This window comes from Lissotriton helveticus, chromosome 3_1 (assembly GCF_964261635.1).
Source record: "Lissotriton helveticus chromosome 3_1, aLisHel1.1, whole genome shotgun sequence".
Taxonomy (NCBI): domain Eukaryota; kingdom Metazoa; phylum Chordata; class Amphibia; order Caudata; family Salamandridae; genus Lissotriton; species Lissotriton helveticus.
Genome location: NC_136061.1, coordinates 1,119,048,207 through 1,119,336,564, shown reverse-complemented (window position 1 = coordinate 1,119,336,564; position 288,358 = coordinate 1,119,048,207).

The window sequence follows — 288,358 nt, the reverse complement described above, 5'->3', positions numbered from 1 at the left end:
GGATGTATAAGTGTCTGGATGAAGGATTTAGTAGGTGCGTGACTGACTGTATGAGTGAGTGATTAAATGTGTCTCACTGAATGCATGGGTTAGTGACTAAACTGTCTTAATTTGTGCATCATTATGTCTGTTGTGATGTAAACTGCTGCATGTGTTGATCATTAGCTATACGAGAGGCTATATGTGTTATTAATTGGTTGCCCAAGTATTTCTATGGGAGATTGAGTTTGTGTGGGGGTGGCTGGAAGGTGTGTGACTCTATGCATAGATGTGTGAGCAGTTTATTCACTAGGTGTATGAGTTCAAGACTGCATGTGGAAACAGCTACATGGGCAGTTGACTGTGTGCAGAAGTGTATTGATGAGTGAATGGATATCTCAATGCTACATGTCATAGTAAGTACATATGTTAAACACAGTACATGTGAGAGTTGGCATATATAAATAACTGTGCATGAGAGCCACTGAATGAGTGAGTGGTTGTATCGATCATTGTGAACTTGTATCAGGGATTGTATAAGAGAGTAAATATGTGTTAGTATATGTTTCAATAAGTAAGGTGTGTTTAACTGTATAGTTGAAGAAATGGAGGTGAGATTGTTTCTTTGCATGACTGACTGGGTGTGTGAGTAACTCCATGGATGAGTGGCAGTGTGTGAGTGTCTGTATACACTGAGTGTATCTAAGGTTATATTAGAGTCTGAAGAGGTTTATCGTATTAGCACAAGAATGATGTCAAATGAGATGTCATCAGTGATGTCATCAGTGATGTCATTTGAGATGTCATCAGTGATGTCATCAGTGATGTCACTGACCATGTCATGAATGATGTAATATGTGACATGATCAGCAGTGGATTGCGGGTGCGCGATATATAGTTAGTGCAACTAACTATATATGGAATTTCAATGGTTTTGTGTGAGTAAAATAAGGTTTTTTAAATGCTAATTCCTAACTATATATGGTCTATAACCTATGGTTTTTTCAGTGAATTTCAATGGTTTTTTAATAGCAAATATCATAAGCTGTCGAATGTCAAGTACGTGGTAAGTAAAAACATTTTCGTGTTTATGCACACTGATCTGCTTTGAATGCTGCCCCCCACCCCTCATTTCTATTAGGAGTACTCTCTCTTTGCAGATAGTGAAGGGTAGTTAACGCAGGCCTTTGCCCCCGTTGCCCCCGTTGTAATCCGTCGTGCCTGCTTCTCTCTCCATTTGATTGATTGTTCTCTTTGGTTCATTCTCTATTTACAAACAAGCACAGAGTCGCAATACTCTGTTTAGTCTTTGCAGATAGCGAAAAATCGTGTAAAAAAACAAAAGGAATCGAGCAAAATCAGTAGGCCACTAATGGGATCTCTTTTTGACCTCCCTAAAATAGAAACATTAGGAACAACCTGTTGATAATACCAATGTGTATGTACATAAGCGGCGTTCATTTGTGTTCACAGTACCCCTTGTTGATTGTTTGAATCGAGCATTGAATTGTTCGAAGTTGATTCTCTTAAGAATCTTCTCTGCCTGCAAACGAGGAAGAATAGGAATATTCTCTCTCCCTTTGCAGATAGTGAAGGGTAGGTAACGCAAACCTTTAACACGTCGTGCCTATTTCGTTCCTCATTGATTGATTGTTTCCCCAAACATTGACTGTTTGGGAATTGGTTCTTTTTGGAGGTATTCCCTGTTTGCAAATATACGTAGGAAAATCTTTGCAAATAGTGAAAGGGTACGTAATGCGGACCTTTCTCCCCCGTTGTAATCTGTCATGCCTATCTACTCCCCACTGATTGATGCACCTGTTTCACCCGGATCATTTACTAGAGATACGTCATCTGGCCCGACCAGAGAGCACCCCTAGTGAAAAGGACATATGCAATAATAACGAAGTGATCACTGTATCCTGTTAACAGAAACTTTAGCATGAAACAACCTGGAAAGAAAAGAATAGGAAAACGAAAATCAGTAGGCCACTGATGAACATGAACTTTTATTAAACAACGAACAAAGAAACGATAACATAACGTAATGATAAAACCTATTAATGTCCTAGAAACAAGAAAACGTTAAAATATGCCAGTGGTGAGAGACCAGAAAAACAGTAAGAGAAACCAAATCACCCCTCGCTGTCCCACTGCCTGCCATGCCAAAAAAATCGATAGACTAGGGAAAATGCAAGTCAGTAGAACATCCGCCCCCACTCTGGAAACTTCCAAGGTGGGGCAGGGTTGCGGCTACGCCCAGCCGGGAGCAGCCCATATAAGGCGGGTCCTGCTGCCACGCCTCGGCCAGGAGATCCTAACGTAGGGTGTAGCCGGAGGAGAGGCCGAGGCCAGCGGGACCCGGCCAGGGGATTGCCTTTACAACGCTGAACAGTTGCAGGGGGGGGGAATGTCTCCTCGACCCTCCCCTCTCTCTCCCAGTCCGGCCGCGGTGGCCCTTGACAGTTTCAGGTAGTCCCGCCACATGCTCTTCCGGTCCGGCCACCAACGGTCGGGGGGCCGAGGCCGACGGGATCCGGCTGCAGCCGATAAACCAAGAAACCCGTTCATGGGGCCAGAGCCAGGGGCGTCCGGCCGACATCTACCGGAAGCCCGGCCCGAAGACGGACGGGACACTTCTTCTTTCTTGAATAATGGCTGCGACAACACTGGGGGGGGATGTCTTGCACATGCCTCCGACCCCCCCCCCCCTCGTCCTCATCGCCTGGTCCGGCCATAACAAATCTCAAGCGAGACGCCGTGGGGTGCACTGGGAGGGAGAGACGGTGCGAACAGGCCTCTCCCGCCTCCCCAGGTGGGGGCTTCCCAGCTGCACCCTCAGCGCTCCAGGCGCCCGGAAAAGGGTTCTTCCACTGTGGCCATGCTGCAACGTCTCGCCCGGCAGGGTGGAGCCCGTCCGCTCATTTGACCCCGCGATCGCCAGTAGCTACCGAACTCTCAAAATGGCGGTCGACCTGGCAAGAGCGGGCCCAGCATAAAGAAATGGCCCGGTCACTGGTTGACTCCACCACCGTAGTCCTCCACGACCTTGAAGATTCTAGAGGAGCCGCGGGAGTCTCCGACCCCCGATGGGGAATGACTGCCATGATCGCCCGTGGAGTGACAAAACTGTATCCGCGGGACGTCGGCGCTCCCATGCTGGCGCCAGCCTCACTTTGAATTACTAGAATCCTGCAGACCTCAGTTCTGGTGAAAGCACAGTGTGACCCGGTAGGAAAAATTGTTGCACCCCCTCCCCTTTTTGACTGATAGTTCAAACCACCGATCCTTTCCTTTGCCCTTTTAACGGAACTTTGGACTACCTCCCCCTCTTTTACATTTTCTAGAGAAAACAAAACATTAACCACTACATTAGCATAGCAGTTGACACCAGAACTGTATTCAAATTGAAAACCAACAACATCTTCAACAGAATCCTTTTTGTTTCTGCTGTGACCCTGCTACAGCACAGGCATTGTCCCCAGCAGTAATTCTGCAATGCCGGTAAGAATAGCTGTGGTGCCTACTGGACTCACTCACCCCCGCGGCGCCCCACGCCGTTATTTGCTGGGCGGCAACTTACTAGACATCACTTTCGTGCCATCTAGATTTCAGCGCGTTCTGCTGCCTTGGAACTATTCGCACAACAGACTGCTACTGACGACCCACCCCCAGGCAACATCTTCTGAATTTTCATAATTTGAAAGAACTAGTAACATGTCCTCATCAGGAATTCAAAAGAAATTGCCACGGTCTCTTCGTTGTTTAAATGTTTTTACTGTTTTTGTTTTGTTGTATATATTTATATGTTATTAAAGTTTTATATTCCTACTACTTTGTTGGAGTGCTATATATTTTTAATGTGACACATAATTGTAAAAACTTTGATGTACAAAGAGTCATTCCTGGAATCTTCCGCTTCAGGCTCGGTCCCCTCCCCAATCACAATACAGGATGGTTTTCAGATAGTAGGAACACGTGTGGTGTGACGGATCTCATCGGGTGTGGGCCTTGATCTACTATAACTCCTTTGAAGAGGGGTGATTCTTTACAGCTGGGGCCATAAACTACATCTGCAGGGCTAGGTGATAGCCTGGACAATCGGACACAGAGGAAGAGGAGTGTCAGAGGGTGCGGTAGTGAATAGGGCGAAAGGGAGGTGTCGGGCGGGCACAGGGTGTGATTTTCAGGGAAGAGCAGCGCAGATGGGGGGAGGTTTATTGCCGATGCATAAGACAGAGAGCGGGGGTGACCAGTGCCTGGGGAAGATGCTTGCGAGGGTGGGGAGCCATGCTACGAATCGACAGCGTGCAGAGAGTGGGTCTGGTCAAGGCATCTAAAATGGCTGCCGTGCACGACAAAAGTGTGGCATTTCAAAAAAGGCAAGATGGCGCAGACAATGTTTTTCAACACTTCCTTATTTCCTTCGAATCGAACGTTAACAGACGTTGGTGCATATTACCAAAGTTAAGCGATATTTATCGCTAACGATGTTTACCAACGAATTTTTTACCGCTAAGCATCGTCAGAAATTATCGAAGATAAACCTTGCTATTATCAAGGTTTATCGCAAATGCGATAATAAACGGCCGCAATGCATGAATATCGCTAAAAAGTCAGCGATATTCATGCATTACCGAGCTAATGCTCTTAGCCATGTTATCCACCTCCCATTGGATAACATGGCTAAGAACTGCTCAGGGCAGGTGTTACTTTTTGGAGATATTCGCGCTTAACACGAATATCTCAAAGTTGGTAATAGGAGATAGATATCTTGCATGTTGTAATGCAAATTATTGTGGTATATGGAACTCATACCATAATCTCTCAGGAAAGCAGAAACTGATCCTTTTGGGACCGCCTAAAAAGGCCTAGGGGGTGAGGGGTACTCTACTTTGCCCCCTTTTCACGTTCCGAACTATTTTATTTTACTCTCTTCTGTAATTACACAAAATAGCAGCGATAAGATGCATCGGAGACACACAGTGAGAGAAAGGAGGCCGGAGATGAAGAAGAGATGTCAAATCCACATTGGAGATAATATAGTGGCAGAAGGGAAGTAAATATGAGTAAACTTACCATGTAACATAAAAATGTTGCACTCTATACTATAAGTCTCATTTTATACTACAATCACTTCGCTACAACCTCATAAATTAAAAATAAAAATGAATAATGTCTCAAACAATTTTTGATTTCTAAATATAAATTTATTCTTCAGAATTTTCTAAATTTGAAAGAACTAGTAACATGTCCTCAGCAGCAATTTCCTCATGAAAAGTCTGCAATGATGATTCTTGTAACTCTATGGTCTCCAAACATTCGATAAATTCGCCATCAACAGATTGATCAAAAAAATCATTCAAGTCATCTCCTCCTTGTGACAATATTTCATTATTGGTGCTGTCAATTTCAATCAATGTAGTGGAATCATTCAAGTCATCTCCTCGTGACAATATTTCATTATTGGTGCTCTCAATTTCAATCAATGTAATGGAATCATTCAAGTCATCTCCTCCTTGTGACAATATTTCATTATTGGTGCTGTCCATTTCAATCAATCTAATGGAATCATACAAGCCATCTCCTCCTTGTGACAATATTTCATTATTGGTGCTCTCAATTTCAATCAATGTAGTGGAATCATTCAAGTCATCTCCTTGTGACAATATTTCATTATTGGTGCTGTCCATTTCAATCAATCTAATGGAATCATACAAGTCATCTCCTCCTTGTGACAATATTTCATTATTGGTGCTCTCAATTTCAATCAATGTAGTGGACAATTCAAAAGAAATTGCCATGGTCTCTTCATTGTGAGCCATTTTATTTTGAAATTGCTTGCTGTAAATTGCAGAAAAAAATAATCACTTTCATTTATCGTTTTTAGTAATACATAATATAAAACTAACTTTATCAAGTATTTAGTATAACAGAAGGACTGCAAATAAATAACAGAAAACATTTTTCAAATTATCTTCAAGTGTACAACATAGTTCCCCTTACAAATTAACAACTCACCTTTTTAAAAGTAGGAGAAGTGTTAGTACTGTGTAAATCAAACACCAGAAATTCACCACCAAAAATTCCTCACAAATGTACCTCAGACAGTAGTATCACAAAATGGCTGTGGTTTCCTCTCATTTGACATATATACATAACCAATTAACTTTCATCACACACAAATACAAAACCAAAGTAACATTTTAATTGGTTCTAAATTTCAACACTTTCAAATGTGTTTTCCCCATGCAATTTTCCATAGGACATTTACATACGTCTACAGCCTGAATGGCTGAACGGAATTACACCAAACTTGGCAAAATGGTACATCAAACCTAAGAGGTCACGAAGGATCTACTATGCCCCCTTATGGTCATTTCCCCCTTCGCTTTGGCCTCCTCTTGTCTCTCAGTCCTACCGAGAGACAAGATGGCGGCCGCTACGGACTGTTTGGAATGTTGACAGACGCCGGAGAACCAATCAGCTTCGCAAAGCTCCGTAACGCGAAAAGTACGCGTAGCGGAGCGCTGTTACAGATATATATCTTTTTTTGAACGTTAATTTCTCAAAATCCACTGGAGCACACATATTGAGACCTAGCAAAGGCACATCGGGCTACCAGTCCCTAATATTTTACCAAGTTTCGTGCAAATCCATTCAGCCGTTCGATTATTGACATTTAGATACGTCTACAGCCTGAATGGCTGAACGGAATTACACCAAACTTGGCAAAATGGTACATCAAACCTAAGAGGTCAGGGAGGATCTACTATGCCCCCTTATCGTCATTTGCCCCTTCCCTTTCGCCTCCTCTTGTCTCTCGATCCTACCGAGAGACAAGATGGCGGCCGCTACGGACTGTTTGGAATGTTGACAGACGCCGGAGAACCAATCAGCTTCGCTTCACAAAGCTCCGTTGCGCGAAAAGTACGCGAACTGGAGCGCTGCCCGGTCCGCTGTTACAGATATATATCTGTTTTTTAAACGTTAATTTCTCAAAATCCACTGGAGCACATATATTGAGACCTACAAAAGGCACATCGGGCTACCAGTCCCTACAATTTTGCCAAGTTTCGTGCAAATCCATTCAGCCGTTCGGGCTAAAAGTGAGGCCAACCGCCCTATGGAAAACTCAATGTTAAAAACACGTTTTGGGACCCCCCTTTTTTCTCGACCCCCCCTGGACGAACCCCCCCCCCCCAATTTTCAGGGGCTGCTCAGAAACAAAATGTGCCATTTTCCTGAAAATTTCAGCCAATTCCGTCCACAAACGCCAAAGTTATTAGACATAGAATTTTCAAAAAACCCATAGAGAAAAAATCCTAACTATATATACCTACTGGCGACCGCCAGTAGGTAATATATATATATATATATTCACTGAAAAAACCATAGGTTATAGACCATATATAGTTAGGAATTAGCATTTAAAAAACCTTATTTTACTCACACAAAACCATTGAAATTCCATATATAGTTAGTTGCACTAACTATATATCGCGCACCTGCAATCCACTGCTGATCATGTCACATATTACATCATTCATGACATGGTCAGTGACATCACTGATGACATCACTGATGACATCTCAAATGACATCACTGATGACATCACTGATGACATCTCATTTGACATCATTCTTGTGCTAATACGATAAACCTCTTCAGACTCTAATATAACCTTAGATACACTCAGTGTATACAGACACACACACTTCCACTCATCCATGGAGTTACTCACACACCCAGTCAGTCATGCAAAGAAACAATCTCATCTCCATTTCTTCAACTATACAGTTAAACACACCTTACTTATTGAAACATATACTAACACATATTTACTCTCTTATACAATCCCTGATACAAGTTCACAATGATCGATACAACCACTCACTCATTCGGTGGCTCTCATGCACAGTTATTTATATATGCCAACTCTCACATGTACTGTGTTTTACATATGTACTTACTATGACATGTAGCATTGAGATATCCATTCACTCATCAATACACTCATGCACACAGTCAACTGCCCATGTAGCTGTTTCCACATGCACTCTTGAACTCATACACCTAGTGAATAAACTGTTCACACATCTATGCATAGAGTCACACACCTTCCAGCCACCCCCACACAAACTCAATCTCCCATAGAAATACTTGGGCAAGCAATTAATAACACATATAGCCTCTCGTATAGCTAATGATCAACACATGCAGCAGTTTACAGAACAACAGACATAATGATGCACAAATTAAGACAGTTTAGTCACTAACCCATGCATTCAGTGAGACACATTTAATCACTCACTCATACAGTCAGTCACGCACCTACTAAATCCTTCATCCAGACACTTATACATCCACTCATTCTTCAATATGTAAGATATATTTTAACTTTACAGAAACATACAGTCACTGGATGTTGTCATCAGTGATGTCATCAGTGATGTCATTTGAGATGTCATCAGTGATGTCATCAGTGATGTCACTGACCATGTCATGAATGATGTAATATGTGACATGATCAGCAGTGGATTGCAGGTGCGCGATATATAGTTAGTGCAACTAACTATATATGGAATTTCAATGGTTTTGTGTGAGTAAAATAAGGTTTTTTAAATGCTAATTCCTAACTATATATGGTCTATAACCTATGTTTTTTTCAGTGAATTTTCAAGGTTTTGTAAATGCTAATTCCTAACTATATATGGTCTATAACCTATGGTTTTTTCAGTGAATTTCAATGGTTTTTTAATAGCAAATATCATAAGCTGTCGAATGTCAAGTACGTGGTAAGTGAAAACATTTTCGTGTTTATGCACACTGATCTGCTTTGAATGGTGCCCCCCCCCTCATTTCTATTAGGAGTACTCTCTCTTTGCAGATAGTGAAAGGTAGTTAACGCAGGCCTTTGCCCCCGTTGTAATCCGTCGTGCCTGCTTCTCTCTCCATTTGATTGATTGTTATCCAAGTATTTACTGTTTTAGAATTAGTTCTCTTTGGTTCATTCTCTATTTACAAACAAACACAGAGTCGCAATACTCTGTTTAGTCTTTGCAGATAACGAAAAATCGTGTAAAAAAAAAGAAAAGGAATCGAGCAAAATCAGTAGGCCACTAATGGGATCTCTTTTTGACCTCGCTAAAATAGAAACATTAGGAACAACCCCTCATGACAAATACAAAACTAGTGAGATGAACTGAACTCCACACAATGATGGCTGCAAAACAGCTCGGCTCCGCCACCCACCCCGCCCAAAATAACGATAAAGAGCGGCTGCCATGATTGGTTGCGGAATGGCCACGACGGAGCTACGAAATGATGCTGCTCTCATGCTAACCCCAGCTTCAGTCTGAAACATCCAGAAACACTGTAGACTACCAATTCGATCAGTTCCGGTAACGCCCCAATGTAACCCGGTAGAGAAGAACTAGCCCTCCCCTCTTTCACTGATGGTTCTTGTTGCCTGTCCCTTCTGTTCTCATTTAACAGAACTATTTAGCCTGCTGAAAGGGGTTGTGTTCCGACCGCTGGTTGGTGGAGACATTTTGACTATATTCTGGACCTGCGTTGTCGCGTAATGCGTCATATGACGCGCCGCGTTAGCGCATCCGGGGCGCGCAGCGCGTAACGTAAGCATAACAAGTCATGTGACTTGTTAATAAAACTTTTCATTGGTTCATTTTACTTTTCTTATTGTAATGATGAAAGGCTTGCTCATATGACCTAAAAATTACGCTTTTCATTACTTCCGAACATTATTTTTTCTTAAATATATGTTATAATGTTCCAGGCTAATGTACTTTCCCGGAAATTTTACAACTGTCCTGCAAGTAAAATATATTCTTTTTTCGAGAAAAAGAGCGTTTCTTCGTCCCATGATGGAGCCGTTGAGCAAAAGAGGGTCGACCTGCTGTCTTAGTCGCCGATACGCCTGAATATGAGATTCTTATCGATCACTTTATGTTGCAGGAATAGAAAACACAACAGCCCTTGACCATTTATCTTTACTGCGTTCCTTCGTATTATACGTTTTACCCTTCATGTAATTGGTCTGCTTTATTTCACTTGCCTTTTAATGATTCTAAAACAGTGACTATTATTACAAACTTTACCAATGTATATACTACTACCATGTTTTCTTTTAAAAACCTTTATTGTGAAAATTTCATTATACAAATACGAGCCTATAACCACGTGGGCCGGCCACGGAGCAAACTGTAATCGTATGTGATGAGTAGACATTTACACTGTAGAGGAACGTAACGGGCGGGCCATTAGGTTGCAAGAACTAAGGTGTCTAACAGTTACGGAATCGGTGGACGTACATTTTATAATTAAAATACGACAGGGCCAGTTACAATAAAATTATCTAGATATACATTTGCGGGCAAGTACCATGGGTGACGTTAATTCGAACTTTCAACAGTACAGTAATCAATAACACATCAGAACTTAATATCAATAGGGATGTCGAAATATTCAATCAATTCTCGTCCCCGCCCGCCATGTGCTTCAAAACTGCATACGTATCTCGTGATTTCAAGGTTCTGCAACCAGTACACAACAAGGAGTTACGAGTCCCATTTATTCCGGCGCCATTTTGGGCGAGGACGGGCAGGTCCAGGATATAGTCAAAATGTCTCTACCAACCATCGACTATGATGATGTTCATATGCTGTATTTATTAGAGTAACACTCATCTGCCCACATGAAATTAATTTACCACAATCTAAACATGTCATTTTAATCTTTCCAAAGTTCTTCTAAATATTTGGGACCGTTTCCCTTGCCTCTGAAGCTCTCAGTGCCACTTCTTTGATGAATGTACTAGCAGGTCAGGGGTTCTCCTCCAAATCTCTCTTTTATGCAGCACTATAATTAATTGGTACCACCTCTCCATATGACGATGCATGGTATAGTTACCACAACTATATATTTTTTCGGTTCCTCTGGAGAGTTCATCGTAGCAGATGAAGCGTGTAACATACCGGGCATTTACCTTTTTTTGCATGTACAGGAAAGGAAAAAAAAATCGAGCGTTCGAGTTCTTAGGTGTCCCAGGGCCATTTTAGTGGACCAGGCCCAAATCCAAAGAACAGCTATCTCACAGTCTAATGGGGCGACCCACGCCGAGTTTCAGCATTGTAGGATGACCACACAAGTACAGCAACTTGCTAGACATCACCTCGGTGCCATCCGGATCTCGGCGCCCCACTGCAGATGAAGTGCCTCTCAACTATGAAACCACCAGAAAACGCTTGAGTCAGCTTTGTGTGAAGCCGCCATTTTGATTCAATCAATAGCGTCCCCCTGCACACATTCAGGGACCTGGTCGTGTCTTCAGGTCAAACGAATTTGGGACAAGATGCAGAAAGGAAAAGGAAAAAAGTTCCGCCGGACCCCGGGAGGTGGCCGCCTATGTCATGGGCGATCTTAGGCCACACCAGGGCAATAGTGAAGCTGCAGCAGGTGCAAATAAGCTTCAGACAGTGTTACAAGCGCTGCTCAGAACTCTCAACTATGACACCACCTCGGTGCCATCCGGATCTTGGCGCCTTGTGCTGGTTCCGGCCTATTCACACATCGGTCCGCTACTGACGCCACCTCACAGGCCAACGGGGCACCCCACGCCGACTTTCGGCGCAGCATTGTAGGATGGCCACACCAGTGCGGCAAATTGCTGGACACCACCTCGGTGCCATCCAGATCTCGGCGCGTTGTGCTGCCTTCGGCCTATTCGCCACAAGTGCGCACGCAACTCAGCTGCATAGCGAGTGAAACACCAAGGGGCGCCCCACTGCAGCCGAGGAACCTCCATCTTGGGGGCGACGCACAGCATCACATTGCTTTCCAATGCAGTCAGATCCTCAAACAGCCCCCACTGACTGACGCGAACTCACAGGCCAACGGGGCGCCCCACGCCGACTTTCGGCGCAGCATTGTAGGATGGCCACACCAGTGCGGCAAGTTGCTGGACACCACCTCGGTGCCATCCGGATCTTGGCGCGTTGTGCTGCCTTTGGCCCCATTCGCACATCAGTCCGCTACTGACGCCATCTCACAGGCTAATGGGGCGCCCCACGCCGACTTTCAGCATTGTAGGATGACCACACCAGTACAGCAACTTGCTAGACATCACCTCGGTGCCATCCGGATCTCGGCGCCCCACTGCAGATGAAGTGCCTCTCAACTATGAAACCACCACTGTGACATCCGGATCTTGGCGCGTTGTGCTGCCTTCGGCCTATTTGCACATCGGTCCGCTACTGACGCCATCTCACAGGCTAATGGGGCGACCCACGCCGAGTTTCAGCATTGTAGGATGACCACACCAGTGCAGCAACTTGCTAGACATCACCTCGGTGCCATCCGAATCTTGGCATCTCAACGCCTAGTGGTATCTTCCATACAGAAAATATTGTTACGCTACCTTTGGCCCCATTCGCACATCAGTCCGCAACTTAGACATCACCTCGGTGCCATCCGGATCTTGGCATCTCAGCGCCTTGTGGTGTCTTCTCGTCAGAAAATATTGTTGCGCTGCCTTTGGCCCCATTCGCACATCAGTCCGCTACTGACACCATCTCACAGGCCAACAGGGCGCCCCACGCCGACTTTCAGCATTGTAGGATGGCCACACCAGTGCGGCAACTTACTAGACACCACCTCGGTGCCATCCGGATCTTGGCGCGTTGTGCTGCCTTCGGCCTATTCGCACATCGGTCCGCTACTGACGCAAACTCACAGGCCAACGGGGCGCCCCACGCCGACTTTCAACATTGTAGGATGGCCACACCAGTGCTGCAACTTGCTGGACACCACCTCGGTGCCATCCGGATCTTGGCACGCTGTGTTGCCTTCGGCCTATTCGCACATCGGTCCGCTACTGACGCCGCCTCACGTGCCAACGTATTTTCTCCGCATTTTATACCCTATGCCGCATAACAGGTCATGTGACTTGTTTATAAAACTTTTCATTGGTTCATTTTACTTTTGGTTTCCTAATGATGGAAGGCATGATCATATGACCTAAAAACAACACTTTTCATTGGATGAAAACTTTTTTTTTTTTCCAAACGATGAAAGCCCCACCTTGTTTCTGGATGTTTCAGACTGAAGCTGGCGTCAGCATGAGAGCACCACCATCTCGTAGCTCCGTCGTGGTCAATCCGCGAGCAATCATGGCAGCCGCTCCCCACCAGAAGCCTGCAGGAGTCGGGGCCCCCAAAACTTTTGATGAATTCTCAAAGCGGAGGGGACGCTTTCGAGAATGGGGTCCAAGACCTAGCAGACAAGCGTCCGATTTCCAAGGTGTCCCAGGGCCATTTCAGTGGACCAGGCCCAAAAAGGAAAGAGCCTGCCGCCATTTTGAGAGTCCTGTGGCAGCCGACTATCGCTGCACCGCAAGAGTGGGCGCAACTCAGCTGAATTGCGGCTTTTGACACAGTGGACCAAAAACGGACGGAATGGCAACTGAAACGGTAAAGGGGCGCCCCACTACAACAGATGACACTCCACCTGGAGAGGCCCGTTCACGCCGCCTCCCCCGGGGCGCTCCACGCCGTTATTCGGAGCAGCATTGTAGGATACCAAAACCAGTGCGGCAACTTACTGGACATCACCTTGGTGCCATCGTTCTGCTGCCTTGGAACTATTCGCACAACAGTTTGCTACTGAAGACCCACCCCCCGCGACGCCCCACGCCGTTATTTGCTGGGTGGCAACTTACTAGACATCACTTTCGTGTCATGTAGATTTCAGCGCGTTCTGCTGCCTTGGAACTATTCGCACAACAGTTTGCTACTGATGACCCGCCCCACGCCGGAAATCTGGACGTTGTGCTGCGTTGGGACTATTCGCACAGCCGACCGCTACTTCGTTGTTTTTCCCTAAAAATGTTTATATGTTATTACTATTTTTGTTTTCTTGTATATATTTATAAATTATTAAAGTTTTATAATCTTACTACTTTGTCGGAGTGCTATATATTTTTAATGTGACACATAATTGTAAAAACTTTGATGTACAAAGAGTCATCCCTGGAATCTTCCGCTTCACGCTCGGTCCCCTCCCCAATCACAATACAGGATGGTTTTCAGATAATAGCAACGCTTCTGCTGTGACGGATCTCATCGAGTGTGGGCCTTGATCTACTATAACTCCTTTGAAGAGGGGTGAATCTTTACAGCTGTGGCCATAAACTACATCTGCAGGGCTAGCTGATACCCTAGGACCAGCCTGGACAATCGGACACAGAGGAAAAGGAGTGTCAGAGGGTGCAGTAGTGAATAGGGCGAAAGGGAGGTGTCGGGCGGGCACAGGGTGTGATTCTCAGGAAAGAGCAGCGCAGATGGGGGGAGGTTTATTACCCATGCATAAGACAGAGAGCGGGGGTGACCACTGCCTGGGGGAGATGCTTGCGAGGGTGGGGAGCCATGCTAAGGATCGACAGCGTGCACAGAGTGGGTCTGGTCAAGGCATCTAAAATGGCTGCCGTGCACGACAAAAGTGTGGCATTTGAAAAAAGACAAGATGGCGCAGACAATGTTTTTCAACACTTCCTGATTACCTTCGAATCGAACGTTAACAGACGTTGGGGCATATTACCAAAGTTAAGCGATATTTATCCCTAACGATGCATTGCAAAGATTTTTTTACCGTCAGAAATTATCGCAGATAAACGTTGCTATTATCAAAGTTTATCGCAAATACGATAAAAACCGACCGCAATGCATTAATATCGCTGAAAACTCAGCGATATTCATGCATTACCGAGCTAATCCTCTTAGCCATGTTATCCACCTCCCATAGGATAACATGGCTAAGAACTGCTCAGGGCAGCTGTTACTTTTTGGAGATATTCGCGCTTATCTCGAATATTTCCAAAAGTTGATAATAGGAGATAGCGATGTTAGCGACTGTTTCCAGTCGCTAACATCTTGGCATGCCCACTTTGCATGTCATTAGTGATAAATATCACTCACATGCAAAGTGGGGCCCAAGATGGTCGCTATCTCCTACTAGCCGTCGCTAACTGGTGTTAGCAACAGCTAGGTAATACAGATATAATTTTATCTCCGCGAAGCGGAGCGCTGTTACAGATATATATCTTGTTTTTGAACGTTAATTTCTCAAAATGCACTGAAGCACATATATTGAGACCTAGCAAAGGCACATCGGGCTACCAGTCCCTAATATTTTACCAAGTTTCGTGCAAATCCATTCAGCCGTTCGATTATTATTATTATTTATTTTTTTTGCCCCGCGGGGCCCTTTTAAAACCTCCACATCAAACCTAGGGGATCAGCGAGGATCTACTATGCCCCCTTATGGTCATTTGCCCCTTCGCTTTGGCCTCCTCTTGTCTCTCGATCCTACCGAGAGACAAGATGGCGGCCGCTACGGACTGTTTGGAATGTTTACAGACACCGGAGAGCCAATCAGCTTCGCTTCGCAAAGCTCCGTAACGCGAAAAGTACGCGAAGCGGTCCGCTGTTACAGATATATATCTTTTTTTGAACGTTAATTTCTCAAAATCCACTGAAGCACATATATTGAGACCTAGCAAAGGCACATCGGGCTACCAGTCCCTACAATTTTACCAAGTTTCGTGCAAATCCATTCAGCCGTAAGATTATTATTATAAATTTTTTTTTTTGCCCCGCGGGGCCCTTTTAAAACCTCCACATCAAACCTAGGGGGTCAGCGAGGATCTACTATTCCCCCTTATGGTCATTTGCCCCTTCGCTTTGGCCTCCTCTTGTCTCTCGATCCTACCGAGAGACAAGATGGCGGCCGCTACGGACTTTTTGGAATGTTGACAGACGCCAGAGAACCAATCAGCTTCGCTTCACAAAGCTCCGTTGCGCGAAAAGTCCGCGAACCAGTGCGCTAACTGGTCCGCTGTTACAGATATATATCTTTTTTTAAACGTTAATTTCTCAAAATCCACTGGAGCACATATATTGAGACCTACAAAAGGCACATCGGGCTACCAGTCCCTACAATTTTGCCAAGTTTCGTGCAAATCCATTCAGCCGTTCGGGCTAAAAGTGAGGCCAACCGCCCTATGGAAAACTCAATGTTAAAAACACGTTTTGGGACCCCCCTTTTTTCTCGGCCCCCACCGGACGAACCCCCCCCAAATTTTCAAGGGCTGCTCAGAAACAAAATGTGCCATTTTCCTGAAAATTTCAGCCAATTCCGTCCACAAACGCCAAAGTTATTAGACATAGAATTTTCAAAAAACCCATAGAGAAAAAATCCTAACTATATATACCTACTGGCGACCGCCAGTAGGTAATATATATATATATATATATATATATATATATATATATATTCCTTAGATTCCTCTCGCCACCTCTCATTTTCGGCGAAAGTCACGGCACCACAGCAGGTCAGTTCATAAATTATATTTTATTAATACACCATCGTACAAAAAGTGCAAAAGAGGATGGCCTACCCGTTTTGGCTACGATTAGCCTTCAACTGGACCATAGAGTCCTGAATGTCTATATGGTTTGTAAAGTGCTCAGTGCTGATACCATTGTTTGTGTTTACAGTTCTTACAAACACTACACTGCTAACCTCATTTACAAAGAATAGCTCCAATTGACCACCATGTTTCCATTTTTTTCTCCTCTTTTTTATCACTGTAAAATACTTTTAAAGTGCAGAGTGCAACATGACAATGGGTCTGTACAACATTTGAGTCCTATTATAACAAATTGTATTAATCTATAATGTTATTCAAGTTAATTCATAGAGTCAAATAAATTCTTGCAATCATGCGTAAAAGTCACAATCTAATACATCCCTGTTAGTGAACTTATTGTAAAGTACTTTTAAGATTCAACACAGTGTGACTAACTCGTCTATTTCTACAAATATTCTATGTACAAAACCTTGCTATTTACATTATCTACAGTTCTGATTGTTCACTATTGTATTCAAGTTAACTTTTTAGATCCCATTGTTTTAATTCTCATGTAGGACATTCAAACTGCATTTTACCTTAAGATTACTATTTCATCATTAGTCCTCCAGCTGATCTAACAACCTCATACAAAATAAAGTATTTGTCGTTATTGAACATTATTACACTCCTAGGTAAAGTACCTGGTAGAGGTCTTATATCTATGATCAATTAGTGATTTTTCATATGATCATTGTAATTGTTCAGAGGTATTTGGTTAAAAGAAAATCAGTAAAATGCATCAATTGTTCCTAATTGTGTTCATGTCGTGCCCTGCACTAAGTGAAACTGTTCTATGATCAGGTGTTCTTATTTATAAAATCTTGGACAGAAGACTGTATTTACAAAATATAAACATCTATAGACAAAGGATACTATATCACAGAGAGGAGCCTTCTGAGTCTCATGGCAGTTAGTCCTTTTAGAGTCAGTCTGATTTATAAATGTACAAATAATTCAGCGTCCAAGTTGTGTCCATGTGGATATTCTGTACCCATTCCAAGAATTATCCTGGATTCCATTTTATGCAGTTTCAAGGTATGGTCACCTCCTCTTTCTGCTGGTTTTATGATCTTAATCCCAGAGTATATCAGCTGACTGCAGTCATTTTGATGGAATTCATTGAAATGTTTTGCCATTGGATAATTCGGATCTTTGATCTTTATTGCACGTAGGTGTTGTAGGATCCGTAATTTCAGCATATTGATCGTACTCCCTACGTTATATTTTCCACATGGACACATTAATCTATAGACCACATATTTGGACTCACAAGTGATATGATCTAAGATTTTTTCTGATCTTCCGTTTTGTAATTTATACTCTGTGATGTTTAAGCCATGTTCACAAGCTTCACACTTTGCACATTTCCAGAACCCTGGTGTGGTTAGCCATGAGATCTTTTTCGGCTGTTTTATTTCCAAATGGCTTTGGGTCAGAATATCTCTTAGAGAGGCTGTTTTTCTGTAAGTTATACTTGGATATGGTGTTAAATTCTCTTTCAAGGTTTCATCCAGAAGTAATATTTACCAATTCCTATATATCACTTTTTTCAGATCTTTACTCTGATTATTGAAATACATAATTAGACGTGTTGTACTTTCTGTTGCTCCCTCATTTTCATCTGTTATTCTGATTGTATCTGATTTCTTTTTGGCTGGAACTAAGAGGTCAGCTCGTTGTTTCAGATGAATCCTGGATTTTGCTGTTAAGAGTACTTCCAGCGGATATCCCCTCTCTAGAAATTGGCAACTCATCCTTTCAATTTCAAGTTCCAGATCCTCTTTCTCTGAGCAGTTTCTTTTTACCCTCAGCATTTCGCCATACTCCATTTTAAATTTAATGGATGTGCACTATTGGCATAGAGAATGCTATTACAGGATGTCGGTTTTTGGTGCATTCTAGTGCACAGTCTGTTATTATTGATAAATACGTCCACATTCAGAAAGATGATACTAGTGTCACTTATAGCTGATGTAAAGTTGAGATTGTAGTTGTTCTCTTCGAGAGAGTCAATAAAAGCCTGTAGATCTGTACGATTTCCATCCCATATGATTAAAAGATCGTCGATGAATCGAAACAAGGTTTTTATTTTGGAGTGATTCTTGTTTTCTTCCTCCAGGATCTCAGTTTCACAAATGGCCATCATTAGATTTGCATAGGTTGGGGCAAAAGATGTCCCCATCGCCGTGCCTTGTTTCTGCAGGTACAAGTTACCCAGGAAGAGGAAGACAATGTGTTGTAAACAGTAAGTCAACATATTAATTAACATGGCAGTATGTTCTAAGTGATTGATGGAGCTCTTTTCCAGAACTGTTTTAACAGTTCTTACTCCATACTCATGCCGTATGGAGGTGTATAGTGATGACACATCTGTTGTTGCCATTAGATATTTTGTGTTCCACTCTATTTTGCCTATTTTATTTAAGAAATCCATGGTATCTCTTAAGTACGAAGGTAGGTTTGTTACATAGTTCATCCAAAAGATATCAACAAATCTGGAAGTTGTTTCTAGAAACGATCCAATGGAGCTCACTATCGGCCTACCAGGTGGCTTGTTTATTGCTTTATGAACTTTCGGCAGAAAGTAAATGGTGGCTGTAATTGAGTGGTCGGTTTTGAGATCAAGATATTCATCGAAGTCAATTAGACCCCTCTCTTTCCATACTAGTAGGAGTGTGTGGTATTCCTTCGTCCATTCCTCAGTTGGATCTTTCTTCAGTGGCTCATAATGGTCTTGATTTTCCAATTGTCGCTTTGCTTCTTCTATGTAGTCAGTAACATATATATATATATATATATATATATATATATATATATATATATATATATATATAAATATATATATATATATATATATATATATATTTCCAAAGTTCTGCCACAATAAGCACCACACGCACTCGAGGAAGTACAGCAAGTTTGCGTTTATTTCCCAAGTAACGCTTTGCGTTTCAGCACAGAAAGTGCCTTGATCACACGTTAAACCAACATCCAGTTAGGGAACACCTTAAGTACAAGCCTGCCGATTTCAAACTTGTGTGAACATAGAAAATGTACAATGCATACATGGAAACCAGTTCGGCCGTTTGTAAAGAGTATTTATCAAAAGCCCACCCTGGTCACCTTGTTTCTCTGGCAGCACTGTATGTATAATTCGTACTTAGCAATTTGTTTCGGGCAATTCGTTTTCATTGCTATTAATAACAAAATTAAAACGAAACAATTACACAATTTAAGCTTGTTCAAAACTTAATAAAACCTGATCAGAAAAAACGTCCTCTTTCAGCCAACCAAGGTGTCTGCCATTTTTAATGGGTAACAATCCGTAAGCACTCGATAATAGAGATAAAAATAAAAATAAAAATCTCTCCATATAAAGGCTAGATCCTAGGATGGCTCAATATATCAATTACTTCTATTGACACATATTGCCCCCCAATGCAATTTACAACACATGATTTTGACATGTAAGTCTCTCAACAGTCTCTAATCACTGAGTCTAATTATTACAATATTACAAAGTTGTAGCCCCTTTTTCCTCTGTATCACCTCGGTCTAGTGCCCGAATACAACTTATATTAAGAAAAAAGAGAGTCAATTGAAGGAAATTGTGGTGCTTCGCAGCGTTATCCCCATATAAGAACATGAGTGACCATATCTGAGAAAAAACGGTCTCTATAAGTGCTGATAGATAATGGCTTGTCAATCAGTGTCCCATCTAACTGGATCAGAGTGCAAGATGATCAAAAGAGATCAATGAAAAGTGAAAGTGGAAGTCTTAGCATCAAGCAGTGAAGTGCCAGTCTTCAATCCTTAAGAGCCGTGTGGGGATCAGTGCAGTGCTCAAAATTAATAAGAAGTAATGTCACACATCCATGCTCCTAAAAGACAACCTACAAGTAATTAAAATTGGTTTAAAAACACAATAGTTACAGTTACTTTTCACAAAACATTGCAGGAATGTTCAATAGTACACAACAACACCACATCACTAGTCCATATGGAGGTGGGTGGCTAGTTCTTCCTCCAAATTATGCCCCCCAGGGAATCGTGTCTCAAGCTCTAATATCCATTTGGACTCTTTTTTCAGCAGGGCAAGTTCTCGATTTCCACCCCGTTTTCCAATGTTCACCTGTTAAATTGCATAATATCTTAGTAGTTCATTGTTGGATTGATGAACCTCTTGGAAATGTCTGGCAATAGGATACTTAGGGTCTTTGTTGGTAATTGCCCGTAAGTGTTCTTGTACCCTTTTCTTCGCCATGCAGGACGTACTTCCCACATATCTTCTCCGGCACGGACATTCCAAGATATACACGACATAGCTAGTACTACAAGTTAAGAATTGCTTGATTTGTCGTCTAACCTGTGTTCCCGGGACTTCAAAATCCTTAACCATAACACTGGCTTGACAGGCCCTGCAGTGGCCACAAGGATAGAATCCCTTTAATCCTTGAATGTGTTGACCCTACAAGTGCAATATCTATCACTGATTACATAGACTACATTGCAGGACAATAATTAAAATCACCGAAGTATAATGGAGGAAGAAGACGATCACAGGAGAGAGGCAGTCACGTTGTTTGCTAGAGGGCCAGGCAAAGGGGGAACAGGTCCCACTGTATTTGAGAAAACTGACAGTAGTCCCTTAACATCTCAACTAAGAAAATATGAAAAATTGAAGAAGCAGGAAAGCTCAAAATGGTGGGAGGCTACCTCCCTTCAAGACTATGTGGAAAAAGGGATGGTACCGCAGGGGTTGAGAATCTATATAACCCCATCATATGAATCCCCCAATGCCAATATGTTGAATGAATGGTCGCAGAATTCAGCCGCGAGCAGTTAAAACATGCTCTGCATTCTGAATAAGTATGCATGGGAAGATCGCGACCTAATACTAAAACAGTTGAAAGAACTTGAAGAGGAATTTATAAAACATCCCAACCAAGATATGATAAACAAATTCAAGGATGATTTAAAAGGGCGCCTTAAGAAGAATGAGGAAGATATAAAGTATCGCAAACAACGGAAGCTGCACAAAGACTGCGGGGATTATGACAGTGGTCGAATATTAACCTATAGTCCCAAATATGACTACCTATACAAACAAACCAATGTACAAACCAAGACATCAGAGCCTTCAGAAACCATGGGAGAAAGTTCACCGACAATCATCGCAAGTGAGCCTGATTCAGATTCATCACGACAATCGGTCAGTACGGCATCAGACATAGAGATCACTAAGAAACCGGCGACTTTTTTAGAAGAGTTCAGGGTCCTCCGAACAAGACGCAAAAAGGAGGCGGAATTACAACAGAAACAGTCATTCCAGAAAACACCAATTCGTGGGAGACCAAGAGAACAAGCAAGAGGAAGAGCCGATCACAAAAGAGACGACTCAAGTTCCAGCAGAGACGACGGAAAGAATACAAAGCCAGTGGGATCCAAAAGGGGCGGCTACAGAAGAAGACGTTAACTATGGATGATGAAATGGTAAATAAAACCATAATAATTTATCTTCTAGAACATTAACTCTTAAAGAGAAACATACTCTTTGTTTAGGACTAACCTTTTGTCCCAGTGAACTATTTATTTACTCAGACACCAGGATAGACATTTTCAAATTTGTAAGAAAACTTAAATTACAAAAATGGCACTTGTTACGACCTAAAAAATGCAATGATGTGTCTACTGTGGAAATGGTTTTACCTGAACTTACTATAACTGATCAAGGTTTGATACGGGACATATATTCTTTGGGGGAGGTCACATTTGACAGTCAACAGTATGACCAGATCATAGGGGTGAGAGAAACTAATTTGGACAGGGCAGCAGGTACCACTTTCAAACCGAAATCAGTTTTTTGCCCCATAATGTCACATGACCCCATAGAGACCTTTCAAGAAGTAGTTACCAAAGAGCTAATTAAACTGAAACATAAGCAACATAACAGTGATAAAGGGAACAGGAATCTATTTAAACAGGAGCGAGATTGTATTCTTTCTCTGGCAGATGACAAGACCATTGTGCTGAGACCCTCTGACAAAGGGGGTAATATTGTTTTATGGGGGAGGGATCTGTACATAAAGGAAGCCCTCAGACAATTGGAGGGCAACAACTTTTACAGTAGGTCTAATGCAAATGAGTATAATAATAGCATTGAGGAGACATGGAATAAATTGCAGGAATGGCAAACAGAGGGGCTCCTCTTATGGCATGAATTCTGTTTCCTCAAACGGGATTATCCTAAATTGCCAATTTTCTACCTTCTCCCGAAGGTTCATAAGAATCTGACAGAACCCCCAGGCAGACTTATCACCTCCTCTATAGGAAGCATTAATGAATACTTATCTGTATATATTGATCATTTCCTACGGGAATATGTTATCAAACTTCCTTCCTATATTAAAGATACCACTGATTTTTTGACCAAAATAGACAATATCATATGGACAGAAGGCTCCATATTGATAACCATGGATGTTAGTGCCCTGTACACTATCATTGACCACACTCAAGGCATGGAGGCAAGCTACCACTATTTAAAAAATAGAGAACTAGGATTCAGGGATCATACCATGATGCTCATTGAGATGATGAAACTGTGCCTGCGGAATAATATATTCATGTTTGATGGTGCATTATTCAAACAAATTCGCGGCGCAGCAATGGGCTCAGCCTTTTCTCCCAAATTTGCTAATTTATTTCTTGGCAAGTGGGAAGAAGAAATCAGGATAGAGGATAGATTGAGTGAGGACTTTAAGAAAGTACACACATGGGTCAGATACATAGATGACCTTTTTGTCATCTGGCAAGGTACAGAAAAAGAGGCTGAAAACTTCATCACCAAATTGAATCAAAACAGCTACAACATCCAACTTACATATAACATCAACAAGAATCGTATTGAATTCTTGGACACGAGTATTGAAGTCCAGGAGGGCAAACTGATTTTCAAGCTGCATAGGAAGGACACGGCGGGCAATAGTTTGCTCAATGCCCTCAGTGCCCACCCTGATCCCCTCAAATGGAGCATACCCTATGGGGAACTTTTGAGGGCTAAAAGGAATTGTACTAGAGAGGAAGATTACAACCAGGAAACAAACAACATACTTAAACGCTTCAGGGAAAGGGACTATCCAGAGTGGGTACTCAAGAAAACTGCTGCAAAAGCTTCTGTAGTTTTGAGATCTGAAACTTTAACCCCTAAACCTAAACCTGCAGTAACCGAAAACACTCCTAGAATCATCACTACATTTAATCAGGAGTCAAAGAAGGTCCAAAAAATAATGGCTGACAATAGGAGAATCCTAAAAGCAGATTCCATCATAGGCCCCAAACTTACTAAGAGACCCCAAATAACATATAGGAGGGGTCGGAACCTAAGGGATATGCTGGTCAAAGGTGATATAACGGATAAAAAGGGTCAACACATTCAAGGGTTAAAGGGATTCTATCCTTGTGGCCACTGCAGGGCCTGTCAAGCCAGTGTTATGGTTAAGGATGTTGAAGTCCCGGGAACACAGGTTAGACGACAAATCAAGCAATTCTTAACTTGTAGTACTAGCTATGTCGTGTATATCTTGGAATGTCCTTGCCGGAGAAGATATGTGGGAAGTACGTCCTGCATGGCGAAGAAAAGGGTACAAGAACACTTACGGGCAATTACCAACAAAGACCCTAAGTATCCTATTGCCAGACATTTCCAAGAGGTTCATCAATCCAACAATGAACTACTAAGATATTATGCAATTGAACAGGTGAACATTGGAAAACGGGGAGGAAATCGAGAACTTGCCCTGCGTAAAAAAGAGTCCAAATGGATATTAGAGCTTGAGACACGATTCCCTGGGGGGCATAATTTGGATGAAGAACTAGCCACCCACCTCCATATGGACTAGTGATGTGGTGTTGTTGTGTACTATTGAACATTCCTGCAATGTTTTGTGAAAAGTAACTGTAACTATTGTGTTTTTAAACCAATTTCAATTACTTGTATGTTGTCTTTTAGGAGCATGGATGTGGGACATTACTTCTTATTAATTTTGAGCACTGCACTGATCCCCACACGGCTCTTAAGGATTGAAGACTGGCACTTCACTGCTTGAAGCTAAGACTTCCACTTTCACTTTTCATTGATCTCTTTTGATCATCTTGCACTCTGATCCAGTTAGATGGGACACTGATTGACAAGCCATTATCTATCAGCACTTATAGAGACTGTTTTTTCTCAGATATGGTCACTCATGTTCTTATATGGGGATAACGCTGTGAAGCACCACAATTTCCTTCAATTGACTCTCTTTTTTCTTAATATAAGTTGTATTCGGGCACTAGACCGAGGGGATACAGAGGAAAAAGGGGCTACAACTTTGTAATATTGTAATAATTACACTCAGAGATTAGAGACTGTTGAGAGACTTACATGTCAAAATCATGTGTTGTAAATTGCATTGGGGGGCAATATGTGTCAATAGAAGTAATTGATATATTGAGCCATCCTAGGATCTAGCCTTTATATGGAGAGATTTTTATTTTTATTTTTATCTCTATTATCGAGTGCTTACGGATTGTTACCCATTAAAAATGGCAGACACCTTGGTTGGCTGAAAGAGGACGTTTTTTCTGATCAGGTTTTATTAAGTTTTGAACAAGCTTAAATTGTGTAATTGTTTCGTTTTAATTTTGTTATTAATAGCAATGAAAACGAATTGCCCGAAACAAATTGCTAAGTATGAATTATACATACAGTGCTGCCAGAGAAACAAGGTGACCAGGGTGGGCTTTTGATAAATACTCTTTACAAATGGCCGAACTGGTTTCCATGTATGCATTGTACATTTTCTATGTTTACACAAGTTTGAAATCGGCAGGCTTGTACTTAAGGTGTTCCCTAACTGGATGTTGGTTTAACGTGTGATCAAGGCACTTTCTGTGCTGAAACGCATAGCGTTACTTGGGAAATAAGCGCAAACTTGCTGTACTTCCTCGAGTGCGTGTGGTGCTTATTGTGGCAGAACTTTGGAAGTTATTGAAAACTCGGCGGTGGGGTTGCCGAGGGAACATGCCACCTGACAAAGGGAAATGGATCCCGGAGAATAACCCTCTTGTTGTGTATCATATATATATATATATATATATATATATATATATATGTATATATATATATATATATATATATATATATATATATATATCACCTACTGGCGGTCGCCAGTAGGTATATATAGTTAGGATTTTTTCTCTATGGGATTTTTGAAAATTCTATGTCTAATAACTTTGGCGTTTGTGGACGGAATTGGCTGAAATTTTCAGGTAAATGGAACATTTTGTTTCCGAGCAGCCCCCGAAAATTTGGGGGGGGGTTCGTCAAGGGGGGGCCGAGAAAAAAGGGGGGTCCCAAAACGCGTTTTTCCCATGTTAATTTCCATAGGGCGGTTGGCCTCACTTTTAGCCCGAACGGCTGAATGGATTTGCACGAAACTTGGCAGAATTGTAGGGACTGGTAGCCCGATGTGCCTTTGCTAGGTCTCAATATATGTGCTCTAGTGGATTTTGAGAAATTAACGTTCCAAAAAAAATATATATCTGTAACAGCGCTCCGGATAGCGCTCCGGTTCGCGTACTTGACGCGTAACGGAACTTCGCGAAGCGAAGCTGATTGGCTCTCCGGTGTCTGTCAACATTCTAAACAGTCCGGAGCGGCCGCCATCTTGTCTCTCGGTAGGATCGAGAGACAAGAGGAGGCCAAAACAAAGGGGGAAATGACCATAAGGGGGCATAGTAGATCCTCCCTCACCCTCTAGGTTTGATGTGGAGGCTTTAAAAGGGCCCCGCGGGGCAAAAAATAAATAAATAAATAAATAAATAAATCAGTTTTTTTGCGTGTGGAGCGCCCGGTACGCTTTTGTGCAATGGGCGGTGGTAATCTAAATGATGAGGGGGGGGGCAGCGTTCAAAGCACATCAGCGTGCATAAACACGAAAATGTTTTGATCTACCACGTACTTGACTTATCTCTAGCTTTATTAATACAATAAACAATAATGAAAAATCGACATCAATAGGGTTGTCAGTATTCCCAGTCAGTACCCTTCCCCGCCCGCCATGTGCACAAAGACCGCATACATCCCCCATAACGTCAAGGCTAAGTAACTAGAACGTCATAAGGAGTTGCAAGTCGCTCCCATACTGGCGCCATTTTGGTCGAGGCCAGGCAGGTCCAGAGTATAGTTCAATGTCTCCAATAAGTAGCGGCAGGACCAGAATCCCTTTCGGCAGTTCTGGCTTCGTCATTACGAGCACTAGAAAACAAGACATTCTGGGTAATACCACCCTTGACGCAGCACTTTATTCTACAAGATGGTGTCTTTCAAAAGCCAGGGGTATAGGAGTATGTAACAAGCGGTCCATTTAATTGAAAAAACTAAACGTGACAAACGGTTGCAGGATCAGTGAAGGTTGATTTTATAATTGAAAGTATAACAGGATCAGTTACAATAAAATCGTTCATACGCACACCATGGGCGAGTATCATGGGTAACATTATTTCGAAGCTTTATTAATACAATAATCAATAATGAAAAATCGACATCAATAGGGTTGTCCGTATTCCCAGTCAGTACCCTTCCCCGCCCGCCATGTGCACAAAGACCGCATACATCCCCCATAACGTCAAGGCTAAGTAACTAGAACGTCATAAGGAGTTGCAAGTCGCTCCCATACTGGCGCCATTTTGGTCGAGGCCAGGCAGGTCCAGAGTATAGTTCAATGTCTCCAATAAGTAGCGGCAGGAGCAGAATCCCTTTCGGCAGTTCTGGCTTCGTCATTACGAGCACTAGAAAACAAGACATTCTGGGCAATACCACCCTTGACGCAGCCCTTTATTCTACAAGATGGTGTCTTTCAAAAGCCAGGGGTGTAGGAGTATGTAACAAGCGAACCATTTAATTGAAAAAACTAAACGTGACAAACGGTTGCAGAATGAGTGAAGGTTGATTTTTTAATTGAAAGTATAAAAGGATCAGTTACAATAAAATCGTCCATACGCACACCATGGGCGAGTATCATGGGTAACATTACTTCGAAGCTTTATTAATACAATAATCAATAATGAAAAATCGACATCAATAGGGTTGTCCGTATTCCCAGTCAGTACCCTTCCCCGCCCGCCATGTGCACAAAGATCGCATACATCCCCCATAACGTCAAGGCTAAGTAACTAGAACGTCATAAGGAGTTGCAAGTCGCTCCCATACTGGCGCCATTTTGGTCGAGGCCAGGCAGGTCCAGAGTATAGTTCAATGTCTCCAATAAGTAGCGGCAGGAGCAGAATCCCTTTCGGCAGTTCTGGCTTTGTCATTACGAGCACTAAAAAACAAGACATTCTGGGCAATACCACCCTTGACGCAGCCCTTTATTCTACAAGATGGTGTCTTTCAAAAGCCAGGGGTATAGGAGTATGTAACAAGCGAGCCATTTAATTGAAAAAACTAAACGTGACAAACGGTTGCAGAATCAGTGAAGGTTGATTTTTTAATTGAAAGTATAACAGGATCATTTACAATAAAATCGTCCATACGCACACCATGGGCGAGTATCATGGGTAACATTACTTCGAAGCTTTATTAATACAATAATCAATAATGAAAAATCGACATCAATAGGGTTGTCCGTATTCCCAGTCAGTACCCTTCCCCGCCCGCCATGTGCACAAAGACCGCATACATCCCCCATAACGTCAAGGATAAGTAACTAGAACGTCATAAGGAGTTGCAAGTCGCTCCCATACTGGCGCCATTTTGGTCGAGGCCAGGCAGGTCCAGAGTATAGTTCAATGTCTCCAATAAGTAGCGGCAGGACCAGAATCCCTTTCGGCAGTTCTGGCTTTGTCATTACGAGCACTAGAAAACAAGACATTCTGGGCAATACCACCCTTGACGCAGCCCTTTATGCTACAAGATGGTGTCTTCCATTCAGAAAATATTGTTGGCAGCATTTTGAAAGGAAAGATAAACAGCCGTTCACCTAGTGAGTCTCACATTGTTACATTTATGAAGAATGTTGAAGAGTAGTATGTTGAAAATCTGAAGCCATCGTTCTACAAACTCTCAACCAGCCTTGGATGGAAAAATCCTGAAGAATGTACAAACTGAAAACCAGTTTTTGTCTGCATAGCATCAGCAGCAACACTTGAGTCAGCTTTGTGTGAAGCCGCCATCTTGATCCAATCAATACTGTCCACCTGCACACATTCAGGGACCAGGCCGCATTGCGAGGGCACCGCAAGACGTTTCTTCAGGTCAAACGGATTGTGGGACAAGGTCCAGAATGAAGAGTCACCAAAAGGCAAAAAGTTCCGCCGGACCCCGGGAGGCGGCCGCCTATGTCGGGGCCGATCTCAGGCCACACCAGGGCAACAAGACTTGGGGAGGGGGCAGGAGCCAAGCGCCCCCTCCCAGTCCGCGTCACCACACCGCCCCTCGGGGGCCTCCGTCAAGAGGTTCAGGGAGGCACCGCAGGCAGCCGTTCTTCAGATCAGTGGCTCTCACCGGCAAGGCTCCCCTCCGTCAGCAGCGATCGTTGGCGCTGTGGTTGTGGCCGGAGGCCCCGCCTAGTCAACGCTCCTGCCTCTCCATGTCGTAGGCCGCAAGAGTGGGCGCAACTCAGCTGGATGGCGGGTGAGACGCTGTAGCCGCAAGAGTAGGCGAAACTCAACCGGCCGAGTGAGGCACTGTGCCGCAAGAGCGGGCGGAACTCAGCTGGCCGAGCGAGGCACTGTGCCGCAAGAGTGGGCGGAACTCAGCTGGCCGAGTGAGGCACTGTGCCGCAAGAGCGGGCGGAACTCAGCTGGCCGAGTGAGGCACTGTACCGCAAGAGTGGGCGGAACTCAGCTGGCCGAGCGAGGCACTGTGCCGCAACAGTGGCGGAACTCAGCTGGCCGAGCGAGGCACTGTGCCGCAAGAGCGGGCGTAACTCAGGTGGCCGAGCGAGGCACTGTAGGTCTTCCTCTCACAAAGATGAAAGTCAGAGTGAGGAAACAAGGAGGGGTTTTCATCATTTGGTATAAAAAAAATAGTTCTAAACCAATGAAAAGTGTCATTTTTCGGTCACATGACCTAGCCTTACATCATTAGGAAACCAAAAGTGAAATGAACCAATGAACATTTTTATTAACAAGTCACATGACCTGTTATACTTACGTTACGCGCTCCGCATCGCTTCCGGGAAGCTGCCCTTCGCGCCTCGCTTCGCGCATCGGGTGCGCTAACGCGGCGCGTCATATGACGCATTACGCAACAACGCGATACTACAGTGTTTCTGGATGTTTCAGACTGAAGCTGGCGTCAGCATGAGAGCACCCCTTGGCTACGTCGTGACCGTTCCGCGAGCAATCATGGCAGTCGCTCCCCACCAGAAGTCTGCGGGAGTCGGGGGCCCCGGTGACTCTTGTAGAATCTTCAAGGCTGAGGGGATGCTTTTGGGAATGGGGCCCATGCCCTAGCAGTCAAGCGTCCGAGTTCCAGGGTTGCCCAGAGCCATCCTTGCAGGCCAGGCCCAAGTCTGTGGAGCCGACCGCCATTTCGTGAGCTCCGTGGCAGCCGCCTGTCGCTGTACCGCAAGAGTGGGTGCAATTCAGCCGGATGGCGGGTGAGACGCTGTAATAGCAAGAGCAGGCGCAACTCAGCTGGCCGAGAGAGGCACTGTGCCGCAAGAGTGGGCGTAACTCAGCTGCCGAGTGAAGCGCTGGGGTGCAGCTGAGAAACCTCCACCTGGGGAGGTGGGGGAGGCTCGTTCGCGCCGCCTCTCCCTTCCGGTGCACCGCACGCCGTCTCGTGGCGCAGGTAGGCACTGTGCCGGAAGAGTGGGCGTAACTCAGATGCCGAGTTAAGCGCTGGGGTGCAGCTGAGAAACCTCCACCTGGGGAGGTGGGGGAGGCTCGTTCGCGCCGCCTCTTCCTTCCAGTGCACCCCACCCCGTCTCCTGGCGCAGGTATATGTGATGGTCGGACCAGGGCACCGCAGGACTTGTCTTCAGGTCAAACGGATTGTGGGACAAGGTCCAGAGTGGAAGAGTCACCAAAAGACAAAAAGTTCCGCCGGACCCCGGGAGCCGGCCGCCTATGTCGGGGGCGATCTCAAGCCACAGCAGGGCAACAAGACTTGGGGAGGGGACAGGAGCCAAGCGCCCCTTCCGAGTCCGCGCCACCACACCGCCCCTCGGAGGCCTCCGTCAAGCGGCTCAGGGAGGCACCGCAGGCAGCGGTTCTTCAGATCAGTGGTCTCACCGGCAAGGCTCCCCTCCGTCAGCAGCGATCGTTGGCGCTGTGGTTGCGGCCGGAGGCCCCGCATAGTCAACGCCCCGGCCTCTCCATCTCGTAGGCCGCAGAGTAGTCGGGGAGAAATCCCGGGAACGGCAGCATGTATTTGGATCGATGTTGCAGCAGGCTACCATGTAAATAGTTATTTAATAAAACGTTTTACCCTGTTACTTTGCTGGCGTGTTGTATATATGTATAATATTTGCATAGGGTTTGTCGTTATTTTGGGCGGGGTGGGCGGCGGAGCCGAGCTGTCTTGCAGCCATCATGGCGTCGAGCTCGGTTCCTCTCACTAGTTTCATATTTCTCATGAGGGGTTGTTCCTAATGTTTCTATTTTAGCGAGGTCAAAAAGAGATCCCATTAGTGGGCTACTGATTTTGCTTGATTCCTTTTGTTTTTTCTAACGATTTTTCACTATCTGCAAAGACTAAACAGAGTATTGCGACAATGTGCTTGTTTGTAAATAGAGAATGAACCAAAGAGAAGCAATTCCAAAACAGTAAATGCTTGGATAACAATCAATCAAATGGAGAGGGAAGCAGGCACGACGGATTACAACGGGGGCAAAGGCCTGCGTTACCTACCCTTCACTATCTGCAAAGAGAGAATACTCCTAAAAGAAAAGAGGGGAGGGGGGGCAGCGTTCAAAGCACATCAGCGTGCATAAACACGAAAATGTTTTTACCTACCACGTACTTGACATTTTAAAGCTTTTGATATTTGCTAATAAAAAACCATTGAAATTCACTGAAAACACCATAGGTTATAGACCATATATAGTTAGGAATTAGCATTTACAAAACCTTGAAAATTCACTGAAAAAACCATGGGTTATAGACCATATATAGTTAGGAATTAGCATTTACAAAACCTTATTTTACTCACACAAAACCATTGAAATTCCATGTATAGTTAGTTGCACTAACTATATATCGCGCACCCGCAATCCACTGCTGATGATGTCACATATTACATCATTCATGACATGGTCAGTGACATCACTGATGACATCACTGATGACGTCTCAAATGACATCACTGATGACATCACTGATGACATCTCAAATGACATCACTGATGACATCACTGATGACATCTCATTTGACATTACTGATCACATCACTGATGACATCATTCATGTGATCATACGATGAACCTCTTCAGACTCTAATATAACCTTAGATACACTCAGTGTAAACAGACACTCACAGACTGTCACTCATCCATGGAGTTACACACACACCTAGTCAGTCATGCAAAGAATCAATCACACCTCCATTTTCTCAACTATACAGTTATACACACCTTACTTATTCAAACACATACTAACACATATTTACTCTCTTATATAATCCCTGATACAAGTTCACAATGATCCATACACCAATCACACATTCACTGGCTCTTATGCACAGTTATTTATATATGTCAACTCTCACATGTACTGTGTTTTACATATGTACTTTGAGGAAAATGAAATTTTGCCTGACCAAGATGTCCCCTACGTATACCCTATGTTACATGTATGTGCATGTCATCCATATATTTCCTTGTAGTGGCCTGAATCACTAGGCCTCTGCATTCATGTCCTGCATTAAGGTGCCTGTCATCAAGTTTCCCAAAAGTTAAGCTAACATGAAGGCCCATGTATTTTACATTGTGCACTTTGAAATAAATATCGTACTGAACCCTTTTTGTGGTTCAGATTGAACCACCAGTCCCTGAATTAATGTTTTCATGACTCCTGACACACTGAAAGCCGCAAGAAGCCCAGTAAGGCCTGCCAAGACAGTATTATGAATAACAGTTATCTGTTTGCTTTACAGAATCACATTTCAGTCTGGTGAAGAAGGTACACAGAACCCATCTGCATAGATAGGGCCCAGCCATTCTGTCTCTGTTTAAGTGGATTACAGTGCTTGCATCCATAGAAAGCTCATGCAACGAACGAATAAATATGCCCTTTGTGTCATTTAGTGACGAGCAACCTTTGCTTCAGATAATACATCCCCTGACTCTAGATATCAGTTGTACTAGATGTGCTGGTCGCCTTGACACAAGAGATCTCTCTCCTAGACTGAAAGTCAGCCTCCTCCCAGTTACACGTCAATTGCACGTCATGCTCATGTTGCACACAAGTAGGACAAAGTATGAGCTGGTCATGCAAACTCCTCCTCTAAGTACCCACCCACCTATGACACCTACCTATCACCTACCTATGACTCATCAAAGTGTACACCCACATGCTCTTATCTCTTTCTTTCTCTGCTCTGCCTCGAGCGTTCCTTCTTACGCCCTATGTACAAGATAAAATGTATATAACACATGTTCTGTAAATAATTGTTAGAAGACCCTTCCTGAACCTCTGTGGTGATGGAACTGATTCTCCCTTTGACTCGAGTTATTGGAATAAAGCCCATTTTAACTTGGACACCACGGATCCTGTCTCTCATTTGATGCATGATACTTTGTTAATGCCTAGAAATTCTGCCAGGGTAATATTTTATTTACCACATTAATTTGGCGCCCGAATGCAGGACTATCCCTTTCCCCACGCGCCGGTGACGCATGTACAGCTCTTGCCCCCTTCTACAGCCGTGACGGACTTCAAAGTGCGCACCAGCAGGACTTCCTGCCACTCCCTCAGGCCCACGGAGGAGACGGACTGCGACCAGGCGTCCACACGAGGCGGTGAGGATCGCGGATCATCCCAACCAGAGCCCAACCCGTGAGAGAGCAAGGTCCGAGGTCTCCAGAGGTCCACCTGTCCCGAGGCGCATGCGTAGAAGTCCGAGGCCTTCAAGTTTCAAGTTCTGCTTCCCGGTGAGTACCACTATGGGGAATGCATCAAGTTTCAAGACGGGTCCACTGTAAAAGATGGGAACGGTCAAGACGGGTCCACTGTAAAAGGTGGGAACGGTCAAGACGGGTCCACTGTAAAAGGTGGGAACGGTCAAGACGTGTCTCATTTCTGAGACCGGTATGGTTGTACTGTATTCCAGTGCACAAAGTTTTTCAAGTACATGTTTAGTTCTCTGTATCAGTTCAGATTTTGTGTCTGTTTTAGTGTTATAATTTTTCTTGTATGAATGATTGTTGAATGTTTCAGTCTATTCTTGTGTATTGTGTTTCCATTGTGTTAGTTTCAACATGCCACTGTTTTTGAGATTACGTCAGATAGGGACCAGGAAAGGTATACTAGAAGAGTCAGTTAACATCCCGCCTGGAGACCTGGTCATTATATGTATAATAAGCATGGATTAGACGCTATCTTGTTTTTAGATTTATGGGTAAACTGCACGAAGGATCTAGAGGAGAAATATGGATGGCCTGTCTCAGGAACATGGGATTCAGAATGCATTATGGGAGTAGAGGAAGCGCTATGGAAGAGGAAGTCAAGACCCTCTCAGAAAGATGCCATTGAGTTATGGCGCAAAGAGTCACATAGGAAAACAGAACAGATTGATAGAGAAAGAAATGCTGTCATTACTGGTATTTATCCCGTCCTGTCAGAAGAACTAGCTAAAGTGACCACCTCAAAAAGACCCAGTAGGTCGCGAAGGCAACCACCTGTACCCTTTAGAGTATGTAGAAATAAGTTTACTGTGGAGTTCCTTGTAAATAGCTCCTTGTAAATATGGTTAGGAAGAGCATGTCATTTATATGACTTGTTGAGTTTCTTGTGAATATGGCTTGTGAATAGCGCCACGTGGTTATGTTTTGTGCAGAGCTTGTTATCATTACGTTAGTCAGGAGAGAGCTGGATCTCTTTCAAGTGCTTAGAGAAAATGTTTTGAAGATGTGCGTACGTGTTATGTGATAACGTGGAGAGATGAGTTCATGACTTTCCCATGTACTGCAGTCATTGGGGAAAGATTGTGCTTCAGCTGCCAAAGAGTTAATATCTTGTATTGAGAAGGGAGTATTTGTTTTAACATGCTGTTTAACAAGGTGTTGAGGGATTATGGCGTTATTTGGTGTTTGCGGGGGGCGTGTTTTTGAGCGGAAATTCGTACCCGTTCCAGGGGAGGGATTTGTTTGCTTTTTTGGTGAGGATTTAGGGAATAGCTTGGACTACTGTGATGCCAAATTTGAAAAGGATCCGAGCTGTGGAAGTGGTGGAAAAAGCATGTTTTGTGTGGAGGTGCGATTTGCCATGTTATCCAATGGGCGTATTTCTGAAAATTGAGATAAAGGTTTCTTTGACTTTTTCATTCTGGGTCTGCCTATGTGCTTTGACAGCATGCCGATTGAATGGTAAAATCTTGCATGGAGAGTAAAGAAGTGTATTTGTAAGGGTTTGCCTTGGAACACTTGATTTAATGTGTTTGACTCAGAGGTCGGTAGTTGTAAATAAACCAGTCTTGTTGAGATAAGGGTTTTTGCACGGAGAGTGCTTTAATGTTTTCACGGTTGAGAAGAAAATATAAATCAGACCCTTCATAGAATGCGTTTTTAATTAGTGTAATAAAACCGTGTGTTTTTTAAATAGGAATGTTTCTGCAAAATATAAATTATTATTTTTCCCAATGCAAGCTGCCCTTTAGAAAAGCGTAGCGACAGTTAATGCACTCAATCAGAAAACATGGCTTTTGAAAAATGATAAATCTGGCCCTTTTAATAGGAAGAATAGAAGAGCTTGCACACTTGATTATGAAAATGTTGGTTATGCAATGCAGAATTATGGGGTTTCACATTTTAATTTCAAAAAGGAAAATGTAATGTGCTTGCATGCATTGTTGTTCTGTTTATTTTTCCCTTGCAGCTAGTAGCAGTACAGAATTATTTTAAAATACTAGCATGTCACTTAGTTACAAAAAAAAAAAGATATGTCTTTATTAATTTGCTTTTTGTCACGTTTTAAATTTGCTTCAGTTAAGTTAGAGAATGTTGGTTAGCACTGTGCCCTGGGTACAGATATGTTTTGAATTACAGAGAATGTGTTTTTCGACCTTGAGGCTAGGCCCTATCTTCTTGAGGTGGCCTGGCTCCCGGGGAATGATGTTTTGTAAAGGGAGGGCTTTTTCCCTCTTGCCGTGCCTGTCTTGTTGTTATTGGCCATACTCCAATTCTTTTCCGCGGACATTTATTGGCTGTTCTCCAGCTAAGTCAGGCTTCCTTCGCAAGCAGAAAAAAAACGAGAAAAAAAAAACTTGACGTGCCACGGAGAAAATGTTTATGTAACTGACTGACACTAGCTTCCTTGGCAGACGCTTGACTCTTTCAATGAGGTCAGCGTTGGCAGCGACCCAATTTCAGAGAAGCAGAGAAGAGTGAGAGGCTTGTCTCCTATTTGTTATGTTTGACACTGAGCCAGCTCCTGGCTCTGAGGGGAGGGGTAGGTGAGCAAGGAGTGAGTTTGTAGCGAAGTTACCTCCCCAGCCCCTCTGACTTGTGTACAAAAAAAATTGTTCTTCCTTACAGTCAACACTAAATGCATCATTGACAGTTTCACATTTTCTGGCTGACAAGGGGCACAAGGTGTCCCCTTCACAGTTACAATTCTGTGAAAAGCAAGTGGTGTAATAGGACACTTGCTTTCCAAAGAGGGTAGACAGCTAACACAAGAACCATACAGCTCATTACTAACCTTTCACAGCCCAGGACACAAAAGGAAGTACGTGCCTTTATTGGCCTCACTTCTTACTGTAGGCAATGGATTCCCCAGTATGCATATCTAGCCAACCACTCATACAGTTAACTACACAGGAGGCAGCCACTCTGACTGTACTCCCTAGGACACAAGAACACACCTTGGCATTTGAGGAATTAAAAAGAGCATTATGTCACACGCCAGTTTTAGCGACTCCATGTCACGGTAAACATTTTATGCTTTTTTATTTTTATTTATTTTTACATTTGACTGTAGCGAGACTGACAGGATATGAACTGACATTATTTCAGCCACACATAGAGATCAGACGTTGTAACATTCTGAATCCTGCAACACTTTTGCCCTCAAGTACAGTAAATGCACCACCACATGACTGTGTGGAAGTAATGAATATAGTGACAAGACCAAAACAAGACCTGACAGATATTGTACTCCCAGACCCTGACCTGACACTCTATGTAGATGGATCATGCATGAGAACGAGTGCAGGAGAGTTAGTAGCAGCGTATGCCGTGACCACAGAAGTCATAGAGACACAGAAAATAGACACACTGTCAGCACAAGCAGCAGAGCTCATTGCTCTGACACAAGCCTGCATAAGAGCTAAGCACTTGAAAGTGAACATTTATACTGACTCACCATATGCCTATGGCGTAGTTCATGATTTTGGGGTCCTGTGGCAAAAGAGAGGTTTTTTGACCTCCCATGGGACCAAGATTCAGCACGGCCAGCTTATTCAGGCCCTGTTAGAGGCCATACATTTACCTACAGCCATTTCTATCCTGAAATATAATGCTCACACCAAAGTTACAGACACCATTTCCCAGAGTAATGACCTGGCAGACCGAACAGCTAAACTTACAGCACAGACACCAACAGACACGACAAGGACAGAGGTACCGTTGCTGACAAAAAGTAGGACAGTCAGGGACCCTACACATGATGTACTCGACATACAGACACATGCCGCCACAGATGAGATAAAGAAGTGGACTGAACAAGGAGGGGTCCAGACTGACCATGGTTTAACAAGCACCTGCGTGCAGCAGCGAAACAGAAAGTATGATCTGTTGCCAGTTCAATCCAGGTAAAGGCATTCCGGTGGAACAAGGCGGATTTCATCCTCCTGACCACCCTTTTGAGGATCTCCAGATGGATTATATCCAAATGGACAGATGTAGAGGTTACAAGTATGTCTTGGTCGTTGTGTGTGCACTATCTAGATGGACAGAAGCTTATCCAGTTCCAGATTATACTGCTGTAACAACAGCCAGACAGTTAGTGCGCGAGTACTTCCCCAGGTATGGATTGCCGCGTGTGATCCATTCAGATAACGGCCAGCCATTCTCCTCTGAACTAATGAAACAAGTGTCTCTTCTGTTAGGATATACCTGGAAGTTCCATTGTGTCCGACACCCAGAAGCAGCAGGCCTTGTAGAAAGACATAATCAGACAATTAAGACAAATGTTGCTGAGATCTGTACAGAAAAAGGCGTGGATTGGATGGTAGCCTTGCCGGTTGCCCTCTTTTACATGCGAATGGTAGCTCATTCCAGAACAGGCCTATCTCCTTATGAAGTAGTTTTCGGTAGACCGCCAAATATGTGGGGTACACCTATGCTTAAGTAAATAACTGATGTTGACAGTAACATGCTGACAGATTACCTGGCTTCCTTGATGTCTGCACTACTCTCTTGTTGTTCACAGGTTGCTGCCGCCTTCCCTGACAACACCCAGGTCAAGGAACATGCCATAAGCACCAGAAGATTCTATACTTGTGTCCGGAATTTTGATCGTTCAAGCCCCCTTGAGCCACGTTGGAAGACGCCGAAGTTGGTGGAAGGACGTAAAGGCCGAACTCACCTTCATCACTACAAAAGATACTTTGGACATTCTGGTACCTTTACAAAGACTATTGACACTAAAGATATTAAGGAAAATACAGACATTGCGCCGCCTTTGCTGCTAGAAAAGACCCCTCAGCAAGAGTATAGGTCTAAATTAAGATCTAGTAAGTCAGACGTAGTTAAATTGTTTAAGCCCACCCGGTGGTGAATCGGTTAGACTAGATTTCTGACATGTATAAGATCACATACGAGAATAGCAAGAAGAGAGATAAGAAAGGAGAGTACTGCAAGATATTACGCAGTAGATGTATAGTTACCTTGATCATTCTTTTTATTCTGTGCATTTTTATAATCTGTGTCAGTTTATTACTACATGTTTTCTTTCCTCTTGCCTCACATATGCATTCATCCCTTAACAATACTGTAGAGCATACATTCAGTGACCTGCCACCTCATGAACTGTCATATCGACTTGCACTACGTAACAATACTTTTATTCGTATGTTACACCATTCTCACCAGACCAGCAATGCAACTGATTGCTGGGTATGTGGCCAACTGCCTCCTTATCAAGAAACAAAGGGAGTTCTGCCCTTCTATCCTCTACCGTTCTCACACAATGGTTCATGTGGAGCATGGTTTGCCTTAATGACCTCAATAGATAGAAAGTACATAGCTTATCCAGGTGACTGGATATATGGAAACCTGAATAAAGTAATGAATGACGCATGTTTTCCAGACAAAGACGGATTTCCTCAAAGGAAGGGAACCGATCTAGAGAATGAAGAGTACGAGCAGGGAAATGCATCCGTTAATTTTATAATGTTAAATGTTCAGCCCAAGCAAAATACAGGTCCACCGTTTATTTCAGTTCTACCAGCAAAAGGTGATTTATGTGTTAGTAAGAAAGGCTCAGTACATATGGGACACAGCGAGTGTAACACTGTAGTAGAGTTTAATGATAAAGGACTTTCTTCTTTCAAAACATCACGCCATACCTATTTCATTTGCGGTCAGACAGCCTATGTACATCTGCCCTTAGACTGGGGTGCGACTTGTTATATAGCATTCCTATTGCCACCTGTTTTTTCTAGCCCCATTTCATTATCATAGAGATTCACGACTAGAACATGTTAGAGTAAAGAGAGAGACAGATTCTGCAGGGATTGATCAGACTGAAACAGCATGGGAGCAATATACAGACTTCAACAAAGGTTTCTTTTTCTTCGTTGGCCCCGTCCAAAATAGTAAGCTGATACGCAAATTAACAAGAACCCTGGAAGCAGTAGTGAATGTGACTGCATCTGCCCTGGCGAACTTAACCCAGGAGCAATCTGCTATGAGACTTGTCGTTTTACAAAATCGCCTCGTTCTTGACGTCATCCTGGCGGATAGAGGCGGAGCTTGTAGAGTGATCCGATCTAGTTGTTGCGTTTTCATCCCAAATAACGCGCCATCCGTGTACGCAGCGATAACAAGACTCCACAAAATTGCTAATGTCATACATCACGACCCAGGCACATGGACTTGGTCCAGTTGGTTCTGGGGTGTAATATCGGCATGGGGATGGAAAGTATTGTCTTTCCTAGGACTGGTCCTACTCATGATATTCGGTTGCTGTCTCTGTCTGCAGTGTGGCCCGGCCATTTGCGGCCTGTGTGCTACTGCCTGTATTCCACATCCACGTAAACAAAGGATAAAAGATGAACAAATGATTCTGTATGATCAACTATACGGTCTCATGAATATAGATGTATCCTGAAGGGTTAAGTAGGGGACAAGGAGGGAATGAGGAAAATGAAATTTTGCCTGACCAAGATGTCCCCTACGTATACCCTATGTTACATGTATGTGCATGTCATCCATATATTTCCTTGTAGTGGCCTGAATCACTAGGCCTCTGCATTCATGTCCTGCATTAAGGTGCCTGTCATCAAGTTTCCCAAAAGTTAAGCTAACATGAAGGCCCATGTATTTTACATTGTGCACTTTGAAATAAATATCGTACTGAACCCTTTTTGTGGTTCAGATTGAACCACCAGTCCCTGAATTAATGTTTTCATGACTCCTGACACACTGAAAGCCGCAAGAAGCCCAGTAAGGCCTGCCAAGACAGTATTATGAATAACAGTTATCTATTTGCTTTACAGAATCACATTTCAGTCTGGTGAAGAAGGTACACAGAACCCATCTGCATAGATAGGGCCCAGCCATTCTGTCTCTGTTTAAGTGGATTACAGTGCTTGCATCCATAGAAAGCTCATGCAACGAACGAATAAATATGCCCTTTCTGTCATTTAGTGACGAGCAACCTTTGCTTCAGATAATACATCCCCTGACTCTAGATATCAGTTGTACTAGATGTGCTGGTCGCCTTGACACAAGAGATCTCTCTTCTAGACGGAAAGTCAGCCTCCTCCCAGTTACACGTCAATTGCACGTCATGCTCATGTTGCACACAAGTAGGACAAAGTTCGAGCTGGTCATGCAAACTCCTCCTCTAAGTACCCACCCACCTATGACACCTACCTATCACCTACCTATGACTCATCAAAGTGTACACCCACATGCTCTTATCTCTTTCTTTCTCTGCTCTGCCTCGAGCGTTCCTTCTTATGCCCTATGTACAAGATAAAATGTATATAACACATGTTCTGTAAATAATTGTTAGAAGACCCTTCCTGAACCTCTGTGGTGATGGAACTGATTCTCCCTTTGACTCGAGTTATTGGAATAAAGCCCATTTTAACTTGGACACCACGGATCCTGTCTCTCATTTGATGCATGATACTTTGTTAATGCCTAGAAATTCTGCCAGGGTAATATTTTATTTACCACAACTTACTTTGACATGTAGCACTGAGATATCCATTCACTCACCAATACACTCATGCACACAGTCAACCGCCCATACAGCTGTTTCCACGTGCACTTTTGAACCCATACATCTAGTGAATCAACTGCTCACACATCTATGCACAGAGTCATACACCTCCCAGCCACCCACACACACACTCAGTCTCCCATACAAATACTTGGGCAACCAATCAATAACCCATATAGTTAGTCATATAGCTAATGATCAACACATGCAGCAGATTACAGAACAACAGACACAATGATGCACAAATTAAAACAGTTTAGTCAATAACCCATGCACTCAGTGAGACACATTTAATCACTCACTCATACAGTCAGTCATGCACCTACTAAATCCTTCATCCAGACACTTATACATCCACTCATTCTTCAATATGTAAGACATATTTTAACTTTACAGAAACATACAGTCACTGGATGTTGTCATCAGTGATGTCATCAGTGATGTAATTTGAGATGTCATCAGTGATGTCATCAGTGATGTCACTGACCATGTCATGAATGATGTAATATGTGACATCATCAGCAGTGGATTGCTGGTGCGCGATATATAGTTAGTGCAACTAACTATATATGGAATTTCAATGGTTTTGTGTGAGTAAAATAAGGTTTTGTAAATGCTAATTCCTAACTATATATGGTCTATAACCCTTGGTTTTTTCAGTGAATATATATATATATATAATCACATTTTTATTAAAAAGCTGTTTTCGGTTACCTATATCATTGGCGCAGGTTGATGAATCTTTACGAAATGTTCCCCAAAAATTTTACTCTCACTTCAGTTGCTGTCTAGGAAGTTTTGGGGTGATCCATGAAAAAGGGGCCGAGAGAATGGGGGGGTCCTAAAACACGCTTTTCCTCATGTTCATTCTCATAGGGTCTTTGAAGAGGTCTATTGCCCGAACCACTGAATGAAATCACACCAAATTTGACAGGAAGTTAGATCTTGGTCCAGAGTAGTTCCTTTTTGTAGTTGTGTGTACATCCGTTCAGTAGTTTTAGAGGTATTAACAAAAGCCAAATTTGTATATTTGGGGGCACAGATTCCCGGCGAATCCCCAGTGGTGGCTCTGTGGCTCCACACACCACAGTAAGGCCCTGATTGGCTGGCTGCACCTTCACAGAAAAGTTGCCGCTTCCATTTTGTTTGTAAGTAAATTGTCCCCAGGGCTGAAAAGTTGTTTGCAAAGTGAATAAAGGGGTCAGGGTAGAGGTACCCTGACCCCATGGGTGTGTTAGAGGGGTCCCAGAGGGCCAATAAAGTGCCTTATAATGTTTTCTTCACAATGTGCAGGAATCCAAAGATTTCCCGTAGTGGTCAGCATAACCTCCATCCCCTATGGAACTTCAAATCCTGATACAGTTCATCTGAGGCCCTGCCCCCTTTGTCAACCAGTCTTTAAACACATCTCCTGGCACACTACTGGTTGGGGGATGAAGTTCCCCTGGATGCTTAGGGTCCTTGTGGGCCAAGAACCCCTCCTCTTACCTCCAGTAGTTCAGACACAGTGGGATTAATGAGTGCTCATCAGAAGCCCCGCCCTCATTCTCCACTACTTTTCAAATGAGCCTCCTGGTGCACTACTGGTTTGGGGATGGTGTCCCTTTAGATGCTGAGGGTTCCTTAAGGGCCAAGAACCCCACCTGTTACCTCCAGTAAGCCCCACACAGTGGGATTGCTGAAATTGTGGGAGGCCCCATCCCCTTTCTCCACCACTTTGCAAACATTCCTTGTAGTTAAAAAACCATAGGAATTGTGATTGTGTGTGTTGTTGTATGGGTCTGTGAATGTGTATGTGAGTGGTTGTGTGGGTGTGTGAAAAGGGCATTAGAGGTTCTATGGGGATGTGAGCGGGTCTTTGAGTGGTTCTTTGAAAGATGCCATCAGTGATGTCATTTAGATGTCATGAGTGATGTCACTGACCATGTCGTGAGTGATGTAATATGGAGGTCATAAGCATTGCACTGCAGTGGCGTAAGTTATAGTTAGCTCAGGTAACTATAATTGCTGAACTTCACTGGTTTTGTATGAGTGAAATATGAGTCTAACTATAACATTCCTGAAACGCTTTGTTGTTTTTTTCAGTGAATATATATATTTGGTGGTATGAACCAGTACCCACATAAGGGCACAAACAGAATAAATGGTGGCGGCACTCCATAGAATTCCATGGAATTGTGATCAAATGTCTTTCTTTGAACATTCACCGGCGGAATGTTTGCTTTTTGGGATTTGGTGTAAATCCTTTCAGTAGAGTTTGAGAGACATTAAAATTCAAAAACGTTGTATATTTCATGACCTGGATCTGACAGATCTGACAGGTTCTGGCTGAGGAGCCGACTGGGGCTGCAGGCATTTTGTGGCTCCCCTTATGAGTCCCAATTATTAAAGCTGTTGTAGGTGCCCCGAAGTGGACACTGGAGCAGCCATTTTCAATCAAAATAGCTGGCGTCCGTCATCGCACACTTTGTGCTCTGGCTGGGAGTCAGCAGGGGCTGTTAAAGTTACTTTAGAGTAGGTGTTATACTTACTTGAGATAATTACAACTGGTGAGTTTTCAGTCGTTTAGTTCATTTAAAACAATATGTTTTAACTGACAATTTCATCTTCCTAACCCATAGTTATAATTAGGACGCAGTTACCATAGAAAACTGAATTCTTGGTGTGCTAATAAAGGTGGCATTGTTTCATGATATTTCACAAAAGAAATGTTAATCAACCCCATCTGCTTCCTCGAAAGTTTTGGAGTGATTTGTCAAGTAGGGTGCAAGAAAATAGGGGGGTCCCAAAATGCAATTTTCCCATGCAATTTCATAGAGAATTTTAGACACTACAACAGCCAAAATGGCGGAACAGGATTGCACCAAATTTGGCCCAAAGCTAGATCTTTGCCCACAAATTGTACTTTTTGTAATTTTGTGTAAAGTTTATGAGAAATAAAGGCGCAAAAGTTATAGACATCTAGACAATTCGTTTTGTAGGACTCCTGCAGGAGTTTCAGTGCCTGGAATTTCAAATAATTGAGCAAGCTGATTGGCCATGGGTGGCACCTTTCCCGTCAGCCACCTTGCTGCCAAGAATTAAATATTACTTTATGTTAAAAAATAATAACTCCACTGGAAAAGCCAAACGTAAAGGTGGTACTATAGTTAGGTATGGCAATAATATCTTAATTTACACAAAAAACCTCAGAAATTCACTAAATAAACAAAGGTTAATGTGACTTTATAATTTTTTATTTTATTTATTTATTTATTTTAGGAGTTTAGTATAGCGCTTGCACAACCCTAGGGATATCAGAGCGCTTTACAACAACCTACATGCATTGAAGCATAAACAGTCACAGTACTTTGATACACCTAGATTCTGGAAGTTTCACAGTTCAATAGTTAGGAGAAAAAAGAAAGTTCCTTTCAGGGAGGGTAGGGGAGTTCGGTAGAGTAGTTAATAGGTGAAAATGTCAGTATAAAGAACAATATACTCAAATAACACTGCAATTCACCAGTGTTTGTTAACTATAAAAAAAAAAATGAGTTGAAGTATGGTATGCATTGTTGTGTCAAGAGTACAATCGCAATGAGAATTATGCTCATCACATTTTAGTTACATTAATCATTTGCCTTTTTCAAATAAATCTGTATGCGTCCACTTTGAACACAAAAATATAAAAATAAAAATATCCATTCTTTTCTCCTAAAATGTCAGCCTGATTCCTTTGCCTCTTTTATTAGGTTAAATGTGTACTGGCTGTAAGGCGTCTGCATTAAATGTTTCGTTAAATTCTGCCTCATGGTGTTTATCTAAAGGACTTTTCACTAAAGTTTTCACATATGTCAGCATATTTTACAACCGCGAGATGAGATGTATAATAAGCAGCCAGAAATGGTGCTGCGGAATAACACATTATGCCTGATCAATACATACTTTTGAATGTATACTTAAACAATGTAATTTAAATGTGAATTGTTGGCTCAGACCGGCAGCTGAAGGCATGGTGGTGGTCTTAAAGACACAGCCACGTGCTGGCTTGAGTGATGTACAAACGTGTTTCAAATGTCCCAACTACGAAACAGTATGCATCAAAGTATGTTGTTTATTCTTCCTGAGCAAGGACAATTTACGAAAAAGAGGCACATCATTGTGTTAAAAAATGTCACCCTCCCAAATCTGTCCCTTTCCCATATCTCCTGTAAAACTGAAGCAGCCTGGTAAAAGAAAAAATCAAATAGAATAGCAATGTATGTATGCTTTGAAAAAGACAGGGAAAGTGGAAACGCATCAGGCAAAATAAAATTGATGGTGATGTATTCTTCTGGAGTGCGGGCTTTTACCTGCACGGCCACACGAGTACTCCTGAAATATAAATATATTCACGAGTCAGTTCCTCCCAACGAAGAGATGAAAAAACAGCCATTCCAACAGAGCTGTTATTCACAATTTCTTTTAAAGTATACAGCAGGAAGGAACGGCACTCCACGGGGCTTGCTTGAATCAGAGTGTGGTTTATTCCATCATGTTAACATATCGCCGAGGCCTTCCCTCCAAAATCACGCACCAACAACATCCATCCATCCGGAGACATGAATGATGCATAATTCTTTGGCTTAGAGGCCCCGGACGTATTTTATTAAACAAACATTATTAGCAGAAAACACACATCATTTCAATTATTCATACACAGTATTTACAGCGTTACAGAGATGCTAGTCATCAGAGTTTCTACCACTATCTAGACATGTGCCTGCGTACCCAATCTATGCCCTTGAGTGAGATCATGACTTGTCCCCCGTGAAGTCCCCTTGGTCCAGGCCGAGCCTTTCCACCCAATGACCTGTGGTGGGTCCCTCCTTAGGGGAGGACCCCGCCCACCCACATTCCCCCTAAGGTACACCCTTACAGGGTGCCCATCTACCTACCAGGATTCCTAAATCGGGCACCCCCTACACCCCTCATTTCTCCCCACCCACAGACTAATGCTAGCCTCATGCTCATCGCACATGCGTGGGTGGTTGATCAGAAGCACCAGATGCTAGCGATCACTCGCAAGCCCACTCGTCATTGGATTCTCTATTCGACCTCCTGCCAGCCCACCTTGGGAGGGGCCTGTGACCCTACTGTAATGCAAATGTAAGGAACAATAATACCGAATTGACCCCCAATCATGACCTCTCCCACAAGGCTACAAAAAAAGTGACAAAACCACTTGACCTAGAAGGAAGAGATTAGTTAGTAACAGAGTCAAGCCAGACAAGTACTCCCACAAATTAACAGCATAACCCTATTTACTATGGGGATAGTATGCGGGACAAAGAAAATTCGAACAACTGTCTGCAGTGTAGCAGGACCGGTGTAGGCATGTACTTGCGAGGCGGCGGGTGGGAGCAAAAGACCCAACCGCTGCCTTCTGCCCCTTTTTTGGGGAGGGGATTCATTGGCCTTCTGCTGTGTGCCCTGGAAGCACACAAAAGGGCATCTGAGGTCGCGGCTGCCACCACATCCAATCTCTGTCCGCATTGTTAAGGTGTGCCAGCGCAATGTGCTGCTGACCCCAACTGCAACATCAGCCTGGCATAACCGCGATCTGTCGGAGCCTTTACCACATGGCCCGGCATCGGCAAGGTCTTAACCTCAAAACCACACACCCGCCACATCCATTCACCCCCCTGAGACATAAACGATGCACTGTTCTTTGGCTTAGAGTTCATAAACCTCAGATGTATTTTGTTAAACAAACATTATTAGCAGAAAACATACATCATTTCAATTATTAATATGCAGTAACCCTTAGTATTTACCGCTTTATTTATACACGATGATGCATGCCTAACCTTAACAGAGACACTAGACATCAGATTTCCTACCACTATCTAGACAGGTTCCTGCATACCCAATGTTTGTCCTCAAGTGAGATCATGACTGGTCACTGTGATGTCTCCCTGGTCCAGACCCAGCCTTTCCGCCCATTGATCTGTGGTGGGTCCCTCCTTAAGGGAGGACCCCACCACCCACATCCCCTCTCTGGGTACAGGTGTGCAAAGGGATCACCTGCTCACCAGGATTCCTACCTCGGGCACCACCTACACCCATCACTTCTTCCCCCCAAGGGCCATTGCTAGCTTCATGCCCATTGCACATGTGAGGGTGGTTGGCCAGCAGTGCCAGATGCCAGAGTCGCTCGCAACCTCCGCACTTCTCAATTCTCCATTCGACCTCTTTCCAGTACCCCTTGGGAGGGGCTTGTGACCCAGCTATTATGCAAATGTAACTAAAGATAATGCCAAGTTGACCCCCGAATCATGACCAGAATAGTTTCCCTACTATCTGCTCACCCCCCAGCCTGATACTCTATCGAGGGTGATGCACTAGTCATGCCAAAACACTCTAAAAAAACATATTATTATTACAGATCTTTGATAAGTGCATGCCGTCCTGGAAGAAAACAAATCTCTCCTTTTATGAAACCAGGCCAGCTTAGGTGATCTAAACAGTTTACTAACTTTGTTATTCAACAGCTTCACCGAATGATTAAAAGCACTGATCGATTTGCCATCTTTCCACTTCAACCGTAGGATGCCAACACCGCCTGAGGGAATTTCCGAGCCAGCCAACCAATCTCAGTGATCAGCAGCTCCAGCAGTGGTCGACGGCCAACATGTACCAAATCGTTACAGCCAGATGCAATACGATGACCCCAGGGGTCGTGTCCAGAGCAGTCCTCAGTTGGGCCAGTCACAAGTCTCTTTTTGCCATAAGAGAGCAGGCGGTAACCGGCTTGCCTTGCTCTGGACGCAAATCACCTGCAAGATAGGTCTCCTTCGTGAGACGGACGTAGGAGTGGCTTAGGACCCACACATCTGTAATCCCATTCACCTTCACATGAAAAAACGCCGCTGAGAATTCCAGCCACTCACTCAACTCTCCACACCCACAACATGCACAAGTAGGACAAAAGGAGAGATGGATCAAGGAAGTGGCACCAACTTTACAACATATGCAGCCTTACCTAGCTGCTTGCAGCAGTCTAAAGACCACTTGCCAATCCTATGCACTTTCACGCCAGAGAGTCCCATTGCCGCAGTCACAGAGGTCACTCCAATCCTAAAGAAGTGAGACCCAAACTCAGATGAATCATAGCCCGTAGGGTTCTGTGCAGGATGCTGCAGAATTGGTACCTAGTCAGAGGAGTCCAGTCAGCATGGACAAGTAGAGGGCCACTCACACCTCAAATTCGACCAGATAAGAATACCTCCAAGTTCTCAGCTGCAGCCCTATGCAGCATGAGGTGGTCACCCCTCCAGCCTGGTCCATCTTGGACCTGGGGATATTAATTGCCAGATACCCACATCCATTCAACCACTGGACGTCTGTGAGTTGCAATCCCCCACCAGTATCCTTATTTTTGGCTACTAACTCATTCAACCAGAAAACCCCATAAAAGGCAAGAGTAAACGCCACCCTGAATAAAAGGACCTCTTCCAGTGACCTCCACACAGTGCCCAGGGACGCAAGAATTGACGTTAGCTTGCTCATATCAATGGGTCACCTTCCCTCGAGCTTCAACCCCTCTAAGCGCCCCCATCCTTTCAAGGCCCTTCGAACCAAGAAAGATCTGGTTCCGTAAGTGTACCCCAGCATTTTGGCAAAGAATAAGATTGCAGCTATGTGGCGCATGGAGGAAGCCACCGAGCATCCTTCGCCCCTCAGTGCTCCCAGGAATCCCATGACTGATGAGAAGGTAAACTAAATCCTGGCCCCTGCCTGCCCCAAGAAGTAAGCATGGGCGTAAAATCCGTTCCGCTCGCGGATTTTGCGGATTTTCGGTAAATTCGCAATCCGCGAACTCTCGCGAACTTGCCGAAAATTCGTAAAATCCGTGCGAAGCGGATTTTTTGCTTGGTCGCACTTGCCAACTAGAATACTATACAATTTCGCGGGAGTAAACACTTGCGAACATGTAGATGCGGCGGGCAGCGACAATCTCGCAATTGCGAGATTGCAAAATTTGCAATTTCGCACAAGAAATCCACCAGCAGGCAGCATAAACCTTGAAAATTATGACTTTTATCAGAATAACTCCTCAGGTTGACATTTGCCTGCACTTTTTCTTTGCAAGGAGTCCATTTTGGGGGGTGGGGGTGGGAGGAAGGAAGTGCCCCACAGTCTTCAACTTCCTGTTCCTGTCCACCAGGCTCCTCCCAGTGCTTTCTTCATGTGCTGGTCACTTTGATTTGGATCTTGACCTGGAAGGATTACTTTTTGTGGATGCTGCTGGATATTTGGATTTTTGCAATACTGAAAGCACTCAGCAGGTGCAAAAGTTCAATCTTATCATTAGTAACCATTCCCTGTAGTGCTTCCTGAGGGGCCCCTTCAGAGTTCATTTGCCTACTTGCAACTATTCTATGACCCTGCTCTGACCCTCACAGCAGGCTCAGAGAATAGCTACAAGTATACAACAAAGGTCCTGTTAAAAAAATTACACTGCAACAGAAAGCAATTACAGACAAAACTGAGCGCACTCAGCAGGTGCAAAAGTTCAATCTTATCATTAGTAACCATTCCCTGTAGTGCTTCCTGAGGGGCCCCTTCAGAGTTCAGTTGCCTACTTGCAACTATAGGCCACAAAGGTCCTGTGAAAAAAAATTGCACTGCAACAGAAAGCAAATTACAGATAAGGAAGCAGGTGCCAGCCAGACTGGAAGTTTAAATTCAGTGACACATTAATCAACCCCAAATTATTTCATGTCAGTTGAAGCAGGGCAGGTGTGCTTGCTTTTTTTCACCCCATAATCTACAGTCAGGGATAAACCAACCAGAGGGTGGCAGTGATGTACCAGAGGGTGGCATGGGTGTACCAGAGGGTGGCAGTGGTGAAACAGAGGGTGCTGTGAACCTGTGATGATGAACCAGATGTAGAAACAACATAGTCGCGGCCGTTGTGAGCCGACAAGTAAGTTCGCAATTGCGAACTGGTACAGAACCGTCGCGAACTGGCAGAAATCCTTGCGAACACAAAAAAAAAGAAATCCGCAAATTGGCGAGAGTTCGCGGATTTTGCGGATTGCGAATCCATAAATACGCAAGTTCGCGGATTGCCAGTTCGCAAAATCCGCCCATGCTTACCAAGAAGTTAAAGTAAGCATGGAATGCCCCCTCATAAGCACCCATGGTCCTGGAAGCTAAGCTGCCTGCCACGAGGTCAGGTAAACTTGGGCATCAAACAGCCACTGATGTTCTGGGAAGGGTGTAGGTGAGTCCACTGCTCCTGGTTGGTGGAACCTGAAAACCTGCATCTTGAAATGAGACAAGGTATCAGCAGTTTGTTTAAGAAGCCTGGTACATGCTTGGTTTGAGCAGCACAATTAGCTTCACACACAACAAAGCAATTACTTTAACAGCCTTAGAATCATCTTGCATTTCAGAGATTGCTTATTTGTGCACTCTACTACAATCATACTATCAGAGCAGAACACGACTGACTGATTGCAGAACTGATCAGTGTAAATAAAGTGCTACCAAAATAGGAAACAACTCAAGGAAACCTATATTGTTAACCAGCCCAGATTGTACCCACTCCCTGTGCCACAGCTGCACACACCATGCAGACTCTAAGAAGGCGCCAAAACCCTCACTGCCTGCCGCATCAGTGAAAAGACCAAGGGGCATATTATCAAGGGGCGGAGATAAAATTATCTCCCTATTACCTAGCTGTCGCTAGCACCAGTTAGCGACAGCTAGTAGGATATAGGGACCACTTTGCATGTCAGTGATATTTATCACTAATGACATGCAAAGTGGGCGTGCCAAGGTGTTAGCGACTGGAAACAGTCGCTAACATCGCTATCTCCTATTACCAACTTATGGAGATATTCGCGCTAAGCGCGAATATCTCCAAAAGCTAACACCTGCCCTGAGCAGTTCTTAGCCATGTTATCCAATGGGAGGTGGATAACATGGCTAAGAGCATTAGCTCGGTAATGCATGAATATCGCTGACTTTTCAGCGATATTCATGCGTTGCGGCCGATTTTTATCGCATTTGCGATAAACCTTGTTAATACCAAGGTTTATTTGCGATAAAAATCGCCGCAGCTCAGCTGTAAATTTTTGTCTCTAACCAAGCAATCATCGCTATTGCTTGGTAATATGCCCCAACGTTTCTCACTGCTTCTGGGTGCCACACTATCATCCCATTCAACTCCTGCAGAAAAAATCACATATTCTCATATCCTGCCTGACCTCGCTAGACAGCCTGGTATGGTATGATAATGATTAACGTTCAGGTCAGATATGGTTTCGGTGATGGATCATGAAAATGGGCATCCCATGGGAATGATCTGCAGGGCAACATTTAGATGCCAGACTAAGACCTGCAACTGATGCAGTGTGACCATCTCAGTTCCCAGACATGCCCTCAGAGAGTAGGAGAAAGTTGTGACTTTCTCTTTGGGCAGTCATGAGACCCCAGCGAGAGAATCTAATTATATTCTCAGAAACTGTATTGTGTTGGTAGGCCCCAGTGTCTTGCCCTGAGCAAGAGGTACCCCAAACTCCCTCATCAACTCCTGGAAATTTTGCTGGACCTCTGGGCAGTGCCCTGACCTGGGCAGCCCCAGGAAGAGGAAATCATTGAGATAATGAAACATCCAATGATAGCCCCATCTATGCCTGATGACCCATTCCAAGAAGGTACTGGGTGTCTCAAAGTATGAGTAGGATGCCGAGCAGCCCATGGCCAAACAGTTATCAAAATAGAAGGCACCCTCAAAGTGGAAACCTAGCACGTGAAAATCCTGCAGATGTACAGGGAGCAGGCAGAACATGGATTCAATGTAAGACTTACCGAGCAACGTCCCTGGCATCAGCTCGCAGCATCTCAATCGTCTGATCAAGGGAAGCATACTTCACTAAGCATAGAGTCCCATTGATAGCCTCATTCATTGACTGCCCATTGGGTTATGACAGGTTATGAATAAGCCTAAACCCCCTGGCTCTTTCTTAGGAGCCACTCCCAGAGGGGAGCACACCAAACCATCCAAGCTATCCTACCAAAGACCCAACTCCTTCACGATCTTTGCACTGGCCATACCCGGGTTAGCCCTGAGAGACTGTTGATTTTTATAGTAGGGAGAACCCACGCAACCCACTGCGAGGATCATAAAACCCTCCTTGAAGCCTTCACACAAAATCTGAGCCACCAAATTATTACTGTACATACTGAGCCGTGGAACCATTGCGGACAATATAACTGGTGAGGGAGCCTTTTCTGAAACCATATGGTCAGTCCTGCTTCTTGGCACCTTTGTCTTTGGACTTTCTAAAGCAGTTGAATTTGTGGTGAGGGAACAAACCAGAGAAGGAGCAACAGTGTTTAAACCTACAAGTCCCAGCTGGACTGGAACAGGGGTGTCTGTTGAAATGCTAACAAGCCCCTTTCTTGACCCCCACTGGGAAGCTAGTGGACCCTGTATGAAAGGACTGATTAGTGGTAGTGTCCATGTAAGAGCGCTTAATGTGAAGGAGCAACGTCATCACCTCAACCTGATCCCATGTTAATGGTGGGTTAGTAGTCTTACCCCCCTGAACTCCTTATAGTACTCCTTCCCGCTCACCGCACCATACTCATCATGAACACACACAATCCTATTCTGGTAGTATGAGAGTTGGGTGCCCAGATTACTAAAGTGCTCTGCTAATATGGTTTGGTAATTCGAGAAGCCTCTTATCCAGTTCCCTAAAGTCTCCTTGACTTTCTTCTTGTACGGCCAGTGACTACAGTCCCTAGAGTGTGAACATTCCTGACAATGCTTGGAATCCTCCATATCTAATTTATCCACCAATAACTCAAAGATATCCGCATGTATCCCCTTCCAGATTTTCTCCATTGAAACATGCCTACCTAACTGCTCACACTCCATTAGGACCTTACTCAAACCAACTGGTGATATAGGAGTCCCTGTACCTTACCTAATTCAACTGTTGTGTGAGCAAGGGAAATCATCACTGTCATTGTAGAACTCCAGAATGTGCTGCCCCCGAAGCTGGGCCCAACGCTGACGGCCCTGGCCCACCAGCTGCGGAGGTCCATCCCCCAGCCCTGTTGAAGTGACAGCACCAAACCCACCCCACAGAAGCTGTTGCAGTAAATGCAGGCACCCCAGTGCTCCCCTCGGAGGCCCCTCCAACTACAGCAGTCCTCTGGGACCCCTGCACCCGCCCAGCACCACCCAGGTGAGCCACCAAATGTCTGGCCTTTTCAAGATCATTGCCATCACTAGTGCTCATGAGTGCCCCCACCCCCACCAGGGTGGCAGACAACAACCCAACTCTAGAGAGCCACGGCAACAGACCTGGTAAATTGTTCACCAAGTCTGACTGTGCTGTTCCTACAACAGACCGCCCAACAGCTGTGCAACTAGCAGCGTTCTGGGTGATGCCAACGCCTGTCATCAGTCCTATTATCGTGATGACAGCACTCTGCGCTTTACCTTGGCCTGACTCACCCGGAGCAGGGTCTGAACCACTGGGCTTCCCCAACACAGGGAGGGCCTGAACACCCGACACCCCAATGGCAGCCACCAACTGATCCTACTCCACCAAGGTACTTAGGTCAGGTGAGCTAGGGTCAAACCCATGTAACCACTGGCCTGGAGGGAGCTGTGCTACTGCTGTGTGAAAATTGCAAAAAACACAGTTGATGGACAGAATGTAGAACAATGTCATACATTCACCCCAGTACAGGATCTGGGCCTAAATCCATCGTTTTTTTGCACTCCACACCACCCTGGGTTAGACACTGGCTATATGCAAATCAGCTCTGACCCTGTGCCTCATGGGAACAGTCCAGTCCGAACTACCAAGCCATGTCTTTCCCAGACCGGAATCAAGCATCCAAGGACCGGTTTCTGGCTATCAGCCTTCATCAGCCTGGATAGCTTGACTCCAGTGGTGTGGCGAGCCTGGGACTCACGTCTGAGCATACCCAGCCCACTCGGGGTGAAAATTGCAAAAAACACAGTTGATGGACAGAATGTAGAACAATGTCATACATTCACCCCAGTACAAGGATCTGGGCCTAAATCCATCGTTTTTTTGCACTCCACACCACCCTGGGTTAGACACTGGCTATATGCAAATCAGCTCTGACCCTGTGCCTCATGGGAACAGTCCAGTCCGAACTACCAAGCCATGTCTTTCCCAGACCGGAATCAAGCATCCAAGGACCGGTTTCTGGCTATCAGCCTTCATCAGCCTGGATAGCTTGACTCCAGTGGTGTGGAGAGCCTGGGACTCACGTCTGAGCATACCCAGCCCACTCGGGGTGAAAATTGCAAAAAACACAGTTGATAGACAGAATGTAGAACAATGTCATACATTCACCCCAGTACAAGGATCTGGGCCTAAATCCATCGTTTTTTTGCACTCCACACCACCCTGGGTTAGACACTGGCTATATGCAAATCAGCTCTGACCCTGTGCCTCATGGGAACAGTCCAGTCCGAACTACCAAGCCATGTCTTTCCCAGACCGGAATCAAGCATCCAAGGACCGGTTTCTGGCTATCAGCCTTCATCAGCCTGGATAGCTTGACTCCAGTGGTGTGGAGAGCCTGGGACTCACGTCTGAGCATACCCAGCCCACTCGGGGTGAAAATTGCAAAAAACACAGTTGATGGACAGAATGTAGAACAATGTCATACATTCACCCCAGTACAAGGATCTGGGCCTAAATCCATCGTTTTTTTGCACTCCACACCACCCTGGGTTAGACACTGGCTATATGCAAAACAGCTCTGACCCTGTGCCTCATGGGAACAGTCCAGTCCGAACTACCTGCTGTGTGAAGGCACCCAATACATGATGTGTAGAATAGAGCGCAGAGCGCTGTCAGCTGTGGGAGCATGCTGGACCTGCGAAGAAACAAAAGAAAGACAAGGAAACAATAAAAAGCTGGTCCCCTGGCTGTGGTGTGGCAGGAGCGGTCAGGCAGTGTCCTTGTGACGTGGCATGCAGGAGTGAAAGACCCACCCGCCGCCTGTGCCCCCTTTTATGGACGGGGCTTTTTGGGTATTCTACAACATGCCCTGGTAGCCAGTGCTTTAAATGGGTTGGTACTCACCGGTACTGAGTACGCCACCTTTTAATTTTCTCCCTTTGAGTACCTGAACTTTTCCTTGCCAAGGAGAGTACTGGTACTCTTAGGGGAAACGCAGGCAGGCAGGGCAAGCTCGATGGCACTGGAGACTGTGCAGCTGCACAAAAAGTGCTCTGCTCAAATGATGCCGAAAAAGAAAAGGCAGAATTGAGGAAGGGCCAGTGTACACCTCTGAATTAAGCCACTGCTGAGCAATCCCGCTGCAGCTCATTTGCATCACTTAAGGGCTGTTTGGGGTTTTAGATTCCCTTCGCCCCTCTGTGAATGAAACTGCAGGGTACAATCAGACCCTGCCAATTCCGTCACACTGTAGGTATATGTGATGCCGGACCTACCCCTACCATGTTGTGGGGAAAATGAAATCTAAGTTACTTACAGCGTGACACCAGAGATGAGACTGCACCTCACAGCTGCAGTCTGCTGGCAGCCGAAGCGGAGGGATGGGTTGGGTAAGGTGAGGTAGTGTATCACCCACAGGCTATCATACGTTGGCTGATCATCATTCCGCAGGGCAGGTAGTCCATCAGCATGCATACTACTAGCTCTACCCGTCCCAGCCTGCCTGTGTCCATTTGGCAAGTTTTATGAAGTCATCCGAATTGCAGTATTAATCTAGCTAAGTGACCTGCCCGCTCCACTTATTCCATTCACTTTTTAAGGGACAGAGTGTGCTAAAGCAAGCAACGTGGGTATCCACTTCACATTTCTCGAACAGCACTTTGGGATGGAGTAATTTAGACAGACTTGAGGTTCGGAGGAAAAACTTATTCTACAGTTGTGGGTTTAATCCTTTTTTTTTTAATCAAAAGAATTGAAAATACCAAAAGCCCCCTTGTGGCATTGTGTAACCTACAAACAATCATCTTATGTTCTGATACCCACCTACCAACAATTAATTAAATTCCCCTGCCTGTAAAATCAGGGTTATATGTCTTTGGTTCAGTTGTCCATTAAAAAATGAACTCCATCATCAATTGTGTAACAGTAATCTGCAACATCACCTCGTGTTTGTGTGCCTTTCATTGTGTGCATGAATATTACATTTTCTGACTTTTGAGGGATTATTGTGGACAAGGGGTGTCCCCCATAGGTCCAGAAGGGACAGTTTGAGTCCCTGTTTTCTCCAACGCATCCAAAACGCCTCAGCCAGACTCATACTGGACATCCCCCGGCAAGCTCACATTTCCGGCCACCTGCAAGACCTCCATTGGCTCCCCGTCAACAAGACAATAACGGTCCGTCTCCTCACCCACGCACACAAAGCCCTCTACGACCTAGGACCAGAATGCCTCAACACGCGACTGTCCTTCTACACCCCCACCCGCCAACTATGATCGTCCAACCAAGCCCTCGCCGCAATTCCGCGCATCCATAGATCCACCATGGGGGGAAGATCCTTCTCCTACTTAGCGGCCAAAATCTGGAATTCTCTCCCCACCCACCTCCGCCTTACACAGAACCACCTCTCCTTCAGAAAACAACTAAAAACATGGATATTCAATAAGTAAAGCACCCCCCTCCCTCAAGCGCCTTGAGACCCTCTGGGTGAGTAGTGCGCTATACACATTTTTGAACTTGAACTTGAACTTGAACTGTTTTCTGGTTATTAACATGAGGTAATATGTGCAAGCTAATGATCTGAATCAAATTGTGTGTGAGTGGTTGTGAATATGTGTTTTTTTATGTGACAGGTGAATATTTCTGCATAAAAGTGTTTAGTCTGGGAAAACGAGCTCACAGTCTCCTAATGGAGTCCAGCCATGTGTGTTTGAACCAGAAGTAGCATGAGTCCATACTACAAACATGTCCTTTTGCACCTGGGAGGAAAAAACAAATACTCTACAGATAGCAAAAATATGTCTATATATTTCCAAGCACAATTGGCACCAAGAAAATGTGGCTCTCATTAAATGACGGCCTCCAAGCTACGCCTCTAGTCCCGCCCTAAATTGCCCCTCCCCCATTTGCTGCTTAAATTGATGAGTACCTGCACTTATTTTTTCCCATTTAAAGCACTATTGGTAACACACAAAAGGTCCTCCAATGTCACGGCCCTGCCACACCCAATCCCAGCACTCCTTGTTAAAAGGCGGCATAAACGCCCGACGCTGATGCCGGAAACCAGGGTTCGAGCATCAAGGTCGCGTCCACATCCTGTGATTCTGGGCAAATCACTTAATCTCCCCGTGCCTGAATGTGTAATGCAAATACGGTGCTCGTGTAAAGCGCTCCAATACCTTCGGGTCGAGTTTGCGCTATATAAAATATGCAAACAAACCGCAAATTAGGCATGGCAAAACAGTCATGTGTGCAGCTCCCCGATCTGAGGCAGTCTTTGCCATGCATCGAGGGTGCTATTTATTAACATTGCTCAGTGCAGGAAGGAACCATGAATCAAAAGAGGTGAATCAATAAATGGCATCTTACTCTCTGTGTGTCTGCATATATGTTTTATGTCATTGTGTTAATTCATGTACATTCGTTATAAATACAGGTATTTAAACAAACCTCATTACATAGGCTCATGGTGTGAAGTGGTGAAACTCAATGGTACAATTGCTCAGAAGACGCACATGTAGTTTAGTAATAAAATGGGTTCAGACGTTTGCACTGTATACTTATATGTGATCGAAGCTGTATATATTAGTATACTTCTTTCAACCAACATGATTATTGCAACACATTTATTTTTACATGGTGTTTATGTTAGTTATTACTTATTATTAGTAGAGGGAGTGGCCTTGACTAGCAAATTACACACCTCTTTCATCTGCATATGCGGTTCATGCCACGGGATGTCTTTAAAAATATTTATCCAGAATGCAAGGAATTACATTTGTGTAGTTAGATAAAATCACATTAGATACCTTGAAAGTATTTGCAGAGTTGTTTCAATGTGTAAAGTAATGGTACCATTCAATCTGTGAGGCAATTAACATTGTTTTTGTCATGTCAATTTATCTCTACTGTTACAAGCTTCATTTATTTGTTTGTGCTGTAGTACTAAATGTATAAATGTGTGTCCATTAGGACAGTTGTTCTAAATGACAGATATTATTGCTATGATTACATTGGGTAATCCCCATTACTCTTAGTCCTACTCGTCCTCGACCCAGTCATCACTCATGAGGTATTCCACAGACAGGAAACAAAACAGGAAACGCTTTTAGGCTCCACCTCCCCTCCTGCCAGGTGCTATATCATACCTAACCACCAGAAGCACATCCTGACACACCAAGCAACAAAGGCCTGGACAGGGAGGGAGGGTGGTAAGTATGACTGGGTCGAGGACGAGTAGGACTAAGAGTAATGGGGATTACCCAATGTAATCATACCATTACCTCTACGTCCCTCGTCCTCGACCCAGTCATCACTCATGAGGCATACCAAAGCAACGCCCAACCAGGCCTTTGGCAACCCAAACACAGCAAAACACAGACCAGACACAAAGGAGTGCAGCAAGTGAAAAATTAATGAAACACACAGAATCAGAGTGGGGGGGGGGAACCCCCACAGCCTGCAACACCCCACGACCAAAATTGGTCCGGTTAGAAAGGGCACAATTCAACCGGTAGTGTCTCACAAACGTAGACTCGGAGGCCCAAGTCCCAGCCTGAGAGATCTCATCAAGAGACACACCATGATAAGCAGCCCAAGAGGCAGACACGCCTCGCGTGGAACGCACCTGAACACCCGCTGGACAAGGCAAACCAGCACCAGGATAAGCAAGAGTGATGACAGCCTTAATCCAGCGACCCAAAGTAAGCCTGGAAGCAGCCTTACCCTTACCAGTCAAACCAAACGTCACAAAGAGGGAGTCAGAGGAGCGAAACTCCTCAGACCTAGCCACATAAATAGACAAGGCACGCTTCAGGTCCAAGGAATGAAGCAAGAGCTCAGAAGGAGAAGAAGGAGAAGGACACAAAGAAGGAAGAACCAGCTCCTGAGAAGGATGAAAATGTGAGCGGACTTTGGGGACAAACCCAGGATCCAAAGAGAGCACCACAGCGTCATCCAGAAAACGCAAACATGGGGGAGAACAACGCAAGGCCGTAAGTTCCCCCAGCCTCCTCGAAGAAATTATAGCCACTAGAAAAGCCACTTTGTAGGACAGGAACTTAAGGTCCACAGACTGCAAAGGTTCAAAAGGGGAGGACTGCAAAACACCCAAAACCAAGGAAAGATCCCAAGGGGGCACCAGGGAACGTACAGAAGGCGAAGAGAGAGAGAAACCAACAAGCCATCCGAAAGAAGAAAAGAAACCTGATCCCGGAAGGCACGGATAGCAGCCCATTGGCCCCGCAAGGTAGACAAAGCAAAGCGCTTCTGAAAGCCATCCAGAAAAAACTGAAGAACAGAAGACACAGTGCAAGAGGTAGGAGACAGACCAGAGGAGGAACACCACCCCAAAAAAGAAGACCAGTGCTTTGAATAGGAAGCCAAGGTAGACTGCTTACGAGAGGCCTGCATCACAGAAATAATGTGGTCGGGCAGACCACGGACCCCAAGAGACAACCGTTCAACCTCCAGACCGCCAAGGTGAGGGGAACCAGAAGGGGGGACGGGGACCTCAATGGAGAGGGGTAGCGGGGCAGAAGCCAAGGATGGCCCACTCCTAGGCCCAGCAACAGAGGAAACCAAGACCTCCTCGGCCAGTGTTGAAGAACAGCCACCACCTGAGCCCCCTCCCGCTGGACCTTCAGCAAAAAGGCAGGAATCAGAGGAAAGGCATAAAGAAGCCAAGGAGGCCACAGGAGAGACAAGGCATCCACCCCCCAGGCGCCCACCTCCGGAGACCTGGAGCAGAACAGGGGAACCAGGGCATTGGACCGGGAGGCAAACAGATCCAGATCCGGAGTTCCGAACCTCAGGCAAAGCAACCGAAAGGTCCGGGGAGTCAAGCACAGGGACAGAGACGAAGGAAACCTCCGGCTCAATGAATCCGCCACCACGGTGTCCACACCCCGAATGTGCTGAGCCGACAGGGCCAGAAGATGTTGCTCCGCCCAATCCGAAATGGAACAAGCTACCAGATTCAGGGATGAACTGCGGGTCCCCCCTTGGTGATTGATATAGGCCACAGTCACTGTGTTGTCCAATCTCACCAGGACATGGCAACCCTTCAGTTGAAGATGGAAAAAGCGGAGCGCCCTCTCCACGGCAGACAACTCTCTCCAGTTGGACGACCTGCGTGACTCTGACGGGAGCCAACAAGCGTGCACTTCCCAATGATCCAGAGTCGCACCCCAGCCTGAAGCGCTGGCATCCGTGGTCACAACCAGAGGAGGAGGCATATGGATACACATCCCCATGGAAAGGTGGGAAGAATCCAGCCACCACTGGAGAGCAGCTACAATGTCCAGAGACACAGGCACAGGAACAGCATAGTCCAAGACAGGAAAAGGAACCCACATCTGCACATGCCACAGCAGAAGGTGCAGATGAACCCTGGCCCAGGGCACGGTGAAAACAGACGCAGCCATGTGACCCTGAACTTCCAGCTACTGCAGGAGGGAAGCCGAAGCCTGTGACAACAACTTCCTCAGCAACGACTGAAGGCGACGAATCCGGGCGTCTGGCAGGAACACCTTGTCCAATACAGAATCAAACACGGCTCCGATGAAAGTCCTACGGGTGGCAGGCTCCAGGTGACACTTCGGCAAGTTGCTCAAGAACCTGTGTTCCCTGAGCGTAGTCATGGTCAAGAGAAGGTGGCAAGACATGACCTCCAGAGATGGAGCCTGAACCATCCAGTCGTCCAGATATGGGAACACTGACACCCCCAGGAGATGGAGAGGTGCCCCCCAGGGAGCGACCACCTTGGTGAACACCCTGGGGGCGGACCGAAGACCAAAAGGAAGGACGCAGAACTGCCAGTGCTGACCCTCTAGGCAGAAGCGCAGGTAACGCTGATCCCTCACAGCCACAGGGACGTGAAGATACGCATCCTGGAGATCGAGAGTGGAGAACACCCAACCGGACTGGATCAGTGAAATCACCTTTTGGAGACTTTCCATCTTGAACGGGACCCCGAAGGTTGATGACCACCCGGAAACCCCCCGTGATCTTCGGCACTACAAAGATGATGGAGTATACGGCCATCCCCAGCTCCTTCTCCGGAACAGGGGCAATCGCAAGCTTGCTGACCAAAAGATGAACCCCTCCCAAGAAGGCCAGATGGCGGGAGGCATCCCGAGGAGATGGGGTCACCACCACCCCGGGGACGGGACGGGACAGGAACTCGATCTGGTAACAGTGAGACGAAACATCCAGCACCCATCTGTCGGAGGTCATCAAGCGCAAAGCCGGAAGGAACATGCGAAGCCTCCCACCAACCACAGGTGGACCACCATCGAGAACGACCCCGTGGATGGCATAGTCAGGAATGCTGCGGGCCAGACCCAGCACCCCACTGGGATTTCTTCTGAAACCTCTGTGGAAAAGATCGGCCAGTGCCACGCTGATTCCTGAAGGATGACTGTGGAAACCTGGAAGGCTGGCGGAAAGACCTGGCACCAGAGAAGGAGGAACCCCCACGGGAGGAAGGTCACGAAAAGACAAAGAATGCTTGCGTTCTTTAAAGACCTTATGCAGCTTCTCCTCCAGAGAGTCACCAAACAGATGGGTACCAGTGAAAGGCAGCCTCAAAGCCATGGAACGTTGGGCCGCGTCCGTCTTCCAATCCCGCAGCAACAGGTTCCGACGGGCAGCAATAGAGGAACCAAAGGACATCGCAGAAGCCCTCACAGAATCAAAAGCGATGTCCGACAGGAATACTGCCTGGCGTTCCATAGACTCCAGTAATTCTGGACAACTGCCAACCTCCTGCATCGTTGAAAACAGGGACTTGAAATCGGTCAGCAAAGACTGGGCAACATAGACCCCATAAATACCAGAACGAATAGCCAGGTGAGAGGCAGCATAAGACTTCTTCAGAGCCGAATCCACCTTCTTATCCACACCGTCCTTCAGAATGTTATCATCCGCCATGGAAGGACGACCTACAAGACTGGCCACAACGGAGTCCACAGGAATGGAATCAGGCAACGAGTCCGCCATATCCAACAAAGGATAAAGCTTGGACATAAACCTGGGCACAGCAATATGATCTGGGTCCATCCACTCTTTCAGCAGGACATCAGACACAAAAGGATGCACCGGCAGATAAGAGGCAACAGGCTTCCTAAATTGCGGCAAGAGAGCCTCCTGAGAGGAGCTGGGCGTAGAATCATCAGGAAACCAGATGTTAACCCGCACATGGGAAAGGACGTCAGGCAAGAGGTCCCTGGAAATGTACTTGCCCTGAAGCACAACAGCAGCAAGAGAAGACCCATCAGACTCATCAGAGGAGGAAATATCCGAGTAAAAGGTAGCAGCACCAGAAAGACCAACAGCAGCCTTCTTGTTTGCCTTAAGATCAGAAAGAGTCTCCAGAATAAGGCGCTTAATCCCATCATCATCCTTCCAGGCATGCTTCACAGGAGGAGCGGAGTCCCCACCGGACCCAGGGGAAGAGGAAGGCACAGCAGAGTAATGCTTCCTCTTACGATGGTGCTTGCCCATAACTAACTCACACTGGTTCAAAGCAGCAGCAACAAAGAAGCAGGAACACTACAACAGGACACCCCCCCCATAGGACATTTAAATAGGGCACACCCAACCAATTAGCCCCCCAGGGAGAAAGAATTGCAGAGGCCGACAAGAGTACAAAAAACGACCAATCCCTCACACGTAAAACATCCTAAGAGGCAAGTCCCGGCCTCGGCCAATCACCCACGAGGCCGAAAACGAAACTGCAATGAGGAGGGGCAGGACCAAAGCGAAACCGTGGCCAAACAGCCAGCGCGGGTCGCAAATACATCTCTCTGCCGGAAATCACCTCCAAAGACTGGCGCGCCCGGAGCCCACCTGGGCGCCCGTCTAATGACATGCAGCCCTCATCTGTGAAGCTGCACCGCGGAAGCGCGAGATAGCCCAAGACGCCAGCAATCACAGACGAGCTGACACCCGGGCCCCCACACCTCAGCAAGGCATGGCTGCGAGTGACACACTCGATGAAGAGGGGGAGAATCGGGGAGAAGCGCGCCCAAGAAACGTCCAAGCGCTACCGTCCCACACTCCTACCTGTACTCCGCCACGCAGGAGGACCGGAATCAGGACACCGCCTCCAATCTGCCCAGCACGATCAAAAACCAGGCAGGAAGAAAACAGGAAGACCCACGAAGCCAAGCAGCACAGGTCACCTGAGCCCAGGAGGAGACAGGGAAGCCCAGCAGCCCCACTCCAAGAAATCCCACGATGGTCCACGGGAGCCTCCCAGAGCCCAGCAGAGGAGGATCCACAGGACAAATGAAGCAGGTAAGTGCCCGGCACTCACCCCAGTGTCTCCCATCAAGTAAACCACCGACAGGAAACAAAACAGGATGTGCTTCTGGTGGTTAGGTATGATATAGCACCTGGCAGGAGGGGGGTGGAGCCTAAAAGCGTTTCCTGTTTTGTTTCCTGTCTGTGGAATACCTCATGAGTGATGACTGGGTTGAGGACGAGGGACGTAGAGGTAATGTTTGTGGGACACGGTTCCAGCGAGTTCAGTCCACTGTTACAGGGAAGACCTCACCCAATATTTTATATTCTGTTGATGTTTCTGATGGTGCCAAAACTTCACAAGTACTCTCCAAACAATTCAGAAATATGTCCACTATATAGTTGAGTGTATGTTTATCTGCCACACACACAAACAAATATATATATATATATATACATACATATACATATATACATATATTACCTACTGGCGGTCGCCAGTAGGTATATATAGTTAGGATTTTTTCTCTATGGGTTTTTTGAAAATTCTATGTCTAATAACTTTGGCGTTTGTGGACGGAATTGGCTGAAATTTTCAGGAAAATGGCACATTTTGTTTCTGAGCAGCCCTTGAAAATTTGGGGGGGGTTCGTCCAGTGGGGGCCGAGAAAAAAGGGGGGTCCCAAAACGTGTTTTTAACATTGAGTTTTCCATAGGGCGGTTGGCCTCACTTTTAGCCCGAACGGCTGAATGGATTTGCACGAAACTTGGCAAAATTGTAGGGACTGGTAGCCCGATGTGCCTTTTGTAGGTGTCAATATATGTGCTCCAGTGGATTTTGAGAAATTAACGTTTAAAAAAAGATATATATCTGTAAGCGCGGACCAGGCAGCGCTCTGGTTCGCGGACTTTTCGCGCAACGGAGCTTTGTGAAGCGAAGCTGATTGGTTCTCCGGCGTCTGTCAACATTCCAAACAGTCCGTAGCGGCCGCCATCTTGTCTCTCGGTAGGATCGAGAGACAAGAGGAGGTCAAAACAAAGGGGGAAATAACTATAAGGGGGCATAGTAGATCCTCGCTGACCCCCTAGGTTTGATGTGGAGGTTTTAAAAGGGCCCCGCGGGGCAAAAAAAAATAATAAAAATAATAATTGAACGGCTGAATGGATTTGCACGAAACTTGGCAAAATATTAGGGACTGGTAGCCCGATGTGCCTTTGCTAGGTCTCAATATATGTGCTCCAGTGGATTTTGAGAAATTAACGTTCAAAAAAAGATATATATCTGTAACAGCGCTCCGCTTCGCGTAACGGAGGTTTGCGAAGCTGATTGGTCATTCTGTCACTGGGCTATAGTTGGGCTACATCTGGCTGATATTTGGGCTACATTTGTTTTTTTGTGTGTCTGGCGGCCATCTTTGGGCTACATTGGGCTACATTGGGCTTCATTGGGCTACATTCGGCTAATTAGCAAATAGCTCATCGCAAACTAGGAATGGTAAAGAATCGCTATTTATTCCTTAAAGTTCGCTATTTAGGAAATGCAAATAACTTTGATGATACATATGGCGGTTCATCTCTAACAAGATAAGAAGCATAGGGATACATTTATGATGACTGGCGCATCACCAGGGATGTGTTAGTCATTCTGTGCCGCTGTTCCGTCACCTATGGTGTGCTGCATTTACAATGCGGCGCATCATGGGGCAAAAACAGCACAGATGCGTGATGTATCTGTGCCGTAAAGGTGGCGCATTGCTGGAGTTGTATCGCAAGTGTGATGAAGCTCCAGCAATGGTCGGGGGTGCCCCTGTCGCAGGGTTTCTGTTCTCACACAGAACTGTGGACAGAGGATTGGAACCTCGGCGAATTAGGGTGTCCCAAAACTCACGTTAGTAATCAAAAACTATTTAGCAAGCTAGGTACAGTGTCACATTGGATATAACAAACTCTCAATGTTTAGACAATCCAGAATATGAACTTATAGTACCTCAGGATACGTGGAACTCATGAACAGTCGGTCGTTATAGATTTCTTAGAAACCAGAACATGGAGTTAAGAAGAACAGATGTGTATTTGAAATGTTTATTTACTAATGCCGTCTTCTCAGGCGTAGTACCTTAGATAATAAAAGTACACATATTATCAGTAGCAAAATTACCAGCATAGTTACTAGTACATAAAAAGTGAATGGTGATAGTATGTTAACATGCTGTAAATGAATAAGAGTTAGCAACACTTATAAGCAGCCGCGGGCCGTGGAGGGAGTTACGGTGAGGCAGGGAGGCGGGGAGGGGGAGAAGCAGGGTGGAGAATACAAGTACACATATTATCAGTAGCAAAATTACCAGCATAGTTACTAGTACATAAAAAGCGAATGGTGACAGTATGTTAACATGCTGTAAATGAATAAGAGTTAGCAACACTTATAAGCAGCCGCGGGCCGTGGAGGGAGTTACGGTGGGGCAGGGAGGCGGGGAGGGGGAGGGGCAAGGTAGAGAGGGCTCCACCCTGCTTCTCCCCCTCCCCGCCTCCCTGCCCCATCGTAACTCCCTCCACGGCCCGCGGCTGATTATATCTCACCCTCCCTAATACACATATTATATTATTTGCTAAGAAGGTCTCTTTGTGTTGGTTTAGGGCGTGCCCATACTTTAGTGTCTTAGATTTGAAGGAATCACATCAGCATACACCAGCTCTCTCTTCATGTGAACCGCATCAACTGTTGTGTATGTGTGTTCGGCAAAGCAATATAAAACCCGCCTCATGCCCAGAATTGGCAGAAGTTGCACTTATGTTATGAGTATGAAGTCGTGGAGATCAGACCTCATAACAATTCTGTATCGTGTTGTTCTTGAAACTTTAGCACTCGCTGTACAGATATAGTTTAACAAGTAAAGCAGATAGTAGACCAATAACATATTATTCTCATGTAAACCACGATGAACTACTAGGTGGAAAGCTAAAGCAACAACTAAGTGTCGTGTGCAGAAGTTGCAAAAAAGGAAAAATGGCGTTTAAACCGGTAATGAGCCCATGCTAACTTAACACGGTGTAAAGATATCCAGGACCTAGATGACACCTCCTCATGATCCGGAAACGAACTGAATAAGATAATAGAAGTGCCATCTCATGAGAGCAGATTGCAAGTTTATATGTGGACGGTCCGCAAGGTAAAGCATTAAAAACTAGGAAAATTCAATGCTAAAGAAAAATAAAACAGCCAAGTACTTTATCGAGTCTTAAGCCAATAGGCAAGGTAAATAATAAAAACTTGACAAATAAGTCAATGAATTGTCAATGAAATGCTAGTACTCAGCATATCAAACATGAAAAAGGTCTATGACATAACTGTGTATGCAAAATAAGCTGCAACAGCCTCCAATAGGAAGTCACCGTCTTCATCCGAAAACAGTTCAGCCATCCAATTTAAAAGCGGAAAAGAACATACGTGCTCTCCCAGCACCGGATCCTCTATCACCATCAGAGGACAGCTCGGTGGGTTTTCAAGAAAGCTCTGTTCCAAGAAAGACTGTGCTGCCGCCAGTAAATTCCAGGGACCAAGTAGTCCATGCATCAATGCCACAGCCATAATCCTTTCGCCAGGACAAACCAACTCGTGAGTAATGATAGGAGTCATCAGCTGATTAAAGTCGACGTCAGGAGAAACCGGTCCGCAGAGACACAAATCAATGGCCCAATCGAAATCACAGGTCAGGCAGTGAAATACAGGCTGGACACAGGTGAAGTAGGAGAACCGAAAAGATAATCCATATGCCGTGCTTAATATCGCCAACGGCATTGTGCCATAATATTCTAGCATGCGATTGCGGAACAGTGTCAGCAGCTGCAGGGTCGGAGGTTGCATAGGAGGGACATCCATATTTAAAAATGTAAAAAAGCACAAGAGCGTCCGCTGGTAATGCAAGTAAAAATGCCAATCCACGAACCAGAGTGCAGAAAATACAATGAAAGGGAGCAGGGATGACTCCAAAGATTTTCTCAAATGAAGTCACAAGACCACTGGTAACAACTTTAAAAAAGTGTGCCAGGGATTTTGTGGAGGATGCGTTAAAGATAGTCGGAAACATGTTGCTGAAATTGAAAGGCAAACCTGTGTACGGGTGTTCGCTATGTGAAGTACGAAAGTTTCACGGGCCGAACTCAAGGCCACCTCTCTCTGAGACAAAAGAGCTCTTATTCTTGCCATGCCGTTGAAACGTGTCCCAAGGTTGGTATTTGTGGCCAGATTGAAAACTCCCTATGTTCATGTGTGGGAGGAAATAGAACATTTCTGCAGCAAATAACCCGTTCACTTACTGTTACGATAAAAGGAATACTTTTAATTAACTCAGAACAATCTTCATTATTGAGCATCAAATAACTACCATTTTCCAACAACTTGAACGTGGGGATGATAGCAGGAACTGGCGTGCCTTGCAACACGCAAGCCATATTTGGTCGGTGTTTGTTGCATGAATCGTGTAACTGTATGTGCCTACACATTAGTGAATGATCTGGCGTCTCAGTGCATTCCTCTCCATTCAGATAAACTTCTTGATCATCTTTGAAACATCTGTATGTGTATGGAAGCGACCAGACCTCATGAACAAAAGCACTACCTAAAGGTTCATAACGACCTATTGGTATATATTTCATACAATTTGAAAACTTATATAAAGCAAAAGGCAGCGTTATTAAACCGTGGATAAGGCATGTTGCCAAAAAACCCGCAATCCTCTGCTGATGATGTCACTGAGCATGTCATGAATAATGTAATATGTGACATCATCAGCAGTGGATTATGGGTAATGGTATCTCTAGTTTACTCCCCTATAGCTGTCTTTCTTTTAACATAAGTGTGTGTTTCCTTCCCTTATACTTACTGTTTTTGGTTCGCTTCCAGTTCGCGTACCAGAGAGCGAACTAGGAAGCGAACTAAGAGAAATAGAGGTTGGCACAGTTCCAAATATTGTACCAATTTTTTAATAACGGGGAGGTAGTTCTGAAAAGAACTTTTTTTTTTATTTTTCTGAACATTTTTTTACTGTTTTTGAATTTTTCGGAACAGTTTTATATTTTTTTGGGTTTTTCTTGGAGGGGGCAATGAAAACGATTCATTGTAAAGGGCTCAACAGGAGCAACAAAACAAAAAAAAGAAGTATTTATTATTTTGGGCGTTTCGGACAAACTTGCATATGATAGTCAATAGCTCTGTTGATCAGAGTGATGCTTTTTTCTCCGTAGGAAATGAATCCATCGCAAAATGCGCAGGTGTGTTTTACATCACCAAATCTCATTTGTATATTTGGCACCATCTCCCTGCCCTCTGGTCCCGTTACTTCCGGTACAACAGATCTTCTGGCCATAATAGGGAGATTATCTAGGTCGTTCCGAAACTGTGCAGCACTGTAGTTGTTAGGATGCCACCTAGTCATATGGCGATGCATTGTGTAGTTTCCGAAACTGTATTTTTTGTCGGTCCCTCTGGACAGTCTATCTTGACATATAAGGCAAGTTACGTATCCTGCATTTACTTTTTTCTGACCTTTGGGAATTTTAAAAAATTGCCAAATGAAGTTTTCTTTCCGGTGAGACGTCTTGGGCTGCTCAGGCAAAAACTGCCTCTCTTCGTGCTCGTCCTCCTGTTCCTCTTCTTCTTCTTCTTGTTGAATTACAACTTGAGCAGGTGGTCCACTCTTCCTTGGATGTGGTGGAGGTGGTGGGGAAGCACCAGCTGAAGCTACTAAAGAAGCCATTGCTCAGTGATCACAAAGGGTCTTTCTCTCACAATGATGAAAGTCAGAGTGAGGAAAGAAGGAGGGATTTTCATCATTTGGGAAAAACAAGAGTTCTCAACCAATCAAAAGTGTTCATTTTAGATTATATGACCTAGTCTTACATCATTAGGAAACCAAAAGTGAAATGAACCAATGAAAAGTGTTATTACCAAGTCACATGACTTGCTGTGTTTACGTTAAGCGCTTTGCAGGGCCTCCCGGTTTGCTTCCAGAAACCTGCGCTTTGCGACTCGCTTCGCATACCAGTTCGCTAACGTAGCACGTCATATGACGTATCACGCGACAACGTGAAACGTCATGCGGACGGGAGGCGTCACGATGTTGTTTTCTAACGCGGCACTTGCGGTAAAGAAACGTTTACCGGCTCGCGGTCTATTTCGCGGCATCAAGGTCAGCTAACGGGAAGCTTCCCGATTCGCGAAGCGGGAACGAAGAAAAAAAAATATTTAAAAAAAAAATTATTCATAAACATATAAAATATATTTTTGGATTTAAAGAAGAATACATTTTACAGCTACAGATATTAGCTGTTAAAAAACCAATGAAATTCACAGAAAAAACCATAGGTTATAGACCATATATAGTTAGGAATTAGCATTTACAAAACCTTGAAAATTCACTGAAAAAACCATAGGTTATAGACCATATATAGTTAGGAATTAGCATTTAGAAAACCTTATTTTACTCACACAAAACCATTGAAATTCCATATATAGTTAGTTGCACTAACTATATATCGCGCACCCGCAATCCACTGCTGATGATGTCACATATTACATCATTCATGACATGGTCAGTGACATCACTGATGACATCACTGATGACATCTCAAATGACATCACTGATGACAACATCCAGTGACTGTATGTTTCTGTAAAGTTAAAATATGTCTTAGATATTGAAGAATGAGTGGATGTATAAGTGTCTGGATGAAGGATTTAGTAGGTGCGTGACTGACTGTATGAGTGAGTGATTAAATGTGTCTCACTGAATGCATGGGTTAGTGACTAAACTGTCTTAATTTGTGCATCATTATGTCTGTTGTGATGTAAACTGCTGCATGTGTTGATCATTAGCTATACGAGAGGCTATATGTGTTATTAATTGGTTGCCCAAGTATTTCTATGGGAGATTGAGTTTGTGTGGGGGTGGCTGGGAGGTGTGTGACTCTGTGCATAGATGTGTGAGCAGTTGATTCACTAGGTGTATGAGTTCAAGAGTGCATGTGGAAAAAGCTACATGGGCGGTTGACTGTGTGCATGAGTGTATTGATGAGTGAATGGATATCTCAATGCTACATGTCATAGTAAGTACATATGTAAAACACAGTACATGTGAGAGTTGGCATATATAAATAACTGTGCATGAGAGCCACTGAATGTGTGAGTGGCTGTATGGATCATTGTGAACTTGTATCAGGGATTGTATAAGAGAGTAAATATGTGTTAGTATATGTTTGAATAAGTAAGGTGTGTATAACTGTATAGTTGAGGAAATGGAGGTGAGATTGTTTCTTTGCATGACTGACTAGGTGTGTGAGTAACTCCATGGATGAGTGACAGTGTGTGAGTGTCTGTATACACTGAGTGTATCTAAGGTTATATTAGAGTCTGAAGAGGTTTATCGTATTAGCACAAGAATGATGTCAAATGAGATGTCATCAGTGATGTCATCAGTGATGTCATTTGAGATGTCATCAGTGATGTCATCAGTGATGTCACTGACCATGTCATGAATGATGTAATATGTGACATCATCAGCAGTGGATTGCGGGTGCGCGATATATAGTTAGTGCAACTAACTATATATGGAATTTCAATGGTTTTGTGTGAGTAAAATAAGGTTTTCTAAATGCTAATTCCTAACTATATATGGTCTATAACCTATGGTTTTTTCAGTGAATATATATATATATATATATATATATATATATATATATATATAAATGAGCAAACGCACTTGTGCTTTTGGAGGGGCACACCACGCACTCCAACCGTCCGGTTTTCTTGGCCCCCTTGCAACTTCACAACCACTCACTTGGATTTATTAAACAGGTCTGACGCGTTTCGGGGCCAAAGCGCCCCCTCCTCATGGACTTGACAAAGAAGCGTTATCGACTCGCTTTCGTAATTTCAACTCTTTTTTTATTATTGAAATTGATCCGCCCTTAGTGGGTGTGGCTTGTCTCATAGTATCTGCCAGGATAGCTGGGAGATGTAGTCCGTGAGAGCGAGTGTGTATCTTGTCCTTAAGTAGGTGACATGCCTCTTGTCACTTTAGTCTTTAGTTCATTCATACCTTGAGTAGGCAGTGAGAAGGTTTTGAAGCCACTAATTCTAATGGAGTGTCGCGCTGATAGGCAAGCAAGGGTAAGCTCGCCACAGTCTTCTCCATGTAGTGCGCGTTGACAGCCAGATAACCACACGTAGAAGCGGAGCTCCCTCCCACGGTCAGAGCAAGCCGTGTGATATAGAAATGAGCAAACGCACTTGTGCTTTTGGAGGGGCACACCACGCACTCCAACCGTCCGGTTTTCTTGGCCCCCTTGGCAGATACTATGAGACAAGCCACACCCACTAAGGGCGGATCAATTTCAATAATAAAAAAAGAGTTGAAATTACGAAAGCGAGTCGATAATGCTTCTTTGTCAAGTCCATGAGGAGGGGGCGCTTTGGCCCCGAAACGCGTCGGACCTGTTTAATAAATCCAAGTGAGTGGTTGTGAAGCTGCAAGGGGGCCAAGAAAACCGGACGGTTGGAGTGCGTGGTGTGCCCCTCCAAAAGCACAAGTGCGTTTGCTCATTTATATATATATATATATATATATATATATATATATATATATATATATATGTGTGTGTAATTGCGTGTGTGTGTGTGTGAGGTTTGCTAGCACAAACATATATTTGTATTTCATTGGTGTGTGTGTGTGACATAAGTTTGTGTGTGTGTGTCTGACAAGAGGATGTCCCCTGACTCTGCAAGACTCCTTTATAACCTTGATTGTGCTGTTCATCCTGCATGTTCCAACCTCTCCTAAGCATGTAAATTTCATCACACTTAATCATGTATTTGAGAACATGCAAACCGATTGTAAATTGGAATATTCATCGCGCAGCTGAAATAAATATCACTCACGTCTGGGATTCCATTCTTGAGATATGAAAGGAGTGTGTGATGCCCAGAGAAAAGCTTAGCCGTCTTCCCACAGAACCAGCTTCTCTCAAAATCTTTATTATGCTGGAAAACAAGGACATCAATTGCGATCTTTGACCCCCCCCCCCCCAAAAAAAAAAAACTCCATCAAGGCTATCTTTCAGTCAACTCAGAAACTTATATACTTATTCACTAGCCCCCTTTAATATCCTCTCTCTTCCTCTGGGCATTTATTGCTGTTCTTTCTAGTTCAGTAACCAGTGAGCAGAAGGTTCATTAAAACTAATTGAATTGGAAACTTGTCTGCCCTGGGAAATGTTAACTCTTTGTTGTGATCAGAGGGAAATGTCTTCTATTAAGCCTCTTTGAAATGGATTATTGAGCTTTAATATTAAGGGCAGGCGGATGCGCGTTGTCATCTCAATTGTTGGGGTTGTCAAAACTTCTAAAATTTCCAGTCCCCTTTTTTGTTTACACAAAGAACGCTTTACAAGGAGACTGGTGGTATGAATATGTTATTGTACTTTGTACACAAGCAATGCTGTAGTCCTGATCAAATCTAATGTAGTGTAATAGGAAGCATATTTTATTTACCGTAAATATTTATTCCACCACAACGCCGCGCGTGAGAAGATAGGCAGAAAACATAATTCGTCACTCGCTCACAGCAACAACTGCATGTTGTTTACCTTTCAGGGCAGTTTACGCGCACCTCGGGGTCCAACGTTAAAATGGAACGATTATGCCAATTACTTGTACTCAAACAGTGAACATTGCGTGTCACCCTGTTTATAATCATTTCACATTTGACAACGGTACCAAGAACGCCATTTTAAGTGGGGTCTGGATGGAATCTGCATGCTGTGGAGCGCTGGCCTGCTTTGAGCTTGACGATATTGACAGAATAAAACACTTTCTAATGGCCGCAGTTGTAGATTTTTGCCAGCTTAAGAAAATCAATTGGAAATAGCAGGCAACCTACTGTTGCTAGCATAAGTAAATATTTATGACTGATTTGACTGGGCTTCAATACCAGTCAATCACCTTCTAAGGGATCTTTGCAATTTATTAACCTCTTTTTACTGGCGTGTCCCTGTTGGTATTAGCTATTAAAGGAGAGAGAGGGAGGGCTGATTTCTTTGCTTCTCATCATTCATAGCTTATTTGTTCCTTCCGTTTATTCCCATACATTGCTGCTAAATTGATTGTCTGTTCAAGCATATGAATGATAAAGCAGCCCTGCCAGTAAGATTGAAAATGGCCATTAATTTTTGATGCTGGCGGATTTGTCTGGTGCTCATGCAAACCAAAAAAGAGAACTGTAGATGCTCCGCTGTTTTATCACTTTTTTAAAATTTACAAAATAGATTCAGGTGCATGCGTTACATTCGTTATAACTGTATTTTTACATTCCTGTTAAAAAATAAATTCAGATTTGGGAAACTTATCTTTCCACGTCTTGATAAGCATTTTGCACACACTTCTCTTACAAATTCTCCTGAACTCCAACAAAACCATTTAGTCAAATTCAAGAGTTGTAATATTATTTTACAGTAAATTTGATGGGGTATTGGACTTTTCCAAAGGTAGGTTGCAGTGAAACAACTGCTCTTGCCAGAGATGTTATGGCCCCTCGTGTTACAGAAAGAAAAAAGCAAAAAAGACGCACTTGTCACTTCTTGCATGGGACACGTTTTTTACATTTTTCGTCACAGTTCAGCAGACACTCGGATGCATACCTGCAAACTTTTAGTTACATTCCACACTGTGAGAAGGGGTCTCAATGGTGTGGAGTTTGATAAAGGGGTGGGTCTTATAGACTTTACTCTTGTGAGGCATGATTGGGTGGGGCCATGGAGAAGGGGCGGGACGTTGTGCCTAACATTCACTTCTTTCCCCAGAAAAAACATAAACAAAATCATCCAAGGTTGGCACTCATGCCCTCGTGAGGTTGTATAACTTCTGTAGACATCAGCTGTGCCCACCCTCTAACACGAGCTGGAAATCCACTCCCTGCAGGGGTTTCCAGCTCCCGCCATCTGCCACTGTGTGATGTTGGCTCCTTATCGAAAGACCATGTGAGCAGAGCCAATGTAGTGTGCCACATGGTGGCACCATGTGTGCTGGCAAGTCTGCAGATATTGATGTAAAATATTTCGATATTACAAAAGAAACTGCAGTCCTGCTACTGGAATATTTTGACACTATCAACTACAATGGGAGAGTTTGCCAAATTGACTCAGTTTTAACTTCTTTGCATTTGACTTGGTACTGACATATTTAGTACCACCCAAGAGACATCAAGTCATTAAACATCTAAGAGAACATCAAAGAAAACCATCACAATATGTAAAACTCATGGACAAACGTCTTTTGTGTTGTTGCAGCAGGACTCAAAAGCAGGAGAGGAGGAGACGACTGATAGATCGAGGAAGCACTGAAGCTGTCATTGGAAAGATGCAGCTTTATATGGTTAGAAAGAGTATGCCGTGTGAATGTTCTGATGCCTTTCTAGAGAAACATGTGAGCACATGTTGGAAAATTGGAATATTAACTGCTCCACAGTAGCTTGAGATTCCGCACAGCTTCATAAGTCTTTGGGCCAGATGTAGGTAAATTCAAATTTGCGAGTCCTTAATAGCAAATTTTACCGATTCGCTATTAAGGACTCGCAAAATTGAATGTAGGTAGGAATCGCTAAAATATTAGCGATTCCTTAATATTCCTTAATAACGATTCGCTAATTGAGATTTTTTAAGACCTACCAATTCATTCCAATGAGCTAGGAGGCCCATAGGAATGAATGGGAAGATACTCACTATTTGTGATTCGGTATTAAAGAATCGCAAATAGCGGGAGCTATTTCAAGGGTGCCAGGGTGTCAAAAGGACACCCTGTTGCACACCAAAATGTGCATGTGTGCACATGTGGCGCACATACATGCCCTAAGGGCATGGATGTGTGCCACATGGCACTTTTAAAAAAGCAAAAAAGTGCTTTTTGAAAGGAAATCGTTAATTACTACCAACTTGAAGTGGGTGGTAATTAGAGATTCCTTAAGGCTGAAGTGCACTTTCTTTTGTGCTACTTACATTGCATTTAGAGAATCGCAATTTCCGATTCCTTAAATGCAAGAGCAAAATAAGGAATCGCAATTTTGTGATTCCTTAATTTGCAAGTAGGTTTGAAATCACCTACATTGCTCTCAGCGTTACCGCTCGGTATTTGGCCAACTACATCTGGCCCTTAGTGACAAACACATTACAAATCCAGGGCATTATGGGAAATGGTGAATGCAGCAATGATGGCATACATTTTAAGCAAGCAGAGCACCTTTTGTGGCATAATTTCCCTTTTTCTGAAAATAACACCTATGGCCTGATTTAGATCTTGGCGGAACTCCCATCGTCCCACCGTGGCGGACTTTACAAGTACTTCAGCAAGCTGACGGTATCTCGCCTGATATTTTTAAATGTGGGCTGGCATCAGCGTTCACAGACTTTTCCCATAAGTTGTACACCATCACCAAAGTGGCGGACTCCTCTACTGGCTAACGGTACTCCATTGCCATCAGGTCGGCAGGATTTTGCCGAGCCGATTTAGATTTCCCCATTGTGCTGCATTGTCCCAGCAGAGGCTTGCTAATGGAGTGAGTCCCTGGTAGAGTGGAGGTTGGTAAATAAAACTTATTAATGTGTCAATACATGTATATGTTGTATTTGCTTCAAAAATATATGTAGGTAATGTGTTATGCCTCTTTTTTTACATATTGCATTGCCAACAAACATCACGCACACACTTTTGAATGCACACTCACTGGCATCCACAACCACCAGAACATTTTATTTTCTTAGTGTCAATACAGGTGTATTAATTTCACCTCAATAAGTCGTAAAATGAGCACTAATGTATTAAACATAAGAAAAAAATTGCATGTAAGAGCAAAGTAAAAATACTTGAGGCTGAAGCAATTGTCAATAATGATTCATAGCAAGACAAGTGTAAACAAAGCTTACCATAGATCCCGGCAACAACGGAGTTGATTAGCATTGTGGTCAAATAGAAGCAGCAAAGGAAGGACCTAGACAATTGGAAACGGAAGTGGAAAACAGAAAAAGCGGTACATTTCTACCTCATTTACTTAGTTTCCAATATCTCAAAGTAGGAGGTATCCCGCCATAGTTTCCCCAATTAAAGGCACAACGTGATTGGGTCGGCAGTAATCTTGGCTGGAGTCCCCCCGACAGCCGCTTTTGCGTATGACGCAGTTGACTCGGGAGAACATTTTTGGCAGAGTTGGGGGAACTCGGACTGCCTTTTGTCCATAGACTCCCCCAAGATTTAAATAGAACAGGTGGAACGACAAGTAGGCGGGCGTTGAAACCGTTGAAAAAGGGATGGCATGACCAGATCCACCATGATCTAAATCAGGCACTGAGTTCAGACATCTATGAACGTTTCCACCAATGATATGCAAAGAATTCTAACATTTCAGGTATTCATAAATGTTCTTAAAATGGCTGTGACTCCTGGCTTGCCCCCTGTGAACCCTAGCATGAGCTTTGCTGTCTCTGATCTCAGAGATGGAAAAAATCAGTGGCAAGAGCGCGGGGTGGCTTTGCCTTCCTTATTTTCTGACCATTTTGCTTTGCTATATTAGTAGTGAATAATATGTATAACTCACAATTCCTGTAATAACTAATGGAGCACAATGACTTTGGTGATAGTAGAGGTAAGTAAAATGCTTTTAAATGTGTGTGTGTGTGTGTGTGTTTGAGGGTGAGACTAGTTTTATATGAGAAAGGGTGTATATGTGTTAGTATGTGGATCTGTAAGCATGTGTGAATGAGTGAGATTGAGTGTCAGTAAGTGAAAATGAGTTAAGTCTGTGTGAGTTAGAATGAATGAGTAAGATTTAGAGGACTACATGTCAGTGGTCATTTGATGTCTCTTCCTGTGATTAAATTATGGCCAAAGTCAGAGAGTAAGAATAAAAAAGAATGAGTGCAATCAGATTATTAGAAAGTGTGAGTCAGAATGAGTGTACCTGAGTATGAGTGAGTGCAAATGAATGAGAATGAATGAGCAAGGAGGAATATGAGTGTGTAAGAATGAATGTGAGAGAGCAAATGTAAGTAAGCATGAGTATGAAAGTTGTGTAATGATTGTGAGTCTGTCTTTGGCCCAGGCACACTGAAGATAACACTTGTCTGTTAGAAACAGGGTCTCTAGTTGGCAGGGGTATGCACCCTAGTCCAAGTAGAGACCGCCGCGTCCGACATGGTAGGTCCAAAAAACACCCTGGACCACCCTCTACTAGCTTGGCGCAGAGCGGGGAGTCCTAACTCACAAGGCAATGTGTAAAGTATTTGTGTTATAACAACAATATTTGATTTGTCGCACAGCAAAGTTCTATCCTTGGTTCAATACACAAAAGTAGTAAGCTGGTCAATGTTAGTGAGGTTTGCAGCCCAGGTGGCGTCTCTTGTCAAGGACGACCAGTTAAAGCAACAAGAACAAGTGCCTCCAATAACCATTGGAGGCATCCCTTGGCGCTCCACTCTCAAGAAGTTCAAATTAATTCAAAATAAAGATCCATGCAACGTTTTGATTTCATGTCTTATATTCAACAACTCAGGAAAATTCTTATCGAATCCATCAACAATCGTTCGTCTCGAATAACCAATTCATTTGAACGGTATCACAATAACATAAATCACAGTCCAATGCATTTCGGGCTGTATGCCCTTCATCTGGGACAATGGCTAGAGGCAAGACAAAAAGGAAAATAAAATCTATAAGTTTCCCACATCTTATAATAGCACTACATGAAACATGGTAATCACATAACGACATTGATACACATTAGATACACAGTCAGTGCTCTCCCTTTAAATGTGTGCATGCAAAGAAAATTGAGTAAAAATGGGTCTCACGTATTGTGCTTGGAGTTCTACGGAATTCATCCCAAGAGTCCATCATTTTACATGATGCCAAAAATTCACAAAAATCTACTTGATCCCCCACTACGTCCCATTGTATCGACTAGGCAAAGTCTCCATGAACCTACGGGGCAGTTTATTGACAGACTTATGCAACCGACAGTTCAGAATATGGTCACCTACATTCGAGATACCACCGATTTTTTGTCTAAACTGAATGCACTAAATCTTGATGATCAAGAATCGTTGATACTATGCACAGCAGATGTTAAATCTCTGTATACCTCCATCCCGCACGGTTCGGGTATTGAAGCTATGGAAGAAGCCATCTTATCAACAGAATATGATCCCAAACTCCAGTCCTTTCTCATGGAACTCACTATCTTCACGCTTTACCATAGTTATTTTAAATATGACAACAGGTGGTACCAACAGTTGATTGGAACAAGCATGGGAAATAGCGCAGCCCCGGTCTACGCTAATCTGTTCATGAAAGCATTTGAGACCCAACATATCTTGAGCAAAGCACAGTGGAAGAACAACTTAAAAATGTTTGTACGTTATATCGACAATGTTTTCATCTTATGGAAGAACAGTCCAGAATCACTAGAACTAGCTCTGAATGAACTGAACAGACAAGAAGAAAGAATCCAATTTACTTGGGAAATTTCAACAAAATCATTGACCTTTTTGGATGTTCGAGTAAATCTGAATGAAGGAAAGATTGAAACAGAAATGTATAGGAAAAGCACAGACAAAAACAACACCCTTCATTATAACAGTTTTCATCAAGAATCACTGAAAAGACACTTACCTGTATCACAGATGATGCGAGCGAAACGCATCACGTCAGACCCTACAAAAGCCTCAGCCAATATCAAAGAAATGGGAGAGAGATTTCGTAAGAGGAACTATCCGGAACCCATGATTCAGCAAGCTGTACGAAAAGTTGTAAATATGCAAAGAAAAGATTTGCTAACTGTTAAACAAAAACCACAACAAGACAGAATGACAATAGTTTCCAAATATTCTACTGCAAGTTTCAACTTCAAAAGGATCATTAAGAATCACTGGAACATACTTAAAGCTGAACCTGATTTCCAACAGTCCTTTCAAAATCCCCCTATTTTCGCATTTACCAGGAACAGAAACTTTGGCGAAATGCTTAAACACACCACATCAGACAATAAGCAATACAGAGGTACTCGTCCTTGTCTACAGTGTGGAAATTGCAACAGCATAATAAGAGGTAACCACATAACACATCCAATGAAGGGAAGCAAAATCAATCTCAAAGTGAATGCAACTTGCGACAGTTCGAATCTGATCTACATGCTGAAATGTCCATGTGGTAAGTCATATGTTGGAAAGACTGAACGCAAGATAAAGACGAGACTTAATGAACATAAGTCAAATATTCGTACAAAAAATCTGAAGTCCACTGTAGCTACTCATTTTTTAGAGGCCAATCACAACATTTCGCAACTACAATTTGTGGTACTTGAAACTGTGGACAAAATCGAAGGCAGAGACAATAATCGCTTTCTTCTCCAAAGAGAGAATCATTGGATTTATCTGCTGAATTCGAGTAAGCCCCATGGGCTTAATGAGCGTATTGAATTTCTATGTTACCTCTGAAGACTTGTTTAGTCTTGTTGTATAGTTCGTATGGGTCGATCTGCCGACACCCAGCATTTACATAAACCATGGTTTGTATATTTTCTGTTTCACCATTAGATGACAGGTAAGATAGCCCCTTGTTATTTTTGTTTGTAAACAACCTGAACTCACCGGTGATTGGTGGGTTTAGCGATCACGTGACAGAATAATCTAACGTATCAAATTGGGTCACACAAACCAACCTAGACTCAATCACATTAATATCCACTGTGATTGGCTTACACTTCTTCGAACTTTTTCGCGCCAGATAGGAAGGACAATTCGTTTACGAACAGTATAGAAACGCGACCTGCGTATTACAAGTAAGCAATATCAGCGGAATATTGAGTTTTACACCAAATTACCTGTTTGTGTTAGCGCTTAATAATAGCGTCCGTATTTATTTTGACTATTCACAGAACATTGCTTGACTCCGTAGAACTCCAAGCACAATACGCGAGACCCATTTTTACTCAATTTTCTTTGCATGCACACATTTAAAGGGAGAGCACTGACTGTGTATCTAATGTGTATCAATGTCGTTATGTGATTACCATGTTTCATGTAGTGCTATTATAAGATGTGGGAAACTTATAGATTTTATTTTCCTTTTTGTCTTGCCTCTAGCCATTGTCCCAGATGAAGGGCATACAGCCCGAAATGCATTGGACTGTGATTTATGTTATTGTGATACCTGTGGTAAATAAATAAATAATACCTCTCTTTTTGACTAGACATATATCATAACAGATAGCTCAATAAATAAGAGTCAAGATTCGAGGTAGTAGGAGTTTTGCAGGTTTAATACAGCATAAGGACAGGAACAGGACAACCTGCATAGGAATAGGATGACAGGGCCCAGCAGCTGCTGGGGCTGGATCTGGGATGAGCGCGCTGACTTTTAATAACAATACATGAGCATATATACATAACGCAAACACATAGCATTACATTGCAGTAGGCGTAGCAGTGGGTGGAGCAGAAGGCGTGACGCGTAGCAGTCGCGAAAGATAAGGGCGAAAAGAGGTGTAACAGGGCGTATACATAGACATGTGATGCAAACGTAACAGAATATGTCATGAATAGGGCGGAAACCATGGAGGGGGCTACCTAAGGAGCCGGGACCTCTAACCTGATGGTGCGCGCAAACTAGCAATGACGTATCACTAGGAGAAGCTGGGGGCTATGAACTCTGTGCTAGGAGCAGAGACTGAAGTCTGGAGAGTCAGGGCGACATGTACCTAAACAGTATCTAGTATCTGATGTTTAGAGAACATGTTGATATAAACTAGAAGTTAGGAGGGGAAAGACTAACTTGATTCTAAGACTGGACCATGCATTATTCTACATGTAGTGCGTGATGAAGAATATTAAATGACCATTAAATGCAGTATTTCTCTAACGTGGAGACGTGAAGGCTAGACAATGACGGAAACTATTGATGCAGTTCAGTAGCTTAGGAATGCAGAGAAGGAGGACTGAACTGATAACTGGAAACATAACATACTTTTGGCAGACTCAGAGGCAGAGCCAGGCACTGCGAGGCAGGAAGTAAGTGAAGGGTCGAGGATACAGGTGGGGGCTGTATCGCTCCTCAGCGAAGTTTCAGGAGACAGGAGCTGAATCTGGTGTCCAGGCCCTTTTGAGGCCTAGAAACGGGGACTTTATAATAGAATAACGTGCACACTGAGAAACGTGGCAACGTAGCTTTACATAGGCCTGATATTCGTAGTATTCACGAGAACTGGGAACTGGCATACTAGAGGTGGACACAACTATAATTGCGTCATTAATCGAACATGGGGAATGCATATGCATATTTAATCATGCACACATAACATATGATGGATGACATGTAGGGACACAGAACATGGCAAAATTTACTTTTCCACATTCCCTCCTTGTCACTACGTTTCCATCAGGAAACATCAATTTTCATGATACCATCTATCATTTCATACAGTATCATTTGCTCGTCTCGAATTATCCTGGAACGGGATTTAGAACGGGGCTTGGGACTAGGAATACAAGAGGTAGCACAAATGCCGCAAATCGCAGGGCCACATTGTATACAGAGGCAGCAGCTGAATATGATCGCTACTGCAATACCTAGAAAGGACAAGACTTTCCATCCCCAGGCGGAAATTATATTCCAGAACCAACCGGACCATGTCCAGGTGCCTGGATCTTGGTGTATCAGATGGGCAATTTTATGGAGTCTGGTTATAGCTGAATAAACAGACGGCGCGTTATTTGGAATGAAAATGCAGCAACTAGATCCGATGACTCTACAGGCCCCGCCCCTATCGGCCAGTATGACGTCAAGGACGAGACGATTCTGTAAAACGACAAATCTCATAGCAGATTGCTCTTCAGTTAAATTACCTAGAGCAGAAGCAGTCTCATTTACTACAGCTTCGAGGGTTCTGGTTAACCTACGGATTAGCTTACTATTCTGGATAGGTCCTATAAAGAAGAAGAAACCTCTGTTGAAATCTGTATATTGTTCTAGAGCAGTTTCAGTATAATCGACAATTGGGGACTCCCTTCTATGTCTAATGTGTACTAGATGTGTATTTCTGTGATAATCAGGTGGGGCTAGGAAAACAGGTGGCAGCAGGAAGGCAATGTAACAGGTTCCCTCCCAATCGAGGGGCAGACGAACATATGCGGTTTGACCACAAATAAAATAAGAATGACGTGAAGCTTTGAAGATAGATTTCCCACTGTCACTATACTTGACAATAGTAGTACAATCACTATGTCCTACGTGTATGGAACCCTTATTTCGGACACATAATTCACCTTTGACTGGCAGTACTGAAATAGCAGGTAAGTGTGGAGTAGTATCAGACTGAACATTCAGGACCATGAAATTCGACGAATAATTACCTAAATTATACACTTCATTTTCTAGATCTAAACCTGTTCGGGGGGGAAGACCTTGTTTGTCTGGAAAACATGTACTGTTAAGAAAAGACATATCTGTTGAGGATGACGTTAACGTGGACCATGCTCCACACGAACCATTATGTGAAAATGGATAAGGAAAAAGTGGCAGAACTCCCTTCGGTGTCTGGAAAGGGGGGAGTCGACCACACACCCAACAATTAGTGGCATTGCTGGTCTGGTGTGAGTAATGTAACATGCGGATGAATGAGTTATTTTGCATAGCGAGGCGGTAAGAGAGTTCATGAGGAGGCAGATCACTAAACGTGTGCTCTACTGTAGCATTAGCAGACTTATTTACATGAAGAACTGGGAAATACAGATAGAATGCATAACTGGTGCAGGAAATCATAAGGCTGAAAAACAATATGAAACATAGAAAAACGATACATCGGATTGAGTTTTGACTAACTCTCTCACTATGGGGGTCTATTTTATACATGTCAGAAACAGTCTAACCGTTTCACCTAGGGGAGGACTTAGACAATCAAACTGACTGACTTATTTTACTAGACCGGAGTTTTAGCTTATACTCCTGTTGCGGAGTTTTCTCTAACAGGGGAGGGGTTGTAGCAATGTCTTTTGCGGGACAGTCCTTGAGAACAATGCTTTGGCAATCCTTCAAATCCTGGGAAATGTTCTTTAAGACGGGTTTCAGTCCATTAAAAAGTTTAATATGAGAAAGGTGCACCCAGCCTTTGCGTCCTTCCAACTTCACGGCTGTACGGGTGGTGAGGAGGACCTGTCGGGGCTCTTTCCAACGAGGCTCCAGCGGACTTGATCTGTCAAAGTTGCGGACCATCACCATGGATCCTGGAACGATTTCATGCGGTGCCACCTCGGTATTGTCTGGAAATGCGGCAGCAACCTGTGAACGACATGAGTTGAGGGCAGACATCAAGGAAGCTAGGTAATCTGTCAGCATATTACTTGAAACATCGGTAATACTTCGGGGTCTAGGAGTACCCCACATATTAGGGGGGCGGCCGAAAACGACCTCATACGGGGACAGACCTGATCTGGAATGTGCGACCATGCGCATATAAAACAAAGCAACTGGCAGAGCTACTAGCCAGTCCACACCTTTTTCTTTACACACTTTTGCAATACGGATTTTTAGAGTCTGATTATGTCTCTCTACGAGACCGGCTGCTTCAGGGTGGCGTACACAATGAAACTTCCACTGGTACCCTAGCAAAAGGGAAACATGCTTCATGAGTTCAGATGAGAATGGCTGGCCGTTGTCAGAATATACGACTCTAGGGAGTCCATAACGGGGGAAGAACTCACGAACCAACTGCTTAGCAGTGGTCGCGGCTGTGTAATCTGGGACTGGATATGCTTCTGTCCACCTGGATAAAGCGCATACAACTACAAGGACATACTTGAAACCTCGACATCGCTCCATCTGAATATAATCCATCTGGAGGACTTCAAAAGGGTGGTCAGGGGGCTGGAATCCACCTTGTTCCACCGGGACACTTTTACCTGGATTAAACTGACAACATATCATACAGGTACGGACTTTCTGCTTGGCTGCAGCTCGTAAATGCTTGTTGAACCAAATGTTCTGGATACTGTCTAACATAGCTTTTTCTCCTAAATGTGCTGGACTATGTGCGGTATTAATAATAACTTGAACCATAGAGTCGGGGAGAAACCATGTGGCTCTACCCTTCGTTAACCATCCTTGATCTGTCTGGACCCCTCCTTGTTCGGACCATTTCTTGATTTCTTCGCGAGTAGCATGTAACTGGATATCTATGACATCTTGTGTAGGGTCCTTAACTGTCATACATGTAGTCGGATCTGGAGTGTGTGTCATGTTAACTGGAATGTCTAGAGTCTGTGCTGTAAGCTTGGCTGTGCGATCTGCTAGATCATTACCTTGGGAAATAATGTCAGTAACTTTCGTATGTGCTTTGCACTTCATGATAGCAATAGATGTCGGTAAGTGTATGGCATCTAACAGAGCTTGAATAAGGAGACCATGCTGAATCTTGGTTCCATGAGAAGTCATGAAACCTCTCTCCTGCCAGAGCACTCCGAAGTCGTGTACAACTCCGAATGCGTAACGTGAATCTGTGTAAACATTAACTTTCAAGTTCTTGGCGTGTATGCAGGCTTGTGTCAGAGCAACTAGCTCTGCTGCTTGAGCGGACAGAGTATCAATACGGTGTGTTTCAATAACTTCAGTGTCAGTAGTCACTGCATACGCGGCGACTAGTTCTCCTGTACTTGTTCTCATACATGAACCATCCACATAAAGTGTCAGGTCGGGGTCTGGTAACGGAGTATCTGTCAGATCTTGTCTTGGCTTTGTCGTAATGTTAACTACTTCCACACAGTCATGTGTGGCTGGATTTGAAGTAACTGATGGTAACAATGTAGCAGGATTTAAAATGTTGCAGCGTCTGATTTCTATGTGTGGCTGGAACAGTGTCAATTCATAACCTGTTAAACGTGCAATTGTCAAGTGCTGAGTTTGTGTTCGGTTTAAAAGAACTTCCACAGAATGTGGAACTTGTACTGTCAAGGTATGTCCTAAGACTATGGAATCACTTTGTCTGATAGCTAGTGCTGTGGCTGCAACTGACTTGAGGCACGCAGGCAGAGCCTGGGCTACAGGATCTAATGTGCTCGAAAAATAAGCACAGGGCTTGTATTGTCCTGCTTGATCTTGTGTGAGAACAGATAATGCTGTACCTTCACGTTCAGTAACGAAAAGTGTAAAAGGCTTACTGTAGTTCGGTGTCGCTAGAACTGGAGCTTGGCATAGGGCTTTCTTTAACTCATTGAAACTAAGTGTATGTTCAGATGTCCAAGGGAGGACAGTCGATACGGCTGCCTCCTGTGTCGTTAACTGTATCAGTGGTTTGGCTAGAAATGCATACTGAGGAATCCATTGTCTGCAGTAAGAAGTGAGGCCGATAAAAGCACGTACCTCCTTCTGGGTCTTGGGCTGAGGAAGACTCGCTATTAACTGGATACGGTCTGGTGTCAACTGCCTACCCCTCTTGGACAGCAAGTGTCCTAAGTAGACCACTTGCTGGACACAGAATTGAAGCTTAGAAGGGGACACCTTGTGCCCCATCTCGGCTAGGAAATACAAAACTGTAAGGGATGCTTGCTCGCAAGCACGTTCAGAACGGGCTGTGATCAGTAGATCATCGACATACTGGAGCAGGGCAGTGTCAGTTGGCATGTGAATGTTGTCTAGTTGTCTCTTGAGTGCTTGACTGTAAATACTAGGACTTTCTGTGAAACCTTGAGGAGCTCGTGTAAACATATAGCTCCTTCCATTTAAACAAAATCCGAAAAGAAACTGGCTGTCTGGATGAATAGGAACACTGAAAAATGCGTTCTTGAGGTCTATGACAGTGAAGAACGTGGCTTCGGAATCAATGGCTGTCAATAGGGAAGAGATGTCTGGGACAACTGGGTACTGAGGAATAATACATTTATTAAGCTCTCGTAGGTCAATCACTAAACGATATACTGGGGGTGCATTTGGATCAGTACGTTTCATGACTGGAATGATCGGAGAATTACATACGTTGGAGTCAGTTTCTACAACCACTCCTTGAGCAATAAGCTCGTCAATAATTTTGGATAAGGCTGCTACAGCCTCAGGTGGCAATCTGTACTGTCTGATTCGTGGTAACACTACACCTGGCTTGAGAGTCACACGATAGGGTGTGATTTGCATGTAACCTACATCAGTTGGACCTTGCGCCCATAGATGCTGTGGAACATTAGAAAATCTTGAATCAAAATCTCGTAGTACATAGTGACCCTTAAAGTCACGTAGGAACAATCGTATTCCCTCTGGGGAACAGCATATAACTGCACCTAACTCTTTCAGTGTTTTAATGCCTAATAGATTTTCTGGACATGACTTAGTAAGTAACAGATCAGTAGTGCGGGACAATGGACCTACTTCTAGAGTAACTGGCTTTGAAATCTCATTTACGATAGGTTTTCCTGAAAATCCAAGGGAAACATTTCTTGAGCCTGAGAGCGGAGCCCCTGGAACTTCGGCGTGACTAATTGTGGTCCTACTTGCCCCTGTATCAATCAAAAACTTTCTGTCTTTCCCTAATACTTGACTATGAACATAGGGACCTTCTTGATCTACAGGTATCTCGATGAGAGGCAAGCCTACCTCCTTCTCTAGGCTGTTTCATGAATACTGTTGGTACTCTGGATACTCAGACTGTGCATACTGGTACATCTGCGATGTAACGTGCTGTGTTGCAGCAATAGGCTGCGGTGCGGTAACTGTCTGTGGTGCATTCTGTGGCTGAGGAATCTGTGAAACTTGTTCTTGTCTAGGCGGACGTGGTCTTTCTTTAGTCTTACCAGTAGCTATGTTGTGTTTCAGAACTGCACACTCATTTATAAAATGACCTGGCTGTTTACAATAATTGCAATTCCCTTTAACGGGAGCTGCAGGATGACTGGCTTGATTCGGACCCCTCTTCTGACTGTCTTGAGGAACAGATTGTGCAACTAGTACTTTCATTTTCGTGTCTTTCATACGTTTTCTTTCGTGTTCTTGTTCTTCTCTGATTCTATTCTGGTGGTATTGAAGCATCTGCAACATCTGGGACGGGGTATTAGCTTGCCAGGTACTTTCGACTTTCAGAACTCGATTTTTAATTGGTGGACTTGAATTCTCGACTAATTTAGTAACAAAAAGGTGAGGGTATGACTCACTACTTGTCTTGAGGCCACTGTTGATGCTAAAACATTTTTCAAATCTAGAATAAAAATCACTAATATCTTCCTCTTGCTTCTGTTTACAGGCTGAGATTGCATCCCAGTCTTCTTTTCTAGTAGTCAATAATCTGGGTAAAACTTGTATTAATAATTCTGGTAATTCTTTACATTTATCTCCAAGACCGGTACCTGGTACTCGTGCCTTATCTTCAGCTTCTAGAACTGCCCAATCGATCTTTTTCTCTCCCACCTCCCATTCTTTTTCCTTGAGCTTTTCATACACCCCTGCAGGCAGCAGAACCTTTAACATTTTAATTATATCTGGGTATGTGTATTCTCCCATACGGAGCATGTCTTTTAATTCTCTATGGAACCCTGCTGGATCTTTGTCATGACAGGGAATTAATTTCTTCATCTCGAGGAGTTCCATCTTTGTTATTGGAGTGTATACAAACACTCGCTGCATTTCGCCACCCGTTCCTTTAACTGGGTGGACTTCTCGTAACGGATTCTGTCTCTCCATGTAAAATGGTTTACTTTCTGGAGGTGAGACATGAACAAAATGCGGGTTCAGAAACGTTCTATATTTGTGACGCTGTTCTAGAATGACACTAATTAAATCGGTACCTAGACCTTTCCATCTATACTGGAGTAACTCGTTCAGGACATCATGTAACGGACCTGGATCAGAGTGTTGACCCTCATACAATGTAATGAGGTGCTGAATCATATACATACCCACCAGTCGTTGTTCGGCTGGGGGCATTTTCAGAAACATTTGTGCCACTATTTCGTCTGGAAAAGTGGTAGAATCAGTAATCCATCGGACTGCTGATCGGGCTAGTTCTTGTTCATGCATGGTACTTAACTCACTGTAACCGATTCGTGATTTCAAAATGTGATCGGTAGCTTGGAATACTTGTTCTAGAGAACCTTGTTCTGGTGCTGGATGATGGAAAATAGACTTGTGTTCTAGGCGTAAATGGCGATCTGGAAATCTAGATTTTCCTACATACGCTATTCTGGCGGGATTCTCGTCCTCTACCTCTTCAGTATCAGAGTTACTTTCTTTCTCGCTTACTTGTGCTGCTTTACGTTGTTCGTGTATCTTTATTATTTCTCTACGGATTTTCTTGTACATACTCTCCATAGCACCGACGGTCTTGTGCTTACCCTCGGCTATATTATCACTCCACCTTGTCAGGGTTTTCATTTCGGCCGGATCTTTAGACGGGTAATCTTGTTCTCTTATTAGACAATTGATCAGAAACTTTAATATCATGAGCTGGATCTCGGCTTTCCTTTGAGACATGGCCTCGCTAATGCTTTCTGGATCATCCCCTGTACGGATGAAACGATATATTCTGTCTAGATCTTCTTTCATATTCGGTAAGGTGACTAGATACTCGGCCACCTTTCTTACGCGGAATGAATATAAAACCATATTATCCTCGCCTGGGACTGGATCATAGCCGCATTCGGCAAGGGATTTTCTTATTTCTGCTACAGTCTGATGTCTAGGCGTACGCTGTGACGCTTGTGCATGTAATTCGGCTGTCGTTAGACGCTTGTGTGGCGGCGGGGTTTGAGGAGGACCTCCTCCTGCGGCCCCTAAACTGGAGTCGTCTACTGAGGCTCTTCGTCCTGGCAGAGTGGGAAATGGAAATGCAGGCTGGACTTGTATGACGGACTGGACCGGGGGTACCGTAACAGGTACTCCGGTGTCTGGAGGAGCGGGAAGTGCCTGATTTACAGGGACTGGTGGAGCGCGAACAGGATTTGCATATTCTGGGACTGTGTCGTCCAAATAGGACGAAATAAAAATATCAGCTGCGGTCTGTTTGTGACGTAGCTTGGTCGGAACTAATGGTGGCGGGAAATTACTGGATGCCTCTGGGGTCGCTTTTGGCAAGCCCTCGGCAAGGAGAGGATACATACCCCTAATAAGGGCATGCCTCTGTCTGTCTGACTGTTCGGCTTTGACTTGTTCACCTATCTCGATTAGTTCTTTTTCTTGTGCTCGTTCTAAGGATTCTCTACTTAATTCTGACTTTCTGATTTCCTTTTCAGTTCTTTTATGAGCTTCTTTGCGCCATAACTCGATGGCATCTTTCTGTGACTGTCTGGCTTTCTTTTTCCATAATGCTTCTTCTACTCGCATGATGCATTCGGCATCCCATGTACCCGATACGGGCCATCTATACTTTTCTTCTAACTGTTTGGTATACTCTACCCATAAATCTAGATACAATATGGCGCTTATGCCATGCTTCTGATACATAAAGTGACCTGGACTGTCCCTCGGCGGAACAGGAACTGCTTCTTCTAACAAACCCTTTCTAGTTTTTAGCTGACGTAATCTCGAAAAGAGAGACATTGTAAACTTGAATCGGAACACAATACAATACACGAGGAACAATAACAACTGGGAAAACAATTCAGACATACCACGACATTGGAAATACATTGAACAACATCATAACATAACAGTTCGGACAGAATGTTACCTGGAATACTGAGAACAGAAACACAAGAATTTCTCGAGAACGGAACAGACTAGAGTTACTGGATGCGCTGCTGAAACAGTACGGAACATACCGGTCCCATAAAGGGACGCATCAAGACCCGTATCCACCTAGGTGAACACTTCGTTTGTGAGTCTGTGTACCACCAACCCACGGACCAGAGTCAATTTAGATTGACCCTGTCTAGATACTACCCCAGTAATGGTACTCACCGGGCAGCAAGAACGGAAGGCCTCGGATCGGACTGGACTGCTACGACGACGGACGACTTCGGACTTTAGTTACGGGTGGACCTCCGGATACCTCGGACCTTGGACTCTCGGCTTGGGCTCTGGTCGGGACTCGCCGCATTCCTCCACCGTCTCGTTTGGATGCTGGACCGCTTCCTCCGTCTCCTCCGTGGGCCTGAGGGATACTTGAAGCAGAAATATCTGCCGGTGCGCAGAAGAGTTCCGTCACGACTGCAGAGGGTCAGGGGGTCGGCGTGGCTTCACCGACGCGTGGGGAAAGGGCAAGTCCCTATTCGGGCGCCATTATGTGGTAAATAAATAAATAATACCTCTCTTTTTGACTAGACATATATCATAACAGATAGCTCAATAAATAAGAGTCAAGATTCGAGGTAGTAGGAGTTTTGCAGGTTTAATACAGCATAAGGACAGGAACAGGACAACCTGCATAGGAATAGGATGACAGGGCCCAGCAGCTGCTGGGGCAGGATCTGGGATGAGCGCGCTGACTTTTAATAACAATACATGAGCATATATACATAACGCAAACACATAGCATTACATTGCAGTAGGCGTAGCAGTGGGTGGAGCAGAAGGCGTGACGCGTAGCAGTCGCGAAAGATAAGGGCGAAAAGAGGTGTAACAGGGCGTATACATAGACATGTGATGCAAACGTAACAGAATATGTCATGAATAGGGCGGAAACCATGGAGGGGGCTACCTAAGGAGCCGGGACCTCTAACCTGATGGTGCGCGCAAACTAGCAATGACGTATCACTAGGAGAAGCTGGGGGCTATGAACTCTGTGCTAGGAGCAGAGACTGAAGTCTGGAGAGTCAGGGCGACATGTACCTAAACAGTATCTAGTATCTGATGTTTAGAGAACATGTTGATATAAACTAGAAGTTAGGAGGGGAAAGACTAACTTGATTCTAAGACTGGACCATGCATTATTCTACATGTAGTGCGTGATGAAGAATATTAAATGACCATTAAATGCAGTATTTCTCTAACGTGGAGACGTGAAGGCTAGACAATGACGGAAACTATTGATGCAGTTCAGTAGCTTAGGAATGCAGAGAAGGAGGACTGAACTGATAACTGGAAACATAACATACTTTTGGCAGACTCAGAGGCAGAGCCAGGCACTGCGAGGCAGGAAGTAAGTGAAGGGTCGAGGATACAGGTGGGGGCTGTATCGCTCCTCAGCGAAGTTTCAGGAGACAGGAGCTGAATCTGGTGTCCAGGCCCTTTTGAGGCCTAGAAACGGGGACTTTATAATAGAATAACGTGCACACTGAGAAACGTGGCAACGTAGCTTTACATAGGCCTGATATTCCTAGTATTCACGAGAACTGGGAACTGGCATACTAGAGGTGGACACAACTATAATTGCGTCATTAATCGAACATGGGGAATGCATATGCATATTTAATCATGCACACATAACATATGATGGATGACATGTAGGGACACAGAACATGGCAAAATTTACTTTTCCACATACCGTTCAAATGAATTGGTTATTCGAGACGAACGATTGTTGATGGATTCGATAAGAATTTTCCTGAGTTGTTGAATATAAGACATGAAATCAAAACGTTGCATGGATCTTTATTTTGAATTAATTTGAACTTCTTGAGAGTGGAGCGCCAAGGGATGCCTCCAATGGTTATTGGAGGCACTTGTTCTTAAAGTATTTGTGTAACACGCACCCTCAACAACACAGTGACATAAAACAACAAGCATTTACAATGCAATGGTCTCGGCATTATTAAAGGTAGAGCTATTGGCATTGCTCATGACTTTTTTTTAAAATCATAAATAAATGACATTGTCATTTACATTGCCAATAGCTTAATCGTTAAATAAATGGCATTGTCATTTACAATGCCAATAGCCTATTCGCTCGCAAATGCATGACCTATTGCATTTACACCCACACAGAGCCACACACACAAAGCCACCCACACACACATACAGAGCCACCCACACAGAGCCCCACACACACACACACAGAGCCCCACACACACACACAGCCATGCACACACACAGAGCCACACACACACACACAGAGCCACACACACACACACAGAGCCCCCCCCACACACAGAGCCCCACACACACACACACAGAGACCACCACACACACAGAGCCTCACACACACAGAGCCCCCCACACACACACAGAGCCCCACACACACACACACAGAACCTCCCCCCCACACACACAGAGCCCCCCCACACACACAGAGCCCCCACACACACACAGAGCCACAAACACACAAACAGAGCCACACACACACAGAGCCCCCACACACACAGAGCTACATACACACACACACCCAGAGCCACACACTCACCCAGAGCCACACACACACCCAGAGCCACACACACACACACACAGCCACACACACACACAGAGCCACACACACACACCCAGGGCCACACACACACCCAGAGCCACACACACACCCAGAGCCACACACACACCCAGAGCCACATACACACCCAGAGCCACATACACACACAGGAGAGCAAGCGCAGCCAGGGGGCAGGGAAGCAAGCACAGCCAGGGGGCAGGGAAGCAAGCACAGCTAGGGGGCAGGGAAGCAAGCACAGCCAGGGGGCAGGGAAGCAAGCACAACCAGGAGGCAGGAAAGCAAGCACAGCCACAGGGCAGGGAAGCAAGCACAGCCAGGGGGCAGGGGAGCAAGCACAGCGAGGGGGCAGGGAAGCAAGCACAGCCAGGGGGCAGGGAAGCAAACACAGCCAGGGGGCAGGGAAGCAAGCACAGCCAGTGGGCAGGGAAGCAAGCACAGCCAGGGGGCAGGGAAGCAAGCACAGCCAGGGGGAAGGGAAGCAAGCACAGCCAGGGGGCAGGGAAGTAAGTACAGCCAGGGGGCAGGGAAGCAAGCACAGCGAGGGGCAGGGAAGCAAAAACAGCGAGGGGGCAGGGAAGCAAGCACAGCGTGGTGGCAGGGAAGCAAGCACAGCGAGTGGGCAGGGAAGCAAGCTCAGCCAGGGGGCAGGGAAGCAAGAACAGCCAGGGGGCAGGGAAGCAAGCACAGCGAGGGGGCAGGGGAACCAGGGGGCAGGGGAGCAAGCACAGCCAGGGGGCAGGGAAGCAAGCACAGCGAGGGAAAACAAAGGTAATTCCAGAAGAAGACAAGGAGGGCCTCTAGTTAGGCCGCTGTGTAGATATGGTAGAGATGAACCACACTAAGCCCAGCGAAAGGAAAATTGTGCCCCACATGTGGCAGACCAAACGATTTCACAAAGGTATGTTAATGGAGCAGAAGAGGCCACACAAACTGGAAGAGGATGGCCACGGTGGACACATGGACATTGCAGAACATTTAACACGAATTGTAACAGGTGGTGCCGGCCTCAGCCAGGGGAAAAATTCTGAAGAGGTGGGAAACTGCTGAAGAAGATGAGGAAGAGGACTAGATCTTATGATCTTATTAGCGGAGAGCTCTTCAATAGACAAGAGATAATCCCCTAAATACAGGGGCCAGATCCAAGGCTTCACTATCACTGTCCTCATAGATTCAAGGCTATCTGTTAATGCTACAGACTGACAACAATTCTCACAAATAAGTTGTAGATCCAAGCGGACACTAACTAGGAAGCACATGTGTGCCAATGGGGGTTCAATCTCGAAGCCACTAGCAGGCAATTTCGAGACAACCAGGCAATACCAGGCTTCATCTTCTTTGCTCACAGGGTCAATAAGTGAGACATTTAAGAAATGCAGAAAGAATACAGTTACCTCTTTTTCAGCCTTTGGTGTTTGAAAACCAAGCTTGTCACATTACACATTGATACATGTGTGAAGCCTGTTGTCTAACAAAGAAAATGGGTAGGACTCGCACAGCCGGGTGAATGCAAATGTGTTCTGAAATTTTATGGTCTGTGGCGTGCTGCAGTGGAATCGCTGTCTGATCCGTACAGCGTGGAGAATAACTGAGACTATTACTATGCTGCCTTTCGTGGGGGAAGGCTCCTCTGTGCACTGCTTTAGAAGACTGTGCTGTCTTGTTCACTATTGCTGTATAATAAAGTTTGTTGAATTCAAAATACTTTGATTCCAAGATTTTTTATTTTCAACTCATTGTCTTCATGGTTGCTTCATATGAGTTCATTTCATTCTTAAGAATTACATCACAATGTCATTGTCGCCAATGAATAATTCTCCCTGTTGCTCATTCCCAATGTATTTCGGGCTCTAAGCCCTTCGTCAGGGGATCACTCTACAAGTAAAGAAAACATATGTCTATCAGTAAATGTGTCCGCGTTGCTCAGAATATGTTGCAGACGTTATTCATGCAGTGAGTACATACTGCTTTCTCATGCACTGTGTAAAAATATTAGACGATAGGTGTGCGACTGGTGAAGAAACCATCTGCAACTGAAATTAAATAGATGAGCGAAATCAAAAGGTGTGCTCCTTCATCGGTCATGTGAATTTAAGCGTCAGTGTGTTAAAGAGCATAGGCTCCTGTGTTTCTAAACTGGTGCTCGGATTTAACTGGGCGGGTGCTCGTGTGATTGTGAGCCAAATTAAATGGCTCCATGAATATAGGTGAAGAGAGGAGTCGAGCTGAATCACTCACGTAAACTGCAGTCTGCCCAAAGGTAAACCTGAAATGATACAGACGATGTGGGATACCGTTACACTAATGGGATGTTCGTATAGCAGTTAAAAATCGCGTGTCCTGAAATAAGGTACTTACTGGTGTGCGTAATCACAAAATGTTAGCTCTTCCGCGTGAATCGTGGCTTGTCTGAACCTGGCAAGTGTGGGGCGTGGTAATTAAACCGGCTGATCGGTGATACTAAACACAAAAGGTGGTGTGGATTCTGGGCCGTTGGCATACGGTCGCCATCTTGGAATCGTAAATGTGCACTTTAACATTGTTAGTATGTGACGCTCAGTGGAATGAATATGTGTGATAAAAATCAGCATGATACATAAATCTTAACCAAAGGAAAATATGATAATGATAAATAATTCACAGGCTATGCATGATGTACAATAACAAATATTACAGATGTCAACATGAAAACATGTCTTGTTATAGGTAACATAGGAATTCCATCCTATCGTTCAACCCGTTAGGTTGCATCGTGGCCATATACCGGATCCAAAAGTTCTCTCTTTTCAAAAGTGTGTTTTTATTGTTCCTAGTAGGTTTGATCTGTTCCAATATGAGGAACTTCAACTGCGCCACGGTGTGATTTTTTTCCAGAAAGTGCGTTGCTACCGTGGATTTTGTGTTTTTAGTCCGAATGTTACTCTTGTGCTCCAAGATACGCACGCGAATCTTCCTTTCTGTGTGTCCTCTGTAGCATGAACCACAGGGACATTTCAGCATGTATATAACATTTGATGAATTACATGTGGCGTTCACCTTCAGTTGGATTTTGTACCCTTTCATGGGGTGATTTGTATAATTCCCGGGTATGATGTTATGACAGTTACTACAATTGTAACATGGCATGAGTCCCTTGTATGTCACAGATGATTGTAGATCACTTGGTCTGGTGAGGATCTCTTTCAAGTTACGTCCTCTTGTATAGGCGAAGATGGGCTGTTGGGCAAATGCGCCTTGGAAGTCAGGTTCGGTACTCAGGAGTGGCCAATGTTTAGAAATGATTTTCCTGAATTTGTTGCTGATGATGGTGTGTTTAGACACCACCACCATGCGTGTGCTTTCTGCTTTGGGTTTAACTTGAACTAAATCTTTGCGATTAATTTGCTTACATCTAGCCACCGCTCTGTCCAATGTCTCTTATGGATATCCACGATCTTTGAATCTGTCGAGTATGTATTTCATCTCTTGTTCACTCTCTGTGTTATTTGAAACAATACGCTTGACCCTCAATAATTGCGAAAAGGGTAAGTTTCGTTTAAGTCCCTGTCGATGGAAGCTGTTATAATGTAGAATTGAGTTGCGGTCTGTAGGTTTTCAAAAGATGGTGATGGATGTTTTGCCATCTTGTCTATGGATTTCTACATCCAAAAAGTGTATGCTGTTGTCATCGTAACTCCAAGTAAATTGGATTCGGTCATTGATTTTGTTCCAGTTGTTAAGAAATTTAAGAAGGGCTGAGCTGGTGCCCAACCACAATGTGAAAATGTCATCAATAAACCTGAGGTATAATTTACCATAAGTCTGCCAAGCTGGGTCATTCAGAATGTGTGTCTCCTCGAATGTCTTCATGAACAAATTGGCATATGATGGTGCCGCGCAATTTCCCATGGAAGTCCCGCATAGTTGGTGAAACCAGTTGTCATTGACTGTGAAGTAACTATGATATAATGTAAATATCATCAGCTCCATCAATAGTACCTGTAGGTCCATATCTAATATGGATCCGTTAAGTGCCTTTTCTACAGCTTCTATCCCCATGTCATGGGGTGTCGATGTGTACAAGGAGCACACATCTACTGTGCATAGTAGCAAGTCTTGGTCTTCCAATTGGTCAGTGCATGCGTTTAACTTGACCAAAAAGTCGGTAGTGTCCCTGATGTAGGATCCGGTTGCTGTGACGAATGGTTGCAAATATTTATCTATGAATTTGCCAATTGTTTCATGAATGGAACCTTTGGTGGACACAATAGTTCGGAGAGGAGGTCTGGTCGGGTGTTTATGCACCTTAGGCACCATATACAGGACTGGTGCTGATGGATTGTTGGGTGTAAGATATCGTCTAGCTCTATCGGTGATGGTGCCATTATCAAATGCTTGGTTCACAATTTTAACGAGTATGGATGAATACTCATTGGTGGGGTCCATTTAAAGTGGAGCATACATGTTTCTATCCGCTGTGTGGGCATTAACTTGCTTGTGATAGTATGCTGCATCCATAATTACCAGTGCTTCGCCTTTGTCTGCTCTTTGACAGACAATGGATTTGTTGTTGGCCAATTTCTGCAAGGTGTTTTTCTCCTGCTTGGTGAGGTTACCGCGTTTCTTTTGTTGCTGGAATGGTAGGGCTGCTATCTCATGTTTAATCAGATTTTCAAACGTGTCTATAATCTTGTGGCTCTGTGGAGCCAAAAATGTACTCTGTGGCCGGAGTCCTCTTAATATATCATCCTCACGCATGGGTGTAGGAACCACGTTCTGAAAATAGTGACGAAGACGAATGTTGCGCAATAGTTTAAAAGCGCTTACTTCCAGTTCCAGTGTATTGGTCCTTGTAGTGGGGACAAAGGATTGTCCTTTTTGTAGTGTGCGGGTTTCCTCATTGGACAATTGGTATGATGATATGTTAATTACCAAGTTGTTCGAATCCGTTACTTCTTGAGGCCGCCCTTCTTGTTTTTGGGTTCTACTGGTGTTTTTTCCACCTCTGCGGGTTTTGCCCCACCTGTGTCTCCCTGTTGTTCTTGGCCCAGCTCTAAAAAATGAACCGCAGCGTTGGATGTGCTAGGCTGTTGGTTTTCCGGATGTGTAGTCCGCGGTTGGACTCTGGTTTCTCCTTCCAATGATGATGTCTCGTTCTCAGAGTATGGGTTGTATGACCAGTTGGGGCGTGGGCGGGCATACACTTCTGCCCAAGTGTATACCTCGCCGAGCTTATAGTCTATAGTATCACGTTTAAATTTCCTGATCTTACGTTCTTGAGTTTCCCGGGTATGCTTATCCAATTGGGTGTTGATATCTTCCAACATTTTGGCAAGTTCTGTGGCTTCCATGGCATTTGCCAGCTCGGTTTTGATGGTCTTGATCTCTGTGGACAGTTCATCCAAGGTTTTTGATAATTCTTCTATGATGAGTAGAATTAAGTCTAGCGAGCACTTGTTGAGAATGGCGTACCATTTCTCAACAAATCTCGCATTGCTTTTACATAAGAGAGGTTTTAATGGGACCCGTAGGCCTCTCGGGATCCGTTGGGCACGGTGATACCGCACGAGTGTGCTAGCATGTAGTTTCTGGTTGGACTCTTTCTTTAGCAGGTTGTGTAGTTGCTTGATGTTACTTTCTGTACTGCGAGCATTCGTGGTTGGCGAAATGTCTTCTTGAATCAATCCACAAATTTTGTTGGTGTCCTCCGCAGTGAAGGCGAATGTGTCCGCCTTGAAGTCGGTCATATTTGTTATGGAGTCGTAATTCATAATGTAAACAGTGGCGTGCTGGGTCCTAGCGACAAAGACTGTGTACTAACAAAGAAAATGGTTAGGACTTGCACAGCCGGGTGAATCCAAATGTGTTCTGAAATGTTATGGTCTGTGGCGTGCTGCAGTGGAATCACTGTCTGATCCGTACAGCGTGGAGAATAACTGAGACTATTACTAAGCTGCCCCTGCTGCCCCTGCCAGGTTCAGACAAGCCACGATTCACACGGAAGAGCTAACATTTTGTGATTACGCACACCAGTAAGTACCTTAGTTCAGGACACGCGATTTTTAACTGCTATACGAACATCCCATTAGTGTGACGGTATCCCACATCGTCTGTATCATTTCAGGTTTACCTTTGGGCAGACTGCAGTTTACGTGAGTGATTCAGCTCGACTCCTCTCTGTACCTATAGTCACGGAGCCATCTAATTTGGCTCACAATCACACGAGCACCCGTCCAGTTAAATCCGAGCACCAGTTTAGAAACACGGGAGCCTATGCTCTTTAACACACTGACGCTTAAATTCACATGACCGATGAAGGAGCACACCTTTGATTTCGCTCATCTATTTAATTTCAGTTGCAGATGGTTTCTTCACCAGTCGCACACCTATCGTCTAATATTTTTACACAGTGCATGAGAAAGCAGTATGTACTCACTGCATGATTAACGTCTGCAACATATTCTGAGCAACGCGGACACATTTACTGATAGACATATGTTTTCTTTACTTGTAGAGTGACCCCCTACCGAAGGGCTTAGAGCCCGAAATGCATTGGGAATGAGCAACAGGGAGGATTATTCATTGGCGACAATGACATTGTGATGTAATTCTTAAGAATGAAATGAACTCATAGAAAGCAACCATGAAGACAATGAGTTGAAAATAAAAAATCTTGGAATCAAAGTATTTTGAATTCAACAAACTTTATTATACAGCAATAGTGAACAAGACAGCACAGTCTTCTAAAGCAGTGCGCAGAGGAGCCTTCCCCCACGCAGTGCCAGCTTAGTAATAGTCTGAAGCCTGTTGCCCTCAGGCACAGAATAATTCCATTTCACTTGAGGGCCCAAGTAGAGGCAGAACTCGAAAGACTGGAGGAAATGAGATTGACTGAAAAGTTCACACTGGCCACACAAAGGATGTCACCTATGTTAGTCCAACCAAGCCAAAACAATTGAAGGCAGTGCCTGCGAATATGCTCGACATTAGACTGCTTGACACTTCTGTCCAAAAAGAGCACAAACTTTACCCCAGCAACAGATGACATTTTGGCTGACCATAATGGCTTTAAGTGGCTTTCAAAACTTAATCTAAATTTTGTTTAGCACCAGCTGGGAATAGGCGACTAATGTCATTACATCACAACCTTTTCAGGTTAGACTAGACTTTGGGGTGTAGTCAGACGCCGATGGATTTCAAAACACCATACGAAGGACACTGAATGTGTTACACTGAATTTTTAATATGTCATGATATCCTTATGTAAACAACAAAACATTGCTGTACACCACTGATTACTAAAACTCACTCTGCAATGCATAGTTGGATCAGCCCTCACTTTGCACAGGGGGAAATCGGAATTCCTGAAACCACCACTTTCTTTGGCTATGTGTTCTCCTACAAGGGCATCAGCGTGGACCCTAAAGAGGTAAAAACATAAGCCTTGCACCTCTAGTCACACTTGGCAAAACCCATTCAGAAACTCACTAACAGTGAGATAGCCTGGCTGTGGTTTATTGAACACAACGTATTACTAAACACCAAGTCAGACACAATGAGATAATGTGACCCGCAGGCAACACAGAACTGGTAGTGTATGCAAGTCTGGTAGGCCTAGATGCTGAGTACTGCAGAAACAGTGTGACCTGTTGGCATTTGTAGTTGATGATTAATGAACTCAGAGAAGAACTATAACTATTCACAGTTAGAGAATGAGGCCTTGGCCATTTAGTAGGGTTGTGCCACTTTCACCTCTACTTTTACGGTGAATAATTCCACATGGTTACAGACCACAAGCCCTTTGTACCCCTGTTCATGGGCAACAACTCAGAACCCAGTGCCAAGAATTGAATATGGGGCACAAAGTACAACTTCTCAGAAACCTACCGGCCTGCGTCAGATAACCTCACGGACTATCAGCTACCAATGATGATCATATGGTTCAAAAGTTAACAAACACAGGTGACTTTGTACACCTAGTGACACAGAGTAGATGTACAAAAGTTTTGAAATTAGAAAACACTGCACAATTATCAGTGGAACATGCCAGCTTACCAATAGCAAAAGTGGCGGCAAAATCAAACTCACAGATCCCTTTCCTGTCAGGACTCAAAAATAAAGATTCTGCTACCAAACACAGGCTCACCAGACCTCCTTACTTACCTGCCTGTATCATTCCAGGGACAACTAAATGGAGGTCCTTCACATATGAAGCAAAACTACTGTCCCTTGTTTCTCTAGCTGAAGAATTCTGAAGCCCCCAATGCCAAAAGTGTTACGTTCCATAACAAAAAAAAACAACAACAACAAACAAGCAATGTCACTTGCTGATTCCGAGCTGTCAATACCCCTTCTGCCTTTCATCCTTTCGGTGTGATAAACGGTTTATCACTAAATTTGGTAATAATACCGCCTGTAATTTATAGTGCTTGGAAACGACAGTAAGCGGTAAGAAAAAAAGTTATTACAGCAAAACTACATAAATTCTCACACATGCAGTTGAGCTGAACTACACAACAATATGAACAAAAATAAATAACAGAACAGTAAGAAAGAAAAATTAGGGTCTTAGACATGAAACTTGGCAGGAGGTCTTGATACCGTAATTTGAGTTAGATAAGGTTAAATAAAGACTAGTTATAATAATATACTTATCGATGCAAAAATACTTTTGGCAGCTGAACAGCACAACAACTAAATAGTAAACAAGTAAAACAACATAAAATCCCTGGAAATGATCAAATGAAGTTTGGCAGCAAGTTCAACCCGACTATGAAGCAAAAACATGAATCTATTTTGTACCTGTGAGCACATACGCTAGACAGACCGTGGCGCACACCCACATCCGGCCGTTCGCTACCGCACGAGCCATGGCAGTGCTCTAAACTCTGTTTACTTCCTGTGGCTTGCTCTGAAGGTAACCTGATGGATAATCAGTGGCCATTTGTTTATTTTAAACCGCGCTGCTCAGCACGGCGCTGGTGGCCATGGGGAGTGCAGGCTGTGCGTGCTGCAGGACGGGGTGTGGTGGGGCTGCTGCTGGTGCACTCCGGCTCCCGCACCGTACCTGTGATCCTGTGCGTGTCTCCTGTCTGGGCCGGGCTACCTCCGCCTAACTCCCCGGCCATCGCGAGCTCTGTTGGCAAAAATACTTTTGGCAGCTGGAAAGCACAACAACTAAATAGTAAACGAGTAAAACAACATAAAATCCCTGGAAATGATGAATTGAAGGTTGGCAGCAAGTTCAACCTGACTATGAAGCAAACACACAAATCTATTTTGTACCTGTGAGCACATACGCTAGACAGACCGTGGCGCACACCCACATCCGGCCGTTCGCTACCGCACGAGCCATGGCACCGGGCTGCCTCCGCCTAACTCCCCGGCCATCGCGAGCTCTGTTGCAGTAATGGTTTTGATGAGGGGCGAGGACTCGGCGACTTCTTGGGGCGGTGGTCGGCGCGAATGGCATAAGAAAAGCGCCGCCATTTTCGGATTCAGGGGTGTGTTTTTTGCGTTCTGAGTGACGGATGACGTCACAGGGTGAAAGAACGCCAAAAACACGCCCCCGAATCCGAAAGAGACGGGGCTTTAATGGAGTGACGCCCCTCTCCTCCAATGGCTGACCTCCGTTTAGGAAGCCAGCCAATGGGGGAGAGAGGCGGGTTCAAGCCCCCCTAACTCAAAAACATAAAATCTTCGGACTCCGCCCACTGCTACGCAGTGTGATGGTCCGAGACCTAAAAAGGACACCACACAGTCTTTAGGAAAAGAAAGTATCTGTATCTGAATTTTTGGCAACATCAAAAGCAACATAAATCCCCCATACATAAGTAGTACTTTCTTCTGGGTTTGCTTTGAATAATATTCACGGTTGGGAAAAGAAAAATAAGCTTGCAGGTAGGGTAGGAATAACCCCTGTCCCAGGCGTGGTGAAAGTCACATGGAAAACAAGTTGCGGCCTCTGAATAGTGTGGTCCTTTAAATGTCGGCACTCGTCCTAGTGTGCTGGACCCCTCACACTCCTGGTTAGGTGGTAGTCAAACCCCTGGGCCCCCATTGCACCATCAGCTGAAGTGCTGACTCAGTTGTCAGTAATTGCTTCACAACGTAAAAACAAAAATATGTGCCCCAAATATCCTCTCCGGATACTTCTGATTACTTCGGTTGTACTGACGCTCCTCCAGGGGCAAGTACGGGCCCTCACGCTCCCCTGCCTTGTTCAACCCAGGCGGGAGGTCAAGAGCGCTCTCCTGCTGCCCCTCACTCCCACCCCAGACAGTAACACTCCCTGCTCCCTGGAAGGTCCTGAGCAGTTACCTGGGGGGGCGCAGTCTCTCCTCACCATCCTTCACCGGCAACAGCTGGTCGCAGGGACAGGGTCAGGCTGCCTCGTGCTCCCTTGGCTTCAGCGTGGCTACTCCGGAAAGCGAGCCCCTCGTTGCCAAGCAACACTCCGCGCTGGCACCAATCCCAACGCGGCTCCCCTCTGACATCAGTGGGGAGAGCAGCACAGTGCTCCCGAGGCTCCCAGGCCTGCAGCAGTGAAATTGCCACCCACAGCGCTTTCCTCCGGCCACAGACACACAGCACTGTCAGGTTCCCATGCCGGTGGCGGTGAAATTAGCATACTCAGCACTTTCCTTTGGTCACAGGCACAGCGCTATCAGGTTCCCGGGCCGGCAGCAGTGAAATTCAGGGGCAATGGTTGATGATGGTTGGAATTGCAAGTTGGGCGCAGCCTCAATCACTCCGTGCGGTAGGTGATCTTGAGCACAATGTCCTTTTCCAGCAGGCAGATGTTAAGTTGGGCGCAGTTCAGCGCACACAGCATTTCAGAGACAGTCCTTGAAATCTTTCTTGTCCTTGTGATCCCCCAGTAACCAGGGACCAATCAGATGACAATGGAGACACTGTGGAGGTGACCTTTAGTTCGCCTCTGGCAGGGCAAGATCAGCAGGCAGTAGGGCAGCTCATCAAGTTGGGGCAGCAGTTCTAGGAAGCAGTCAGCCTCAGCAAAAGTGGCAATCCTCCTGGTGCAGCAGTCTTTACTCCAGCAGGGTTTCTTCTTAATCCAGTGGTGTAACAAGGATGTGTGGCCAGTACCGTCCCTTTTATACCCTGGTGCCTAGCCACTAGAAAGGGGCAGAACCTTCTGGAAGGGTCTAGGGGGTTCTGGGATGTTTCCTCCCTTCCCTGACCTGGCTCCTGGCTGTCTACAGTAACAAAAGCAGGGTTGTTAAGTCTATTGTGGGGCAGTCAGGTCCAGCCTATTCAGGTGGAAAGAATCACCACTCCCTCCTCGCAGCCCAGGGAGGCCATAAGCACACAGAAGGGAGGTGGAGTCTGCAGTGCACAGAAAAAGTGCAGGGCAGCAAATGTCAATTTTCTAAAGGTGGGATTTCTAAGACAGTAGTGCCCAAAGCCCATACCCCACTAGAGAGGGTTCCCCGCTACCATTCTAACCATACCAAACGTGACATACTATGTCCCATTTAGAAGTTGCCCCATAAGGGGGGTTCCAAATGTTAGCCTATGGAGGGGTAGGCCTCACTTGCGGTAGCAGGGGCCTGCGGCAGGTATGTCAATGTCACCATGTTTTTAGGGGAGATCACCTGCACCTTAGCACTGTTTAGCAGTGGTTAGGCGCCCAGAGTCCTAAGTCCAACAAAAATGTACAGTCAAGGTGGTAAGCAAAAGGGAAAAAATATAGGGGGAGACTGCCCTAAGGCTGACAGGTCCAACATTGTCTTTTAGAGACACCCTTGGTTACACACTGGTACTGGCATACTGTAGGCAATTTGTAGCATGACGTCTATCTGTGGCAAAATACTGGCACCCTGGAAGAAATTCTTTGCATAATGGGCATCTATGGTAAAATACTGGCACTAGCATAATTGAGGTAACTCGTGGCATATGGGACACTCAAGAAAAATTGCTGGCATATTTTAAGAAATTCTTGGCATGAGCACATCCATGGCAACATGCTGGTGCTACACATTAGAGGTAATACTTGGTATGGAGGAGGACAACCTGGCATATAGGATTGTGTCAACCATGACAACATGCTGGCACTGATATACTGACAACTTTTTTGGCCTGGCTCAATAGAGGTAACTTTTTGACCTATTGAGGTACCCATAACTCATTTGGCAAAAAAGGGAGTCAGCTCCCAGGGAGCATCAAGTTCCAATAGCTTGACACACCATGAAAGGATGCGTATATTTAGAAAGTTCCCTTTCAAAGTCTTTGGCCTCTTAAAAAATCGATGTGAAAATTGTGCTTTAAATGCGCTACTTGAACCCATTTTTTCAAAATGTTTCTCTAGTGAGAACCTACCACAAACCAGCTACACATGAGGGCAAGTATTACGTCTCAGTATTTTCAAAGATTTTCACTACCATAATATAGGTGTTATCTAAAATTGATGTTCTCAGTTGTGTTGTTATATTAATTATGCATTGATTATGAAACTTTGGTTATGTTGAGTATTTTAAAGTCATCAGAGTTAAATTAATATGATATGATATACAAGAAAAGATTCAGGATCAAAGGCCATTTGATGTCACTTCCAGCAATGTCATTAAGGCCAAAGAGCATTTGATGTCACTTCCATTTCCCCAGGCATTTTGGTGAATCAACATATATGATCACATCCACGTTTTACATGTTTCTGCACAGGGAAGTTTGTTTCCTGTGCATAGATCTCTTCCATCAGACACCCGTGGAAGGTGGGAGTGTTCCCTTTCCTTTCCCCCTTGGTAGGACATTACTCCTGCCTTTTACTTCAGTAACGTATGTGTGTTTTGGGGAGGAATATGATTTACAAACCTTTTGTGAATCAGAATCAGAGAATTTATGGTTGGAGCTTACATTTTGTACTCATTTAGTTGAAAAAAGTCATATAAACTAGTAGATGAATTGGGCACTTACTGCTACAAATCATCAATTTCGATATACGGAGATCGTGCATTCCAATTGTCAAAGCGAAGGCTTCCTGGTGGGTCTTGTTCAACCGGAAGTAGACAATCCAGTGCTACAAACAAACTCAACATCATTGCACATGTTTCTTTTGATATCACCAATGTCAGTGCCATAAATTCATTGCATTTTAGAAAGAATAGAAAGTCATTGTCACCAGTAATAGCAAGTAAATTTTGACTCAGCCAGAGAAATCTCTTTACCATGCTGAACACTTAAGCAAGATAGAATGAAATCACAGCATCATGGAGATTCAAATATCATGATCAGTGGCAGCAGTTTCGAAACCCTTCCCCACAAAGAAAGGGAGATTTAAGATTTTATGTTAGTTGTTGAGCTAATACATATCCAAATTTGGATTATTTTGCAGTGACCCCACCTGTGTATTTTTCAAACTCCATAAGGTAGTGGCATGCATATTTTAACCATTAACTAGCAGGCATTACTCGATTATACAGGGCAATTCAAAAGGTGCAAGGATCAAAATGTAAGGCTGTCCTTCATCCTGCTGCCAATAACACTAATTTCAGATGGGATGCCCTTATCTGAGCACTCAATATCAAACATTAATTCACAAAAACACAACACCAACCCAGAAAGAGGAAGAGAATACCACTATCCTGGTACATGCAAGAAGTATAAGCATATCTGCAGTGTTGCCATGATCTACTGGATTATCTAGCTTCTGGTCTATTCCATTATAGATCATTCTTATTATCATCCTATAAATCCAAGCCTGCTAAGACCAACATGTTGGCATGGATGCCCAGAAAATGCCATACCTCAATCTCCTCCAGCACTGCTTCCATAAGTATAACTGTCTACTGAAGAATTATGCCTCACTGGAGTACCAGAGAGCACTTTGTCTATTAAATGAAACAAAGAAATGCAATTACTCAGAGCAGTATCTTGTGACTTGGCAGTGGGTTTTGAAACAAAAGTGCAATATTTGGCCTATGTGTTGAAGGTATCACTACAAATGGAGGGGCTGTATGTAGATTTCTAAAGATTTTTCGTGGCACATTTTATGGCATAATTTCTTTAGACCTGACTTGGTATTTCAGAACTACTCTCATAAGAGGGTGACATAGATAATGTTATCACCTAGATCAACATTTTTAAGCCAAATATTCAAATACATTTCATGAGAACAAGCTATATCAAGCGTATGATGACTCAATTTAATTTGCAAAATGCTGATTCCACGACCTTTGCAGACTCCACATATTTTGCTCAAAAGATGGGATGCGAAACTACTCGTTGGTCCATCAATCCAAGTTACATGTACCTTCATTTCGAGACTACTTTCACCAACAGTAAAACTGCCACGCAAACATTCACTAAAATATAACCCTGGAATCAGTATGGATCCTTTCTATGACAACAAACACAACTGTTCTGTTAATAGAGACAGGGCTTCATTCAGAGTTTGATCATAATTGATAATATGTCAAAAATCGACAGCTATCTTGTCTATGTCCCTCTTAGTTCTCCAACCTCATTTAGCAATATTGGAACTGCTGATTGTTTCCTCAGAAAGCTCCCTCAGGGAGGGCATCATCAGCATCATTTTGTAAATAACGTGATATTGGGAGGCGCGTTCTGCTTATGGCAAATTTTCCAAACAGAACCTTGTTCACTGTCTATGTCTAAATACTCAGAACTGCACTGTGGTCCCAAGCAAGATAACACCAATCAATATCTACCACATGCCCCCAGTATATCAGAGGCTTGAATCCCACAATCTGTATGTGCAGTAAAGTGTCACTTTCAGGGCTAATGGTGAACTGTGAGAAGAAATTCTTTAATTTGGGTTAACATTATCATGATCTTTGGACATTTCTGCTTGAAGAGCCAACATATGAAGTGGACAATCTGAGCCCATATTATATATAGGACAGGCTCTCTCTGTGCCACAGTGCACCTTTCACAAGGCGCAGACTGGGACATTGCACCCTATTATTGCAGGGGTATGTCTTGGGGGGTCCATGGGACCCACTTTTGCCGCTACAGTGGGCTGACTTAAGGAGGTGCACTGACAGTGCACCACCGTTTTGTAGCACACTTTCAGTGCATCTCCTAAGGGCAGGTTTGCCCCTACACTCACTTCAATAATGCAGCATGGGTGCAGAGGCAACGCAATTCTCTGTGCATGGTGCCATGTCGCATGCAAATGAGAGAATGCCCTTTTAAGATAGTGCTGGTGCTATATGTGAGTCAGCACTGAGAGTATGACGGGGCTCCTCAAGTGTAATACCATAGTGCCCAGGGGCACAGGCCCATTGTGCTCCCAGGGCACTCTGTGTAATAAGGCCCCTGGCATCATGGCATATTTGATCCACAGCAGAAACCATAGGTTTGGCACAGGAATGTGCTATTTCAGAGAGGGGGCATGTAAAATGAGGTTAACCCAAAAAATCATACGTTTACTTGTATACACAGACATTTCGCAGGTTGTTCCTTCACCAAAGCTCACACATATTTACTCATGCAAAATACAGGAGTAGGTGTCTTTCCACACAGGAACAGGAAATGCCATTCCTCCATACTTCAAGGAAGGTAGTGGCAGGCATTTCTCCAAGGAAAAAAATGTTAAATGGTTGAAAAAAAATCAAAGAAAGTTTTCTTTTCTGCATTTCTACCTAGCACACTCCAATATTGTTTGTCATGCTATAAATGTACTGGCTCATAGATGGAAGATTATAAGAACACATTAAAATCCATGATTTTTGTAGCTATGAGTGCTTCAGCATTTAGGGATTTGTCAGTTCACAAATCGATACAAAACAGATACATACGTTTATGATGTTATTTTGTGTCAGTATCAGCGGACATATACATTTACCTACAAATGTCCTGATTACTTCCTAGTAGTCTGCATGACTCATGGTCCAACTAGTCCCAGGACTTAATGCTAGAATGAAGTTGGTGCCCAGCCTACCGAAGCACAGTAGACGGCACTCAAGCAGTAACACCCATCAAGGCCAGCTACCACAGAGTCAAGAAGGGGAGTGCAATAAACCTGCGCCAGTGTAGCTATCAATAGTGCAACATGTGTAAAGGCATTGGGGCCCAGTACTATAAGGAGCCAGATGCACCCTATTTATAGTTATTTGTTATTACAAAGCTGAAAAAAGGGGTCCTTGTCCTTGCTTGCATCAGGACCCCTGGCTCCCTTGCTACACCACTGTAATGCTTTAGGACCAACCACTAGCAGGGTTCAAGTCCAGGACTCCAGCTTCTGGTGCCCTCAAGCACCATGATCAGATTGCCACGATCACCCCTGTGCCATGCACAGTGGTGCTGTTAGCCATGAAGGTAGAAGTCTGAGTGTGGAAGGATTCCAAGCACGTACCAAGAAGCTCCTTGTCTCTTTTAGAAACAGGAAACACAGCATAGATAATGACTCACAAGAGGGCAAAGGACATATCCATAATGACTTTGATACAATGGAAGACTGCCATACGTTTTGTGGTAGGGTTGGGAATAGCAATGTGGGCATTAAAGGGGTTTGGCCAAAGCAACTTTAGTGAAAACCAATGAAATGTAAATGTGTGAGTAGTAACAGAGATTTGCAAGTAGGTTCTCATCCAAGAAATACAGCTGTAAAGGAAAAAAGGAGTAAGTACCATTTCAGAATGAGAAAGCCATCAGTACCGCCCCATATTTCATGAGAGCATTGTAGCAAAGGGTTATGTGATGTAGAATCTTTTTTTTCTGAGGAGAACAAAATCCAGTAAAATAACATGATTTTGCAGATTTATACGTTGCTTACTTTGATGGATTGTCTGTGGAAAAAACAAGTTTGAATTCAATGCTCGCATTATATTAGTCACAAATTGTAACTAGTATTTTTGTGACAAGAAAATAATTTTAAAAATTGACCTATGTATTAGTAGATCAGTTCTTAAAATTCCAAATCGTAGTGAGTCGCTACTTCAATAATTTTAATTAGGTAGTTTCCACATTGTACCTCACTACTGTTGTAGGCCATGCCAAGGATGGTGGTCTGCCGGGGTCAGTAGACCAACATGTCTTTGATGATTGTGGTAGGGAATATTGAAGTCAGAACTATGAAGGGTCAACATTTTGGGAGCAGAATATGAAGATACAAAATATTGAAGAGGTAATTGCATAATGTTGTGTATAAATTTACAATTCTAAAATCCACATCTATGTACCTTGAAGATATGTATATATCAGCAAGTTTCATATATGTTAAGTTAGATATAGAAAATCTATACCAATTTACCTTTTGATATTTTGTCCGTCAATATTCTGGCCATGATATTGTAACCCCTCGATATTCTGTCTTTGATATTGCAGACCCACACGTCTGTCATCACTTTTAAATAAAGCAAACGTTTAACAAAAACATTCTACCCATTTTTCTTAAAGGAAACTGGCTACTTTTAAAATGTAGTATTTGTTGTTTGAGTTAGAATTTCTCCCAAGGACCACTGCCTTTTACTCAACACACCTTTTTTTAGGCCTGGGTGAAATTTAAATTTCACTTGTGTAATTCAATTATTTTTGGGAGTTCCCCAAATTTGTCTATTACAACACTTCACATAATTAAGTGTCAGTTGCAAAATAATATGCCACAATTTGTGATAAAACTTAACTGTGTATGAACAGGAACAATAAAATGCGTCCCACTGTTGTTTATTGTGCTTTTGTTTAAAAAAATCCTTGTGTCAAAAATATAGCACAAAAGCAAATTGCGCAAATTTTGCACACCTCTATATTTTTTCTTACTTCTAAACAGAAAGGGGTCCCAAGTGAATCCCTTCCCATCTAATAATGGGTTACCACTAGCCCCAGGCAAAATTTTAATTACGTTGCCATAAAAGCCATAATTTTGGTAATTTTATTTAACAAAATTTCCACATCATTACAGAGATTACAGCATTACATCACAATAAATAACAAAAACCACATCGGGGAAAATTGAATTGCAAGAAGTATTGAAACAATGCGATTGGCACAAATGTGGCCTGCATCTTTCCAATGCAAAGAGTACTTCTAAGAAGCTGGCTTTCAAAAAACAGTTCAGGGTAATATTTTTATCCTGAGCAGATCAATTGGGTAATTTTTTAAGCATGAATCTACAATTCTAAATGAGAAAGGTAGTTCTTTTAATACGAGCAATCAGAAAATCAACTCACAAATACATTTTCAAAATGAATTGTAACACAAAAGGACTGTTATGCTACTTTATTGGGCATGAAACACAGTGTTCCTTTTATTTACTAGGAATACAGTGTCATGGAGACTGGGAGGCTACTATACATACAACATCAACTTTCTCTTCTTGTCTTGAAGACTACTCTCCCTGCTTTGGTCTGCCCTTGGTCATTTTGTATTGCATTTTGGGGAGAAACATCACTCTCCTTTTGTCTACAATCTCAGCTGCATCCATTTCCTTGGAATATTAACTTTTTGATAAAAATCAAGTAAGTTCAGTGCAGTATTTTGTTTTGAGTTTTGCTGTTGGATATTCCAGTTTTTAAAGTACGGATGCGTGTGAGATTATATTTTTTAAGGGATAATGTTTGGACATATTTGGGATGGTGAAGGCCTGAGGTTAAAGTATCATTTTTTTCCCATTTTCTTGGGGTTTTTGTGAATTTTGTACAGATAATTAACCCCGTTGCTGCTAGGCATACCCCTCCCCCCCCATTCTAAGCCTTTTTTTTGGGGCTATTTGGGGTAGTTCGTTCTTAGGCCCCTGTAACCTTTTGACCACATAAGGTATCCACGCCGTATTTGCGTCTTTTTCTTCCAAAATCATTGGGATTTAAAAGGTAACCAGAGTTTGTTGATTCCACTGGAGGGGATCCAGAAATTAGCCAAAATACAGCCACATTTTTTTTTAATTGGGAAAAAGTGCTGCAGATGAAACTGTTTTTTTCCCCTGCAAATGGTGTCAACAAAGGGTTTGTGGTGCTGAAATCACCATCTTCCCAGCTTTCAGGGACTGACAGACTCTTGTCAGAAAACCAAAATATTTTACACAGTTTTGGCATTTTACTGGGACATAGCCTATTTTTGCTATTTTATGTGCTTTCAACCTCCTTCCAGTTAATGGTAGAAATGGGTATGAAAGTAATAATGGATCCTGGAAAGCTATATAGTTCAGAAAACAAGACAACATTTTAAATTCAGCAAGGGGTCATTTGTGTAGATCCTTCACCTTTTTTTATACAAACTAACGGATGAAAATAGGAAAAATAAAAAATGAGTCTAAAAAACAGCCATTTGTGCCAACGTTTTCACCTGTAACTTCTTCCAAGTATGACAGATATTTGAAAGCAATATACCATTACATCCGCTTGAGTGTTCTGGTTGTGGGGATATATAGGACTTGTAGGTTCACCAAGAACCCGAGGAACCCAGAGCCAATAACTGAGTAGTGTCTTGCAACGTTTTTTTATTGGGCACCGGGTAGCTATTTGCACATCTCTGAAATTGTGGGTACCCATACTAGTATGTGAATTACAGGACTTTGTTCAAAGTGACTTCGTTTTTACACACTGTCTTACATTTGGAAGACAGAAATGCATCGAAAGTCAATGGGTATTAACAGTTGCTCTACAATTCTGTGTTTCCCTTAAGTCTCCCGATAAAAAAGGTACCTCACTTGTGTGAGAAGGCCTAGAGCCCGCAATAGGAAACGGCCCAAAATGCAATGCAGACACTCCACATTTTTACTGTGAAAACAGACCCTTTTTTTGCAAAGTGTCTAGCTGTCGATTTTGAACCTATCATAAAATGACCTGGTTTTGCAAGGGGGACGCCTAGGTTTTTGGCCCCGGGCTCAGCAGCCACCTAGGGAAAAGTACCAAACCCACACATTTCTGAAAACTAGACATCCTGGGGAGTCCAGTGAGGTATGGCTTGAGTGGATACCCCAACGTTGTCTTACCCAGAATCCCCTGCAAACCTCAAATTTAGCTGAAAAATCATTTTCTTTACACATGTTTGTGTGGGATCACAAATGCCCTACCACTGAGCGTTCCCCTTGGTCTCCAGATTAAAATGATACCTCACTTGTGTGGCTATCCAATGCAGAATCAGCTAAAAATGTTTTTTTTAAATGCAGCGCTTGTGGAAAAGTCAGCCCATAACGCTCCTGATGCCCAGGCTGCTGGCGCAGGACGCCTCTTAGTTCCCATCTTGATCAATTACCAAATAAAGAGACGGGCGCTGGAAGCAGGAAAACAAGAATAGAGTTTTATTTCTCATGAGGAGAGCCTGTCATTTCGGGTACCCGCATGGTGTCTACAGGGTGTGCTCTCTCCTTCCTACCCACACCACACCACCCACACACACTCCAGTTTCTCTGAGGCTTCGTCTTTTATACACATGTTTATGATGCACAAACATTCCTTATTACAATAAAGACGCTTTGAAGTAGAAAAAGGCATGCTTGGAATCCCAGCTTCAGGCCTATTCCCATACCAGTCGCTCAAATGTCATCCTCCCCTCCTGTATGTAACAAGAGATTGTGATCTCTCAGCCGGACATTCCTACCGGATACGAGGGCAGGAGAGGATGATCAGGTCAAAGGTTGGGTAGGCGATAAGATCGTGCACTTCGGCTGGTGTGTCACGGTTTTGTTGTGCTGGGCAGGGAAAAGGGGGATGTACATCCACGAGGCTTGGTCTTAGGACTTGGGACCGGGTCGAGAGGCCAAGTGCAGCTGGGGGGGGGGGGGGGTTGTCAGCTGAGGGGAAGGGTGTTCTTGGGAGGAAATGGGGGGTGTGGGTCAAGCAGGAGTGCTATTTCTAGAATAGGGTCACGCAGAGGGAGAGGGTCTTATGGCCGATGCATGAGCAATGCGCGCGGGGAGGGGTGCCGGGGGTTTAACAAACGGGCAGAGAGGCCATGGTGCCTAAAATGGCTGTCGTGTACGTGTGTGCATGGAACTATGCTGGCGGGATAACACAGTCAGTGTTTAGCGATATCCATTCTGCTTACAACAAGGGGTACAGTGAACACAAATGAACGCCGCTTATGTACATATACATTGCCATTTTCAACAGTCGCCGCTTTTTTACATAAGCTAGTTCAGTTCTAAACAGTCGATACGATTGGCGGAATGCGGTACATATGATTTTACATTTGTTGGGTTATTCATACAAGTCTAGAGATCGGCATAATACTTAGTTGGAGTCAATCAAGAAAAATGTTCCGAAACATTATAGAGTCAAGTTCAGACTTTCTCTCCGGTGACATCAACATACAGTAAGAGTACTCTGATACCTTCGGGTCTTATCAGTGCTATAAGAGACTTTTGGACAACTAAATACATGAGTGACCGATGAAACATTTTTGAAAGCAATACAAAAATGGTTGAGGGAGTAATTCAGTTCGATACAAGCAATTAGTCAAGGGGGTGGGTAGAAAGTTCAGGAAGGGGGGGGTCTTCGTCACAATGTCTTTTTAACAGAGTCCGTCTTCTTTCGTTGGCGCTGTTGAGCACTGGCGGTGGAGCTATAGGTCCAGCTCGCATTCATTCTTACGCGTTGCAGGGTGCGATCAGTCCTCTGCTGTTAGATCACAGTCCTGTTTCCTAACTGATCTTCTTAGGGGTGCCTCATGCTGGGCACCTGCGTGTCTTTCTTCCTCCGTGGCAAAACCTTATTCTATAGTCAAAAGTTATGCGAAAAGGGTGATGTTGTTGAATAATCAAGGGAAGAGAGGGCGGAGTGGGATCAGATCTTTGAGCACACCAAGGGACCACAAGGAGCAAAGGATGACGAGCAGGCAGGCCCATCGGTCGGGCTCAAAAAGGGACGGGGACTTCAGGCACGAGTGGGTCAGCAAATCGAGGGCTTCAAGGCAGCCCTTCATTCCTTAATCTGCCGAGTTTGAGAGTGGTGCCTCGTCCCGCGTCTCGTTGCTCTGTGGCTCCACCTTTGGCTGAGGTCACACGTGCTTCATGATCTGTGGCCAGGCTGTGCGTCACGTCCAGCTCTTCTCCTCCGGTGATTGTATCTTTGAATGGGTACAAAACAAGTGTTAGAAAAACTGGCAGGAGAAGACATTTATACATCTCAATTCCGTCCCCAATCCTAAGTAGGTCGGGGATAGGTTCATCGGTCACAGTCAGAAGTCATCACTTATGGAGTATGCAGGAGGGCATTTCCACTGAATTCGTAAGCCTATTTGGCGTTCATTCGTGACGTACGTGGAGAGAAATCGGACTCCTATCGACAGTGTATTATAATCAAACTCGAAATCGAGTCCTTAGGTAGAGACTCGCCCTTTTTCTTTTTAACCCAAGTACTGACAATCTTACATTTCCCTTCGGGGTCGTCTAACTCTTGCAAGCAGGGGGTTATCATCATGAGAGGGGGCAGAGGTTACACATGCTTTTCTTGGGGAGCGACCGTTAATCAAGGCCATTAATTACGCTTCGGGGGTAGCTGATATGGAGCTGGGGTCAATCGGGAGAGGCGAGGACGCTTTGGACAGGGAGCTGGGGTCAATCGGGAGGAGCGAGGATGCTTTGGACAGGGGGCTGGGGTTAATCGGGGGAAGCGAGGACGCTTTGGACATCCGCACTTAAGTGCAGAGGGGTGGGGTAGTCAGGGCATTGGGAATTGCATTTCTGACGAACTGACAAACAGAAGACCATTGACGTTATAGTCCCCCTATAAAAGGGCCAGATTAGGGGACATCAGTCGTCTTACCTGTCCTTTCTTTTATTACCAACTCGGGTTCAATCGTTTTGCAGAAAGGAGAGGTAGTAATATGGCAAGTTACAATCGTTTTAGTTTCTGTCAATTTTGCCGAACACCTTTGTGTTCGAAGAGACCCAATTAGGTTTGTGCCGGGGGGGGCACAACGTTACCATCAAAGGAGGAAGGAACAGTGGGATCCTCAGAGAGAGAGGGAGAGAGAGAGAGAGAGAGAAAGAGAGAGAGAGAGAGAGAGAGAGAGAGAGAGTGAGAGAGAGTGAGAGAGAGAGAGAGAGAGAGAGAGAGAGAGAGAGAGAGAGAGAGAGAGAGAGTCCGCACTCTAAACGAACCATTCGGTACACGTATGACATGGAGAGAGAGAGAAACATGTACAATAATGGGCCATTCAGTGTGCACACAACACAGAGCAGCAGGGGTTAAGTAATACAGAAACACAGGCAGAGGGACGACGTAGATCCATACATTACGTACACACAAACTCAGGCGGGGGAGACAGTACACGTATTATTTACAAAAATTCAAGACAAAACATAGAACAATGACTGGTATTATATACAAAAATTCAAGACAAAACATAGAACAGCTATTGGCCAAAATGATCTCTTCCTGTATGCTGCGCATCCTTAGCGTCCTAAGCTCTTTTTACCTTTTTCTTCTCTTTTAACGTCGGCTGCCTTTACTGGTGGTTTTGGTTGTACACACTTACGCCTTTTGGCAATAGGTCGAGAACTAACCTGGTCGGGCTAATGTGTTTCTAGGCTGAGGCAACAGTGGGTGTCAGTGGTGAGAACAATGGGGCAGTTTTTAGTTTCATGTCTATGAGGGTGCGAAAAGGAGGTAGTAGATTTTAAACACTGGCAACATTTCTAGTCCTCCAAGCGGAGGGTACTTGGGTAAACCTCACCTCAGAATATTCTTTAAACTTTCCCTATTTAGTTAATTGTGGGATGCTTATTCATTAGTGCACGTCATTTTTGGTTGTATTATTCGAGGTGCCAAGAGAAGTCATATTTTGTAGTTTCCGCTTCAGGCTGTCCTCCCAAGCGCTAAGTTCAGGGAGAGAAATAGCCACCGTTCGCTTGTCGTGTGCATGTATCACAATCGAACCCCTTTTCCCCATTTTTGTCCGCTAGATCACCATTTTCTTTTTCGTACCTTAGTCGACGTTCCGATGTGACCTGCAGAAAGAGGGAAAAAGAAGGGGAGCAGGGGCAGCATTTTAAAAACACATCAGCGCGCATAAACTCGAAAAGGCTTTTACTTACTACATACTCGGGCTATCTCCACTGGACGCAGTCCCTGCCAATTTGGCGTTTAAGCCCAGGTGGACCATTAAGTGTGGGAGGGATGATTATCGGAAGCCTGTGGGTAGCATAGGTCGCCCAAGCGTGGTATTATGGATCGTGCGCAGGGGGGTCAGGTGGCACTCCTTCGGGGTGACTTAGGGGCATTTTAAAACAACTTTCCTGATACAGGTAGCATATAAAGTATAGGCTAAATACCAGGATCTTTAGCGGTTGCTTTAGGCTGTACAAAAATGCAAAACACATACAACAAAAACCTGGACCGTTCATATTTGCGATATTTCTGCGTACTATACTTTTTAACCCTTAACTTGTCGAGCTGAGCCATTTCACCTGTAATCTAGTTATATCGGAAATAGTGGTTATTTATTCGAAACTTACCAATTTACGCGTGACAACTACGTTTGCTTTTTCCAAAAATCTTTAATAAAAAATGTTGGTGCATAAATACGGGCCTACAACCCAGTGGGCCGGCCAGAATTGTACATGTGAGGATAGTCGGTGGTCGTTGATTTCATAATGAAAGTGCGACAAGTGCAATAAAATCATATCGAAACTTCAGTGTGAGTATCATAAGTGTTGAAATTCGAACTTTCAATAATCATGATGCGCCACAACTCAACAACAATTCATTGTCCGAATGTTCAATCAGTACTCATCTCACTTCAATTCATTGTCCGAACACATAATCAGTACCCATCCCATATCAATTCATTGTGTTTAAAAACTGCATACATATTTCATGACACCAAGGCTGAGCAATCGGGGTACAACAAGGAGTTGAAAGTTTCATTTGTACCAGCGCCATTTTGGGTGCAGCCAGGCAGATCCAGGCAAAGTCAAAATCTCCACCAACTCGTGGTTGGCCCAGAGCCTCTTTCGGCAGTCCAAAGGTTCCGTTAAAAAGGGTAACAGAAAGGATCGGCAGTATGAACCATCAGTCAAAAGGGGGAGGGAGGCAACAATTGTTTCCTACCGGGTCATACTGAGTTTTCACCGGAACTGATCCGAACTGTAGTCTGCAGGTTTTTAGTCATTCAAACTGAGGCTGGCGTCAACATGGGAGCGCCGACGTCTCGCGGCTACATTTTCATCGTTCCGCGGGCAATCATGGCAGTCATTCCCCATCGGGGGTGTCCGCGGGGGTCGGGGGCCCCCGTGGCTCCTATAGAATCTTCAACGTCGAGGAGAACACTTATGACGGTGGGACTCGTTTCTTAATCAACAAGCAACCGGGCCATCTCTTCACGCCGGGCCCGCTCCAGCAGGATCGACCGCCATTTTACGAGTGGGCGAACCCTCGTCGGGTGAGTGGAGCGTTGGGGGTGCCACTGGGGGCCTCCACCTGGGGAGGTGGGAGAGGCTCGTTCGCGCCGCCTCTCCCTCCCAGCGCACCCACGCCGTTTTCCTCGGCGCTAATATACATGATGGCCGGACCAGGCGACGAGAGGGGGGGGGTCGGAGGCATAGGCAAGACATCCCCCCCCCGGTGGCCTGCAAGGCGCCGCTTCAGGGCCGGACGGGGAGCTTCTACCAGACCGTGGCTGGACCAGGAGATGCGAGGGGGGGGTCGGTGGCATGAGCAAGACATCCCCCCCCCGTGTTGTCGCAGCCATTATTGAAGAAAGAAGAGGGGACGCCTGGATCCCGTCGGCCTCGGCTCTTCTTCTGGCCCACCTTACTCGACGACCTCCGGCCGACGGCTGGCAGCAGGACCCGCCCTACACGTGCCAAAGGTCTCGTCTTCCGGATGGGCGTAGCCGCGAACCTGTTGCACTTCGGGAGTTTCCAGAATGGGGGTAGGTATCTGTTGACTTGTATCTGTCTCATGTTACCGTTATTGCGGCGTGGCAGGCGGTGGGACAGACATGTTTGAAGCAGTGAGGGGTGGCGAAGCCTGGTTGCCTTGTGGCTGCCGTGATGTCAATCTTGGCTTCTCTCACCATTTTCATGTTTCTTATTACGGGCTTATTTCTAACGTTTCTTATTTCTAGCAAAATCATGTGTTTTATCGTGAGCTATTCCTAACGTTTTCTTATTTGCAGCGAAATCAAAATACTCGTCAGTGGCCTACTGATTTTGCTTTCTTATTTCTTTCTTCCCTTTTCTTCCTAGCGTGTTTCATGCTAAAGTTTCTGTTAACAGGATACGATGATTACTTCATTATTATTACATATGTCCTTTTTATTAGGGGTGCCCTCTGCTCAAGCCAGATGACCTACCTCTAATAAATGGTCCGGGTGGAACTAGTTTACCAATCGGTGGGGAGTAGATATGCCCGGGAGATTACAACGGGGGACAAAGGTCCGCATTACCTACCCTTCACTACTTGTAAAGATTAGACAGAATATTTCTTTTCTACGTTATTTGCAAACAGAGGATACCTTAAAAGAACTATTCCTTGAACAATAAATGTCCAGACAATCAATCAATCAATGGGGAGAAAAACAGGCATGACGGATTACAACGGAGACAAAAATCTGCATTACCTATCCTTCACTATCTACAAAGGGTGGCAGAATATTTCTATTCTTCCCTGTTTGTAGACAGAGAATATCTCAAAGAGCAATAATCGATAAAAATCGATAACAAACAATCAGTGGGGAGAAAAATAGGCATGACGGATTACAATGGGGGACAAACGTCTGCATTACCTATCCTTAACTATTTGCAAAAAGAGAGGAACGTTCCTATTCATCGCTGTTTGCAAATAGAAAATGTCTCAAAGAGAACCAATGCTTCAAGTACAATCAATCAATCAATCAGATGGATAAAGCCATCCTACCAATCGGACGAAAAGACGTCCTACTCAATCTTACCCGGACCGGACTGTGTGGGCAATTCTTCGTCTTCCCTTTTCCAGCGCCCGATCGTTCTCTTTCTCCATGTTTTTACCGCAGCATTCCTGTGGGATTCCAGTCAGGACAGTAGGTCACTTGAGAGAGGTCCGTTCGGAATCAGTGAAGTTCATTCAATCGGCAGCCGGACGAGGGCCCTCTCAAGGCAGGTATACTCCAATCGTTTAGATGTTCACCCCATCGTCTGGACCTCTCTTACCGGACCTTATGTCGCTGATGGACCCCGCGTTGGGACGCCAATTGTGGAAAAGTCAGCCCATAACGCTCCTGATGCCCAGGCTGCTGGCGCAGGACGCCTCTTAGTTCCCATCCTGATCAATTACCAAATAAAGAGACGGGCGCTGGAAGCAGGAAAACAAGAATAGAGTTTTATTTCTCATGAGGAGAGCCTGTCATTTCGGGTACCCGCATGGTGTCTACAGGGTGTGCTCTCTCCTTCCTACCCACACCACACCACCCACACACACTCCAGTTTCTCTGAGGCTTCGTCTTTTATACACATGTTTATGATGCACAAACATTCCTTATTACAATAAAGACGCTTTGAAGTAGAAAAAGGCATGCTTGGAATCCCAGCTTCAGGCCTATTCCCATACCAGTCGCTCAAATGTCATCCTCCCCTCCTGTATGTAACAAGAGATTGTGATCTCTCAGCCGGACATTCCTACCGGACACGAGGGCAGGAGGGGATGATCAGGTCAAAGGTTGGGCAGGCGATAAGATCGTGCACTTCGGCTGGTGTATCACGGTTTTGTTGTGCTGGGCAGGGAAAAGGGGGATGTACATCCACGAGGCTTGGTCTTAGGACTTGGGACCGGGTCGAGAGGCCAAGTGCAGCCGGGGGGGGGGGGGGTTGTCAGCTGAGGGGAAGGGTGTTCTTGGGAGGAAATGGGGGGTGTGGGTCAAGCAGGAGTGCTATTTCTAGAATAGGGTCACGCAGAGGGAGAGGGTCTTATGGCCGATGCATGAGCAATGCGCGCGGGGAGGGGTGCCGGGGGTTTAACAAACGGGCAGAGAGGCCATGGTGCCTAAAATGGCTGTCGTGTACGTGTGTGCATGGGACTATGCTGGCGGGATAACACAGTCAGTGTTTAGCGATATCCATTCTGCTTACAACAAGGGGTACAGTGAACACAAATGAACGCCGCTTATGTACATATACATTGCCATTTTCAACACGCTTAGAATTTGCAGTGCTACACCCTTGTTGCCCCTTCCCAGTCACAGTCTTTTGTCCCACCCACACAAGTGAGGTATAATTTTACTCAGGAAAACAAGGGGAGTGCTGGGTGGTAGGACACTTGTGCCAGCATAGTGATCCCACACAAAAATGAGTGGAAAAAGTTATGTTTTCCAGCTAAATGTGAGGTTTGCAGGGGATTCTGGGTAGGGAATCATTGGGGACTCCACGCAAGCCATACCTCGCAGGACTCCACAGGGTGTCTAGTTTTCAGAAATGTGTGGGTTTGGTTGGTTTCGCTAGATGGCTGCTGAGCTATGGTTCAAAATCTACAGCTTGGCACTTTCCCAAGAAAGGGTCAGTTTTCACTTTAAAAATGTGGTGTATCTAGGTTGCATTTATGGTCATTTCCTGTCGCGGGCACTAGGCTTACTCACATAAGTAAGGTAGCATTTTAATCAAAAAACTTCGGGGAATGCATGGTGAGTGGAATTTTGTGGATCCATGCAGATTCTAGAACATTCCATTACAGAAATTTGAGGAAATGTGGTTGTTTTTACAAAGTTTGAGGTTTTCAAGGGATTCTGGGTAACAGAACCTGGGGAGAGACACCCAAGTCACCAATCCTGGATTCCTCTGGGTGTCTTATTTTAAAAAAATGTATAGGTTTGCTAGGTTTCCATAGGTGCCGTCAGAGCTAGGGTTCAAAATCTACAACTAGGCACTTTGCATAAAGGGGTCAGTTTTCACTGTAAAAATGTGGTTTGTTCAGGTTGCATTTTGGGCCATTTCCTGTCGTGGACAATAGGCCTACACACACACACAAGTGAAGTACCATTTTCATCGGAAGAATTCTGGGGATGCGGGGTGGGTGGAAGTTTGTGGACCCACGCTGATTCCAAAACTTTCCATCACAGAAATGTGGGGAACATGTGTTTTGTTTTACAAAGTTGGAGGTTTGCAAGGGATTCTATGTAACAGAACTTGGTGAGAGCCACACAAGGTACCCCATACTGGATTTCCCTGGGTGTCTAGTTTTCAATAATGTATAGGTTTGCTAGGTTTTCCTAGGTGCCGGCAGAGCTAGGGTTCAAAATCTACAGCTAGGCATTTTGCAAAAAAAATGGTCAGTTTTCTCTGTAAAAATGTGGTGTGTCCATGTTGCTTTTTAGGCCATTTCCTGTTGCGGGTAATAGGTCTGCCCAAACAAGTGAGGTACCATTTTTATCAGGAGACTTTGTGAATCTGCACAGATTCGAGATTTTCCATCACACAAATGTGATGAAAATGTTTTTTTTCTCGAATTTTGAGGTTTGCAAGGGATTTCTGGATAACAGAACCGGGTGGGAGCCACACAAGTTACCCCATCCTGGATTCCCCTGGGTGTCTAGTTTTCAAAAATGTATAAGTATGCTAGGTTTCCATAGGTGCCGGCAGAGCTATTGTTCAAAATCTACAGCTAGGCACTTTGCCAAGAAAGGGTCAGTTTTCACTGTAAAAATGTGGTGGGCCTACTCACACAAGTGAGGTATCATTTTAATTGAAAGTTTCAGACAGTATAGGGCAACCATGTTATTTGTTCCCCACGCCTCTGTCTTTGCTGATGATGTAGCTGTGGCCATTTTGTGTTGTCAATGTGTGTGTGTCTTTGTACAGTGGGCATTTTGTTTTTGTTGTGTAAGCTGCCTTATTTTCTGGCCATGTAGCAACCGCCTTTTTGTGGAGCCAGTGAGAGAGGGTATGTGTGTGTGTAGGTGTGTGAGAGAGAAAGAGTGTTTGTGCATTTATGTTAGAACTGGAAATCCTGGTTGGCTGAGGTGTGCATCCAGTTCATAACCTGTGCTCACCCGCTGGTAGCTTGGCACAGAGCAGTCAGGCTTATCTACAAGGGCAATGTGTAAAGTATTTGTGCAACAAACACACATAGTAACTGATGAATATAACAGAAAAAGACTGCACACAGGTATTATATTCTGAACAAAACATGACTAAAACAGCAACAATCCAATCAGTGGATCCCACGATATGCTTTGTTAAATTATAATTACAAAACAGTGCTTAAATTCGCTAATGCTTTCAAAAAGATTAGTTGTGGTCATGCAGACCGGGGTAGTGTGATAGAAATCCCTCAGAGGCTCATCAGAGAGACTTGATAACAATTGAAATGGAACCATGCACTCCAAAGCTATCAGTGATGCAATAGTTAATTTCAGTGACTGAGGCACTTTCACAGGTACAGCTGCCCGCAAGGGAGGACAGGCTGGCTAAAACTACCTATTGATCTCACAGCACAAATTCCTCTAGAGGCAGGCCGTGTAATTGAGTCTCTAGGATGGGAAGGGGGCCGCTGGTGTAGCATGCACACACCATTTATTCTGTTTACGTAGGCATGCTGCAGTGGTGGCCGGAAGGAGTCCGGTGACTTCAGTCAGTGCACAGCAATGAAGTGCTGCTCCTAGACATACACCACTGCTGTTCAGACATGAATCGGTGATCGTAGAAAAACTCTGCCACCACCTAAACACGAATCGCTGATCGGAGACAAACTCTGCTGTCACTTGAACATGAAGTGCCGACCGTAAACAAACACCACTATCACTGGTGCACAAAATGCTGATCGTAGACAATCTCCACTGTCACTCAGGCACAATGGGCAGCACCCAGATGCTGTGTTTGTAAAAATGAAGTATTTGTTGTCTACGAGACTTCTTGAACAGAGGGCAAGTCAACAAGCCCTTGGGGATGACCTGGCAGAAGACAGAGTGCAGATCTCCTTCAACAGAGTCAGAGGGCAGCAGGACAACAAGCAGAAAAGTAGTCTTTCTAGAAAAGCAGTCCAATTGAGTCTTTTAAGAAAACACAGCAGTTCTTCTGGCAGAGCTCCAGCTACAAGTCCAGTAGTGTCTTGTCTTGGTAGGATAAGAACACCAGTACTTATACCCAAATGTGCCTTTGATGTGCGGGTGACTTCAAAGCAGCTCTCCGAAGTACATAAGGGCTCTTTTCATAACAGTCCTGTCTGCCTGGCTACTTTTGGGGGTAATCGGTGCTTTCTGTGGGGACAGGACACAGCTTATTCAAGTAACATGTTAGCTCATCCCTTCCATTCAGCCCAGGCAAAGCCATCATAATGCAGATGTGTGTAGATCGGTATTCAGACACTTCTATCCTTCCTGTGCTATGGCTGTCTAGATGGAATGCACAATGTGTACATATCACCCAGACCAGACGTGTATTGAAGACAGGCTGTGCAAAGCATGCAGAGTTATAAGCAAAGAGAAATATCCACTTTCAAAAAGTGGCATTTCTAAAACAGTAATGTTAAATCCAACTTCACCAGTAAGGAGTTATTGTCATTATCATTCCAAACATATGTCACATGAAAAGCTACTCTTCTCTCATAAGGAGCTACAACTAAAAAGTGTATTCAGTAATTCCTAATGCTAACCTATGAGAGGAGTAGGCCTCACAGTAGTGAAAAACACAATAGGCTGTTTGTCACTACCAGGACATGCACAAAATAAAAGTACATCTCCTAGCTTTTACTTATGTAGCACCCTGCCCTTAGGGCTACCTAGGACCTACCTTAAGAGTTGCTTACATGTAATAAAAGGGGAATTTAAGGCTTAACAAATAGTTGTAAATGCCAAGTCAAAGTGGCAGTAAACTGCATGCACAGGTACTGAAGTGGTAGGCCTGAGACAGGTTGGAAAGGCTACTACTGTGGGTGGCACAATCACCGCTGCAGGCCCACTAGTATCATTTGAAGTGCAGACCCTGGGTATTATGGTAAGCCACTTTACAAGGAACTTACAGGTGTAAACCAATGATACAATGTTTAGAGAAGAGAGCACATGTACTTCAGCACTGGTCAGAAGCCAACATACAGAATAAAAAGAGGAGGAGGAAAGGCAAAAGGTTTGGGGTAACCCTTAAGAGCGGGCCATTTTCCAACATTGTTTGTTAATGTGGACAGTAGCATAGAGGAGGTGTAGATCACCTTTACTCATCCTGCTCTTGGTCATATAGTACTACCAAAACAGCCTGCATCAATCTTTTCAAGAAGACCTCAGAAATCTGCAGCAACCACTACCACTGCTACCACAGTCACAGCCCACCCTAGAAAAAGGCCAACAAACCACCTACCCCCACCTCAACAAGTTCTTCAGGCTTTAGCACAAAAATAAAGCTCTTGCCCACAGTTTGCTATTTTTTTTGTACTCAGGCCACATATTGTAGAATGCATGTTTTGCCACCAAAAATATTGTTGTTCTAAGCAAGTTGAAGATTACGGTACTGTTGTACCTGAAAAATCAGCACACAATCTTGTGGGAAATGTACCTCAAAAACATATCTGGTGATGTTGAGAGGGAAGAAGTTCAACTGATAGAAGGAGATGGTGGTGAGGAAGAAGAAGAGGATGTCAATGTCATGCAAAGCAGCAGTCACTATTGCTTGTATAGTGCAACCATCACAGCAGCAATCTAAGAATGATACAAGGGACAGAGAACAATCACAACTGTCAACTTTCAAAACTATGTTCACTAAGGATTCACCAAACTACTGAATCCAAGAGAAAGTCAATTTATTAAATGGGAAGTTGGTTAAAATGTTTGTGCTTGCCCTTCTCCCTTTTTCTTTCTTGGAGGGCACTTACTGGAATTCACAGAGACTATTTGCCCAAAATGAAAGGTTCCAAGCCAGACTTATTTTTCCACTAGTGCTATGCTGCACCACAAAGTGCTGCAATTAGTTGGCAACACTATGGAGGATAATACTGCTCAGTCAATCCTCTGCATGACAGATATGTGGAACAGTTGTCCCCCAACTGATTAAATGTGCAACATGCACACTGGGTCTCCTTTATGGGACTGAAGCACCAGCTAACTGCACGTCTCAACCTTGATGATGATTTTCGGGGCAGCCAGCAGTATGCAATAGTTGCTAGCTTGCCATGGAGTAATGACATGCAGCTTCAAACATCTTAGATTAATTTAATTCTAAATTATACGAATGGCTTCAACTCAGAGGTCTCAGCAATGGATTCTATGCCACTGACAATGGCAGTAACATTCATGGCTGATGGAGGGTACTTTAGAGCCTTGTGTTTAATACAGTGCATAAACCTAATTGTGAAGGAACAACATACAGGTCATGCATTAAGAATCATTCAGTGTGCTAATAAAGTACTGTAAAACCCTCATACATGAGCTGCCAACACATTAAATCACAACCTACTACATTTTGAAATACCTATTTGAACAGTACAGGTCCTTCAATGATTAAGTAATTCAAACATGTGGATGCAAATACCAAAGCCATGCCAATGGAGGTGGAACAATGGGGCCTAGTGGAGTGCCTCAAGGTTTCTCCCTTTGGAGTTTATGTCACAGGTAGTCAGCAAGGAAGAGAGTACATTGAACCAAGCGATCACATTGTTGCACCTGCTACATGAAGATTTTTGAAAGGTTGAATATTTAACAATTTCAATGAAGGAGCTGCTGCTTTAGTCAACAGCTTAATCCTCCCCTTGAACACTATCACACTTTGCAAAAAGAGAGTGTGTCATCCTGAGAGTACATATGTGACATGATACTGGATCCATGGTACAATAAAGCCTTTAAACTCATTATATCCTCACCATGTTCCTTGGACCTGCCACTGCCCCTCTTATCTACTCTGAGCGTTTTGTTGTACTGCCAGTGCCCCTCCTACTTGTCTAGCATCGCCAAATACTGGGGCCTGTCCCTGCCACCTCCACCCTTCCTGTCTGACTTCCATGCACCTATACCCTCCCTCCTGTCCTCCATGGTTCATTTTGCTGCTGCTCCCTTCTGCCCTCCATGCTCTGTTGTACTGCAACTTCTCCTCCTGCCTACCCCATATGGTCTGTTGTGAAGGCCCTGCCCTCTGTTATCTGTGTCCAGCCCCTACGTACCCATCCCTTCTGGTTCTCTGTGCATGCTTCTGCCCACTCCCTCTTGCTCACCATGGCGGTTGCACTGCCACGAATGCTCCTGCTTGCCATGCATGGCCTTCTGTGCTGCCACAGCCCTCCCACCTGTCCTTTGTGGTCAGCTTGCTACCCCTGACCCCCAGTAACCCTCTCACCTTTCCTCCATTGTCTGTGTGTATTCCATTATAATCTCACTCTTGCCCTCCATGGTGTGTTGTGCTTCCAGTGCCCATCATGCCTGCCCTCCATGAACAGCTTGCTGCTCCAACCCTCACCTTTGTCCCCTGCAGTTCGTTTTCCATGGTCTGTTATGCTGCAACAGTCCCTCCTGTCTGTCCAGTATGGTCAGCTTGCTGCCCTTGCCTCTTTCGCCTCTGCACCACTCTGTTGTCCCTATGCATGTCCTGGTCCTCTCCATATTACTTTCAATGAGCCGTTGTGCTCCACTGCTATCCTGTTTGCCCTGTAGGGTGTATTATGCTGCTACAACCCCTGATGCCTGCCCTGTAAGGTCAGTTTGGCGCCCGCTGTAGTATTTGCATGCACAGTTGTAAGCTGCCATGTTGTCCTAGCGAGTGCACCTACTTGCCAGGCCCAGTCCTTCCCTTTCCTTACTTGTAAAGCATCCCTAAGGTGTGCCCACGGAACCCCCATGGGCAGGGTGCAGTGTATGTACAAGGTAGAACATGTACTGTTGTGTGTGACATAATGTGTATTTCATTTTTCACTATTGGCTGTCAGTCCCATAGGCTTATAATGGGAGCTGCGCTGTAACATTTTAAAGTTGTAGCTTTCCATAGAGACAAGATGGAAACATTGAGTTTAGGCTCTCGGAACTCAGAATTCATTAATGCACGTTCTGGTGAAAGTGTTTTTTAAATTCTTTGTTTGAAAATGCCACTTTTAGAAAGTGGGCATTTTCTTACTTTACTATTCTGTGTGTATCTGGTTGTTTGTGTATTCAAAGTCTGCTGTTTGAGTGACAGGAGCAGGGGTGTACATTCACTCTAGACAGTCACTAGGGGGATTGAAGTGTGTCCTGCCCTGCCTGGGTGACTCATCACTGGGCTGAATAGACCCGGTCCTCATTCAGAGTGGTGGGAGGAGTTTCGCTTGCACTTGAAAAGGCTGTGGCTCCTTTTTCACAATACTCTCTCTGCCCCCTGTGGTCATGCTGTACCAGGGAGGACAGGACTGGTTTGAGCTCAGTAGCCACCAGCATGGATCAAGAGTGGCGGGAAGGGCAGGAGGGGCAATGTAAAAAAAGAAAATAAATTACCTTTGTGCAGCTCTCCTGTGGTCTCCCACGTCATCTGTCTCTCCTCTATGGGACAACAACAGAAAGCAGTCAGTCTCCCTCGCCTAAGCCAATCACAATGCAGCAATGCAGCATTATGATTATTCTGAACGATGTGGTTCGGCGCTCAGCCAGGGAATGGGGGCCTGGGCATGTTCACCATGCAGACTGTAATGCATCTTGCATGGAGAACATGCAAAGTGCGCATAAATGTTTGAACGTCCCGAGAGGGGCGGCCAAACAGTCATGTGCACTTAGGATTGGGCAAACCACTTCTCTTCTGCCCTGAGAGCAGAGCGGCCTACACAGCAGGAACAAAAACAATGATAATAACCTTGAGTTATCATCATTGTATTTGTTCTTTCTTTCACTGCTTTGCGGCAGTGGGACAACGGTCCTCAGCCTTAGCGGAGGAGCCTCCACTGTTTATACTGAGTTCTGAGATCCTTACAGCAAAGAGAACAATGTCAAAATGGGGGATTAGTATTACACCTAAAACTCCAGGACTTTAGATTACTTCAAGGAGCAAGAGGACCCTGCCAAGAGGAAGAGAAGAAGGACTGTGTGAGGAGCGCTGCCTTTTCTGTGTGAGTGGTGGTTTGGCCTGCAGTTTCTGCTTTGGTCTGTGGTGGAGGAAAAGGACTGACTCTTTTTGCCCTGCTGGGAAATCCTGCTTGTGAAGAATCTCCAAGGGCTTGTGTGTGCTTGTCTCCTTTTGAAAGTGTCAGGGAGATAAAATACTTCACCCAATCCTGGCTGCACCACAGAGTAACCAGCCTGGGAGGAAAAGCTGCAAAACTATGTAAGGAGCGCTGCCTCGGATGTGTATAGGGGTGAGACGGCCTGCAGTGAGTGCTTCTGCCTAGTGCAAAGAAAGGGCTGGACTGCCCTTTACCCTTTTACCATCCAGATAAATAAATGTGTTTAGGAGATTCTATAAACAAGGTGGGCTTAGCGCTCTGTTGTTACATTTCCAGAGTGCATGGTGAGTGCTTTCTGATTGCCTTTCTAGGGCGCGTGTGGAGCGCTGGATTACTCACAGAGGAAAGGCTTGAAAAGTAAAAAGTACATGGTGAGTGTTTTGAGTCCGTGGTCCGAGGCATGGGCTTACTTTAAAAAAGAGCTCTCACACTGGCCCCGGGCCAGAAATCCTTGCTGCCAGGAGGTGAGGCTGCTTCCAACATGAGTACTACTGGGATACGTTTGACTGCTCTGCCAAGCTACCAAGAGGGTGAGCAGAGGGTATCTTGTGTGTGTAAGTCCCTTACCCTGACTAGAGTGGTGGGTTCTGCCTGGCTTAGGTGCATACCCTATCCAACCATAATACCACTTTCAAACTCTTGCCAACATTTTGAACTTGGCAAGAGAGAGGTTTTGAAAAAAAACTGGGGAATTGATTTTCTCCATTACTTTACAGTGAAAAAGAGGAGATTTAAGCAGGAAACAGTTAAAATAAATCCCTTTTGAGCTTAAAAACCATTGGTAGTCTCTTGCCTGAGTTGGGTCTGGTGGCATGTATAGTACTGCCACTCCCTCATCCTTCTGCCCACAATGATCTGTTATATTCCCACAGCATCTCCTACCTCTCCTGCATAGTTGGTTTGTTGCCATGCACCTCTTCTTCCTGGCCTCAATGGTCCGTCCGTTGTGCTGAGACTGCAGCCCCGCCTTCCTAGCATGGTCAACTGGTTGCCTCTGCACCCTCCTCCCTGTCTTCAATTATCCGAGTCCGTGCCCCTTACATCTGCTCTCCACAGTATTCTAATGAGCAACTAGACTGTTAACACTCCATATTTATTACAAAAGTGTGGCAAGAGTGACATCATCTTGATGTAATCCAAACTGTAATACCTAAAGCATTTACTTTAGAAATTATAAAAAGGAGAGGTTCTTATTCACATAGAAATTATGGTTAGTGTTCTAAAAAACTAAAATGAAGACATATTTTCTGAGGTCTCAAACAGAGACAAAGCACTTCGAAATTATTTGCTATCTTGGTGGTTTATCATCCAGTTGATCACTTGATTATATGTTGCACTTAGAGGTGAGTATGTGGCATTATGGCCAGAGCTGCAGACTTTGCAACTGGGGAACCAGTTTTGAGCTTCAGCGTCAGCTCGACACCCTGGGATTCTAGGCAAATCACTTAATCTCCACATGCCTAAAGCCCAAAAGGAATATGTCCTTATGTAATGTAACTGATGCTCATGTAAAGCACTTCAATACCTTCGGGTCAGGTCTGCGCTATATAAACTGCAAAAAACAAGCAAAGTATGTGTTTTGCACACTTATGTCATTGGGCTATACTTGGTCTACATTACGGTGATATTTGGACAATATCTGGGCTCTTTTCTCTCTGGTGGCAATCTCGGGAGATGTATTTGTTTTTTAAGCTCCCTAATTGCCTCATTTATTGCACTATCCTCAGCAGAAACTGCTCTCAATTTTTCATTTCAATTCCATCAAGATGGCAGTCAGATGTGCCACACCTTTGGCATCAATACAAAATCTTGGCACTCCAGTTGCCCATCAGAACACTGTAGTAAATTGTTGATCAGCAGGGAGTTAACTGGCAGTCTCCTGTTGTTCTACATGTCAGCCTCTTTTAATGAAATGGAAGAGAAAGATATTTGAGAGCTCACTTAAAATGTGTCCTAATTGTTCCTTCTACAGCACTAATAATTTCTATGACAACAAGAAACCCCTCATTTTGTTCCTTTCTAAATTACATGTTTTAAGTTTTACCAGTTTGATTCAATAAAGATGGCTTCGGGTGGGTCACACTTTTGTCATAAATAAGACTGGTAGTCCTCTAGTTGTTCTTTAGAACACTCTGGGAGGCTGCAGTAGAACACAATGGAATCAACTGACAGGCTGCTCCTATTGAAGTACAACAGGAAGAGATTTGATATCTTACTTAAAAAGTGTCCTAATTTTTCTTTCTAGAGGACTAACTATAATTTCTATGTCAAAATGAGCCCCCTCATTTTGTTCCATTATAAATTACATGTTTTAAATTTTACCAGTTTGATTCAATCAAGATGGTCGCAGGTGTGCCAGACTTTTGTCATAAGTAAGGCTTCAGTAGAACACAAAGGAATCAACTGACAGGTTGCTTCTGTTGGAAGCACATATTAAACCGAGAATGTCAGAATTCATTCTAATATGGCTGAGAAACATAGTGTGACTTTACAGAAAATATGCTCTCATTTTAGCTTCTGGAGCACCTTCTATAACCTCTATGTGAAAATCATGAGAAAACTGTTTTTTCTCAATCATGATTCTTGCAATTCCAGCAGAAGGCTTTCTCACAAGGTAAAATCTCTTTGGCAACATATGTTTTATATTGTAACTAACATCTGTCATCACCCTTTATACCTTCTCCTTTTTGTGACCCTCAAAATCTGGCATTCACTACAATGAATTTCAATGGGGTGCTATCATGTATATCGGTCGCAAGATGGCTGCCATTAATTTCTGGTTGAAGTACTGACAGCCATCTCTCCATGAGATCTGTACTTGGCTCTGCTCAGATATACACATTTGGATTTCCTTTATTTTCTAAAAAAAATACTTAACAGATTTACACCAAATAACTGAAATTGTGACAAAATCTACCTTTCTGCCAAATTTTGGGAAATTCCATTCAGCGGTTCGGGTTGCAGCCGTATCTAAAGACATTATGGGAATTAACATGGGAAACATGCCCCCTGCCCCCCCTTTTTCTTTGCTCCTTCTTGATGGATCACCCCAAACCATTCCATGCACAGCTGGAATTACCGCCTCACTTTTTTGGAAAATAGCTACAAGATTTGTCAACCTGCACCAAAGATATAGGCAAGCCAAAAAACACTTTTCTATGGAAACTAGGTTGTAGCTATAGGTAGGTCACACACACACATATATCTATTCACTGAAAAAAACCATAGGTTATAGACCATATATAGTTAGGAATTAGCATTTACAAAACCTGATTTTACTCACACAAAACCATTGAAATTCCATATATAGTTAGTTGCACTAACTATATATCGCGCACCCGCAATCCACTGCTGATGATGTCACATATTACATCATTCATGACATGGTCAGTGACATCACTGATGACATCACTGATGACATCTCAAATGACATCACTGATGACATCACTGATGACATCTCATTTGACATTACTGATCACATCACTGATGACATCATTCATGTGATGATACGATGAACCTCTTCAGACTCTAATATAACCTTAGATACACTCAGTGTAAACAGACACTCACAGACTGTCACTCATCCATGGAGTTACTCACACACCTAGTCAGTCTTGCAAAGAATCAATCACACCTCCATTTCCTCAACTATATAGTTATACACACCTTACTTATTGAAACATATAATAACACATATTTACTCTGTTATACAATCCCTGATACAAGTTCACAATAATCCATACAGCCACTCACACATTCACTGGCTCTTATGCACAGTTATTTATATATGTCAACTATCACATGTACTGTGTTTTACATATGTACTTACTTTGACATGTAGCACTGAGATATCCATTCACTCACCAATACACTCATGCACACAGTCAACCGCCCATACAGCTGTTTCCACATGCACTTTTGAACCCATACATCTAGTGAATCAACTGCTCACACATCTATGCACAGAGTCATACACCTCCCAGACACCCACACACACACTCAGTCTCCCATACAAATACTTGGGCAACTAATCAATAACACATATAGTTAGTCATATAGCTAATGATCAACACATGCATCAGATTACAAAACAACAGACACAATGATGCACAATTTAAAACAGTTTAGTCACTAACCCATGCACTCAGTGAGACACATACAGTCAGTCATGCACCTACTAAATCCTTCATCCAGACACTTATACATCCACTCATTCTTCAATATGTAAGACATATTTTAACTTTACAGAAACATACAGTCACTGGATGTTGTCATCAGTGATGTCATCAGGGATGTACGTCATTACGACGCACACTTTTACAACGCGTTCCATTACAACGCGGTTGTAACAACGCAAGTGGTTACAACGACTTGCGTTGGGGGGGCGCAAATTAAAAAATTTTAATTTACTATTCCAACACCAGCCCCCGTGGATAGTAGGGAAGGTGTTGGGATAGTAAATTAAATGATTTACTATCCTTGAGCGCCCCCCAGCGCAATTCGTTGTAACAACTTTCGTTGTTATATCCGCGTCGTAATGGAACGGCATTGTAACGGTTGCGTTGTAAACGTCGCATACCGTCATCAGTGATGTCATTTGAGATGTCATCAGTGATGTCACTGACCATGTCATGAATGATGTAATATGTGACATCATCAGCAGTGGATTGCGGGTGCGCGATATATAGTTAGTGCAACTAACTATATATGGAATTTCAATGGTTTTGTGTGAGTAAAATAAGGTTTTGTAAATGCTAATTCCTAACTATATATGGTCTATAACCTATGGTTTTTTCAGTGAATTTTCAAGGTTTTTTAAATGCTAATTCCTAACTATATATGGTCTATAACCTATGGTTTTTTCAGTGAATTTCATAGGTTTTTTAATAGCAAATCTTTATAGTTTTAAAAAATAATACATTTTAAATCGAATTTTATATTGTATAATTATGTCATTTTTTTTTTTTATTCTTTTTGGTGCGCTCCCGGGGCGCGGACCGGTGAACGCACGGGTAAGCGCAATCTTGCGGCGCGCCCCGGGGCGCGTACTGATGAGCGTCCCGATAGCGCTATTGCCGCGAACGAAAACAACATCGTGACGTATTGCGTAGCCGCCACGCCTTGCGTCATAAGACACGTATCGCATAGCCGCAAGATGCGTCTTACGACGCACCGCGTAAGCGCACCCGGAAGCGCATACGATCGCGCAACGTAAACGCCCTGATGCGCTTATGAAACACGCCCCGGGACGCGCCCCGGGGCTCGTAGCGTAAGCGCGTCAAACCATGTGACTTTAAAATAACACTTTTCATTGGTTCTGAACTTTTTTTTTTCCAAATTGTGTGAAACCCACCCATTTCTCTCACTATTGCTTTGTACTTGGAGAGAGCAAGAGCTGTTCTGTGTACTTTGTTCATCTCCTACTTTTCTGATCTACAGCAATGGCTGCAAGAGAGTCATCCAGCAGTGATTCAGACGGATTTTTAGATGAGGACCCTCCTCAGCAGAAGAAAAAAAACCATTTCATCTGGAAATTTTATGACATCCCTGAAGGACAAAAAAAAGTCAACGCTCCAAAAGTAACCTGCAAAATATGTGGTAGTAGTTTATCCAGAGGCAATCCTCTGAAAAAATATAGTTTTGGAAATGCTAATTTAATCAGGCATGTGAAAAGAAGACACCCTAACAACTTTGCCAGGGAGAGTGTCAGAGAGCTGGCACGGAATATACCCACAGATGGCGGCAGCACCTCCACTGGTGGAGCAACACCTTCGGGACCACCCCGTGGAAGAATGGTCCCTAACATTCAGCCGGTGTTTGCAGGCATCAAATTTCTGTGCACGGAGTGTGACGAACTGCTCTGCTATGGGGAGCAGAGTGTTGAACTCATTGCCATAAAGAAACAGCAACACCGCTGCCCTGCCAGTCCCTGAATTTTCACATTTTTTTGCTCCTGTTGAGCAGTTTTGGAATCCCTGTTTTTGTTTTTCCCCTGACAAAAATCCCCCAAAAATATAAAATCGTTTTAAAAAGTCTAAAAAAATATAAAACAACAAAAACAAAAAAAAGTTCTTTTCAGAACTACCTCCAATTTATAAAAAAATGCTATTTTTTTTTTTTAAAAAGTGTCATTTTTTATCTCCATGGTACGCTCCCCCGTACGCTCCCCGGTGCGCGTACCTGGCGCTCCCCCTGCGAAAATCGAATTTAAAAAAAATTTTTTTTTTTACCCGCGGGACCCTTTTATGGCCCCCACATCAAAACTAGGGGGTCAGGGGGGTGTACCCTGCCCCCTTTTGCTCATTTCCCCCTTTGATTTTTGCCACCTCTTGTGTCTCAATCCTACTGAGACACAAGATGGCGGCCGCTGCGGACTGTTTTGAATGTTTACAGACACCCGAGAACCAATCAGCTTGCCGTGCGCAAGTCGCGTGGCGCGCCCGGAGCGCTCCCCGGTACGCGCACCGGGGCGCGGCTCTAGATATATATCTTTTTTTAAACCTAATTTACTCAGAATTCACAGGAGCATATATCTTGAGACCTAGCAAAGGCACATCGGGCAAACAATATCTACAATTTTGCCAAGTTTCGTGGAAATCCATTCAGCCGTTCGGGCTAAAAGTGAGGCCAACCGCCCTATGGAAATTAACATGGGAAAAACACGTTTTGGGACCCCCCTTTTTTCTCAGCCCCCCCTTGACAACCCCCCCCCCAAATTTTCAGTTGCTGCTCAGAAACAAAATGTTCCATTTTCCTGAAAATTTCAGCCAATTCCGTCCACAAACGCCAAAGTTATTAGACATAGAATTTTCAAAAATCCCATAGAGAAAAAATCCTAACTATATATACCTACTGGCGACCGCCAGTAGGTAATATAGATATATCTATATATATATATATTTTCACTGAAAAAAACATAGGTTTCACACATGTTATAGTTAGCTGGACATTTCACTCATACAAAACCATTGAGATTTCCCCGTTATAGTTAGTTTAGCTAACTATAACTCGCGCACCCACAATGCACTGCTGATAACATCACATATTACATCACTCATGACATTGTCAGTGACATCACTCATGACATCTCAAATTACATCACTGATGACATCATCCAGTGAATGTGTGGCGTTCTGAAAAGTAAATATTTTTTTATACGTATATCTAAAGGTCGATGAAGAATAAATAGGTAAATAAGTGCCTAAATGGATGTTTTTTTCTAAAATTGATAGTATAACTGACTTATTAAGTGTATCTTAGTGAATACATGTATTAAGGAGTAATGTTTAAATATTTAAATATCTGTATCAGTGTCTCACTTTGTGTATAAGCGGCTGCAAGGGTTGGCGAGTAGCTACATAAGTGTGTATTTGGGTTATTAGTTTGTTTTTTGAGTATCAATATGAATGTCTGTATGGTTCGGTGGGGGATATTACTTAGCGCATAGATGCATGAATGAGTGTCTCACTGTTTGTATTTGTTTTGAAGACATCATATGAGCAGGACTGCATGGGTGGATGAGTGTGTGTATGGGTGTGTTAGTGAGTGAATGACTGTCTCAATAGTATCTTTATGAGTAACTACATATGTTTTAAACTAGTATATGTGAGTATTGATGTATATAAGTGAGTATATGTGAGAGTGAGAGTTTAAAAGAGTTCCTGTATCAATAAGTATGTGTTTCTATAAGTGATTGTTTAAGAGAGTAAGTATGTGTACGTTTCTGTAGAAGTTAGTGTAGTGGTGTGTGTGTATAGCTGTATATGCAAGTAAATGGATGTTTGATAGTTTATTTGAATCTGTGAGTATGTGTGTGACTAACTCTATGGATGAGTATCGGTGTGTAACAGGATGTATAGGTGTATGAGTACATATGATAAGTGAGTACATGTATGAGTGACTATATAGAACTATTGGTGAATGTGTGGATGTGTATGTAGATGTTGGAATTACTGAATAGGTTGTTGTAACTGGTATTGGTAGTTTTTTGAAAATGTTAGTTTCTATTTTTGAATGTGTGTTGCAAATGTTATATTAGGGTGAGAGGAGGTTTGCCACTCTTTCACAAGGATGATGTCATCAGTGATGTCACTGGCTATGTCATGAGTGATGTAATATGTGATGTCATCAGCAGTGCATTGCGGGTGTGTGAGTTATAGTTAGCTAAACAAACTATAACGGGGGAATTTCAATGGTTTTGTATGAGTGAAATGTCCAGCTAACTATAACATGTGTGAAACCTATGGTTTTTCCAGTGAATTTGCAAGGTTTTTTAAATGCTAATTCCTAACTATAACATGTGTAAAACCTATGGTTTTTCAGTGAATTTCAAAGGTTTTGTAAATGATAATTTTTAAATGGATTAATGTTTGTGTTTCTTTCTTTTTATACTGATGTCCTACATTTTTCTTATAAATATTTATATTTATTTTATTTTTTTAAGATATATTTCATATTCTTAATGTAAAATAATAACAAAAGTAAATTGAATTTTTTTTTTTTATTAATTAATGTTTTTTCTCCCATATATTAAAATTAAGTTCTATTTAATTCCTTTTTCATTGTTTTTTTTGGGGATAATCGTACCGTACGCATATGGTGATCGCACCATACTTTGTAGGGCAAATCGTACTCTGTGCGTACCCACGCATATGTTACGAATACGCTTTGACGTTACGCGTCGCATCAATGCTTCCGTGTGAAGTCATGTACGGCATGTACGAAGTCATGAAGGGCGCGAAAGTTTTTAATTGTTTAAGTATTTAATGTACATACTAAGAGAAGACATTATCTAGATAATTATGAAAATAGTTTTTTTAACTTTTAATAAGCGTATATTACTTTTAAAAGCAATTACGCAAATCGCGGTGGGACGTCATACGTACTCACATCATAAGAGCACCGTAATCATACCGTAAGCGTACACAAAGCCATGTGCCGTTTTTGTCCCATGGTGCAATGCATTGTAAATATGGCGCATCCATGGTGGTGGTGTCACGGTGCACGATAACTGGCATATTCCTGGGGATATGCCAGTTATTGTATATGTGCGCATTAGTGTTTTAATGTAGCGAATGGATTACTACATACTGATGAATGAGTCACTATAAAACTAAAACAGCAGTGACAGAGTGTTTGGTGGAAGTGTAAAGATACAGACAGGGCAATTGAAAGTTTAAAAGCCAAGTTTACAGGTGCATAGAAAAGGGCATTTATTATTTATTAATCTTCCCAACGCCCCAAGCGCCAGCACACCTTTCCGAGGATAGGTTTACGATTTACAAATGCTAGCATTTTTGTAAAATTAAGAAGCAGAATAATAACAAATATTAATACTTTTTTTTCTTCTAATGATAACGATATTTTTTATGTCTTCTATTTAGATGTTTTTAATCATGAAAATGCAAAGAACACAGTTTACCGAGTAACACTTTTTAAACTCTCCAACGTATGTAGATAATAATACCTTATACGTGTTACGATCGAAATCGAAACCTTTACAGCTTCACAATTTGTAACTTTTTCGAACACGTGCAGAAGAAAAACTGTTCAAACGTGAGCACGTGTAAACTGCAAAATGTGACATCTAAATAGGCGGACCCACAGCTTCCTTCCGTAGACTACTAAACAACCAAAAACTATATAAATCACACCTACTGTGCAATTAGTTTCGTTTTCGCGAGTTATTTCTGAGTCACCAATCTTTGTTGCAGGTTCCGTTTTCTAGCATTGGATTCTCTTTTTGCGTCAACAAACATATTCCGGAGTTGTAAGTTGTTTCAATATGACATAGTCATAGTACTTAGTTATAATTTGTGGCTATTTGTCAATATTTAAACATTTATATCTAGAAAAAAATGTTATTGCATGTTTTTCGCTTTTTCTGTGTAATGTCAGCAGCTTGTTTTCAGAAATAGATAGATTATAACAAACATTGCTCCTTTTCTGGCTCCTTTCACCATATATATAGTGACTTTTCATATTATAATATTGACACTGTACTTCGCTTAAGAGGTGTTGGTGACCCGCCGATGCAAACCCTAAACATTTATAATCAACGTCACCATCTTCCACTTGTTTATGTGTTTTCCCCTAGAGATCACATACTGTTAATATATATATTAGAACACTAACAGTCTTGGTGATCTTAGTGGAGTTCACGATCCGTCGTCACAAAGAGTAACGATAAGTAAGCAACGTTACCGGCTTGCGTTTTTCAATCTATTTTCTCCTTGTGATCATGTGCAGTGAGAATATATACATAGTATTATTCTCACTCTCATGATCTCAGAGGAGTTTATGACCCGTCGCCACAAAGATCAAACTTTTTCACCTCCCGCAGAAAAGAAGTTTAGTAAATAATTACCGCTCAAAAGAATTTCATTGTGGATGTTTTGTTAAATACATAACTTTATTTTCCTTTTCTTTTTACTGTAACAATGGTATCAATCGTAATATTATAATAGATAGTCCGATTGCTACAGAAGAGGAATGGGAGATTTTTCAGCGCCATCTATAATATATCCTTCAAATATTAAAAAGTACTTGATCAGATATTTTACGATACAGTAGAACACAAAAATATAGCTATCATGCATACTTTGTTACTTTCAATATTTAATAAACCCTACATTTCTGAATATTATTTTCTTATTTGCAGTTCCTATTCACCTTCTCCCTAAAGAATATATAGGACCTGTACTTTATATTATAAGAGTACCATCCTATATATTCTTTAGTGAGTATGTGATTTATTAGCGGAACAGTCTGCAACCTCTAAGCACTACAACAGCACGTTCTTGAATTGTACAGAATACAAATTTGAAAAATAATAATGCATGCATTTCTCTGTAATATGAAATAATTGTATTTAACTGTTTTTTACTTGTTCTCTTGATCTGAGATAATGTAGTGTGGGAGTGTTTGTTGTAGCACTATTCTACTATATCTAAAAGTAACTGTTGCCCTCTTACATTATCAAGAATGTGGGGGGTGGTAGCGTAATTGGCGCACTGCCCTCGACGCTCGGCACCCTCTGTATACCTGCGATACCCTCAGACCACCCCCCTCCCGTGACCCATGGTGTACCCCTGTTACACCATCAAAGTGCAGAAACCTAATATAGAAAGCCTCCTAAACCAGGAGTTATCTGGAAGACCAACCTCTCTTCCTTTTTTTGCACTTTTCTTCAATTTCCTTTTCACTTTCACGTCCCTAGGTAAGGGTGGGCCTTAGCGTGTCCATACCGCCAGGGTTTAATACACTTCTAGAGTCCTGACGAATGCCTGGTAATTTTGCACCGTTTCAAAGGCAGAAACATGTTGACTGACGATTAACGACCTTTTGGAAATAACCACACAACTAATTGTGGACTACTTTCCTACACATAATTTTAAATATATGTCCCAAGTGATCAAACAATAAATCATTTTTTTGGATACAATAAAGACATTTTTAACCCTTTCACCACCTTATAATTTAACTCTCACTCACCAGGTGGTGAGTGAGGGCTTTCTTAACTGACCTGAGTGAGGCCAGTTCTTTTTCTTTCGCTCCTTCGTGTGGTCTTGTCAAACCATATGACACTCTTTTCTTGTTTAAGATACATAACCGGGGAATAAGAGTGTCACGTACCTCTCCCTGTCTCTCTTTTTGTTAGCATACTGTATCGTAACGTCACATAGAAAAAAAAGAAAGCCAATCAAAATTAGCATGAAGAACATAAATGTAAGTAGACACCAGCCAATCAAATTTTTTTCAAAATCTGCGGAAGAAAAGTGATTGGTCGCTAATACGTTTTCTTATAATCCTTCACAACCAATCAAAAACAGGTGTAAAAAGTTTTTGTTTGTAACATACGAGTTAATCAGATATTTTGGCATGTACACGAACCAAGAGGGAATTATTAAAGATGACTTGCTTTCGCAAGACCCCAAAAGGCTTGTTCCAAAAAAAGTACGTACTTCATTGCCAGACCCCATTTAATGATTAACCAGGCTCTCAACTTAAACACATCACAAATCATCTCTCATCACTTTGTCTTCTTTTTTAGTGTATTGTATGAAGTAGAGTGCGTGACCCTATGCCCAGAGCCCTCAAAGGTTCTAGAGACTGCCACTCCCCATGGCCAGCTCCTGCAGTGTCCCGGAGCCGCATGGCCCCTCTCCCAAAATTTAAAAGCCCTGGGGGAGATGGTAAATTAATACTGAATATGTTAGTACACGCCACTCTTACGCTACCAGGAAAACACAACAACAGTATAAGGCCCAGATTTCCATTGTAGTGATTTCTTAGTTGCAGGTCTAGTAGACAGATCAACACACACACTCCCTCATGGCTGGTAAACACCCACAGCACACCCATTGAGCGCATCCGTCACCACACTACACACACGCTTCTTCTGGGTTGTGGGACGTTTCTTGAGATGCGGTGCAATGCGACACTACAGCGGCGACATCCTGTGACGGTGACACGCTTCTCCGTCTTGAGTCGCGCTTCCAGCTCCTTGCGTCACGCAGTCCCTCAGAAGGCCCAAAACAGCAGCAGGCACTTCCAAAGATCTCTTGGGGAGCTAGGGGTTGAAGTCTGTTGTCCCTGAGACTGCAGCAGGAGGCAAGCTCTTCTCTCAAGCCCTTGGAGATCCTGACAAGTTGAATAAAGCACTCAAAATCCTTTCCTTTTTCTTTGGCAGTCAGGCAACCACTGCAGGCCAATCCCTCAAGCAACACTTCAGCTTAGGGATAGTCTCTCCTCAGTTTCTTCAGGTTCCTCTCATCAGCAAAGGGTTCTTCTTGTTGTCCAAAAGTGATCTAAAGTCTTGGGATCAGGGTCCCAATACTTATACCCCAAAATCCTTTGTCCTCTGAGGGCAGAGGGGCCTTTGCCCAGTCCAAACCAGTTCTGGAGCACTCTGTTTACATGACTCCTTCTTTCCTTTCACAGTGCAGGGCAGAAACATCAGACGCCGCACAGGAGGTGGAGCCAGCAATGTGGAGGAAAGGCACAGCCCTGGAGCACTCTGTTGACATGACTCCTTCTCTCCTTTCACAGTGCAAGGAGGAGACATCAGACGCACCACAGGAGGTGGAGCTAGCATTGTGGAGGGATGGCACAGCCCTATTCAGGTCCCAGGTGTAACTCCTCCCTCCCATCTAGATGTAGATCTCTCTATTCACCACTAGGCTGACTCACGCTGTCTCTTGAAATCCCCCAGCCCTGTCACTCAAACTCCAGACAAGGAATACACAACCTAGCAGAGGCAGGCTTGGATAGTTACACAAAAAAATACCTACTTTCTAAAAGTGGTATTTTCAAACACAGAATGTTAAAACCAACTTCACTGAAAGATGTATTTTATCATTCTTAGTTCAGGCATACTAAACTCGAATTTCTACCATGTTCCCTGAGTCAGTTAGGATTATAAGATGTAATAATCTAACTGCCCACTCTGGTCTATGGAGAACAGTTAGCCTTGCAATAGTGAAAAGTGAAAATGGCTGTAATTCACTATTAGGACATGCCACACACACCAGGACATGTCCTACCTTATACGTACAATGCACCTGCCGAGTCTACCATAGGGGTGTCTGATATGAAGAAAAGGGAAGAAGGGAAGGTTTAGTGACTGGCAAGTGGGTGCACTTGCCCAGTCAGCATGGCAGTACCAGACTGCACACAGGCTCTGCAATGGCAGGCCTTAGACACACTTTTACAGGCTGCTTCTGTGGGTGGCATAACCAGTGCTGCAAGCCCACTAGCAGCAATTGGTTTACAAGTCCTGGGCACACTCAGTGCATTGTACTAGGATCTGACCAGTAAACCAAATCAGCCAATCATAGAATCGCTCATCCATACATTCATTTACAATAGGGAGATCATATGCACTTTAGGACTGATCAGCAGCGGTAAAGTGCCCGGAGTCATAAAACAGCCAACAGCAGGTCAGAAAACATATAAGAGGAAGGCAAACAGTTCAGGGATGACCCTGCAAAAAGAGCCAAGTCCAACAGTCACATAATTACTTACAAATACACAAACGCACTCACGCACCTACCCACAAATTGACTGAGAAACTCATGCCACCAATCAAAGACCCATTGAGACACTGATGCACCCAGTCATAGATACAAAGAGACAGTCACACAGTTTATTACAGAACCATTGATAGAATGATGCACTGTCTCACAGTTCCTCTGAAATACTTACACATGAGAGACTTACTGATACAGTGATGCATGCATTCACAGATTCCACTGAAAGAGTTATACACTGTTATATAGATATTAAGGGATTTATACATGATATTATTGAGTCTTTTAGATAGTAGTGTGTTTAATGTGTTGGTTTTAAAATCTATTTTGTAGTTATAAGTTTGTATGTGGCTGTGGCTATTGAATGTCTGTTTTTGTTTTGTCATTTCATGACGTATTTGTGGTGATCGCGGCTACCGATATCATCGCAGCACCCGGCATCATGGTGAAAATGGAAAATCAGTTTTAAAGGTGCTATTTATACAAACTCCCTATACAAATATGAATTTAAACAGTGCAATAATAAACCCTTTGTATCTTTAATACTGTAAAATGCATGTATATATGTGTTTTACACCTCTTGAGAAAGGCACGATTGTTGCGTTTACTGAAGTCATCGTGACTATTGACGTCATCGCAAAGACAGAAAGTTGGATCAAAACACAGTTTTTAAAACACTTACTAGAAAAATATGTGAACAAACATGTTTTTTAAACAGTGATGTAGTTAGTAATGTGTAAATTATAAATCTTCTGTGGTCCAGCACAACATTTCGAAGTACAAATTGTACAATTCCACAAAATTTGGCCGGGACACGCGCTGTGCGACTATAGAAGTTATGAGAACTATGATACACACAGCACTGATGGAATCCAGATAAAGAATAGTGAATATGGAAAATACCAAATTCCATTGAACTCCTTGTGAGACCAGTAATTGGGAAGTGGATTTTGAGACTTGATTTGTAAATTAACATTTTTTTTCTGAGGATACAGTTACAATAGAGGTTGGAAGTGACCTACTACAGGCAAATGAAACCTAATAAACCAAACATGAAAATAAACGGTTGGGATCAAAAGAACTTGTATATGAAGCCCTGAAGAAGTCTTTGTGTCGAAATGTGTTGGCTACATCTGCATTTTAGGCAAATCCTTTTCAAGAAGACAGAAATATATGAATAAAGAAATTTCTATGTAGTCTGTGCATCATGTCTAATAAATAATTGAATTGCGTGGAATTGTACAATTTGTACTTCAAAATGTTGTGCTGGACAACAGAAGATTTATAATCTGTACAAGGAAAAGATTGGCTTTTCCCAAAGGGAGGCGAAAGGGGCTTTCTCTCCCCTGGTCCTTGCCATCATTGTACAAAGGTACCCCCTAACAGTTACTTTCAGGTCTGGGAGAAGGGGGAACAACCAAAGAAGAATCACAAAAAACCTCCCACGTGACCTATATTGCTTTCCTATAGACTGACACCAGCTCTGCAGGGATATCCACAATGCAAACTCCAATATCAATGTCCTTTTATTATTTTTTTAATAAATTATTCCATATGACCCTACTTGCATACTACCTAACATAACAGACACTCTCACTCATTCTTCATACATAATCTATACCCAACCAGCTCACATACACCAAAGAAGTCACAGTAAAGACAGATTCTGAACAGTCTCCGTGGCTGGGTTGTAGGTTGGGTATCTGACATCCAGTGTCATTCTATATTAAAGCAATATAGGTCACGTGGGAGGTATCTCTCTGTCCTTGCACCATTATCGTCTATTGTAATTTGTTACCCACAAACTGATAGGTGCTATAAGTAATTGCCTCAGGTTCTTTATGTAAATTGTCCATTGTTAGTAATGTGTGTATTGTAATCCTTAGAATTCATTTTTAAGTTAACATTTTTGAATGTGGTGGTGGTAGTTGAATGTCTGCCTTTGTTTAGCGATTTTGTGATGTGATTGCGATCATCGCAATGTCATCGCAAATTTTCCAAAAATATTATTTAACAAGAAAATGAACAAAAGTTTGGGCTCTTGGATGGCTTTAACAAGAGCCTTTGTGTTGACAGTGTGTATAAGACAGTTACAGATAAGACTATATGCAGAGTTTCAGGTTGCTTAGAAACACCCTGTTCCCATCGTCTGTAAAGTGAACACCATCACTTCTATAGATTCCATGCATGTTAAAATGAAGGTTGTTGTTGTAAATGGAACCCCGTTTTATCATCTCTAAGGAAAGCAGAAACAGTTTTATTAAAATGTTTCTAAGCTTTGTCAATTGGTGGACAGAATTGATTAGACCCCTTCCATTTCTGTCTTTTGGCATATGTTAGAGTACACCAAGACAGTGTGTGGGAAAAACATCATCCATTCAATAAAGGTATTCTTCATTAGGATTTTCAGTCCTACTCCAGTTAATGTGCCTAGGTCATTGCCACCAGAGTGCACAATCATGAGGTCAGGAGCTGGTGAATCCACAATGGTTTTAACCAAATGCACCAATTGATAAAACTTTAATGCTCTCTGCCCAACCCAAGTAATGTCCACATTAGCCAAACCCAAGTCCCTGTCAATACTTCTCTTTCTTACAGCCTCACCAGCCCAATAGACATAGCCATGTCCCACAATCCACAATCTAAGCATTTTGTAGGAAGGAGGAGTAGCAGGCAAGACAGGTATGAAGCTAAATAGCACAGTTGGTACTATGACAGACAGTGAAAATGCATGAGTGATGGTGGTTAGAAAAAAAAATATTGGGTGGAGGGTATATGCAGGTGAAAAAAAAGTAGGTAGCATTTGTAAATGATTAGTACATTAATGTTTGATTGGGTCTGGTAAATAGAAAAAAATGAATAGAGAGTTGGATATGCCCTACAATATGTGCAGTAAACCACACCTGCTATAGTTCATTTTGCATCTAGTATGGCCCTTCTGGAATGTGTTGTGAACTTGTGACCTACTGGTTCTAGTGGGTTTCTTTGGAGAATCTGCATAGGGTGTATTGGGGGAAGGATGTTAAAGAATCAGGTATTCATCGTTTCAAATTGGAGTGGTTTAGGGTCTTTGTTTTATAAGGTAAGTAAGATTACTTAGTGAGGATTTTGCAAAAAGTATAGTGTAGTGTTAAAAATATTAAAACTATAAAGCAAAGTAGATTTTCTGAGACCCTTTTTTTTTCATGATGATGATTGCAATTACTTCGCAAATATTGAAACAAAGCATCTGTTTTGGGCTACCTCTAAACAGGAGTGAAAGGGTAACAGACAGTAAGTATTCAGGCATGCAGATACAACAATAAAATATGAAACAAATGTTTTCATTCGCTGACCTTTGCAGTATTAGGCATTGCAGAGTTCCAAACGTTGCCATTTACGGTTGCTTTGTATGGGAATGGTATGCCATTCTTGTGCTAAGTTTTTACAAACCCTGAGAATATTGCATCTATAGTCAAGAGAAAAAAAAGCAATTTAACCAACAAACTTAATATTCTGGTATGTTAATTAAATTTCTTGGTAAGCAAAATAAATTGATTAATAAATGTAAATGTAAATGTAAATGTATGTAAATGTAAATGTATAGGCATTTATATAGCGCACTACTTACCCGCAGGGTCCCAAGGCGCTTCGACCGCTGCGAAACCCTTCCTGGCTTCCCTGAGAGATGGTCCCTTAATGGGTATCTCCAGGGTGAGACCAGGCATCCCCGGCGGTCTGGTGGGGCCGTTAGTGAAGATGAGGCAAGCTAATGCCCAGAGTTGCCGAGTGTGATCGCTGATCAGAGTGGGCACCGAGGCGAGAGAATTATCGAGTCCGCTGACCCTGGTCCAGAAACCTGCCGCGCCGGGAATCGAACCCTGGTCCCGGGCCGTCCTCTGCTCTCGGGTCTGCTGCCTCTAACCAGTGAGCCACTAAGGTAGACAATTATGTCATATTGTGATTTTGAAATACATATCAGTATTTTATAATTGAAATTGTAGGTGTGTTTATATATCTATCAATAGGTACGTTTGTTTCAGGTGCAGACTAGGTGGCTGCCAAGTTAGTTTACCATGTATTTCCTTGGAGGAATATATTGCACTTGTATTCCCTACTCTGTTCTGTAAGTGGTTGAAGAAAAGAGTGCACAGTTAAACTTATATTTAATAATGTAGTATAAAATGTCACAGTTTTATGAGTGTATATTTGATGTGCAGCTTATAACAAATGTTTTTATTTGAATTCTGGGAGTTGCTGTCCTATTTGTTCCACTGTAAAAGAAGACTAGAAAAATCATCTTTGAAAGTGAAAAGTATGTACTGTAGTTGTATTTGAATTATGAATCTCTCAAAGTTGATATCTATGTATTACATGCTCTTTAGTGTGGGTGTTAGATAATTACAGAGTAGATTTGTATGTGCATACATAGGGAGATATGTTCTTCATTATATTCAGATTGAGATATGTAATATAACACTGCTAGGCACTGATATGCTAAATACTATATAAAGTATAGCACCTATGATAAATGTGACATTCACATTTGTAAATTATAGACGCTCTCTCTCATCGACTCATGGATCAAGAGAAGCACTTATATATTCAATAAGATACTCACAAAGTAGATATGTGTGCAGCAGTATCAAAGGCAGTTAGAGATATGTTTCAAATTCATAATACAGGTACTGAGTTATTTATTCAGCAATGTACATTGATATTTGTCAAGCTTTCAAAACAGATAGTCAGATATTGGTATAATTTCTAAAACATGTTATGGGACTGCTAGCTAGGCCATAGCACAGGGTGGTATGTGGCTAATATGTAAGATATGTCCTTTGAATATTTGAGTGAGCTCTATGTGCTTAAAAAGATTTTTGTTCTGAAGTGTACATGCACTGTGCCATCCACATTTTAATCTGACAAACCTAAGTAAAAACCTATACATTATGTGTTGGATTTGGTGTAATTGACCTGAGCATGCAGTTTTACTGTTATGGCTGTCTTCTTACTTAAAGATCCTACAGAAGTTGTAAATTGGTATTTTAGAACACATGAGTCCATACTAAGGAAAGATGTAGCTAGGCCAAACTAGAGGGAGCTATATGCTTAAAACCTAAGACACTGAAGAATGACTGCGGTACATGTACTCCTGGAGACAGATATGACTAATTACAAATTCATGCACTTAATCGCTTTATTGTTATTATTCATTAAATTTACTCCCTCCCGAGTGTTCTTGCACGCCTATTATTCATTGTTGCTAGTTATGAAATCTGATTTGTTTTTTTAATCAAGAATTCCACATACGTATGTCCCCATTACCATGACCTTTATTATTTGCAGATACCCCCACCTCAGTCTCTACGGAGACACGTGCCCTGAGGAAGGTGAGACCTGTCATGGGTCACGCACCGAAACGTACGTCGGCACTATTACAACAGCAACCTGGCAAAGTCAACCACATGCTGGCCTTCTTGTTATTCATTATCTGAATTTAATTTAATCTCTGGACATTTGGTTCTTTGACAATTCAACTGTATCAATTTTATCTTATATCTTTTGTTTAAAAGAATTTTCTTGAATTTGGATCTTGTTGTCAACATCGAGACAAGACAATATTGTGTTCAGGAGGGCCATTTGTCTCTTAGCCCTTCAATTTGGAAATGTGGATCTTCGCCTTTTGTTCTCTTAATTGGTTTTACTGAATTTGAATGAGTGGATCCCTTAGGATCAGGACGAATGTGAGTGAGAGAGTATGTGTATGATTGATTGTTTGAATGATTGTTTTCTGTGGGGGTCTGTACATATTTTTTCTTTACATGTTTGTTCTTCTAAAATTGCATTTATTGGCATTAATGAATTGCGTATATATGAATATTGATTAAAAGTTATTTATGGATTTGTTCCTACATATGGTTTTCTGATCGTTTTCTCTTAGGAGGGAGACTGTATTCTTAGTGACTTAACCAGCACCTTTTGATATATTTCCAGTGGAGACTTTTTCTGTTCATTATATTGCCCTTTCCCCTGCATCTCCACTTCTATTGATTTTCAGGGACCCCTTGATTTAGTGGATAATTACAAATCCAGCCTACACCCAAACTTAAATCTCACATACCTAAGTAGAAAAGCATACAACAACAGAAACACCCAGTTAGGTAGTTGGAGAAGCAAGTAAACATTCGCTCACACAGGCAAGTACAACTGATATGTATCTTGTGCTAATGGAAGCAGTTTCACATACACTTGAATAATCCAATTTTCACTAATATACCCAGGAGTCAATCTATGCAGGCCCTTATAGACACATTCAGAGAACCATATATCTCACAAAGAGAGGCTGTGATTTACTAGCAAATTTACATACACATGGATGTGCAGTCTAGACACTTAAAAATCCTGCAGAAGAAGTAAACTGCTCTTTTAGCACATATAACTGAGCTGTAGATAGAGCATAGTTCAAGTGAGCTGTATGTTTAAAAAGTAAAACATGTTCTGTGAAGTTTCTGTCAGCTATCTGGACTCCTAGAGATCCATATGCCAAATTATACATCCACTTTGCCATTCAGACTTCAATTTGACATACCTAAGTACTAAAGAAGACAAAGACTACAACACACAGTGAGATGGTAATAGAAGCACCTAAACATTCACTCACAAAGAAAGGCAGAACTCATATGTTTGCAACGATAATGGAGGCAGTTGCACACACTTAAATAACCCAATACTCACTAATACATCCAGGAGGCAATCCATTTGGCCTCCTATAGAAACTGTTAGAGAATCATTGATGTCAGAAAGTGAGGCAGCCATTTACCAATAAACTTATTTAAACATTCAATAGCAGCCCTAGATTGGAATTGACATATTCATTCAGATATATTGTAAAGAGGTGACACTTTCTAATCGAACATTAGACAAGTAACTCTTTCATCATGTCTTGGGCCTGCTATCCTTGAACCTGTGCATTCAGTTTTACTGGTAGGTTAACTTTTACTTTTAATAATGATAGACAATACATAAACTGCTAATCTGCTAAGTATAAGTCAGCAATGAGGTAGGCTGCAGCTAGGTCATAGGGCAGGGAGCTATGTGCCTAAAAGCTAAAACATCTAATCTGAAAATTCAGTGAACTATATGCAGTCTTACAGACCCATGTACCTAATTATTCATCGAGTCTGCCTCCGAGACTTCAATCTAGCACAGCTAAGTTGAAAAACTGACAGGCACTAAAAGGCCCAGTGAGATAGTGACAGAAGCACCTAAACATTCATTCACATAAATATGGGCAACTGATATGTATCTAGCACTACTGGAAATGGTTCCACACTGAAAACACCCTACATTCACTAAAGCAGCCAGGAGGCAAACTATGCAGTCTTTTACCGACACATTTAGAGAACCGTAGATGTCACAGAGAGAGGCAAGTATTTACGAACGTACTAACGTAGACATAAATTGACAGCCCAAGATAGAGACTGAGACACTCATTCAGATATCTGCTAAAGAACTGACACTTTCAAGTCTAACATGCAGAGAAGTACCCCTGGCAACATGTCTCTGGCCTGCTACACTTGAGGCTGTGCATGGAATTTTACTGATAGGTCAACCTTCGCATTTAAAACTCCTAGACAATGCTTAAACTATTGGTGTAACATGTATACCTCACCACTGAGGGAGGCTGTACGTAGGCCATTGGGCATGCTGGTATTTGCTTAAAAGGTAACATAAGTGCCCTGAAGATTCAGTGAGCTACATGTACTCATAGAAACCCATGTGCTCAATATATATCCACTAAGCCACCCAGAATTCAATCTGACACACCTAAGTAGAAAAGCAGACAGGCACTAAAATATCCACTGAAATAATGACAGAAGCACCAACATATTCACTCATAGAGACAGGAACTGTCTCTCTTGCTAAAACATGGAAGTTGAACACACACATGTATAATCCATTACTCGCTAAAACCCCCAGAAGGCAATTCATGCAGCCCCTTACAGACACATTTAGTGAATTATAGATGTCACAAAAAGAGGTAGTTATTTATCTACAAAGTCAAATACTCATCGAATGATACCTCCTGATAGGGATTCACACAGTCATCCAGATATCTGCGAAAAACTAACATATTCAAGCCTAACATGTAAAGCCCTTCTCAAGCTTTAAGCTACTCTTCTACCACATATGACTATCCCTTGAGGTAGGCTGTAGTCAGTCAAAAGGGCATGCTATAAGTTAATGTCTGAGTAAGTAGGTGTACAGGTGAGTGAGAGGGTGTCTATGTAACTCGATGGGTGAATGAGTGGGTGTGTGTATGAGTAGCTGTATGAGCAACCTCTCACTCACCCATACATATAACTGAGCAGTAAGGTAGGCTGTGAGTAGTTAATAGGGTGGGTGTTATGTACTTCAAAGGTAACACATGCAGTTTGAAGATTGCTTGAGCTATATACTATCATGTAAACTAAGGGCCAAATGTACGACCATTTTTTGAGGTTGCAAATGGGAAATCGGCCAGGTGCGACAGCAAAAAAGAGTGGTGATATGTACAAACGCTGTTTTGTGAGGCAGTGGCTCGCAAATTAGCGTTTGTAAGTCGCTATTGGAAGGGGTGTGCCAAGGGCATCCTTTCCTAATAGCGGGTCAAAATGGTATTTGCCATTGTTTTGCGACCGCATTTGCGGTGGCAGAACATTCAAGAACTTCAAGTATGTGGTAAGCCACTTGCAAAACCCCTTAGCATTTGTGAATGTATGCACAACTATTTTTTAAGAGCAGGCAGTGGTTCCACGGACCACTGCCTATACTTTAAAAATGAAACAAACGTTTGATTTTTTTTTTATATGTATCCCATTTTCCTTTACGGAAAATTAGTTGCATTAAAAAAAAACAATGCTTTTTTAAAAAAGCATTCACAGACATGGTGGTCTGCCCACCACAGCAGGCCACCATCTTTGGGAGTGCAGCCATTTCCAATGGGTAGCAAATTGTGGCCTGCTCATGAATATTAATAAGGCATGTCATTTGTGACCCCATTAGGAATCTCAAACAGTGTCTCAGACACTGTTGTACATTCCATTTTGGGAGTTGCAAATTTCAAGCCGCAAATCGTCACAACTTTCAAAATGGAAGGGTTGTACATCTGGCCCTAAATGATTAAATAGTTAAAATATATAATGTGATACTATGTAATTAAGTGATAAATGTACTTCTCTAGTTTTTGTTTTCAGACATCAATATCTAGTTATCCGCAGAGAATTACCATGCCAACAAAAAGTCAGTGAAGAAAGAAAAGGCAGCAAATAGAGCGTCTCATTAGAACTGAGAAATAAAGGGGGCAAATTGCAGAAAAGAGGGTCATAGAGAAAAGACTTGCTGGTAAGAGGATCAAGACATTTCTTAAAATAGTTTGTGAACAACTGGAAAAAGTGCTAAAGAAGTAAAGTAAAGCAAAACAGGATCAAGTTTGCGCTATATAAAACTTTATAAATAAAAAAAAAATAACACCAAGTATCAAAGCACAAAAAGTCTCTGATATAAAAAGTAACCAGTTATTGAAAAGAGGAGAGATTTTAAGCAGAAGGCAGTTCAAGTAAATCAGAGGTAGAATGTTCCATACTAGAGTAATACGCAACGTATTAGCATCTATGAAGAAGTATAAAGGAAGTACGCAAGCAATCAGACAAAAGGAATATGTTGAAGGCATAGTTAATAAGACCTTTGCTCTGAGGAGGAAACTATTTATCTTGGTTTTAAACACAATGAAACCACTGGACAAAATATTGTTGTCTCTGAGGAAACAGAGCCAAAAGAAAATACTTGTTAATAGAAGTAACCTTTGCAAAGGTTTTAGTAGAGAATGGATACATACTTCAAATATTGAGCCTATCTTTAACAAAGAAGGTTGTTTACAAGACAACACATTAGTGCATGCAGTTGATGAATCTGGGTGATGTTATGAGATGAAAAATGGAACTCTTACTCCAAAAAAGGTAATTGTACATAGAAATGTTGAGGAAGTGACTGCAGAAGAGATGCAAGAGTGGCATAGACAGGCCTCTGTGTGCAAATGGAATTGTAGTAATGTTTGTAGTATTCAGCAACAATCAATTGATCTATTGAGGAATTTTTTTCCTATGTTTGCTTCCAGAAGTTTAAAACAGAAAATACGCACTTTGCAAGTAATAAATCCATGCAAAGTAAGAAAGCATACCAATTTACAAGGACACTCACTAGCTTGTGTATCAAAAAGTGTGTCAAAGCAGCTTTCATCGTTTCAGAATGTTAGGTGTACACCAATCAAAAATTATAACTTTTGTTAGAAGGCTTTACTTTGTAAAAAGCTCTTGCTTTATGGTTAGGAGAAATGAATAGAGCTCTTTTGCATGGTAGTGTGGTAGAAGTAGAAAAGACTTGTGATGATGTTCAATTTAATTTCTTTGGACTGGAACAGGAGTGTAGGGAAAATGAGGAGTTGGTAATAACAGGAGTTGTGGAACAGAACAAAAGTTTTAGGTTTGGGTGTTTTTGAAAAAGAGATTAGAAACGTTAACGCTGTTTGTTCAGAGCAACCACACTGTGTTTTTATATGTTGTGGGCACACTCACTACAAAAATAAAACTTGTAATGTTGATTTGTACATTAAAACTGAAAAAGAGAATATTGATAAGTGGCATGAATGTGCTGTTTACTTATTTGTAGAGGGACAGTTTGATTTGTTCATCCAACAAGTTTCATGTAAGGATTGCTATAATGAGTTATAGGAAAACAAAATGCTTGCTAGAGCAGTACACAACAACTTAGAAATAGTACTTGTTTCAGAAGTACTTAAAGATCTGAATCTTTATGAATCCATATTCCTACAATCTATACATCCATTTCAGGCTATCGTTCTCATGGCGTCAAAGACAGGAAAATTATCAACTAAAAGAAGCAAAAGGAAGTCCCTTAAGTGTATGGGGAAAAGTTTAGAAGCTTGCTGTTTTCCTTATCTCTTTACTTCAAGAGTAGGTGGTAGGACTGATGATTGGTCTATACAAAACCAAATACTGATGTTTGAGACTTTATTCAGATTGATTTTGATAAGAAGAAAGTAAGTGCTGACATGAGCTGTGTAAGGGAGTATAATCAGTTAAGAGGTCAATATGGTCCTCATTTAGGCCAGTATCCTGTGTTTGAAAAACCGAGAATGTGCCCAAAGTGTAAAATATAAAGCAGTATAGTAGAGATGAATAGAAAGATGAAGACAAAAGAAAAATGACAAGGTCATAAGAAAAGAAAACTACAACACAATGAGGACATGGAAGGCTATCACATTGATAACAAATCTGGAGTCAACTGTTAGGCAAATGTAGTATTAAATGGACTGTACCATCTGCCTAATTTGACAAATTATATTAAAGAAAAAGTAAATAAAAGAATGTCTTCACAACTATGTAGTTTACTTGAAGAATTAAGAAGTGACAGAACTATTATACATTCTGCTTCTGGAATAAAACAACGTACAGATGAGTGGACTGAATAAGTTGTGTTTTCTCAAATTCTTCAGCAGGATGCTAAAGATTTTTTAATGGTTATGCTAGGACTATTAGAGAAAATCAATGGATTATTAGTTTTAGCCTATAAATGGAATCATAACTGTAAAGGCTGTGAATTGATGCTTAGCACTGAAAGCAATTTGGATCGATTCCTCTACTTGACATTACCAGATTGTAAAGCTGTGCCATTTGAACATTTTACTAAAAGCCCATCGAGATATGATCTGGCCAAACTGTAGATCAGAACTTAGGTCTACGTGGCTACTAAAAAGGAATGGAAAATAAGCCATAGTCATGCTACAACGTTGCATTGTGGCTGCTACTAAATTAGAAACTGATATTACCAACATTATAGCTGGACAAATTTCCATTTCAAAAAGAACTTTCACAACTATAACAATCATATTTCATGAAGGAGTTAATATAACCTCTGGACACTACTCAATATAATTACGATGTCAAATAGGATGGAGAGAGCACAAAGACATACAAATGACATTCAAATCAAGGCTACTTAAAACATTACCGAACTCCTATCGGCTATTTCTAGAACCCAAGTTCTAAGGACAATTTAGGATACCAAAATGTGGTATTGTGTTGACATATATATATATGGATTACGTGTTTCTGAGATATTATTCAGCTATTAGGGGCATTGTCTACAGCAAGCTGTTAGAAATGAAAGACTCTTTTTAACTTCAGGAAAGGAATTTCTAAAGCATTACAGTACTACATTCTGTTACTACAGATAAAAACTAAATAGAGGTACTGTAATACCTGCAGCCTTAAGTTGCATCTAAGAAGTCTCTTCTTCACCACTAAAATATTTACCCCTTTTGGTTCTGATACTGCAACTTCTACGTTGTACTGAGTGTTGTGTTTTTCGTACATGGACCAAGAACATTTTAGACATCCTTTGGCCTAACGGGCATGATATTTACCAAAGGATATCCAAAAATGAAGACTGCTTCAGACTTGTTGGACATTTTGTACCAGATATAAAAAATATTAGAAACAGTTTTACATATAGTTGCTTTCTTTAAGGAAGTAACCAATCAGCTAGCCACCATAAATTTATAGTGAGTGGAATGCACAGTTTGTAATGATGTACTGTACACATTTTTTTTAGAATCCATTGATTGTCTTTCCCCACAGTTTTATGATGATGCTTCATACAGACCACTTTTGAAAGTGGAGAAGTATGAAAGCTAAACACAGTTAAAAACAGTAAAACAATGTACTCTGTTGTATTAAAGTTTTGGCGAAAAAATATTGTATCTGATTTTGGTTGCCTATGGCACTACCCATACATTCATGCAATCACTCAGGCACTACACATTCACTAATCCAATCAACCAGGCACTATTCATGTAGTCATACAATTAACCAGGCACTATCCATGCAATCATACAATTACCCAGGCCCTACCCATATACTCATCCAATCACCCAGAAATTACTCAGGCACTCATCCAATCACACAGGCACTACCCATACATTCATGAAATCACTCAGGCACTACCCATGCACTCAACCAATCACCCAGGCACTACCCATGCATTCATATCTAATCACCCAAGTACTACTCATGCACTCATCCAATCACCCTGCCACTACCTGCACACTCAGCCAATCACACAGGCACTACCTAAGCACTCATCCAATCAGCCAGGCACTACCCATGCACTCATCCAATCACACAGACACTACCCATACATTCAAGCAATCACTCAGGCACTACACATACTCTAATCGAATCAACCAGGCACTATCCATGCAGTCATACAATTACTCAGGCACTATCCATGAAATCATACAATTACCCAGGCCCTACCCATAGACTCATCCAATCACCCAGAAATTATGCAGGCACTCATTCAATCACACATACACTACCCATACATTCATGGAATCACTCAGGCACTACCCATGCACTCATCCAATCACCCATGCCCTGTCCATGCAATCATCCAATCACCCAAGTACTACACATGCTCTCGTCCATTTACCCTACCAGTACCTGTACACGCAACCAATCACCCAGGTACTACCCATGCACTCATCCAATCACCCAGGCAGTACCTCTTCACACATACAATTATCCAGCCACTTCCCTTGCACTCATATAATTACCCAGGTACTACCCATGCAGTTATACAATCATCCTGGCACTACCCACATACTCATTCAATCACCCAGGGCAAGAAGAGGGATGGGCCTAGAGGATCCAGCAAGATGGGGGAGGGAGCTGGGGGTGCCACAGCCTCCACACATGCCTCTTGCAGATCGCTCTGCTGGTCGACTAATCCTCCTGTTGTTAATATTATTATTTCTCTAGCTTTTACCGCTCCTCATTTAGAATTATTTTTCATTTTTGCTTCCTTCTATTTGTTTGTTTCCTAAATTCATCTTATGCTTGTATTTTCCAATATACTTACTTTCTAAAGTTCAAGTTACTGTACTTGATATCAAACTGTCTGTAAGAGTCTGTTTGTTTTGTAGCTTCCTTCCTTCTGCTTTGTCAGTAAGCTTTCCCTCTCGTCTTATATATCTTGTGGACTGGTGGTACTGTAAGACTCAGGGAACCCATTTTCAGTCAGGTACTACTACTCTAGATTGCATGCCCAAGTAAGGTATTGTACGCATGTTTAATGAGAGGGCTTTCTTTTTCTTGCTCATGGTCAATGTAAAATTCGATAGTAGGCATGGGGGACCCCCAAATGTTGTGTATGTATTATTACATTATAAGTTTGAGGACAGCCCCATTGATTTGACAATCAGGACCATATGTCTTTCGATGATCAATTATTCCACCCCTTCATTGTGCTACATTGACTAGGATTCATCATAGTAACTTCTGCCCCTCCATTACAAAATGTTTTTGGTTGGATTGACTACCTTGCTTTTCAAAAATTGCCAAATAACAAAATGCCCAACACCATTTTTTGATTGAAGAATAAATACTGTAACCAAACTGTAGTGATGTAATGTGGTTTTATTTTGACAAAAGAAAATGGGAGAGGGGTATCTGGCATATAAAATCAAATATGCAATGTTTTTTCGAGCCAAACAGAACGCAAGTGCCGGAGCCAACAGCGAGGGTGCAAGTGGAGCTGATGCAGCAGCGGCAGATGAAGGGGGAGTCACAGCGGTGGCAGAGATGGGCGGTGGTATACCACATTGCTTGCTGATTGACACTTAGGAATATATACTCATTGCAAGGGTGTTGACTTGTGAACACCTCACTTAATCAGATACAGCGGGAGCTGAGTAGTTAATGGCCTCTTCTATCTGGAACTCAGCAGACAAAGCTTGATACTAAATACATTTTAACAACAAAGAGTTGATAGAAAAGGGAAACAAATGGAAGGATAAAGGATGGATGGAATGCAATATGAGTGAAAGGATGCATGGGTGAATAAGTGGGTGCGACGATGCATAAAGGTAGGTGACACAATGCATGGTGGGTAAAGGATCGGTGAAAGGATATGCACCGTGTCTTACTGGGTGGGTGAAAAGGTACGGGCAAATGGGTGCTGCCCGGCTGGGTGAAAGGAATGCTCAGCTGGGTTAAAGCAGGATGGGTGAATGGGTGAAAGGATGTGCGGGTGGGACAAATGGATGTTGGTGAAAGAATATTGAGAGCAATGTTTGGATGGCTAGATATATATGGGTGGATGGTTTTCAATGGTGAAAGACTGGATTAGTGAATGTATGTAAAGCTTAAATGGTATCAAAGAATGAGGAACACTAGACCAATAAAATGAGGAATGGATAATTGTTTGGATGAAGAAACAAGGGAGCGCTTCTGGATAAGGGTGTGCTCACCTATTTCACTTGCGCAGAATGGTTTTATCAAAGCTTTGATTCAAAGCGTTGGGATGGTAATTCATGTCTACTCCATTGACTTCCAATATTTATTTAAGCTAGAAGATATTTGTATCCCACTCATCATTAATCATCACCTCCCCCCCTACCCATGGCATTGTGCCAGTGCCACCCATGATGACTTAGCTGCTGCAAGGTTCAATGTGTCACTTTTGTGTTGAATGTCCAATGTGAGGCTGCATGAGTTAATGTGGCATTTAAAGTTTTTAATGCATGACAACGTGAGAATAACTAAGAAGGTGTGTTTCCCTTCCTTCCCAGTGCCCACTCAGTCACTTCCTACTAGTACTTCACTCCTTTATTCTTTCCCAAATTCTGTCCCTCCAGCCTCCCCATAAATTGGAAAAATCCATTCTTCGCATGCACCACATTTTTCTAGCCAAGTGATATATTTTATCATGGCTTCCATAATGGATTTACACCAGTTCAAATTCTTCACCAACTCCAACTTTAGAATTAATCAGATGGATTATTCATTGCAGGCAACTAAATTTAATTAAAAACTGAGTTAGTGGGTTATATATATTATTGTATTATAGCTTAGCAAACAATTGAGACCAGACTACTAAACAACACAGAATACCTGATTGTGAAAATATAACATGCAGTACTAAATTATTCAGAGCAGTGGTGATCCAGTATTTTAAATAAAACTAAAGAAGTAAATACTTGAATCATGAAAGGGACAAGGTTAAGTGTTCACACAACACAGTGCCAGAATGATGATGATGATGATGAATGATGCTCTTCCATATCTAAAATATCGATCCCTTTTATGAGTGGGTAGGTAAATGAGGCCAGTGTGGGTTATTGTTTCGGTAATAGTAGAAAAGTAGAACTGAAGATCCTGCACTGAAGTTGTGTTGCTTTCACCAGATCTGCCCCACCAAGTGTGTGATCAATTAATGGAGTATATTATAAAGTTACACCTCAACAAATCACGCAACCCGGGGGAAAAGGGTTAGAGCTTTGATGAAGGAATGGGAAAGAGGATTTGGGGAAAGTTGTGACAAAGACAAACACTACACAAAGACAATATTCATCTGGGCAATGAGCATTCAACCATCATCAATCTTTTGAGGGGGGAAAAGAAAATGAAGGAATGATTATGACACAGTTAACTTAAATGCAGTGCAACCCAAACAGTCTGTCTGCCCCAGAGTGAAACCAAGTTATATTTATTGTATATCTAAATGTTCTGTCTCCTAGCTTTGAGAAATAGTAAATACAAATCATATAGGAGTGAGGCGAATAACACCCACAGATCTAAAAAATTATTATAAAAGAAAAATTATACTGTATTGCCAAATTGGGAGGTGCATCGGCATTCTTCATGGATTGTCCATCAATCTTAGGTGCCTGCCTAGCTAATGCAGTCTGGTAAGGTAAGCATGAGTCTTATGGTGCTTTTTTTGCCTTTTTGTGCGGGAGAAGAGAAGGTCTGCGAATTATAAAATGAAATTTATATTGTAGAAAGAGGGGCATAGAAGTTATACTTAATTATGAGTGCACCAAGAAGACTTAGAGGCAATGCAAGAGAGAATAGTCGTTTTTGCAATCATTTATTTTATGATTGATGTATTGCTCTCACCTACGTGATCATACAACAACCAACAATCACAGACAAGTGGTCACATGTACTTTCAGACTGATCAAACTCGCAACTGTCATGATCATCATCATCACAATATTAATAATATGTAGCCTTGCACGTACATAATGTGATGATCACCACATGTCTGTCTCCAGTTACACACAATTCAGCCCCCCACCCAACCACCACATAGTTTCAAGTTTGAGCCAGCCAGCACACACACTCAGCAACTTTGCATTTCGCAACTCAAATAAAATCAACGCACCTCTCTCACCACCACTCCACAGAGCTGAGCAGACCTTTTAGAGTCATCACAAAATGCTGGTTTCTGTGAAGTTGATAACTTACTTCTTCTAGTGGCAATTGTAGAATACGTCATGCCATGAGTCCTTCCATCATCCTTCTGACTCTGAGTAACTGCCGTGCCCAACTCCATACCAACTGAGTCCCCACTCAATGGGATAGATCGACCAGTTGTGCAGTGCTGTTGATAAACAACAAGAGAAACATTGAGTCATTTTTTGTGGAGACTAGATTTGTTTTGGTAGCTAAAGGGTCTGGTTCTGGTTGTGTCTTTGAGGAGTGTGAAGTAACAAACAAAGCATTGTAGACCTGGTAAACAAATCTTGCTAAGTGCCAAAGGGGAAGGAAAAAATCACCTTCAGGAAAAAAAAGGATTACATGTTATTAGGCGACCGACATTGTAAATCAATCATCACAAACATGATCAGGCTTAATAGTTATAGTTAAACAATAAACACCAAGTCTCACTGCCTGCCACCGCATGAATCATCTTAACACACTCACAAACAGCAGTCACTTTTAATATGTATCAATCTTTGATGCATGCATGCCATTTAGCTGTTCTAATTCTGGCGCAGTGATGGTGATACATTGTGGATCCAGTATTTCACGGAACACACATTGGTCAGTCTTGTAAATCAAATAATGTGGGGCAGTCTGGTTAGGGGAATAAAGAAAGGATAGATAGGCACAGGATGGAAGCAGGCACAACTTTGTTTCTCCAGTGTCCTTGAGGGGAGTGAGTGGAGACATCTTTATTGCAGACTGGTCCAACTCCAATCCGGCAATAAAATATATTTAAAAACGGTGGGGCTGCATTAGTTAGTCAGCCACAAACAAACAAAACAAATGTAGGTTTTGTTAAGGAACTTTGTAATAGGGATTTTAGGATTAGTATGGCCAACTCAATGACAATAAATAGACTCAAATCTAGTAGTATAGGCGGTCTGATTTAGATAAGTACAATGTGACTGCATTTGCCTGTTTTAATAATTCTGTGGAGATTAACTCTACCACTAATCTATTTTTTTATCTTCATTGTTTCTTACATCAGCACCATAGGGCAAGAAGAGAGGCATTGCAGAGGAGGGTCCAGGCAGAACTGGGGAGGAGGCGATGACCACCACTGCCACTAATGAGGGTTTCGCTCAGCCTATTAATTCCTATTATTTATTATTTCCCTAATGTTGGGTTTTATGATTGTTGTGGGCTTAGGGTAGAATCTTGGGGTATTTTAATGTTAGTGCTGGGTTCCAGGACGGAAGTTGTTAGCCTGGAGCCTGGTGTTGCTGGTGAGAAATAAAGTTGCTCTGACACCCTTACCTACCATCTTCCTTTTACGTGGCAATGAGGATGGGATACGAACACATGCATGCAAAGTACAACATTAGCTCTTTTTCCTCTTTCTACTATGCTACTTTAAAATTTTGCCATGGTGATTTGTTTATATTGTCTCCTTTGTTATCAACTCCTCTATCTAACTTTTGTTTATTTCCTGTTATCCCTGCATTATCTTTTTTTTCTTATTAAATGTTTTTTTTTTTAGCTGACTTTTTCCGGTCTGTACTAGTCTCTAGTTCACTTATCTCATGCTCTAACAATTAAATGAGTTAACAAGAGAGTGGGCATGGTAATGGACCACCCCCAACCCCTCAATGTTGTGCTGTGTAATTTATTTATACGGTATACCAGCAGTTTCCATGATAGTGCAGCATGGCTGAAAAGTATGAGGTCCTACAGCATTTGCCACCCAACACCATATGTCTTTCATCTGCCATTATTCTATCACTTCATTGAGCTTCAATGACTCAGAGCCATCATGATCATAATAGGCTATAGTCCTGCCCTTCTAATATGAAAGGTTTTTGGTTGGCTTCACTACCTGGCTTTGCCCATAGTGATACTTGTGTTAGAAGATACTACAGTGCTAACCAAACTGTAGTGATGTGTTGCAGTTGCATTAAAATAAAGAAAATATGGGGTGGCATACCAGGCATCTAAAAAATGTATAAAGTTTTTTTCTCTAGCCACACCAACCACCATTGCCGCCGGCCCAAGTGCCGTTACAGGAGGAGGAGAGCCAGCTGGAGGGGAAAATGTGGAAGCAAGGACGGGCAGTGGTAAGTCACATTGCTTGCTTATTGAAAATACTATTATATTCACTAGCTACAAAGGTATCATCATGACTCATGATCATGAACCCACTGCTTTACCAGCTGCAGTGGTGGTTGAGTTATGGCCTCTTCTATCTGCAGAAGCTTACATAATGTAAGCTAAAAATTATGGCATGAGCAAAAAGGGAGAGAACAGAAGGTTAAAAAAAGAATGGGTGAAATAGTGTATGAGTGAAAGGATGCAATGGTGGGTGAACGGGTGCTTGGGTGGGTGTTGGGTAAAGGGATGGATGGGAGAACAGATGGTTGTAAGAAAGGGTGGAAACTGAATGGATGGATAATGGATTGGAAAATTTGGTGAAAGACTGGATGAGAGAAAGCAAAACTTAAATCATGGCGGCTATCAGTGAATATAGAAGAATGAAAGGATGAATTAATAATTGGATTGCATGGATGCATGAGCAAGGGAGCTCCTCTGGTGAGGGGCATACTGCTCATATACTTCGCTTACTTTGTTTTATGGCTATCAAAGCTATGGTTCAAAGTGGGGGGGTATTTTAATATTTTTTGCTCTACTCCCTTGATTCACTCTGTCTGTGCAGTAGGGTCCAATGTGTGATTGCAGTGTTGGCTGTGCAATGTGCAGCTGCTTCAGTTAATTCAGCTTTTACAAAGATTTCAATGCATTGTAAACAGAACACACAAGGTGTGTTTCCCTTCACCCACTCTGCCACCTCTTAGGACTTCAACCTTTTATACTTTACCCAGTCTATTGCAGCCTACCAACATTTTTTTAAATCCATTCTTTGCATGTGCCACACATCATGGCCATGTGAAGTGATTCCAAAATATATTTTATGGTTTACCCAAACATATTTATTTTATACCTGGTCAGAAATTTCCCTTTCAACTTTCATCAACTACAGTGACTGAATAAGCCAAAGCTTAATAGTCACATGACAAACTGATGATCAGTGACACCCCTCTATTCTATATCAAAAGCTCAACCTGCCTGCCTAATCCCTTTATCTTACCCTGTAGTAGGGTAAGTTAAGTTCCCTTTTCTTACTGCCCGGTGAATTAGTTTGTCTGAAATAATTTTGGTAGTGGGCAAGACCAATGAGTAAAGTGGGACTAAGTACCTGAATTGATTTCAACTTTGGCATACGGGATACTTTGTGACAAACATGCCAAATACAATCTAAATAGCCCATTGCTTTTTCTGTAGTGCAGTGCATCATTTTCCCCAAACTCTGCTTATGACAGACCGGATAATATCTGCAATTTTACATGGGGTATGTGATGTAGTATCTTATTTATTATTCATCCTCCGCTTTAGAATCAGGGTAGAAAGTGAAAGGCATTTGGAGAAGAGCAAGGCCATTGGAATTAAAGATAGATAATTGCTACTAGAGCTTCCCCAGTGGCAGACAGTAGAATAGTACCTGATGCACTGGCTACCATCATCCATTAATTTAGCACATCACAACTTATACTCCATTGTGCATGATGCCTTGCTCAATGAGAGCAAAATACACACAATTGATGGACGGAATGTAGAAAAAAAGTTAAACATTCACCCCCAGTCAAGTGGACGGGAGCAAGCATCCTAGGACCGGTTTAGGGGTTTCCCCCCTCTTCAGCCAGGATAGCTTGATTCCAGTGGCACAGTGAGCCCAGGACCCACGTCTGGGCATACCTGGCGCACTCAGGGCGAGAAAGCAAAATACACACAACTGATGAATGGAATGCAGAACAAATCTAAACATTCACCCCCAGTCAAGAGATCTGGGTTAAATCCATGATTCTTTTGCTCACCATGATACCCCAGTTTAGACCTGGCCATGTGCAAATCAGTCTTGACTCTGTGCCTCATAGGAATAGTCGAGCCCGTACTGCCAAGTCAGGCCCTCCCTGGACCGGAAGCAAGCATCCTAGGACCGGTTTCGGGGTTTCACCCCTCTTCAGCCAAGATAGCTTGATTCCAGAGGCACAGTGTATTAACCAAAAAATGTCCCTAGGCCAGAGAGCAATAGAATCAAATAAATATAGACTAGATAGTTCTATATCCAATGTCCAGCCGGACAGTTTAATTACACAATGTATAAAGTGCATAAAAGTTAGGTGTGATACAAGTGGGACACCAGCCGGTGCCCAACTAACACAACCAGGGAAGGAACAAACAGGGAATTATAGGCAATTTTACGGCAGTCTGGATATCATAAATTATACACAGACAATCCAAAATACACATATGCAAATAATAATATCAGTGTATAAGAGTCGACGACGTTTCGAACCCTAGTATAATTCAAGGTTCATCTTCAGGACAACACAAGATTGCCTAGCAGTTATATATACAGAATGCCCACACCGGGAGCACCGGAGTAGGCTCAATGTGTCATCAATTACTGTTCGAATGGCCACTCCCGATAGCCGCAAGTGCAGGGCAAGGATAATTGGGCAATTCAGTGGAGAAGGGTATACGGGTCTTCAATGGGGGTCCTCGCAGTACGTGGGTAAACCTCACGATCCTAGAAGCACAGTGAGCACAGGACCCATGTCTGGGCATACCTAGTGCACTTAGGGTGGGAAAGGAAAATACACACAATTGATGAACGGAATACAGAACTAATCTAAACATTCAACCCCAGTCAAGAGATCTGGGTGAAATCCATCATTCTTTTGCTCACCATGCCACCCCAGTTTAGACCTGGGCATTTGCAAATCAGTCTTGACCCTGTGCCTCATGGGAACAGTCCAGCCCAAACTGCCTAGCCAGGTACTCCCTGAACCGGAAACAAGCATCCTAGGACCAGTTTCGGGGTTTCAGCCCTATTCAGCCAGGATAGCTTGATTCCAGTGGCACAGTGAGATCAGGACCCACGTCTGGGCATACCTGGCGCACTTAGGGCGAGAAAGCAAAATACACACAATTGATGGACGGAATGCAGAATAAATCTAAACATTCACCCCCAGTCAAGAGATCAGGGTTAAATCCATCATACTTCTGCTCACCATGCCACCCCAGTTTAGTCCTGGCCATATGCAAATCAGTCTTGACCCTTTGCCTCATGGGAACAGTCCAGCCCGAATTGCCAAGCCAGGTCCTCCCTGGACCCGAAACAAGCATCCTAGGACTGGTTTCAGAGTTTCACCCCTCTTCAGCCAGGATAGCTTGATTCCAGTGGCACAGTTAGCCCAAGACCCACGTCTGGGCATACCTGGCGCACTTAGGGAGAGAAATCAAAATGCACACAATTGATGGACGGAATGCAGAACAAATCCAAGCATTCACCCCCAGTCAAGAGATCTGGGTTAAATCCATCATTCTTTTGCTTACCAATCCACCCCAGTTTAGAAATCAGTCCTGACTCTGTGCCCCATTGGAATAGTCCAGTCCGGACTGCCAAGTCAGTTCCTGCCTGGACCAGGATCAAGCATCCCAGGACTGGTTTCAGAGTTTCACCCCTCTTCAGCCAGGATAGCTTGATTCCAGTGGCACAGTGAGCCCAGGACCCACGTCTGGGCATACCTGGCGCACTTAGGGCGAGAAAGCAAAATACACACAATTGATGGACGGAATGCAGAAAAAATCTAAGCATTCACCCCCAGTCAAGAGATCTGGGTTAAATCTATCATTATTTTGCTCACCATTCCACCCTAGCCTAGACCTGGCCATATGCAAATCAGTCTTGACTCTGTGCCTCATGGGAATAGTCCAGCCTGGACTGCCAAGTCAGGTCCTCCCTGGACCGGAAGCAAGCATCCTAGGACCGGTTTTGGGGTTTCACCCCTCTTCAGCCAGGATAGCTTAATTTCAGAGGCACAGTGAGCACAGGACCCATGTCTGGGCATACCTGGTGCACTTAGGGCGGGAAAGGAAAATACACACAATTGATGGACGGAATACAGAACTAATCTAAACATTCAACCCCAGTCAAGAGATCTGGGTGAAATTCATCATTCTTTTGCTCACCATGCCACCCCAGTTTAGACCTGGCCATTTGCAAATCAGTCTTGACCCTGTGATTCATGGGAACAGTCCAGCCCGAACTGACTAGCCAGGTACTCCCTGGACCAGAAAAATGCATCCTAGGACCGGTTTCGGGGTTTCAGCCCTATTCAGCCAGGATAACTTGATTCCAGTGGCACAGTGAGATCAGGACCCACGTCTGGGCATACCTGGCGCACTTAGGGCGAGAAAGCAAAATACACACAATTGATGGACGGAATGCAGAACAAATCTAAGCATTCACCCCCAGTCAAGAGATCTGGGTTAAATTCATCATTCTTTTGCTTACCATTCCACCCCAGTTTAGACCTGGCCATATGCAAATCAGTCTTGACTCTGTGCCCCATGGGAATAGTCCAGCCCGAACTGCCAAGTCAGGTCCTCCCTGTACCGGAAGCAAACATCCCAGGACTGGTTTCAGAGTTTCACCCCTCTTCAGTCAGGATAGCTTGATTCCAGTGGCACAGTGAGCCCAAGACCCACGTCTGGGCATACCTGGCGCACTTAGGGCGAGAAAGCAAAATACACACAATTGATGGACGGAATACAGAACTAATCTAAACATTAAACCCCAGTCAAGAGATCTGGGTGAAATCCATCATTCTTTTGCTCGCCATGCCACCCCAATTTAGACCTGGCCATTTGCAAATCAGTTTTGACCCTGTGCCTTATAGGAACAGTCCAGCCCGAACTGCCTAGCCAGGTACTCCCTGGACCGGAAAAATGCATCCTAGGACCGGTTTCGGGGTTTCAGCCCTATTTAGCCAGGATAGCTTGATTCCAGTGGCACAGTGATATCAGGACCCACGTCTGGGCATACCTGGCGCACTTAGGGCGCGAAAGCAAAATAAACACAATTGATGGACGGAATGCAAAACAAATCTAAACATTCACCCCCAGTCAATAGATCTGGGTTAAATCCATCATTCTTTTGCTCACCATGACACCCCAGTTTAGACCTGGTCATATGCAAATCAGTCTTGACCCTGTGCCTCATGGCAACAGTCCAGCCCGAACTGCCAAGCCAAGTCTACCCTGGACCAGAAACAAGCATCCTAGGATCGGTTTCAGGCTTTCACCCCTTTTCAGCCAGGATAGCTTAATTCCAGTGGCACAGTGAGCCCAGGACCCACGTCTGGGCATGCCTGGCACACTTAGTGTGAGAAAGCAAAATACACACAATTGATGGATGGAATGCAGAATACCTGTAAACATTCACCCCCAGTGAAGAGATCTGGGTTATATCCATCAGTCTTTTGCTCACCATGCCGCCCCAGTTTAGACCTGGCCATATGCAAATCATTCTTCACCCTGTGCCTCATGGGAACAGTCCAGCCCGAACTGCCAAGCCAAGTCTTCCCTGGACCAGAAACAAGCATCCTAGGATCGGTTTCAGGATTTCACCCCTTTTCAGCCAGGATAGCTTGATTCCAGTGCCACAGTGAGCCCAGGACCCATGTCTGGGCATACCTGGCACACTTAGGGCGAGAAAGAAAAATACACACAATATATGGACGGAATTCAGAACAAATCTAAACATTCACCCAGAGACAAGAGATCTGGGCTAAATCCATCATTCCTTTGCTCACCATGCCACCCCAGTTTGGACCTGGCCATTTGCAAATCAGTCTTGACCCTGTGCATCATCAGAACAGTCCAGCCCGAACTGCCAAGCCAGGTGCTACCTGGACTGGAAACAAGCATCCTTGGACCGGTTTCAAGGTTCCAGCCCTCTTCAGCCAGGATAGCTTGATTCCAGTGGCAGGGTGAGCCAGAGACCCACTTCTGTTCATACCTGGCGCACTGTAACCCCCTGAGTACCCCGGGGTTGAGGTGGGTACAGCCGTAGGACCTGAAACTCAGTACAAACTAACAAAGGCGGAAATGCGGTGATAAACCAGGTTGTTTAATCAGACACTTGAGTACAAGAAGTACAGCAAAGCTGTTGGTCCAGAGTGTTGCGGAGAAGCCGATGTTATGGGCGTCCAACCGTCCTCTGCACGACTGTTGGTCCCGACAGCCACCCAACAGAGGACACCGTGCTAAGCAGTGGCCTGCAATGCCACTCGAACTGTGGTAGCGGGTGTAGAGGAAAGCTTACTCCCTAGTTCGTCCTCTGCATAGATGCCGGTCCCGACATCTTCCAACAGAGGGCAAAAGGAAAGAGTAAGGGAAAGCAAAAGGCGTAGCCCGCTCGTTCGATAACCCTCGAACGGGGACTGTTGCTCTGCGTGTTCGAGTTCAACGTCACTCGAATACCCTCGAGCGGGGACCGGGTGCGATGGCGCTTCAATGCGCGTATGCACTGCTCGAACCCTCGAGCGGGGACAGGGTGTGATGGCGCTTCAATGCGCGTATGCAATGCTCGAACCCTCAAGCGGGGACAGGGTGTGCTGGCGCTTCAATGCGCGTATGCAATGCTCGAACCCTCGAGCGGGGACAGGGTGTGCTGGCGCTTCAATGCGCGTAAGCCAATGCTCGAACCCTCGAGCGGGGACAGGGTGTGCTGGCGCTTCAATGCGCGTAAGCCAATGCTCGAACCCTCGAGCGGGGACAGGGTGTGCTGGCGCTTCAATGCGCGTAAGCCAATGCTCGAACCCTCGAGCGGGGACAGGGTGTGCCGGCACCTTGATGCGCGAGGAACAAGAGTTGAGATAATGTCTCTCCAGTGGTACAGCTCACCTGGGTTGAAGCACAGATTCCAACTGTGGACCCGAAAATATCCGACGGCTGTCTTCCCGGTCCGTTTTATGCCGGCACTTCCGCGTGCAAGCCTCGCGCATGCGCCGCGCACAGCATGATGAGTAGCGTAGTTCCCGCCGGGGTTTTGTATGGGGGTTGTAGTCCGGTTATCGTGGAGGCAGCGCTGTTTGTCCCTTTGCCACGTTCTGTGTCCTAACAGTACATCCTCCTCCAACCAACCGCCCCTAACTAGGGCCCGGTTTGTCCGGATGTTTCTGGTGAAATGCGGACACTAACCGAGGTGCGCACAAACCGGACACCGGCTCCCACATTTGATCCTCCGGCCCATATCCCTTCCACGCCACCAGATACCAGAGCTTGCCCCTGCTCCATTTGGAATCTCTGATGCCCTCGACCTCATACTCCGTGTCTGCTTCCACCACGTTCAGAGACGGGACAGGCCGCCTGGCCGCGTGGGCTGGTTTGAGAAGCGACACATGAAACACCGGATGGATCCGCATACTGTCCGGAAGCTCCAACCGCATCGTTACAGGGCTGAGACAGGTCTTGATTCTGTATGGCCCAATGAATCGAGGGTGGAACACGCTGTGCTTGCGGAATCTCAGGTTTCTCGAGGACACCCATACGTAATCCCCCTGTCTGTATATCGCCCCCGGCCTCCGTCTCCTGTCAGCATACGCCTTGTAAGCCTCCTTGGCTGTCACCAAACATCTTCTGGCCCTCCCGATCGTGTCCTTGATGTGAGCCACCCTTCTGTTGGTTTCAGGTACACCGGAGGTGGCCACAGGATGTGACAACGGAAGGAACCTGGGGTGGTGACCGTAGGTGCAGTAGGAGGGCGACACCTTTGTGGAGCTGTGAGTGTCATTATTGTATGCGATTTCAGCAAGCCACAGCAAATCCACCCACTGCTCCTTGCCCTGGTAGATGAAACATCGGAGATACTGCTTCAGAGTTTGGTTGAGGCGTTCTGTTTGGCCGTCCGTCTGGGGGTGATAGCTGGTGGATAAGGCCGTTGTCATGTGGAGAGCCGAACACCATGCCTTCCAGAACCGGGCCGTAAACTGCGATCCCCGGTCCGACACAATCACACTGGGTAGGCCGTGGACACGCACCACCTCCTTCAGGAGAATGCCTGCCAGTTGACCCGCTGTCGGTACCCCTTTGCAGGCGATGAAACGACCCATCTTGGTGAGGTAATCCACTACAACGAGAATGGCGGTACACCCTTTGTCCTTTGGCAAGCCAACTATGAAATCCAACGAAATACGTTCCCAGGGTCGGACCGGAGTTGGTAGAGGTCGTAAGAGTCCCTGGGGCTGCCGGTGATCCGATTTCATGATTGCGCATACTGAGCATGCGGCTACCCACCCACGAACATCAGCTCTAAACGAGGGCCACCAAAACTGACGCAACACGTAGTCCAGCGTCTTCTCCAGCCCGAAATGTCCAGCGCTAGGTGACTCGTGACACCACACGAAGACCTGTTTCCTTAGCTTCGACGTGGGGACTAGGATGCAACCGCCCTTCACCGGTATCCGTCCTTAACCCTCCATTCCTCATGTCTTTGAAGCCATGACCTCCACTCGAAGGTGCGGATCCCTCTTTGGATACCACTGAGGAAAGCCCCCGGCTGGATAGCTCCTACCACGACACCTGGAGAGATTATGGGCCTGATGGTTGGCGAGGGGCGCTCCACACCGCTGGACTGCCTAGATAAAGCATCGGCTTTCTTGTTTTCTGTGCCCGGCCGGTACGTGATGGTGAAGTGAAAACCGGAGAAGAACTGCATCCACCTCAGTTGACGCGGCGACAGCAGTCTGGCCGCGGTCATGAACTGGAGGTTCCGGTGGTCTGTGAACACCATGACCACGTGTCGGGCCCCCATCAGCAAGTGCCTCCATTCCATGAAGGCTTCCCTAATGGCCAACAGTTCCTTCTCGGCTACATGGTAATTCCTCTCGGCGTTGTTAAGTTTCCTGGACATGAAAGCCACCGGATGTAGCACTCCTGTTCCGTTCCTCTGCGAGAGGATGGCCCCCACAGCCAGATCGGAGGCGTCTGCTTCTACAATGTACTGTAGTTCAGGGTCGGGATGGGCTAACACAGGAGCAGTGATGAAGGCTTGTTTCAGCGCCTCAAACGCTCTCTGTGCTCCTGCGTCCCACAGAAAGGTAGTTGATTTCCTCAGTAGATGGGTGATGGGAGCCACCATCCCAGAAAACCCCTCGAAGAACCTCCGGTAAAAGTTGGCAAAGCCAAGGAAGCTCTGCACTTCCTTAACGTTCGTAGGGGACGGCCAGGCTACAACAGCCTTCACTTTCCTTTCGGCCATCGTCTGGTCGTTGGGGCTTAGCATCACCCCCAAGAACTCCACGGTGGTGACGTGGAAATCGCATTTGCTGAGCTTGCAGTATAAGGAGTTTTCTCTGAGTATCTGCAGGACTGATGACACGTGTTTCACGTGGTCTTCCGTGTTCTCCGAATACACCAGTATGTCGTCTATGTAGACGACAACGTAGACGTAAAGTATGTCTCTGAGCACGTCGTTCAGGAAGAACTGGAACGCCGCAGGGGCGTTACACAGCCCAAAGGGCATCACTTTGTATTCAAAGAGGCCGTATCTTGTTTTAAAAGCAGTCTTCCATTCGTCGCCTCCACGCATACGAACGAGGTGGTAAGCCCCTTTCAAGTCTAACTTGGTGTATACCTTTGCGCCCTTGACCTGCTCCAGGAGAACGTTGATGAGTGGCAGGGGGTAGCTGTTCTTCACTGTTATGGCGTTCAACGCCCTAAAGTCCACGCACGCACGGAATTCTCCGTTGGCTTTTGGGATACAAAAAAGAGGGGAGGCCGCTGGGGACTTGGAAGGCCTTATGAACCCCAACCTAAGCATATTATCCAAATATGAGCGGAGGTGTACGTTCTCGGGTTCTGATAGCGCATACAATCTCCCGCTAGGGATGTTTGCCCCAGGAACCAAATCGATTTGACAGTCATAGTTACTATGCAGAGGAAGCGTTTCCGCCTGCCTATCGTCAAAAACGTCCTGGTATGTTAGATATGCTCTTGGGAGTGCTACTTCTTTTTTTTCGGCTGCCGTGGCCACCTCGTACCCTTGTGCCTTCTCCAGTATTGGGCACACTGATGACATGCAGAACCGGGAACAGAACGGGGAATCCATCCGTACGGTGAGCGTTTCCCAATCGATGGAAGGGTTATGTTTCTTCAGCCAGGGTAACCCTAAGATGACTCCATAGTGCGGAGCACAGATAATGTTGAAATCCATGACTTCCAGATGTTGCGGTCCATAGCATGCCTCCATCTTCCCCGTGTGTTGACTGATGGGCCCGGACACCAACCGGCGCCCGTCCACCGCGTACACATCCTCGGGTATCGAACAGGGTAGAAGTGGGACCCCTATCCTTTCGGCCTCCTTCTCATCCATGAACAGCCCCGTGGCCCCGGAATCCACCATTGCTGAGACAGAGACCCATACCTCCTGTACCTTGACACGCAGAGGAATGAACAGGTGTCTGGAACTGGTTAAGTCGCGCCACTGTATGGAAGGGATGTATCCATGACTCCAGGAATCCCCTTCTTTGTTCCGGAAGCCCGTTAGTTTTCCGCCTTCTTTTCCACCGACGTGGTGGACAGCCGGCTGGGGCGTGAGGGTCCTGTTCTAGGTTTCACCGGACACTCACGGACGTAGTGTCCCTTTTTTCCGCAGTATAAACAAAGGCCCTGTTTCCTGCGGGATTCTTTCTCTGTTGCAGTTAGGCTGGCTCTGACAGCCCCGATATCCATGGGTTCATTCCGTGGAGCTGTAAGCGGTTCGGTGGAACCGGGGTAGCCTGAAGCGGAGGGGGTCTTGTCCTTCCTCGGCCCCACACCACGGCGTTCACTTAGTCTATGCTCAAGGCGCAGTGCCAGACTGATCAGGTCTTCACAATGCGCAGGTTGGGGGTCTATCTGCGCGATTACGTCCTTCAGCTCCTCGCTCAAACCCTGGTGGAAAAGCGCTGTTTGTTTTGCCGGTGGCCATTTGGTCTCCGCTATAAGACGCCTGAACGCGTTCAAATAGTGGACGAGGCCCGTGGACCCCTGTTTCAGCTGAAGCAATTCGCGGTCCGCTGTATAGGAATCAGATCTTCTGTCAAACACCTTTTACAAACTCCTCCTGAAAAGCCTCCCAGTCATACAGCAATGGGTCGTCTCTGCTCACCAAAGGAACTGCCCATTGAGCCGCGTTTCCTGCCAAATACGAAATCATGAAAACCACCCTCGCCTGGTTCGTCGGAAACGACTTGGGTTTACAAGAAAAATGCAGAGCCACCTGCGTTATGAACACCTGTACTGTAGACGGATCACCGCTGTATCGTTCCGGTGTGGCCAACTGTATGGCATTTCCACCACTACCGCGGCTTGTGGGCCTGCGCCATGAGCCCCTGCATTGAAAGGATTCCGCTGTACATGGTCCATCCTTGCCTTTAGGTCAGCGGTTTCCTGACGGGATGCGGCTAGCTCTGTTTGTACATCGAGTAATGCGGCCAACACGTCGTCCATGGCTGCCATTCTTCCTTTCTCAACCAGGAGGTGGATTAATGTTGTTAAGGTCGGATATTATGTAACCCCCTGAGTACCCCAGGGTTGAGGTGGATACAGCCGTAGGACCTGAAACTCAGTACAAACGAACAAAGGCGGAAATGCGGTGATAAACCAGGTTGTTTAATCAGACACTTGAGTACAAGAAGTACAGCAAAGCAGTTGGTCCAGAGTGTTGCGGAGAAGCCGATGTTATGGGCGTCCAACCGTCCTCTGCACGACTGTCGGTCCCGACAGCCACCCAACAGAGGACACCGTGCTAAGCAGTGGCCGGCAATGCCACTCGAACTGTGGTAGCGGGTGTAGAGGAAAGCTTACTCCCTAGTTCACCCTCTGCATAGATGCCGGTCCCGACATCTTCCAACAGAGGGCAAAAGGAAAGAGTAAGGGAAAGCAAAAGGCGTAGCCCGCTCGTTCGATAACCCTCGAACGGGGACAGTTGCTCTGCGTGTTCGAGTTCAACGTCACTCGAATACCCTCGAGCGGGGACCGGGTGCGATGGCGCTTCAATGCGCGTTTGCACTGCTCGAACCCTCGAGCGGGGACAGGGTGTGATGGCGCTTCAATGCGCGTATGCAATGCTCAAACCCTCAAGCGGGGACAGGGTGTGCTGGCGCTTCAATGCGCGTATGCAATGCTCGAACACTCGAGCGGGGACAGGGTGTGCTGGCGCTTCAATGCGCGTAAGCCAATGCTCGAACCCTCGAGCGGGGACAGGGTGTGCTGGCACTTCAATGCGCGTAAGCCAATGCTCGAACCCTCGAGCAGGGACAGGGTGTGCTGGCGCTTCAATGCGCGTAAGCCAATGCTCGAACCCTCGAGCGGGGACAGGGTGTGCTGGCGCTTCAATGCGCGTAAGCCAATGCTCGAACCCTCGAGCGGGGACAGGGTGTGCCGGCGCCTTGATGCGCGAGGAACAAGAGTTGAGATAACGTCTATCCAGTGGTACAGCTCACCTGGGTTGAAGCACAGATTCCAACTGTGGACCCGAAAATATCCGACGGCTGTCTCTGCTTCCCGGTCCGTTTTATGCCGGCACTTCCGCGTGCAAGCCTCGCGCATGCGCCGCGCACAGCATGATGGGTAGCGTATTTCCCGCCGGGGTTTTGTATGGGGTTTGTAGTCCGGTTATCGTGGAGGCAGCGCTGTTTGTCCCTTTGCCACGTTCTGTGTCCTAACACGCACTTAGGGCGAGAAAGCACAATACACACAATTGATGGACGCAATGCAGAGCAAATCTAAACATTCACCCCCAGTCAAGAGATCTGGGTTAAATCCATCATTCATTAGCTCACCATGCCACCCAAGTTTAGACTTGGCTATATGCAAATCAGTCTTGACCCTGTGCCTCATTGGAACAGTCAGTCCCGAATTGCCAAGACAGGTCTTCTCTGGACCAGAAACAAGCATCTTAGGAACGGTATCGGGGTTTTACCCCTCTTCAGCCAGGAAAGCTTGGTTCCAGTGGCACAGTGAGCCCAGGACCCACGTCTGGGAATGCCTGGTGCACTTAGTGCGAGAAAGCAAAATACTCACAATTGTTGGACGGAATGCAGGACAAATCTAAACATTTACTCCCAGTCAAGAGATCTGGGTTAAATCCATCATTCTTTTGCTCACCATGCCACCCCAGTTTAGACCTGGCCATATGCAAATCAATCTTGACCCTGTGCCTCATGGGAATTGTCCGGCCCAAACTGATTTAACTCAAATATCTTGACTGGGGGGAAAGTTTTGATTTGTTCTGCATTCCGTCCATCAATTGAGTGTCTTTTGCTTGCTCAATGAGAGGTAATTTATTTTATTGTTCCCACTCAAAATTTCAGTTTAGTTATTAGAAACGCCTTTAAAATTAAAAACAATCAAATCACAGTTTTTTAATCCAGTGTTATTCTGCCTTAATAATTTTCTGCCAGACAGTTAGTGTTTTTAATGCAAGCCACGTGTGGGTAAAATATAAAATTGGCCTTGTGACTCTCCTAGTCATAATCACATCAATTTCCAATGGCACTGGGGCCCAGCAATGTACTGCTACTGTGCCACCCACTAATGTTAAACAATTGTTTGCACAAAACATTAGTTGCAATTTGTCTTTTTTTCTTTTTGTTTTTCTTGATATAGCTACTCCTCCAGGTCCACCTGTAGCACCCAACAGGCAGTAGACAGTGGCCCAGCTACAGCGGCAGAGGCTGAACACTATCCAGCTGGAATAGCAGTGGCTGGTGGCCTAGGTGGATTAAGAAGTGGCTGAAATAGCTGCCTCTCTGTCGGGCTCCAGTGTAGCCAGTCCACCACAGCCTCCATCCTCCCGGCCATTCCATAGCCGGTGCAGCCGCCAGCTGTCAGTGGCCCAGACTAGAACTGCTGCCACCCCCTCACGCTCACACATGACATTGCTGAGACCCATCCTGCAGCGGCTGTACCGCTTAAATATGCGTATGCGAGCTGGCTGAAGAGGATAGAGCAGAGCCTGGACCAACTCTGGACCCAAATGGACAATGTTCTCTTTTCCCCCTTTTAATATTTTGGTGATAAGGACTTGTGGGTGGAGGGCATGGGAATTGAGTTGGGACCAACTTTTGTTAATTGTTGGACATTTGAACATTGGCTGTGGAATGGTAATACGTCAGTTTGTTTGGGGAAAAGGGTGGGCCGGTTGTGGTTGGAGAGGGGGGTTTTGTTGGTAAAAAAATAAAGGGGAACATTTTATTTCTTTAAGATTTATGCATGGTTAATTTGTTTTACTTTTACTTTGTACTGTTGCCTTTTAAGTTACGCAGCCTGTTTTTTGCTAATCTGCTAATCAAAGTTTATACCTGTTAGTTATAGTTAGTCATATACCTCTGTAACTATCTTTACCATTAGGGGTATGCTTCCATGATCTATATTTCCCATAAAGACCTAGATAAATGATTTCCTATGCTTTAGCAGTTACTTGCTTTCTTACTAACTTACCTAGTTCATTTCACTCCATAGTTCTCTTACCTGAATATAGATGAAACAATAAAACTGAAGGCATCATAGCTCCAAGAGCAAGGTCCCACTCTTACCCAGGTGAGCTCCAACTATAGGATTAATCGGAACAATTTATTCTTTGGAGGCAACTAAATGGAAATAAAAACACTGAGTTAGTGGATTATAAATTATATCAGAGCGTTACAAAGAATTGAGACCAGACTACTACATGATGCAACAAAGAATAACTGATTATGATACTATAACAGAAAATAGCAAGAGTAACTTCTTTTTAACAATCGGGAGCTAGTATTCAATTAAAATTAAAGTTATGAAATTCTCAAAGAATGAAAAGTGGACTCAAAGTCTGGAGTGGACAATGTTAAGCATGTAGGCACACAAGGTCTTAATGATGCTGCTCACGACTGATGTACTGCTGTATCTAAAATATGGATCACTTTTATGTGCCGGTGGACAAATGGGGCCCGCGTAGGCTACTGCTTGGGTAATAGCAGATCGTGCAGTGAGTTAGGGTCACTTTCACTAAATCCATCCCACCAAGTGTGTGATCTACTTATGGTATAAATTAAGACACAAATCAATGAATAGCACACACCTGGGAAAGAAGGTTTGGGGTTTGATGAATGGATGGGAAAGGGGATTTGGGGAAAGGTGTGACAAAGATAAACACTACACAAGGACAATATTCATCTAGGCAAGGAGCAGCACATCATCATCATCATAAATCTGATGTGGAAGCCAAGGAATAAGTATGACACAGTACAGTCAAATGCATTGCCAACAGTCCTTCTGCCTACGAGACCCAAGTTATCAGATTTCTTAAAGTTCTGTCTTCTATGTTTGAAAAAATCTAATTATGGAGGAGTGAACCCACCCAGTTCCAAAAATATGATTGTTAAAATAATAATTATACTCTATTGCCAAATTAAGTGGTGCCTATGCTTTCTCCTACGGAATGTCCATCACTCTTGGATTCCTGTCTGGACTGGTTCGGTAGGTAAGCAGGAGTGTTGAGCTCTGCTCACACCTTTTGTTCATGCAGGGGACGAGAAGGCCTGCAGACTGTAAAACAGAAACTGTACTGTAGAGTTAAGGAGAACGACAGAAGGAAAGTACGCTTCACGAGGACTGTACCAAGAAGGCTCCTATGCAGAGCAAAAAATAAGAGGACTCAGAGTTTCACTTTTGCCACCAGTACAACACACACACTCATTTCACAAATCAGCACATCTCTCTCCATTGCACATAGCTGAATACTAGGCCTCAGAGTCATGGGTTCCCTCTGAAGCCAATAACTTATTTCTTTTAGCTGCTGATGAGGTAGTCTCTCCCTAAGTTCTTATATCCTCCTTCTGACTCTGAGTAAGTCCGTCCCGGTCACGACTCAAACAAGATAGGCGTGTAGTTCACAGCTGTTGAAGAACAAGTATAGAAACAGAATTTCAGTATTTTGTATAGGATTTTGTTTGTTAACTAAAGGGACTGGTGTGGTCTCTGAAGAACCAAAAAAAGGAGTGGACCCTGTAAGTAAATCTTGCTAAGTGTGAAAGGGTCAATCATCTTTAGGAAAAAAATGGTCACCCATAATTTAGGCCCCAACCATTACAAAGTTATCTAGATCAAGTTCCCAAATTTCAGTTGAACACCCTCCCTCACTGTCTGCCACCACACGAATCATCAATCATCACTCGCAGTCACACAATAATATATCACTTATTGGTTATACAGTTACCTGTTCCAATCCAAGCATTGTGGTAAGTACACAATTGCATGCCCTATTTGATGCAAGCAACAGATTAGAATTTGGCAGTCATGCAAATTTAATGATCTGCTGGGGCAGCCATCTAGGTGATGAAAAAAAAGAATTATCAGAGTGGACCATACAGGTTAATTTTTGCTAAGTAAGTTTGTAAAGGCCAATAACCTCCAGGAAAAATGATCACCCAGCATTCATACCCCAAACATTGCAAATCATCTCAATCAAGTTTACAAATTACATTTGAACACCCTTCCTCACTGTCTGCCACAACATGAATCATCACCCATCACTCACAGTCATCACTCAGTGTTACAATAGTTGTTGTTACCTCTTCTAATACACATACAGGTAGGTTGGGTAGTAGGTACATATTGTATCTTTGATGCAGGCAACACATTGGGATTTGGTTTTGGCACTCTTGTAAATCAATGATCGTTTGGGGCAAATCTTCCAAGTGATGCACAAAAGGATAAGCATGTGAGGGAGGCAGGCATTGTCTCAAATGTCATGAAGGGATTGAAAAGCTTCTCCATTGCACACTGGTCCAACTGTAATCCGGTAATATATGAGACTTAAAAAAGGTGGGGCAACATATATCTGACACAAACATAATGCTCTACTAGCTAATTCTTTTTGGCAAAGAAAGAAGTTCAACGAGAAATAATAAAAAAGTTCCATGGTGGCACTGGCATACTCAGTGTGTGAAGTACAGTTCATGCTCAAACTCAGGTGGTTCACCCAGAAGATGGTCAGCTAACACACTTGATTCTGACCAATCCTCCTCTTTCTCCTCTTCCTCCACCTCCACTACATTTGCTATTTCAGGAATGGTGCATATGTGTGGTATGAAATGTTGGTTCATTTTGATCATAGTCAATTGCGCCATATTTTTAGGTGAGAGACTTGTCCTTCTCACTGTACAAACGGTACCAGCTGCACTGAACATGCACTCAATCAATCAATCAATCAATCAATCAGAGTACTTGTAAAGTGCGCTACTTACCCGTGAGGGTCTCAAAGTGCAGAGGGGAGGGGGTACCGCCACTGATCGAAGAGCCAGATCTTGAGGAGTCTTCTGAAGGCGAGTAGGTCTTGGGTCTGCCGTAGGTGGGTAGGGAGGGTGTTCCAGGTCTTGCCGGCAAGGTAGGAGTAGGATCTTCTGCCGGAGGTTGTTCGTTGGATGCAGGGAACATCGGCGAGGGCGAGGCTGGTGGAGTGGAGCTGACGGTCGGGGTGTAGAAGTTGAGTCTGCTGTTCAGGTAGGCTGGTCTAACGTTGTGGAGTGCTTTGTGTGCGTGGGTGAGGAGCTTGACGGTGATCCTCTTGTCGATGGGGAGCCAGTGTACGTCTCTCAGGTGGGGGGTGATGTGGCTACGGCGGGGGACATTGACGATCAGTCGGGCGGAGGGGTTTTGGATGCATTGTAGTCGTCGTAGGTGTTTGGCTGGGATTCCTGCATAGAGTGCATTGCCGTAGTCCAGTCTGCTGCTGACGAGGGCCTGTGTCACTGTTCTTTTTGTTTTGGTCGGGATCCACTTGTAGATCCTGCGGAGCATGCGGAGGGTATTGTAGCAGGAGGAGGAGAGGGCGTTGACCTGTTTACACATGGAGAGGGATGAGTCGACGATGAATCCTAGGTTGCGTAAATGGTCGGTGGGTGTCGGTGCTGCTCCCAGTTTGGTCGGCCACCAGGAGTCGTTCCAGGCTGAGGGGGTGGGCCGAGGATGAGTACCTCCGTCTTGTCCGAGTTTAGTTTCAGACGGCTGTTCTACATCCAGTCGGCGATGCCCTTCATTCCCTCGGGGAGGTTGGTTTTGGCGGTGTGTGGATCCTTGGTGAGGGAGAGGATGAGCTGGGTGTCGTCGGCGTAGGAGATGATATTGAGGTTGTGTTGGCGGGCCACATGTGCGAGAGCAGCCATGTAGATGTTGAACAGCGTTGGGCTGAGGGATGAGCCCTGGGAGACACCGCAGATAATGTCGGTGGCCTCGTATCGGAAGGGCGGGAGGAGGACGCTCTGGGTTCTGCCGAAGAGAAAGGACGTGGTCCAGTCCAGGCCCTTCTCTTGGATTCTGGCTTCTAGGAGGCCTGTCTTTAGAGTGCGATGTCATACCCTGTCGAAGGCGGCAGACAGGTCCAGGAGGATGAGGGCTGATGTTTCGCCATTGTCTAGTTGACGCCTGATGTCGTCTGTGGTGGCGATGAGGGCTGTCTCGGTGCTGGTTTCGTCTGAACCAGGACTGGGACGGGTCCAAGATCTTGTTGTCTTCCAGATGGCGGGCCAGTTGCATTTGGACGATTTTCTCAAAGACCTTTACCGGGAACGGGAGCAGGGAGATGGGCCGGAAGTTCTTGAGGACCTTGGGGTCCACCTTGGGCTTCTTGAGGAGGGCGCTGATTTCGGTGTGTTTCCAGCTTTCCGGGAATGCCGTTGTTTCGAAGGAGATGTTGATGTCCTTCTGTAGTTGGGGTGTGATGGCAGCATCTGCTTTGTTGAATATGTGGTGTGGGCACGGGTCTGACGGAGATCCTGAGTGGATGGAGTTCATGACCTTGAGTGTCTCGTCAGGTGGTAGGCGGTTGGCGCTGGTGGTGTTCATAGGGGAGGTGGGGTCTGACGTAGTCGGGGTGGTCATGGTGTTGAAGCTGTCATGGATGTCAGCAATCTTGCGGTGGAAGAAGATGGCCAGTGAGTTGCGCAGTTCTTGTGAGGGCCGTATGTCATTGGCGTTGACGCTGGGATTGGAGAGTTCCTTTACGATGCTGAAGAGCTCTTTGTTGTCGCGTGCGTTGTTATCCAGGCGGTCTTTGAAGGAGGATCTCTTGGCTAATCTGATGAGGTGGTGATGTCTGCGGGCGGCATCCTTGTGGGCTGCATGGTGTCCGGAGTGCGTTCGTGGAGCCATATCTTCTCCAGTTTCTGGCAGGCGCGTTTGGAGGTCTGCAGCTCATCTGAAAACCAGGTGGCTCTCTTGCTGGCGTGGTTGTTGGGGGGTTTCTTGAGTGGGGCGAGGGTGTTGGCGCAGTCGTCGAACCACTGTCTGAGGTTGCGGGCACACTGGCTACAGGACAAGCCAGATACTTTATTGCCAGCCTGCTGACCTCTGGCTATTGACACATCTACCCATACCAATACATCAATGGGTTTTGATCCACATAGACCTGTTTTGGACCATCCAGATACTCCTGGAACATCCTCTGGATGGTCATGGTGCTGCCACTTGCACAACCTCTTTTGCCATCGCCTCTGCACTGGAATTAAGCCCTGTCAATTAAAACCAATATAATGCAGATAGGGTTCTGGTGCTGATGTCGCTGGTCTTCTGGTTGATGGTGTTGTTGCTCGCTGTGAAACAAGACAGTTCTCTTTGGAATTGAAGGCGGCTCCACAAACCTGGAGTGTGGGACTCTAAGATTCAGTCATTGTTCCTCCAGGTCTCTAGCTTTGTCAACAATCTTGTAGTTTGAAACATCCCCTTCAGAAAAAGGAACGAAAGCCAGCACAATGTCTTTGAACCATGGATCAATTAGTGTGCACAGATGTACTGTTTGGATGAGACGATGTCATTTTGCAGCCTTGCATTGGAAGCCAATCAAAAGAGTAACCTCTAAACCAAGGCATGCACTTCTGTGTTTTCATACACAACTGCAAGGGCGAACCTTTCCAACACCTTCTTTAGCTGGTCCTGTAGCAGATGCAACAACGGGATAGATTGGCCCTTTGTACTGTCTTCCTTGCTAACTTTCTGTGTGAAAACCTCAAAAGGGATTAGCATCTGTGTCAGGTGCTAGACTAGGCCCCATTTCTCCACATCCATGGTCATAACTTTCCGAAGTCCATCCCATCCTCTTTGAATGACATAGTCATTGATCTGTTTGTACTGCTCATACAGATGTTGCAACATGTAATAGGTTGAATTCTAATGTGTTGGCACCTCCTGTACCAGGGCTTTAGCTGGTACTGTATTAGCATGCTGAATAATCTGCAACTGCTTTCGATTTGACAGTCATAGTTACGATGCGGAGGAAGCGTTTCCGCCTGCCTATCGTCAAAAACGTCCTGGTATGTTAGATATGCTCTTGGGAGTGCTACTTCTTTTTCGGCTGCCGTGGCCACCTCGTACCCTTGTGCCTTCTCCGGTATTGGGCACACTGATGACATGCAGAACCGGGAACAGAACGGGGAATCCATCCGTACGGTGAGCGTTTCCCAATCGATGGAAGGGTTATGTTTCTTCAGCCAGGGTAACCCTAAGATGACTCCATACTGCGGGGCACAGATAATGTTGAAATCCATGACTTCCAGATGTTGCGGTCCATAGCATGCCTCCATCTTCCCCGTGTGTTGACTGATGGGCCCGGACACCAACCGGCGCCCGTCCACCGCGTACACATCCTCGGGTATCGAACAGGGTAGAAGTGGGACCCCTATCCTTTCGGCCTCCTTCTCATCCATGAACAGTCCCGTGGCCCCGGAATCCACCATTGCTGAGACAGAGACCCATACCTCCTGTACCTTGACACGCAGAGGAATGAACAGGTGTCTGGAACTGGTTAAGTCGCGCCGCTGTATAGAAGGGATGTATCCATGACTCCAGGAATCCCCTTCTTTGTTCCGGAAGCCCGTTAGTTTTCCGCCTTCTTTTCCACCGACGTGGTGGACAGCCGGCTGGGGCGTGAGGGTCCTGTTCTAGGTTTCACCGGACACCCACGGACGTAGTGTCCCTTTTTTCCGCAGTATAAACAAAGGCCCTGTTTCCTGCGGGATTCTTTCTCTGTTGCAGTTAGGCTGGCTCTGACAGCCCCGATATCCATGGGTTCATTCCGTGGAGCTGTAAGCGGTTCGGTGGAACCGGGGTAGCCTGAAGCGGAGGGGGTCTTGTCCTTCCTCGGCCCCACACCACGGCGTTCACTTAGTCTATGCTCAAGGCGCAGTGCCAGACTGATCAGGTCTTCACAATGCGCAGGTTGGGGGCCTATCTGCGCGATTACGTCCTTCAGCTCCACGCACAAAACCCTGGTGGAAAAGCGCTGTTTGTTTTGCCGGTGGCCATTTGGTCTCCGCTATAAGACGCCTGAACGCGTTCAAATAGTGGACGAGGCCCGTGGACCCCTGTTTCAGCTGAAGCAATTCGCGGTCCGCTGTATAGGAATCAGCTCTTCTTTCAAACACCTTTTACAAACTCCTCCTGAAAAGCCTCCCAGTCATACAGCAATGGGTCGTCTCTGCTCACCAAAGGAACTGCCCATTGAGCCGCGTTTCCTGCCAAATACGAAATCATGAAAGCCACCCTCGCCTGGTTCGTCGGAAACGACTTGGGTTTACAAGAAAAATGCAGAGCCACCTGCGTTATGAACACCTGTACTGTAGACGGATCACCGCTGTATCTTTCCGGTGTGGCCAACTGTATGGCGACCGGCATTTCCACCACTACCGCGGCTTGTGGGCCTGCGCCATGAGCCCCTGCATTGAAGGGATTCCGCTGTACATGGTCCATCCTTGCCTTTAGGTCAGCGGTTTCCTGACGGGATGCGGCTAGCTCTGTTTGTACATCGAGTAATGCGGCCAACACGTCGTCCATGGCTGCCATTTTTCCTTTCTCAACCAGGAGGTGGATTAATGTTGTTAAGGTCAGATATTATGTAACCCCCTGAGTACCCCGGGGTTGAGGTGGGTACAGCCGTAGGACCTGAAACTCAGTACAAACGAACAAAGGCGGAAATGCGGTGATAAACCAGGTTGTTTAATCAGACACTTGAGTACAAGAAGTACAGCAAAGCCGTTGGTCTAGAGTGTTGCGGAGAAGCCGATGTTATGGGCGTCCAACCGTCCTCTGCACGACTGTCGGTCCGACAGCCACCCAACAGAGGACACCGTGCTAAGCAGTGGCCGGCAATGCCACTCGAACTGTGGTAGCGGGTGTAGAGGAAAGCTTTCTCCCTAGTTCGCCCTCTGCATAGATGCCGGTTCCGACATCTTCCAACAGAGGGCAAAAGGAAAGAGTAAGGGAAAGCAAAAGGCGTAGCCCGCTCATTCGATAACCCTCGAACGGGGACTGTTGCTCTGCGTGTTCGAGTTCAACGTCACTCGAATACCCTCGAGCGGGGACCGGGTGCGATGGCGCTTCAATGCGCGTATGCACTGCTCGAACCCTCGAGCGGGGACCGGGTGTGATGGCGCTTCAATGCGCGTATGCAATGCTCAAACCCTCAAGCGGGGACAGGGTGTGCTGGCGCTTCAATGCGCGTATGCAATGCTCGAACACTCGAGCGGGGACAGGGTGTGCTGGCGCTTCAATGCGCGTAAGCCAATGCTCGAACCCTCGAGCGGGGACAGGGTGTGCTGGCGCTTCAATGCGCGTAAGCCAATGCTCGAACCCTCGAGCGGGGACAGGGTGTGCTGGCGCTTCAATGCGCGTAAGCCAATGCTCGAACCCTCGAGCGGGGACAGGGTGTGCTGGCGCTTCAATGCGCGTAAGCCAATGCTCGAACCCTCGAGCGGGGACAGGGTGTGCCGGCGCCTTGATGCGCGAGGAACAAGAGTTGAGATAACGTCTCTCCAGTGGTACAGCTCACCTGGGTTGAAGCACAGATTCCAACTGTGGACCCGAAAATATCTGACGGCTGTCTCTGCTTCCCGGTCCGTTTTATGCCGGCACTTCCGCGTGCAAGCCTCGCGCATGCGCCGCGCACAGCATGATGGGTAGCGTAGTTCCCGCCGGGGTTTTGTATGGGGGTTGTAGTCCGGTTATCGTGGAGGCAGCGCTGTTTGTCCCTTTGCCACGTTCTGTATCCTAACACGCACTTAGGGCGAGAAAGCAAAATACACACAATTGATGGACGCAATGCAGAGCAAATCTAAACATTCAACCCCAGTCAAGAGATATGGGTTAAATCCATCATTCATTAGCTCCCCATGCCACCCAAGTTTAGACTTGGCCATATGCAAATCAGTCTTGACCCTGTGCCTCATTGGAACAGTCAGGCCCGAATTGCCAAGACAGGTCTTCTCTGGACCAGAAACAAGCATCCTAGGAACGGTATCGGGGTTTTACCCCTCTTCAGCCAGGAAAGCTTGATTCCAGTGGCACAGTGAGCCCAGGACCCACGTCTGGGAATGCCTGGTGCACTTAGTGCGAGAAAGCAAAATACACACAATTGTTGGACGGAATGCTGGACAAATCTAAACATTTACTCCCAGTCAAGAGATCTGGGTTAAATCCATCATTCTTTTGCTCACCATGCCACCCCAGTTTAGACCTGGCCATATGCAAATCAATCTTGACCCTGTGCCTCATGGGAATTGTCCGGCCCAAACTGATTTAACTCAAATATCTTGACTGGGGGGAAAGTTTTGATTTGTTCTGCATTCCGTCCATCAATTGAGTGTCTTTTGCTTGCTCAATGAGAGGTAATTTATTTTATTGTTCCCACTCAAAATTTCAGTTTAGTTATTAGAAACGCCTTTAAAATTAAAAACAATCAAATCACAGTTTTTTAATCCAGTGTTATTCTGCCTTAATAATTTTCTGCCAGACAGTTAGTGTTTTTAATGCAAGCCACGTGTGGGTAAAATATAAAATTGGCCTTGTGACTCTCCTAGTCATAATCACATCAATTTCCAATGGCACTGGGGCCCAGCAATGTACTGCTACTGTGCCACCCACTAATGTTAAACAATTGTTTGCACAAAACATTAGTTGCAATTTGTCTTTTTTTCTTTTTGTTTTTCTTGATATAGCTACTCCTCCAGGTCCACCTGTAGCACCCAACAGGCAGTAGACAGTGGCCCAGCTACAGCGGCAGAGGCTGAACACTATCCAGCTGGAATAGCAGTGGCTGGTGGCCTAGGTGGATTAAGAAGTGGCTGAAATAGCTGCCTCTCTGTCGGGCTCCAGTGTAGCCAGTCCACCACAGCCTCCATCCTCCCGGCCATTCCATAGCCGGTGCAGCCGCCAGCTGTCAGTGGCCCAGACTAGAACTGCTGCCACCCCCTCACGCTCACACATGACATTGCTGAGACCCATCCTGCAGCGGCTGTACCGCTTAAATATGCGTATGCGAGCTGGCTGAAGAGGATAGAGCAGAGCCTGGACCAACTCTGGACCCAAATGGACAATGTTCTCTTTCCCCCCTTTTAAAAAATATATATTTTGGTGATAAGGACTTGTGGGTGGAGGGCATGGGAATTGAGTTGGGACCAACTTTTGTTAATTGTTGGACATTTGAACATTGGCTGTGGAATGGGAATACGTCAGTTTGTTTGGGGAAAAGGGTGGGCCGGTTGTGGTTGGAGAGGGGGGTTTTGTTGGTAAAAAAATAAAGGGGAACATTTTATTTCTTTAAGATTTATGCATGGTTAATTTGTTTTACTTTTACTTTGTACTGTTGCCTTTTTAGTTACGCAGCCTGTTTTTTGCTAATCTGCGAATCAAAGTTTATACCTGTTAGTTATAGTTAGTCATATACCTCTGTAACTATCTTGACCATTAGGGGGTATGCTTCCATGATCTATATTTCCCATAAAGACCTAGATAAATGATTTCCTATGCTTTAGCAGTTACTTGCTTTCTTACTAACTTACCTAGTTCATTTCACTCCATAGTTCTCTTACCTGAATATAGATGAAACAATAAAACTGAAGGCATCATAGCTCCAAGAGCAAGGTCCCACTCTTACCCAGGTGAGCTCCAACTATAGGATTAATCGGAACAATTTATTCTTTGGAGGCAACTAAATGGAAATAAAAACACTGAGTTAGTGGATTATAAATTATATCAGAGCGTTACAAAGAATTGAGACCAGACTACTACATGATGCAACAAAGAATAACTGATTATGATACTATAACAGAAAATAGCAAGAGTAACTTCTTTTTAACAATCGGGAGCTAGTATTCAATTAAAATTAAAGTTATGAAATTCTCAAAGAATGAAAAGTGGACTCAAAGTCTGGAGTGGACAATGTTAAGCATGTAGGCACACAAGGTCTTAATGATGCTGCTCACGACTGATGTACTGCTGTATCTAAAATATGGATCACTTTTATGTGCCGGTGGACAAATGGGGCCCGCGTAGGCTACTGCTTGGGTAATAGCAGATCGTGCAGTGAGTTAGGGTCACTTTCACTAAATCCATCCCACCAAGTGTGTGATCTACTTATGGTATAAATTAAGACACAAATCAATGAATAGCACACACCTGGGAAAGAGGGTTTGGGGTTTGATGAATGGATGGGAAAGGGGATTTGGGGAAAGGTGTGACAAAGATAAACACTACACAAGGACAATATTCATCTAGGCAAGGAGCGGCACATCATCATCATCATAAATCTGATGTGGAAGCCAAGCAATAAGTATGACACAGTACAGTCAAATGCATTGCCAACAGTCCTTCTGCCTACGAGACCCAAGTTATCAGATTTCTTAAAGTTCTGTCATCTAGGTTTGAAAAAATCTAATTATGGAGGAGTGAACCCACCCAGTTCCAAAAATATGATTGTTAAAATAATAGTTATACTCTATTGCCAAATTAAGTGGTGCCTATGCTTTCTCCTACGGAATGTCCATCACTCTTGGATTCCTGTCTGGACTGGTTCGGTAGGTAAGCAGGAGTGTTGAGCTCTGCTCACACCTTTTGTTCATGCAGGGGACGAGAAGGCCTGCAGACTGTAAAACAGAAACTGTACTGTAGAGTTAAGGAGAACGACAGAAGGAAAGTACGCTTCACGAGGACTGTACCAAGAAGGCTCCTATGCAGAGCAAAAAATAGGAGGACTCAGAGTTTCACTTTTGCCACCAGTACAACACACACACTCATTTCACAAATCAGCACATCTCTCTCCATTGCACATAGCTGAATACTAGGCCTCAGAGTCATGGGTTCCCTCTGAAGCCAATAACATATTTCTTTTAGCTGCTGATGAGGTAGTCTCTCCCTAAGTTCTTATATCCTCCTTCTGACTCTGAGTAAGTCCGTCCCGGTCACGACTCAAACAAGATAGGCGTGTAGTTCACAGCTGTTGAATAACAAGTAAAGAAACAGATTTTCAGTATTTTGTATAGGATTTTGTTTGTTAACTAAAGGGACTGGTGTGGTCTCTGAAGAACCAAAAAAAGGAGTGGACCCTGTAAGTAAATCTTGCTAAGTGTGAAAGGGTCAATCATCTTTAGGAAAAAAATGGTCACCCATAATTTAGGCCCCAACCATTACAAAGGTATCTAGATCAAGTTCCCAAATTTCAGTTGAACACACTCCCTCACTGTCTGCCACTACACGAATCATCAATCATCACTCGCAGTCACTCAATAATATATCACTTATTGGTTATACAGTTACCTGTTCCAATCCAAGCATGGTGGTAAGTACACAATTGCATGCCCTATTTGATGCAAGCAACAGATTAGAATTTGGCAGTCATGCAAATTTAATGATCTGCTGGGGCAGCCATCTAGGTGATGAAAAAAAAGAATTATCAGAGTGGACCATACAGGTTAATTTTTGCTAAGTAAGTTTGTAAAGGCCAATAACCTCCAGGAAAAATGATCACCCAGCATTCATACCCCAAACATTGCAAATCATCTCAATCAAGTTTACAAATTACATTTGAACACCCTTCCTCACTGTCTGCCACAACATGAATCATCACCCATCACTCACAGTCATCACTCAGTGTTACAATAGTTGTTGTTACCTCTTCTAATACACGTACAGGTAGGTTGGGTAGTAGGTACATATTGTATCTTTGATGCAGGCAACACATTGGGATTTGGTTTTGGCACTCTTGTAAATCAATGATCGTTTGGGGCAAATCTTCCAAGTGATGCACAAAAGGATAAGCATGTGAGGGAGGCAGGCATTGTCTCAAATGTCATGAAGGGATTGAAAAGCTTCTCCATTGCACACTGGTCCAACTGTAATCCGGTAATATATGAGACTTAAAAAAGATGGGGCAACATATATCTGACACAAACATAATGCTCTACTAGCTAATTCTTTTTGGCAAAGAAAGAAGTTCAACGAGAAATAATAAAAAAGTTCCATGGTGGCACTGGCATACTCAGTGTGTGAAGTACAGTTCATGCTCAAACTCAGGTGGTTCACCCAGAAGATGGTCAGCTAACACACTTGATTCTGACCAATCCTCCTCTTTCTCCTCTTCCTCCACCTCCACTACATGTGCTATTTCAGGAATGGTGCATATGTGTGGTATGAAATGTTGGTTCATTTTGATCATAGTCAATTGCGCCATATTTTTAGGTGAGAGACTTGTCCTTCTCACTGTACAAACGGTACCAGCTGCACTGAACATGCACTCAATCAATCAATCAATCAATCAATCAATCAGAGTACTTGTAAAGCGCGCTACTTACCCGTGAGGGTCTCAAGGTGCAGAGGGGAGGGGGTACCGCCACTGATCGAAGAGCCAGATCTTGAGGAGTCTTCTGAAGGCGAGTAGGTCTTGGGTCTGCCGTAGGTGGGTGGGGAGGGTGTTCCAGGTCTTGCCGGCAAGGTAGGAGAAGGATCTTCTGCCGGAGGTTGTTCGTTGGATGCAGGGAACATCGGCGAGGGCGAGGCTGGTGGAGTGGAGCTGGCGGGTCGGGGTGTAGAAGTTGAGTCTGCTGTTCAGGTAGGCTGGTCCAACGTTGTGGAGCCCTTTGTGTGCGTGGGTGAGGAGCTTGACGGTGATCCTCTTGTCGATGGGGAGCCAGTGTACGTCTCTCAGGTGGGGGGTGATGTGGCTACGGCGGGGGACATTGACGATCAGTCGGGCGGAGGGGTTTTGGATGCATTGTAGTCGTCGTAGGTGTTTGGCTGGGATTCCTGCATAGAGTGCATTGCCGTAGTCCAGTCTGCTGCTGACGAGGGCCTGTGTCACTGTTCTTTTTGTTTTGGTCGGGATCCACTTGTAGATCCTGCAGAGCATGCGGAGGGTATTGTAGCAGGAGGAGGAGAGGGCGTTGACCTGTTTACACATGGAGAGGGATGAGTCGATGATGAATCCTAGGTTGCGTAAATGGTCGGTGGGTGTCGGTGCTGCTCCCAGTTTGGTCGGCCACCAGGAGTCGTTCCAGGCTGAGGGGGTGGGCCGAGGATGAGTACCTCCGTCTTGTCCGAGTTTAGCTTCAGACGGCTGTTCTACATCCAGTCGGCGATGCCCTTCATTCCCTCGGGGAGTTTGGTTTTGGCGGTGTGTGGATCCTTGGTGAGGGAGAGGATGAGCTGGGTGTCGTCGGCGTAGGAGATGATATTAAGGTTGTGTTGGCGGGCAACATGTGCGAGAGCAGCCATGTAGATGTTGAACAGCGTTGGGCTGAGGGATGAGCCCTGGGAGACGCCACAGATAATGTCGGTGGCCTCGTATCGGAAGGGCGGGAGGAGGATGCTCTGGGTTCTGCCGAAGAGAAAGGACGTGGTCCAGTCCAGGCCCTTCTCTTGGATTCCGGCTTCTAGGAGGCCTGTCTTTAGAGTGCGATGTCATACCCTGTCGAAGGCGGCAGACAGGTCCAGGAGGATGAGGGCTGATGTTTCGCCATTGTCTAGTTGACGCCTGATGTCGTCTGTGGTGGCGATGAGGGCTGTCTCGGTTCTGGTTTCGTCTGAACCAGGACTGGGACGGGTCCAAGATCTTGTTGTCTTCCAGATGGCGGGCCAGTTGCATTTGGACGATTTTCTCGAAGACCTTTACCGGGAACGGGAGCAGGGAGATGGGCCGGAAGTTCTTGAGGACCTTGGGGTCCACCTTGGGCTTCTTGAGGAGGGCGCTGATTTCGGTGTGTTTCCAGCTTTCCGGGAATGCCGTTGTTTCGAAGGAGATGTTGATGTCCTTCTGTAGTTGGGGTGCGATGGCAGCGTCTGCTTTGTTGAATACGTGGTGTGGGCACGGGTCTGACGGAGATCCTGAGTGGATGGAGTTCATGACCTTGAGTGTCTCGTCAGGCGGTAGGCGGTTGGCGCTGGTGGTGTTCATAGGGGAGGTGGGGTCTGGCGTATTCGGGGTGGTCATGGTGTTGAAGCTGTCATGGATGTCATCTATCTTGCGGTGGAAGAAGATGGCCAGTGAGTTGCACAGTTCTTGTGAGGGCCGTATATCATTGGCGTTGACGCTGGGATTGGAGAGTTCCTTTACGATGCTGAAGAGCTCTTTGTTGTTGCGTGCGTTGTTATCCAGGCGGTCTTTGAAGGAGGATCTCTTGGCTAATCTGATGAGGTGGTGATGTCTGCGGGCGGCATCCTTGTGGGCTGCATGGTGTCCGGAGTGCGTTCGTGGAGCCATATCTTCTCCAGTTTCTGGCAGGCGCGTTTGGAGGTCTGCAGCTCATCTGAAAACCAGGGGGCTCTCTTGCTGGCGTGGTTGTTGGGGGGTTTCTTGAGTGGGGCGAGGGTGTTGGCGCAGTCGTCGAACCACTGTCTGAGGTTGCGGGCACACTGGCTACAGGACAAGCCAGATACTTTATTGCCAGCCTGCTGACCTCTGGCTATTGACACATCTACCCATACCAATACATCAATGGGTTTTGATCCACATAGACCTGTTTTGGACCATCCAGATACTCCTGGAACATCCTCTGGATGGTCATGGTGCTGCCACTTGCACAACCTCTTTTGCCATCGCCTCTGCACTGGAATTAAGCCCTGTCAATTAAAACCAATATAATGGAGATAGGGTTCTGGTGCTGATGTCGCTGGTCTTCTGGTTGACGGTGTTGTTGCTCGCTGTGAAACAAGACAGTTCTCTTTGGAATTGAAGGCGGCTCCACAAAACTGGAGTGTGGGACTCTAAGATTCAGTCATTGTTCCTCCAGGTCTCTAGCTTTGTCAACAATCTTGTAGTTTGAAACATCCCCTTCAGAAAAAGGAACGAAAGCCAGCACAATGTCTTTGAACCATGGATCAATTAGTGTGCACAGATGTACTGTTTGGATGAGACGATGTCATTTTGCAGCCTTGCATTGGAAGCCAATCAAAAGAGTAACCTCTAAACCAAGGCATGCACTTCTGTGTTTTCATACACAACTGCAAGGGCGAACCTTTCCAACACCTTCTTTAGCTGGTCCTGTAGCAGATGCAACAACGGGATAGATTGGCCCTTTGTACTGTCTTCCTTGCTAACTTTCTGTGTGAAAACCTCAAAAGGGATTAGCATCTGTGTCAGGTGCTAGACTAGGCCCCATTTCTCCACATCCATGGTCATAAATTTCCGAAGTCCATCCCATCCTCTTTGAATGACATAGTCATTGATCTGTTTGTACTGCTCATACAGATGTTGCAACATGTAATAGGTTTAATTCTAATGTGTTGGCACCTCCTGTACCAGGGCTTTAGCTGGTACTGTATTAGCATGCTGAATAATCTGCAACTGCTTTCTGGCTTTAAATGAATGGATACAATTAGTGCAGATTCCTCTGCAGGTGGTTAGTATGTTGCTGACTATGTCTTCTTTTTTGCGAAAGTCTTACACTGTCAGGTTGATGCAATGGGCCAAACATAGGACCTTGAAATAGCCACCATCTGCCATGGCTTTGAATATGTTACTGCCATTGTCCATGGCAACAAATCGAAGTCTGATACCTCTGGGTTGCAGCCATTCAGACAACGTGCTGTTAAATTCGTCCAAGATATTCACAGCTTTGTGTAATTTCTCCATGGCGAACATGGACACTGTTGGATGCCGCTGAACGCTCCTAAAACTTACTTCAAGGCCAAGACCTGTAGATATATTTTACGTTAACCTCACTAAAGAGGTCCTGTGTGCAGTGATGCACATCTAATCAGTTGCCTGGCAACTGGTACACATGTCTGTCATCAGGTGTATAGTGTGAAAAACACTTTGTTGCAAAGCATGTCCAACCAATTGCAGCACATTGTGATGCAGCGCTGGAAAAGCAACTCTTGGGAACAAAAGGGGTTGGGTCCTTTATGTGGTGAGGGCTAGACCTAATAACATTAGTAAACAACACAAAATGCCCAAACCACAGTTACTCAATACAATTTTTTGATATAGGGTAAGAAACACTTTATTATCGCTTCCCTGGACACCATTATTTTGTGTCAATCATTTTGTATTTTCTATAATTTGAAAAAATTGCTGACAGAAAAAAGACATTGATTGCAAATATTTACAAATATTTACAAGGCTGGACTAATGTTAGCAAACATTAAGGGCAAAGACTATTTACACATTTAGAAATTATTAGAACACACAATAGAAAATATTCTCACACAGACATTATTGAAAAACTAATAATACAAACATATCAATTTACGAACAACAAAAAGCTAACAAACACTGAATGAGAGAAACTAGGGGTTGGGAAGATAAATGATTAAATATCTTGTATATTTTAGTGCTGGACCAGCCGGTCCTAGCTTTAGTGCAACAGTAATACTTTATGTCTCCCAACCAATACTGCCGACGCGTTTCTAGACCAGACTGGAGTCACTGGTCTGTCATCAGGGCTGTATGTATCTTGTATCTGTGGGATACAAAAGCAATGTTTTGCTTAATCTAGTGTGTGGGATCCTTTTTATCATACAGTAGCTGTAATGTCGGTGTGCGCTACATACCAAGGCTGCTCAGTGTTGAATTTCAGATCGAGTCTTTTGGGGGTCCGTTTAAATGAAATAAACGCTGGTCCAGCACTAAAATATACAAGATATTTAATCATTTATCTTCCCAACCCCTAGTTTCTCTCATTCAGTGTTTGTTAGCTTTTTGTTGTTCGTAAATATAATAATGGTGTCCAGGGAAGCGATAATAAAGTGTTTCTTACCCTATATCAAAAAATTGTATTAAGTAACTGTGGTTTGGGCATTTTGTGTTGTTTACTAAGGAAAAGCAACTCTGGCAAAATAGTTCTGACTTGGAACGTTCCATTTCAGGCAGATGGCTGCCACAAATTCTAACAATCCCATTCCTTTCACAAAAGTAAAATAGAGGAGGTCCAGAGCTAACATTTTTGCCAGCTTTCCATTTACAAATGTGGCATTGGGTGGTTCCAGTTGTAAGACCCTTCCTGACTAAATATGCCTGTAATATTAGCCTGTATATTTTTCTTCTTTTCTGTGGCCACTGACACAGGCAACTATTGAGAAGTATGTGCTGGTAGACTCAGTGCGCATCATGGTAGGTCAATAACTGTATGCTTTGGTGTTGTGTGCCATTGTGAAGTCACTGAGGCTTGGGACAGGGCTCTTTTGTGTGAGGATGTCACCCCCTTCTTCCACATAATTACTTCCCACAGTGATTAGACTTGTAGCTAATATTCCCGGCCTGTCTCACTTTCACCATCACAACCACGTTCAGCAACCTATTTAAGGTGCTCTTCAAATGGGATTGCGTGATTTTTTTTCATATGGGTTATTTGGCCTCCAGTACCATCATGTGAACCAAGCTAACCTCAACGAACACTCCTTTAGCAAATGGTGCATATTGTAATGTTCTCTCATCTTTGCTAATTGTAATAAAAAGTCCCAAACTTGGGGGAGGACTTTTATACTGCTCCACTGCCAAAGCCTGTAGAAGAACTGGAGGTAGATGGGCTCATCTTCAATAGCCTATCTGCAGTGCATACTTCTACTGAGGTAGTGGATAGTGCAGGTCTCAGCTGTGGCTTTACAAATAAGGGAGCTAGTGGTGTTACCTGTGCCACAATCATTGGAACAGGTTCAATAGCAATGTTGGACTCCTCTGTTTCACATTCCACAATGACTAGCACATCATCCTCATCAACCTCTTCATCCCCTTCCATAATTCTAAGCCTTTCAGGAGCTTTTTTTTCTTTGCCTCTCCTGGGGTCTCCCGGACTCTGGGGGTCCACACCCCATTCCTATCAACATTATCAGAAGTAGTGCTTGAAGAAGACGATGGAGTAGTACCTTTCCTTATCCTTGCTGGAGCTCTGGGAGTCAATGATTCTAAAAGAGGAGGTTCTTTATCTGCAGGATGCTCGACTTCCAGTTCTGCTCCTACATCAGTAAGATGTACTATTTCTGGCTGTGCTTGTTGTTTACTTTGCCCTGTTTCCTGAAACAATTGGGTACTACTTTGCAAAAGGGACAAATCCAATTCAATGTCACTGCTCGTTGGCATCTCCATGATTGCAGTGGCTGCCTCGCTGACATAGATGGTGTTCGGCTTAGGTTGGGGTGGTGCTGTTGATGCAGGAGTGCTGCTCTCAGCTTGCTCCACAGAGGATGGTACAGAAGGCACACACTGCTGTCTGAAAAAGGTTTGGGTTGACATGCCACTGTTAGAAAGCTGATTCTTCTCACTGACCACTTTCTTGGTAGCAATTTTCATGTGGCCATTTTAAAGCTCTCAGTTGACAGTGGCACAGAGATGCACAAGCAGAAGAGATTGAAGGACTGAAGTATGATGTCACTGTTCAGGCCTTCTGTTTGGCCGTACTTTGGGTGATGCCTCTTCTTCTCTGGTACACCTAAAATCAAACAAGCAAGAAAAGCATTTAGTGAAATGTGGCATGGTTGCAGCTTTAGTACAGACAAAGGTAATATTAGTGTGGTTGGTTACTTAGGTAATATAGTCACACTAAAGTTAAACCCCACCACCATGCCATAACATTTAATTCCCCATCAGGACAACACACAATATGCAGATAGAGTTCTTTCCTTTATGTCCATATATTCTAACGGAGACACCTGCGGCACTCAGGGAAGTGCATGGATAAATGAAATAATAATCTTTAAAACAAAATTGAGTTTAGCGTGCGTCTATGGCAGGCAATGTGGTCCAAGGGCAATTGGAATAATCATTAAAATAATTAATGATGCTGATGTGTCTGCAGTACACCGCAGCCAGTGTGTCCAGGAGGAAATTAAATTGTACCTAAAAAAACTGAAAGCTGTTGTGTGGCTCTGCGCCTTTAGTAGATGGATCGAAGCTTGCCCGAACCTAGGGAAAATTAAAAAAACCAAAAAAGTAAAAATGTTTTAAAACATTTTTTAAATAACAATTTAAAAAAAATGAAAACACTTACATTAAGTTCTTTCAAAAGATAAAATGTAAATAAAAGAAGAAAATAAATAATTGATGATGTTTGTACAGGAGATTGAGAAGAAACCTATTGTGAGGAAAGGAGGTGCTAAATAAAAAAATGCAAAAAGTACATGTAATATATAAGCATTGTTCATCAAAATCAGATTCTTAATATACATGCTGGAAAGATCCTCAAGCATATTATTAAACTGATAACTCATCCATCCATGCAGACCAATGGCAAAGTTACCCTGCCTGGATGCACAAAGTGGCTACCAGCCACATGGCCAAACAACGACAGCAAGCAAGGAGACATGGGGAACAAAGAACAAATGCAAACCTATGACAAAGGCACAATGGCTGGATGCACAAAATGGCTTCCAGACAATGCCACATGGCCAAACAAAAACAGCGTGCAAGGAGGCATTGGGGACAAAGAATACATGCAAGCCTATGGCAAACACACATTGGCTAGATGCACAACATGGCTGCAAGTCACATAGCCAAAGAAAAGCAGTAATCAAGGAGGCATGGTGAACAAAGAACACATGCAAGCCTATGGCAAAGGTACATTGGCTGGATGCACGAAATGGCTGCCAGTCACATAGCCAAACAACAACAGCAAGGCAAGGGGCATGGGTAACAAAGAACACATGCAAGCCCATGACAAAGGCACACTGGCTGGATACACACAATTGCTACCAGCCAGTGCCACATGGCCAAACAAAAACATCAAGCACAGAAGCACAGGGGAACAAAGTATGCATGTAAGCCTAGGCTAAATGCACAAAATGACTGCCAGCCACATGACCAAACAACAACAGAAAGAAAGGAGGCATGGAGTACAAAGAACACGTGCAACCTTATGGCAAAGGCACACTGGCTGGATGTATAAAATGGCTGCCAGCCACATTGCCAAATAGCAACAGCAACCAAGGAGGCATGGGGAACAATGAACACATGCATGCCTATGGCAAAGGCACACTGGCTTAAAGCACAAAATGGCTGCCAGCCACATGGCCAAACAATAACAGCAAGCAAGGAGGCATGGAGAACAAATAGAACACATTCAGGCCTATGAACACACACTCCACAAAATGGCCTCCAGTCACATGGCATGGGGAACAAAGACAGCTCAATGGTGGCCTACAGCAAAACACACACACACTGGACAGACAAAGAAGGCATGGTAACACTGAAACACTGTAGAAAACACTGCCATTAATTCAGGAATTCCAAAAATGAAAATTAACTGAGATACAAAGATTTTACAGCAACACACATCCTCCCAAGGCATCAAGTATTACCCTATATATACATGTTTTGTACACACAAAAATGAAATACAAAAAAACCAAAATTTTAATTTAATCCGATGCCATCAAAGCCCTAAATGATGTTTTGAAACAACATATAACACAGAAACAGTTGTTTCATGCAAACATGACTAGCACTGGCCTAGGCCTACTGGATGGTCCCTTGGCAGACTATGCCACATAGTAAAATAAATAAAGATAGCAAATTTAACAAACATATAACTGGGCCCCTACCACAAATGCAAGCCACCCCACACAATAACTTTGAAAAATCAAACAAAAGTAGAAATAAATACTGGTGCATGCCCTCTATTAAACAAACAGCACCCGTAAAAAACATTTTTTCAAATTATTTGTGAAATCTTAAATACAAAGTCCTTAAATCCAATGGTATATATGCAGCAGACAAGAAAATTGATTCTTCCAGCTCCAAATCCCAATGAAAAGTGGCCAGGAGATGGACAAAGCAGTGGGTTGAGACTTGTGGACAGGAACAAGATGTTGGAGTCTCTGTGGCACTTCATTCTTGTTGGAAAAAAAGTAGAAAAAAAGGCTTCTCACACAAAAAACAGCTCCATGGCCCGTTGGAGAAGAAAATCCACTTGAAAAACCTCTTTAGCTGCTTCTTGAGTACAAAAGCTACCCAAGTGGTGCGTTTGCCACTGCGATCAGAACTACATTGATGCCGTTGCAGCTCGAAGCTGTGCGATCAGGCGTGAAGCCTCACGTGCACTCGCCTGGGGCTTCAGAGTATTGTGGTGCTCGCAATCGAGCGTCAGACCAAATCTCAAGCATGCGAACTGAAAAAAACTCCATTGTGCACCCAGAAAGTGGAATTATGGAGTGCCCGAATTCCAAAATCTCTGTGAGTGGAGCGGAGTTTATAGCCCGGGCCTAATAATAAGATCTTAGCTTATGTTTAAAACATCTTAGCCATTCAATGAAAAAAACAAAGGTTAAGGTGACAATATAGTTACGTGCTGGAAAACAACAAAAATGAATGTTGATAAATTACAAAAACACTGAAATTCACCAGTTGTAGTTTACAGAGCAGTCAGGCTTAACTTAGAGGAAATGTGAAAAGTATTTATGCAAAACCTCAAACAGTAACCCAGTAAAAATGCACCACAAAAGATTCCCACACCAGATTCAGAAAAATAGATGGCTCTCTAATAAGACCAAGAGAACAAAAATCCAATGAGTAGAACTGGAGATCTGAACTTTTAAAGATTTCAGTAAAAATAGCTCCAAAAAGCACATAAGCGCTGATTGTGGAAATCTGGTCATGTCGGACTGGGTACAGGGACCTAGTTAGGCCTGCTGAACAAGAGCACCTTAAATCCTAGTTGTGGAATATTATTAGGTACTTATAGCAGCAGTCCAGTAGAGTGGTAGTCTTTTCAGCAGCACAGTGGCCATTCATCCTGGCAAAGTGTCAAAAATGTAGTGAAGTATTGGTGTCTGAGGTCTAACAGTTATACATGGGCCTTCCTTTGAAGTGGGGAGAAGCTTCCAGATGTTTCTTTTTGAAGTCCGCAGGATTTCTGCCTTCCCTGTCCTGCTCCAGACTAACTAAAGGGGGTCTGCAGCCCTTTGTTTTGAGGCAGGTCACAGTTTATCAATTATAAGTAGGGCTGTGACCAGCTTCGCTCTCCCATCCAGGCACACCTAAGCTGTTTATTGTGTGTGACTGTCTAGGAGTAATAAACAAAACCCAACTGTGAGATAGACCCAGTCATGGGACCCAGAGACAGGGTGGCTAAGGCAGGAAATTGACAACTTTCTAAAAGTGCCATTTTCAAAATTACAATTTTAAATCCGCTTTTACCATAAGAGACGGTTTTTCATTACAATTCCAGAGACACCAAACATGAACTTATCACCTGTTCTCAGTTGGAAACTACACCTTAATAAATGTAATAAGGTAGCTCTGATGTATCCTAGGGGAGAGAAAGGCCTTGCAGTAGTGAAAAACAAATATAAGTGTTTTTCACTAAAAGGACATGTAAAACTAAAAAGGATGTGTCCAACTTTTTAAATACATTGCACCCTGCCCTCTGGACTGTCCAGGGCCTACCTAAGGGGAGACTTACATGTATTAAAAAGAAAGTTTTGGGAGTGGCAAAATATTTAGTGTGTCAGGTCAAAACGGCAACTTAACATTGCACACACAGATTGTAATGGCAGACCTGAGACATGTTTAAAGGGCTATGAAAGTGGATAACACAATCACTGCTGCAGGTCCACCAGTAGCATTCAATTTACATGCCCTTGGCACATGTAGTACCACTTAACTAGGTACTTCCAAGTACAAGTAAATTAAAAAGGCCAATTGGGGGCAAACCAATATTACTATATTTTAATGAGTGATCACATGCATGTTAGCACTGGTTAATAGTGGTAAAGAGTAACCCTGAGCGAAGCACTACGCTACGCTCGCGGAGTTTGCGGAGTTTTCGCAACTTCGCACTACGCGAGCTGCACGTAGCACAGTGCAAACATGCGTAGTGCAGCGTAGCGTAGTGCAGCGGTCATTTTTTGCTTGTTCGCGGTCCTGAACGTCATGTTACCGACCGCGAGCAAGCAAAATTACATCCCGGCGAGATTCTCAACGCGAGGAGGTCAGGTTTCTCATTGTGAGTGGTTGCGCATGCTCGCGACCGCTCTCAATGAGAAACTACCTGTTCTCGTTGAGAAAGCTGCCGCTCGAGTAATAATCTACTCGAGCAGCAGAAAACTATAGCTCGCACTGTGCAAGATGCCCTTTTCAATGCTTACACAGTGTCGGATGCTTGTCCGCACTGTGCAATCATTAAAAACGCATCTTGCACAGTGCGAACATGCTACTACGCAGCTCGCGTAGTGCTACGTGAAGTTCGCGAAGTGAGCTTCGCGTAGCGCTACTTTGCGAACTACGCCCACCCTTAGTAAAGAGCACAAGGCCTTAGGCCAGCAAAAAGAAGCTCAGCAAAAATAGGAGGAGTGAAGGTGAAATGTTTGTGAGGGGAGAAGACCACTCCAAGGCTGACAGGTCTAACACATAAGTTATAAAATCTAAAGTGACATCATTTATGACAACACCATGTGTCAAACTTTGCACTTCCTACGTCCGAGAGATGAAGATGGTGGATAACTAGATTTCAAAACAACAAACTGGAACAGGTCTTCACAGACATAGACATAGCACTACAAATTGTCAGCTACTATGGGCAGTGAATAACTACAAAGAAAGCACTGACCTTCATGGAAAAGGGGCTACAACACCACAATGCAAATGCATATAAGACAGACTTAGTAAAACAATTGCAGTTGTTTTGGTGGTTCATGTTTGAATGCATCCACTATCAGTAAGCATTGCATTTTTCATCAACAAGGTTTCCAATAAAGCCTTTATATTCAAAACCCCATTAAACATATTAAAGTCTTTCTTTTACCATCTCAATCCCATAAATTGCAGCCACTGGACAAACCAGTAGGAGTCTATACACTTCCTAGCTGAAGAGCATCATACCCCAAATCCAGAAATAGCTGAATAGTCTCCCCAGGCCATGCATTCTATGACCTGGGAGAAATAGGGTTTCATTTCCCAAATCCATCCTGGTGGCCTGCTGCACTTCCTACTGCCCTCCATGCCATGTTTGAGCAGTTATCAAAAACAAAAGAACGTGCCTAAACTGATACGTGAATTTAAACAACGGCTTAAGCTCTCTAAGGTAAAAAAACTAATTTAAACCCGAGAAATTGCTAGTAAATAGCTATTTATTCATTCAATTTAAAGCAATTTTTTACAAGAGTTTTTCAATTTTTACACAAATACTACACCATTATTCTATATACAAAGACTCATTCAACTGGTCAGACATATCACACTCATTCAATCTCAGACATCCATATGTACACAAAAATACAAAATTACTGAAAATTACCAAGAAAAACTTAGTGGTAGGGAAGAAAAGGGAACAAAAGGGGGAGACAAAGGTTGCTCAAAAGATAAACGCTTGTGATATATCATACATATATATATACACTTGGAAATTAATCACAGTCAACTTGATTGTTGAAACACATTGTATATACATAAATTAAAGCATTCAAATTTATCAATTTTTGAATTTGATGGGAGCAACACTTTGTACAGAGGCCTACGCGTTTCGAGTCCCAGACGGTATCTAATGGGGGACTCTCGTCAGGGCCAAAGGAAAAATCTGGAAAAAAGGAAAATATCTCTAAGTCAGAGAAATCACTCAAGACAATTCAAAGAACCTGAGAGAATACACCCTTTCCTCAGACAGCTTACCCTACTGGTCTGTGGGGCCACTTGAAAGGTGTAGAAAAATGTGTCATATAGAAGCGCAGCTGATGGCGTTCTGCAAGGGGGGTCTCGTGGTCACACTGGAAGGCAAGGGGGTCGAATATTAACCTCAAGTGTTCACACGGGGCGGCAATCAAATAGGAGGACATAGTGCAATGGCTCGCTCTTACCTCGCTTAGCCCGAGGGGGCCCCCCGGGGGTCCGGGAGAGGATTATAATCCACCTTTTAGTTTAGAAAGGGGACGGAAGTACGAGGTCCGTGGGAATCGCCTGGGAAAAGAAACGAGGGATATGTCATGGAATCACACGATACCATGCTCACAGTGTTCAAACCGACATGGTCCGCTACTAGGTTGTGTAACCCAAGATACAAGGTGGCAAAAATTACCTGTGAGAGGGCTGATCCTGGTCCCAATTAATGTGCACGACCGGCGCTTTTGGTGGATTCCGGTAATTATTTGGTAAACTCCTGCAAGGGAGTACGGAGTGTTAAAGGAGAATTGGATTGTAAAGATTCGAGATATGTGGCGAAATGACAAAGCAAACCCACCTAATGACTGGACTTTCCTCGTCTCCCGTTTTGGCGTCGAACGAGCGCTATTCCTTCGCGCATGCACCCGTCCTATCCGGATAGCCTGCTGAAATAGAAGCATGCGCACGGGAAACTATTCTCTCGCGCATGCGCACTGACATCGGGCCCTTCAGTGCTATTCACCGATGTATTGGTGGAGGAGCCCCGCCTAAATACAAACGTGGTGGCTCCGTTTATTGGGGAATTTTGACATCAGGACGATTTTGAGGGAGAACAGCGAGTTTATGTGGCCACGGATTCTAATGCAAGAACCCTAATATGACACACCACGATGACAGACCTCGTGGAATCTCCCATTTCTGTAGAACACAGAGCAGGGGATGCAGGTGAACACGGCGGACAATATTAGAGCTTGTAAATTTCAGAAAGCTCATTTAGCCCAGTGACTGCCGTGTTGAATTTAACAATAAGGAGTGCTTCCCTTTTGGAGAGCCTGGCATCCCAGTCGCCTCCTCGTGGGTCACGCTCCACCTTTGAAATGATGGTCCATCTTAGGTCCTTTATATGGTGGGACATTCTATTCCAGTGGTTGACCAGTGGTGCTGTCTCCACACGATTTTTGAGTCGGGATTTGTGTTGGGAGATTCTTTGTCGGACCTCTTGATTGGTTTTACCAATATACAAGAGTCCGCAAGGGCACATGACTCCATACACAACATATTTGGATTTACAATTGCTATGCGTCTCATGTTTCCACGAAACCCCTCTGTGTTGGAACAGGGAGCCCTCTATCGTAGAATCACAGCACACGCAGGTACCACATTTGTGGTGCCCTGTGATGGGATTTAAACCCATCATTTGTCTGATAGTGGGAGGTACTTGTTTGGGGGTGGCTGCTCTTACTACGACGTTAGCTATGCTCCTATCTTTTTTAAAAGCAAAAAGAGGAGGTTGGTTCAGGCATTCTTCAAGGTTTTTTACAAGGTGCCAGTTTTGATTTATCACTTTCTTTAGCTGATTCGCATTGGGACAGAATGTCGTGACGCACACTTGACGTTTCAATTGTGGTTTTACGCGTCGTTCCAAGAGGGTTTCCCTTGGGGTCCAGCGTGCCCTTTTCATACAGTTCGATACCAACTTTTTGGGATATCCGCGGTCGCATAATTTTGTCACTAGGTTATTCGCATGGTATTTGTAATCAATATTCCTAGAACAATTTCTTCTGATGCGAAGAAATTGACCCATTGGTAAATTCTCTCGCAGACTCCTCGGATGGTTACTTGAGAATAAAAGGGCTTTATTCCTATCTGTTGGCTTCACAAAAAGGGATGTCGATAATTTCCTTTCATTCGGGAAGACTTCCACATCCAAGAAGGATATTTTTTCTTTTGATGATGATATGCTGAACTTAATGTCCATTGTCCGTGCGTTCAACCAGTTATAGAAGCTTTCCAATTCTTCCTCATTGCCCTTCCAAACCATAAAAACATCATCAATGAAGCGTAGCCACGCTCCAATGTGGTTTTTAAAGGGGTTATTGGCATAGACAAAAGTGTCCTCATAAAGTGACATAAAAAGGACAGCCAATTCAGGGGCAAAGGGACACCCCATCGCTACTCCTTTTATCTGAAAGTAAAAGTCATTCCCGAAACAAAAATAATTCTTTTTTAAGGCAAAAGATGCCAGATCAATCAAAAATTTGGTTGGGACCTGTACTGGCCTTGTTCGTCTGGTGGCCATCAGCCAACGAGTTTCGTTCCTTCGACCAAAGGAACTTCTTCAGGGCTCAAAACAGTCAAGTAGAATGTTCTATAATTTCATCCATAATTACAACAATCGGGAAATCTTCAATACGGGCCAAGCAAATTAGGTCCCAAATTGTAATTGGGGTCGTCTGTTTCCAGAGAATCAGCAGGTGAGCCAGTTGCAATGAACCGCGTTGGCTGATGGCCACTTTTATTTTTGTCACCAATAAAGCTAACTAATGGACTAAAGTATATGATTCTGACTTCATTTCTCGTGCACCTTCCATTTCTACAAAGACTTCGCTTTCTCTGGATTCCGGCAGCACTTAACAGCGGCAAGTGCGGAAGCAGATGCACAGAACTCTAAATTTGTACAGATAGGGATTGTTGTGCTGAACATTGGGTCAGCTGTTAAGGAGTGTTTTGTTTCCTTTGGACTTCTGCTGACTGGTCCTGTGGTGGGAACTGCTGTAGTAGGTCTTCCTCTAATGGTTGCTGGACATGCAGGACCCTGCAGTGCCTGGGCAGTGCAGCCATGTAATGTAAACTGCCTTGGGTGCAAAAAGGGGTGGATGCCGAAAGACCATGGACCCAAGAGATCACCAGGAGCCAGTACAGAAGTGCAGGTCATGTGCTCTTTCTAGCTCCCTGATACTAGAAGGAAACAGCAAAATCCAGGAGCTATTTAAAAACATGTTTAAAAGCCTTTTTTTCAACACACCAGAAAACATCTAAAAAGTTTGAAACTAACCTGCCAAATTATTCCTGGCGGCTGGAGCAGATCATTAGGAGCAGAAAATAAAAAGCCCCATCTAAAAATGTCCATTGGGCTAGGGGAATTGGTGTTGATATGTCCATAAAAAATGTACTACCCAGCAGGAACCCACAGGCCACCAAATCAAGAAACCTGTAGAAGTTCCTATCTGCTTCATAACTGTTCTCAGTGAGAGGGTCAGTAAACCAGGTGACGCTTAACATCTGTGTTGACCTAAAGTGGTAGAACCACCCAGCCATACTGGCATGGTGTTCCCCAGGACCTCGATGAGGCAGCACATGAGGCAGCATGTTCCCCTGGCAAAAATCGCACTACTCTGCCATCAAACCACTTTCCCAGAGCCCTATGAGTGACCTCAGAAAAGAACAACAGAGCGGCAGCAGAAAAGCCAGTCCCCCCACCCCTCCCCAACCCGCAATAGAAATAGAAGACATATTGGGCAGGCAGGGAGCTGGCTTGATTGCACATGCTTGTACAGTGAATTATTGAGTATTGTTTGTTGGGTGGCTAGGTTCTGAGTCTGTAGCCCACATCAAGTCCCCTGTGTGAGACATGGACTACTAAGCCTCACTACCCTGATAGTCAAGTGCTAAAAAGGGATATTTTGTTCCCCGTTTGGTGGTCCAAATGAAAGGAGCCCCTGGACACCAGTGCCTTCTACCTTGCCTGAGACCCTCTGACATGCATTTCTCAAATGGCAAAATCACACAGCGGGATGCTAATTGGGATTAAAAAACGTGTTCATGTTGGGACATAATACTTTGGAAACGGCAGGATAATTTGACGATGGTGGATGTTGTGTGAGTGCACCCTGCGGAAGTACTGAAAGCGGAGGGGAAAAAATATTGTCCAAATATTAAATGGCAAGAATATTGAACACAAAAGATCGGCTACCTCTTTATCATCAAAGTGAGTATATTTGGTGTTAACAATAGTAATATGCTATATTTACATACTTTGACAACAAAATGGCAATTGGTATTGTGGATGTGATATTTGTGGAGGTCAAATTTAGTGACCTCAATATTGTGTTATACAACTGTGCTGAGAGGAGTATATGTCATGGAGGTACAATTTTCACATTTTCTCTATATGAGATGTACATTTGTGTTCACTGGTTAAAAAAAAAAGCAAAGGTGAGGGCAAAATAGAATGTACATAGTTGCACCTAAAGCACCAAATGGAGTGATTAGGGTTATTGGAAGTAGTCAAATTTTGTACCAGTCTGTCATCAGTGCAGTTTATACCCTCGGTCATACATTCCAAAACCACAACCTCAGCTATGGTAGAAAACCAGTGATGGATTAACCAGCAATCAATTTATTTTGCTTTAGAACTATTCATGTGGTAACGAGGAGTGTTCAGAATGGGAGAGCCTTCTCAGAATTAGCTTCTGCACCGTGACACGGGAGAGTAGATGAAATCTTGGGGGCAGATTTATGAGGCACTTGCGCCACGTTTACGCCGCTGTTGCGTCACGCAAGGCGGCGTAAACGTGGCGCATCCCTACGAACGATTTACAACGTGACGCATCTAGGCAGATGCGTCACGTTGTAAAGCCCTGCGCCGCTTGTGGGCGTTCCGGCGCAGGGTGGGCGGTCCGGGGCAGGTGCGCCTCGCAAAAGTGGCTGAGTGAAATCTATAAGATTTCACTCAGTCACTTTCAGGCCAATGCTGCGTCAAAAGCCTGCGCCTGCTTGAAGCAGGCATAGGTCTTGACGCAGCATTGTTAAGATGGGGCACCCCCGAGCCTTGCTGGAGCTGCGTCGCGCTTGTGACGCAACTCCAGCAATGCGCCACCTTTACGGCACAGATGCGTGACGCATCTGTGCTGTTTTTGCCCCATGGTGCGCCGCATTATAAATGCGGCGCACCATGGGTGGCGGAGCTGTGGCGCACTGTGGCGCACATTAACTGGCGCATCCCTGGGGATGCGCCAGTTAACATAAATCTGCCCCTTGATGTTTAGTGTAAAATTACAACTTTTGAAAACAGTACATTACAAGACCCTGATTTCACAAAGCATTTTACAGAACTTACTCTTTGAACTTCAAGAGTAAGCCACAGTAAGTTACAACTACTCACTAAAATAACTCGGTAGAGCAGAACAATGATTTTAAAAGGTGACTGACACAAAGATCAGAAGAAATTGGGCATTTTTAGGGTAATGTTGAAGACACTTTAAGGTTTGTATGTGGCACACTAGATATACTGGTACTTTCAAAGGATGTAGTGTTATTCTTCTGAAATGACTTTGCATGCACGTTTGTGTAATGTAATATCGGTTATATTTTGAATGACATCCCCTTCAATAACATGTCCCATCATGCTTTCGAATACAGTTTGTCCTGTGCGTGTGCGTGCCATTTATACGAAGTTTAATGCTTTCTTTAATCCAGGTCAGTGTTGAAATGAAGAGAACCTCTTAATCGTAGTACAGCCCAGTATCAAAATACAAATAAAATAATTTAGATAGATTACAGTAAATGGTATAACAACATCATTCTTTTGTTTAAAAATAAGACTTATTCAACTTATATGACTGGGAAATTCTTCCAAAAAAGCTGGTGCCTATTAACACTTTGATGTATAGGAATCAAAGTGAATTTAGGAATGTATGTATTTCTTTAGACTGGAAGCCTTCTAGCAAATGCTACGTTTTAAAAGGCAGTTTCGCTGTGTGAATCTTTGCATTCAACATCAAACCCATTTTGCATTTACGTGTGAAGTTTTCATGCTGGAGAATGATGAAATGCTGTCACGAAACTAAGCTCCACTGAAGTATTGCAAACATGGTCAAATCTAAGTATATTTGGTAAACCAGACAAAGAAGAGAAAACTGCCTTTTCCAGTTTTTGTGCCTGGCGGCGGAATCGGATACACCCAGGACTCAATAGAAGGGCACTCCCAGACCTTTAATTCTTACTGGTGACACCATTAAGCCCATCCAGGGTGGGTGTGTTTCTTAAGACATTCAGATTACACTTAACAGAGAAAAAAACAGAAAATGCGTGGGCAAATGATCAAAAACAATACTTAGGCAGCCCAGTCTCCTATTAGTGTTATGACACAGAACATATTTGCTTTGTTTAAAATGTGATTTACAGCCTTTGTGCGAACCCCTTTTCAAATGATAGTTAGTAGTTCTCTCGCAGAATTGTCATTCTGAGAAAACCATTGATATACCTTGCTTGAAATAACAGAAGGGGTTAATGGCCGTGATATTGCGTGCCGGCAAACGTGTCTCTTTCACGTTCCAATACAATTTTGGCAGCGACCATTCCTGTACGAAGAAAAAATGAATAGTAAATGAAGTCAAAGCTGACTCAATAAAAAAGATAGTTAATCTGTGAAGCTTATTTATTTATTTATTTATTTATTTAATGGTTTTATAAAGCGCGTAGTAACTCAGAGAGCATCCCAGCGCTGACCTAATTCTCCGAGGGTTTCAGCTGTCTGAAAAGCTTATGTTTGCGGGAAAAGGAGGGTCTTTAAGGTTTTTCTGAACTGGAGGTAGTTCGGTTCTATCCTAAGTTTCCGTGGTAACTGGTTCCAGTGTTTTGCCGTGTGAACCGAAAAGCGACGGCCACCGGTCTTGGCCTTTCTGACTCTCGGGACTACGATAAGATTTTCTGCTCCGGACCGGAGGTCTCTCTCCGCTTTGTATGGGATTAGGAGTTCTTTAAGGAGGGGGGGGCCGTTATTATTGATGGTTTTGTGGGCTAGGCATAGGGCCTTGAAGACGACCCTTTCTCTGACTGGAAGCCAGTGAAGGGATTTAAGGGCCGGCCTGGCGGAAGATCTTCCTGGAGTGCTCGTGAGTAGGCGGGCTGCGGCGTTTTGGGCTTTTTGTAGTGAGTTCAAGGTGGCTTCGGGGGCTCCCAGGTAAATGGAATTACAGTAGTCTAACCTTGCCAGGATTAGGCCCTGAATGAGGAGCCTCCTTGCCGTCTCCGGGAGCAGGGGGAAGACCTTCCTGCAGGCCCTGAGTAGCCCAAAACATGTCCCTGCTGTTTTTTTAGCCTGGGTTTTGAAGCTCATATCCTTCTCAATCCACACACCAAGGCTTTTGACCTCTTCCTTAGGTGTCGGAGGGTCACCTAGGCAACTAGGCCAGAGGTGAGATGGTAAAGAGAGCCCCTTGTGGCCCATCAAGAGGATCTCGGTCTTGGACCCATTCAGCTTAAGTGAGGAGAGGTTCATCCATCGGTGGACCTCGGAGAGGCAGCTGTGGAGATCCGATGGGGCGTGGTGGGGGTGTGAGAGGGTTACGACCAATTGAGTATCGTCGGCGTAGTTGATAATTGATACGCCAAACGAACTGACCCTCTTCTCCAGTGGGGCCATGTATACGTTAAACAGCGTAGGGCTCAAAGATGAGCCCTGTGGTACTCCGCACCGGAGGGGGAAGGTGGAAGAGCAGCTGTCATTTTCCCGCACCTGAAAGGATCGTCCTGATAAAAAGGATTCTAACCATTTCAGGGCTGTGCCCTTTAGTCCGATCTTTCCCAGTCGATGGATTAGGGTTGGGTGATCTACAGTGTCGAAGGCCGCACTGAGGTCCAGGAGGATCACTGCCACTGATCCTCCTGTGTCCAGAATGCTTCTGGCCTTCTCTACCGCTGCCAGGAGGGCGATGTCCGTGCCCTGACCTGGACGGAACCCTGTCTGGGAGACCGCTAAGAGGTTGTTGCTTTCTAGGTAAGATGACAATTGTTTGTTTACCAGCTTCTCTGCGATCTTGCTGTTTCCAGGAAGGAGGGATATGGGCCTGTAGTTGGTGAGGTCCAGCGGGTCTAAGGAAGGTTTTTTTAATAGACCTTTGACAGCTGCCATTTTCCAGCTGGAGGGGACTATGCCCTCCGTGAAAGAGGAGTTGATCAAGGCCGTAAGGGTGGGGATGATGGTGCTCGACACTTTTTTTAGGAAACGGAAGGGTGCAGGGTCGAGAGGGGAACCACTTTTGATTGAGGCCAATGTTGCTCCTACTTCTTCCGTTGTTACGGGGCCAAAGGCATCCAGGAAGGGTTGGGGGTGATCTAGTGACAGAGGATGATGGGTAGCGGTGGTAGTGAGATCCTGCTCTGTGTGGGTTTGATCGGGGGGAGGTATGGTGAGAAGAATTTTTTGAATCTTTTCATCAAAGAAGGTGGCTAAGTTGTTGCATTTAGTTTCAGCTTCTTTGGGGTCAAGGTATTTGAGTGGGGGGTCAGGGGCGTGGATGAGTTCTTTAAGAACCGAATAAGTTTCATGGGCCGAGCTTAAACTCTCTAATCCTCTGAACTTTCCTTTAATTAATTATTCTAAAACTTTGAGGAGCATGATAGGTTGAGAGCTCTCTGCGCCACCTTGAACCCACTGCTCCTTACTCTCACTTCTAAGAACACCCCATGGAGCTTATCAGACACAATGACAACATATACCACGGCAAAGTGGGGTGGGAACGTTTAAAAATCCCCAAAACAAAATAGATACAATCAACATTTCCGATAATAGGACATACAGGGTGAAGCAGATTTCAGGAGCCTTAAAGGAGGGTAAGTTAACTATAAAGAGTTTCGCATCCTGCCGTCTTCACTCACAAACGTCCTTCTAGATGCCTGCACATCTCAACTAACACAACGGCCTGGCAATCTAGGAACGTTAACCACTTGACCCGCTATTTCCTTACCTTATAAATAACGACCACATTTGAAATTCACTAATGTGATTACCAATAAAATCTTACAGAAGTGATGGGAAGACCCATCTCTGCAACCTAACCCACACAAAATTCCACCCAGATTTTCAAAAGTGGAACCTTGAGGTAAGAGGGAATGGGATGTCTTCTGCCACTGGGGTGATTCTGTGGGTGCTGCTTCATGGTTGGATCAGCAATTGAGTGTTTGTCTTCTCCGAAAGTAACGCCTACATGTCACGTGCTGCACACATAGGTATAATTAATTATCAGCCATGACTATAAATATTTTGATAACCTTTTTATTGCTCACAGACAATTTGCTCATACCTATCAACATCAATAAAACCATGCCAAAGTGCTTAGAAGTTACAGCATACCAAAACTTGCTAATGCATTCAGTTGCTTTATGAAGTGTTTTCATTATGTGATTTGCATAAAAGGAGGTGGGCGTGACTAAGCAGAAGATGGGCCAAATTTAACACCAGATTACCATCCAACGCAGGGGGGGAGGACTCAATGCAGCCCTGAAGGACGGCAAGCTATCTATCCAATTTAGAGTTTAACGCCAGCCAAGGGGTCATCTCTGTATGTTGAAAGAAACTGCTATCATATTGGTTCACTTTAAGGTACAATAACTTTGGCGGACAGCCTTCTTCGGTTTGGATGGCCAGCCACCAAACTTTTAATATTTTTTGGTTTTCACAAACTCCTTAAGTAGGAATTTCATACTGAAGAACAAATCTTTGGAATTTTCTCCCATGGAGTGGCCATCGTAATTTTTTTTCTGCCCCTCACAACCAGGTTTTTCCTTTCAGTGGCAGACACAAAAACCCCATTGCACCATCAATCTAAAGAGAGTGGGTGGTGTAATGGCTTTAACCTTTCAGCACCTAATCCATTGCGACATCAAAGGTAGCTTTCTCTGGGCTTTATCGATAGAAAGCGGATGGTGTACCCATTTCTAAATGAGGGTGGGCCAACAGTTTAGTGGACAGGGTAATCATCTTATTCTTGATGGAGCAACCTGTCCACTCAAATCTAAATAAACACCTAAATATGACATTGGCATGCACTGCTCCGTTCACTGCCCTGTTGCATAGGGGTTAGGTTCTTTCCAAAGGAAGATCTCTACCATGGATTGGACTTTAACACACTGTCCTGTTGATTTTTGCAGTGGAGCTACTTCTATGTTCTCGGTGCACACACTCACCTGTTTTCCTTGTCCTTTGCGTTTCACCTCAGCCACTGGACAGAATAAATAGAAAAAAATAATCAGAAGATGTGGGTGATATTAGGAAGACACTGTAGATGTTCTCAGAATTAAGGAAGACCCTACAAGCATTCTTTAGGTCACTTGGATCTAATGTCATTTTATAAGGACCCATTTGAAGAATCGATGTGCTAACATAGGTCTTGCAAAGCAAGGTGACTGTCCCTTGAAGACTGTGATTCATGAAGACAGCTGCACTCTAATCTACTCTGAGGCATTCTACTCCACTCAACGACACTTTCCAACAATCTACGACACACTAGTCCACTCACAGTATGATGCAGCACTCCACCCTATGACACTGTCACTCCACGCTACTTTACTCTACAGCAGAATGCTCCGCTCTATTATGTTTTATTCCACTTATTCTACACGACTCCACTCCACTCTAATCCACTGTATGACACTTTAACTAACTGTAAGCCACTGTTTGAAACTCCCCTCTACAACACTCTCCTCCACTCTATGTAGCTCCACTATACAAAACGTTCCTGCACTCTATGCCACTCTACGACTCTCTGCTACAATCTTTCCCTGTACACTTCATTGTACAACTCTGTGCTCCACTCTTGGCCAGTTCACTCTACTGTACAGTAATTTGCTCCACTTTACAACACTTTCCAATACTCCACTCTAGTTTATAATATTTTACTTCAATCTGAGCTAACTATAATACTCCACTCTACTGTAGGACACACAAGTCCACTCTATTATACTTTACTCCAGATTACATTACGCCACTCCATTCAACTTCACTCCAGTCTACTCCACTGCCCAACACTTTACCTCATTCTACGCCACAGCAAAGCAATCCACTCTATGCTGCTCAACTGTATGACACCCTACTATACTCTATGCAACTCCACTCTCCAAAACTACTACACTCTATGACACTCGATTCCACTCAATGCCCATCCGCTCTACACCACTGTACTACACTGTATATGGCACTCTAGAAAACGTAACTCCACTCCTCTCCAAGATGCTTCACTCCACTTTATAACATGGCACTCAACTCTACAACACTCTCCTCCACTGGATGACATTGTACCACAGTTCACTGTATGACACTCCACTCTACAACACTCCACTGTATGACATTATACTTTACAAGACTCTACGCCACTCTCTGATGGCACTCCATTACATAACACTGAATTGTGCAACACGTTACTCCACCGTACTCCACTCTGTTCCACTACAATGTACAACACTCTACTCCACTTTATGCCACTGTTTGACACACAACTCGATGACATTCCAGTCCATGACATGACTCCAAGACACTGCACTGGACGACACTCTACTGTATGACACTCAACTTTACTGTACAAGATGCCACTTAATTCCATGATATTCCACTTCACTATACAACACACTACGCCACTCCACTAGATAACACTTTAATCCACTGTACATTATGCCACTTCACTCTACTCCACTCCACTTTGTTTCACTGTATAACACTACACTCTATGAGAGTAGACTGTACAACACTGTCCTTGACTATACTGTATGACACTTCACTAGGATGTAGCCTTACGGCTAGAGCTGCTGACCTTGGAGCTGGGGAACCGGGCTCGAGTCTCGGCAACGGCGCTCATCATCATGTGATTCTGGGCAAATCACTTAATCTCCCCATGCCTAACAAACAAAAAAAAGAATGTGTCCATCTATAACAGAACAGGTGCTCCTGTAAAGGGCTCTGATACCCGAAATCCTCGAGTCTAGTTTGCGCTGTATAAAACTCTCAATAAAAAATTTAAAAAACAGCACTCAACTGAATCACACTCAGCATTACAATTTGAAACATATTTTCATGAAAAATTAAAAAGCATATAAATTGAATGAAAAAACATAAGGTTAAGGGGATCAGTTACAGTTAGGGAAACTGTATTTATTCTTTCTATACACATCCAACTTAAACTATACAAACATTAGAATTTCTAAAGTTATAGTTATTACTTAAATTTATAATTAACACATGATCTTCAATTTAATATGTTGCACACCGCTCTATACAGCCTTGTCACCACACTTGTCATTCTACATTAACTAAAACTGCACTGCATACTCAGAAATGATGCCATTTAAGATGTCATAAATTTTGTTATGAATGCTATGATTTCACCTGATATAAATGATATAATATGCCAGGGTATAGCAAGAGAATGGAGAAGGTGTGATAAAGGCATGTGCAGTATGGGCTGCATTGTAAAAGCATTGCATGATACAGGCTGCATGGTAAAGGCTGTTTCTCATTGACCCACAATGGTTATTAATGCTTTTTTGTGCTATTTTTATTTAAAACTTGACACATTTATATCTAATTTTACCATTATTAGATTGTTTTCATTTTTGTGTCATATTAAATTATTCTCTAAGTTTAGAAACTTGAGTGGGATTTTTATTGTGTTGTGTTTCTGCCCTTTTAATTGTTTTGAGCTTTCAAAATGTTTTACATAGTTTCTTAAGTTATACCTGTCTGCTCTGTATCACAGCTACCAGAGATTGAGCTCAGGTTTAAACTACCGAAACGACCTAACAAGATAGTGATCCTATTATTTGCAGTGAAGTACCATTCACCACAACTTTTTTCACCTATACTAATAATGTATCTCAGGAATGGGACCAGCTATAAACATAATTAAGTCACTATTTTAACAGTTATTAAAATTCCAATTCAATGGTGAAGTCAGATTGCTAATAAAACATTCATAAAGTAACCTTTACCTGTCTAAGCTGTCAAAAGGCTAATTAACATTAGCCTCTGCCAACTCCCAGGTTGATTTTCATCCTGGGAAGAGGTGTGAAAGAGGTGAGAAAGAAGTGTGGAATTTCTCCCTGGAGCACACAATAGGCTGACCAGACTGGGCAGCAGGGTCGGATTGGCCGTAGCAGGAGCCGGACATTTTCCCAGTAGGCTGCCAAGGTGGGGGCCAGTTTTGGGCCCCTGACGGGCCATTTTTGTTACTGGGAGCCGGCAATATCATCCCCCTTTAACAAAATCGGCTGAAACCGTCCCTTGCAAACTGCTCCGCAGCAACCCCGCCTGGGACTAGCCGAGCATTTTGCCAGCGCCGGTTTCGGTTCCCTGTCCGGCACTGCTGGGCAAGGATGATTTCTCTGTGCTCAATAGAATATGCAGGTTGAGGGTTGGGTGCTGTGGGCTTTCTGTTAACACCACCGTGTCAAATCCTGCCTGACAGGAATTTTGAGCCACATGTAACACTTAGAAACACTTAAAAGGTAGACAACAGAATGACAGGACAGCTCTCATGTATACCCTTTCTGGTTGCTGCGGGACCCTACTTTTGTACTGCCAAACATCTGTTTCTGGGATTGCTCTGGATAAAATTGCTGCTTCAAACTGGATTTTAGTGTTAGATTGGAGAGGACATGAGTGAATGACGTAGCACTCTCCCCTAAACACCCACAACCCTCCGAGTCCAAATTTATTGTGGCTGAAGAATTTTACCATCTTGAAAATGCCCTAACGCATTGTATTTTCGGGCATTTGCAGAAAACCAAACCGTAGCTACTGAAATAGTGAGAAGGGTTGTCACTAGGACCTTTTACCTCATTGGTTAGGGAGTGCCCAGGAGGCAATCCTACCCACTAGCTGGTACCAGCAATAAATGTGGCACCCTAAGCATGTGGAGAGAACACTTTCTTGATGTGCAGAAGAACAAAAAAAGATTGCACCTATTGTCTGTGACCTGAGTGGGGCCCTAAAGGACTGAACCTATGCCTGCTTGTACCCAGGGCAAAGGTGTGGACACCAAGAGTCAGTCGGCTGACCTCCTGTGTAGCTGCAGAGACACAGCAAGCTGCAAGTACTCAACTGCAACTGGATCTGGACTGGGTTCTGCTGTTGGCCCCTGTATGCCAACCTTAGATTCTCTTAGTGTCTATCCTGAGGTCCTGGGGGCTTTAGCATTATGCACCTGTGGTTGTTTGGAAACAAGAAAAAAGTGTGGAAGCTCTTGTAAACTTTTCCACTAGGCCAGTAGGACTTACACATTTTTTCAAACTTTTTGACTTCCAGACTTTCACTGGGACCGATCCATTTGGTGTATCCAAGCCAGGATCCATCATGGTCAGCCTGAAATTGTACATTGGTCCCAGTCTAGAATGACTATTGACTTTCATTGGTGCTTTTGTTTTTCTTTGTGTTACCCTATTGGGTTTTTCCATTTTTATGTTGTTGGGAATGGTCCTCTATTGAGCGATGTACCCCCAGATTTTTGCCTTGACTCTTTTTGCTGGCAGTAAAACTCTGTGCTCTGTACCCCTGTTGACAAGAGATCAAGTGTCCTTTGTTCCCCCTCTCAACATATACATCACTAGAATAGGGTTCAAGAGTGTACCCAGGATCTGTAAGTTAAATGTCACCAATGGGCAGCAGCACCCCATTGGGCCACCCACTGCTGTGCAAACCTGACTGCAGGACTAGATGAGTAGGGTATGTGCACTTGTGGGTTGAATAGAAAATGTAACGGGGCACACATCTTTTTTGGATTGTTTATGGTTTTTAGATGAGCCAAAGCAGTTTTAAAGCTTATTTTTATCTACTCTGGAATCACTGATTGTGATCAGGCCCTTAGCTTGTTGGTAAATATGAGATTTTTGAAAGTTGCATGTGCAGTCAGAAGATTTTTAGTTGCAATACGGGGGATTTTAAAAGGTTTGCCATGTAATATGTCAGGGAACAAGTGGGTTTTGCATGAGACCCCCCACCTGATCGACTCTCTTACATTACTGCATGTGCATTTGTTGGATGTGTCTTTTTTAACCCTTTTTATGGTAAGGGTTATTTTAGGATGTATATATGGTAACGTTTATAGACTACTGTCTAAATAAACGTACTTTGTGAGTGACTGACTGACTGACTGACTGACTGATTGCCGTACATTGTAGCCTAGCTGTGTAGCTTTAACACTGCAATACTGAACTGTCAAAAGAACTTCATTTGACATACCCACATATTCCTTTTAAATATGAATATGTTTCCCCTAAATAGGACTTACTTCTCATACAGCAGAGTGCATTGTATTTTGAAGTTGGACATTCAAAAATTATGCTAAACATGTCCTCACAGTGAAAAGACCCCAGGAACTCCTTTAACTGTAGCTGGGTTGGCTGCTCTATAGGAAAGCATTGGGATACAATAATAATTTTAATAATGCTATTTACATCTTCCTTCTTTCTTCCCCCTGTCAAGCAGGCACCACACCCAGTGGGAGAGGAGCGGCCCCTAGAACTGATTTAGAGTGACCACAGAGGAAGGGTTGCTAATTTCCCTGGCCACACATCTGGGGTGGGCACACAAGCTCTGCACAAGAAGAGAAGAATTTCACTTTCTTCGATAGAGGCAGAGAGGGGCAGTGTGGGACTGTTTGCAGTAGGGCACAGAGGAAGTGCTGCAAAAGTGGGTAGAGTTTTCCCTGGGAAGGAAAATTTACCTTATTGGTTAGTGAGGGTCCACGACTCACCCCCACCCACAGGCTGGTGGCGGGCATAAAAGTGTCACCCACATTATTCTTCTCAGACAGTTTCTGGACCTGTGGAACAACTGAAGAGTACTGGACCCGCTGCCTATGCCCTGAGACGAGCCTAGAAGACTAGAGCTGCTCTCCTTCTTGTACACAGACAAAGAATGTGACTCCCAGGTTCATATGATGTCTTGAGTAGCGTGACCAACCTATCAATTACATTCAATAAAGGTGATTTGCAGCTGGCCCAAAGATTCAGTTTGCTTCCACTGAGACCTTTCCTGCAGCAGGACCTTCAATTCAGTGGGAGAAGGTATGCAGTCTCGTGGAGCCCATTTCAGCTATAACCTGTGGCCTTGCCACCCTGGAAGAATCAGAGCTCCATAAAACTTGACTAAGATCGAAGGTAGAAATCCTCACAAGCCACCAAAAAGTATCAAGCTGGTGAAGGACCTTCTCTGGGAGTGATATTCAAATTTCTCCCCTTTGAGCTTTGCCCAGAAAGTCAATGGCTTAATCGAGACATCATCGTGTGGCTATCCAATGATGGGGAGCGCTCATCGGTCACAATCTTCTGCCTGTGAAATGTTTACTTCTATTTCAGAGACTAATGGGTGTCTTTATGAGAGCTTTGCATCATGCTTGCACCACGCAATGTGGTACATGGGTGATGCAAACCTCTAAGCCAGATTCATGAAGCCATGCAAAGCCACTTTGTGTGGCTTTGAATAGCTTAAAAATTTGGAGTAAGGCAATGCAGCACAAATTGCTGTGTTGCCTTAGTCTGCGTAAGGGGGTGTTCCCAAGCAACTCCAATGGTTTTTCACGCATTCCCAGATTTTCAAGGCCTTGGAAACCTGGGAAAGAGCCAAAAATATAAGCCTCCCCAACAAAGAGAAATATCTTTAATTCTCCTTGTTTCTTCCTATTTCTACGTGTGCTGCATTCTACAGCACACATAGAAAGAGGAAAGAGTCTTCAGAATTGTTTTTGTGCAAGAAGGTGCCCCATATTGTGTAAAAAATGGATTGGATAAATATGGTGCATTCCTGCCTTTCCCTGTGATGCAGGGCAGAACACCAAGGCAACTTGTTGCACTGCCCTGCAACACAGAGTTCGTATGCATGGCCCTCGGCCCGAAGGTAAAACATTTGGCTGGGTGGAACCCGGTTTCTCTATCTTACTCCCTACTCCATGACGGTCAGCCTTAACTTGCAACTAGGTCTATACTTTACTAGGTCAGGCACTATCAGAGGACCGTCATTGACACTTAAGTCCTGCTAGGGGCCCCCAAAGTCACTGTCCGCCTTCCTTTTCATGGTGGGTTAACTGCCATGAAAGGGCCAGCGGAAAGGGACAGCCTAATCCCTATGGTGCCGACCCACGGATGGGAGTAGGAGGCCAACTGCTGTGTTGACGGGATCCTTGATTCTGTCAGACGCTGCGTTCTTTCCCCCTGCCAGCCAAGCTCCGACCACATGCATCCTAATGCAGCGGTCGGATCCAATGGGCTGGATGGTGGTGGGACCCCCACTGAAAGCCTGACGGTGGGAGTCCCTTCGCAATCGCAATCAGGCCCTTAATGTTTCTTGCTACTATTTTCAACCTTACATTTAAAAAAACTCACAACTATGTTTTCACGTATTGTATTTTTGCTATTTTGGTGTCATTTTATTAAAATTTCCTCCTTTCAAGATGTACAACATCGGAGTTTTTTCATAGAAGAAGCACTGCAAGGAGCAGGAAGCAGAGCGGTCAGGCAGAAGAGGAGGCAGCCACGCAGGTAAGTGCCTCCTTTTTTAATTTTTAATTAATTTGGGAGGGTGATGGGTCTGGCTAACTCCGCTCCCCCACAGAGGGGAGTTTTGCCCAAACTCCGCTTTTACAACGGAGCGCAGAGTAGGCAAAAATCCACAGACTCCGCTGGCCGAGCGGTGTTACCCCCACTGGGTTAATTGTTATTGCTTGGTATTTTGACTTTATTACTGTTTTAGCATTACATAAATAATTTACACATTGCCTAAAGTTAAACCAGTATTCCCTGTGCCATTGATCTCCGGTTAATTAGGACTTTGAGGATTCACCCTGACAAGATTTGAGATTAATCATTGGTGTATGCAGTAACCCACCCCAAACAATATTACAATTTCTTACACCATGTGAAGGGTATTCTCACACCTGAAAGGTTAGTTCCTATTCCAGAAACTAAAACTTGTAAATCTTGTAATGCCTGGAGGTTAAGGGAGATTCTATTTTTAATTAGTCACAGTATATATTATAGTATATATCCCTCTAAACTCTGACCATCTCATAATAATAAAGTGGCATCAAGGTGCTGTATACTGCTACATGAATAATCACACAAGCAAGAACCTCATGCAATTTACCAAGGCAAAATACAAAGAAAATATGTGATTAGTTTGGGTATTAGCACAATTTGTTTATTACTTTTCCCATGAGAGACTCAAAGTATATTGTTATAGTAGCATATAATTTCAAATGATTTCGATATAAACTTTGGAGATAGTTTCATCAAATTAGTTTAGCGTAGAGACTCTGTTTCTACATTAATTTCACCCAGTAATTTTGAGAAGAGATGAACATATGCGTATGATTAACAGAAACTAATAATGGGCGTTAAGGGGCTTCAGGCGTTTGCATAATTGTTAAGAATAAACTCTTCATTAATCACTTTCTTGTTAAAAGCTACTATTTTCCAGTTGTGCTAATTATTTTTGCAGCATTTTCACATTTTCTCATGCATGATGTACACATGCATAACCATAAATGTAATTTTAAAGTACCAGTTTAATCTAAGAAAAACATACCATTTTAATTTGTTTTGCCTAGTACCTCTGTTTCTCACATAACATGGCCAAAAAGAAGGATCTTAAAGCCCAAGAAGGTTAGGAACAGCAGAAGAATAAGGCCAGGCATGCATAAATCCCCAGCAAAGAATAAGGTCTGACGTGTAAGGAAAAACCAGAAAAGGCACATAAGGCCAAAATAAACTCTGAAGGAAGGGCATGTATGAAAACAAGCTTGAAATCTGTCTGCATTTTGTTCATATCCTCGTGTAGGTCAGTGTTAGTAACCACCTTTATAATCCTGAATGTATCAACCATGTAATCAAATATGAATATTGTTTTGTATTAGCTTGAAGCTACGTGTGACACCGAATGCATTTCCAAACTGTCATGGCTGCAGCAGGTACGGAAGCTAAAGAACTCAGGGTTGTACCTTAGACAATTTCTAACATGTAACCACTACAGGTAGCCCATTTTCCCAAATGTTTGTGCTTTTCAACCTATTTCCAGTTTGTCTAGGAAAACGCTGTGAACCCCATGGGAGATTCTGGAGAGCTATAGATTTCTGAAAGTAGACAACATTCAAACCTGGCAAAGAACGTGGGACTTAGTAACAATAATGAGGCTAGTGTGTGTGTGTGTGAATGATGTTGTCTCCTCAAGGCTGTGAAGTGTTTCCTTGTGGAGCAGTTCCTGCCAACCTCACCTTGGATATGTGTTTGCAGGGAGTACGTTTCTGACACAGGATTATTTTTCATTGACTTGAATTAAGAGAAAATCTACATGTACTAGTGCCTTTTTTATGTTTTTAGCTTTTGGCTCCCAATGGCCATATTCTAATGAGAGCTCTGGTCAGTTCAAATGACAATCACCTATGATCTTTTGCTATGCTGCTTGCTATTTAGCATTCAACACAACACTAGTTATTCTTTACTCTTCCCGAAATCTTGTGTATTATAATTAACAGACTGTATTTACTGCCGGAACTACTAAGCAGGGTCTTAAGTAATAAATACCTTTTCGCTGAAGAGGGAAAGGAAACAATAAACTACCCAGTCTTTGGATTCATAAACAACCTATCACAATACCACTCAGCAGGGCTACCACTGAACATCTAAAAGAAGTAGTTCACAGTGACGCAAAGATGCAGTGCAAAGAAAGTCAGTGAGAATCTCATGTTTCATTCTAGTGCTTTTATTTTGTCCTTTTGAGTAGCTGCTATCAGTGGAACAGGCAGAAATAGTGTTACATAACCCAAATACATTCTATTTACTGATAACTGAAGAACTATGTGTGAAGCAAATACAATTGTCTTTGATTAGAGATATCAAGACTTTGATTTTATCAATGCAAGCCACAAGGAATCGCTGATTCATTAGACAATTGGCCTTTTGAGTTTCTTACTCAAAAAACATTTAGCACTGTCAGATAATATCTCAGGTGCAGCTGAGAGATAAATATGGAAAATATAGGTAACCTGCAAGGGGGCAGAACCTGATTGCTATGCAGAATTTAGTAAGAATTAGTATTTCTATGTTACGTTGTGTTATGTCACCTTAAGGCATTTTATAGTATATTATGTTGTTCTGTTATGTTAATGGTTTTATAAAGCACTGTAAGGCCTATGAAGGTATCCTGGAGTTGAGGAAATAAGACCTGAAAAATTAGCCAGGCTACAAATAATGTGTTGAGGGTAGAGCCAAGTTTTTAGTGTCTTCTGGAAAGGTAAAAGATCCTACATTTTATGCAAGGCAACTGGAAAAGCATTCCACAGACTAGCTGCTGTAACTAAGAACAATTTGTCCCCCGAGTATTCACATATGCTCCTAGGGACCACCTATAAGGATGAATCAGTGGATCTAAGGTTTCAAGAGGTCAGATAATGGATTGATTTGTCCTAAAGATAGATGACACTGGTTTTATAGAAGACCCTTTGTCCACAGCAAAGGGACTTGAAATAGATCCTTTAAGAGTCCTAGCAAACAGTGCATTGTCCAAATTGGCAGTAGCAGAAGAGTAGCACAGCAGACCAAGAGGCAGCTTTGCTGCAGAATTTATTATATGCTGGAGCCTAGATAAGAGTCCAATGGCGAAGCCCAAGAAAAGGGAATTAAATAGTCCACTCGACCCAAAGTAGCTGTCTGGACCGCCACTATATACACAGAGAAGGAAAAGTGGCAGGATTTTGCATAAAATCTGCAGCAGGAAAAAGTAAGTGGCAGAAAGATGCTTAATCTATTTGGACTGGGACACATTCTCAACCAAAAAAAACAAATGTTCTAGTCAATCTCAGCTGGATTGGGAGCATTTGTCAAAGATGATGGCCTAAAATCCATTGTATAAGTACTCTAGTTGTTAGTGAAACACAGAAGCTCCATTTAATCTGCAATGAGCATCAGGACATTCTGCCTTAACCAACTAGTGCCTGCAGATGGACAGTCATGGATTGAGTCCCGAGGAGTTGACTCTGAATTGTCAATTGAGATTACGAGTTAAATATCATTTGCATAGTTCATACAATATATAAGTTTTGCCAGGAAGCCGACTTAACCCTTTCGTTGCTGGGCCTTCCCTACCATGCAACACCTTTTTTTTGGGCTATTTTGGATAGTTCACACTTAGGTCTTCACAATATTTTTCCACATAAGCTATCGATGACAAATTTGTGTCCTGTTTTTTCTGACATCCTGGGGATTGTAAAAGTACCCAGGGTTTGTGGATTCCCATGGAGGGAACTGAGAAAATAGGCAAAATATAGCTACATTGTGGGTTTTGGGGGAAAATAGGAAAAGGTAGATAAAATTCCAAATTAAGCAAGTGGTCATTTGTGTAGATGCTTTGAGGTTTTTCCAAGGAAACTAAGGGCCCCATTAGTATGGCAGGAGGACCTCGGGAAACGGGACCTCCCGCTGAGGGTGTGGCGGTCCTGCTCTTCCGATTAGTATGCGTCCGTCACACTGGCGGGCGCATGGAACATCTGCAACATTGCGGCGGGCAGTGCAGAGAGCACCGTCTGCTGCATTGCCACAGAGGCAGATTGTGCGTTTCAATGCAAAACGTGACAGGCACAGCGCGGTGCCTGCCACGTTGTGCCTTGAAAGGCAGTATGGTACCCCCAATGTGCACCCCCGGCTCCCCGGAGTCCCTGGTGGTCTGCAACAAGGCCCCGCAAGCAGACTCTGCATGCCTTTCTGTGGCGGCAAGGCATGTTCCAGCCCACATACTAATATGGCTGGCGGTGTCTAACTGACACGGCCACCATATTGAACCCTTTTCCGCCCGGTCGACTTGTCGACCAGGCAGAAAAGCAGCGGACGGTCTTTCCGTCCACCGCAGACCACCCAGCCATTGTAATATGGTGGGGGTCTTTGCTGCGAGGATGGCGGGCAGATCGCCCCCGCCGGGCCGGCGGGAGCGATCCATCCGCCATCCTAATGGGGCCCTAATGGTGGGGGAAAAAAAAGAAAATTAGTAGGAAAAACATTTGTAACTTCTCTTTACAACAGCCTATTTACAAAAGCAACGTAGACCCTTTTGGTTGTGGGGATACTTAGGAATTGTGGGTTTTCCAAGAACTCATGGTACCCAGAGCCAATAACTGAGCTGCACCTTGCAATGGTGTTTCATTATTTCTCAGATATAGAGCAATTCTTATGGCAAATAATAAAGAGTGAAAAATAGGCATCAAGGAAACCCATGTATTTTAGAAATGGACATAAGATATGAGGTTTAGAAGCACTGGTTATTTGCACATCTCTGAATTTGTGGGTACCCATACTAGCATGTGAACTAGAGGGCTTTTCTCAAAATGTCTTCATTCTTACACACTGGCTTACATTTGGAAGGTACAAATGCAGAGAAATATAATTGGTAATAATACTGTCCTACTTTTCTGTGTCCCCCTAAGTCTCCTGATAAAAATGTTAGCAACCTTATGTGGGTAGGCCTACTGCCACTGATAAGAAAGGATCCAAAACGCAACACGGACACATCACGTTTAACCACTGAAAACTGACCCTTTTTTTGGATTGTGTCTAGCTGTAGGGTTTGGGCCCTAGCTTAGTTGGCACATAGGAAAGCCTAGCAAGCCTGCATAATTTTAAAAACTAGACACCTGTGGAAATCCGGGGTGGGGTGACTTGGATGGCTCTCACCCGATTTTCCTACCCAGAAGCCCTGAAAAACCTCAAACTTTGATTAAAAAATGTGGAATCTACAGGGAACAACTCATTTTCTACCATCTACCATTCATTCAAGTTTCCAGATAAAAATGGCACAGCACTTGTGTAGTTAGGGTTAGTGGCCGCAAGAGGAAAGATGCCAAAATGCAATATGGACACATCACATTTTTTCATTGTTAAACTGACTCTTTTTTTGTGATGTGCCTTGCTGTGGATTTTGGACCCTAGCTCAACCGGCACCTAGGTAAACCTAGCAAACTTGCAAATTTTTAAAAACTAGACACCTGGGTGAATCCGAGGGGGGGGGGGTTGACTTGTATGGCTCTCACCAGGTTTTCTTACACAGAAGTCCTTGCAAACTTTGTCCAATATTGCGCATTTTACTTGTGTTTCTGTGACGTAAACTTCTGGATTCTACAGCAATCCACAACATTCCTTCCAGCCAGCATTCTCCCACTTATCCCAATAAAAGCACTGCCCCACTTGTGTGGCTTGTTCTAGTGCCCGCAACAGGAACAGATCAACCCTAGGTCAATGAGTGTCACTTTTCGAGGACTCCCATTGATGTTAGTTTGATCTGTTCCTTTTGTGGCCACTAGGCCCAGCAACACAAGTGAGGCAGCATTTTTATGGGGACAAGTGGGGGAGTACAGGGCAGTAGGTATTTTGTTTATTCCTTTTGATTCTGGAAGAATACATCACAGAAATGCAAGGAAAATGTGCGATATCAGTCAGATTTTGTTGTTTGCAGTCCATTGTGAGTAAGAAAACGTTGTACGATCCATGAGAGGCACACCACCCTGTACTTTCCTGGGTATCTAGTTTTCAGAAATGCTTGGGCTTGGTAGGTTTTCCTGGTTGAAAGATACCCCTTTTGTTTATGTTGCCACATTGCGTCTTGGACCCCAACTTTTGAAGGCACTAGCCCCACCTACACAGATGAGGTACCTGTTTTGTCAGGAGATATGTGGGAACTCTGGGTGGCAGGAAATTTGGTACTTTCAGAATTTGCGCAAGCCAGCCTGTAGTCCCCCTGATGTGTAGTCTACCAAAATATCTAGAGTTGGTGGATTTTCCATAAAGACAATGTACTCTCTGGCTGAGAAAGACAGAAAAGACAAATATTGCTGAACAACCATATGCCCCTCAAGTACACACACATATTGCTTGGATTTGGCACGAGAGTGAGAGAAAAGTTCAAAATGTACTTTATATTAACAAATTATTTTAGAAAAATGAAATTCACTGTTAATATTATAATTGAAAGTTCAGAATACTAAATCAATGGCTCACAGCGCATGAGATGTAAAGCCACAGCAAGGCACCACCAGCTTTACAGGCCATTCACACACATTTCATGAATCACACACAACACCATTCACACCACCAGCCCGGGGACCAACACATTACAACACTCACATCAACAAACAACGCCATTGATAGGCCCATCGCTTTCATATGCCCACAGGACTGACACAGCAATCACACTCCTTGGCAGCTGACAGAGTGCACACACCACCAGCCAAGCGCCAGTCTACGCACACCACCAGCCAAGTGCCATTCCAAACATACCACCAGCCAATCACCAGTCCACACACCACCAGCCTAGCGACAGTCTACACACAACCACCAGCCAAGCACCAGTCTTCACACACCACCATCACACTTTTTAAACAAACAAGAAACACAAACAAATTTGAATTTGACAAAAAAACAACTAATACTACAAACACAGCAGTTCAAAATAAATGCATCAAACAACAGCGAACAAAAAATGTAACATGATACAGAACAATCAATTCACTTTTACTCTCATGGATTCTCCCAATACTTGAGTTGCATGTGGTATGATTTAAAACATGCAGGCACACATAGCTCAGGATTAGAAGGATACTCAGGAAAGTACATATGACTCTCCTTTCGCACGCCTCTTCAGACACAGATTCTTTATCACCTACAGGGAAATTCTTTTTTGGGTGTGGCAGGAATGTAATCAGGAAAGTAGCTATTGTTCGCTAGCCACACCCTCCACCACTCCAACTCTAGGAGCACTAGTCTGCTCAACTACAACCAGCCTGCCAGAACCCAGAGTATCCGCCCACCACCTTCTACCTCGGAATCCAAGATCATCATCTTTGGTGTCCCTCAAGATTCATCCCTCAGTCCTACTCTGTTCAACACCTATACGACCCAACTGGCCAACATCATCAGAGTCCATGGTCTAAACATCATCTCCTTTGCAGATGACAGCCAGCTATTCTTCTCTATCAGAGGACCCATCCACCACGAGGGCCAACTTCTGCCCGTGCATGACTAACATCTCCAACTGGATGCAAAACAACTGCCTCAACACAAATGAAACAGAAGTACAGATCTTGGGGAACAGACCCTACCCGTTGAATGACTCCTGGTGGCCTGCTGAATTAGGACCCTCACCCACTCCTACAGCCCACGCCCAGAACTTCTGCATCATCCTGGACATCAAACTCACCATGAAAAACCAGATCAACGCAGTCTCCTTTGTCTGTTTCCTCACACTTCACATACCACAAAAGAACTTCAAATGGCTTCCTGTCAGCACCAGATGCACCCTCACTCATGCCCTCATCAGTAGCCGCTTGGACTATGACAGCACACTCTATGCAGGAATTACTGCACACCACATGAAGCAACTGCAGACCATACAGAAATCAGCAGCCAGGATCATCCCGAGATGAACACACATCACTCTACACCTCAAGAAACTCTCCTGGCTCCCTGTGTTGTAAACGTATCTAGGACCCTACTTAAATATTTCCGATTCATGCCCTTATGTGGTTATAACATATAATATCCTTATAAAGGCATAAGAATCACATCCATATTTAGTCATAGCCAATGCAGTCCAAATACGGCAAGGCTACTCCCATAGACTCCTAGAAAGTACAACGCGTTCTTTAAACAAACCAAGCCTCCAGCAGCCCGGGAATTCCCCCTGCTTTTGTTTTGATTTGTGCAAGAACTCCTGGAGTCCTGAAAGAACTGTCAGTTCTTAGTTCTTACGTCAAACCCGGCACCTTTCAAGTATAAATATACCAGCATTTGCTTAAGCAAACACACGGTGGTTTGGAGCAGAGTGGCTATCTACTTGCCCGAAGCCCAGCTGATGCGAGTGCTGAAGGAAGCCGACCCTCCCATTTGACGCACTGAGAGAGACGCTGTCTTTTCTCCTGCCGAGAAATTCAGCTCCAGTGTTTCCAGTCACCCTTGCGGGTTGCTGTGAGATCGAGTCCTGAGAACGAGATACAAGACCTCCTTCATTCTATAACCAAGGTACAGAGCTGATTAGATCCTCAGAGAATTCTTGATTCAGATTCTTGGCAAAACTATCTTAACTCACTTACTCCTTTCCACATATTAGGCTTAGGTCAGGTACACCGGGGTAGGCGTAGTTTAGAAACACCAGTTGAGCACGTTTAGTCAACTTTTATCATTGTATGTATTTTATCCGTTTTAAGTATCATATGGCTCAGAAACCATATAAATGCTTTTATAGTATTATTTCATAATACTCCTTTTACTGTACGCACTTTACTTTATGACAAGTATTGCAATTGTGGCAATTCACTTCTCTTGCGCGAGAAAGAGGACTGCTCAATAAATAACAACTTTTATTGGAAATGCCCATCTCTCTATTTCTCTGCACTCTGGTAAAACTAAGCATGCACGATTGACTAAGTGAAATAGATGTCTATTGTTTTCACACGACTCTGGAGATATACTCCTTATTCTGGAGGGAGCAAAGTTGTCATGTTAATGCGGTTGTCAGAAGCTAATCCCTTCTTGTCTATTCAGGAAAGTTAACTCCTTCCTGTTTACTCGAGAAAGTTTCTAGTGACCTCTGAGCTAGCTGGCATTCATAATTAAGTCTAACATATTCAATAGAGACCGAATCGACCTCAGTCTTACGTCTAAACTATTGTTTATTTTATTCCAATGAGCAGAGCCTATTGGGAATATAAGAACTACACTACATGGCGCCCAACGTTTGGTAAGGCGATAATCTAACGCTAGATACTAGAGTAACTCAGTCGTGCTTTTCACACAGACCCCTTTTTCCCATAAAAACTCCAATATACGCCTGGAGTTGGTGAAAGGTTAATATCTGCCGAAACTTAGTAGGATGAGAATCCTATGTATTAGTTTTTGGTTTAGTCAACGTTGAAGGATACGGTGTTCCAAAATATTGTGCACCTAATCTTTGTTTCCTTGAAACTTGCTCTGCAAACAAAACTTTCTGTCAGAAAAATGGGGGAAAGTGAGGATGAAAGAGAGAGAGCTAGAATAGCAGCTCAACTTTTAGCGGATGACACATGTCTCCAAAATGAAGACCCGAATGTTATAATCATTCCGGTAAACGTAAGAAGAACTATAACTCTTAAACTTATGGAAAATGGACTATCACCAAGAGGTGGTAAAGTCATATTTGTGGTAGAGGCCAATGAATATCGGCAGACAGAGGTATTCTATTCATGGATACATTTTCCAGCAGCACACGCTGTGACACAAGATTTCCACTATTACAAAATAGAGGAACCTCCAACGGAATATACTCCTTTCGAGGACGTTGAAATTCCACTAACATACCAAGAGCACCTGCTCTGGTTTAATGGCGCCCTAAAAACATCAAAATCACATCACCAGGCTCAGTCCACTAGGTAGACCAGGAGCCACATGGCCGGTTCTAGCCAGCTATACACCACACCCTGACATTGAAAAAATGTCAGACCGAGAACTTTTAGCTCAGCTAAAACAACTCATTAAAATACATAGACATTTGGTCCAATATGTCATGCGGACTTCAACAGTCCAACCAGCAATAAGAATTCCACAACACACCCCTCAACAGGGGAACACAAATAAAATCACACCACAGAATATACAATCAGCCATTGGCAAAATACCCGCAAAACGGGAACACATTCCATTCTGGTTAGCTCAAAAAATAACTCAAATAGAGGCAGTATTTCCTGATACTATACCTCATGACAAACACAGAATTCTGACTATCTGTCTTCCAATGGGAATCGCACCACATGTGGAGGACTGTGACACTTGGGGCACAGTCTTTGCTTCGATATACACGGAAACACATGGTGTTCCGTCTATGGCGGTTATACCAGACGTACTAAGACAGATTCAAAATGAATACGGTCCAGAACCTGCTTTAACTCTAGGTATGAAATTACTGAAAGACTTTAAGCAAGTCTCGGCTATACTACTAGCCAACATAAAAGGAGAAGCAGCATCTGTGGCGATCCGCCAAAAATTGAAAGAAACAGATATAGCAGAACAACCTTTTCGAACTTGCCAGAATAATTGAAAAATCCTACGAAGAATTAGGTAGAGATAGTTTGGGTGGAAAATCACTAAAACCACAACTAACTGAAAATCCTGAAAAAACATTTATCAAAAATAATCTCAATACTTCAAAAAAGAAGTGGGAAGGTAATAAACAAACCACTCCGAGAGAAAAACAGTTTCAGTCCAGAGGAAGGTCCCATCAACAGAGAGATAGATCTCCAGAACGAGGAAGCAAGTCTCCCCACAGGGAGCACTCTGAAAAAAGATACAACCTTAGAGATAGGGATAAATTAAGAAAACCTGATAGATATCAAGATATTGATACACGTCCCTCTCGATCTTTTCAGACTTCCTCACAGAAATCGGAAAGAAGAGGACGGTGAGAACACAAAGAAGAGCACGTCAAGTCCAAAGACAAGGAACCTGCTCATCAAAGTAAAACATTACAATTTCCAAAAAAGAAGGTAGCCAGTATTAAAATAAAATATGCCGAGGATTCTGAGGACACAACTGAAAAACGGAGAATGGGCCCAGACAATGCTAGACAGCGCAGCAGAAGTGACCATAGCTCGCAAGATCCTGATGAATCTTCTGGAGAGAGTGGACACGAATGAATACATTCAAGTGGAAACTGCAGACACCAGAGTTAGCACACCCCATAAATTATATGAAATAACATTACGTATAGAGGGGGTCAAAACTAGGAAAATAAAGGGTCTCTTTCGGGATAACCTTTCGGAAGGCTATGATATCCATCTAGCAGAGAAAGACTGGCCACCAGAGTTTGTCAGGGAGTGCCCACATGGCGAAGAAATGATTATGCCTGCCTTCTCAAATCAAATTCCAATTCATAAAAAATACACATTTGCAAGAAAATGGGCTGTTGCCCAAGCCCCTGCATTATATAAAAATCATATAGGATGGGATGAGGATTCTCCTCACCATAAAATTCAGTTAAAAAATCAACCTACTGCACAAAGGCAGTATCCTGTTAAGCAAGAAGCTAAATAACAAGTCAGGGAGATCCCAGATCAACTTGAATATCAGGGAATGATTGAAACATGCACCTCACAAATGAACAATCCTTTGTTTCCTGTCTCCAAGCCAGACGATACATATCGTATAGTTTTGGACTACAGACACTTAAACTCTTGTTGCAACACTTTTGCAGTACAAAACTCACACAGTGCAGCACTAATGAATGACATCGTGCGCAAAAAATATAAAACAACATTAGATATCTCAAATGGTTTCTTTTGTCAAAACATTGCACCGAAAAGGAGGTATTTGACCGCTTTCTCCTGTATGGGGGCCCAAAAACAATTATGTCGACTCCCACAGGGATTCAAGAGCAGCCCAGGATTATTCTCAGCAGGGGTAACAGAGGTACTACAAATGTATGATGTAGAGGCATTATCATGTGTCGATGACATCTATCTTACAGACGACAACCTGGAGACACACTTGAAAAGAGTGAACACCATCATACTTGGGTTCGCATCTGAAGGGTATAAATTCAACTTTAAAAATTCACGAATTGCCCACCTAACTGTCCTATTTTTGGGATATGAGTTATCAAGTGAAGGCAAAAGCCTAGCAGACAACTTCTTAGAGAAGTGTGCAGTATTCCAAGCTCCAAAAACGCTGAAAAACTTGCAATAAATTCTAGGTTTCCTGAATTTCTGAAGAACATACATTCTAAATTATGCAGAGAGGGTTAAACCTCTCTACGAATTAATTAAACCTGATTTCAAACCGATCAATTGGACTCAGAAACTCACAGAAATTTTACAAACATTACAAACAGACAGGTTAACCAAAACAAAACTTAAACACACGCAAACGAACGAAGCCTTGTAATCCGAGTCATCCCAGGAAGATGCGGATTCACGTGCCTGACCTCTAATGAGGGAGAAACGGTACCAATAGCTTATAAATCACACTTGTACACACAAGCTGAAATTAAATTCAGTTCTACTGAAAAAGTTCTGACTGCGGTTCAAACTGCTGAAGCAAAAGAAAGAGCCCTCGCACAAGGTAAACGTATAATAATCGTTACACCGGTACCTGCCCTAGGAGCGGTAACAAGAGCAAGCATTCCGAATGCTAAAGCTTTACATCCGAGATGGATACAGTGGGTTAATTCTCTTGCTGCATCAGACGTAGTATACGAATTCGATCCTAACTTAAAAACACAGGAATTTCTCCAATAAGAATGTGATTGTCCTCTGCCGACCGAAATCATGCCTCTCGATTATTACGGCTGTATAATATATACAGACGGTTCAGCACAACCCGCAGTTGCTGCATGCGCGATTGTTAAAGGTCGTTGGCACTAAGGAAAATTCAGACCACTGATCACTAAAACTCAATCTCTAGGAGATTATACAGCTCAGTGAGCTGAACTACAGGCTTTTAAGATGGCATTTGAAAATACTGATCGCGAATTCCCCACATTAATAGTGTGCGATTCATATTATTGCGTCCAGTCTTACAACGAATACTTGCAGAACTGGGTTCAAAACGGTTTTAAAGATGCAAAAGGTGGCACAATCAAGCATAAAATGCTTTGGGAACGAGTAGTTCTTTTACAGAAAGAACTACAAAAGACTCACGTGATACATACACTGAGTCATCAACGTGATGGCGTTCACGTTGCAGGGAATTCATTGGCTGATGAGGCCGCGAAAGCAGCTGTGCAAACGGCTTCCGTAGCTGCCATCACCCGGGCAAAAAAAAAATAGACAGCGAGATAATGCTAGCTGTCAGTGCTTCAGTAAGAGACAGTGGTAAAACACTCCCGAAAAGCTTTCCAGTAAAGTACTCATACAAAACTGATGCGAATAATGTTCCTTTTGCTCGAATCCCTGGAGTGGGGGATAGAGCAATTCCAAACATGGAACACAGGTTAGGACTAATTTTAGCGGCACACGAAGGGCTCGCTTCTGCACACGCTGGTGTTTCCGCCACAGTATCATTATTAAAACAGAGATATTGGTGGCCGCGCATGAGAAAACAAACTAGGAACTTTGTTCTAGAATGTGAAATATGCCAAAGAATGAAAGTATCAACTGTGAAACGACCAGCACAGACGCCCCTTCTAATCTCAGATAAACCATTAGCATGTGTTTACCTGGACCACTGTGGTCCCTTACAAAGGGATGGCAACTATAAATATATCATGGTCGCAGTGGATTCCTGCACGAGATTCATTTGGATGTGGCCCCAGCGCTCGGCTGATGCCAGAACTGTTATAAAAGATTTGCGAGTCTTTATCGGCACATACGCAATTGGCATGCTACATTCTGACCAGGGTCCTGCTTTTAGCTCTCGGGCTTATAAGGAGGCCATGACTAGCATGAGCATTGCATTGCGGTACTCTTGTCCATTCCATCCTGAGGGAAATGCGGTAGTGGAAAGAAAAAACCGGGACATAAAGCAATCTATAACGGCGAGGGTATTAGGTTCGGGTGATGGGTGGGTCCAACATTTAACAAGTGTCCAACGTAGTCTTAATAATCTGCCAAGAAATTCTCTAAAAGGTCTCAGTCCGTACGAACTATTGTTCGGTACTAGAATGCACATTCAGGACCTTGATAGTCACACTTCAGTGGTAGAAGAAAAATGCTTTGATATCAAAGACCGTGTGGCTGTTTTACAGGACTTAAATGAAACAAGACGAAACGTGAGCAACATAAAGTTAAAGCAACAGCCAACAGCCACTGAAGAAAAACCACATGTCCTAGCAAGACCTGTCTGGATTCCAAAGATTGGGGATCTGGTCAGAGAGAAGATCGCTGTAAAGAAGGAATTTGGGCTTTCTTACAGAAAAGCAGTACCTGTCTTAGCTGTCAGCGGAACAAGATCAGTTGTACTACCGCCCCTTGCTGGTAAAAAGGAGAACCGAGTTGTATCCATCGACCTGGTAAAACCACAATCATGTGGCCAATAATAAGTAGTAGGCCCAGTGGACTCCCAAGAAATAGCAGAGTACCAAAATTTGCTACAATACAAGAGGTTCAAACTGAGGGACTAATCACATTCAATGGTATGCAATGTTTACAACAAAATGTTTACAACGCACTACCATTACAACGCAGGTATTACCACGCATACCATTACAACGCAATGCGCTGGGGGGCGCTCTAGGATAGGGAATAGGTTTAATTTTCTATCCAACACCTTCCCTAGTGTCCACGGGGACTGGAGTTGGAATAGAAAATTATACTTATCACTATCCAGCACCTCTAAGCGCTATGCGTTGTAATGGTATGCGTGGTAAAAACCGCGTTGTAAAGGTATGCGTGGTAAAAGTATGCGTTGTAACGTCATACATCCCATTCAATAAACCTGCAGTGAATAAAAAAGGACTATGCAACAAAGCCATGGAACTTATGCCTCTTGAAACCCAAATTGCAACAGTTCATCAAGAAACACCAGTCTACAACGATGTAGCCTCAGACTATGCTAATGAAACAAAGAAAAATCCAAAAGCAAATGAAAATCCGGAAGCAATTCCAACAATTGACAGAACTGCATCTGGCTACTTCATCAATTTCGATGACTTTTTTGATGATCCAAGTATACATGAAGAAACGCCAGCAACAAAAACTTTTAGACAAAAAATGACTGAACTCTTTCATCAACTAAAATAAACATATCTGATTTCACCATGGATTGAATTATGGATTGTGTTAGGTGTACTTTTCCTCCTACTCTGGCTCATTTTGGTTTTAAGCTTGGGAAAATTCATTGATGGAAAACATAGTACAATGGACACAGCAAGTCAGAACATCAACTTGGACCTAAAGCCTCACAGATCTTCTCACATTGAAAAAAGAGAACTTTCATCTGTAAACATCACAGCCATTCCTATACCTGGTGGTGTAGCATGGGACACAACTGATTACGAAATTTTTGGCCCGGTTGAACTCTTGAAATATCCACATCAGTTCAAGGTTTCATTAAGTGACTTTGTATCACCAAGTACTTTCTCTGATGATTGGGACTTTGAAAATATTAATAATATGATGTCAGTTTTAGAAATGTCAGCAAAATTCAGAAAACATGACTATTTGCAGGGTTCATCGAACTATGAAGAAATGTATTGTTATAATCATTAAGGTCATCACTATTTGCATAAATCTGCGAATCCTAGAAATGTTTTTACTTATAATCAATGGGAACATTGCCCTACACCGCCAAAAGGCAGCTCGAAAACATTTTATGAGAAATTCCAATACTTCTCAGGGTTTAATACAACTGATCCAGAAACATTTTATTTTAAAATGTTAAATAAGACAGGAATGAAAAACATGTTGACAAATACTAAATTGATTTATTCTGAAACATTTAATGAAAAAATGTCTACATTTGGTTTTGAATTTTGGAAAAACAACATTGAGACAAAAACCATTTGGGGTACAAAAGATTGGCAGGTACAAGGTCTAGAATCATTATTTAGAGCCTGCATGATCCCAGAACAGATAATGTTCCTGAATGACACCATTCAACAAACAACCTGTCTTGGCTTAGCCAAGATAAAAGACTTGAACAAACTGTCTATTCCAAAACCCATACCTGATAGTAATAGCACTACAGATGTGGAGATAGTCGTATCCCTTATTTTACACCAAAACAGAACAAACCTGATTGGAAAAAATGGTTGATCTGGCCCACAGACACTAATAACTGTCAAGATAGATTCCTGAAGAAAACACAGGGGTTCAAACAGACAAGGCCAGACCCGAGATATTCCCAGAGACAACATCCAGGGATAATTACAACATACAGTGTAGGAAAGCTATGCCTCGAATTGCTACAGAGATCCACACTGCAGGAAATTAAGCAACACTTAACTTTACTTAAAGAAGGTGCTGACTTGCGAGATTTCATATTGGTACCTCGCAAACAGCGTCAAAAACGTTTTATATATGCTGGTATATACGCAGCTTACAACGAGGCTTGGAAAGTAATGCAAATTGAAACTGCTGAAAAAATACGAGAATTGATTAATTTGGAAAAATCACTGTCTGTAGTAGACAATGGGTTAACGACTCTGTCCTCCAGAATTTATTCACTGGGCAGCATTGTATCATCTGCTATTGATATAATAGAGCAGGATTTGCTAATGTTACAACATGGCCAGTCCCAATTACGTACTATTGTACAGTTAGGCTGGACGTTACAAAATCTGCGTTCAGGCTACGTGCCATGGCGTCTAATCAACAAAACGTCATTATTTTCTATCTTTAACCTTACAGATAAACAAATCAGTTTGGCACAAAAAGGAGCAGACTATAGGATTCTGAGCATTGAAAAACTTGAGAGATTACCATTGACAATGTCAGAGAGACCTGTCATTGAATGGATAATACATGGTACAATCACAATTCCGATAACGACTTTTCAGTTTTAATATTGCCAAAAATATATACCAGCAGGCCTGTATGAAAGGTTGGGTAAAGGATACATCAAGTCAACCTGGAAATTACCTTACACACATAGATGTTATAGTGAAGGGAAAAAAGAGGTATTTCTTAGTGGTAACAACTGTAAAAATTCACTAAGCGGTACACTTCTGTGTCAAGGTATTAACTTGCATGGAGCCTGCCAAGGTTCATCAAACAACCTTTCATGTCATCTGCACGGCACCCCTGCAACAACAGATACAGCCTTTTTTCAGACAGCTTTCCAATGGCAGCTATGTTATAATAAGTGACCACAGCTGTTGTGGCATGGTGCCAGGAATTGCCTATCTCGTGAGCGTTACTTCCAGGGTCATTTGTTGTATGCAAGTATTGTATCCAAACAGCAAACCAGACATGGAGGCAGCAATATGGCCTTCTCTGAATATCTCTTCTATTCTAATTGATACTTTAAGCAGAATGAAGTCTATTCTTTTACAGACAACTGTGCCTTTAACCTCGTCCAAAGAGACATATGATCTGCAAGTTGCAAGGACAGCAGCAGAGATACATACATTATTATTGACAAATTGCCCCGTACATTTCGTAGAAATTTTAGGTCAAATCCTAAACATGTCTGATACCAGTGGCATCGCACATGTATTTAAGACAATTGTTTCGGGACTTTTAGCACCCTTTGAAGCAGTCCTGAAGATCTTCCCTAATTTTGTGCACTCTGTGTTCCGCTGCCTCTTCTTTTGGGACTCGTAGCAGGAATTTTTTTTTTGTTCCTTCTGCTCCGATATGGCAAGTCAAGTCACAGACAAAAACCCAGGCAACAATGGAAGAAACAATCCTAGCGATGAGATACCGAGAAAGGATTACTAAGGTCCTCGGCTTGGCGAAGCTAATAGATCTGAATACTACCTGGTTTCTTTCATTCAGACCAATCTGGCAAGATTGCATCTTACCTGTGCTTCGATGCCTGCTATGCGGAGAAGAATGCGTGTTGGACGTCTGTCTTACACTACCATCAGCAGTACCTATGGATATCGATACTTTGCTTGGTTCGGTAACGGCTCATGCAACGTGTTGTTCCCAGCGGCTACCTATTCTGATGACGGCATTCGTTGAGACTTCACCATTACAATTAGGTGGCGGTGAGGTACGAGATGAAAGCGGCACACAGGTACAACCTTCAGTGAGCATTGCTGATCCAGACATCGATGATAGCAATGATTCTCACATATGCACTATTTCAGCTTTTTCGAACTTGGTCGAACTTTCACCTACTGTTGTACACCAATTTTTCGCAAGCCTGTCTGATTTAATGTTCTCTCCTAGCACCGAGAATAACTTTTGAATAACTTTTGAAAACACGAGCACACAGCGTTCCCTGAACTCTGAATTCGGCCTTCAATTTTGATAAACAGAACTCCTAAAAAACTTTTGGAACTAATTCTTGCCCTGAAAGCGAAATTCTTTTCCCGTTCCCAAAATATTTTCTTTTTTTGGCACATGGTACTCTGCTTAAAGTAGAACTATTCTTAGAGAACAAGATTTCTATTTTGAAACTCTAGAGACAATATTTTGATTCAGCCTCTAGCACATGTACAGTATTGTATAAATATGTGATGAAATGGTCTCGACCTTCTCTTCTGTAATAAGAGCCATTTCATAAATGTAATTTTCGCACTTCATTCAGCCGATATTTATATATGCATTATCTGAATGATGGATATATGACGTTACAACGCATACTTTTACCACGCCTACCATTACCACGCATTTTTTACAACGCAGGATCCATTACAACGCATACCATTACAACGCATGTATTTACAACGCAGGTACCTTTACAACGCATACCATTACAACGTAAGTATTGGTAAGTATATAATATTTTTTAAAATGTAATTTAATTAAAATTAATATAATGTAATTTAATTTAATTTAATTAATTTAATTTAATTTAATTTAATTTAATTTAATTTAATTAATGTAATTTAATTTAATTTAATAAATTTAATTTAATGTAATTTAAATTTAATTATATTTAATTTTTACCCTGTACCCCTTTACCCAAAAACCCAAAACTGACCCTAAACCCTAAAAATACCCCTTTACCCAAAAACCCAAAACTGACCCTGAACCCTAAAAATATCTCTGTACCCCAAAAACCCAAAACTAACCCTGAACCCTAAAAATACCCCTTTATCCAAAAACTGAAAACTGACCCTGAACCCTAAAAATACCCCTTTACCCAAAAACTGAAAACTGACCCTGAACCCTAAAAATACCCCTTTACCCAAAAACTGAAAACTGACCCTGAACCCTAAAAATACCCCTTTACCCAAAAACTGAAAACTGACCCTGAACCCTAAAAATACCCCTTTACCCAAAAACTGAAAACTGACCATGAACCCTAAAAATACCCCTTTACCCAAAAACTGAAAACTGACCCTGAACCCTAAAAATACCCCTTTACCCAAAAACTGAAAACTGACCCTAAACCCTAAAAATACCCCTTTACCCAAAAACTGAAAACTGACCCTGAACCCTAAAAATACCCCTTTACCCAAAAATTGAAAACTGACCCTGAACCCTAAAAATACCCCTTTACCCAAAAACCCCAAACTGACCCTGAACCCTAAAAATACCCCTTTACCCAAAAACCCAAAACTGACCCTGAACCCTAAAAATACCCCTTTACCCAAAAACCCAAAACTGACCCTGAACCCTAAAAATACCCCTTTACCCAAAAACCCAAACTTATAATATTTTTAATAAAATGATATACTTACCAATACTTACGTTGTAATGGTATGCGTTGTAAAGGTACCTGCGTTGTAAATACATGCGTTGTAATGGTATGCGTTGTAATGGATCCTGCGTTGTAAAAGTTGCGTGGTAATGGTAGGTCGTTGTAAAAGTTGCGTGGTAAAGGTTGTATACCCTGAATGATACCACTGCTTGAGAAACGTACAGTATTAATACTCATTTTTCGTGTATATACCATATACCATTTCAAATGCATTTTATGTGTTTTGGGGTGGGTTGGAAAACACATGCATCACTATATGTTTATTATTGCTTAGTATTTTAGTAATGATTGACATAATACGTGGAGTGGGTGTTGTAAACGTATCTAGGACCCTAATTAAATATTCCCGATTCATGCCCTTATGTGGTTATAACATATAATATCCGTATAAAGGCATAAGAATCACATCCATATTTAGTCACAGCCAATGCAGTCCAAATACGGCAAGGCTACTCCCATAGACTCCTAGAAAGTACAACGCGTTCTTTAAACAAACCAAGCCTCCAGCAGCCGGGGAATTTCCCCTGCTTTTGTTTTGATTTGTGCAAGAACTCCTGGAGTCCTGAAAGAACTGTCAGTTCTTAGTGACGTCTTATGTCCAACCTTACGTCAAACTTGGCACCTTTCAGGTATAAATATACCAGCATTTGCCTTAAGCAAACACACGGTGGTTTGGAGCAGAGCGGCTATCTACTTGCCCGAAGCCCAGCTGATGCCAGTGCTGAAGGAAGCCGACCCTCCCATTTGACGCACTTAGAGAGACGCTGTCTTTTCTCCTGCCGATAAATCCAGCTCCAGTGTTCCAAGTCACCCTTGCGGGTTCTGGGAGATCGAGTCCTGAGAACGAGATACAAGACCTACTTCATTCTATAACCAAGGTACGAAGCTGATTAGATCCTCAGAGAATTCTTGATTCAGATTCTTGGCAAAACTATCTTAACTCACTTTCTCCTTCCCACGTATTAGGCTTAGGTCAGGTACACCGGGGTAGGCGTATTTTAGAAACACCAGTTGAGCACGTTTAGTCAACTTTTATCATTGTATGTATTTTATCCGTTTTAAGTATCATATGGCTCAGAAACCATATAAATGCTTTTACAGTATTATTTCATAATACTCCTTTTACTGTACGCACTTTACTTCATGACAAGTATTGCAATTGTGGCAATTCACCTCTCTTGCACAAGAAAGAGGACTGCTCAATAAATAACAACTTTTATTGAAAACACCCATCTCTCTATTTCTCTGCACTCTGGTGAAACTAAGCATGCACGATTGACTGAGTGAAATAGCTGTCTATTGTTTTCACACGACTCTGGAGATATACTCCTTATTCAGGAAGGAGCAAAGTTATCATGTTAATGCGGTTGTCAGAAGCTAATCCCTTCTTGTCTATTCAGGAAAGTTAACTCCTTCCTGTTTACTCGAGAAAGTTTCTAGTGACCTTTGAGCTAGCTGGCATTCATAATTAAGTCTAACATATTCAATAGAGACCTAGTCGACCTCAGTCCTACGTCTAAACTATCGTTTATGTTATTCCAATGCGCAGAGCCTATTGGGAATATAGGAACTACACTACACCTGTCCACAAGAGATGTCAATTCAAGATGCTGGCCCATGCCTACAAAGCCCAGCACATCCAATGACCAGCATACATCAACCACCACCTGTGGATCCACTAACATCTAGATACCTGTGTTCCTCCTCCCTTGCTCACACCCCCTGCATCCACCAAAGCAACAGTGGAGGATGCTCCTTCTCCTACCTCACAGTGAAGTCCTGGAACAGCCTCCCCTCCACTTCACCCTCCCTTCAGGAGACCAAAAAGGGACTCAAGAGCTGGTTGTTCAACTGATTCCAACTGAACAGCTTGGCTCTCAGCCACTGGATACCCTCACGGGTGATTCGCAACCTTTAATAATCTGGTTTATTTGATTGATTGATGAGCGGATTGTGCCACATGCAACAGTGTCCACTTTGAATAATTCCTTGAACAACTGCACACTAGTGCATAATTTATCTATGTATAAATGGTGATCTTTGTTAAAAAGTCCACAATTTTCTCACTGACTCCAAAAGTGGACAGACAAGCAGGTGGGTAAATAGAAAAATCCCTACCAGTGCACACCCTGAAATTATAGACGTATCCAGAACTACTCTCAGACAGCATATACATGTGGAATGTGCTGCCTGAAAACCAAACGGCCCCTGAAGAGTATCAAAGACTCATCCACAGGTATTTCTTTCCCTAGAACAGATCTCTGAAAAGAAATCTACAAAATTCTCAAGGACAGGCCAAATCTTGACGAGACAGTCAGAATCATTGTGATCCCGTGGCAATGCTGAAGCATTACCAACAAAATGCAGCATCCAAAGCAGAAGCAAATACCGATCACGACTCATGGTTGCTGGAAATATAGCAGTCTCCATCAGGTAACTAGTAGACCAATATGAAGACAAGCGGTAAACTCATCCAGATTTGTGGGAGTCCACCAGGTAGCTCTAGAGGGAGGCTTAAATCTGGCACTGTTGTCCCTAAAAAACTGTTCAGCTTACAAATTGGTCTGGTCAACAATCTCATCCAAAAATACATTGTCATTAAACAACTGAAAGAAATGTCTAGGCAAAATGTTTCCATATTGACTCTGAACTCTGCAGCACCACTAAAGGCAAGCAGCACGCTGTTGCATCACCTGCATCAGGAGGTTCCCCAGCGGACTTAGTGGTGACTGTTGTACCCAGGCTTGTGAAATCCCACATGGCTGAGGCTCCTGCTGGCTGAGTCACAGATTCGGAGAGAGCGTGGTGGATTGAGCACCGGTGTTGATGTCCAAGTGAGGAAAATGTGGGACAGAGGGGTGAACGAGGCCTGGGGGTCGTGCTGGGTCCAGGTCTAGCACAGGTGGGGATGCACACTGTGCCCTGAGCAATCTCTGCACTGCGGAGGACGCACATTGCCAATGACACCGCACAAGACTGGTGGGGGAATCAACTAACTGGCTCAAGTAGCTGAGATCGACAATTGTTGAAAGCAGGTGCCAGGGGCCCTGGGGCCGTTTTGGGCCCAGGCCCTTGGTTATGCAGCTTGATCCACCGTTACTCACTAGGGAACTGGGGACCCTGGAATTCGGTTGCCACTGTTAAATCAGAAGAGGCAACCGGGTGCTGTCTTTCCTTGCCCCCTGGTAGTGAGCTCTTGAGTGTACGGGGGCCTATCCCTTACTGGACTTGCTCTTCCCACAGCACAGAGCCATCAGCTGCTGCTGGTTCCTCTGGCACAGTGGTCAGATGTTCGAGGCCCTCCTCCCACCATAGGCTTTAGCCTGCGCCTCATCGTTGGGTTCCAGTGGTAGAGCGTTAATGCTTTTCTGCTTGACTGCCCTCCTGAGGCTGAACGTCAGCAGGTGGGGTTGGAGGGTGCACGAATATGTCCCCTTTTTCCACCTTTGTCCCTCAGGCAGGCGCTCCATGCAGGCAGCTCCAGTGCGGTTTACACCCACCACCCCCCCATACCCCCATTCATCATCATCACTCTTCATTTCATTTTTTTCTCTGGTTTTCTTGTGATAGGCAACAGAGGCCTCTGCAGTTCTGAGACACAGTAGTACCTGCAGCCTGAAGCCCACAGCCACAGCCTGTAGCCCATAGTCGCAGCCCATAGTTGCAGCCCATAACTGCTGCAAAACTGCCAACACAGCCATTGGCTCTTTGGCCATCTACACTCCCTTTCAAGGAGGCCTAGATACACACCAATTTGAGCACTGCTGAAGTCACTGTGCCAGTGTGGTTTGCCCTGAGACTGGGAAGCCATGGAGCTCAGGTAGTAATCTTTCCGGCTGATCTGTAAGTTCTCTTCTTCTCCAAAATGGTAGATCCAGATGCGCTGCTTGTGCCTACCCTCGAGCCCACCAGGGGAGGAATTTCACCAAAACTCATAGCTGCCAGAGCTAAGCCTCGCAGCTACAGACCGATTGCTCCAAGACACGAAGGCAGCTGCCGCTTTTGGGTAGACAGCAGCGTGTTGGCCACACTGGCTAGCAGTGGGTTGGGCTAGGTGTAAGTACAGTGGTGCAGAATGTGGAAAGACAGGAGGGTGCAGACATACCTCAGAGTGGTACATCGAAGGAGCCCCTAGGAGAAAGGGGTAGAGGGATTGAGGGCCATCTGGGAGGAGAGTTGGCTAGCGTCAAGTCCCCTGAGCTGCATAGAGCAAACATTTTTGGAATAACTCTGTGCCTGTTGGCTGAGAAGATTATATAATCACAGTACAGAGATGTTACACAGCCATTTAAACCAGTAAATGCCAACAGGATCATGAACATTTGCTGCAGCCTGAGCACACTGTTTTTTACAAAATGAGATCTAGGAAGTTGGGATCACATTTCCCCTTGTTCACGAGAAGAAGAATAGCGGGGACATTAAAATATGAAAACTTGTGATTAATTGAACAGATTTACATTAAAAAAATTCAAAGGGCAACTAAAGAGTCCACTGACCAAATGTACCATCTATATTCAACTTTTTTACCACAAAAAAGTACAGTAACATGAACTCAATCCAGAATAAATGGCACAGAAGGCTCATCAATCACAGTGACTCTGTCCTGTGCACCAGAAACGATAGCTTGGATGAAGTCATTCTCCCCTGTAGTGAACATCAAAGCCAAATTAAGGGCAGGATATATGGACCAATCAGTCGGCGCCCTACATACCCTACAGGCTACGATGGACGCACTGACATATAGCACTCTGATAAATTCGATTTGCAATTAGACTTACTAAACACACTGCCCCTTTTCGTTTCCGAAATAAAGGAAAAACTAACAAATATAAATAACCTCATAATTCGGGCGCACACTGAACTTGTATTAACAGAACATAAATGCGTAAGCCCTTAGTGCTGGACAAACGAAGTAACGTCCCTGCCCGCCGTCATGAATCCTTTAGTTACTGAGCTAAAAAATTATCTACCGCATTTGAGCAGCAAAGCCCAGAATTCTCAAAATAACCAGCTACTACTAATTCCCAAGCATCTAAATTCAAGTAAAGAGCAAATGGTAAATGCTCATGTGGAAAATGATCTTGCTGATTGAAAGGCTTCAAGTCGGGTACCTCCCTCTTGTAAATGCGGTAAACCAGAAATGTTTGGCGATAAGGCTTCGACTAATTAGAATGTTGACCCTATATATTCTGATCCCCAGGACCAAGAGAACAGAAAGAGCTTAGAATAGCCAGAAATAAAAAAGCTAAAACCTCAATACCTCTAAATACCACAAATATATCATATCTAGAAACTAGATATCCGATTTTCAAAACAAAAAGAATGCCACTAAGCAGGATTGAAACCCTTGCATGGTAAAATCTCTACTCCAGCATTCAGAGTCATAGGAGTAGCTACTGTTGCACTCTAAAAGGGTAGGTACTGAAGACGTAATAAAAAGGCCCATGAAGATGTAACTCAATCAGGATGAAAAGAATTCAATTCCTAGTGTAAATTCACATTTACAGCCAATTGTTGAGTATGTGCCTTGCATAACAGAAAAAGAAACCCAAACTGAGCTGAATTGCAACCCATATATCAGTGAAGGATATAATAATGAAATGATCATTCCGCATCATGCACTACAAGCTCAACCACCCATGAGTAGACACGGATCTAAAGCTACGCAATCAGGACAATTCACTCAAGGTTTACAAATACACCTAGGAGACTCCCCAGGTAAAATATTTTTCCGTCAACTTTATCTCAAAAAAGGTCGGAATATCACACAAATATGAAAGAAATTATGCTGGTAAGAACTTTGATATAATTTATGAACCAGTTTCAGATAAATTGCTATTTGAACCAGAGTGCAGATCCAAAGGTTTACAGGACATTTGTAATTGGAGTAATATTATACTGCAATAATAAAACCAAGACTACCTTCATCGCAGCCATTGATGACTTCTGAACCCTCTTTGACTGAGGAGAATTTACAGCCTTGATCCTCCTCGGCCTGACGGCAGCCTTCGACACCGTATCCCACCACACACTGATCAAAAGACTCCACTACATCGGCATCCAAGGGGAGGTGCTCCGATGGATCTCCTCCTTCCTCACTGGAACAATCCAGAGGGTCCACCTTTCACCTCTGATCTCAAGGAGATCATCTGTGGAGTTCCCAGGGCTTATCCCTCTGTCCCATGCTCTATAACACATATATCGCCCCGCTGGCCAACATCGTTAGGTCCCACGTTCTCAACATAAGTTCCTTCACAGATGACACCCAACTCATCCTCTCAGTCACCGACAACCCCACCATCACCAGAACCAATTTCCACAGATGCATGACAAACATCACCGACTGGATGAAAAACAACTGCATGCAGATGAACACAGACAAGATGGAAGTAATGATTATTGGCAACCACTACAACACATGGAATGACTCCTGGTGGCCATCAGACCCAGGACTCACACCAATTCCCTCCAACCACGTCAAAAACCTCGGAATCGTCATTGATAACAAGCTCACCATGAAATCATAAATCAATGGCGTCTCCTATGCCTGCTTCCACACTCTGTGCATGATAAGTAAGAACTCTATGTGGCTACCAGGGGTGGGCGGTCAACTCCACCATGCCCATGAAGTTCACTGAGTTTTTTGCTACTCCCCACTCTGCTTTGAGTGCTGTGTTTGGCAATAACTCTGCCTCTGCCATATGGTGGAGTTTACTAACAACACCCACCCGAAATGTCCCCTTAAAGGTTAGCACGCTAGTTCTCCTCTGTAATAGTGAGGCACGAACTGTGCATGCCTGAGACTTGCCCTTACTCCCCTGCACTCTGCGAAGTTAGTGTGGTTGGCAGTGTGCATGCGTGTGGTCATTGACTCTGGGGCTGGGCTCAAGCTCGCAGGGGCAGTGGGAGGCCGGCACCTGAGATATCCTGTGTGCATGCAGAACAGGTGGTCTCAAGCTTGTTTTTGCTCATTGTGGACCACTTCTTCCTTCGACCCCCTAACAACTGGGGGGCCAGAAAGCGCAACCGCCAGAGGAAGTTTCTCCTAAAGCGTGGGGCTCAGAAAATGCCCCCTTCTGACATTCAGACCCTGCCACCGGGCATAGTAGAGGATGAGGCTTCACAATGGGATGGATAATGGTGCCAACTTCCTGATGCTGCTGCTGCTGGTTCTGTGCTCCTTAGCCTCTGTGTGGTACACAGCCTTCATCGGTGGCCCCACAGGTGAGTACCTGTTTGACAGAGGGACTGATGGTAAGGGGTGGAATGGAAATACGCACGTTTTTTGCTCCAGCATCAGCGCGGCTAAAACACGGGACGTGGGTTGCAGAACCCTATATCTGGGAGAATTGAAAAAACCCGGTACAGAGGAACAGGAGCAATCAATTATAAACACATTCAGAAAATAGGAAGTGCCAGTGTTGAATATAGAGCGGCACTACACCCGAGAGCGAATTATCATCGTTTTTAAACAAAGAAATCCTGTGAAGTAAATATCATAAAAACAGTTGGTGGGACTTTTCCCTTAATTTAGATTTTCTTATATGAATAGCTGATGTGAGCTGCCCACGAAATAAAAACGAAAATGAGAAGTGGAGCACATTAAGGCATTCAAAGAGATTGTTTTAATTGTCCTGAGGTAGGTGGTGCGCACAGCAGGATCCACCAAAACGCGTCGACATATTTTATTACACTTTTTTTTTTTTTTTTAATATTATGTTTTTCTTGTGTATGACTCAATAGAAAATGTCTATTTGCTGAATGTATTGCATTGGGTGTGATGAAATCTGATTTTTGACATGAAAGTAGCTGTATGACGAACTGTCAAGAATCAATATTCCGAGTGTCTAGCACAGTCTGTAGTTTTAAACTTTCTGTTTTTATAAATATAAAAATAAAATATTTAAAAAAAAAAATTCTTGGCTGCATAATTAACCTTTTAGATTGTAAGTGCTTTTGTGGTTTCACTTCTAGTGAAGGGCTCTCAAGAGACTGACGGATGATTGGTGTGACTTATGAACTTTACATGCCCATGATAATAGATACGAGTGGGTAAGGACTAGTGTCACATTGTTGACTTTACATTAGGGCAACCAAGGGAACCTTTCGTTTTACTGGATTTCTCACCCTGTTCCCTTGTGGTTTAAATAGGGTAACTCTCTTTCTTTTTCTATTATGGAAATACGCACACCATCGGATTGCATTGATAGATTGTATGTACACCCGAGGCTGAACAACCCTTATCGTCTAACTCATCACCTGCCAAGCTATGTACAATGCATGACTTCACCTACTCTGTATAGCTTCAGTCACTCACATGCCTTCAGCCACACACTACACAGCCTCAGTTCATCCTCGGGCAGATCTGCACACTCGTTGACACCTTTCATGCCCCCTCTGTTTGCCACCAGGCTCTGTGTGTGATAAAAAGTTGAGTAGAGATCAATAAGATAGAGAGGAAAAAGATAAATGGGGGCTAGTTAACTGCCCCTCAACATATTATGTTTCTATCAACTGGCTCACACTTTTGAAGCTTTTTTTTATGTGTGGGAAATCATTTGGTTTTATATGAAAACCCTCACCCACCAACCTAGTTGGTGGCATGCTTCATCATCGGGTCCCACCTAAGGTGCCGAGTGCACCTCGGGTATACTTCAATGCCTGAATTACAGCAGAGCAGGATTTTGTAAGTGCAAATTGGTGCTGTGAAAGTGATGTTTAAAAACTGACCATAGGGTCCCTTTAAATAAAGGTTAACTTTTAATGGTGGACCCTCTGGCAGGGTTAAAAATGGAAAACAATTGGATATTATTGTTATGTCCCTAATATCCTGGAGTAAAGGTCTATATGTGTCAGCCAGACTCCTAAGTATGCTGGCTTTCTTCAGGACTTATGTGAAAGTGTAAATGTGAAAGAACATGATGGTCAGGTATAGTCTCCTCGACCAGTTGAGTTGATTGGGTGTCGCACACGCTAAGGTGCGCTGAAGGAGGGGAATTATTGCCTCCTTGTGCTGCTTAAAAACTATGATTAATTCATCACGTGCATCATAAATCCCGCAAGGGGGCAGGACCTTTAGTCACACACTTTTGTCAAGGTTGTCTGCCCTCTGCTCGTCCCTTTTGCAGCCTTTCGATTGAAAGGCATCATTACGTACAATATACGCTTTTGACTACTCTGTATTGCATAAAACTCTAGGGGGGGCAGAATCGGCAGAAAAAAATAAGCCAATCTGATGCAGAGCTCTCCATTGCTCACCTTAAAACCCCCCAAAATACATTCTGATTGGAGCTGGCTACCAAACACGCTAATCCATCAATTAAGAGACTGTACGGAACCGGAACCCCGACTCACATAAGCCATGTATTGGACTTGGCCCTTTCTGCGCGGTCATCCCCAGACTTTCTTGCCTTTCCTTCCTGTTTTCTGAACCCGTTTTTGTTGGCCTTTAGCCCTCTGTGCACTTTACCCCTGCTAACCAGTGCTAAAATGCTTTTCCTGTCTCCTTAAAACATGGTAGAATTGGCTTACACCAAAGTGACACATTTAATTTACTTGTAAGTCTCTATTAAAGCGGTACTGCTTTTACCTAGGTCCCTTAAATTAAATGCTACTAGTAGACCTAAAACACTGAATCTTCCATCTAATTAAGTAGCCCTTTAAACATGTCTCCGGCATCGTATTGTAGCCTATATATGCAGTTTTAAAACTGCCAGGTCAACCTGGCAAAATGTAGCTTTTGCCAGACCCATTCCTTCCTATTTTATTACATTTAGGTCACCCCTAGGGTAGGACCTAAACAGCTCATGGGGCAGTGTGCAGTGTATTTAAAAAGTAGGACATGTACATTTAAGTTTTATATGTCCTGGTAATGAAAAACCCTTATATTTCACTACTGTAAGTCCTGCCTCTCACATAGAATAACATTGTAGTTACATCATTACCTGAAATAAGTTGTAATTTCCAATTGGGAGCTCATAGACAGGTCGAGTTCGGTGTCTAAAGAATTGTAATTAAAATCCCTCTTTAATGGTAGAGTCTGAGTTTTAACCACTATTCTGAAAATGCCACCTTTAGAAAGTTAGTATGTTCTTATCCTAATTATTTGGTGCCTGCAGCCTGATCATAGGTCACCTGACTAAATGTCGCTGACATTCATTTCATGTGTATTGCTAGAGACAGTGAGACAAAGGAAAGATAGGTGTTGGCAGGATGGGCCACTTTGAGTTAAAGAAAGGGAGGAGATGTCACATATCACAGTGTACATCATAAATGGTCTGCCTGTGCCTGAGCACTCTCACAAAGCACTTGGTACCGGTCTTTTGTGACCCAGACAAGCTAGAACCCGGACAGGGAGGAAGGGGATGCCTGACACCTCATGGAGGTAGAATCCTTTAGAAGCTTACTCCACTTCGGAATGGGCATCAGAAATTAATATTGGACCATTAGACCAAACAATTCAGTGAACCTCTGAACCTGTGAATTTTCCCAGGAAAAAGGACTGCTGTGCTGCTGAATGGACTGCCAATCTGCTGGACTGCTACTGGGAAGGACCGCTGCCCTGCCATGCTCACCTGCTGCCTGCTGCCCTCTTGTCTGAGTGAGTAGGATTGGACCTTTATCTGTTGAACCCCGGATCCCAGTGAGACTACAAGGGCTATTAGGCTAGCCTCCTGACTAGAGTCTCATGCGACAGGAGGCTCAAACAACCTTGAACCCAGCACCTGGACTCTTCCATCTGTGAGTCCTACCATGCCAAGTGGTGCCACCCCAGTCCTCGACCCTTGGAAGTGGGCCTGAATGTGCTCTGCCAGCTCAACTGGGGTTTCAGCAGAACTAATACATCTCCTCTGCTCCATAGCGCAACCCCGAGCAGAACCTACTCATTGCCTTTGCTGTATGGATTTCTGTGGTGTAAAGACTTAGCATCGCTATCTACATAAGTCCAGGAACCACCACTGAGCAAAGCATCCTCAACGCAGGCCTTCGCATTGCAAGCCCTTCATTGACTATATTCCCAACAACGACGCAGGACTCTGCATCACAAGGCTCACTGCTTCCTCTGAACCGGCCTGTGTGTGATGCATCTCGACGCAGGACTTAGCACTGCAAGCTCCTTATTGACATCTTCGCAGCTGCTAGGAATCGCTGATGCATGGCACATCCTTGCCGCAGGATTCCAGAACACTCTGCAAACCAAGATTTAAGGTACTCTTGTTCAGCAGGACTAACTGGGTCCATGTAGTTGGCCCTCGCTTCATCGCGGTCTGCCTGCACTTACGATTTTGTCCCGGTCTAGCGCAACCAGATATCCACAGTTGGTGCTTTGTGCTTTTTGGCACTATTTTCACTTAAATACTTAAAATTGCATATCTCCTATTCTACTGATTAGAGTTTTTGTCATTTTGGTCTTGATTTATCTATTAAAATGTACTCTATTTTTCTAAATTGTTGTGGGATTTTTCTTGTGTAGTGTTTTCAGTTTTGAATAAATACTTTCCACAATGCCTCTAAGTTAAGAGTGAATGCAGAAACAGCGGTCTGGGGGAGGCCACTAACCCCCACATGCATCAATCTAGGATTTTGCATTTCTTAAATAGCGAAAATTAAGGAATCGCTATTTAGGAAATGCAAAATCCTATGCATCAAGAAATCCTAAAAGTTTTTAGGATTTCTTAATTTTCGGAAATTGCGATTCCTTAATTGCGAATCGCAATTAAGGAATGGCATTACATTGATTCCTATGGGCCTAGAGGCCCATAGGAATCAATGCCGTTTTGCATTTTTTTTTTTTGCACTCGCAATTTGTTGATGCATTGCAAGGGTGCAGAGGGGGGTCCAAAGGACCTCCCCCTGCACCCCTGAAATGTATTTTCAAGTGCATGTTTCACACACACATGTCCTAAGGACATGTGTGTCTGTAACATGCAAGTTTAAAAAATGCATTTTTTTTCTTTTTTTTAAATTTTCGCAAATTAACACGAGGGTCAACCTCGTGTTAATTTGCACTTCCAATTTCAAAAATCGCAATTTTTAAAAAAATGATGCATTGCAATTAAGGAATCGCACAAATGCGATTCCTTAATTGCATTTGCATTTTTAAGAAATGCAAAAAATAGCGAAATATGGAACTCTGGCCCACATGCATCAATATCGGCTTTTGCGAGTTCTAAATTGCGAAAAATAACGATTTGCAATTTAGAAATCGCAAAAGCCTATGCATGAATATTTTTGCATTTTTTTTGCAATTCGGTAAAAATCGCTATTTTTACCGAATTGCATAAAAAATGCAAATTTTCAATTGCGAATTCACAACTCCCATTCATTCCTATGGGCCAAAATGCCCATAGGAATGAATGGGAATTGCGAATTCGCAATTTGAAATCGCAATTCATCAATGCATTTCAAGGGTGGAGAGGGGGGTCCAAATGACCCCCCCCTGCACCCATGAAATGTACTTTTCAGTATAAGTTACATACACACATGTCCTAAGGACATGTGTGTCTGTAACTTAACAGTTTAAAAAATGCATTTTTGTGCATTTTTAAACAATTTCGCAAATTACCACGAGGTTGAAGTTCGTGGTAATTTGCACTTCCTATTTGAAAAATCGCACTTTTTTTTTAAATGATGCATAGCATTTAAGAAATCGCACAATTGCGATTTCTTATATGCTATCGCAATTTTGGAAATCGTAAAAAAGTTGCAACTTCTAAAATAACATGATGCATCCCAAACAGCACTTTTGGAATCGCAAACGGCCGATTTTAAGGAATCGCACCGTTTGCGACTCCAAAAATGCTTGATGCATGTGGGCCTCTGTTTGATGCATCCCAAAAACGTATTTAGGAAGTGCAAACGGCCGAATTTACCGATTCGCACCGTTTGCACTTCCTAAATAGGTTGATGCATGTGGGGGTAAGATCCTCAGGAGCGAGGGCTACTAATTATTTAGGGTATAGCCGTAGTCTAGGTTAGTAGTGAAAACGGAGTCTGACCAGGACTGGAAAAACAATGGATCAGGCGCGGCTGGTCCGTAGGGGGAGCAAGAGCGGTGACCTCCCAGCACCAGCACAATGGAGGAGAGAAAAGCTGTTTTGTGCCTCTCCAGGACCCATAAATGTAAACAGACGAACCAACAGATTTGTCAGTTCGTTTTTCTTTCATTTCTGTGCAGGTGACAACGGACGTGCAAAGAGTAGCACCCAGGGGAGGGGTGCATTGCGCTCCATGTGTTGCGCATGTGTGAAGAGCGCTTTTCCTTTCAGCCCTCTTCACACATTTGCAACCTATAGACATGCTGCACATGCTCTTTGCAGCGCAGCTTATCTAATGAACGATGCATACACGGGCGGGAAGGCAAAATCGCCCCAAGTCCTATAAGAAGTCAGGATGGAGCAGGGGTGGGTGAAAAAAGGGTTAACCCTCAGCTCTATCTTGATTTCTCACACGCCAACGGCTGTGATCAACTAGTTTGTGGCGCAACAATAAAATGCTGAATGGAGCCATCGAAGACGTGCAGAAACATGCAGGTAAGTAAACAGTAAAAAGGAATCCATGCAGATCAGAATTCCACTGTAAAGGGCAAAGCGCCTACCGAGATTCAACCATGCCTTAAAATGAAGTCTGGCACAAGTTCCTAATGTTTTCTGCAGGAAGGATTAATTTAGAATCGTTTCATATAATTTTACCTCATAGTTGACAGTGCGTCTCTGTGCACGTTTTATATAGATCGTCTGTAATAATCATGCTGTGTTTCTTGGCTTTATCAGCAAGTGGAAAAAATACTCCAATGTGTAGCAAGAGAAAGGGGTTTTAAGTCATGAGGGCCATAGCTTGAAAACCAGACTCTGATAGTCAATTTACAAATGTATTTCAATGTAAAATTTACAAATGTATTTCAATGTAAATCTGCTGCAATTAAATGGCATCCAGCACATATCTGACAGTAAATCTGTTGTAGATTACCTAACAGGTCTATCAATCAATCAATCAATCGGGGGCGTGGCCAGCAGCCAAGCATGGCGGACGAGTGCTAGGAGAGCTCCGGCCTTGAGCCTCCAAAAATCCTGGAAATATTTGCCTATGATGTACGAACTGGCCGACTGAGGCTGTGGTGGGGTCAGTGCGGCCAGAATTGCAGGTTCGGTGCTGATTTTGGAAGCGGTGGACGATGCGGAACGCCGGTGCTGGTACAGCATTTAGCCGTCTGCGCAGTGAATGGTGGCGTACTCCTGCTACACCCACCGGAGGGACGAAGATTGTGCATAGAGGCGAGAGCGAGGAACGGCGTGGGGACATACGTCGCACGGGACGGTGCGGGGAGGTGCCTCACGACTCTGGACGCGCCCGCTACTACTGAGGACACTGTGGGGGTGCAGTTCTGGCAGGGCCTCCAGGAAAGACCGGGGATGTGATGCGGCCTAGGCTCCTGCTATGGTAACCTTCAGGGAGAGCCTCTACACCTCATGGAGACAGTACGATTAGTCACACTACGAGGTCTGTAATTGATGTGGACAGTACCCGAAGCCCAGGCACCTTGCTGTATCGGGTGTGTGACTACGTACTCCGCCCACGTTGGCGGCGGCCATTTGCATCAGACACCACATCGCCTACTTTGCGCTGTGACCGCGGTGCGATCATCCCTACCTGGCCGATTGACTTGTGGTTACTGGACCTGCTCCCATACCTGCCCCGTGAGTACAATACCCCGGGAGTGTATTAACTATAAGACCGCCCCCCCTGCCTGCTGTTTACTGCTTGCAGGCATCGTTCTGCTCATTACGGCCTGTGGTGCTGGGACGAGCATAGGTTCAGATGCTCCGTCCATCACCACCCCCTTTTGTACCGCTTTTGGCCGCCATAAGTGTGGCAGGGTATGCTCAGACGTGAGTCCCTTGCTCACTTTGCCACTGGATTCAAGCAAGCCAGGCTAAAGACGGCTGTAATGCCAGTAACCGGTCCTCGGAAGCTTGTTTCCGGTCCAGGGAAAGCATGGCTTGGCAGTTCGGGCTGGGCTGTTCCCATGAGGCACAGGGTCAGACTGATTTGCATATAGCCATGTCTGAACTGGGGTGGCAGAGTGGGCTAAAGAACGGTGATGGGTCAAACCCAGATCTTTTGACTGGGTGTGAGTGTTTGATTGGTTCAGATGCTCCATCCATCACCACCCCCTTTTGTACCGCTTTTGGCCTCCATAAGTGTGGCAGGGTATGCTCAGACGTGAGTCCCTTGCTCACTTTGCCACTGGATTCAAGCAAGCTGGACCGAAGACGGCTGTAATGCCAGAAACCGGTCCTCAGAAGCTTGTTTCCGGTCCAGGGAAGGCATGGCTTGGCAGTTCGGGCTGGACTGTTCCCATGAGGCACAGGGTCAGACTGATTTGCATATAGCCATGTCTGAACTGGGGTGGCAGAGTGGGCTAAAGAACGGTGATGGGTCAAACCCAGATCTTTTGACTGGGTGTGAGTGTTTGATTGGTTCAGATGCTCCGTCCATCACCACCCCCTTTTGTACCGGGACGAGCTGCATAGGGCGGAGGGGCACGGCAACTGTTTGTAGGATTGTATCTTGCAGAGCCGGTACCTGCACCCCGAGGCCACAGTGTGACCGGATACACAACCAGGTGGCGTGTACGGCAGTACTAAGGCGCTGCACTTAGGTGCCGGGATCTTGTACGCCCAACTGGCTGGAGCGCAGACACTGATCCCACGCCACAACGCGCAGGAGGAGAATATATAAGTGACACACGCCTGGCCAGTTAACGTACCCTTGTCTGGTCCTTGCTGTTCCGGGGATTTATTGGCGTTGTGGACAATGGGCAGAACGGGGCATACCAAATCTAAGGAGCCTGAGAACCTGGATGAGCACCTTGCACAGGGAGGACTGGGGAGTGTGGATGGAGTGCTGAGTTCTGGTTGTACTCCCCCAGCAAAGGGGCCCTCCTCGGACGATAAACTAGATCTAATATTACGGGAGGTGCAGGATACCCGTAAGTCGCTGGAGCTCCAGATCGGCTCCCTGTCCACGGTACTCAACCTGCTTAGGGCAGACCAGGCTAAAACAGCGGAGACAGTGAAGGAGCACAGACTAACACTGACAGAACTGGTGCCCAAGCAAAAAACAAACGGACTCCGACATGAAGCAACTGCAAGCGCAAGTCACTACTTTGATGGGCAGAGTGGAGGATGCCGAAGGGAGGGCACGCAGGAACAATATCCGCGTGATTGGCCTTCCGGAAAGAAGCGAGGAGCCAGATGCAGTAGGATATATGTAACACTGGTTTAAGAATAATGTCACTACGAAGGGATTGTCTGACCACTACTGCATCGAAAGGGCGCATAGAATACCGATGGGAAGGCCGAAACCAGGAGCTCCCCCGAGACCGCTCATAATGAAGTTTCTCAATTACCGAGATCGGGATGTCCTGCTCCAAAAAGCTAGAACGACGGCGCCGATCGAGTTTGAGAATGTGAGGATATTGCTGTTTCCGGATTACACGATGCTGGTGCAAAAACAGAGGGCCTCCTTTATGATGGTGAAGAGGCGGCTTCGCGATTTACAGCTTCAGTATGCGCTCTTGTTCCCAGTACACCTCAAGATAATCTACGACCAAAAATCAGATTTCTTTGAGAGCCCTGGAGATGTGGAGGACTGGTTGGAAGTAATGGAACTTACGAACGCAGGGGAGAAGGATTTGCTTACGGAGGAGTGGAGGACATCAATGGCGGCCTCATCGACCAGACACACAGCCCGGAGGATCAGAAAGACCAATGAGAGGGTACGGATCACGTCACAACAGATTCAGCAGGCTTAGCAGCAAGTGGTGCTGGCCACGGCGACCTTCACAAATGTACCGAGATCGCCCCAAAAATCCTCCTCGGAAGAAGAAGATACTCATGCATCGGACTCTGAGGGCAGTGTTGCCTTGTTTCCATCGGCAACACCGCAATTGATCACAGACCTGTTCAGTTGATGTTCCAGGACAAGTATTGTAGACTTTTAATGTAACTTTGCACTGCGACTCCACTGCCTTTCCCCCCCCACCTCTTTCTAGACCAGCAGGATTCTTATTCAGAAGGCACCAGTTATTTGCGCTCTTACGCCGTAGTAGCTCTCCTGGGCTGTTGTTAGATACGTAGGAGCATGAGCAGGGTGCAGGCGACACTCCCCAAATGGCGTAAGCGCAATGTAACTTCTTAATTTCTGGTTTTCTTTCTGTTCATTCAATTTGTTAACTCATGGATGATCTTTATTTGTAAGTTGGATCAGTTTCAGGGTGTTTTGGTCCGCCGAATTCTTGGGGTTGGACCATGTATTGTGGGGGGAGGGTTGGGTTACGGTCTTGAACTGCACGACAATATTGGATTTCAGATCTGCACTCGCGTGCTGTACTGGTCTTCTATGATATGTTTAATGTTCAAATGCATACACAGGGGAAATATAAAATTATAACGTGGAATATAAGGGGCATGGGCACGGTACATTAACGACACAGAATACATGCACAGTTACAATGCCGCAAAGCACAAATAGTTTATTTACAGGAATCGCACATGATAGAGAGTGAGGCTGTGAAACTCAGGACAAAATGGAGGGGGCAGGTGTTTTCCACTGTATATTCAAATTATGCCTGAGGAGCCACGGTCTGGATTAGACACGAGGTGCCGTTTGTGTCCAAGGAACAGAGTATTGATAAGCAGGGTAGATATGTGTTTGTTAAGGGTCTATTGGATGGACAAATGGTGGCATTGGGAACCTTTTATTCCCCCTAATTATGAGCAGGACCAGTTTTGGAAGGTACTAAGCGGGGCCTTGGCGGGATGGGAGACCTACCCCTGGATACTGGGAGGGGATTGTAACGTAGTCTTAGACGCCTCATTGGACAAATCACATCCGCCATTGTTGGGTACTACCGTACTAAAACACGCCGAGACACTATCCCAATGGATGGCGGGGTGGGATCTGCAAGACATATGGAGGATGCGACATCCCCTTCATAGAGAATACTCCTATTACTCGGTAGTACATGACCTGCACACGAGAATAGACAGACTGCTGTGCACGGGTAGGATAGCCATGCAGGTGCTGGACTCCACTTATCTCCCCAAGACTTTTTCTGACCATAACCTGCTTGAGACCACGATGGCATGGGGAAGAATTCCCTCACCGGTCCCCACTTGGCGACTCTGGTAACAACTCTTGGAAGATCAGGTCTTCCGTAACACCCTCTCCACTACTATCGGACATTACTTTCTAGATAACAGCAACACTGCTTCTAACAAATTGATAGAATGGGACGCCTTTAAGGCGGTGATCAGGGGCACGGCCATAGGCGCGACTGTAGGGGCAAGACGAGAACTGCATACATCACTAGTGGACGTTGAGGAGAGAATGGGCATACTTGAGAAAGAGGCGGTCACGGATAAAGGGAAACAGGAACCTTTGCAGGAATTGCGGACGCCATGCAGAACTGCTGGAATCGCTGAGAGTAATGGATTATGCAACGTTCACACAGCGTGCCCACAGTGAAGCGGACACGGCGGGTACCTTATTGGCTCTCATACTGCGTGACGATTCATCATCGGTGGTTATACCTCGGATTGTTATGGATAATGGGGACATACTTACCACTCAATGGGAGATTAATGCAGCGTTCTGAGATTATTATGCTAAACTATATGGGGCGCATGAAGGCTCTACTGGGGCATGCGTGGAGGCCTTTCTAACGGACATAACTTATCCGACGATTCCGGAGCCGTTACGTAGAGGGCTTATAGGACAGATTACACCACAGGAGGTCAGAGTGGCGATGAAGGGTTTACCGTGCAACAAAACACATGGTATTGATGGCCTACCCATAGAATTTTAAGATACTTATACGGAGGCTTTGGTGCCCCAACTGTTAGATTTATATAAAGAGATATGGTTAAAGGGATCTTTACCTAATACGATGGCACAAGCAATGGTCATAGCGCTCCCGAAGCCGGGTAGGGAACACACGGACATGGAAAATTATCGGCCGCTGTCACTGCTGGCCACAGAATATAAAATTCTGAGTAAGGTACTTGCAAACAGACTGCTGCCACATTTATCGAAGTTAATACATATTGATCAAACTGGCTTACTGCCAGCCAGGAGCACCTCCCTCAATATAAGGAAGCTGCATTATTTATTGACGGAAGCCCCGAAATTTTACCCATACGCTGGTTGTCTCTCACTTGACCTGCGGCAGGCCTTTGACTCCATAAAATGGGAGTACATGTTCCAAGCACTTGGGAAATTTGGCATCCTGGAGGAATACATTAAGTGGGTACGAATCTTGTACGATGCACCGACGGCGCACACTAGGACGGGAGGACACATCTCCGGGGAATACGCCATATATAAAGGCACGAGACAGAGATGCCCACTGTCTCCCCTGCTCTTTATCTTAGCGCTGGAACCAATTGCGATACAACTGCGACAGAATTTTGTGGATCTGGGGATACGGCTGGGTAATACGGCCCATTTATTTTCGGCATACACTGATGATATACTTTTGTACATATCCGACCTCCGTACCCCTCTGGTTCCTTTATTTAAGATGTTCCAAACATTTCAAAATATATCGGGCTTGGCATTAAATGCCACCAAGACGCATGCTTTTTTCTTTGCAGATGGGGTGGATACTACTGAATTGGATTTTGGCAATACGATGATCCAGGTTACGCCGGCTCACGAAACGTAAGTTGGCGCCGTGGATAGAAGTAGGTATAAGTACGATTGCAGACCTGTTTGGGGACGGAACACTGATGGACCATAATACATTAATGCGTCATACTGGAGCCCCGGCATCTATGTTTTTAATGCACACAGCTTGGTTAACTTTATCAAAATATATCGTGCTTGGCATTAAATGCCACCAAGACGCATGCTTTTTTCTTTGCAGATGGGGTGGATACTACTGAGCTGGATGTTGGCAATACGATGATCCAGGTTACGCCGGCGACGTTTTGATATTTGGGCATACAAATCTATAGGAAACATGACGACATGTTGGAGGGTAATATGGATAAAGCAATTAGGGCACTGAGGGCTAGCATCGCGTTCTGGACTGCGTTGCCACTCTCCATAACGAACAGGGCGGCTATTGCTTAAATGGCAGTGTTGCCCCGCTTGATGTACTACTTTACAAACTTGCCCCTAGTGGTGCCTCAATACACCTTTACTTTGCTCAATACCATGCTACTAGATCTGATTTGGGGTGCTGGTAGACGGCGCATAAGTCTTAAAAAACTGCAAGTTGGAACTGCGGCAGGAGGCATGGGAGTACCAGATCTTCGTGCTTATTATTATGCCTGTCAAGTGCAATGGCTGTCCTACTGGACAGGGGGCCGTAACCTACATGAAATCGATCGTACCGTAGCGGACTTGGATAGCGGCACAATACATGCTTTACTACTACCAGGTAGTAAGATAACAGCGGAGCTCCCCCTACTGCTGCAGACGGCGCTCCGATGCTGGAGAGTGGCACTGAAATACACACGCACAAAGCATAGATATGCAGGCAATATACCATTACTGGGGATCACGATTGCAAGTGGCAGGCTCACGAAACGTAAGTTGGTGCCGTGGATAGAAGTAGTTATAACTACGATTGCAGACCTGTTTGGGGACGGAACACTGATGGACCATAATACATTAATGCGTCATACTGGAGCCCCGGCATCTATGTTTTTAATGCACACAGCTTTGGTTAACTTTATAAAGAAGACCTGGGCTCCTCAGAGGACACCTCCCCCTGAGAATGAACTGATGAAGATGGTGTATTATATGGGTGGTGGACGTCATTTGATTAAATGGTTATACACCGGGATTAGTGCACACACGAGGGTTTCCTTGCAAGTGTTGAAAACTCACTGGGAAGAGGAGATGGGGAGAGGGATGTCAGACAGGGAATGGCAGATAGTGTTGGAACACCCAAAGAAAATACCTCGTAATGCAAGGTTCAAATTCATTCAATTGATGGTGTTGCACCGAGCATATTTAACGCCATACAGAATGGATAAAATGTTCCCCCACACACAACTCTGCTGCCCGCGGTGTTTTTGAATGGGGGCGCGTTTCATACACATGGTATGGGATTGCCCCAAGCTGCGTAGGTACTGGGACACGGTGCGACATATGATAGAATCTTCAACGAAGATTATAATTACTGATACAGCAGTGGAATGCATTTTGGGGCTTCATACTCGGCTCACTTCTCATAAAGTACAATATAGATTTGTGAACCTGGCATGCCTGTTGGCGATCCGTAATATAACTAGACAGTGGAAATCCCGGACAACACCTCACGTACATGTCTGGCACACTGAAATGTTAAGATGGGGTGGAGCGGAAGGTGCGTCAATACGCAGAGAAGAAACTAGAGGTCTACGTAAGACCCCGATATCTCTTGAATGGGAGGTCATGCTGGAGGGGATGTGCTTGCAAGACTTGGAGGCGTTGAGATAGAAGAGGTGTTATAAGTTAGTGACTTGGCTGATGGAGATGTAGGGTTATATCGAGGTGGCATGCACTGTAACTAGATGTACGGCATAGAGGTGTAAGGGGCCCTGCCCACCCATAGCTTGACCGTGAGTGCATAGGGTAGTTGTCCTATGGCCGTAACCTTGGGGAGGGGGGTAGTTGGAATAGTGTTTCTGTTTACCGTTTAACTGTTTGTTTCACATTATACCGAAATGAGGTGTATCTGTGCCGCTGAATAAGTAAAATACAATGCTGTAAGGCCTATACTACGTTAAGTACTGTATTGCAAATTGATGGTATTGTATGTAACACAACTTCGTTTTGTACCCTGAATGCAAAGAAAATGTATCTGACAAAATAAGAAAATATGTTTAAAAAAATCAATCAATCAATCATATCACTTGTAAAGCGCACTATTTACTCGTGAGGTACTCAAGGCGCTGGGGGTGGGGGGATGCTGCTACTGTTCGAAGAGCCAGGTCTTGAGGAGCCTTCTGAAGGTCAGTAGGTCTTGGGTCGGCCGTAGATAGGTGGGGAGGGTGTTCCAGATCTTGGCAGCGAGGTGGGAGAAAGATCTGCCGCCGGCTGTCGTTCTTTGGATACGGGAGACAGCGGCGAGGCCGGTGGAGCGGAGCTTGCGGATGGGGGTGTAGAAGCTGAGTTGTCTGTTGAGGTATGCTGATCCGGTGTTGTGGAATGCCTTGTGTGCGTGGGTGAGGAGTTTGAAGGTTATCCTTTTTTTGATGGGGAGCCAGTGAAAGTCTCTCAGATGGGGTGTGATGTGGCTGCATTGGGAGATGTCGAGGATCAGGCGTACAGAGGCATTCTGGGTGCGTTGCAGCCGTCTCAGGAGTTTGGCCAAGGTTCCTGCGTAGAGGGCATTTCCGTAGTCCAACCTGCTGCTGACGAGAGCCTGGGTGACCGTTCTTCTCGTTTCGGTGGGGATCCATTTGTAGATCCTGCGGAGCATGCGGAGGGTGTTTAAGCAGGAGGCGGAGACGGCGTTGACCTGCTTAGTCATGGAGAGGGTGGAGGCGAGGATGAACCCTAGGTTGCGTGTGTGGTCGGTGGGTGTTGGGGTTGTTTCCAGTGTGGTCGGCCACCAGGAGTCGTCTCAGGCCAAAGGGCTGGATCCGAGGATGAGGACTCCATCTTGTCTGAGTTCAGATTCAGTCGGCTGTTCCTCATCCATTCGGCGACAGCCTTCATTCCTTCGTGGAGGTTGGTCTTGGCGATGTGAGGGTCTTTGGTGAGGGAGAGGATCAGCTGGATGTCATCGGTGTAGGAGATGATGTTGAGGTCGTGCTGTTGGGCGACGTGGGCAAGAGGTGCCATGTAGATGTTGAACAGCGTTGGGCTGAGGGATGAGCCCTGGGGTACGCTGCAGATGATATCAATCGCATCGGAGCGGAAGGGGGGATGCGGACGCTCTGTGTCAGAGGGGAAGGATGTGGTCCAGTCCAGGGCCTTCTCTTGGATCCCGGCATCGTGTAGGCGTGTTCGTAGTGTGCGGTGGCAGACCGTGTCGAAGGCGGCTGACAGGTCCAGGAGGATGAGGGCCACTGTTTCTCTGTTGTCTAGCAGGGTCCTGATGTCATTAGTGGTGGCGATGAGGGCGGTTTCGGTGCTGTGGTTGCTGCAGAACCCGGACTGGGACGGGTCCAGGAAGCTGTTCTCCTCAAGGTAGCGGGTCATTTGTTTGTTGACGTTTTTTTCAATGACCTTCGCTGGGAACGGGAGCAGCGAGATAGGCCGGACGTTTTTGAGGACATTGGGGCCTGCCTTGGGTTTCTTGAGTAAGGCGTTGATGTCGGCGTGCTTCCAGCTTCCCGGGAAGGTTGCTGTCTCGAAGGAGATGTTGATTAATTTACAGAGATGGGGTGCGATGGCTGTGCCGGCTTTGTTGAAGACGTGATGTGGGCAAGGGTCTAGCGTGATCTGGAGTGGATGGTGTTCATGATTTTGCTGGTGTCCTCGTCATTGATGTTGGTCCAGGAGAGCAGGCGGTTGGTGCGAGTGTTGGTCGTGGGGGCGGAGGTATCGATGGTTGTCGGGGCAGTTGCGGCGTCGAAGCTGTCATGGATGTCGGCGATCTTGCGGTGGAAGAAGGTGGCCAACGAGTCACAGTGGTCTTGCGAGGGTGGGATGTCGTTGGTGTTGGAGCTGGGGTTGGAGTGTTCCTTCATGATGTTGAAGAGCTCTTTGCTGTTGTGTGCATTGTTATTTGGTCACAAAGAACCTACATTTCAAAATATTTGACAGGGTTAAGACACCTGGTGCAGAGATCTCTGTCTGTCCAGCACTTTTGAGGGGATTAAACTGCTAAAATAACTTGTGATTTAAACAGCTCTGGGAAAGTTCTTTGTTTTGCCCATTCACAGTTTTGCCTCAAAGTAGTAGAGAGGATGAATGTGTCTGCTGCAAGGCACACCCTGTAACATGCAGATCACAGATTATTTAGCTAGGTAAGTGGGCTACTGCTTCTGACATTGAGATCAATTTGTTACTCCCAGTCCATAAGTTGAAATACTTCTAAAATAGCAGAGGGATCTATTTACTAGGATCTAGGCGCTGCATGCAAAGTGCATCATGGGTTTACATCCTTATGTTTTCTCAATCTGTAGTTATTCCAAAAAAAAATCCAATGATATTTATTCGGATACAAGTATCCATAAAAGCACAGTTCATCACCACCAGCAGGAAAAATACAATACAAGTTTAAAAGCGCATATATCCACATTAAAATCCAATACAAATACAATATTACAACAATAAATTTCCAGATGAAATAATAACAATAACATTAAAAATGGTTGGACGGGCATACAAAATCTAGCAGCATTAACAACATAGTGCAAATATAAAATTAGGCAAGGATACAAAATCAGCAGCATATTGTGAATAAAGTGCAATAAATGTAGCAGCATGGTGCAGATATGATTAGTTATAACCACCCATTCCTGGTCATGCCAATAGTGGCAGCAACATGATCAAATAAAGGGGCATATTATCAAGGGGCTTTATCTCCGCTTTTTTGGCTTTAAAAGCCAAGAAAGCGGAGATAAAATTATCTCCCTATTACCAAGCTGTCGCTAACACCAGTTAGCGACAGCTAATAGGAGATAGTGACCATCTTGGGCCCCGCTTTGCATGTCAGTGATATTTATCACTAATGACATGCAAAGTGGGCGTGCCAAGATGTTAGCGACTGAAAACAGTGGCTAACATCGCTATCTCCTATTACCAACTTTTGGAGATATTCGCGCTAAGCGCGAATATCTCCAAAAGCTAACACTTGCCCAGGAGCAGTTCTTAGCCATGTTATCCAATGGGAGGTGGATAACATGGCTAAGAGCATTTGCTCGATAATGCATGAATATCGCTGACTTTTCAGCGATATTCATGCATTGCGGCCGTTTTTTATCGCATTTGCGATAAACCTTGCTAATAGCAAGGTTTATCTGCGATAAAAATCGCCGATTTGCGGCGATAATTTTTGTCTCTAAATAAGTTAGAGACAAAAATTATCTCTATTGGTTGGTAATATGCCCCAAAGTGCTTTGTTTATGGGCTGTATTAACAACATCGACGTATTCTCAGATTGCAAAGTAGAGTTTCTTTGGGAAGTGATAGTCTTGTTAGTACAGACAATTACAATCAACTGCGTTACGTTTGATATTCTGACTTTGTGTTCCTTCCAACCATTCATTCTTAACATATAACGTCTACAAGCATGGATGGTATGGGATTCCTCAATGTCTTGTGTAACATTTCCAGTACAAATGATTTACACACTTGTATGATTTATTGTGCCTCTCTGTGTGACGAAAGCACTCTGACATCCTACACTCAGATTAGTAGTGCTTTAATAGAATTACATAGAAGAATTTAGTAGATGACAGTGAAATCAATATCACACTATTTAAAAAAAATAATGTTTTCACCGTTAGAACTCCTTGACAATTCCCACCGGAAGTCAGGCTTGCTCTCGCTCACTCCTTTGATAACAGTGATATATTTTTGCCTCACCACTTTCAAAGTTCACCAGCCGCCACTGCAATGGGTGAAGGGACACATGGTTGTATGAATTACATCACATTTATTAACAACATTCGCCACTTCCCTTGTGCACAATCCCCTTAGATCGGTACAAGATTATTTCCTAAATAAATTATGGGTCGAACTAGCTAGCACTGGCTCAAAGTTTAATGCACATCGTTGTATAGAAGCAGCTCTAACTAATGCCCAAGCGGAAAACCTATGGCAAGCGCCAGTCACTTTAATTACTTTTAAAAAGCTTCTTAATTAAAATATGAATACATTATCACGTTCTCAGGATTTAAAGATTCTGCAAAAACACTCTCACGCCTGGATGGAAATGAATGGTTATACCACTTTGCACGCTGAAGTTTAGACCGGTTAGTCGAGTTTTGCAAAACATAAGTTATGTTATTCTGTTTTGGCTGTCTCCCCTCCCTTGGCTATGCCCCGCAGAGCGATTCGGTAGGAGGAGGCAAAATATGCAGAAGAAACATTAATTCATGTGCCTTGCATTTATTTGCCCGGTCCTACTGTCAAATAGGCGCAAACTACCCAGAAAACTGTTTAATCAAAGAAAAAAGAAAATATGTCGACAGGCCACAATAAGGTCTCAAAATCCTAGCCAATCTTAAATGCCCATTTTTGTAAGATTCTTGATGTTGGTAAATTAGAAGAAGTCAGCGTCAGCAGCTATTTTTTCTAATTTTTCATAAGCTATATGTTAAATTAATTTTATATGTGCTTTTGAATTGTTTTTAGGACTCGTCATGTAATTATTTTAACTAATCGATCATGAATAAAGTTTTGCTTTATTTGGAACCTTCTTTTTAACTCAGTCTGTAAGCAAAATAAAGCTATAAATGGTCATGAAAAGTCATGTAATTCAGTGAAACATTACACTTAAATCAGCTAATGAATAATCCTTGCTATAATCGAAACTGCTACCATTGTTGATTCATTGACTACATCTTTGCGTCAAATCACTTACTAGACAATACAAAGGCAGTGGCGTTTCAACTAGTTTAGAGCGCTCATGAAAGGCCTGGCATAATCCCTAAACAATTACGGAAGCCTTTCTTTTACAAAACAGGCTCATACACTGAATTCATTAAAAATGAAGATCTTTTAAACTGTGTCTTTTGGATGTTCTAGAATATTAATTATACATGATATATAAAGTGTGTTCTTAATTAGGGCTAAATGTGAGCCTGAATGCATTAAGGAATGATGGAATACCTGGGTAAAAAAGTGTGCACAATTTCGCTGGTATATTGTGACCAGTTTAATGTCACGCCTGAAATATTAGACTTTCCAGCAAGCTGTAAAAGCTGTTACCTGTGAGAAATTAGTAGTTAAGAATTTCCAAAAGAACTAAAGCATAATGCACCGGGGAATACTGCCACTTGCAATGTCTGCGTGTAGCCAAAGGCGTAATTACATTGCCATCGCAGTTTTTTCCGAGATTTTCTGTCAAAGAAATGTAAGTTTACAGTCCATTGAAGTCACTGTATTTGCATGATGGTCCAGTTTAGCCTTGCAAGTGACCAAATGAATTTTAACTAAGTCTGAATACCCTACTGATGTCAGGGAATTACGAATCTTTACACAATTTTGATTACTTCGAAGTGCACACTAAAAACAATTTGGAAAAATTCACAAAGACATGTAAGGGTACCTGAAAGATTACTCCTGTAGTAATACTTCTCATATTCATGAAGACGTTTGTGAATAGCACCCTTCCTTAGTGCCTGTGCCGTTTTGTAATTTATCTTCCGTTTATATGTCAATGAAACGAGCACAGACTATTCCCTTCCCTACACTTCAGTTTTACATGAAAACAAGTTCGCGTGAGGTATCCTTCTGTTGTTAGCTGAAAATCTAAGTAGGAGGGAAGGGATGAATTTTTAGTCTACGTGTGACTTTTCAGTGTTAAAACATAACATTGTTTTGCCTAAAATATTGCAGTGGAAATCATTCTTAATAAACTACTTAATCGATGTCCTGCATTACGGTTCTGTGCCTTTCCTGTGGAATCCACGTCTGGTTCACTCTAGGCAGCCGCACAAAGGGAGCTGAGGTGTGCCCTGCATATCCTGATTGCCCATCACAAAACTGATGGGCTTTCCTAAGCTAGAGCGGTGGGAGGAGTTGCCATTGACACTTGGATTTGGCTGTGCCTGTCCTCAACTAAAGCTGTCTCCACCCCCCTGTAGTTTGCCTGGAGCCAGGTAAGGCAAGGCAGGGGTTGTGCACTACAAAGACCACACTTTAAAGTATGCTTACTTCAAAGGTAGAAAGGGGTGTACGTATTAGACTTGTGACCCCACATTTTTAGAACACTTCTGGACTAAGAGTAGATTCTGCCAACAAGAAGAGCTGGAAAAGTTGTAGGAGGGGAACTGCCACACTGCTTGTTTCTGTGTTGTGACGGGCCGCTGCTTCCTACTTCTGTATTGGAGAGTGAAAGGACTGGACTCTGTTTTCCTTATTACGAAGGTTCTCCGGGGGCTTGTGTGTGCTTGCCTCCTGTTAATAAGTCTCAGGGTCATCAACAACTTCACCTGCAATCCCTGAACTCCCCTCCTGGGAGTTCTGACATGCCAAGTCATGCCAATTCTAGTTCTGGGCCCTGGGAGGTGTCCTCTGCTGCAAGAAAGAATGAAAGTCCATGCACCTGTCTTCAGCACATGTTTTTCCCGCCGCAAGCCTGCTGTGCGGTTGAAAAACCAACGCATTGCCACTGTGTGGCTTAAGAATCGAAGCAGCGCCTGTCATGCAACTTCAAGATCGCCACAGCCCGAGTCCCAAGCACTGTATCTCTGACGTCCGAGACACATGCTCCTACTCCGATGCAGGCCCTGCTGTGCGGCTGAAGATTTGATTCATCACCTCCCCACACAGTAAGAAACCAACATACCACTTCCACTCACAGTAAGGAACCAATGCAACACCTCCCCTGCCTAGCAGTAAGGAACTGATGCATCGCCTCCCCCGGAGCATGGAGCTGACACCTCACCTTCTCTGCAAGTAAGGAACCGATGCATCAACTTCCCTAAGAGTAAGGAACCAACATATTGCTTTGTTTTACTGGCGCCTCACCTTTCCTGCGCCTGTTCTCATCTTTGATTTTGACACATCCCAGGTACTTTGTGCTAAAAGTGATGCATCCATAGTTTTCAATGACTGAACTATTTTCAACCTTTTAAAACTCTTATCTTTGTTTAAGTGTATTGGAATTTTGTCGTTTTGGTCTTGTTTTATTTAGGTAAAGATTGGTTCTTTTTCTAAACTGGTGTGGTGTCCGTTTGTAGTTTTTTCATTGTCTGTACAAATGCTTTCCACATTGCCTCTAAGATATGCCTGACTGCTTGTGCCAAGCTACCTGAGGGTGAGCAGGGGTTATCTTAGCTTTGTAATCCCCTTACCCTGACTTTGACAGGGTGCAAGCCACTGCCAACTACAGATCCCCATTTCTAACAGCTGGTCAAATTTTCTTTTGAAAGAAAACAAGTGCTGCACATATAACATTTACTTTCCATTCTTGAGCCTCCCATTAGCCCTCTGCATTTGTAAGAGTATATGTGTGAGCATGAATCCCTTAGTGGTAGTCTGTGTTTTCACAAACCTCACCCTCTGTAAGACACTGTGAGTGTGAATCTGCCTGTGTGAATACATTTGGGTGAGGTTTTGCATGAGCAGGCTATTTGTTGTGAGAGACCATCTGTGTGTGTTAGGCTTAGTACTTAGAATTAGACTTAGTGAGAGACATGGTCTGATTGCATATAAGTGCATGTTTGTCATACCATGTTATGGTATTTTCTGTAATGCAGATTCATTGACTGCACTGTTACCCAGGAGGGTGTTCTGGTGCTGAACAGGTGTGAGTCTAGCCAAATCTTTGCAAAGTGGAGCTACTCAAACATATGGCTTCATACTCTATGCAGAATTCAAGAAGTGAGGAGGGGGCTATTATGTGCAGCACCTAGCTTTTCCACACTTTAGAATGGATGTAGTAAAAGGTTTGATCAGCTGATCTGGTTTTCCATGATGTCCAATTTTTGCAAGTAGGAGCCTGGACTAACAGAGGTGGCTGGACAGCTTGTGAAAGCAGATAGGATTGCGGAGGTATGCTGGGCCCGTGCTTTGTAGTGCCTTGAAAATGTGGGTGAGTAGTTTGAATTGTACTTGTTTTTGTATGGGGAACCAGTGGAGCACCTTCTGGTATGGATAGATGTGAGCTAAATCCAAGTACTCCACCAGGAATGTGGGACAGAAATAATGACAGGGTTTTCTGTGAAAAAATAACTGTCTCCTTTCTGCTCCAATTCTCTGCCTGCTTTAAGCAGGTGTTAAATGGGAGTGGGGGAATTAATTGCTGCCTGTTCCCATCACCAATCAGCAGAGAAAGTTACATCACTGGCCCTCCCATCATCCACCTACACAAGATGTGACATCACTGAATTTTCCATCATCCATATGGGCAGAAAGTGACATTACTGGTTTGCCCGCTAAACCATTTTAATAAATGCAGCCAAGCAAGAGAACTTCATTTCCCATCACCCATCAGCACATGAAATGACTTCACAGGATCTCCTATCATCCACCTGCACAGGAAGTGACAGTACAAAATTTCTCATCATCGATCTGGACAGGAAGTGGCATTACTGGTTTTCCCACCAAAACCATATTTAAAAGAAGAAGCCAAGCAAGAGAGCTTCATTTCCCATCATCACAGGAATTGACATCACTGGATGGCCCATCATCCAACTACACAGGAAGGTACATTACTGTTTTTTCAGCCAAAACCGTCTTTAAAAGAAGAAGCCAGAAGAGAGGGCTTCATTTTTCATCATCTATCAGCGCAGGAAGTGACATCTCTAGATTTCTCATCATCGACCTACAAAGGAAGTGACGATTCATAAAAGGGGGTGGTGATGGACAGAGCATCTGAATTAAGCAGAACACTCCTACCCAGTCAAAAGATCAGGACTTGATCCATCACCGTTTTTTAGCTCACTGCACCATCCCAGTTCAGAACCTGGCTACATGCAAATTAGTCTGTCCCTGGCCCAGTGCATCATGGGAACAGGGCAGACCAAACTACCAAGCCAATTCTTTACTGGAAAGGAAACAAGCTTCCGGGGACCGTTTTCTGGCATTGCAGCCGTCTTCGGCCCGGCTTGCTTGAATCCTGATGGTGCAGTGAGCAAGGGACTCATGTCTGAGCATACCCTTCCACACTTGTAGTGGCCAAATCGATTCATAAAAGGGGGTGGTGAGGGACAGAGCATCTGAATTAAGCAGAACACTCCTACCCAGTCAAAAGATCAGGGCTTGATCCATCACCGTTTTTTAGCTCACTGCACCATCCCAGTTCAGAACCTGGCTACATGCAAATTAGTCTGTCCCTGGCCCAGTGCATCATGGGAACAGGGCAGACCAAACTACCAAGCCAATTCTTTACTGGAAAGGGAACAAGCTTCCGGGGACCGGTTTCTGGCATTGCAGCCGTCTTCGGCCCGGCTTGCTTGAATCCTAATGGTGCAGTGAGCAAGGGACTCATGTCTGAGCATACCCTTCCACACTTGTAGTGGCCAAAACGATTCATAAAAGGGGGTGGTGAGGGACAGAGCATCTGAATTAAGCAGAACACTCCTACCCAGTCAAAAGATCAGGGCTTGATCCATCACCGTTTTTTAGCTCACTGCACCATCCCAGTTCAGAACCTGGCTACATGCAAATTAGTCTGTCCCTGGCCCAGTGCATCATGGGAACAGGGCAGACCAAACTACCAAGCCAATTCTTTACTGGAAAGGGAACAAGCTTCCGGGGACCGGTTTCTGGCATTGCAGCCGTCTTCGGCCCGGCTTGCTTGAATCCTGATGGTGCAGTGAGCAAGGGACTCATGTCTGAGCATACCCTTCCACACTTGTAGTGGCCAAAACGATTCATAAAAGGGGGTGGTGATGGACATAGCATCTGAATTAAGCAGAACACTCCTACCCAGTCAAAAGATCAGGGCTTGATCCATCACCGTTTTTTAGCTCACTGCACCATCCCAGTTCAGAACCTGGCTACATGCAAATTAGTCTGTCCCTGGCCCAGTGCATCATGGGAACAGGGCAGACCAAACTACCAAGCCAATTCTTTACTGGAAAGGAAACAAGCTTCCGGGGACCGGTTTCTGGCATTGCAGCCGTCTTCGGCCCGGCTTGCTTGAATCCTGATGGTGCAGTGAGCAAGGGACTCATGTCTGAGCATACCCTTCCACACTTGTAGTGGCCAAAACGATTCATAAAAGGGGGTGGTGATGGACAGAGCATCTGAATTAAGCAGAACACTACTACCCAGTCAAAAGATCAGGGCTTGATCCATCACCGTTTTTTAGCTCACTGCGCCATCCCAGTTCAGAACCTGGCTACATGCAAATTAGTCTGTCCCTGGCCCAGTGCTTCATGGGAACAGGGCAGACCAAACTACCAAGCCAATTCTTTACTGGAAAGGAAACAAGCTTCCGGGGACAGGTTTCTGGCATTGCAGCCGTCTTCGGCCTGGCTTGCTTGAATCCTGATGGTGCAGTGAGCAAGGGACTCATGTCTGAGCATACCCTTCCACACTTGTAGTGGCCAAAACGATTCATAAAAGGGGGTGGTGATGGACAGAGCATCTGAATTAAGCAGAACACTCCTTGCTCATTGCACCATCAGGATTCAAGCAAGCCGGGCCGACGACGGCTGAAATGCCAGAAACCGGTCCCCGGAAGCTTGTTTCCTTCCCAGTGTAAGAATTGGCTTGGTAGTTTGGTTTGCCCTGTTCCCATCATGCACTGGGACAGGAACAGACTAATTTGCATATAGCCAGGTTCTGAACTGGGATGGTGCAGTGAGCTAAAAAACGGTGTTGTATCTAGCCCTGACCTCTTGACTGGGTGAGAGTATTCTGCTTAATTCAGAAACTCTGTCCATCACCACCCCTTGTTGTTAAATATTTTGTCCACCCTAAGCGTGGAAGGGTATACTCAGATGTGAGTCCCTTGCTCATTGCACCATCAGGATTCAAGCAAGCCGGGCCGACGACGGCTGAAATGCCAGAAACCGGTCCCCGGAAGCTTGTTTCCTTCCCAGTGTAAGAATTGGCTTGGTAGTTTGGTTTGCCCTGTTCCCATCATGCACTGGGACAGGAACATACTAATTTGCATATAGCCAGGTTCTGAACTGGGATGGTGCAGTGAGCTAAAAAACGGTGTTGTATCTAGCCCTGATCTCTTGACTGGGTGAGAGTATTCTGCTTAATTCAGAAACTCTGTCCATCACCACCCCTTGTTGTTAAATATTTTGTCCACCCTAAGCGTTGAAGGGTATACTCAGATGTGAGTCCCTTGCTCATTGCACCATCAGGATTCAAGCAAGCCGGGCCGACGACGGCTGAAATGCCAGAAACCGGTCCCCGGAAGCTTGTTTCCTTCCCAGTGTAAGAATTGGCTTGGTAGTTTGGTTTGCCCTGTTCCCATCATGCACTGGGACAGGAACATACTAATTTGCATATAGCCAGGTTCTGAACTGGGATGGTGCAGTGAGCTAAAAAACGGTGTTGTATCTAGCCCTGATCTCTTGACTGGGTGAGAGTATTCTCCTTAATTCTGAAACTCTGTCCATCACCACCCCTTGTTGTTAAATATTTTGTCCACCCTAAGCGTGGAAGGGTATACTCAGATGTGAGTCCCTTGCTCATTGCACCATCAGGATTCAAGCAAGCCGGGCCGACGACGGCTGAAATGCCAGAAACCGGTCCCCGGAAGCTTGTTTCCTTCCCAGTGTAAGAATTGGCTTGGTAGTTTGGTTTGCCCTGTTCCCATCATGCACTGGGACAGGAACAGACTAATTTGCATATAGCCAGGTTCTGAACTGGGATGGTGCAGTGAGCTAAAAAACGGTGTTGGATCTAGCCCTGATCTCTTGACTGGGTGAGAGTATTCTGCTTAATTCAGAAACTCTGTCCATCACCACCCCTTGTTGTTAAATATTTTGTCCACCCTAAGCGTGGAAGGGTATACTCAGATGTGAGTCCCTTGCTCATTGCACCATCAGGATTAAAGCAAGCCGGGCCGACGACAGCTGAAATGCCAGAAACCGGTCCCCGGAAGCTTGTTTCCTTCCCAGTGTAAGAATTGGCTTGGTAGTTTGGTTTGCCCTGTTCCCATCATGCACTGGGACAGGAACAGACTAATTTGCATATAGCCAGGTTCTGAACTGGGATGGTGCAGTGAGCTAAAAAACGGTGTTGGATCTAGCCCTGATCTCTTGACTGGGTGAGAGTATTCTGCTTAATTCAGAAACTCTGTCCATCACCACCCCTTGTTGTTAAATATTTTGTCCACCCTAAGCGTGGAAGGGTATACTCAGATGTGAGTCCCTTGCTCATTGCACCATTAGGATTCAAGCAAGCCGGGCCGACGACGGCTGAAATGCCAGAAACCGGTCCCCGGAAGCTTGTTTCCTTCCCAGTGTAAGAATTGGCTTGGTAGTTTGGTTTGCCCTGTTCCCATCATGCACTGGGACAGGAACAGACTAATTTGCATATAGCCAGGTTCTGAACTGGGATGGTGCAGTGAGCTAAAAAACGGTGTTGGATCTAGCCCTGATCTCTTGACTGTGTGAGAGTATTCTGCTTAATTCAGAAACTCTGTCCATCACCACCCCTTGTTGTTAAATATTTTGTCCACCCTAAGCGTGGAAGGGTATACTCCGATGTGAGTCCCTTGCTCATTGCACCATCAGAATTCAAGCAAGCCGGGCCGACGACGGCTGAAATGCCAGAAACCGGTCCCCGGAAGCTTGTTTCCTTCCCAGTGTAAGAATTGGCTTGGTAGTTTGGTTTGCCCTGTTCCCATCATGCACTGGGACAGGAATAGACTAATTTGCATATAGCCAGGTTCTGAACTGGGATGGTGCAGTGAGCTAAAAAACAGTGTTGGATCTAGCCCTGATCTCTTGACTGGGTGAGAGTATTCTGCTTAATTCAGAAACTCTGTCCATCACCACCCCTTGTTGTTAAATACAAAGGAAGTGACATCACTGAATTTCCCATAATCCATCTGAACAAGAAGTGACATTACCTGCTTTCCCATCAAAAACGTCTTTAAAAGATGAAGTTAAGCATTTCCAATTAGCACAGAAAATGACATCTCACCACCCTGCACTCCTCCTCCTTCCATGACCTCCCTAATTGTAGCTTCAACACAGATGCGCAGCAGACGCATGCAGTGGACGTGGGCAGCCGGCACACCAATAAGCCTGTCTGTGCTAGTCCTTGCCTGGACCGCACCCAGTGCCAGGAACCATAGTCTGATCATTTGCCAGCAATACTGCAGAGTTTTCCTTAGGATGCCGTTCGCCCAGCTGCTGTTGTGCTGCGCCTCACACCATGGTAGCATTATTCACCTGCACCCACTGTCATTTCTGTAGTACCCACCCACCGATACCCCCACGAAAATACTAACAATGCCCTCAACATCCCCTCCCAACACACTTGTCATACAAACACCAACAGCGCCTACACCCTCACTCTGCAAGATGCCACAGCAAGCTCTCACACTAACACCCACCCGAATGCATAATTCTCAACACATGATCATTCAGCAAACACGCTCCCAAATTGTGGGACCTGCTGAGTAGTGATGCACTCAATGTCCTCTTCTTCACAGAGACTTGGCTCAACCCCTCATCGGCTCCCCACAACATCACTGCAATATCACCAGGCTACAATATTGCTCAACAGGACTGCCTTCACAAGCCAGAAGAATGACTCGCTGTCATCTATAAGGAATCCATCAAACGCTCAACCACAATGAATGCCACCACATTCATGGAATACCTGCACTTCATGCTGCAAATCTCTGAAACTTCACCCTGTACCGATCCCTTGCCTACCGTCCAGCCGGACCACAAGACACCTTTTCCAACTACATCACCAACTTTGTTGCTTTGCTCACTATCAACTCAGAGCCTACATTTTCCTCTTTAACCTCAACGTTCACCTGGAAGACTGAAACGACCACTGCTACACAGAACTCCTCGAAAGCTTGAGCAACATCGGATTCACTAAGCTTGTCCCAGAACCATGACACACCGAGGGACACACACTGGGCCCCATCTTCACCACAATTGACAGCATCAAATACAACCCTACTCCCATGGACTGACCACTCCATCATCCACTTCCAAATCAACACACCTCAAGTCATTACCTCCACCATGTTCAGCATTCCAAGCCGCAGCTGGGGCAAAATCACAAAGGCATACTGGCTCAGATCAGCACGAATCAACAAAGCCCCACAGACAAGCTTGGCAAGGACATCAACAACTTCAACAACTGAATAAAGAACTGTGCTGACTCCCTTGCACCCGTCTAACCCAACTAGCATGGTAGATCAAACAAGCAGGCCAGTTGGTACAAGAAAGACCTATGAGACACCAAACAACACAGTAAACAGATAGAAATGAGATGGAGAGCCAGCCTTGATACCACAGACAGAACTACCTGCAAGGTTGCACTCAGATGCTATCACAAGCAAATAACAGACACCAAGAAAAAAGCACTAGTGGACTACATCAAAGGAAACTCCAACAGCTGCAAGGAGATTGTCTTAATCCTTAAGGATTTCACCCCACCCTTAGCCACTTTCAACAACATTGCTGGCTCCCAGATACTCTACAAAAATGTATACAACTTCTTCCACAGCAAAATTGCAAAGATCTGCATCAATTTTGCACATCAATCCAACCCCAGAGAACCCATTGCAAACCTACCTGGCACCAACCAAGACTGCCACCTGAACAAATGGACAACCTTCACCAGAAATAACACAACAGCAATCATGCACATTATCCAATCAGGAGCCCCTATGGACCCATGCCCCCAGTACATCTACAACTTGGGAACAGCACCAATCAGCACCACCCTAGTTTACATCATCAACAGCTCCATCACATCCACTATTTCTCTGGATGAATTGAAACTCCCTGCTCCCCTATCCAGCCATGATGGAGAAGACCTCAACTAGCAACTCACAACCCACCTCAAACGTCACAGAAAATACTCAATCATGATTCAGAATGAACCACAGCCCTGAAATAGCACTCATCTCAGCCACCAATGACATTCAAATCCTCCTGGACTGAGGAAAAATAGTGCCCTCATCCCGCTCGACCTCTCTGCAGCCTTTGACACTGTCTCACATAACACCAACATTAGAAGACTCCACAAAATTAGCATACAAGGATCTGCCCTTAAATGGATCTGTTCTTTACTCACAGGAAGAAACCAAAAGGTCAGGCTGGCACCCTTCACGTCAGAGTCCAAGAGATTGATATGCTGAGTCCCTCAGGGATCGTCCCTCCGTTGCACCTTTTTCAACATAACTTATACATGACACTGCTCGCCAACATCATCTGATCACAAGATATCACCGTCATCTGCTAAGCTGATGACATTGAACTTTTCCTCCCCCTGGTGGACAGGACAACTGCCACCAGGACCAACATCACCAGCTGAATGACCATGGTATCAGACTGGATGCAAACCAACTGCCTGCAGCTCAACTCTGACAAGCTCGAAGTACTAGTCTGCGGCAACAAGACCTCCCCATGGTACTCTACCTGGTGGTTATCGGAGCTAGGACCAACACCCACACCCACATACCACACAATAAGTCTAGGGATCATCCTAGATGACAAGGTCAACATGATGATTAAAGTCAATGCAGTGTGCACCCCCTAATTCCACATCCTAAACATGGTTTGAAACATTTTTAAATGGTTGCCTCAAAACACCAGAGGCACCTTGATTGTAGCATTCATCACCAGTAGGTTGGACTACAACAACACTCCTATGCTGGAATCTCCAAACAACTTCTACACTGACTCCAGACCATCAAGAACACTGCTACAAGACTCATACTCAACCTCCCACATCACACCGCACCCACATCACACCGCACCTCAAGAAGCTTTACTGGCTTCCCACTCCCAAGTACAGCCAATTCAAACTTCTCATGCACACATACAAAGCCCTACACAACACTGGTGCAGACTACCGGAACAGCTGCATACATTATCACCAACCCACTAGACACCTATGCTTCATCACTGGCACAAATTCCCTGCATCCGCAAAAGGAAAACTGGAGGTCGCTCATTCTCCTACATTGCACTCAAGACATGGAAGGGCCTCACTCAACAAATTAGAACCTCCTCTTCACTTCTTGAGTTTCGCAAGAAGCTGAAGACCTGGCGCATTGTATATGCACCTTGAGGACCATATACTTTCACACCTGCCTACGCACCTGCATACCCTCTCGGGTGATTAGTACGCTAAACAAATCAGTATAACATAAAATAACTGGGGTGTTGAGGTGTCTTCCATGCTCCGATGTGGTCCTGGTGGATGTTGGATGCAGCCAGGCTGTGTGTCTGCCTAGCTCCCCTGAACAGGGCCTGCAGTTGATTTTGAGGGGTGTATTTTCACCTGATAAAGCTGAGCTCACTTTTCCAGCACCCTACAATCCTGGTTGCAGGAATATAAGATCACTTGTGATTGTGGTAGGTATATGTGTTACATGGTAATTTGCTGTTTTAAAGTTGTTTTTTATTTATTACTTATCTCCTCTTTAATCAGCTTAAATACTTTTTGTTTTTTAATGGTAACTGATGTATTGAGCATCTGTATCGTTTTGTAGATGATGTAGTGCAGTAGTAGAATCAATATAGTTGTGAGCAGATGTAGTACCAGTAGGGTTCAGCAGACCTGCTACTAAACTAAACTCAAATTCCTATGTTGAAAAAGTTAACATCAGTCTATTTATTTTTTTATTCTTCACAATTATTTTTAGAATTTATATTCCCATTTCGAATAGGTGAGTGTGGAAGGGAAACCAGCATTTGAAAAATAGTAGTTGCTGCATCACTGGACAGTATCTGTTTATTGCCTCACAAAGCCACTAAATGTAAACATTTAAAAAAAAGCCAAGGAATGCTCCATGAGCAGGCCTACAACAGTAGCCATAATATGGAAACTGAGCATTCTGATTAGATGGGCAGTTCCCAACAATCTATACTAAGTGCTAGTAGTAGATAGTGCCCAACAAAACCACTCAAAACATTTCTTGCTTTGGAAATGTCTAATTTAATAAATCTGATGTCTGTTTATGAGAGAGGACTGCAGTCAGACACAAACCATATTTACTAGAGTGACACATATCTGGAAACATGAGCTTTTAATGTAGGAATGTGTTTGCTAGCGTCTTTGTGCTCTGTCAAGGAATGACTGTTTCCCAACCCAAAGTTAAATGCTATTAAATGGATTGCAAGTGACGCCAAAGATTTTAATTAAATGGCTTACCAGGGTACCACCAGGAAAGCATTAAACCTCTAGAGACCTAATCGAATGGTAGCAGTTGGTTGAATCTGCTTGGTTTATCTGTTCATTATCTGTGTCAACATGGAGCCTAAACTGATATAAGCAAAGGAATATCAGCCTTTTTTCGTTTGCTTTTTGGAGGGGTAAACTCCCCCAAATACCCATTTTTTTAAAATCTATTAGCCTTCCTTCACCTGTTTCCTCCCCTAATTCTTAAGCGTCCCTTACCACCCTTTATCTTTACCATCCATTGAAATTTAAAACCCCCTTACCTCTCTTCACATATACCGCCCTACATCATAAAGTATCCTTACTCCCTTTGCCATTGCTCTCACTTAAACCCCCAAAAAGCCTTACCTACTTTTACCGCTACTCACCCCTGAACCGTAAAAAACCCTTACCCCTTTACCTCATCCGCCATTGTACCCTAAAAAAAATGCCTACCTCCCTTTAACTCTACCTGTCTGTGAACTCTAAAAAACTTTACTTCCTTTACCTATATCCCCCTTTACCCTTACCCATCTCAACCCTTAAAATAATTTTTTAGATTGCATAATATTTATCCATTTTAAAAAAATGAATCACTAACAGAACATCGACGATCAAAATATCGAGCTGCCACTGCCAGAATATCGCGGACAAAATATAGAATACCAGAATATTGATTTCCTATCTACAAAGAGATAAGTACAAAAATATCGAAACCAAAATATCGTTGTAAATAAAATATAAAATATAGTTTGGTAAAATATCATATAATTAAATAAAACATACTTAAAATTACTTAAATAAACTTAAAATTAATAAATAATTATTGTACATTAAAAATAAAAAAACAGACATTTTTATTTTTTAAATACATATATGTTAACTTAATAATATTAAAAAATATTCAATATTTTTACTGTTGGATAGCGGGTGGGTAAAATGTACTATTCTCACTCCAGTGAGTGCAACAGTAGGAAAAGCGTTGGATAGCGGGAGGGTAAACATTTCTGTTCCCACTCCAGGGAGTGCAACAGTAGGGAACGCGATGGATAGCGGGAGGGTAAAAATTACTATTCCAACTCCAGTGAGTGCGACAGTAGGGAAAACGTTGGATAGACGGAGGGTGAAAATTACTCTTCCCACTCCAGTTAGTGCAACAGTAGGGAAAGCGTTGGATAGCGGGAGGGTAAAAATTACTATTCCCACTCCAATGAGTGCAACAGTAAGGAAAGCGTTAGATAGAGGGAGGGTAAAAATTACTATGCCCACTCCAGTGAGTGCAACAGTAGGGAAAGCGTTGGATAGCAGGAGGGTAAAAATTAATATTCCCACTCCAGTGAGTGCAGCAGTAGGGAAATCGTTAGATAGCGTAGGGGTAACAATTACTATTCCCACTCCAGAGAGTGCAACAGTAGGGGAAGTGTTGGATAGCATAGGTGTAAACATTACTATTCCCACTCCAGTGAGTGCAACAGTCGGGAACGTAATGATTTAATATTTAAATAAAAATAAATGAATTATCAATACCAATAAAACATTTATTAAAATTAATTAACAATGACAAATTATTTATTAATTAAATAATTATAAATACCAATAAATATTATTTGTTAAAAAGTAATTACATATTAACAATAAATTAACAACACATCAATTTTCAATAACGAAAATTAATAAGCAATACAAAATACCAATTAATAAATTATTTACGGTAAATTATTTATCAATACACAAAAATAATTCCAATAATTACTTAATTACAATTAAATTACTTCCCACCCTATTTCCCTATATATCCACAACCCGCTCCGAATAATAAATTAATACAATTAATATATTTATCAATTAATCAATTCATAAAAATTAATTACCAATTCATAAAAATAAATAATTACTTAATGACAATTAAATTACTTCCCACCCTATTCCCCTATAAACCCACAACTCGCTACAGAACTAAAACGCAAAATAAATTAAAAATAATTAATAATTCCTTAAAATTTATATATTTAATTTACCATAATGAAATTACTTCCTACGCTATTCCCCTATAAACCCACAACCCACTACGGAATTAAATTACGCAAAAATTAAATAACATAAAATTCATTACATACATTACAAAAATATTACATAATTTTAACACATATACTAACACTTAAAAAACTATAAAAAATCGATATTTTTAACAACTATATTATGACTGTCGATATTACTAACTTCGATATTATGAAAATCGATATTTCGTACCTGAATTTCGATATTCTGCACCACTATATTTTTGCAATTTGACATTCTGTCCATTCTATATAAAAAACTCGATATTCTGTCCAGTCGATTTTTTTCTCGATATTGTGACTATTCACCCAAATAAATACTTAGCTACCAGGTAAAATATAAGGTACCAAAAAAGTACTTGAGTGGTACCTACCTACATGGTACTAACCTCTGGGATAACATTCTGCAGGGTAAAGACCGCAGGGTAAATAACCCACATCAAGCAAGTATGTAAAGAAACACAAATGTGATGTTACTATTTAGTAGACTTCTGACTATCTTTTTAGCACTGCTTTGTGACTCTAGATCTTGCACTTAATTTTCTCCAGCTCTACTGCACTGCAAAAGAATGTAATAAATAACAGGACTTGTTAACAACTGTTAAGGAGACCGTGTATTTTAATTATTTTCATTTGGGGCACGGAAGAGAAGACATGTTATGTATGGGTCCCCCATTTCTCCTCTAGCCGTGCTTAGCAGCGGAAAGCAGGGACAGATGATTTTGGGGGCCATAATACAATTATTAATGGATATAAATATCATTATGGGAATTTTTTTTAACCTTGGGGTTCTGAGTGACATCATAGAAAATTTGAACTTTGCTCTCAAAGTCTTTTTGATGTCACACAGAACCACTCAATGAAAAACATCCCCGTTATTCACTGTTACCATTCTATAACTCTATATATTATGCATTGAGGTCATAGAAAGGCATTTGTGTGAATGACTGGTTTCTAAATCCAGTAGTTCACTGCTATAATAAAGGAATGGTGGCTACCAAAGCTTGTTAACCACTGTTGCTTCATAGTAAAGGAATTCCAGGCTGCCTTGGTGGGCCTCTCTAAAAGCCTGTTAAACAAGTGCTGGAGAGCAGGGAAGATAGCTCAGAAGGAAGGGGAGCATGTGAGTGGCTAGAGGCCATGTATTCTTTTTTATTTGGGACAGGGAGGAGAAACTATGTCATGTACATCTTCCCTGTTACACCTCTGCCCTTGCTTAATAGTTTAAAGCAGGGACAGATGCCATTGGGGGCCACAGATAACATCAAATTATAGTTTGTGAAAAGTTAATTACGGTGCGGTTTTTCACCTCATGGTCCTGAGTTACCTTTTGTTGTGTATCTGATGTAACTCTGAACTCCTTGGTGAAAAACATCCCCGTGATTCACTGTAACCATCTATAATACTCCATAAAGCACTCAAGATGAGACAGTATTCAATTACCTAAAACACACAAAAAATATGGTGGATATTTAGTGCTTTTTACATCAGTGAAAGAAAGAACCAATCTTTTCGGAAGAGGAAGTCTCACTTACATAATGTGACATGTTTCATCATAAGCAACCTCTCCCAACCCTGGTAGGACAATATCACCATGGTGGATGTGACTTCCTAGTGGATCCGATGAAGGTAGTTCTTAGAAAAGGTATTTTCCTGAACAAATCGGGTGATCCCGATACAACTAAAAATACCTAAAGGTAACCAGGCTTTTACCTTTAATAATGATAGCCTCTGGTGCATCTAAAACCATCTATGTGATGGGATGACAGCGCAATGGCTTGGACCATCGTCTTGTCGACAACATGTTTATGCCCTAGTTTAAGTTCCCTTTACTAGTCAGGGACATTTGTCAGGCCTGTGGATCCCTAAAAACCTAGCCTAACAGTAAAAGCCATGCACTGAAAGGACGGGAGAGGTTGCCCATGATGAAGCATCTCACATTATGTGAGTGATACTTCATCTTCTAAAAAGAGTAGTCTTTCTTCTTATTACCCCCTTCCACACCAGAATCTTGGGAAAGTAAGGAACCAGTGATTAGTACATATAAAATTGACGTAAAAAGCACTACAAAGCCACCATTCCTTTTTGTGTTTTGGGTCTTTTACGTGTGGGGGTTGAAACTCTCCCTCTCCTGTCTAGTAATTTGAGATATTACTCAATGGGTCATACAGATGACCAGAAGTGGATGAATTTGGGTGAAGCATACACGCATCACATCTCAATAGGGATATCAAACAGCATGATCTACAGCACTATACTAACAATTATCAACCCACAACCAGTCACATAGCCCAGGACCCAAGAAAAGTATGTGACAGAGAACGGAAGAACTAGGGTCATTGTGTGCAGAATATACATTGTCCTCTGAAGTAATGCTATAAAAAAGATACATCCCACCAAAACTGACCCCTGAGAGCAAGGCCCATATGAGAACAAAGGCAATATCCAGATTAGCCATGGTGACAAAACAGTCAGGATCATACTGACATATATCTGACATTGACATACATATTCATCTATGATGTACTAACGTTATGACCCTCATCAAATCCTGCAGCAACATCTCCTCCAACTACCAGAAGAAATGTAACAGGGGATACTTTTTAATACATTGTATAATAGAATGAGATTTTGACACCCAGAAACAAAAAAATGGAACCACCATCATCTCCCTGCACCTTGGTTTTCTGAAAAACTAAAGATAGAAAAAACGAAATGTAAAACCTTAGAGAGACGTTGGAGGAAAGACTATGCGCCGGAAGCAAAACTCCCATACAAATTAGCTCTAAAAGGTTATCATGCCCAATGTAATGCCGCTCGGGCTGAACATGCAAATAACACTATTTTAATGTCACTAAATAGCCCGAAAGTTCTGTTTAAAGTGGTGAAATAATTATCAGGCACCACTTGCCAACCGGAGCCTCCTGGGTTAGACGAAATGCAGTGCGAAGATCTGGCTGAATTCTTTCTAGACTAAATCGATAAAATATATGAAGAATTTCATAACACTACTGTTGCTACCTGTGTTCTTAACCTCATCATCTGATTGTCCTATCTTGACAACATCACAGGATACAAGTGATAGATTGGGTCCTATCTTGAACTTGTCACAGGACACAAATGATAGACTGAGCAACTCGCTTGATAACTGGATACCTTTCGACATCTCTTCTTTTTGTCACATTTTAACTAGCATCAAATCTGGGTCTCTGAAGGATCCCCTCCCCATTTCCATTTTGAAAAGACTGGATTTACCTATACTTAATAGCATTATGACCTTCTCAATGCATCGCTATGTGAAGCAAGGGTTCCAGCAGCTTGGAAACATGCCATGGTCCTTACTTTATTGAAAAAAGCTAACTCGGATCCAGAAGTTCTATCTAACTTTCGCCCAATCTCCCTACTCCAAGCTTTTTCCAAAATTCTGGAAAAACATATCAACTCACAGTTGACACAGTTGGTTGACTCCCAGAACATTCTTCACCCATCTCAATCAGGTTTCCGAGCTGGATTCTCTACTGAATCCACGCTCTTGGTAGTCACTGAAACTACCCGCCGATGTGTTGATAAGGGAGACACCGTGGCACTAATTTTGCTTGATTTGACTGCTGCGTTCGACACTATGTACCATACGACTCTTTTGCAAGTCCTTCACTCTAGAGGCATTGTCGGCTTAGCACTCAAGTGGCTGTCCAGCTTCCTTTCTAATAGGACCTTCCAGGTCTTTTCTTCTACAGCAAGCTCTCAGGCCCATGCCTCCCTGTATGGTGTACTGCAGGGTTCCATACTCAGCCTGTTACTTTCAACATATATGTCAGTACCCTGGCCACTATAGCGGATGAGGCTGGACTGACCATATATTCATATGCGGATGACACCCAGCTTATTTTCTCCTTGTCCTCCAAGAAAACTTCCAATGTGTCCTCTCTCCAGGTTGGACTGCAAAACATAGCGGGCTGGATGCACAAAAATAGGTTGAAAGTTAATGGAGGGAAACTGAGCTCTTTATTTTCAGTGGAAATAAAACTCTTTGGGGCCCCCAGCATTGGTCACCTCAGATAGATGATCTCCCCAATCCCTCACAATCTGTTCACAACCTTGGTATAATCATTGACAACCAACTGTCTATGAAACCTCAAGTGGTTAAGGTCGCCTCAATCTGCTTTACAATTTCAAAAAAATACTCTGGATGCTTCCACCTTCCATGCAAAAAACTGTCATTCAGGCCATGTTCGTGTCAGACTGGACTATGGTAAAGTCTTGTGAGGGGTGACTGCTAGATATAAAAGGGTGCAAATTTTACCATCCCTAATGCTCACTTTCAGGTCTAAATAGTTAACTTTTTCTTGGCTCACTTCCCCCGTGAATCTTAGGTTGCAATCATTGTTGTTTAACAATCGTATGTACTCATTGGCCTCTACCACAGACCCATCCCATACTAGGAACAGATCATCAATGTACCTGCACCAAGCCACCACCTTGGGAATGCCACATGGAACACCAAGGTGGCTTAACTTTTTAGACCTGCAAGTGAGCATTAGGGATGGTAAAATGTGCACCCTTTTATATTGTAAGCCCACGGCAGGGAATAGCGTGTTACACGCATCTAGCAGTCACCCCCGGAGACTTATAAACAGCATCCCATATGGGGAATTTCTTAGGCTAAAACGTAATTGTACTTCAGTAGAGGATTTTGAGAAGGCAGCCAGTGAGAGTTTGGACAGATTCTCTGATAGAGGATATAAACGGAATCTTCTATATGACGCATTGAACAGGGTGAGGAAATTGGATCGAAGTTCGCTCTTTCAAAAGAAGTCACGTCCACATACTGATGGGAAATTTCGTATGATCACCACCTACTCAGCAAATTCATCTAGACTAAGATCTATTATGACAAAACACTGGCATATCTTAAAAACTGACCATATTGTTGGTCCTGATATTCCGGCTGTTCCCCTGATTACCTTTAAAAAGGCGAGATCTTTACGAGATTGTGTGGTTCAAAGTCATTTGAGCTCCACACAAAAGACTCAAGGGACATTGAAAGATGCTAAGGGCTTTTTCCCCTGTGGAAAGTGCAAAGCCTGCTCATCGAGTAAACGAACGCTAACATTTGATGTGAGGGGCTGTAAGGGTGGAAAAAGAATAAACAAATTCATGTCTTGCCATACAGACCATGCAGTTTACTGCTTGATGTGTCCATGCCAATTAAAATATATTGGCAGTACCATCAATCCAGTGAAATTGAGATCGCTAGAACATATGCGGGCGATAGCCAATAAAGATTTTTCATATCCTGTCGCCCGGCATTTTGCAATAAAGCTTAACAGCAATAGGGATCTTCTGAGATTCTTCTGCCTGGATTGTGTTCCCGAAAGGCCACGTGGTGGCAACAAGTTACAGACACTCAGGAGATTAGAGTCTCGATATATAATCGATTTAGAGACCAAGGCACCGGGAGGTCTGAATATGGGAGAAGAAATGTCATCTCATTTAGGATGAATTTGGAACGTCAGTTACTGGAATGTTAATTCTGAAAAATGATGATATATGTGTGATAATCCTAGTGTAACAATGAACTAAGTATATTTTTGAATAATGAATTGCTGAAGGGATTATTTAATGTTTGATGTATTCGGTATGAGGGCTAATTTGTTTTTAAAGGAAATCATATTCAGTGGTAATATGGTGTTGAGAAAAGGCAAGAACATGGGTCTATCTGGGAGCATTTCATTAACCTGGGTTTTTGGCGGCCTAAAAAGGCTGCAATTGCCGATCCACAGCAAGATAATAACCATATATGGAAGCTATATTTGACGCTTATTATGTGGGAAGCGATGTTTTACATTTTTTGACATCGTAATTCAGGAATGAGAAGCATCCCATTGACCTATGCACAAGAGACACTGTATATGTCACAAATTTGAGATTTATGTTTATTTTGCCGTTACCCGGCGTGATTATGTTTTGGTGGTTCTTTTTTAAAAATACCATGCATATTCAAAGATGGCGCTTAACATGAAATGTTTGAAGCAGTCCTATGTTTGTTATTACCACCCACAACGGATGTACATAATGGCGCCGCGCAGCGCGTTCATTTGTAACACTGACGAAGGGAGTTTCTCCCGAAACGCGTTTGTTTTGGTAATAAACCTTTTTGCTGACTATTGGAACTCCGAGAGTGCTGTACTTCTTCTAACCCGGCTGGGTATTATTTGAAGAAATTGGAGCGAACATATATCTATACATATATATATTCACTGAACAAACCATAGGTTATAGACCATATATAGTTAGGAATTAGCATTTACAAAACCTTGAAAATTCACTGAAAAAACCATAGGTTATAGACCATATATAGTTAGGAATTAGCATTTACAAAACCTTGAAAATTCACTGAAAAAACCATAGGTTAGAGACCATATATAGTTAGCTGGACATTTTATTGACATAAAACCAATGAAATTCCATATATAGTTAGTTGCACTAACTATATATCGCGCACCCGCAATCCACTGCTGATGATGTCACATATTACATCATTCATGACATGGTCAGTGACATCACTGATGACATCACTGATGACATCTCAAATGACATCACTGATGACATCACTGATGACATCTCAAATGACATCACTGATGACTACATCCAGTGACTGTATAAGTCTGTAAAGTTAAAATATGTCTTACATATTGAAGAATTAGTGGATGTATAAGTGTCTGGACGAAGGATTTAGTAGGTGCATGACTGAATGTATGAGTGAGTGATTAAATGTGTCTCACTGAGTGCATGGGTTAGTGACTAAACTGTCTTAATTTGTGCATCATTATGTCTGTTGTTCTGTAAACTGCTGCATGTGTTGATCAGTAGCTATATGAGTAACTATATGGGTTATTGATTGATTGCCCAAGTATTTGTATGGGAGACTGAGTGTGTGTGTGGCTAGCTGGGAGGTGTGTGACTCTGTGCAGATCAATCTGTACTTGTATCAATGATTGTATAAGAAACTAAGTATGTGTTAGTACATGTTTGAAAATGTAAGGTGCTCTATGTTTAACTGTATAGACAAGAAAATGGAAGTCTCATTGATTCTTTACAGGACTGACTAGGTGTGTAAGTAACTCCATGGATGAGTGGCAGACTGTGAGTGTCTGTATAGGTGTATGAGTGCATATGATAGTGTTGTAAAGATGAGAGATTGTATGTATGAATGATTGTATGGGTGAATGAGTGAAGGTGTGTGTAGACGTAGCAATCAGTGAGTGCGTATGTAGTAACTAGTATTGGTGTGTCAATGGTTTCAAAAATTATACTCTTTTTAACACTGGGTGAAACAGAGGTTATATTAAAATGTGAGGAGATGCATTGTATTGTCACATGAATGATATCATCAGTGATGTGGTCATTGATGTCAAATGAGATGTCATCAGTGATGTCATCAGTGATGTCATTTGAGATGTCATCAGTGATGTCATCAGTGATGTCACTGACCATGTCATGAATGATGTAATATGTGACATCATCAGCAGTGGATTGCGGGTGCGCGATATATAGTTAGTGCAACTAACTATATATGGAATTTCATTGGTTTTATGTCAATAAAATGTCCAGCTAACTATATATGGTCTCTAACCTATGGTTTTTTCAGTGAATTTTCAAGGTTTTGTAAATGCTAATTCCTAACTATATATGGTCTATAACCTATGGTTTTTTCAGTGAATTTCAATGGTTTTTTAATAGCAAATATCATAAGCTGTCGAATGTCAAGTACGTGGTAAGTAAAAACATTTTCGTGTTTATGCACACTGATCTGCTTTGAATGCTGCCCCCCACCCCTCATTTCTATTAGGAGTACTCTCTCTTTGCAGATAGTGAAGGGTAGTTAACGCAGCCCTTTGCCCCCTTTGTAATCCGTCGTGCCTGCTTCTCTCTCCATTTGATTGATTGTTCTCTTTGGTTCATTCTCTATTTACAAACAAGCACAGAGTCGCAATACTCTGTTTAGTCTTTGCAGATAGCGAAAAACCGTGTAAAAAAACAAAAGGAATCGAGCAAAATCAGTAGGCCACTAATGGGATCTCTTTTTGACCTCGCTAAAATAGAAACATTAGGAACAACCTGTTGAAAATAGCAATGCGTATGTACATAAGCGGCGTTCATTTGTGTTCACAGTACCCCTTGTTGATTGTTTGAATCGAGCATTGAATTGTTCGAAGTTGGTTCTCTTAAGGATCTTC